The sequence below is a fragment of the Lithobates pipiens genome, unplaced genomic scaffold (assembly GCF_037356315.1).
Source record: "Lithobates pipiens isolate NorthernLeopardFrog02 unplaced genomic scaffold, aLitPip1_a1.2 Scaffold_3, whole genome shotgun sequence".
In the NCBI taxonomy this organism is placed as follows: Eukaryota; Metazoa; Chordata; class Amphibia; order Anura; family Ranidae; genus Lithobates; species Lithobates pipiens.
In genome coordinates this window covers 254,806,067-255,094,424 of record NW_027507790.1, presented here as the reverse complement: position 1 = coordinate 255,094,424, position 288,358 = coordinate 254,806,067, and the positions used below count along the sequence as shown (strand labels likewise).

Genomic DNA, 288,358 nt, shown 5'->3' with positions numbered 1-288,358 from the left:
TCCAATCACAGCTGGTCACATGTAAACATGAAGATGCCGGTAATCGGCACTCCTCGCCTCACACTGACAGAGAGTGAGGAAAGGAGAGTCAATCAGCGGCATCTCCTCACAGGGGACAGCTAGGTATGTAATCAGTGCCCTGATTACAATTAAGTGTCCACTAGTGCCAGCAATGATTGCCCACCACTGCCATTAATCAGTGCCAACCAGTGCCCACAATTGCCACCAATCAGTGCGCACAAGTGCCAGAAATCAGTGGCCATTAGTGATGCCAGTCAGTGCTGGCTATCAGTGCTGCCCATCAATGCTCATTACTGCTGCCAATCAATGCCACCCATCAGTGACGCCTATCTGTGCCCACCAGTGCCGCATATCTGTGCCCAATGCCCACCAGTGCTACCCATCAGTGCCGCCTATTAGTCCTCATCAGTGCCACATATCAGTGCCACCTATCAGTGCAGCATATTCATGCCACCTCATCAGTGCCCATCAGTGCATCCTATCAGTGCTCACCAGTGCTGCCTCATCAGCGCCCATCAGTGAAGAAGAAAAATTACTTATTTACAAAATTTACTGACAGAAAGTAAGTAAGACTATATTTTTTTCAACATTTTTGCACTTTTACCTTTTTTTTGGAAAAAATTAAAAACCCATCAGTGAATAAATACCACCAAAAGAAAGCTCTATTTGTGTGAAGAAAATGATAAAAATGTCACATGGTTACAGTGTTGCACGACCACACAATTGTCATTTAAAGTGTGACAGCGATGAAAGCTGAAAAATGGCCTGGGCAGGAAGGGGGTGGGGGGTAAAATGCTGGATGGGGATGTCTCCTGCCGCATTCCTGACGCTCCCAGCTGAGATTTTGAACGCTGTGATTTCAGCCCTGCCATGAAACGATTTGACTAATGTATGATGTCATTCTGGGTGTGTCTGTTACTGAGGAAGTATAAAGAGGAGCGGAGTAGGAGACTGTCACCAGCCTTGGACATAATTAAGCAAGAAAAAAAAATGCTCATTATAGGCCCTTTAATTCCAGCACATGAGCTGTCAGCACAAGGCAACATGAGAAGAGCTCAGGGTGATATTAATGATGTGAGTACAGAACCCCGTGTTCCCTGCGGCATTAATATTCTGGCAGTGTAGGAGGAGACCTGTCGTCTATCTACCCACCAGAGCCCGTGTTGTGTCTGCTACACAGTGATGTCACAATGCACAGCTCCGAGGATGCAGTCACATTCATTAAATGTATCACTGGAGGAGAGAACTGCATCAGCGAGGTAACCCTGGCAACAACTCGGTGACCTTGGAGGCACGCTTTCCTTCGCAGCACAGATTGCAAGCTCCTCCGTAGGAGTAACATTTGCATAGTTGTGGACGGTTTAAAATAACTTGATGGCGGAATGATGCATCTAACCTCAGCGAACGGAACGCTGTCTTATTAAGGACCGCAAAATCAACGTTTAACCACTTCTTAAAGCAGTATTGAACTCAAAAGCAAACATTTATTATAATGCAGCTTACCAATACTTAGCCCTTGTACACACGGTCGGAGATTCCGACAACCAAATCCGTCGGATTTTGTCCGAAACTGTTGCATACACACGGTCGGACAAAGTTGTCGGAAAATCCGATCTTTCAGAACGTGATGATGTAATTTCATTACGATGGGACTACGTTCAGGCTAGTAGCCAATAGCTTTGATGTAGGAATTTGATCTGAGCATGCGTGGCACTTTGTCCGATCGGAATTCTCTACACATGATCGGAGTATGTCCTATCGGACCAGTTTGTCGGAAAATATTTTCAGCAAGTTGGAAAATTTGGTCCGACGGATATTCCGACGGAAACAGTCCGATGCATACCACACACAGTCGGATTATCCGACAACACGGTCCGATAGGACACATTCCGACGGATTCTCCGACCATGTGTACAAGGGCTAAGATGTGATGGCCGCATTTGTTTTATTTTTTATTTTTTTAGGCTTTCTTTCTTCTAGTTTCATCTGGTGATCCAGCCAGCATGTCTGTTTGTTTTCCAAAAGCACAAGCTCTCCAGTAGAATGTATCATTTTACATGGATGGGACAAGCCACTTAACTACTTCAATACCAAATGTCATTTAAACAGCGACTGGCAGCTGTTTAAATGACAATTGTGCGGTCATGCTACACTGTACCCAAACAGAATTTTTATCATTTTGTCCCCACAAATAGAGCTTTCTTTTGGTCATATTTGATCTTGATTTTTTGGATTGTATTTTTTGCTAAACAAAAAAGAACTAAAATTTTGAGGAAAAAAAAAAGTTTTTCTTTTCTTTCTGTTATAAAATTTTGTAAATAAGTAAGTTTTCTCCTTCACTGATGGGCACTGATAAGGTGGCACTGATGAGGTGGCACTAATGAAGTGGCACTGATGGGCACTGGTATGCAGCACTGATGGACATTGATAGGTGGCACTGATGGGCACTCATGGGTGGTACTGGCGGGCACTGATGGGCAATGATAGGCGACACTGATGAGTACTGAAAGGCTGCACTGATGGGTACTTATGAGTGGCACTTCTGGGCACTGACAAGCACTGATATGCAGCACTGATAGATGGCATTGATAGGCATCACTGATGGCACTGGCAGGCATTGGGGATGGGCACTGATTGGCAGCTGCCTGGGTACTGATTGCCATTTCTCTGATGGTCTAGGGTGGCATACCTGGTGGTCCAGTGTGGTGGCAATCCCTGGTGGTCCTGGGTGGGCATCCGAGGGGGGGTTGCACTGATAAACAATCAGCACAGACCCTCCCTGTCAGAAGAGCAGCCGATCGGCTCTCCTCTACATTTGTCTGTCAGACACAAGTGAGGAAAAGCCAATCAACGGCTCTTCCTGTTTACATCGTGATCAGCCGTGATTGGACGCGGCTGATCATATGGTAAAGAGCCTCCGTCAGAGGCTCTTCACCGAGATCGGTGTAGTGGTGTGTCAGACTGCCACACCACACCACCAATCACCGCTATGCTAGCCCCTACGGGCACACAAGAGTGGTCGTTCTGGAGGGCCGTCATATGATGTCCACCCAGAACGAGAGCCGCGCCAATCCGCTGTCATTTGACAGCCGACAGACGGGAAGTGGTTAAAGCAGTGTTGCACCCCTCCTCCGAAAATTAAAAGTCATCAGCTACACATACTGCAGCTGCTGACTTTTAATATTAGGACACTTACCTGTCCTGGAATCCAGCCATGTCAACATAGATAAAAAGTGCATTTTATATGCATTTATGTAGATCAGACCAAAATGAGGGACAAATGAGGAGGAATGAGGGACAGAGGGACATTGCTTCAAATCAGGGACAGTCCCTCGAAATCAGCGACAGTCCCTCGAAATCTAGGACAGTTGGGAGGTATGGGATTAGTACAGGGGTCAAGTCCTGGGGAAAAAAGTGTGGGAACTCCCACCCAAGATCCACTCCCCCCACTCAAAAAAAAAAAAAAAATGATACGCTCATTTGCACGAACACTTCAAAAGTGGTATTTTTTTTTTAAATAAACGTTTATTAAAATAAAAGAGTACGTGGAACATGCTTCTCTCACGCAGGAGAGTCGGCTTAAAGGTGCATGTTGATGAGGAAAAAAAAACACTGTACAAACAGAACAGTATAGTGAGGGAAAATAGCACCTGCATACAATTCCTGTGTGGTTGGAGGCTAGCAGTGCAGGGCTCAAACTAGATAGGAATGATGCACAAGGGGTTCGTCGACCAAAAGGGTAAACAAGGAGAGAAAAAGGAAAACAAAAAAGAAGGGGGGTATCCAAGTTTCTCTGGGCAGCCCGGCTCCCAGACACCCCTATTGGGCTCAAACTGTGCCTGGGACCCAAAGCCCCCCGACCCTCAGACCCTCCAAAATTACAGTGTGCATCAAACCTAAGGTAGGGAGACTAGAGGGGGAGAACATCACTAGTACAACCTGAGGAAAATTGAACAATTTAACTAATGTGAACCGACTCGATGCTCCAACAGGGGGAACAGAGTGGGATCGGCTCTGCGGGCAAAAGGTATGAGTGGTATTTTTCATCTAATTTTCGTATTGTGTGTATGAAGCTGTTAGTACATAAAAAAAAACAATCCTCAATAAACATAAATACGGTAATTCTCTGAAAAATCAGCATTCATTCAACTGTGCTTCCATGCAAATGTGAACATCATGTTCTGATCTTTATTGGGGAATGTTATTTTGTATATCCACTTCCCGACCAGCGCACGCCGATGTACATCGGCAGAATGGTACGGGCAGGCATATTGGTGTACAGGTACGTCCAATCTTAAATGCCGCCCTGCCATCGCAAGCTCACTGCCGGCGGCACGCTCGCGTGCTGGTCGGGACCCCCGTGAGTCTGGTCGCGGGTCCCGCGGACTCGATCGGGGCGGCTGAACTGGGAGATGCCGTTGTAAACGGCATCTCCCCGTTCTGCCTAGCAACAAGTGATGCTGATCTCTGCTCCATGTGATTGGAGCAGAGATCAGTGTTCACTAAAAGAAAGCCCAGCCCCCAACAGTTAGTAACACACCCCTAGGAACACTTAACCCCTACACTGCCACCCACTGGTTAACCCCTTCACTGCCAGTGTCATTTACACAGGAATCACTGCATTTGTATAGCACTGATTGCTGTATAAATGACAATGGTCCCAAAAATGTGTCAAAAATGTCCGATGTGTCCGCCATAATGTCGCAGTCACAATAAAAATCGCTGATCGCCACTCTTACCAGTAAAAAAAAAAAATTATTAATAAAAATGCCATAAAACTAACACCTATTTTGTAAACGCTATAACTTTTGCGCAAACCAATCAATAATCGCTTATTGCGATTTTTTTGTTACCAAAAATATGTAGAATACATATCGGCCTAAACTGAGGGAATTTTTTTTTTTTTAATATATTTTTGGGGGATATTTATTATAACAAAAAGTAAAAAATAATGCGTTTTTTTAAAAATTGTCGCTCTATTTTTGTTTATAGCGCAAAAAATAAAAACCGCAGAGGTGATTAAATACCACCAAAAGAAAGCTCTATTTGTGGGAAAAAAAGGACGTCAATTTTGTTTGGGAGCCACGTCGCATGACCGCGCAATCCATGGGGATTGTCATTTTGAGCACGGCTCCAGGTAGCCGGGACTAGTGAAGGAAGTGTCGCTGGCCTCGTCACCTGGTATGGACTTAAAGGGGAAGCCCTACGCCGAAAAAACGGCGTGGGGGTCCCCCCCCAGGTCCATATCAGACCCTTATCCAAGCACGCAACCTGGCTGGTCAGGAAAGGGGGTGGGGATGAGCGAGCGCCCCCCCCCCTCCTGAGCCGTACCAGGCCGCGTGCCCTCAACATGGGGGGGTGCTTTGGGGAAGGGGGGTCGCGCGGCCCCCCCACCCCAAAGCACCTAGCAGAAGACGCTTCGTTCGCTAGTCCCAGCTACCTGGAGCCGCGCTCAAAATGAACTGACTTTTCTCTGTGTGGGAAAAGTCCGTTCATTTCAAAAGTACGGCGGACTAGCACACACACGGCCATATTGTCCGCTGGACTGCGGACTTTTCCACCGGATTGTTTGATCATGTGTACGTGGCATAAGAAGCATTGGAAGGCTAACAACAGGCACAAACAAGGCCAAGGATAAATTCAAGGGAAAAACCAAGCTTAACTTACCACTAGCCTGCAGAGAACCAAATAACCTAAGCATGCGTTAAAAGCAGGGGTTTAGTCTGCACACATTTACAAATGCATGCATAAGCCATGCATTAACCACTTAAGGACTGCCTCACGCCGATATACGTAGGCAGAATGGCAGCAGCGCGCTCGCGTCCCGGTCCTGAGCTCCATGACCGCACCCGTGGGACCCACTAGCCCCAATCGCCGCCAGTGTCCCGTAATCTGGTCACAGAGCTGAAGAGCGGGGAGAGGTAAGTGTAAACAAATCTCTCCCTGTGCTTCCTACTGAGACTGTCACTGATCGTCTGTTCCCTGTCATAGGTAACGACGATCAGTGATCTCACACACCAAGCCACGTCCCCCTACAGTAAGAAACACACATTAGGTCACACGTTACCCCTTAATTGCTCCCTAGTGTTGACCCCTTCCAGTGACATTTTTACCGTAATCAATGCATTTTTAATCGCACCGATTGCTGTATAAATGACAATGGTCCCAAAAATGTGTCAAAATTGTCCGATGTGTCTGCCATAATGTCACATTCACAATAAAAATCGCAGATCGCCGCCATTACTAGTAAAAAAAAAAATTATTAATAAAAATGCCATAAAACTATCCCCTATTTTGTAGACGCTATAACTTTTGCGCAAACCAATCAATAAATGCTTATTGTGGTTTTTTTTTACCAAAATATGTAGATGAATATGTATCGGCCTAAACTGAGGGAAACATTTTTTTTTATATTTTTTGGGGGGATTTTTATTATAGCAAAAAGTAAAAAATATTGCATTGTCGGTCTATTTTTATTTATAGCACAAAAAATAAAAAACGCAGAGGTGATCAAATACCACCAAAAGAAAGCTCTATTTGTGGGAAAAAAAGGACGCCAATTTTGTTTGGGAGCCACGTCGCATGGCCACGCAATTGTCAGTTAAAGTGACGCAGTGCCGAATCGCAAAAAGGGGGCTGGTCCTTTAGCTGCAAAATGTTCTGGGGCTTAAGTGGTTAAAGAGGAACTGCAGTTAATAATAACATCTTTGCCATTCTGAAGCTTCCCTTCAACCACTTTGCATATTATTTTATATATCCGCTTCAGCCCCGGACCATTTTGCTGGTCAAAGACCAGACCACTTTTTGCGATTCGGCACTGCGTCGCTTTAACTGACAATTGCGCGGTCATGCGACGTGGCTCCCAAACAAAGTTGGCGTCCTTTTCCCACAAATAGAGCTTTCTTTTGATGGTATTTGATCACCCTTGCGTTTTTTTTTGCACTATAAATTATTTTTTACTTTTTGTTATAATAAATATCCCACAAAAATGTATAAAAAAACATGTTTTTCCCTCAGGTTAGGATAATACGTATTCTTCTACATATTTTTGGTAAAAAAAATCGCAAAAAGCGATTATTGATTGGTTTGCGCAAAAGTTATAGTGTTTACAAAATAGGGGATAGTTTTATGGCATTTTTATAAAAAATTTTTTTTTTTTACTAGTAATGGCGGCGATCAGTGATTTTTATTGTGACTGCAACATTATGGCGGACACATCGGACATTTTTGACACATTTTTGGGACCATTTTCATTTATACAGCAATCACTGCTATATAAATGCAGTGATTCCTGTGTAAATGACACTGGCAGTGAAGGGGTTAACCAGTGGGTGGCAGTGTAGGGGTTAAGTGTTCCTAGGGGTGTGTTACTAACTGTTGGGGGCTGGGCTTTCATTTAGTGAACACTGATCTCTGCTCCAATCACATGGAGCAGAGATCAGCGTCACTAGTTGCTAGGCAGAAAGGGGAAATGCTGTTTACAGCGGCATTTCTCCGTTCAGCCGCCCCGTGAGACGATCGAGTCCGCGTGACCCGCGACTGGACTCACGGGGGTCCCAACCGGCATGTGAGCAGGGCGACATTAAAGATTGGACGTACCTGTACGCCAATATGCCTTCCCATGCCATTCTGCCGACGTACATTGGCGTGCGCCGGTCGGGAACCGGTTAAACTGTGATTCTGTACTTGCCAACTATGCTGCAGAAATCTCCCTCCACTGAGTCTGGATGCATCCATTTTAACTGTGGGCAGCTGAAGCTGCTGCCTGTTCACTTCCTGGATTTACACAGACACACAGAGGCATGTGCCTCCAGCTCCTCCAACAAGAAGTGGGCTGTATAAGGTATTTACTGGCAGAAGAAAAATGTTTTATTATTCAAAGTTAAAACAACAACAAAGGCAGAAGATTTAATAGATGGAAAGTTGAAAAAAATGACTGAAGGTCCGATTTAACCACTTCAAGACCAAGCCTATTTCTGACACTTGTTGCTTACAAGTTAAAATCTGTATTTTTTGCTAGAAAACTATTTAGAACCCCCAAACATATATATATATTATGTCACACAGTATTTGCGCAGCGGTCTTTCAAACACTGGCCATCAAGCTTACAATGAATCTATACAGTGACAGATTTTGCCTGCAAAATCAGCAATAGAGTTAACTTCGCTATATAATCTTCAGAAATGGTATTATATTCAACACTGGAAACTACAAGATTTGGCACAGGATCTACAAAGAGTGGAAGCTGGCAAATTTTTTAGTTTAAACGAATTAAAAAAGACAATGAAATTTCGGATACATTTTTTGAATACTTAACCACTTAAGGACCGCCGTATTGCCATTATACGTCATCAGAATGGCACAGGCAGGCACAAGCACGTAGATGTACGTGCCTGCCTTCCAGCGGGTGGGGGGTCCGATCGGACCCCCTCCCGCTGGATACGGCGGTCCGTTTCCCTCCAGCAGCGATCCGTGATGAGGGGATGGCCGTTGGTTTCTGGCCACCCCCTCTGGATCGCTCCTGGCCAATGACGAACTTCCTCCCACTGTGTATTGTTTACACAGGAAGGAGGAAGTGATGTCATTCTCCTCGGGGCGGTCTTTTTGACCGGACTACGAGGAGAAGACTAATAGTAAGTGTGCACCAACACTACACTGACATGTAGGTACACACAGGTACACAAACCCCCCCCCCCGATCCCCCCCTCCCCCCCCCCCCCCAGTCACAGTGTCACTGATTGCATTGATCATTTCTTTACTGATGCATTCAGTGTCAGTTGTAAAAGTAAAAACTGTCAGGGCAGTTAGTGTTAGGTCCAGGGTAGCCCCCTATCACCCCCCAATAAAGATTTAACCCCCTGATTGCCCCTAGAGTTAACCCTTTCACCCCCTTTTGCCAGTTTCACTAAGCGATAATTTTTCTGATCGCTGCATCAGTGTCGCTAGTGTCGCTAGGTAGCTAGTTATGTTTTTAGGTTCACCGCCAGGTTTTTATATCGCTAGGTACCCCGATATACTACCCAATAATGGTTTTAACATCCTGATTGCCCCTAGTTAACCCTTTCACCCCCTTTTGCCAGTGTCACTAAGCGATCATTTTTCTGATCGCTGCATCAGTGTCGCTACTGTCGCTAGGTAGCTAGTTATTTTTTTAGGTTCACCGCCAGGTTTTTATAGCGCTAGGTACCCCGATATACTACCCAATAATGGTTTTAACATCCTGATTGCCCCTAGTTAACCCTTTCACCCCCTTTTGCCACTGTCACTAAGCGATCATTTTTCTGATCGCTGCATTAGTGTCGCTACTGTCGCTAGGTAGCTAGTTATTTTTTTAGGTTCACCGCCAGGTTTTTATATCGCTAGGTACCCCGATATACTACCCAATAATGGTTTTAACATCCTGATTGCCCCTAGTTAACTCTTTCACCCCCTTTTGCCAGTGTCACTAAGCGATCATTTTTCTGATCGCTGCATCAGTGTCGCTACTGTCGCTAGGTAGCTTGTTATTTTTTTAGGTTCACCGCCAGGTTTTTATAGCGCTAGGTACCCCGATATACTACCCAATAATGGTTTTAACATCCTGATTGCCCCTAGTTAACCCTTTCACCCCCTTTTGCCAGTGTCACTAAGCGATCATTTTTCTGATCGCTGCATCAGTGTCGCTACTGTCGCTAGGTAGCTAGTTATTTTTTTAGGTTCACCGCCAGGTTTTTATAGCGCTAGGTACCCCGATATACTACCCAATAATGGTTTTAACATCCTGATTGCCCCTAGTTAACCCTTTCACCCCCTTTTGCCAGTGTCACTAAGCGATCATTTTTCTGATCGCTGCATCAGTGTCGCTACTGTCGCTAGGTAGCTAGTTATTTTTTTAGGTTCACCGCCAGGTTTTTATATCGCTAGGTACCCCGATATACTACCCAATAATGGTTTTAACATCCTGATTGTCCCTAGTTAACCCTTTCACCCCCTTTTGCCAGTGTCACTAAGCGATCATTTTTCTGATCGCTGCATCAGTGTCGCTACTGTCGCTAGGTAGCTTGTTATTTTTTTAGGTTCACCGCCAGGTTTTTATAGCGCTAGGTACCCCGATATACTACCCAATAATGGTTTTAACCCCCTGATTGCCCCTAGTTAACCCTTTCACCAGCGATCACAGTATAAGTGTCACTGGTGACGCTGGTTAGCCAGTTAGTTATTTAGGTTCCCCGTCAGGTTTTTATATAGCGCCAGGGACCCCCATATACTACCTAATAAAAATGAACCGCCTGATTGCCCCTAGTTAACCCTTTCACCACTGATCACCGTATAAGTGTTACGGGTGACTCTGGTTAGTTTGCTTTTTATAGCATCAGGGCACCCACCATTTATTACCCAATAAAAGTTTAACCCCCTGATCACCCGGCGGGTGATATCAATTAGGTTTTAGGGTCAGGGTCTGCGTCGCCCCAGGCAGCGCTAGGTTAGTGCCAGTACCGCTAACACCCACGCGCAAAGCATACACCTCCCGTAGTGGTATAGAATCTGAACAGATCAATATCTGATCTGATCAGATCTATACTAGCGTCCCCAGCAGTTCAGGGTTCCAAAAAAACGCATTGTTAGCGGGATCAGCCCAGATACCTGCTAGCACCTGCGTTTTGCCCCTCTGCCCAGCCCACCCAAGTGCAGTATCGATCGATCACTGTCACTTACAAAACACTAAACACATAACTGCAGCGATCGCAGAGTCAGGCCTGATCCCTGCCATCGCTAACAGTTTTTTTGGTAGCATTTTATATTTAAATCCGGAAGGCAGTGCTTGGTTTTCGGGGTCCCGTACGTGGCTAGGCTCCCAAAAAGTCCCCCACATGTGGTATCCCCGTACTCGGGAGAAGCAGCAGAATTTATTTTGGGGTGTAATTTGACTTCTTCCCATAGCATGTGTGAGCAATATATCATTGAGTGACAACTTTGTGCAAAAAAAAAAAAGTTTGTAATATTCTCGCAACTTTTGGCAAAAGATAAAATATTCCATGGACTCAACATGCCTCTCAGTAAATAGCTTGGGGTGTCTACTTTCCAAAATGGGGTCATTTTGGGGGGTTTTGTGCTATTTTGGCATTTTATGGCCTTCGAAACTGTGATGGGTAGTGAGGAGTTAACTCCCAAAAAGTCCCACACATGTGGTATCCCCATACTCGGGAGAAGTAGCGGAATATATTTTGGGGTGCAATTCCACATATAACCATGGCATGTGTGAGCAATATATCATTTAGTGACAACTTTTAGTAAAAAATTTTTTTTTTGTCATTATTCAATCCCTTAGGACAAAAAAAAAAAAATATTCAATGGGCTCAACATACCCATCAGCAATTTCCTTGGGGTGTCTACTTTCCAAAATGGGCTCATTTGGGGGGGGGGTTTGTACTGCCCTGCCATTTTAGCACCTCAAGAAATGAGATAGGCAGTCATAAATTAAGTCATAAATTAAACCTGTTTAAATTCCAGAAAATGTACTCTAGTTTGTAGACGCTATAACTTTTGCGCAAACCAAAAAATATACGCTTATTGACATTTTTTTTACTAAAGACATGTGGCTGAATAAATTTTGCCCTCAATATATGACTAAAATTTAGTTTATTCGATTTTTCTTATAACAAAAAGAAGAAAATATCTTTTTTTTTCAAAATTTTCGCTCTTTTTCCATTTATATCGCAAAAAAAAAAAAATCGCAGAGGCAATCAAATACCATCAAAAGAAAGCTCTATTTGTGGGAAGAAAAGGACACAAATTTCGTTTGGGTGCAATATTGCATGACCGCGCAATTACCAGTTAAAGCAGCGCAGTGCGAAATTGGAAAAAGACCTCTGGTCCTTAAGGTGTTTATTGGTCCGGAGCTGAAGTGGTTAAAAAAAAAATAAAAATAAAAGAATACAATAGAAAATAAAAGAATCAAATATATTAGAGTAAAACAGAACAGAAATGAAAATAAAAGAATATATATAAAAAAAATAGAAAATAAAGGGATAGAATAGAAAATAAAAGAATAGAGTAAAACAGAACAAAATAGCATAGAAAATAAAAGAACAGAATAAAATAGAATAGAAAATTAAGGAATAGAACAGAATATAACCATCTTCTAAAATTTGAATTGCAAATATAATAAATTTGAATTTTAATAGAATAGAATATAATAGAAAAGAATAGAATATAATAAAAAAGAATAAAAGAATAAAGTAAAACAGAACAAAATATAATAAATTTAAATTTTAATAGAATAGAAAATAATATAATAGAAAAGAATAGAATAGAATAAAAAAGAATAAAAGAATAGAGTAAAACAGAACACAATAGAATAGAAAATAAAAGAACAGAATAAAATAGAATTGAAAATTAAGGAATAGAATATAATATAACCATCTTCTAAAATTTGAATTGCAAATATAATAAATTTGAATTTTAATAGAATAGAATATAATAGAAAAGAATATAATATAATAAAAAAGAATAAAAGAATAGAGTAAAACAGAACAAAATATAATAAATTTAAATTTTAATAGAATAGAAAATAATATAATAGAAAAGAATAGAATATAATAAAAAATAATAAAAGAATAGAGTAAAACAGAACACAATAGAATAGAAAATAAAAGAACAGAATAAAATAGAATTGAAAATTAAGGAATAGAATAGAATATAACCATCTTCTAAAATTTGAATTGCAAATATAATTTAAATTTTAATAGAATAGAAAAGAATATAATAGAAAAGAATATAATATAATAAAAAAAATAGAGTAAAACAGAACAAAATAGAATAGAAAATAAAAGAACTGAATAAAATAGAATAGAAAATTAAGGAATAGAATAGAATATAGCCATCTTCTGAAATTTGAATTTGAAAAAGAATAAATTTGAATTGGAATAGAATAGAAAATAAAAGAATAGAATAAAAAAAACAATAGAATAGAATACAAAGAATATAACCATTTACCAAAATTCAAACAGAATAAGTTTGAATAGATTAGAATCGAATAAAAAATAAAAGAACAGAATTGTCTATAATAGAAAAGAATAGAATAGAAAAAAATAATAGACAAGTATAGAATAGAAAGAATATAACCATCTTCCAAAATTCTAATTTTGGAAGATGGTTATTTGAATAAAAAAGAATAAAATAGGATAGAATAGAAAGAATATAACAATAACTGTTTCCGAAATTCAAATTTTGAATAGAATACATTTGAATTTGAATAGAAAAAAATACAATATAATAGAAAAGAATAGAATAGAAAATAAAATAAATTAATAGAAAAAAACAATATAATAGAAAGAATATACCATTTTCCGAAATTCGAATTTCAAATAGAATAAATTTGATTTTGAATGGAATTTGATTTGACTTTAAATGCAATTCAATTTGAATAGAATTTTCCAAATTCAAATCGATTCGAATTCAAATAAACAAAATGAATTCCGAAAATGAATTAAACAAATTTTACTAAATTAATTTATGTAAATTACGTATTGAAACAAAACAAATGGCACAATTCTTTCCTCTCCGCCACCGCACCAACACACTGAATTCATCTTGCTCATCAAACAGGCACGGTATAGCTAGTGATCCATAATAAAAATAAACTATAAACTGCTTCCAGTCCTGCTTTAAGTGAACCTGAATGCACAAGTCATCCGTGGACTACAGGTTACAATAAGACATATGTGCAAATTTAAATAAAACCCTGCACTGTGCGTCTAGGGACCTCATGTATCGCGGAGCAGATGGTCCCTTTGGGAAGCACTTTGGCCTGTCTGTGGTCCCTTGGGGCTTTTACGAGGCAATGCTAGCATTACTAGTATATGTCACTTGAAGTGCTAGTATTGCCTCAGCTGTTCAGCCATAAAGGAAATTGCTAAGTGCAAAAAAAAAAAAAAAAGGAACTATGCTGGGGAATACTAACCGCAAGACGGTGTGAATACATATGCTAATATTGGTTAGGTTTGTACGACCAATAAGAATCTCCCATTAATGGTGCCAACATGTAAAAGGGGGAAGCTTTGCAAATGTCCCATCATTGGTATCAGTGGGAGGACTAGTGCCCCATCATTTGTGTCAGTTAGAAGAATAGTGCCCCATCATTTGTATCAGGAAAAGGAATAATGCCCAATCATTTGTGTCAATCAGAGGAATAATGCCCCATCATTTGTATCAGAAGAAGGAATAGTGCCCCATCATTTGTATCAGAAGAAGGAATAGTGCCCCATCATTTGTATCAGAAGAAGGAATAGTGCCCCATCATTTGTATCAGAAGAAGGAATAGTGCCTCATCATTTGTATCAGGAGAAGGAATAGTGCCCCATCATTTGTGTCAGTCAGAGGAATAGTGCCCCATCATTTGTGTCAGTCAGAGGAATGGTGCCCCATCATCATCACGAGGGACAAGAGCAGCTAGGAAGCTGTTCCGAGAGTCCACAAGAGACAAGAACAGCTAGGAAGTTGTACCGAGAGTCAATGAGGGACAAGAGCAGCCAGGAAGCTGTACCAAGAGTCAATGAGGGACAAGAGCAGTTAGGAAGCTGTACCGAGAGTCAGTCAGAGACAAGAGAAGATAGGAAGTTGTACTGAGCATCCATGAGAGACAAGAGCAGCTAGGAAGCTGTACTGAGCGTCCATGAGGGACAAGAGCAGCTAGGAAGCTGTACTGAGAGTCCATGAGGGACAAGAGCAGCTAGGAAGCTGTACTGAGCGTCCATGAGGGACAAGAGCAGCTAGGAAGTTGTCCTGAGAGTCAATGAGGGACAAGAGCAGCCAGGAAGCTGTACCAAGAGTCAATGAGGGACAAGAGTAGCTAGGAAGCTGTACGGAGTGTCCATGAGAGACAAGAGCAGCCAGGAAGCTGTACTGAGCGTCCATGAGGGACAAGAGCAGCTAGGAAGTTGTACTGAGCGTCCATGAGGGACAAGAGCAGCTAGGAAGTTGTCCTGGGAGTCAATGAGGGACAAGAGCAGCCAGGAAGCTGTACCAAGAGTCAATGAGGGACAAGAGCAGTTAGGAAGCTGTACCGAGAGTCAATGAGAGACAAGAGAAGATAGGAAGTTGTACCGAGAGTCAATGAGGGACAAGAGCAGCTAGGAAGCTGTACTGATAGTCCATGAGGGACAAGAGCAGCTAGGAAATTGTACTGAGCGTCCATGAGGGACAAGAGCAGCCAGGAAGCTGTACCAAGAGTCAATGAGGGACAAGAGCAGCTAGGAAGCTGTACCGAGAGTCCATGAGGGACAAGAGCAGTTAAGAAGCTGTACCAAGAGTCATTGAGAGACAAGAGAAGATGGGAAGTTGTACTGAGCGTCCATGAGAGACAAGAGCAGCTAGGGAGCTGTCCCGGGAGTCCATGAGGGACAAGAGCAGCTAGGAAGCTGTCCTGGATGTCCATGAGGGTCAAGAGTAGCTAGGAAGTTGTACTGAGCGTCCATGAGAGACAAGAGCAGCCAGGAAGCTGTACCAAGGTTCAATGAGGGACAAGAGCAGCTAGGAAGCTGTACCGAGAGTCAGTCAGAGACAAGAGAAGATAGGAAGTTGTACTGAGCATCCATGAGAGACAAGAGCAGCTAGGAAGCTGTACTGAGAGTCCATGAGGGACAAGAGCAGCTAGGAAGCTGTACCGAGAGTCCATGAGGGACAAGGGCAGCTAGGAAGCTGTACCGAGAGTCCATGAGGGACAAGAGCAGCTAGGAAGCTGTACTGAGCGTCCATGAGGGACAAGAGCAGCTAGGAAGCTGTCCTGGGAGTCCATGAGGGACAAGAGCAGCTAGGAAATTGTACTGAGCGTCCATGAGGGACAAGAGCAGCCAGGAAGCTGTACCAAGAGTCAATGAGGGACAAGAGCAGCTAGGAAGCTGTACCGAGAGTCCATGAGGGACAAGAGCAGTTAAGAAGCTGTACCAAGAGTCATTGAGAGACAAGAGAAGATGGGAAGTTGTACTGAGCGTCCATGAGAGACAAGAGCAGCTAGGGAGCTGTCCCGGGAGTCCATGAGGGACAAGAGTAGCTAGGAAGCTGTACCGAGAGTCCATGAGGGACAAGAGCAGCTAGGAAGCTGTCCTGGATGTCCATGAGGGTCAAGAGTAGCTAGGAAGTTGTACTGAGCGTCCATGAGAGACAAGAGCAGCCAGGAAGCTGTACCAAGGTTCAATGAGGGACAAGAGCAGCTAGGAAGCTGTACCGAGAGTCAGTCAGAGACAAGAGAAGATAGGAAGTTGTACTGAGCATCCATGAGAGACAAGAGCAGCTAGGAAGCTGTACTGAGAGTCCATGAGGGACAAGAGCAGCTAGGAAGCTGTACCGAGAGTCCATGAGGGACAAGAGCAGCTAGGAAGCTGTACCGAGAGTCCATGAGGGACAAGAGCAGCTAGGAAGCTGTACTGAGCGTCCATGAGGGACAAGAGCAGCTAGGAAGCTGTACTGAGCGTCCATGAGGGACAAGAGCAGCTAGGAAGCTGTACTGAGCGTCCATGAGGGACAAGAGCAGCTAGGAAGTTGTACTGAGCGTCCATGAGGGACAAGAGCAGCCAGGAAGCTGTACCAAGAGTCAATGAGGGACAAGAGCAGCTAGGAAGCTGTACTGAGAGTCCCTGAGGGACAAGAGCAGTTAGGAAACTGTACTGAGAGTCCCTGAGGGACAAGAGCAGTTAGGAAGCTGTACTGAGAGTCCCTGAGGGACAAGAGCAGCTAGGAAGCTGTACCGAGAGTCAATGAGAGACAAGAGAAGATAGGAAGTTGTACTGAGCTTCCATGAGAGACAAGAGCAGCTAGGAAGCTGTACTGAGAGTCCATGAGGGACAAGAGTAGCTAGGAAGCTGTAAGGAAGACGCAGAGCTGAGGTGCAGCATCTGTACATAAACACTGGGATGTGTTTTATGGTCAAGACAACCAAAAAGGTACAAATGCTCAGGAGAGACCCTGAAGAGGTCGTTGGAGCAGTAAAGCTGCCATAAGAGAGCCAAGAGGCTGAATGTTATGTTTTGCAGTAATGGTGAAGACCCCCTTGGGTGGGAAGACATACTTGTGGGTAGGAAAGCCCTGAAAACTAGATCTGGGGTGCAGTAAGCTCACTGTTTTGGCACTAGCATTTATCTAAGAAACCCCAACGTGTCGCAGGGGATATAATCAATCATACCTACCTATATCCTTGTTAATAGGGATGAGCCGAACACCCCCCGGTTCGGTTCGCACCAGAACTTTCGAACGGACCCCAAATTCGTACGAACTTTAGAACCCCATTGAAGTCTTTGGGACTCGAACGTTTGAAATTAAAAGTGCTAATTTAAATGGCTAATATGCAAGATGCTGTCCTAAAAAGGGGTTGGGGACCTGGCTCCTGCCCGAGGGGACATGGGTCAATGCCTAAAATGTTTTTAAAAATGGCCGTTTTGGCGGGAGCACTGATTTTAATGACGATTAAAGTGAAAAAAAAAAGTGAAATATTCCTTTAAATATCGTGCCTGGGGGGTGTCTGTAGTATGCCTGTGAAGTGCCACGTGTTTCCCGTGTTTAGAACAGTCCCTGCACAAAATGACATTAAACGGAAATAACATCATTTAAAACTGCTTGCGGTTTTAATGTTATATCTGGTTCCTGCAATATGGATGAAAATCATTGAGAAAAATGGCATGGGTAGCCCTCCCTGCCCATTACCAGCCCTTTGGGTCTTGTACGCATATTAAGGGGAACCCTGTACCCATATTAAAAAAAGGAAATGCGTGTGGCCCCCAGGCCCTATATACTCAGAACAGCAGTATACAGGCGGTGCAAACAAGACAGGGACTGTGTAGGTTTGTTGTGTTAAGTTGAATCTGTTTGTAATTTTCAACTGGTACATTTTTAAAGTGTAGCTCCAGTAAAAAAAACTATTTTTAAGCTTTTTGGAAAACATAGGGAAGGGTTATCACCCCTGTATAATTTGTTTTGTCGTCCATCTTTTTTCATCTCACTTGCTGTTATCTCCTTCCGTTTGCAAGTAGGAGATGTTTGTAAGTTGGATGTTTGAAAGTAGGGGCCTGCCCTATATGCTCTGCAGAAATGGCGGAACAAGGTGTTGGTTTTGCCACAACATTGTAAGCCCTCAAAGTGACTCTTGGTGGGCGCTGGAGCGCCCTGCTGTGAACGATTATATCAAGAATTGTAATTACATGCCATTGTTGAACAGTGGTAGAAAAATTGACCTTTGGTGGTTGTGGTGCTGGTGCCACAACACTATAAGTCCTCACAGTTACTCTGGGTGGGCACAGGAACAGGCCCTCCTGTGAAATATTATATCAAGAATTGTAATTACATGTCCCTGTTAAACAGGGGCAGAAAAATTGGGCCTTAGGCACTGGTGCTGGTGCCACGACACTGCAACCTCTCCCATATACTCTAGTTTTAGTGCAGGAATTAGCCCTGCTGCAAAGCATTGCATCAAAAATTGTAATTAAACGCCCCTGTTAAACAGGGGCAGAAAAATTGGGCCTTAGGCACTGGTGCCACCACACTGCAACCTCTCCCATATACTCTAGTTTTATTGCAGGAATTAGCCCTGCTGCAAAGCATTGCATCAAAAATTGTAATTAAACACCCCTGTTAAACGGGCAGAAAAATTGGGCTGATGGCATCACCCAGAACCAGAAATGTTCTTCCAACATATCAGCGTAGGAGGAAGAGGATAGACAATCAACATAACAGGACAGTCACTCAGCATCAGCATAGGCAGTGTTGAAGGGATGTGATATTTCAAAAAAAATTATTCGGTTACATCAGCTTCAGGTGCTTGGTAGCTGTGGGTTATCCAAGACTGATTCATCTTGATGAAGGTCAGTCGATCAACTGATTCGGTGGACAGGCGCACCCTGTGATCGGTAACAAAGCCACCAGCAGCACTGAGGCCGCGTACACACGGGCGGACTGTTCGCCCAACTAAGTTCGTCAGACAATCCGACAAACAGTCCGTTCAAAATTTGCATGAACGGACTTGACCACACACGATGAGCAGACAGTCCGCTGAAAGCGTGCGCGATGACGTGAACGGCACGTACGACGGGACGAGAAATTCGACGTCCAATACACTGCAATGCAACCTTCGCCGTGTAAATCCTTTCTGAGCATGCGCCAAACTTAGTCTGTCGAACTAGCCTACACACGAGCGGACTGTCCGCTGAAACCAAGTTTGGACGGACTGTCTTACGGAAATTCCGTAAGACTTTGTTCGTCAGACTGTCCGCTGAAACAGTCCGCTGAAGCCCACACACGAGCGGATTGTCCGCTGAAACACTGTTCAGCGGACTAAGTTGGGCGAACAGTCCGCCCGTGTGTACGCGGCCTGAAGGTGCGTTCCGAAAGAACGCTGGATGCAGGACAGGCCAGTAGCTCAATTGCATACTGTGCAAGCTCTGGCCAGTGATCCATCCTCAAGACCCAGTAAGCCAGAGGATTTTCGGTGGGAAAGGTGTCCAAGTCTGACCTTGCCCCTAGGTATTCCTGCACCATGTAAATCAGACGCTGGCGATGGTTGCTGGAACCGATAATACCTAGGGGCTGCGGACTAAAAAATTGTCTGAAAGCATCAGTCAGACGGCCACCTTCTCCACCGCTCCTTCTGACCGATGCCTCAGCAACACGTTGTCCAGGACCAGGAGTTTGTAACCTCCCAGTCTCTGGGAACGCATTGCACAGACCTTTCTGCAAGGCCTCCCGGAGATGTCTCATCCTTTGCTCCCTCTGCGATGGCAAGATAAGGTCGGCAACCTTACCCTTGTACCGTGGATCAAGGAGAGTGGCCAGCCAGTAATGGTCCCTCTCCTTGATCCGAAGAATACGAGGATCCTTCCGCAGGCTTTGCAGGATCAGGGAGGCCATGCAGCGTAGGTTAGCTGAGGCATTCGGTCCGGAGTCCTCTGGGTCACTAAGGACAACATGATCCGCAGCTACCTCCTCCCAGCCACGTACAAGTCCACGGGTTTCTTGGGACTGTAAATCATCCCTACAAGACTGCTGCTGCTGCTGATGCTGAGTGCCAGCCTCCACCTCCATGCTGACACAATCATCCTCCTCCTCCTCTTCCTCTTCCTCATCCTCTTCCTGTGTGATGGGTGGCACAGCAGGAACACTGTCTGGATAAAGGGGGCCTTGAGAGGCAAGGAAGTCCTCCTCTTCCTGCCTCTGTTCTGCCTCAAGTGCCCTGTCCATTATTCCACGCAGCGTATGCTCCAAGAGGTGGACAAGAGGTACAGTGTCACTGATGCATGCACTGTCACTGCTCACCATCCTTGTGGCCTCCTCAAACGGTGACAGGACAGTGCATGCATCCCTGATCATGCCCCACTGGCGTGGTGATAAAAAACCGAGCTCCCCTGACCCTGTCCTGGTGCCGTAGTCGCACAGGTACTCATTGATGGCCCTCTGCTGCGTGTGCAGCCGCTGCAGCATGGCCAACGTTGAGTTCCACCTGGTGGGCATGTCACATATAAGGCGGTTCTTGGGCAGGTTCAACTCCTTTTGGAGCTCAGCCAGCCGAGCACAGGCATTAAATGATCGGCGGAAATGCACACAGACTTTCCTGGCCTGCTTCAGGACATCCTGTAAGCCCGGGTACCTGCCCAAGAACCGCTGCACCACCAGGTTAAGGACGTGAGCTACACAGGGCACATGGGTCAGTTGTCCCTGTCGGAGGGCGGAGAGGAGGTTGGTGCCATTGTCGCAAACCACAATTCCTGGTTTAAGCTGGCATGGCGTCAACCACCTCTTGGCCTGCCCCTGCAGAGCTGACAAAACATCCGCCCCTGTGTGGCTCCTGTCCCCCAAACAAACCAGCGCAAGCACGGCATGGCATTGTTTTGCCTGCGTACTTGCGTAGCCCCTGGAACGCCTACGGAGCACCGCTGGTTCTGAGGACAGAGCACTGGAAGAGGCCATGGAGGAAGAAGAAGAGAAGGGGGTGGAGGAGAGAGGTGTGTCACAACCAATAGTAGAATTTTGGAGGCGTGGTGGCGGAACAACCTCCAACACTACTACACCTTGTCCTGCATCCTTCCCAGCTGCCAGAAGAGTGACCCAATGGGCCGTGAAAGACAGGTAACGTCCCTGTCCATGCCTGCTGGACCATGAGTTAGCGGTAATATGCACCTTACCGCTGACCGCCCTGTCCAGCGAGGCAAGGACATTGCCTTCCACATGCCGGTAGAGAGCCGGAATCCCCTTCCGTGAGAAAAAGTGGCGTTTGGGGACCTGCCACTGAGGAACCGCACATTGTACAAACTCACGGAAGGGGGCCGAGTCTACCAACTGAAAAGGCAGCAGTTGAAGTGCTAGCAATTTAGCCAAGCTAGCATTCAACCGCTGGGCATGTGGATGGCTGGGAGTGAACTTCTTTCGCCGGTCCAGCAGCTGGGGCAGGGACATTTGCCTGCTATAATCGGACGTGGGTGTACTGCTAGCAGAGTGCGCGGAAGCACTTGGCTGTGACACACCTAATTCTACACCTTCATTCCTCTCAGAGCAGGTTTCAGAGAGGACTATAGGTCTAGTGGGGTTGGAGATGCCAGCTGATGAGGAGCAAGGAGAGGTCCGCTTTGTTCTTTGGTGTGGGTCTTTGAGGTACGCTTGCCAATGAGCTGCATGGCAGGTCAACATATGTCTGGTCAAGCATGTGGTGCCCAAGCGGCTGATGTTTTGGCCACGCGAGATAAGCTTGAGACATATGTTGCAAATAGCAGCGGTGCGATCTGATGCACTCGTCTCAAAAAAGGCCCACACCAAAGAACTTTTAGAATAACGCGCAGAGGCAGCGCCCTGCACAGGCGGAGCTCTGCGGTGTGATTCAGTTGGTGTGCTGCCCCTAAGCTGGCCCCCGGAGGGCATCCTGCCTCGTTGGACATGTGCCTCCTCCTCCTTCTCCTCCTCCTCCTTCTCCTCTCTCCTACCAGGCACCCACGTGGAGTCAGTGTCCTCATCATCCCCTCCCTCTTCATCGCTGTAGCAAACCTGGCAGAATGCTGCAGCTTGTGTAACATGACTGCCAGATTGCTGTCCTTCTTGAGCATCCCCTCTCTCTGCATTCACGCTACTGCCTTCCTCTAGCTGAGTATCATCATCAGAGCCTACAAAACACTGGGCATCCTCCTGAAGCATGTACCCAACACTGTGCTCAAAGAGTTCAGGAGACTCCTCAGGAGGACGTGGTGGGTCTAGGGAAGGAGTCACTGATGATGACATTGAGACGAGGGAAGACGATGCGTTGGCAGCTGCTTTGCTAGTACCCTGAGACTGGGTGAGAGAGGATGAGGAGGATGAAGAGGGCTTGGTCATCCACTCTACCAAGTCGTTGGCATGTTGCGGCTCAACATGTCCAGCTGCCGAAAAGGACAAGCGTGTCCCATGGCCACGTGCTGATGATGACGATGCACCGCGTCCACGACCAGCACTGTTGTCTCTAGACACAGAGCCTGCTTGCCCTCTTTTATCGGCTCGCGCCTGTCTGCCTCTCCTTGCTGGCCTTCCAGACATGGTAATGGCCTGAAGGGAGTTGGGTAAAACAGCAATTGGGTAGTGTATATTGTGCTGGAGGCACACAAAACCCACTAACTCCTGCAGATGCCTTTATTATAGAACACCAGCAATAAAGGGTAGATAAAGGGGTATACTGTACTGGAGGCACACAACACCCACTAAGCCCTGCAGATGGCTCTATTAGAGAACAGCAATAAAGGGTAGATACAGGTGTATATTGTGCTGGAGGCACACAACACCCACTAACTCCTGCAGATGCCTTTATTATAGAACACCAGCAATAAAGGGTAGATAAAGGGGTATACTGTACTGGAGGCACACAACACCCACTAAGCCCTGCAGATGGCTCTATTAGAGAACAGCAATAAAGGGTAGATACAGGTGTATATTGTGCTGGAGGCACACAACACCCACTAACTCCTGCAGATGCCTTTATTATAGAACACCAGCAATAAAGGGTAAATACAGATGCATACTGTGCTGTGCTGGAGGCACACACAACTTCCAATAACTCCTGCAGATGGCAGATGGCTCAAATAGAGAAGAGCTATGTAGGTGGATATAGCAGTGTGTACTGGGTACAGAGCACGCAGACAGCATGCACAAGCTCCTAACACTGACTGCAAGCTCTATTATAAAGGATAGATATATCGCTAGCTATATAGGTGAGGTGAATATAGCGGTGTATACTGCCGTCAGGGCACGCAGACAACAACCACTACAGAAGAGCAAGATCGAAAAATCGGCCGATAACGATCAGTGTATACTGTGTTGAAGGTACACAGAACACCCACTAACTGCTTCAGACGCCAACACACTACACAAGGCCGCCGCGCTGGCGGCCTTATATAGTGTGGGGCGTGTACTACACAGCCTGAGCTATGATTGGCCACAGGCATCCTGCCTGTGGCCAATCATGGCTCTCCTCGCTGCCGGCGCTGTGATTGGCCAAGCATGCAGGGTCACAGTGCATGCTTGGCCAACCATGAACCAGCAATGCACTGCGCCATCGCAGTGCATTGTGGGCCGTGAGCGCCACACGAATTTGGCACGAACGGCCCATAATGTTCGGTATTCGCCGAACGGGCGAACAGTCGATGTTCAAGTTGAACGTAGGAGTTTACAATCTAAGGTCCTTAACTAACAATTCATGCATGCACATAACAGGCCCAATTTAAACAGGAGCCAATTAACTTACCAGCATGTCTTTGGAGTGTGGGAGGAAACCTTCATGTGGTTAATATTGGGTATGCGCCGCGTGACACTAATTGCATCTATGTGTAATAAAAAAAAATGTTCCATTGTAGGCAGATGCAAGTCTATTTTCTCCACTGTAGATAGTGCTCGACCACTGCAGCATTGCAGTTGGAGGAGAAGTCAAGAGGAACTGGGGAAGCTATCTGATTGGACTCTGGCAGCCATTTTGGATCAGGCATAGTCTATTTAAAGCAATGGCTTCCAGGCTTGGGGTGCATCTCACGTGTGGGTAGTGTAAGGACAGGTCACCTGTCTGACAGGGATTAACAGCAGGGAGAGGTTCACGGCGAGTAGGGAAAGAATAGGGACATTCCATCCTTCCTGGAGACCACAGTAGCTGGGCACAAACCAGCCAGGCTGCATTTCTACCCTCAAGACAGACACTGTTGGCACATCCGGAACCTGCTCTACTACATATCGCTGTTGCATTTTGTGAGTCTTCCCGGTTGGTTGCCTTCCTATCAGACTTGTTGTGCATTGCCAAAGTTTAACATAAATACAAGTTCTGTTTTCTGCAACTTACCTCTGACGCTACAGGCTTAAAGTGGTTGTAAAGGCTGAAGGTTTTTTACCTTCATACATTCTATGCATGAAGGTAAAATATTTTCAGTGTACATCTCCAACCAATACTTACCAAGACTAATCTTGATCCAGCGATGTGCATGAGACCCAAGGCTCTCCTGGGTCTCTCCCCCCTGATTGCCTGGGATGCAGCAGCAGGAGCCATTGGGAGTGGGAGGCATGGCTTAGGACAGGGGTGGACTGACCAACGGTTACTTCAGGCACTGCCTGAGGACCCGTTGACCAGTAGGGGGCCCCATGACAGCTTCCACTTCAATCTACCTATCAATCACAGCTAGTTGACGGGTAGATCGGCTCCCAGGTGCTTGTATTTGTCATCACCTCGGATGGACGAGAAGAGAGGAGGGGCCGGCGGGGAGGAGCACATCACGAGAGGTCTGTTTACACCCGCTTCCTGCGCTACTCTGCATCTAGGAAGGAGAGTGCAGCAGCTTGTATGCCGTCCTGTGTCCCTCTATGTGCCCAACATCCTGCTCTGTGCCCCAATGTCCTGATGTCTGCTCCATGCCCTATAGTCTGCCCATACCCTGCTCTGTGCCTCATGCCTTGATGTATGCCCATGCCCTGCTGTCTGCCCCCATGCCCTAGGCATGCTCTGCTCTGTGCCCCATGCTCTGATATGTGCCCCCATGCCCTGCTATGTGCCCCATGCCTTGATGTCTGCCCCATGCCCTTCTCTGTGCCCCCATGCCCTGCTCTGTGCCCCCAAGCCCTGCTCTTTGCCCTCATGCTCTGCTCTCTGCCCCCATGCCCTTCTCTGTGCCCCCATACCCTGCTCTGTGCCCCATGCCCTGATATCTATCCCACATCTTGCTCTGTGCCCCATGGCCTGCTGTCTGCCCCATGCCCTGCTCTGTAGCCCCATGCCCTGCTGTCTGCCCCCATGCCCTGCTCTGTGCCCCCATGCCCTCCTCTGTGCCCCATGCCCTGCTCTGTGTGCCCATGCCCTGCTGTCTTCCCCCATGCCCTAGGCTGTGATCCCATGCCCTCATTTGTGCCCCATGCTCTGATGTGTGCCCCCATGCCCTGCTCTGTGCCCCCATGCCTTGATGTCTGCCCCATGCCCTGCTCTTTGCCCCCATGTCCTGCTGTCTGCTCCCATGCCCTGCTCTTTGCCCCCATGCCCTGCTCTGTACCCCCATGCCCTGATGTCTGCCCCATGCCCTGCTCTGTGCCCCCATGCCCTTATATCTACTCCACATCCTGCTCTGTGCCCCATGGCCTGCTGTCTGCCCCATGTCCTGCTGTCTGCCCCAATGCCCTGCTCTTTGCCCCATGCTCTTCTCTGTGCCGCCATGCCCTGCTGTGTGCCCCATGCCCTGCTCTGTGCCCCCATGCCCTGATGTCTTGGGAGTGTGTGTAAATCTGAAAAGCCAACTGTCAGCTGCCAGGCCTATGACAGACCATATGACTGGTGTGTTATCAGGGATACTGACTGGTGACAGTATGTAAAAAAATAACTAAATTAAATTTTTAGTAAGAGCCATAGTGAGTTTTTTTAAGTTATAATTTTTGCCAAAGTTATTTGGAAAATTATGAAAATATATTTTTTTCCAAAGTTGTCATTTTAACAAGTTATTTCTCACACAAATCATAGGCATACTTAGAATTACACCCCATAAACATTCTGCTAATCCTCCTGAGTATGATATCACGTGTGTGAACGTTTTTCACAGTCTACATGCATAGAGGGGGCCAAAATCCAAGGGGCACGTTCAGGCTTTCTAATTACACTTCTAATTTCCTGACCTATTACACTTCCTAGGGCCCTGGAGCACCAGGACAATTGAAACAATTGGGAACACTGGCTTTGTTGACAAGACACTGTTATGGTGATGATCAGGACAATAGTATGGTGATGATCAGGACACTGGTATGGTGATGATCAGGTCAATGGTATGGTAATGATCAGGCCCCTGGTATGGCGGGGATCAGGACACTGGTATGGCAGTGATCAGGACACCTATATGTCGATGATCAGGACACCTATATGTTGATGATCAGGACACTGGTATGGCAATGATCAGGACACTGGTATGGCGGTGATCAGGACACTGATATGGCGGTGATCCAGGACACTTATATGGCAGCAATCAGGACACTGGTAAGATAATGATCAGGACACTGGTATGGCGGTGATCAGGACACTGATATGGCGGTGATCCAGGACACTTATATGGCAGCGATCAGGACACTGGTATGATAATGATCAGGACACTGGTATGGCGGTGATCAGGACACTTATATGGCAGCGATCAGGACACTGGTATGATAATGATCAGGATACTGGTATGGTCGTGACAAGGACACTAATATGGTGATGATCAGGACACTGGTATGATAATGATCAGAACACTGGTATAGCAGTGATTATGACGCTTATATATGGCAGTGATCAGGACACTGGTATAGCGATGATCAGGACACTGGTTTGGTAGTGATCAGGACCCGGGTATGGCGGTAATCACGACACTGGTATGGTGGTGATCAGGACATTGGTATGGCCATGATCAAGACACTGGTATGGTAATGATCAGGACCCTGGTATGGCAGTGATGAGGACCCTGGTATGGCAGTGATCAGGACATTGGTATGGGGTGTAGCGGTCTGGCATCAATACAATCAGTGGCACTTGCTGGGGGCAATGGTCTGGTGACACTGGTGTAACTAGAGATAAGGTGCACTGTTTTGGCAGCACTGGGACAGGTGTGTGTCTGTTTACATATGGCGTGATGGGCTGATTAAACTCAGAGCCTGCTAAAATGGTTATCTCTCCTCTCACAGATGATCTCTGTGGAAGAAGAAAGTGAAAATGCATGACTTTAAATATACCTCCAATATTGAGCTAATACATAAAAACAACCCAGATAACCCCAGATAAAAGCCATCAATTTTATTACAAAGTTATATAAAATGAGGGATGACCATGGAGCAGTGACTGATAATTACCGCTCTCCACTCCAAGAAGTCTGAAAACTGAGTAATCAGCAGCAGGGGTGGACTGACAACTCATGGGGCCCCCGGGCATTAGGAGATTATGGGGCCCCCGGGCATTAGGAGATTATGGGGCCCCCAGGCAATCAAAGATTATGGGGCCACACAGTATACACAAACACACACACACAGAGTATACAATCACACAGTATACACAGACATGTTTCTATTCGCTGAGAAGGTACTGGAGAGGTGGGGCAAAAAGGATGTTGGTAAGGGACATTTCAGAGACAGATGTAAATAAAACACAGATTTTTACATACTGTCCCTGGTTTTACTGAGGCTGGCAACCCTGATGGGGCCCCCTAGTTGCCCGGGGCCCTCGGGCAGTGCCCGAGTTGCCGAATGGTCAGTCCGCCCCTGATCAGCAGTCATGTGGTCTTTCAGTTCTTTGGCTTAGAGCTGACCAATGCTGCAGCATGGAGGTAGGCATAGATGTTTCTTCCCAAAGCTTCACCTTTAACCACTTGCTTACTGGGCACTTAAACCCCCCTCAGTCCCAGACCAATTTTCAGCTTTCAGCGCTGATGCACTTTGAGTGACAATTACGCGGTCATACAACACTGTACCCAAATGAAATTTTTATCATTTTTTTCCCACAAATAGAGCTTTCTTTTGGTGGTATTTAGTTACAGCTCGGAGTTTTATTTTTTGCTAAACAAACAAAAAAAGATGCAAAAAAAAAAAAAAAAAAAATCATGTTTTAACAGTTTGTTATAAAATTTTGCAAACGGGTCATTTTTCTCCTTCATTGAAGTGCGCTGATTAGGCGGCACTGATAGGCTGCATTGGTGGGCACTGATGGGCTGCATTGGTGGGCACTGATGGGCTGCATTGGTGGGCACTGATAGGCTGCACTGGTGGGCACTGATAGGCATAGTTAAGGCGGCACTAATAGGCACAGATAAGGCGGCACTGATGGGCAAAGATGGGCACAGATAAGATGGCACGGATGGGTGGCACGGATAAGTGGCACTGATGGGTGGCACGGATGGGCACTGATAGGTACCACAGATAGATGGGACTGATGGGCACTGATAGGTGGCTCTGATAGGTGGCACTGCTGGGCACTGATGGGCGGCACTGCTGGGCACTGATGGGCGGCACTGGGGTGCAGCACCTTTGAGGCAGATTTTGGGTGGCACTGTGGGTGGCACTGTGGGTGGCACTGTGGGCACTGCTGGGTGGCACTGTGGGCACTGCTGGGTGGCACTGTGGGCACTATGGGCACTGCTGGGTGGCACTGACAGGGGGGCACTTACTTTATTTCAGGATGGCACTGCGGGTGGCAGGTGGGCACTGGCAGGGGGCAGGTGTCCGCTTGAATTGCTGGCCGTGATCGGGACTGATGTCCCGAACACGGCCGCCGGCGATCGGCTTTTTTTTTTTCTCCTCGCGCTGTCAGCGCGAGGAGGAATACTAGCCGATTACCGGCTCCGTTTTATCACATGATCAGCTGTCATTGGCTGACAGCTGATCACGTGATAAGGGGTCGGGATCGACCCCTTACACGGATCGGTGATCAGGCGAGTCTCACGGACTCGCCGATCACAGAGCGCGCCGCGCGCGCCCCTCAGGGGGCGCGCAGGCCGCTCGTAACCGGGACGACGTCAATAGACGTAGTCCCGGCAATCTAGGTCCGCGCTAATGCCGTCATTCGGCAATAGCGCGGATCCCAAGTGGTTAAGCACATATTGACCTGCCTGTAATTTGGGGTCAACACTACGAGGATTGGACAAAAATATGTAAACACTACTTGATTTGCAGGTGTGAAAGTGACATGTTTCACATTGAAAGCGGAAGTGATGTAACTTTTATTTGATTCCGCTGTGTGATGAGACGCCTAGCTAACAGTTGGGAAGTCTCTTGTCATCATTCACTGCATGTGCTGCTAGTAATACGGAGTAATGCCAGAGATTTCTGAGCTTCAAGGAGAGCAAATTGTTGGTGCCCGCTTAGCTGGTGCCTCTGTGACTAAAGTTGCCAATTTTTATTTGCGGTGTCGTAAGGTACACTATCAAAGGTTATGACCACATATACAGTGTCTGGGAAAACATGGTCAACATTCTCAACTTACAGAAAGTGACAAAAGGACATTGCGCAGGTATGTGACCCGGAATAAGAAAACAACGGCTGCAAAAGTAACTGTAGAGCTCAATCGCAGTCTTCCAAAGCCCACGTCCACAAAAACTGTGCGAAGGAAACTCCATTAGCAAAATATTCACGGGCAAGCTTCAATTGCCAAACCACTAGTGACAGATATTAATGTTCAGAAGAGGAAGAGTGGTGCAACCGCCATAAATCATGGACTATCGATCAATGGAAGACTATAATATGGTCCGATGAAGCGAGCTTCACACTGTCCTCAACCACCGGACGTGTTTACATGTGACGAACAAAGGTAAAGCATGGTGGCAGCGCAATCCTAGTTTGAGCAAACCTTGGTATTCTGCAGGCCCTATCTGATGAGTCACTGGCAGTGACTATGTACAAATTTTGGCCGACCATGTGCACCCCATGGTGCAAACATTGTTTCCTGAAGACAGCACCATTTACCAAGACCATATTGCTTTGATTCACACAGATGGTGTTGTCAAATTGCGGTTTGATGAGCATAGTGATGAAGTCTTGCACCTTCCCTAGGCACCTCAGTCACCGAATCCTAATATTATAGAGCCACTATGGTCAATTTTGGAGAACAAGGTTCAGGCACTGAACAGGCTGCATTGATGGGCACTGAACAGGCTGAGCTGATGGGCACTAAACAGGCTGAGCTGATGGACACTAAGCAGGCTGAGCTGATGGGCACTAAACAGGCTGCATTGGTGGGCACTGAACAGGCTGCATTGGTGGGCACTGAACAGGCTGCATTGGTGGGCACTAAACCGGGTGAGCAGATGGGCACTGAACAGGCTGCATTAATGGACACTGGCACTAATCAGGCTGAGCTGATGGGCACTGAACAGGCTGAGCTGATGGGCACTGAACAGGCTGCATTGATGGGCACTAGACAGGCTGCATTGATGGGCACTGAACAGTCTGAGCTGATGGGCACTGGTGAGACTGCACTGATGGGCACTGGTGAGGCTGCATTGATAGGCACTGATGAGGCTGAGCTGATGGGCACTGGTGAGGCTGCATTGGGTGGGCACTGGTGAGGCTGCATTGATGGACACTGAGGCTGAGCTGATGGGCACTGATGAGGCTGCATTGATGGGCACTGAACAGGCTGCATTAATGGTCACTGAACAGCCTGAGCTGATGGGCACTGGTGAGACTGCACTGATGGGCACTGGTGAGGCTGCATTGGATGGGCACTGGTGAGGCTGTATTGATGGGCCCTGTTGAGGCTGAGCTGATGTGCACTGATGAGGCTGCACTGGTAAGTATAATATATGAACAAGAAAATATTGACGTTATGCGGTTGGGCTGGTAAAATAATGCTATTGGGCCCATGGATATCCATGCCTTTTGATACAGTTGACCAACCCCTCCTCCTCAAAAAATCTTCATTCCCTTGGTCTCCATGACTTTACTCTCCCATTGATCCGAATCTTACCTACTGTATCTTACTGCACCTTCAGTGTCATTTACAACCAGGGCCATCTTTAATATTGACTGGACCCGAGGCAAACATTTTCTTGGGCCCCCTCTTCCATGCAATTTCGCTCTCCACATGCTTTGAGACATACAATAAATAGCAGCTAGACTCAAAATCAGTTTAGGCAGCGATTGCAATTGGTTGCCAGAGGTTACAGTGTATCATTACCGCTCACTGATTGGCTGCTAGAGGTTACAGCACACGTTATGGCTCACTGTTATTTTCTAGAGGGTTCAGCACATGACTTCTGCTTGTTGATCGGTTGCCAGAGATTACTGTACATCAATGCTGCTCACTGATTGAATGCTAGAGGTTACTGAACATCTATACCACTCACTAATTGGTTGTCAGAAGTAACTGCGCATTATTACTGCTCACTGATTGGTTGCAAGAGGTTAGTGCACAGCATTACTGCTCACCGATTGGTTGCTAAAGGTTACAGCACATTATCTCCTCACTGCCTGCCTGCATATTCACATGCACCAAAATTCAGGGTGCTGTGGCACCTTGTTATTTTGAAGAAGAGTTTCACCTCCAATTTGCTTACTTTTGCAGAACATGATGTTAGGATTAATGACCACAATTGTAAACAGAACTTTCAAGCATGCTCCTTTACATCCCCAGTGGGCAGCATTCAGCAGAAGTGATGGTGGATGTGACGTCAGGGGGACATGATATACATATGAATGCCACCTCTATTTAAATATCGATGCCGCGATCCGTGACTATTTACATATTAATGTCGCCACTATTTACATATCAATGCAGGTTATTTACATGTAAACACGGGGTCTGCAGGTGAGTTATCTGGACATGGCAATAGGGCATAGCTGGGCAGCAGCAGCAGAAGTTTACACTGAGATATCAGGACACAGCACGGGACTAAAACTTTAAGGGATAAGGGAATTTAAACTGGGATAGTTGGCAAGTATGAGGCAGCTGCTTTGGGCCCCACTAAAATTATGCCCCTTTTGCCCTGCCTTAAAAACGGTCCTACTTACAACTCTACTCCCTCCTCCCCTATTCGTTGGAGTCCCCCAAGGTTCTGTCCTTGGACCTCTCCTATTCTCAATATACACCTCCTGCATGGGTCAGCTCATAGCCTCCCATGGCTTTCAATATCATTTCTATGCTAACGACACCCAAATCTATCTCTACCCTTCAGCTCACCCCTTCAGTTTCCTCACATATTTCTGATTTACTAACAGACATATCTCCCTGGAAGTCACACCACTTCCTCAAACTCAATCTATCCAAAACCAAGCCCATAATATTTCCTCCCCCACGTGCCTCTTCCCTTGACTTCTCCGTCAAGATCAATGGCACAACCATCAACCCGTGCCCACATGCCAGGTTGCTAGGTGTAGTCCTGGACTCTCAACTCTCCTTTCAGGCCCACATCCAATCACTTTCCAAATCATGCCACCCCAACCTCCGCAACATCTCCAGAATATGCTCCTTCCTAACCAATGTTGCCACAAAACTCCTAATTCACTCCCTGATCATCTCTTGCCTCAACTACTGCACCTCCCTACTCATTGGCTTACCTCTACATATTCTATTCCCCCTTCAGTCCATCATGAATGCTGATGCCAGACTCATCTCACCTTACAAACCGCTCAGTATCTGCCAATCCCTACATTGGCTTCCGCTCACCCAACAAATAAAATTCTAAATACCGTATATACTCGAGTATAAGCCGAGATTTTCAGCCTCTTTTTTGAGGCTGAAAGTGCCCCCTCGGCTTATACTCGAGTCACCGCTGTCTGACTGCTCGATCAGCGTATCGAGCAGACAGACGGCGGACATTAAAATTCAAAAGCCGCGCCTCCTTCTCCGCCTCCGCCTGTGATAGGCGGAACACTGAATTTCCCAGCAGTCAGTGTTCCGCCTATCACGGACATCCGTTCATTCTCATACTACGGACGAGTATGAGAGGATGTCCGTGATAGGCGGAACACAGGCTGCTGGGAAATTGAGTGTTCTGCCTATCACAGGCGGAGGACGGAGGCGCGGCTTTTGAATTGTAGAATGGCCGCCGAGAAGAGCGGCGATCCATCGGCACGACACGGGACGGAGGAGGCACGGGACGGAGGAGGCACGGGACAGAGGAGGCACGGGACAGAGGAGGCACGGGACAGAGGAGGCACGGGACAGAGGAGGCTCGGGACGACGGCGGCTCGGGACGGAGGCTTGGGACACAGGTAGGCTGGACACACACACAAGGCTGCACGGACACACACACACACACACACACACACACACACACACACACACACACACAGGGATGGATGGATGGATGGATGGATACACACACACACACACACACACACACACAGGGATGGATGGATGGATGAATACACACACACACACACACACACACACACACAGGGATGGATGGATGGATGGATACACACACAGGGATGGATGGACGGACACACACACAGGGATGGATGGATGGATGGATGGATGGACACACACACAGGGATGGATGGACGGACACACACACAGGGATGGACGGACACACAGGGATGGACAGCCATGTCTCACCCTCGGCTTATACACGAGTCAATAAGTTTTCCAGTTTTTTGGGGGTAAATTGGGGGCCTCGGCTTATATTCGGGTCGGCCTATACTCGAGTATATACGGTACTAACAACTTACAAAGCCAGCCACAACTCAGCCCTCAGCTACAGCATCCAAAATATCATCCAAATCGTTCCTCCAACACCTACTGATCTTTAGTTCCTTTTTCACCTCCTCCCATACTCCCCTCCAGGACTTCTCCCGAGCTTCTGCCATCCTTTGGAACTCCTTACCCCAATCTGTCTATCTCCTAATCTATCCTATCCTATCTATATTTAGACAGTCCCTGAAAACCCTTCTCTTTAACCACTTCAGCCGCGGAAGATTTGGCTGCTGAATGACCGGGCCATTTTTTGGGATTCGGCACTGCGTCGCTTTAACTGACAAATGCTCGGTGATGCACAGCTGTACCCAAACAAAATTTTACATCCTTTTTTTACCACAAATATAGATTTCTTTTGTTGGTATTTGATCGCCTCTGCGGTTTTTATTTTTGAGATATAAACCAAAAAACAGCGACAATTTTGAAAAAACACAATATTTTGTACCTTTTGCTATAATAAATTCCCCCATTTTTTTTTTTGTAAAAAGCAACTTTTTTCTCAGTTTAGGCCGATTTATAGCATTTTTATTATTTATTATTTTTTTTTACTAGTAATGGCAGCAATCTGCGATTTTTATCAGAATTGCGACATTATGACGGACACATTGACAAATTGTTTGGAACCATTGGCATTTATACAGCGATCAGTGCTATAAAAATGCACTGATTACTGTAAAAATGTCACTAGCAGGGAAGGGGTTAACTGTGTTCCCTGCTACGTGTTTATAACTGAAGGGGGAGGGGACTGACTAGAGGAAGTGACGGATCGTGGTTCCTAGCTAATAGGAACACACGATCTGTCTCTCCTCTTAGAACACAACAGGGATTTGTGTGTTTACACACACACTTCCGTGTTCTGTCTCTGGTGCTCACGATCAATCGTGGCCGGCGGTCATTGCGACTGTCAGCCACGAGCATCGGCACCCCTGCAGTACACCGGGCTCCTGTGCGTGCCTCCGGCGATGTGTGTGCCTACTATCCTGATCCCGCGAGCCGACGTATAGCTACGACGGTTCGCGGGATCGTGCCGACCTGCTGCAGTAAAATGACGGCGGCTGGTCAGCAAGCGGTTAAAAAATAAGTTCACCTTTATAAAAAATCTGGAAGGTGAACTTACACTGGACCCTCTCCCCATCCCCCCCATCCCCCCCCCCCCCCGAGTCCGGCAGAGCTTGCCTCTCGAGATATCCCGCTGTGACACAACGTATAGCCGCTTTACCCATCTGGGGATTTGAGATCCCCTCGGCGAGAGCACCTCGTAAAAGTACATATAGGAGGCATTCTAATTGGTCGGCGCCGACCAATCAGAACCTGCGTAGCCCCGTCCTGTAAGTGCTGGAAAAGAGGAGAGAGCCGTGGGATTTCAAATCCCTGGACTGGTAAAGCGAATATACGATGTCTCACAAGCGGGTGATCGCGGGACGTAAGGTCAGCGGAACCGAGGAGGGGGGGGGGGGGTGTCCCGTGTAATCTCACCTTACAGATTTTCTGTAAAGTTGGACTAACCCTTTAAAGAAGCCTATCCTGCTTATAACTAATACATTATAACCTAGATCAGGGATATGCAATTAGTGGACCTCCAGCTGTTGCAAAACTACAAGTCCCATCATGCCTCTGCCTTGTGGCTGTCAGAGTCTTGCTATGCCTCATGGGACTTGTAGTTCTGCAACAGCTGGAGGTCCGCTAATTGCATATCCCTGACCTACATTATGTTTTTACTTTATCCATCAGCTCACCCCTCAAAGTTCTTACCTTTTGTGTCACTCGCACAAATTGTTGGCTCTATATAAATCCTGTATAATAATAATAATCCATTGGCCACCACCTGCAGATTGGTTTCTGCTGTGACTAACCACAGCAAAAGTGGCGCAAGTGCCTATGTGAAAGTGCTTAATCACTTACTGTATATATACGTGATCCTGCATAGAATGGTCACCCTGTAGCAGTAATACTGCTATAGGGCGGTCAATAACTGGTTTAAAAGTGGCGCTCCACCCAAAAGGAGAGGCGATCTACAAAATTTCCAGCCCCTCCTCCTACCCCCCCCCTCCCTCTCCTGCCTTCTGGGAGACACAGAGGTCCCAGAAGATGACGGGACCACTCTGAAAGCACGACTCACGCATGCTCAGTAGGAAACAGGCTGTGAAGCCGCAAGGCTTTACTTGCTGTTTTTCTTAGTGAAGATGCCGGCGCCTGCATCCAAAGCCGATTGACGAATCGGCTAGAGGTGCCAACATCGCGGGATTCCTGGACAGGTAAGTGTCCTTATTTTAAAAGTCATCAGCTGCAGTATTTGTAGTTGCTGACTTTAAATTTTTATTATATTATATAATTATATTTATTATTATTATTTTTTTTACAGGCTGGAATTCTGCTTTAGAGCCAGTTCACACCATAGAAACGCAGTCTGGATGCGTCTTTGGTGCCGTCCAGTGCATTTTTTCACCCTCTTTTTTATTAACCTTAAACAAGGACAGGGAAGTGTGTGTTCCAGTGCGTTTCTGGTATGTTCCGGTGCATTTTATAGCTTTCCAGTACAGTCCAGTGCAGGAAAAATGCAGCATGTTCTATTTTTTTTGTTGTTTCTGGAACTGGAACGCACTGGACCTGCAAGCACTGGTTTGAACTATGCCATTGAAAACCATATAACCTATTTTCCATGCGTTTTTGATGCAGAAAAAAAAACGCACTGGACTGCATGTGGCGTGAACTGGCCCATAAAGCAGAGTTCTGGCCTGGGTGAAAAAAATATTAAATGTCGTCAGCTACAAATACTGCAGCTGCTGACTTTTAAAATAAGGACACTTACCTGTCCCGGAAGCCCACAATGTCGGTACCCAAAGCTAGTCTGTCCATTGGCTTCGGGTGCAGGTGCCGGCATCCTTACTAAGGGAAACAATAAGGCCGCGTACACACGCGCGGACTGTTGGCCCAACTTTGTCCGTCCAACAGTTTGAGCGAACAGTCCGCTCAAACTTAGCATGGACGGACATGGCCACACACGACGAACGAACAGTTTGCTGAAACCGTGCGCGATGACGTGAACGGCACGTACGACGGGACGCAAAATACGACGTCCTATACACTGCAATGCAACCTTCCGACGTGGAAATCCTTTCTGAGCATGCGCGAGACTTAGTTGGCCGAACAAGCCTACACACGAGCGAACAGTCCGCTGAAACCTTGTTTCAGCGGACAGTTTTTCGGAATTTCCGTAAGACCTTGTTCGGCCAACTGTCCGCTGAAACTGTCCGCTGAAGCCCCACACACGAGCGGACTGTCCGCCCAAACACTGTTCAGCGGACAAGGTTGGGCCAACAGTCCGCGCGTGTGTACGCGGCCTGAGTGAAGCCTTGTGGTTTCGCAGCCTGTTTCCTACTGCACATGCATGAGCCGCGCTGCGCTTTCCCACACACACAGGTCCCAGAAAATGATGGGGGGGGGGGAGCCAAAAAAACACGGAAGTGACGTTCAGTGCTGCGGCCCTGTGGGACGGAAGTCCCAATCACTGCATTGTGCCGCCAGCTCCTCAGTGCCCACCTGTGCCCCCTACAAGTGCCACCTAGCAGTAGGCAACAGTGCTGCCTACCAGTGCCCACCAGAGCCCCCTGTGAGTGCCACAGTGCTACCTGTCAGTGCCCACAGTGCCACCTGTCAGTGCCCACAGTGTCATCTGTCAGTGCCCACATTGCCATCTGTCAGTGCCCACAATGCCACCTGTCAGTGCCTGAAGAACAGTGCTGCACATCGTCACCTACCAGTGCCCATCAGTGCCACCTATAAGTGCCCATCAGTGCCATCTATCAGTGGTACCTATCAGTGCCCATCCGTGCCACCCATCCGTGCCACCCATCCATGCCACCCATCAGGGACCATCAGTGCCATCTTATCAGTGGCCATCAGTGCCACCTTATCTGTGCCCATCAGTACCGACTTATCTGTCCACATCATTGCCACCTTATCTGTGCCTATCCGTGCCGCCTTAACTGTGCCTATCAGTGCCCACCAGTGCAGCCTGTCACTGCCCACCATCATCAGCGCATATCAATGAAGCAGAAAAATGACCTGTTTGCAAAATTTTATAACAAACTATTAAACGTGATTTTTTTTTTTTTTTAATTTTCCATCTTTTTTTGTTTGTTTAGCAAAAAATAAAAACCTCAGCTGTGATTAAATACCACCAAAAGAAATCTCTATTTGTGGGAAAAAAATTATAAAAATGTAATTTGGGTACAGTGTTGTATGACCGCGCAATTGTCATTCAAAGTGTGACAGCGCTGAAAGCTGAAAATGAGCTGGTCTGGGCAGGAGGGGGGTTTAAGTGCCCAGTAAGCAAGTGGTTAAAGAGGAGTTCCAGTCATTTTTGTGTTTATTAATAAACATATACCCACCTGTCCCAGAATCCAGTGATGTGTCCATCCAAACCCTTAGTTTGATCCTTCTCCTCTCCCTGGCACAGGTGTTTCATCAGATTAGGCGACCCGTTAGATTTTGTAATGGAAGTGACATTCCATTGCCGCCATCTTGCTACACCCCACACTCCTCCACAGTAAGGATACAGTGAGAAGGCGGCAAGCGGACATCTTGTTACACCCACCGGAGTCTTGCATTTCACACATATTTTTATTTTTATTTTTTATTTTATTATATTTTTATCAGTAAACAGAGCTTATATAGTTAAATACAGTATTTAAAAATCCATCTGACTGTTCAGATGTTGAATTTTAAAAGCAGCAGAGAGCCTGATGATATCACAGGTTTGCTAATCTGACAGAACACTGCTGATTTGAAAAATCAACATCAAAAACACTCTGAATTATGTAGCGGCGGCTCCTGAAGAGCACGCGCTATGCGTTTTTCAAAGTTCGAGTTATGCCTGAACTGCAGTTTGGTTTGGGTTCAATTGTATAAATTTAGACTTCTGAATCAGTCTCACTGGACTGTGAGATGTTCAGCCTGGCCACAGGGGGCGCTGTCTCCTCTGGCAGGCATGGAACTATGGTCTGGTTAGGTGCTTAAGTTACTCTCTCTCGGAGCTCGCCCAGTGGGAGTGGCGCTCTCGTTGTGCTTTCTGGGAGAGGGTATTTAAGATGCGGACGTCACGTGGTTCGGGGTTCCGGGCCAGAATGATGTACTGACTAGGGATGGCCGAACGGTTCGCCCGGCGGTCGTTTCGCGGCAAATTTCGGCTGTTCGCTGTTCGCACGATCGGCGGACTATTGCCGCCGTTCGCCCGGCGGACTTCCGTGTTTACTGTGTAAAAGAACTTTGACCTATGATGACACATCCATCATGGGGTACAGGACAGCCAATTGAGACATTACAGCACATGGACACTTGGACATTCCCCCTAAGTTATAAATAGACCCGATCCGGCGGCCATTTTACATTCTTTCTTCTGTCACTATAGGGAGAGGTTGCTGTGTGGAGCAGAGAGAGACTGCAGTGACCCAAATCGCTAGCTATTTGGTCCACAAAAGTTATTTTCAGGACTGGTATAGGTGTTAGGTGTAGTTGAGGATATAGGTTTGAGGCACTGTTGTGCTACTGATTTTTGCAGCAGCCTATCTTTTGTCAGTGTAGAGAGAGGGACAGGACGCTGTGTGCTGCAGGGACAGTCAGTTTAATCATTAGCTGTTACTATTAGGTCCACAAAAGTGCTATTCAAGTTATTGTTCCAGCAGCCTCTGTTTTGTCAGTTTAAATAGGGACAGGCAGGAAGCTGTGTGTGAGGCAGTGAGGGACAGTCAGTTTAATCAGTAGCTGTTACTATTAGGTGCACAAAGGTTCTTTTCAGGACTGGTATGGTAATAGGCTTGTACACGTATAATATTCTTTCTTACAAATATAGAAAGAATAGTATACTTGACTGCTGCCCTTCTGCTGCAGCAGTCCTTTATCAGTATAGGGACTGAGGTACAGTCTGTTAATCATTCACAACCTACTTGTTCCACAAAGGTCCTTATAAGGACTGGTAAGGTATAGGGTACTACAGTACATAGGGTTGGGTGAGGTACAGTCTGCTATTCCTTAAGGACTGGTATAGGTCCACAATACATAGGGTTTAAGGTGCACTACTGCTGACTGCTGCCCTTCTGCTGCAGCAGTCCTTTATCAGTATAGGGACTGAGGTACAGTCTGCTAATCATTCACAACCTACTTGTTCCACAAAGGTCCTTATAAGGACTGGTAAGGTATAGGGTACTACAGTACATAGGGTTGAGTGAGGTACAGTCTGCTATTCCTTAAGGACTGGTATAGGTCCACAATACATAGGGTTGAGGTGCACTACTGCTGACTGCTGCCCTTCTGCTGCAGCAGTCCTTTATCAGTATAGGGACTGAGGTACAGTCTGCTAATCATTCACAACCTACTTGTTCCACAAAGGTCCTTATAAGGACTGGTAAGGTATAGGGTACTACAGTACATAGGGTTGAGTGAGGTACAGTCTGCTATTCCTTAAGGACTGGTATAGGTCCACAATACATAGGGTTGAGGTGCACTACTGCTGACTGCTGCCCTATACTGCAGCAGTCCTTTATCAGTATAGGGACTGAGGTACAGTCTGCTAATCATTCACAACCTACTTGTTCCACAAAGGTCCTTATAAGGACTGGTAAGGTATAGGGTACTACAGTACATAGGGTTGAGTGAGGTACAGTCTGCTATTACTTAAAGACTGGTATAGGTCCACAATACATAGGGTTGAGGTGCATCACTGCTGACTGCTGCCCTTCTGCTGCAGTAGTCCTTTATCAGTATAGGGACTGAGGTACAGTCTGCTAATCTTTCACAACCTACTTGTTTCACAAAGGTCCTTATAAGGACTGGTAAGGTATAGGGTACTACAGTACATAGGGTTGGGTGAGGTACAGTCTGCTATTCCTTAAGGACTGGTATAGGTCCACAATACATAGGGTTGAGGTGCACTACTGCTGACTGCTGCCCTTCTGCTGCAGTAGTCCTTTATCAGTATAGGGACTGAGGTACAGTCTGCTAATCATTCACAACCTACTTGTTCCACAAAGGTCCTTATAAGGACTGGTAAGGTATAGGGTACTACAGTACATAGGGTTGAGTGAGGTACAGTCTGCTATTCCTTAAGGACTGGTATAGGTCCACAATACATAGGGTTGAGGTGCACTACTGCTGACTGCTGCCCTATACTGCAGCAGTCCTTTATCAGTATAGGGACTGAGGTACAGTCTGCTAATCATTCACAACCTACTTGTTCCACAAAGGTCCTTATAAGGACTGGTAAGGTTTAGGGTACTACAGTACATAGGGTTGAGTGAGGTACAGTCTGCTATTCCTTAAGGATTGGTATAGGTCCACAATACATAGGGTTGAGGTGCACTACTGCTGACTGCTGTCCTTCTGCTGCAGTAGTCCTTTATCAGTATAAGGACTGAGGTACAGTCTGCTAATCATTCACAACCTACTTGTTCCATAAAGGTACTTATAAGGACTGGTAAGGTATAGGGTACTACAGTACATAGGGTTGAGTGAGGTACAGTCTGCTATTCCTTAAGGACTGGTATAGGTCCACAATACATAGGGTTGAGGTGGACTACTGCTGACTGCTGCCCTTCTGCTGCAGTAGTCCTTTATCAGTATAGGGGCTGAGGTACAGTCTGCTAATCATTCACAACCTACTTGTTCCACAAAGGTCCTTATAAGGACTGGTAAGGTATAGGGTACTACAGTACATAGGGTGTGGTGAGGTACAGTCTGCTATTCCTTAAGCACTGGTATAGGTCCACAATACATAGGGTTGAGGTGCACTACTGCTGACTGCTGCCCTTCTGCTGCAGTAGTCCTTTATCAGTATAGGGACTGAGGTACAGTCTGCTAATCATTCACAACCTACTTGTTCCACAAAGGTCCTTATAAGGACTGGTAAGGTATAGGGTACTACAGTACATAGGGTTGGGTGAGGTACAGTCTGCTATTCCTTAAGGACTGGTATAGGTCCACAATACATAGGGTTGAGGTGCACTACTGCTGACTGCTGCCCTTCTGCTGCAGTAGTCCTTTATCAGTATAGGGACTGAGGTACAGTCTGCTAATCATTCACAACCTACTTGTTCCACAAAGGTCCTTATAAGGACTGGTAAGGTATAGGGTACTACAGTACATAGGGTTGAGTGAGGTACAGTCTGCTATTCCTTAAGGACTGGTATAGGTCCACAATACATAGGGTTGAGGTGCACTACTGCTGACTGCTTCCCTATACTGCAGCAGTCCTTTATCAGTATAGGGACTGAGAGTTTTGTCACAGGGTCATTTAAAAAATGACAGGCAGAGGAAGAGGCAGGCCCTTCCGCAGGGGTGGTAGGGGTAGGGCAGGAGCAACAGGCTTGAGCCAAAGTGGGAAGTTGCAGAAGGTGTGTTCAATTACTTTAAAGGACGCACCAGACTTGGTTGAGTGGCTCACTCAGCCTTACTCTTCTGCACCCTCCTCATCCTCTCGATCTGCACCCTCTTCTTCACTCTCTGCTATGTGCACCCCCAAAGACACTACCACCAACAACACCACCACCACCACATACCTTCCGCTTGAGCCACAGGAATTATTTTCCGATCCATATCAAGACATTTCTGATGCGCAGCCACTCTTGGTATTGGATCAGGAAGAGGAGGTAGCAACAACCGCCACTCAGCAGTCTGACGACAGTACCCAGATCAGCCCAAGGAGGAGGTTGGTCCCCGGTGTTGCTACCTACTCTGAGATCTCTAATTATAGCGGTGGGGAAGGTGACGTAGATGATGACATGTCTAGTGATGTCACGTGGATGCCCACAAGAGAGGAAGAGGAGAGGAGTTCAGAGGGAGATATGGACCAGCAGATAGGGAGGAGAAGCAGGCAGAACTTAGATTGCACAGGAGGGACAAAACAGACTGCTAATGTATCAGGAGCGAGTCATCGACCATGTACGGTCACATCTGGCGCTCCCAGGACACCGGCACATGGCTCCGCAGTGTGGGCTTTTTTTAACGTGTCCGCTGCTGACAATAGCGTTGCCATCTGCAATCTTTGCAGTCAACGCATTAGTCGCGGTAAGCCCAACACTCACCTAGGGACGACCGCCTTAAGAAGGCACATGGGCAGCCATCACCAAGCCGAGTGGGAGCAACGGAACACACAAAGCCACACTCCAGGCTCTCACCGTCCAGCCTCGTCTTCTACTTCTCCTTCTCCTCTCTCCTCACAATTGTCCTCCACTCCACCTTCCATCACGCCAAGCTCACGTTTTTCTGCAAAAAAGCAGGCTTCCGTGGGCCTAATGTTCGAGCGTAAAAAAATGATGACGCCGGATAACCCTCTTGCCCAACGGTTGACAGCTGGCTTGTCAGAACTCATAGCCCGCCAACTACTGCCATATAAACTGGTGGACTCGGAGGCCTTTTCGCAAATTTGTGGCCATTGGAACACCACAATGGAAGGTCCCAGGAAGGAAGTATTTCTCACAGAAGGGCATCCCAGAGCTATATGGCCATGTTCAGTGGCAAGTGAATGTATCTCTGGCACACAGTGTCGGTGCCAAGATACATCTGACCACAGACATGTAGTCTAGCAAACACGGGCAGGTAAGGTATATCACTTTTACTGCCCACTGGGTGAACCTTCTGACGGCCGTCAACTATGTAACCCGTGGCACCCGTGTAGATTTGGTTTTACCGCCACGGATTGCATGCAGGCCTGGCTCTTCTTCTCCTCCTCCTCCTCCTCCATCCTCCTCCCTCTCCTCCTCGGCTGACTCCTCCTTTTCCGCTACTAGCGTCTCTTCCGCTGCGCCGCCCAAGCTCCCCAGAACCTATTCGACATGCCAGGTGAGACGTTGCCATGCCGTGCTGCGTCTGTTGTGCCTGGAAGCCAAGAGCCACACTGGCCCGGCACTCCTTTCAGCTTTGCGTTCACAGGCAGATCAGTGGCTAACACCGCTCAATTTGACAGTTGGTAAAGTGGTGTGTGACAACGGTGCCAATCTGCTTAGCGCATTGAAACAGGGCAAAATGACGCACGTGCCATGCATGGCACACGTCTTAAACTTGGTCATGCAGCGATTCGTTGTCAAATACCCTGGGGTCCAGGACATCTTGCGGCAGGCAAGGAAAATCTCGGCCCATTTCAGAAGAACTTACACGGCCATGGCTCGCCCTGCTGACATTCAGCGGCGACAAAATCTGCCGGTCAGACGTCTTATTTGCGATTGCCCGACGCGATGGAACTCAACCTTCTATATGCTTGATAGGCTGCTCCAGCAGAAACGTGCAGTTAACGTCTACCTGTATGAACTCTGCGGCAGAACAGGTTCTGGGGAGCTGGGTTTTTTTTCACCGCGCCAGTGGCTGCTCATGCGCGACGCATGCAGACTTCTGCGCCCATTTGAGGAGATCACCAAACTGGCAAACTGGTCAGTCGCAGCCATGGCGCCATTAGTGACATGGTACCTTATGCCCTCTTTATGGAGCGTGCATTGCGTCGTGTCATTGATCAAGCTGTGGAAGAGCAGGAGCGGGAAGATGAGGAAGTCGCAATGCTGGATGAATTCCCAGGGGGGGCTACTCTATCTGAGACAAGTGAACAACAGGAGTCTGAAGAGGAGTCAGAGGAGGATGGTGCCGGGGCGGATGAGGAGGAGCAAGAAGAGCATGCTTTAAACCTTTCTGGGATCCCTGTTGTTGTGCGTGGATGGGGAGAGGAGAATGAAGAGGACGATATTATCCTGGATGATGAGCAGGAGCCAGGCCACCACACCGCTTCCAGTTTAGTGCAAATGGGGGGCTTCATGCTCCAGTGTTTTAATAGGGACCCCCGTATAAAAAGCATAAGGGTCAAGGACCAGTACTGGGTGGCAACGTACTTAGACCCCCGGTACAAACACAAAATGGCGGAAATGTTACAGCCGTCACAGAGCGCTGTCAGAATGGAGCACTTCCAGGCCTTGCTTCGAGAAATGCTGCATTCTGCTTTTGCGTGCGCTGGCAGAGGAGCAATTCCCACTCCCAGAGAAGGAGTTACGGGTACCAATCCAACAGCGCCTGCAAGAAGAGGCCGGTTTGAAGATGTGTTGGTGACTTCGGATATGAGGTCATTCTTTAAGCCGACCCATCGACAGGTGTCATCCGGATCCAGCATCAGGGAACGCCTAGACCGATGTGGACGCTCTGAGGAGTGATGAACCCCTGGACTACTGGGTGGGCAGGCTTGACCTCTGGCCAGAGCTTGCCCAATTTGCAATCGAACTGTTGGCTTGCCCCTCGTCCAGTGTCCTGTCCGAAAGGACGTTCAGCGCAGCAGGGGGGATCGTGACCGATAAGCGTACTCGCCTAGCTCACGACAGTGTTAACTACCTCACATTTCTAAAAATGAATGAGGCATGGATCTCGGAGGAATTCAATACATGTGACCAGTAGACCATGTATATGTCTAGAAACGATTTTTTTAATCGAGCACACAGACCTTCTTTCTTCATTTGGCTCACTTCCTTGTCCAAAAAAAGCACACCGTACTATATGCCCGTACCCTCCTGTTTGAAGAGGTTGAGCGGTGTCATATTTCTACTGGGGCTGCTTATTATGAGGGGCTCCCACCATCCCTGTGCTGTCTTCCTCCTGGGGCTGCTTATTATGACGGGCTCCCACCATCCCTGTGCTGTGCTGACTTACTCCTGGGGCTGTACCTCTGCTGTGCATATTATGAGGGGCTCCCACCATCCCTGTGCTATGCTCATTATGAGGGGCTCCCACCATCCCTGTGCTGTGCTGACTTCCTCCTGGGGCTGTACCTCTGCTGTGCATATTATGAGGGGCTCCCACCATCCCTGTGCTATGCTCATTATGAGGGGCTCCCACCATCCCTGCGCTGTGCTGACTTCCTCCTGGGGCTGCTTATTATGAGGGGCTCCCACCATCCCTGTGCTATGCTGACATCCTCCTGGGGCTGCTTATTATGAGGGGCTCCCACCATCCCTGTGCTGTGCTGACTTCCTCCTGGGGCTGTACCTCTGCTGTGCATATTATGAGGGGCTCCCACCATCCCTGTGCTGTGCTGACTTCCTCCTGGGGCTGCTTATTATGAGGGGCTCCCACCATCCCTGTGCTGTGCTGACTTCCTCCTGGGGCTGTACCTCTGCTGTGCATATTATGAGGGGCTCCCACCATCCCTGTGCTATGCTCATTATGAGGGGCTCCCACCATCCCTGTGCTATGCTGACTTCCTCCTGGGGCTGCTTACGGTGAAGGTGTCAGTGCTGTATATCACGGTGCTGGTGTCAGTGCTGTATATCACGCTGCTGATGTCAGTGCTCTCTATCACAGTGCTGGTGTCAGATCACTCTATCACGGTGCAGGTGTCATTGCTGTATGTCACGCTGCTGATGTCAGTGCTCTATATCACGGTGCTGGTGTCAGTGCTTTATGTCACGCTGCTGATGTCAGTGCTGTCTATCACGGTGCTGGTGTCAGTGCTGTATATCACGGTGCTGGTGTGAGTGCTTTATGTCACGCTGCTGATGTCAGTGCTCTCTATCACGGTGCTGGTGTCAGATGACTCAATCACGGTGCAGGTGTCAGATGACTCTATCACGGTGCAGGTGTCAGATGACTCTATCACGGTGCAGGTGTCATTGCTGTATGTCACGCTGCTGGTGATCATCTCCTGCACCCTTTTCTTTGCCTACCCTGACCTTCCCTCTCCTCCATTGCCTTCATGCGCTCCACAGTCCTGAATTGTCACAACAATTTCACATATAAAAAAAGAATGCTTGTAGTTGTCGATCCCAGATTCACCTCATACATGTGTTATGTCATAGGCCATGTGGTGGGACTATGTTTGCACAGTTAGTAATTATTTTGTGGCTGCAAATTTAACCTGTAGGTTTGCAAAGTTTGCCTCCCATTGAAGTCAATGGGGCCCGCCGCGAACGTTACGGTTCGCGAACTATCGGCCGCGTTCGCGGTCTGCGTTTGCGAAACGTCCCGACGGAAGTTCGTCCATCACTAGTACTGACTTCATGGTCCTGGTCCTCCTGACCAGCCCCCAGGAAGGCTATGGCCTGGGGTGCGGATCCACCCAATTTTGATGTCTCGGGGCTGGCTAGCCCGAGGCAAGGAAACTAAAGGAGGATTCTGAGGTGGTTGGGTGCCGTCTCCAGTTTGGGAGAGACCGAGTAACTTCAAGCATTCCAGGGGAGGACTCTTTAGAAGAAGGCCACGTATGGGTTGGTATCTTAGTAAGAGCCTGGAAGGGCTGAAGTACCCAAGAGAATCCGGTCTCATGGATATCGCCAAGCTGGCTGAGAGATCCAGGTATCTTACAAGCCCAAATCTAACCAGCAGCTCCTTCGGGGGTAGTGCTACACTTAAAAATACTGAATTTCACTATATAAGCTGAATTTACCAGTAAAAATAAATGTGAAATACAACACTTCATGGGTGTAACAAAATGTCCGCTTGTCGCCTTCTCACTGTATCCTTACTGTGGACGAGTGCAGGGTGTAGCAAGATGGTGGTGTAGTGTCATATTTTGCCCCCCACCATAGAATGCTCCGGAAGTGACGTTGCGGTGAGAAATTTTGCACTGCGCATGCGTGATGCATTTCAAACACTTGCGCCATGCGTTCCAAAGGATTTGCGACAATGCTGACCAGTGAAACCGTCAGATAATGTCACGGAAGTGAGGGGAGGTAATCCCCTCCCCGAGCCACGGTTACCTGCTCTCTCTCCGCCACTCTCCGCTCTGTGTAAAGTTAATGTCACGATTACCTCCCCTCACTTACGTGACATTATCTGACGGTTTCACTGAACTGCATTGTCGCAAATTCTCTGAAATGCATGGCGCAAGTGTTTGGAACGCATCGCACATGCGTAGTGCGAAGTTTCTGGCCGCAACGTCACTTCCGGAGCATTCTACATTGGGGAGCAAAATATGACACTACAGCGGCAATGGAACGTCGCTTCCGTTACAAAATCTGACTAAACACTGGCATTACAAGTAATGGGCACCCGGTTATGACAAGTTGTGGCTTCACAGTCACAGAAGACTGCAGAGAGGGAGGGGGAGAGGAGAACACATCCGCTTGGATTGCCTAGGTGGCCTGAGTGGAAGTGGGAGCGGGTACCTGTCAAAACTTGGTACAGCCCCAGCCCCCTCCAAAATAAATGACATACCAAATGTGGCATAGCTCTGCTTTAAAGAAAGGGAAATATAACAACTTAACCAGTCCTGAACAGTCAGCCATTAGGTCACATTTGGTTCCTCAAACTTGGGCCGTGATTGGTCCTGCAATAACGGAGGGGCTGGGGCTGTCTTTAAGGCAGGGCAAAAGGGGCAGCTGCCCCGGGCCCAGTCATTGTTGTGGGGCCCAAAGCAGCTGCCCCTTGAGCCTACACTGCCTGAAAATTAGTTGACAAGTGGATTTGGGAGGGCCCAAGAAAATGTTTGCCCAGGGTCTAATCAGTGGCAGCCGGTCGGTGGGTCTGGTGCACTGACTCACCCCATATAATCAGCACTTTGACCGCACTTTCAGCGGCAGTGGCTCTCCCTCAGTTTTCTCTCCTGGCTCTGGCTTTCGTTTCCTCCCTCCTTCCCCTACCTGTTTTCTTTTCGGCCATTCAGAAAACGGGTCTCAGACCTGCTTCTGAATGGCCGGATTGAGGACCAGTGTTACAACAGCGAATTTTCATTCACTGTTGTAATACCTGGGTGGGCTCGTAGCACAATACTCTACACTAAGGATGAGCTCCAGCGTGTTCGCAACTAGCATGTGCAGAGCCCGCCAGGAAGTCGGCACGGCACAGCACTAATCGCAGGCAGTGAGACATTCCTCTATCTCTGCAGCTGCGCATCGGGAAAATGTCTCACTGCCTCTGATTAGCTCTGTGCAGTGCCAACTTCCTGGCGGGCTCTGCACGTGCTTGTTGCAAACATGCCTGAGCCCATCCTTACTCTACACCATGAGTCCACCTTTTTTGAAGCCTATTAGAGCCTATGGGGGTTATTAAGCACTAAAAATAGCGCCTGCAAAGCACCCTGAAAGAGCCACTGCTGTGTCTCCAGTGTGAAACCCCAGAGGGCTTTCACACTGGAGCGGTGCGCTGGCAGGGTGCTAAAAAAAGTCCTACTAGCAGCATCTTTGAAACGGTGAAGGAACGGTGTATACACTGCTCCTGCCCATTGAAATCAATGGGGCAGTGCGGCTATACTGCCGGCCCCTACTGGTCCTTGGACAAGGCTGGTCGACGTTTCGCTTTCGCTTCCTCAGGTTTTTATGTGAGTGGTTTTCTTCATGCATCATTATTAGTTATGTTTATTAACTATTATGTATGTTTATATTAGTTATTTGTTCATGTGCCAATTTGTCCATATGTGAAATATGATTATTTCTCCTTTCTTACACAGAACCCCTCTGCTTGTCGTATGGCAAGTGGGTCCTGAGGAAGCAAAAGCGAAACGCCAACCAGCCTTGTCCAAGCAGCAATAGGGACTGTATACACATACTATTTGTGGATTTTATATTTGGGAGCCGTTTATCATTTCTTTTAATATTTATTGTCTTTATATGTTTAATTAAATTCATTATTTTTTAATTAAATTGTAATCCTTTCTGGTACCTATGAAGTCCGCTCCAATAGTCCTAAATCTTTTTATTGTGGTTGAACTAGATGGACTTGTGTCTTTTTTTTTCAACCTAACGATATAACTATAAATAAACATTGCATTGTTGCCACAACTAGGAAATGGAAAATTGTCATCAAATACACAAATGTATCAACAGACAACCTCTGACACATAGTAACTATCAGGACACTCCTGGAAGGGGTGGTGGGGTGTTCTTCTCTATCTTCTATCACATCATCATAACTAGTTCAAGGCAGCCAGACACTTGCAAACATTTCCTCTGATTGATAGGAGATCCCAGGAGTGTGTGCAGCAGCTGTGTTGCCTGCTTTGCCCTCTCTATAAATAATGCCCAAATGTCAGGGACTGCTAACTGGGTCAGCCCCCTCCCCCTCCTCCTGCCACCCCACTACATCATGCCACTACCATTGCCCCTGGCACAGGCCATACCTCTCTGTGCCTTTTCATTGATGACCACACCAAGCATGACAATAAAAAAAGAGAGAGAGAAAAAAAAAAAAAAAATATATATATATATATATATATATATAAAAGCTGCCATGCTTTCTGCCCAGACAGACAGAAGGGAGCTGTGCCTGCCCTCCCCCCAGCCCGGCCCTCATTGGCTAGGCTGCTTTGTCTTAGGGGAGCTGAGTGCCCCCTCCCTTTGTGCGAGGCAGCTGCAGCACATTTGAATGTATAGAGGGGGGATTTGAAGGGACCATTTGCGATGGGCCATCTGTCTGGCAGGCAGCAGTAGTAGCAGCAGAGCAGAGCAGAGCCCAGCGCAGCGCGACCCCTCCGACCACACACAGCCATCGGCAGACCCCCAGCAAGCAGCGCCCACTCTGCCAGCATGGTGCTCGTACACGTCGGCTACCTTGTGCTTCCAGTCTTCGGCTCTGTACGGAACCGAGGTACGGTGCTGGATGGAGGGATGGAGGGGATGGATGGAGGGATGGAGGGGATGGATGGAGGGGGGGGGGGGGGGGTTGATGGCTCTGCAATGAATGCCTTGCTGGTGTGATTGCTTGACACAAGAGGGAGGGGGCTGCTTTGTAATCTGCCACAGCCTGGGCGAGTGCAATGGAATGGTTTGCAAAATGTTTTTATATATATATATATATATATATATATATATATATATATATATATATACATACATATATATTGTATCTATTTTTTGTAAACCATTCCATTGCAGTTGCAATAGTATTGAGATTATATATATATATATATATATATATATATATATATATATATATATATATATATATATATATACATATACACATATAATACACACGACTCATGACATATTACAAACCAAGCCTGACTTCTATATTGCTCTCTCGATCTCTATTTGATGACTTGCAGTAGTGACTATAGCTCAGTGGAATGTGTATTCTGTAGATAATGATGTGCTGGGTTGCCATCTGTCCATACATTTATTAGCAGAGCAGCCTTCAAGAGAAGAAGCAATGCTATGTGTTATATATATATATTGGTCTGTTGGTATTCCTTGCAGTGCTGATCTTATATTATACTCCAAGGCAGCCTTTTTCTATAGCTGAAGCAGGATCCTCCTTTTTTTTCCCCTTTGCCATTGATTTTTTTTTTTTTTTTTTTGCAATGTCAGAATAACATAATATCTGTCCATAGATCTTATTTTTATCCTTTGCCATACTGACTTTTTGTTTTTGCCATGAGAGAATAACATAATATCATTCTATAGAGCCAGTATAATGTAACCCTATCATTCTATAGATTCTTTCTTTTTTTATATATATATATCCTTAGCAATACTGGCTTCTGCAATGTCAGAATAACATGATATCATTCTATAGTGCCAGTATAATGTAACCCTATCATTCTATAGTGCCAGTATAATGTAACCCTATCATTCTATAGATCCTTTTTTTTTTTTTTTATATCCTTTGCAATACTGACTTCTGCAATGTCAGAATAACATGATATCATTCTATAGTGTCAGTATAATATAACCCTATCATTCTATAGATCTTATTTATTTTTTTATATCCTTTTGCTGTACTGACTAATCTATGGTGTCAGTATTATCTAATCATATTATTCGATATAAAATAAAAACCATTTACCATACTGACTTCCTACAATGTCAGTGTAACACAATCACATCATTCTAAAAACCTTTTTGTTTATTTTTTTTAGCTTTTGCCACATTGACCTTTTACAGTGTCAGTATAACCTAGATCTATTTTTTTATAGATTCTATTTTTATTCATTTCCATAATGCCTTTTTTATTTTTTATTTATTTATTTATTTTTTTATTTTTTTACTGTGTCAGTGTAACATAGCATATCATACTATAAAGCTTGTTTTTATGCTTTGCTATACTGAATTTCTACAATGTCAGTATATTATAGCCCTATTTTATAGATCTATTTGTATGCTTTCAAATACTGACCCTCTATTAAGTCGGTATCGTTCTCTAAACCTTATATTTATGCTTGGCCATACTGACTTTCTATAATGTCAGTATATTATAGCCTTATTTTATAGATCTATTTGTATGCTTTGCTATACTGACTTTCTATTAAGTCAGTATCATCCTGCAAACCTTAGATTTATGCTTGGCCATACTGACTTTCTTCAGTGTCAGTATATTATAGCCTTATCTTATAGATCTATTTGTATGCTTTGCTATACTGACTCCCTACTAAGCCAGTATCCTTCTGTAAACCTAATTTTTTATTCTTGGCCATACTGATTCTACTCTCTCAGGATTGTTCCATAAATCACATTTTTATTCTTGGCCATACTGACGTCAGGATCTTCCTATAAATCTTTTTTTTTTTACCCCACTGACTTTCTACAGTTTCAGTAAATCATAGCCTTATTTTAAAGATTTAATTCTTTACACTAGCCAGACTGACTCCCTACTATGTCAGTGTCATTCTATAAATCAAATTTTATCCTTTGCCATAGTGGCTTTCTACAGTGTCATCCTAGAGATCTCATTTATTACCCTATGGCCATACTGGCTCTCTCTCCTATGACAGTGTCATTCTATAAATCTTTTTAGCCTTTTTCCATACTGATATTCTAAAATGTCAGTATAACTAGAATTATCCTATAAATCAAATTTTTTTTAATTCTTTGCTGTGCTGACTTTCTACAGTGTCAGTATAAGCTAGCTCTACCATCCTATAGATCCAATTTCTGACCCTATGGCCATGCTGACTCTCTGCTATGTCAGTATCATTCTATAAATCCAATTTTTATCCTTTGCCACACTGATTTTCTACAGTGTCATTATAACCTAGAATTATCCTATAAATCTATTTTTTTTTAATTCTTTGTCATGCTGACCTAGAAGTATCATCCTATAAATCTATTTTTTACCTTTTGCCATGCTGACCTAGAAGTATAAGCCTATAAATCTATTTTTTTACCTTTTGCCACGATGACCTAGAAGTATAATCCTATAAATCTATTTTGCAATGCTGACCTAGAAGAATCATCCTATAAATCTATTTTTTAACCTTTGCCATGCTGACCTAGAAGTATCATCCTATAAATTAAAATTTTTCCCCTTTGCCATGCTGACTTTCCACATTGTCAGTATAATCTAGCTCTACCATCCCATAGATCCCATTTCTGACCCTATGGCCATGCTGACTTCCTGCTCCGTCAGTATACCATAGTCATGCCATTGTATAGCTCTGCCTATATTGTTAGTGTGCCCAGCGGTCGACCGCCCAGTCATTTACGAACCAGTCCAAAAAAAAATTTAGACCGAGGCTGTGCCTGAAGAGAAAACGCCTGCCATTGTCCTAATCACATGTTAACAGTGAATGTGGTCTTTGGTGGTCATCTCCTAGTTTTTTTTTTTTTTTTTATAGGACAAGCATGATGCCAGCCTGCCAGGGCATTGCTTCCGTCACACACAATGGCGAAAGCGCTGATACATCGTATTGGCGTAATTGGCACAGTGTCAGCAGTCCAGGATGGTGGGTGGCACTTCTGGGCCATCCATAACGTTTGAGGCACCTGTCCGTAGAAATAAATAAATAAATTAATTAATTAATTTTGGGTTGGCAGGCCATTTTAATGTGATGCAGATCAGATCCCTGTATGTCAATCAGCCCCAGTTCCTCCCCAATCTCAGCCTGCTGTTCCATCAGCAGCCAGCATTCCCTTGCAGATGGGGCTGCTGCAAACAAAGGGTTAAGCGATCACAAAGGAGGAGGGGGGAGGGGGGGGGGTCGGTGACATTGTTATGATCCATCATATGTTTTTAGTATTTTCGCTTTTGGAAAAGCCTAGCGCATACACTAAACCGCTGACATTTGTAGGCATTGCACACTTCTATATTAATTATTATTATTATAATACAGGATTTATATAGCGCCAACAGTTTGCTATTGAATCAGTAGCATTAGAGCCAGCTAGACCCTGGGAGGAATTTTAAACCTCTTGTTTGCCATGCTGCTGTTAGCTGTCAAAGAACCTAAAGAAAAGGAGATTAGATAAGGACCAGATGGATGTGGACCCATTTAAAAGTAGGAATGTGCTGCATCTGGTTGGGGGTGGTGGTGGTGGTGGTGGGGTTTGCATGGTTGTGCGTGTGTGTGTCCTGTCTCTATATATTCTGCTCCTATGACACTTGACTAGATCTCCTCCACACAGTAATGTGAGTAAGCTTACCCTTCCTTTTCTGATGAGGTCAAAGAATCACAGCTTCTCTATGATCCCTTGGCCTCTACAGATAGCGGAACACCAGCTAATGCAATGAAAAAAAAAAAAAAATTAAAAAATGGCATCCATAAAAAAAAAAAAAGAAAAAAAAAAAGAAAAATGTCTATCTTGACGATGAGATATTACATTTTGCATTTATCAATTGTTTTTTTTTTTCCTCCATTGTGTAGCACAGTGAGTGACCCAACATGCTGCTCTGTGGTGTGACTCCCCTCTGCATTTACCTGTACTGTGACATCCCCTCTTAACCATTTCCTGTTTCCATCTGAAGAAAACATTGGTCTTTTATTTTTAAGCTGCGGTATCCCCTTCTGTCATGGCTGCTTGTCCTTTTATTTCTTTGTTTATGGGGGTGGGGGCAAAAAAAAAAAATGGTTTACTTTTGCCGTTAACCCCTTGTGTTTGCATGCAGATGCAATTAAGCCCTCCTTTTCTATGCTTCGATGATGCCATCTGGTCACCGTCTCATGATTACAAATCGCTAGGATGGTATTTGTAATTTTAGAAACATGTTTTTATTTTTTTTATTTTATTTTTTTTCCTCTGCAACTGCATCATCACCTTTCACTAATAAGCACTAATATTTGCCAGTAAGAAAATGCCTTGCAGTACCCAGAATCCCAATAGTTTTCCTAACGAAATCTTGGGTACGTATCAATAATAATAATTAAAAAAAAAAAATTACAAACCCTTCTAAAAGGGTAGCCCTGCCATAAGAGGATACTAACGCTTAAAAAAAATGAAATTTCTAAAAAAAAAAAAAAAAAAAAAAAAATCATATTTTTTCTTGTTAAAAAAAAAAAACTGTAGAGAATGTAACCCTGAATCTATTTTTCTTTGTAGTCTCATTGTAGTAACATAGATAGAGCTGTAGATTTTAAAAGCCATTTTCTGTATCTTCATCTTGTTTAGCTAAGTACATTGCACTGTAAATTCCTGTTAAGTGGATTCCATTTGCTCCTGGGGAGACAAGGCCTTAATCTGACCTTTTATTTTTTTCTTTCCCCCTCCCCCCCCAACAGCACAGAGTAATTATTAAAAAAAAAAAAAAAGGGGGAAAAAGCAGTATATATATATTAAAAATAAATAAATAAATAGGGGTTGATTGGTTTCCGGTTGGCCTTTTATTTTTCCCGTTTTTCTCCATGTTATTTGCAATAACAAACGGGAAGTGATAAACATGTGAGAGCCTGAAGCGACTCCATGTTGTTTCCAGATTCCATTGTTCTGAAAGTGCTGTTACCGTTTAAAAAATAATAATAATAATAATAATAATAATAATAATTTTATTCCAATTTTATAGTAAATGGATGTCCATTTAACAGGGATACTTCTTTTTTTCTGCTGTGCTATAAAGACGACTTACTTCCTGTTCTTATTTTCGTGGGTAATGTTCTGTATCAGAAATCCTTTTGGACCTTCCACCTTTTTTATTCATGTACTAAGACTTTAAGCATGTTCTTGTATTTTTTGACATTACCTAGTTTTTTTTCTCTGATGTAAATTCTCTCACTCTCTGTAGAGACGTACCCTGCTATAATGTAATGTGCTCTAGCCTATACATCTTACTCATTGTATGCTGCTTTTGTTTCGTTCTGTTCCGCCCCTCCGAAGCATGGTAGGCTTGCCTCTTTTTTGTATTGTGTGCATGATGACATTGTTACACACAGTTTCACTAATACTAATATAAAAAAAAAAAAAAAAAAAAAAAAATCTTTCAATAAAGAAACTAGTTTTCCTCTATTAACCTAGTCTGCCTTTTTCTATTGCTGTTCTCCCATTTATTGTTGTTATTCCTTTATTTTCTATTAGACTCTATTCCCTCATGCTGTATCACTATTTCCTTTTTTTTATTTTTATTTCTGTGAGTTCAGAGTGAATGCTTTCATAATCCCAGGTCCCGCTTTCATTATTCCAGACCCTAGCTTAATATTATTATTATAATTATAATACAGGATTGATATAGCGCCAACAGTTTGCGCAGCGTATTACAAAATAAAGGGAGACAATACAGTTACAATACAAACACAAAACAAGAGTGTTAGGAGGGCCTTGCTTGTGTGAGCTTGCAATCTAAAAGATTTGGCACATGGTGTTAACAAAGTGAGTAGCGGGTTAGGGTTTGAGTTTTAAATAGATGCGTTATAAGGTGTATTTTAATGATGTAAGAGGTTTCTTTGTGCAAAGAATATTAAACCCTTAAAGGGTTAGTTCACCCTTTCCTGAATAAAATGTATAGGTGAACTAACATTGTGCAGCCTCCCCTCCTCCTCGGTCCCTGCTATGCTTACCTCCATAAGTGATGAGTGGGCAGTGCCTACGCAGTTTGTGCAGTGGTCCAGGGATTTGAAATTCCTGTCTTTTCCATCTCCTTATTGTAGTGATTCCGGACAGATCAGAGTAATTCTGATTGGTCGGCACAGAGCATCGCATTGATCCGTCCTGGAAGTGCCTCAGAAAGAAGAGGGACAGATCAGAGCAATTCTGATTGGTCACCGCTGGCACAGAGCATCGCTCTGATCCGTCCTGGAAGTGCTAAAGAAAGACAAGGGACAGATCAGAGCATTTCTGATTGGTCAGCGCCGGCACAGAGCATTGCTCTGATCCATCCTGGAAGTGCTCCAGAAAGACGAGGGACAGATCAGAGCTTTTCTGATTGGTCATTCCTGGGACAGAGCATCGCTCTGCTCCGTCCTGGAAGTGCTACTGAAAGACAAGGGACAGATCAGAGCATTTCTGATTGGTCAGCGCTGCCACACAGCATTGCTCTGATCCATCCTGGAAGTGCTCCAGAAAGACGAGGGACAGATCCGAGAAATTCTGATTGGCCAGCGCAGGCACAGAGCATCGCTCTGATCCGTCCTGGAAGTGCTGCAGAAAAACGAGGGACAGATCAGAGAAATTCTGATTGACCAGCGCTGGCACAGAGCATCGCTCTGATCCGTCCTGGAAGTGTTGCAGAAAGACGAAGGCCAGATCAGAGCATTTCTGATTGGTCAGCGCTGGCACAGAGCATCGCTCTGATCCACCCTGGTAGTGGTGCAGAAAGAAGAGGGAGAAGAGTATGAATTTCAGCTCCCCAAACCGCTGCACTGGCTGCATAGGCACTGACAGCTCATCACCCACAGAGGAAAGTACAGCAGGGACCAGTTGGATGGGGAGGGGGTTACAATATTAGTTCACCTTTTCATTTTTTTCTGAAAAGGCGAGCTTACGCTTTAAAGGACAGTCAACTTTTAACCTAAACTGACCATACACAGCTTACATTACGAACCGTGAGTGGCCCTGCCAGTACAATCTGGCTTGACAAATTCTGAACGAAAGCTTGGAGGAGCAGGGTGGAGAACAGTCTTCAGAACAGTGATTGCAGCCAATAAAGATGCAGCCACTGTTCGGATATGCCGACAGCTGTGGTTGCCTACTGTCAGAATACGATAGCTGGCAGAAGAAAGCTGTGCCTGTATGGCTAGCATTAGGCTGATGTTACAGACCTTTAACAAACATTGGTCAACCAGCAGGCCCCTTAAAAGCTAGGCGAAATGCCTGGATTTGTGAATGCTAGATACACTTCTGCATCCAGGCCTTCATAAATTCAGTGGCAGAAAAGTATTTTTGATTGCTTGTTCTGGTACCACAAAAGGAATTCTATCCATGCTTTGGGACTCATGAAGGCTTTATGAGAATTCTCAGAGTTTTCGTTTTTAATGCATCGGAGAGAACCGCTATGTCATTGGTGGCTATTTGAAGCTCAGACATTGTATCCATGTGGTCCTAGTATCCATCGTGCATTACAGGGCTGCCATTCTAAGGTAGGCAATTTGAGACCATGTACAAGGAAATACCAGTTAAATTTAGCACTTTCTACTTGCAGTCCTCGGTTTTGAATCCCAACCAGGACATTATCCGCGTGCAGTTTGCCTACCCTACCTGTGCTTACAAGGCATTCCTCCATCACCCATATTTACTTCCACACTCCAAAGACATGCCTTTGGGTAAATGGCTCCTGTCTAAAATTGGCCCTAGTGTGATGTTCTACTTGCTGTGCCCAAGATGGCAGCCTCGCCTACTATTTGCCCCAACACCAATTTGACAAGAACGTTAGAAATATCAATGAATTAATTCATTAAAATGAAATTGCCTCAGTGGTGTTATTGGTTCCTAGCCTGTTAAAAGGGTACATTCTAATGAATTTTAGTCATTTTTACTAAATGGATTCAGTAACCACTATGGTAGCTGCTATCAAACCCTTGAAGATGACAAAATTAAGGCCTCAGGGCCTGGATGAATTTAAAATCAGAACATGAAAATTAAGTAATTGTATTACATTTGTTATAAAAAGGGAGAAATTTTGAGAGCAACCCCAAGGGAACATATGTCATTGAGGTAAAGCAAAGTCACTACTTCATAGAGCTCTGGCAAGGCTACTTTTGTCATTATTTTTAACCTAGGTCCCAAATTGAATGGCTTCTCTGTGTTCTGGCCAGAATAACTAAGGCCACAGTGGGTTAAAATGTTTCATTAAACCAGTATCTAGGCAAATATAAAACAGCCATTTTGACTGCTGCCAGGAGGGAACATTGACATCACTAAGAAAATGTCACTGCTTTCTGCGGTATTGATGGCTTATCTTTACAAGGGCTGCACTGAAAGTAATGCAAAAGTGGCCATAACCTACTTATTAACTTACACAGGTTGTTCAAATTTCACATGCTGGTAGAATAACTCTCCCTCTATAGCAGGGATCCTCAAAATATGGCCCTCCAGCTGTTGCAAAACTACACATCCCATGAAGCATTGTAAAACTCTGACATTCATAGACATGACTAGGCATGATGGGAATTGTTGCTGAACAACTGGAGGGCCGTAGTTTGAAGACCCCTGCTCTATAGTAATTATTTTTCTTCTATTTCTTTGCAGGTAAATAATGCATTCCAAATACAAGCAATGTGCTGTCAATGAGTTATTGATGAGGAAGGGGTGCAGGCTGTCCTACATCTACAGAAGGCTACAGAATGTTTACGGAGATGACATCAAGACCAACGTCTTGTCATTGGTGACTCTTGTCTATGCTGTTATCTCTGTAAACATTCTGTAGCTTTCTGAGGATGTTGGACAGCCTGCACCCCTCCTTCGTCAAGAACTCAATGACAACATGCTGCTTCTGCTTAGAATCCATTTTTCACCTACAATGAAAAAAAAAAAAAAAATTACTATAGGGCAGGGGTCTCCAAACTTTATAAACAAAGGGCCAGTTTACTAGCCTTTCAATTTTAGCAGGGGCCAGACTGGGGCCAGTGGGAGAAGAAAATGTCCTGGTGTCAGTGGGATTAAACAATGCCCCTTCATTGGTATAATTGGGAGGAATAGTGCCCTATCATCGGGAGGAATAGTGTCCCATCACTGGTATTAGTCAGAGGAATAGTGCCCCATCATTAGTATTAGTCAGAGGAATAGTGCCCCATCATTGGTGACAGTGGGAAGAATAGTGCCCCATTCATTGGTATCAATGGGAGGAATAGTGCCCCATTCATTGGTATCAATGGGAGGAACAGTGTCCCATCATTGGAATCAGTGGTAAAATAGTGGTTAATCATTAGTATCAATGGAAGGAATAGTGCCCCCTAATTGGTATTAATGGTAGAAATAGTACTCCATTATTGGTATCAATGGGAGGAATAGTTCCCCATCATTGGTGTCACTGGAATGAATCATGCCTCATTGTTTGTGTCAGTGGGAGGAACAGTGTCCCATCATTGGTATCAGTGGGAGGAATAGTGTCCTATCATTGGTATCAGTGGGAGGAATAGTGTCCTATCATTGGTATCAGTGGGAGGAATAGTGTCCTATCATTGGTATCAGTGGGAGGAATAGTGTCCCATCATTGGTATCAATGGGAGGAATAGTGTCCCATCATTGGTATCAGTGGGAGGAATAGTGTCCCATCATTGGTATCAGTGGGAGGAATAGTGTCCCATCATTGGTATCAATGGGAGGAATAGTGTCCCATCATTGGTATCAGTGGGAGGAATAGTGTCCCATCATTGGTATCAATGGGAGGAATAGTGTCCCATCATTGGTATCAATGGGAGGAATAGTGTCCCATCATTGGTATCAATGGGAGAAATAGTGCCCTATCATTGGTATTAATGGGAGGAATAGTGCCCTATCATTGGTATCAATGGGAGGAATAGTGTCCCATCATTGGTATCAGTGGGAGGAATAGTGTCCCATCATTGGTATCAATGGGAGGAATAGTGTCCCATCATTGGTATCAATGGGAGGAATAGTGTCCCATCATTGGTATCAATGGGAGAAATAGTGCCCTATCATTGGTATTAATGGGAGGAATAGTGCCCTATCATTGGTATCAATGGGAGGAATAGTGTCCCATCATTGGTATCAGTGGGAGGAATAGTGTCCCATCATTGGTATCAATGGGAGGAATAGTGTCCCATCATTGGTATCAATGGGAGAAATAGTGCCCTATCATTGGTATTAATGGGAGGAATAGTGCCCTATCATTGGTATCAATGGGAGGAATAGTGTCCCATCATTGGTATCAATGGGAGAAATAGTGCCCTATCATTGGTATTAATGGGAGGAATAGTGCCCTATCATTGGTATCAATGGGAGGAATAGTGTCCCATCATTGGTATCAATGGGAGAAATAGTGCCCTATCATTGGTATTAATGGGAGGAATAGTGCCCTATCATTGGTATCAATGGGAGGAATAGTGCCCCATCATTGGTATCAATGGGAGGAATAGTGCCCCTTCATTGGTGTCAATGGAATGAATCATGCCCCAGTGTTAGTGTCAGTTGCAGGAACTATGCCCCACTGTTGCTGATGGTGGAGGGGCAAATGCCCCAAGCGTCGGGTCAAATCAAGCAAAAGGCCTTGTCCGGCCCCCAGGCTGCAGTTTGGAGACTATTGCTATAGGGGAAGGATTTCTTTACCAACATGTGTAAATTAAATGGCCTATGTAAGTTTATATATATATATATGACTCTAGCTCACAAACGGGCTCATACATACAAGTAATGCCAGCAAGACCATTTCTTGTCCATATCAACCAGTCAGGACTGCAGAAAGGACCAATGAAAGCTGAACATTTGCCATCGAGTAACACAAATTGGTCTGGCTTGCACCCTCTATATATACATAAGTTCATTTGTGACTCCCTATGCTATGAACAAAGAGTAGAAAACCTCTAACAGGTTTGCTACATACTTGGCATTCTTCCTTTTAAGTTTTAAGAGGGCCTCCATTTTTTTACGAGACACATTTGGAAATGGTTAAAACAAGGGTCTGGACACCGCCTTTAAGATTAGTCAGCTGTAATAAGGTGTATTTGTATATCTGTGTAAAAAAATGAATAAATAAAAAGGAAAAAAAAAAAAGTAATAATCATGCTTGTAGTACGGTGTACATATTTATAACAAAAAAACATTCAAATTAAGGCAGTGGGTAATTTTTATTAAGTTTAGTCATATTATTATTATTATTAATATACAGGATTTATATAACGCCAACAATTTCCGCAGCGATTTACAACATAAGAGCAGACAGTACAGTTACAATACAAGTCAATACAGGAGCAATCAGAGGGCCCTGCTCCGTAGAGCTTACGATCTAAAATATAAATTTTCAGTTTTCTAACTCTAGGAAAAATTGTAGCTGACATGGTTCCAGTCTTTCTTTCTTTTTTTTTTTTTTCATCCTTATAAAAAGAAATGGCAGATATAGAATCTAATATCTAGTTTTTAGAATCTCTGTATTTCTTTTGTAGCTCCGCACAACATGGAGGAAATGGTCTAGAACAGAGATCTTTAAATCAGAGACAATCTGCAGAATCAGTCACTGAGGCACTACAAGTTGGGCGCAGAGGCCATAGTTGGGTTATGTAGCGAGAGAAAAACTCAACCAAGCTCTACCGCTGTATAGTATAGTTGGTGTGCAGAGTAATTGGTGCTCTGGCTAATTAAGCTCACAAAAGATCCATAGAAAGTACAGACCGGCAACTCAACAGCTTCTCCATAGAAAATATTTATTTAAGCATTACGGCAATAACATCATCCAAATACTGACGCGTTTCGGCCTTGATGAAGTCCTAAGGCCGAAACGTGTCAGAATTTTTGGATGATGTTATCGCTGTAACGCTTAAATAAATATTTTCTATGGAGAAGCTGTCAAGTTGCCGGCCTGTACTTTCTATAGTTGGATTACAGCTTCTCTGTAACTGGAAATTTGCAGACTGCAGCCATGTTGCCGCCTCCCTCCCCCCCCCCCCCCGTCCGGGTGTAAACCGCATTCAGCGCCCCCCCCCCCCCCTCCCTGCTCTTTCCATTCTAATCTGGATTTGTAGGCTAAGCCCTTTGCTGCGACATATGCACAGCCACACGCACACACAGACACACGCACGTACAGACACATACATGTACACGTGTTAGTTAAGCAGGATGCTCTTCGCCTTGCATGAATGGAAGCATGCATGTGTTACAAGGCTGCTCTCATTTCAAATGTGATTTCTTTATATCTCACAAACTTTCTTTATCCTCGCTTCCATTAAACCAAAAAAAAAAACTGAAAAAAAAAAAAAACAGTGATAATTTCAAAATGGCAAAAAGGGAAGGTGTCGAGGTATCATGTGACATCCTCCAAAATGGTAATGCAACAAGATCTCCTACTGTGTGGATTAACGAGTGTCGCTTTTTTTGCTTACATGTATATGACATGCACCTTTCAAGGGTAAAGCAAGGTCACACTGACCACAGTGTCTGCTCCTTTACCAGTGATGATTCCAGGGATAGATTTTCAATGAGCTGAAGCATTAATGATGAGGACTGTAGCAACTGTATGATCATTTGTTTTTTTTGTTTTGTTTTTTTGTTTAGTTTTCTGTGCTGCTCTAGGAGTTATAAACTGTTTTGTTGCTTTTCGGAAACACCTCCCAATTCCTTTTAACCCTTACATGCCGGCATCTCCCGGCCCTTTAAGAGATTTATGATGGGGCGGGACCTAAGAGCACGTGACCACCCTGATTGGCTGTCATGGGGGGGTAGGGGGTCACGTGATCCAAAAACTTTCCTAAGCTTGTAATTGTGTTGCTCTTGGCACAGATTGTTTAGACTGCAATTCACGCAAATATGCGGCCCCCCTCGGCACAAAGGCCCAGGTGCCCAGAGAGGCCGAATATTTGAGTGCGGCCGGCAGCCAAGGGGGTTAAAGTGGTTGTAAACCTGTACATATTGTATACCCAGTGAAGTGGCCAGCCTCAGGTGATACACAGAGATGAAACAAATCTTCATAGGTTGTACCTGTTTATCTGTGTCCTCGGGTGCCTGGGCCCTTGGCGCACGCGAGAGGCCGAATATTTGCATGCGGCCCGGCAGCCAAAGGGTTAAAGTGGTTGTAAACCTGTACATACTGTATACCCAGCGAAGTGCCCGGCCTCAGGTGATACACAGAGATGATACAAATCTTCATAGGCTGTACCCGTTTATCTGTCTCTTGGGCGCCTGGGCCCTTGGCGCACCCGAGAGGCCGAATATTTGTGTGCGGCCCAGCAGCCAAAGGGTTAAAGTGGTTGTAAACCTGTATATACTGTATACCCAGCGAAGTGCCCGGCCTCAGGTGATACACAGAGATGAAACAAATCTTTTATAGGCTGTACCCGTTTATCTGTCTCTTGGGCGCCTGGGCCCTTGGCGCACCCGAGAGGCCGAATATTTGTGTGCGGCCCAGCAGCCAAAGGGTTAAAGTGGTTGTAAACCTGTACATACTGTATACCCAGTGAAGTGCCAGCCTCAGGTGAAACACAGAGATTAAAACAAATCTTCATAGGTTGTACCGATTTATCTGTATCTTGGGCGCCTGGGCCCTTGGCGCATCCGAGAGGCCGAATATTTGTGTGCGGCCCAGCAGCCAAAGGGTTAAAGTGGTTGTAAACCTGTACATTCTGTATACCCAGTGAAGTGCCAGCCTCAGGTGATACACAGAGATGAAACAAATCTTCATAGGTTGTACCTGTTTATCTGCAGACCTTTCTTCTCTACATCCATTCAAAGTGCTGAATTTTTTTAAAGCTGGTCTGGGAGTTCAGAAAAAAAAGGGGGGGGGGGCGGAGAGCTGAAGTTAGACTCTGCGGAGCTTAGTGAGAAGAGCTCTGACAGCTGAGGCTGTCAATCTGCTGGAGGTTCCTTCCCTTGTCACCATTTTTCTCTTGGTGTCAGGAAAAATTGTCAGAAGTGATGCTAATAGCAGAGGAAGGAAGCAGCAGACATAAATGACAATTGGTACTCTTTATTGAGACAAGCACACACTATAGAGGGATACGCTTTGTTCATATCTGAGGTTTACAACCACTTTAAATACAACTGGTCACTAATCAGCATCTGCAATAATCTGAATCTTAATTCTTACATTTTTATAATCATGCAAATTTGCATATGTGTTTTATTTTTTTTTCATAATTTACTTGTATTCTCTCCTTGTCAGAGCAGAAGTGTCTGGTTCTAAGGCTGGCCTGTCTCCTACTTGAGCTCAGTGCTGATGACAGGCACTTTAAAAATCCTCATGAGAAAAAAAGGTGTTGTTAGGATGATATAATGGAAAGTTTATGCTTTGGTAATTGACAGTTCTACCTTCCTGCAGAATCCGGAACAGAGTGCCAGTTATCGGTCTTGAGCTCAGGCATAGACAGACCAGCATACAGGAGTACCTTACAACTTGGCATTGAGCTGGCTTATCAGGGAGAGAATACAAGTGCACAGCAGCACACACACCTATCCCAAAGAGGTAAGGCTGCACTATAAAAATCATCCTGAAATATAAATCTTAAAAAAAAACAAAAAACATTTGGATAGAGCAAAGGAGCGTTGTAACCCCCGGTCAGATTTTCTTTCGCCATTTCAGTCAAAAAATCTAGTCAAACCCCTTTTTTCTGTTTTTCATTTTGGAAAGCGCAAAGGAGGGTTATAACCTCCTGCGAAATTTTGTTTTGCGATCTGTGTCCCATTTTGGAGATTTCCCTTCACTTCGTGTCCCATAGCCAAACAGGAAGTGAGAGGAAATCCCTGCAAATGAAGGGAATTCTTTGGGGACCCCCAAGTTACCAGAACCAAGTGTGCCCATTGGAGGATTTCCCCCTCTATTACTTTTCTGAGGACAATCCCAAAATTTGGAATTTTTCTTTTAATTTCACTTTCAAGGAACGTGGTAAACAGGACCAATAGAGAGGATGAAGCTACCCAATGCGGCACAGACAGCAATAACATCTTTCAGGGGGTCTAATCCATCTCCACTCTGTCCAAAACTAAATATCTATCTATCTATCTATCTATCTATCTATCTATCTATATATATATATATATATATATATATATATATATATAGATATATATATATATATATAGATATATATATATATAGATATATATAGATAGATAGATAGATAGATAGATAGATAGATAGATAGATAGATAGATAGATAGATATAGATACTCTATTATACTTTATAATTAAATGTATTATTTTTAAGGTTTGGATTGGGGGGGGGGGGTGGGGGGAGAGGGCAGGGCTGGACTGGGACAGAAATTTGGCCCTGGACTTCATCCAGACTGGCCCACTTACATTTTGAGTGTCCTATCAGCAATCCCTTACATCAGAGTGTCCCATTACCAGCCCCCTTACATCAGAGTGTCCCATTACCAGCCCCCTTACATCAGAGTGTCCCATTACCAGCCCCCTTACAACAGAGTGTCCCATTACCAGCCCCCTTACATCAGAGTCCCATCACCAGCCCCCTTACAACAGTGTCCCATCAGCACCCCTTACATCAGAGTGTCCCATTACCAGCCCCCTTACATCAGAGTGTCCCATCAGCAGCCCCCTTACATCAGAGTGTCCCATCAGCAGCCCCCTTACATCAGAGTGTCCCATCAGCAGCCCCCTTACATCAGAGTGTCCCATGAGCAGCCCCCTTATATCAGAGTGTCCCATGAGCAGCCCCCTTACATCAGAGTGTCCCATCAGAACCCCCTTACATCAGAGTGTCCCATCACCAGCCCCCTTACATCAGAGTGTCCCATGAGCAGCCCCCTTACATCAGAGTGTCCCATCACCAGCCCCCTTACATCAGAGTGTCCCATCACCAGCCCCCTTACATCAGAGTGTCCCATCAGCAGCCCCCTTACATCAGAGTGTCCCATCACCAGCCCCCTTACATCAGAGTGGCCCACTGAGCCATCGGCCCACCGGGAATCTCCCGGTAGTCCCGATGGACAGTACATGCCTGGGAGAGGGATCAGAACACCTGTCATTTTTTAGGAGATCCCCCCCTATTTGTCCTGTTTACCATTATCATTGAAAGTGAAAGGGAAAGAAAATCCCAAATTTTGGGTTTTCCCCAGAAAAGTAATCGACTGGAAATCTTCCAACTGGAACACTAGTTCTGGTAACCCTGGGGATCTCCAAGAGATTCCCTTAATTTGCAGGGATTTCCTCTCACTTCCTGTTTGGCTATGGGACAGGAAGTGAAGATAAATCTCCCCATTGGGCCAAAGGGGGCAAAAATAAACCTCACAGGGGTTAGAACCCTCCCTTACTCTATCCAAAATGAAAAAGAAAATGCCTATAGTTATACTTTTGTAATGGACGCTTTTAAGAATATAAATCTCCATTAGTTACATAGTAGGTGAGGTCGAAAAAAAAAGACACAAGTCCATCAAGTCCAACCTATGTGTGTGATTATATGTCAGTATTACATTGTAAAGACATGTTCTTAGACTTGTTCACATTATAGATTAAGAGGATTGTATTGTGATGAGTGGGGCACAGCCTCAGCATAAGTCTGTCCCCATAACTATCGGGTCTAAGGTCGGCAGAAGGATCAGGTTTGGAAACCATGTCTAATCACCATCGTTCCCCCAAATGTCAGCTAGTTATGGGAGTTATCGATCTGCTCCAACCCACAATGTGCACATAACCATATACACTCAACGTGACAGAGATGCCTCCAAGAGGTCAGATCGTGGCCTGCATGATGGTCTACTCACATAAGTCCATGACCAGCTATAGAACAGGCTTGTAAGAGTCACGCCAGTCATCAAGGACCCTCCTGCTCGACATTCCATCCAAAACGGTCTGCCCATTTGATGTTGCATGCCAATGAAATTACATATCTGGTTGCTAAACCGCCAATTGGTCGATGGTCAACTATGTGAGGCTGGTGTCCTATAAGGCTTGGGTGTCAAACTCAATTTCATTTCAGTGCGGGGCCACATCAGTGCTATGGTTGCCCTCAAAGGGCCGGTTGTATCTGTAAGACTATATAAATGTATCTACTCTTTATCATATTAAGTGATCACCTCTACATTCGATTATTACTGGTTTTAGTAACAACATAAGACCTAAGCTGTGAAGGGCGGACCGGCACGGCGCCCACTCACACTCCTATAGCAGATGATGCCAGTCTGAAAAGGAAGGTCACACACCGCTGGTACCATCCACAAGAAGCTTTATTGGTTCTGCCATGGTGTTCTGTTCTGAGCAGTTTCTTGTAGATGATACCAGTGGTGTGCGACCCTCCTTTTCTACTGGCATAGAATTGTATTATTCTCATAATGTGCAGAGAACCCCACCCTTCCTTACATCAGATGTTAAAGAGTCCTCCTACCATCAGAATCCACCCTACCCCCCTCCCCCCTACATTACAGTGCACCCCCTTACCTTATGCTGCTCTCCTGGGAAGAAGCTGAAATTGACAGGGTCTGGAGGAGGGCTGGAATCTGCTAAATGTTGAGATCAGGGGAGTCCTAAACGAGGGGATGCTGTGGCTGCTCAAGGAGCCGCAGAATCTGTAGGAGGAGCTCTGTCCTCTCTGCTGCCGACTACTGAGATGGGGGAGGGGCAGACACCAGACTTTCCGCAGCTGCACAGAGAAGTGCAGGATTTGGAGAAGAAGTTCTATCCTCCTTTCTGCTGCTGACTGCTGGGACAAGGTGGGGGCACAGACGAGGGGGGTTCTGGAGCTGCAGGAGAGGTGTGAGGGTTACATGAAATGGTCTGGTAGGCTGCATTCGGGGGCCTTGTGTTTGATACATGTGCTATAAGAGGTGTGTGTATGTGAGGGGGGGGGGGGGGGGGAGTAGAAGACACAGGTCAACCAATTGCATTTGGAGCAAATATGCAGGTTCTTCAGGGCAAGGACGGTAAGATATAGCCTGATTAGTAAAACTAATAAGGGTGATAAGTGTCAAAGTTAAAACTCCAGGCAGAAATGTTGTTACATCTGTATAAAGGTGCTTTCTAAGATTTCATCTTGTTTGCATGCACATGTAGAGAAACCAAGAATTTTGTTCTTCATTAAAAGCCCTCTGTCCCCTTAACATCCTTTTCATAAGACTGGTAGTCGCCATACTCTTTATTCTTTCGTTCTTGTTAAGGTGCGTGGTGACCCCACCCACATTAATACCTTCATTTCCCTTGGGATTAGGAATCTGAATCCGCTACAATTCTCATTGCATAATGGGAATTGTCGTTTCTCATAGGCGGCTGTGATCTATCCGCCTCCATTATACTTCCTCCGAGTTGCCCACCCGCTGCTGTTCTTTCTGACTTGCAAGGATGATGCCACACATTTATTCATTCATCTGCTTAACGATGAGGTTGTGTTTTAACCAATTAGCTGATTTCTTATATACAGACAGGTATGTGATGCCACTTTAACAGATACATTTGAATTGCATCCCGGAACTCAGCTGTAAAGTAGTATTAAAGTTTCATATAAATCTATCAATAAATGGTGTATTACATGCTGTTCATACTCGCTCAGTCACTATAAAATTCATATTCTGTATTCTGCAAAAAACCTGGTTAATCCTGCTGCTCTCTATCGCCCCCTTCTGTCCATTTCCCCAATTCAGCTAGGGATTTTGCAGCTGTGGTGGTAACTCTGCACATGCTCAGTTTTCAGTGAGTTTCTTTGCTGAGCATTTCCTCCTTATCACATCCGAGCAGCCCATGCGACTATGGAGTCATACATGTGGGTGTATACACAGTGCTAAATGACTTTCTACTCCATAGGTCCATGATTTCGAGGGACTGTCCCTGATTTGGAGCGATGTCCCTCTTTCCTCCTCATTTGTCCCTCATTTTGTTCTGTATGTAAAATGCACTTTTTATCTTTCAAAAAGTGTTTTCCAGTGCGAAACTTTTCATCCAATTTCTCAATTGCTACATTTGTACATTTCAAAAGCAAATATATAAAGGAATATAAGTGGTAATAAAGTACTTGTGGGTTTAGCCAAACCTTTTTTTTTCCATATAATTCTCCTTTAAGGGGGTGTGGCAGGGGGTGTGGCAGGGTGTGTGTCCTATGCCTACATATTTTTGCTAATAGGTGTCCCTCCTTCCCATCTCAAAAAGCTGGGAGGTATGCTACTCCTCCGTGCCTGCTAAACACAATGAGGGCAGGATATTCCATGTAGATTAATGAAGGCTTCACCTCCCTGTTATTCTAAGACACAGGCTGGAGGGGCGTGACACAGCCTGTGACTGGTAGAAATCCACCCACACCATGTTATTGTCTAAATATAATAAAGATTTCATTTCAAATACTTATTTGTATGACAATTTAACCACTTACAGAACAGGCCTCTTTTTCAGACTCAGTGTTTACAAGTTAAAAACATATATTTTTTGCTAGAAAATTACTTAGAACCCCCAAACATTATACATTTTTTTCTAACACCCTAGAGAATAAAATGGCGGTCGTTGCCATACTTTTTGTCACACCGTATTTGCGCAGCGGTCTTACAAGCACACTTTTTTGGGAAAAAAAAGTTAGACTATTTTTTTTATATTGTGAAAGATAATGTTACGCCGAGTAAATTGATACCCAACATGTCATGCTTCAAAATTGCGCCCGCTCGTGGAATGGCATCAAACTTTTACCCTTAAAATTCTCAGAAAAATAGGCATGGTCCTTAAGTGGTTAAGTGCAAAACTACGTAACTGTACGTGATTCCTTTCTTCAACTCTGAAGTGCGCGTCGCCTGGAGCCCCACTCACGCTGTGATTGGACACAATGCGAGCCAATCTTTATTGCTATCACAAGGGATGAACAATATCCCTCGTGATGACAATAAGCATGACAGGTCCTCTTTATGGATAGTCTCCTATGGCCTCCAAAGCATCTGATCAAACAGAGATCGGATTGATCAGATGCTTGTACAGGTCGCTAACGGCTCGACAGAGAGGAAGGAACAATGGAAGGAACAATGCCGATGGGACAAAACCCCCTTCTGCCACCTGTAGAAGAGACCGATTGGCTGTATAGAATGACTCCACCCATCAAGGGACATAGAGACACGCTGAACTGAGTGGAACACACTGGTGCCCCGATAGGCAAGGCTAGACCATCAATTTTATTATTTTTAAAACATTTATGCAAACAGTATAGAATATTATAAAACTTTAAATGTAGGCACACAGCTGAACACACAATTTAGAATACAACTACAATAATATATGCCTGTGGGCTGACTTACCTTCCACGCTGATCCCGACATTCTGTTCCTTCAGATCTCTAATCCCGGCACTCCGAAACACAGGAGGTGGGAAGGCGGCACAGTGCAGCTGCTGCCAAGGCTGTTGGGTGGTTTATAGACCAGCTGTCTTGTAATGAGCCCTGCCTGCAGTACTTCAACCATACACTGGCTGCCCATTGAGCCATACAATGGCTGCCTACTGAACCAGTACTAGGCCTTACTTAGCAACATCCTGGGAGTAATCCAGTCAGGCTTGTAATGAGCTCTGGCTGCACTACTTTACCGATACACTGCCCACTGAGCCATACACTGACTGGCCACTGAGCCATACACTGACTGGCCTCTGATCCATACACTGACTGGCCTCTGATCCATACACTGACTGGCCACTGATCCATACATTGACTGGCCACTCATCCATACACGACTGGCCGCTGAGCCATACACCGACTGGCCTCTGATCGATACACTGACTGGCCGCTGAGCCATACACTGACTGGCCGCTGAGCCATACACTGACTGGCCGCTGAGCCATACATTGACTGGCCGCTGAGCCATACACTGACTGGCCAATGAGCCATACACTGACTGGCCACTGATCCATACACTGACTGGCTGCTGATCCATACACTGACTGGCTGCTGATCCATACACTGGCTGCCCAATGAGCCATACACTGACTGGCCGCTGATCCATACACTGACTGGCCGCTGATCCATACACTGACTGGCCGCTGAGCCATACACTGACTGGCCGCTGATCCCTAACACTGACTGGCCGCTGATCCATACACTGACTGGCCGCTGAGCCATACACTGACTGGCACTGATCCATACACTGACTGGCTGCTGATCCATACACTAACTGGCCCCTGAGCCATACACTGACTGGCCCCTGAGCCATACACTGACTGGCCGCTGAGCCATACACTGACTGGCTGCTGATCCATACACTGACTGTCCGCTGATCCATACACTGACTGGCCAATGAGCCATACACTGACTGGCCGCTGATCCATACACTGGCTGCCCAATGAGCCATACACTGACTGGCCATTGATCCATACACTGACTGGCTGCTGATCCATACACTGACTGGCCGCTGATCCATACACTGACTGGCCGCTGAGCCATACACTGACTGATCACTGATCCCTAACACTGACTGGCCGCTGAACCATAAACTGACTGGCCACTGAGCCATACACTGACTGGCCGCTGAGCCATACACTGACTGGCCGCTGATCCATACACTGACTGGCCGCTGAGCCATATACTGACTGGCCACTGATCCCTAACACTGACTGGCCGCTGAGCCATACACTGACTGGCCGCTGAGCCATACACTGACTGGCCGCTGAGCCATACACTGACTGGCCACTGATCCCTAACACTGACTGGCTGCTGAGCTATACACTGACTGGCCGCTGAGCCATACACTGACTGGCCGCTGAGCCATACACTGACTGGCCGCTGAGCCATACACTGACTGGCCGATGAGCCATACACTGACTGGCCAATGAGCCATACACTGACCGGCCGCTGAGCCATACACTGACCGGCCGCTGAGCCATACACTCACTGGCCAATGAGCCATACACTCACTGGCCGCTGAGCCATACATTGACTGGCCGCTGAGCCATACACTGACCGGCCACTGAGCCATACACTGACTGACTGCTGAGCCATGCACTGACTGGCCGCTGAGCCATGCACTGACTGGCCACTGAGCCATGCACTGACTGGCCACTGAGCCATGCACTGACTGGCCACTGAGCCATACACTGACTGGCCAATGAGCCATACACTGATTGGCTGTTGAGTCAGCAATGACTAGGCTTTACTTAGCAACATCCTAGCAACATCTTGGGAGTATTACAATCCATCTTGTAATGAGCCCTGGCTGCGGTACCTTACCTATACACTACCCACTGAGTCATACACTGACTGCCCACTGAGCCAGTAATAACTAGGCCTTACTTAGCAACATCCTGGGAGTATTCCAATCAGTCTTGTAATGAGCCCTGACTGCGGTATCTTATCTATACACTGCCCACTGACTGCCCAATGAGCCATACACTGGCTGCTCACTGAGCCATATACTGGCTGTCCACTCAGTCAGTAATGACTAGGCCTTATTTAGCAACATCCTGGGAGTATTCCAGTCAGGCTTGTCATGCGCCCTGGCTGCACTGCCCACTGAGCCATACACTGACTGGCCACTGAGCCATACACTGACTGGCCACTGAGCCATACACTGACTGGCCACTGAGCCATACACTGACTGGCCACTGAGCCAATAATGACTAGGCCTTACTTAGCAACATCCTGGGAGTATTCTAGTCAGGCTGTAATGAGCCCTGGCTGCGATACCTTACCTATACACTGCCCGCTGAGCCATACACTGGCGGCACACTGAGATACTAATGACTAAGCCTTACTTAGCAACATTCTGGGAGTATTCCAGTCAGGCTTGTAATGAGCCCTGGCTGTGGCACCTTACCTATAAACTAACTACCCAATGAGCCATACACTGGCTGCCCACTGAGCCATACACTGACTGCCCACTGAGCCATACACTGGCTGTCCACTGAGCCATGCACTGGCTGCCCACTGAGCCATGCACTGGCTGCCCACTGAGCCATGCACTGGCTGCCCACTGAGCCAGTAATGGCTAGGCTTTACTTAGCAACGTCCTAGCAACATCCTGGGAGTATTCCAGTCAGGCCTCATGAGGTGTGTAAATGGCCTACACCTATGGCAAGGGCATGATTCACCTTTAGTCAGAGCTGCAAAGGTGAGCTAACCTTTTAAGGAGGCCACTTTGCAAGTGCTCCGTGACCGGCACGCAGTTGCAGCACACTAGTGTGGAGTAAAAGGGGTTAAAGCAGGTGGTGAGGAGGAGATGTGACGCCTGCTCACCGCCTGTCAAATGCCCTCTGAAGAGCCACGGAGACCGAAGTGAGTGTGACAAACTCTGTGTGTACACTACACGTCCATAGGAAGTCTCAGGAGAGAAAAAAGAGAGCATGGCTACACTATTACTTATCGGGGGACCATGGAGATGGAGCCCACACACGATTGGATTTTCCGACATGATCCAATCGCACATTTTCCGTCGGAAAATCTGACCGTGTGTACAGGGAATTAGGCTGGATTCACGCGAAGAACGCAGTGGCTCACAGCAGGAGTCCGGTGCGTCTCCATTCGATATATTAAGCAACGGCCGCCACTGCTGTTTAATCCTTTGATCACCCTAGATCAGCCTTTCTCAACCCTTTCAACACAGAGGAACCCTTGAAATAGTTCTCCGGTCTTGGGGAACCCCTGCTAAAAATGAGAAATCTACAACTCATGATACATTAGTGTGATGGTCAGTGGGAAGAATGGTCCTTACACTTGTGGTCATTGGGAAGAATTACCTCCTTACAGATAGCTAAAAAGATCAATGGTGTTGGTGGGAACTTATCCGAGAGGCAGAAATGGCCCAATTCTGAAGGAACCCCTAGCAACCTCTGGAGGAACCCTGGTTGAGAATCACTGCCCTAGATGTTTAACCCCTTCCCAGCCAGTGTCATTAGTACAGTGACTGTGCAGATTTTAAGCGCTGGTCCCCAAAAAGTGATAGTGTCCGATGTAAAAATAAGAAGATGTAATAAAAATAAATAAATAAATAAAATGTTTAAAGCACCCCCCTGTGCTCGCGCACAGTGGTGAACACATACGCAGGTGACGCCCACATATGTAAACGATGTTCGCACCACACATGTGAAGTATCGCCACAAACATCAGAACGAGAACAATAATTCTAATGCTAGATCTCCTCTGTTACTCTAAACCGGTAACCTGTAAAAAAAAAATGTTAAAGCGTCGACTGTGGAGATTTTTGCGTCGTGCCATTCCACGAGCGTGCGCAACTTTAAAGCATTACATGTTAGGTATCTATTTACTTGACATCGTCTTTTATATTTTACCAAAAAAATGGGTTATATGTTGTGTTTTTTTTTTTATTCATTCAAGTTTATTTCCATTTAAGGTTTTGGTAGAATCACTGGTCTAATGTCGGTAAGGTCAGCCGGCAGCTGCAGACGGACTGCAAGTCCCAGCATGCTCATCTGGTTGCGAGCTGCAGGTCGCCTGGTTCTGATTCATGACTCTCAAGAAGATTATTGATCTTCAGATCCACTTGGTGGAACAATAAGTGTCACCCTGCCCGGCCTTGTCCTGCGGCCACCTGCCACTGGATCAATGGAGGCAAAAGGATTAGGTTTTTGTGTCTATTGTTCTCAGCCAGCTGAGCTGAGACTCCTTGGCTAAATCGTGGGAACTGACTAGCTGCAGACAGCGATGTTGTCAGTCTGGTGTAGTCGGGATCAGATCAGGACAATATGCCATTTGCACATTTTTGGGATTTGCATGATTATTTGCACACAAAGCTGTTTCGATCTGCACCATATCACAGTTTAGGAATGAATTGTACGATTCCTGCACAAATGTGCTTAGACATGTCCTGGCCAACCAAAAAAATATTGCATTTTGAATTCATGATTCATCCATTACAGGACACCACAATTTCAAATGTATTTATTTTTTTACACTGTCCCTTTACTCTATATATCTTTTCACTTTTATTCCTATCACAAGAAATGTAAACATCCCTTGTGATAGAAATAAGGCAATCCAAAGACATGCAGGTAGGTTAATTGGCTTCTGTCCAAAATTGGCCCTAGTATATGAATGGGGACCTTGGATTGTTTGCTCCTTGAGGGTAGGGACCGATGTGAGTGTGCAATGTATAGGGATAGGGACAATTGTAGACACTCACTCAGGTTGAACTGGATGGACTGGTGTCTTTATTCAACCTTACTAACTATGTATGACAGGTCCTCTTTATGGAGACATCTGCGGTCTATAAGACCCCAGCTATCTACATCATGAGTTTAAAAAAAAAGGCTAAACAAATTTTTAAATGCAAATGACCTTGTATTTATTTATTTTTTACCATACAAGTTCTAGCCTGCAGCTACAAAGGTCAATCCAGATATTTTCCTTTTCAGCCAGCAATTCCCTACAATATAAAAGCCATCCTAGTGGCTGATTAGCCATTTGATTGCTTTTACAGGCAGTGGGAACCAGGCACCCACTGGTGTCTCTGCGGGCTCTCCTGTGTGATTGGAGAGCTCAGGATCCGATCCAGAGGTGGTGTAGTGTCATATTTTGCTCCCCATCGTAGAATGCTCTGGAAGTGATGTTGTGGCCAGAAATTCCACACTGCGCATGCGCTACAAACACTTGCGCCATGCGTTCCAGAGGATTTGCAACAATGCCGTTCAGTGAAATCTTCAGATAATGTCACGGCAGTGAGGCGAGGTAATCGTGATGTTAACTTTAGACAGAGCGGAGAACGGCGGAGAGAGAGCGGGTAACCGTGGCTCGGGGAGGGGATTACCTCCCCTCACTTCCATAACATTGTCTGACGGTTTCACTGGTCTGCATTGTCGCAAATCCTTTGGAACGCATGGCGCAAGTGTTTGGAAAGCATCACGCATGCACACTGCAAAATTTTTGGCCGCAACGTCACTTCCGGAGCATTCTACGATGGGGAGCAAAATATGACACTACAGTGCCACTGGGTTACCACAGAGCTGGCCGCAAACCAGATGGTCTCCTGCCATCTCTATGACCCTGGGAGACCAGAAGTGACCTCATGACATCACTTCTGGCTCTGGCAAATTTAAACACAGACATTTTTTTTCCTGGAAAACAGAGATCAATTTTTTTTTTTTTTAATCTCATGCTTTTCAGGGTAGAGGAGATATCTGTGATCTTATAGACCCCAGATGTCTCCATAAAGAGGACCTTATTTCTATCACAACGGATGTTCCAACTTGATTGCGCACCAGTGCACAAAGAAAGGTCAATAAACACATGGATTGGGGTGGAGGAACTTGACTAGCCTGACCTCAACCCCTATAGGACACCTTTGGGATGAATTAGGGCGCAGACTGCGAGCTAGGCCTTCTCGTCCAACATCAGTGCCTGACCTCACAAATGCGCTTCTGGAAGAATTGTCAAACATTCCCAAAGACACACTCCTAAACCTTGTGGACAGCCTTCCCAGGAGAGTTGAAGCTGTTATAGCTGCAAAGGGTGGGCCAACTCAATGTTGAACCCTACAGACTAAGACTGGTGCATCGTTTATGTACATTGGGGTCCATTTTGATAAGAATGGCCAAAACACGCCACCATGTGTTGGATTTTTCATCTCTCCTAGTCCTTGTGACAATAGACACCGGTACAACAAGAAAAGAGGAATGCCTCCAGAGGAGTCATAGGCATGTGTAAAAAGTATAATAAGAGTGCCAGATCGAAGATCTAAGGCTGGCCATACATTATACAATTTTCTTGTACAATTTTCCTTTAGATTTACAAAAACCATATAATATAAGGTCAGAGCTAAACACTTTCAATTCGTATGCATTCAGGCAGGCCCTTCAACTTCATAGTTGAAGGTAAATCTAAAGAAAAATGAGCAAGAAAATTGTATACTTTATGGCCAGCTTCAGAGTCAAAAATGTTAATGTTAGTGTTTGCTCATAACAAGACAGCACAGGACTTCCAACGCATTTCGGGTTTAAGACAATAATAGTGCTTATAAATGCTGTGACAGGATTCAGCAGGGTGCTTTTAGTACCTGTATGTGTATAATAAAGAGTATTAGCTCATAACAGGACATCCAATGCATTTTGGGGTCACCGACACCATTTGCCGACTGGCCCATAGTAAAAATACCCCATTACTTTAACGTTAAATACCGCTGTTATGGCAGCAACCATTGTTTTTTTTACTATGGGCGATTCTCTGTAAGATAAAAGTGGTCCAGTGGGCGCATTTGCTGCAAGATCACTTTGAGAAATGGCGGGGGGGGGGAGTTCCCCCCCTCCGGGGGCTTCCCGGTCGTTCCCGAGCTTACATGACCCTACGGTAAAGCTCAGGAGCAATCCGAGGCGGCCGTTAGCTGGGTATTGAGAAGAGTGGGGCCAAGATGGCCGCTCCTGCTCTCTTTGCCCTTGGAGGACCGGAGCGACGTCTGACCTCACTTCCGGGGCCATAGTAAATATTTTTGTTTTTTTGTTAAAGCAACAGTTAAAATAATTTTTTTTGGATCTTTTGCTTTTAAGGGTAAAGAAGAGATTTGGGGTCTTTTTGACCCCAGATGTCTCCATAAAGAGGACCTGTCAATATTATTTATATTACAAGAGATGTTTACATTCCTTGTAATAGGAATAAAAGTGCTAAAAAAAAAGGGATAGTGTAAAAAAAATTAAAAAAATGTATAATTTAAATCACCACATCCCTCTCTGGATGTAAGTCACGCAAGCATATGTAAACGGTGTTCAAACCACACATGTGAAATACCACCGACATTAAAGCGAGAGCAATAATTCTAGTACCAGACCTCCTCTGTAACGCTACACAGGTAACCTGTAAATATTTTGTCGCCTATGGAGATTTTTAAGTGCCATCGTTTGTCGCCATTCCACAAACGTGCGCAATTTTAATGCTTGATATGTTGGGTATCTCTTTACTTGTCATCTTTCACATTATACAAAAAAAATTGGGGCAAAATCACTTAGAAAAACGCACCCGTAGAAATTCTGGCTGTGGCCATCTTGAGTAAGGGCAGATGATTTGTGTAGTATTTACTTCCTGGAATTCATCTTCCCTCATAGCATACCCTTTTGATTTATAACTTCAGGCTCATAATAGTAATACAAAAAATTGTTATATTTGGCGATCTAATATAAGCTTACTTGAAAAAAAAAACTCCTTTCATGTTGTGAGTGCTGCCTGTCTGCTGGCCGTCTCTTTCCACAACTTCCTGGATTCCCTGCATGCTTTGCAGCTTCTCTCTCTCTGTTTACTATCAATTTCTAAGGACTACATATCCCATGGTACCTTGCTGCCTGCAAACAGTGATTCCTTTACTGACTCCGTGTCCTAAAACTCCTCCTCTCAGCTTTTCTGTAGTTCAGATGGCTGGCTCTGTGATGTTTGTGACACAGCATTGCCTACTCACAGGACATACGAAATCTAAGTATGCAGCGCTAAGAATTATGATAAAAAGTCCATAAACATTCCAATTCGATGATATTCAAGCTACTGGATCCATATAGAGGTGAGACAAAGGTACCCAACGCCAGCTTCAAATGTGATGGAAGACCATGCTCGGCACCAAGGTGATCAAACCAAGCCGCTTACCAGATCAAAGGGACCCTCAGGTTATAGAGTGGTCACAAAAGCTCAAAGATATGCAGGTCTCCCAATCCCTCCAATGATACCGATGTACCAGGGTTTAGTTGGTCACCCAATGGCCAGCACAGATCTGCAGACATATGGACAATATCCACTTCATCCTGTTTGGGGACCCCAGCAGTGGTGTCGCTGTCCTCTTCTACTCAGTCCCCCCCCCCCCCCCCCCCCCGTGTAGCTGTCCTCTCCCTTTGGTCTTTACCCCCCCCCCGTGTCACTGTCCTCTCCCCCTCGGTGTCGCTGTCCTCTCCCCCTTGATCTTTAGCCCCCCCCCCAGTGTCACTGTCCTCTCCCCCTCAGTCTTTAGAACCCCCCGGTGTCTCTGTCCTTTCCCCCTAGGTCTTTAGCCCCCCCCCCCCGGTATTGCTGTCCTTTCCCCCTGGGTCTTTAGCCCCCCGGTGTTGCTGTCTTCTGCCCCTGGGTCTTTAGCCCCTCCCCTGGTGTAGCTGCCCTCTCCCCCTCGGTGTTTAGCCCCCCCCCCCGGTGTCACTGTCCTCTTCCTCTGAGTCTTTAGACCCCTGGTGTCGCTGTCCTCTCCCCCATGGTCTTTAGCCTCCCCTGTGTTGCTGTCTTCTGCCCCTGGGTCTTTAGCCTCCCTGTGTCACTGTCCTCTTCCCCTCGGTCTTTAGCCTTCCCCAGTGTCGCTGTCTTCTCCCCCTTGGTCTTTAGAACCCCCCCCCCCCCCGGTGTGTTGCTGTCCTCTCTCACTCGGTCTTTTGCCCCCCTCAGTGTCGCTGTCCTCTGCCCCTGGGTCTTTATCCCCCGGGTGTCATTATCCTCTGCCCCTGGGTCTTTATCCCCCCGGTGTCATTATCCTCTGCCCCTGGGTCTTTATCCCCCCGGTGTCACTGTCCTCTCCCCCTCGGTCTTTAAACCCTCCCCCTGGTGTCACTACCCTCTCCCCCTCGGTCTTTAGCACCCCGGTATCGCTGTCTTCTGCCCCTGGGTCTTTAGCCTCCCAGCGTTGCTGTCCTCTTCCCCTCGGTCTTTAGAAACCCCCCGGTGTCACTATCCGCTTCCCCTCGGTCTTTAGCCCCCCCCCGGTGTCACTATCCTCTTCCCCACAGTCTTTAGCCCCCCCCCCCCCCCGGTGTCACTATCCTCTCCCCTCGGCCTTTAGCTCCCCTTGTGTTGCTGTCCTCTCCCACTCGTCTTTTACTTACAGGACATAGTAATTGTAATAGTAATCTTTATAAAGGAAGTTTACAAACCTAACAACTTCTTCGCTATGCTATAGCTGAATGACGGGTACAGCGTGGTCGTCCAGTTCTGGGAGGGCGTCTATTGACCACGCCCCCCACACGGCGCATCCAGCACGCTCCATGATCGCTGTGTTCTTCAGACACAGCTGATCACAGATCGGGGTAAAGAGCCAATCACAGCAGCCCTTTACCACATGATCAGCTGTATCCAATCACAGCTGATCACATGTAAACAAAGTTGTCGGTACCTAGCATTCCTTTCTTCATGCGTTGTTGGGATGGGGGGGGCAAAGATTTGTGTTGGGAGAGAGGATTTCAGTGGGGAGGGGGGTGGGTTTGTACTGACTTTATGCTTAGGGGGTAAGCATGCATATTAGTGCTCAGTTTTTTTTGGGGGGGGGGGGATTTTTGCTGACACATAATGGTCATGCATCTTGAAGGGGGGGGGGGGGGGGGCAGTTTGGCATGCTCGCCCTGGGCTCTAGATGACGTCCCAGTACTGGTCCTGACCACGGCAGACCGGGAACATCCCACAAGAGCTGCAGTTTTGGACTGGCTCTGACCCAGTCATCTCGCCATTACAATTAGGCCCTTGTCAAAATTGCTGAAATCCTTACTCTTGCCCATTTTGTTTTTTTTTCTGCTTTTAACACACCAACTTCAGGGACAACATGTTCACTTACATATATCCCACCTGCTTTCAGATGCCATTGTAATGAAATAATCAGTGTTATTCGCATTACCTGTCATAATGTTCTGGTTGATCAGTGTATGCCTGACATTTAGCTTTAAGAGCTAGCACTCTGTCCCCCATTGCTAGTATAGTCAGTGGTGAGCCTCTCCACCCCCCTAATCTCCACACCCAGGGCTGAGATTTCACAGCCCAGATTTTCCAGGTGACCTGAGAACGCGCTCCTCCTTTTATTGTCCTCCAATAAAGAAAGGATGACCCACCAACTTGTTAGGAGCCCAGCTGAATAGACTTGGATCTCCTCCTCCAAGGCCTGGAGAGACTGGCAGATGGCTAATGGAGGAGGTGTAACACTAGGCCCCATTGTGGAGCATCTTATCCTTTACATCCGGGCCTGGCAGACAACAGATGGTCCCGTTCTGCACTAACTATAAGTGGCGTGTTTTACAAACACTAACTGAATGGAACGCTGTTGTGACATCTTTATACGTTTTTTTTTGTCCTTTTAATATCTCTCTATAAAGAAGAAGAAAAAAGAAAAACTAAGAATTGGCGGACTGTAAAGCTTAATAATAATAAAAAAAAAAACATTTGCAACTGTCAGCAAGGTGGGTTTTTCCTTGCAGAGCTGAAGTCCCACGCTCAGTCCCCAAGCAGGGGCCATACATATGATTTATGTATTTATATTAGTCCCTCCCCCCCCCCCCCCATACATAATTAGGGAACTTATGGCTGAACTTAGATATAAAAGACACCGGGCACTTTCACCCCCTCCAGCCCAATTGTCAGCGCTGTCACACTTTGAATGACAATTGCGCAGTCATGCAACACTGTACATATATGAGATTTTTATCATATTTTTGGAACAGATAGAGCTTTCTTTTGGTGGTATTTGATCACTACTGGGGTTTTTATTTGATGCTAAACAAATGAAAAAAAGAATGACAATTTTGAAAAAGAAACATTTTTCTTAGTTTCTGTTACAACATTTTGCAAATGAGTCATTTTACTCACTTAACTGATGTGTGCGCTGAAGAGGATGCACTGATAGGTGGCACTGATGGGCACTGATTAGGCAGCATTAATGGGCATGGATTAGGCAGCACTGATGGGCACTGATGAGGTGGCACTGATTAGGCAGCACTCGTGGGCACTGATGAGGCTGTACTGATGGGCACTGATAGGTAGCACTGATGGGCACTGATGAGGCTGTACTGATGAGCACTGATAGGCAACACTGATGGGCACTGATGAGTCTTCCCTGATGGGCACTGATAGGCTGCACTGATGATGCTGCACTGATGGGCACTGATGAGGCTGCACTGATGGCCACTGATAGGTTGCACTGATGGGCACTGATGAGGCTGTACTGATGGGCACTGATAGGCTGCACTGATGAGGGGGCACTGATGAGGCTGTACTGATGGGGACTGATAGGCTGCACTGATGAGGTGGCACTGATGAGGCAGCACTGATGGGCACTGATGAGGTAGAACTGATTAGGCAGCACTGGTGAGGCTGATCTGATGGGCACTGATAGGCAGCACTGATGAGGCGGCACTGATAGGCTGCACTGATGAGGCTGCACTGATGGGCACTGATAGGCTGCACTGATGAGGTGGTACTCATGAGGCAGTACTGATGGGCACTGATGAGGCTGCACTGATGGGCACTGATAGTCTGCACTGATGAGGCAGCACTGATGAGGTGGCACTGATGGGCACTGATTAGGTAGCACTGATGGGCCCTGATGAGACTGCACTGATATGCACTGACTGGCACTGTTGGGGCTTCACTGATAATCAGAACACTGATGATGATCAATGCCCTGATTATCAGTGTAGTTGTGCCTTGTCACACTTGCCGGTTACCGGCTCTCCTCTCTTCGGGCTGTGACAGCATGTGAGGAAAAGAATGTCCATAACCGGCAAGTTTGTTTACATGTTATCAGCTGTGAAGGGCTGCTGTGATTGTCCCTTTGCCCCAATTTGTGATCATCTGTGTCTGAAGAACACAGCGGTCACAGAATGTGCCCGATGGGGGTGCGAAGGGGGTGTGGTTATGGGATGACGTCCCTCCTAGAACTGGATGACTGTGCTGTAGCTGTTTTTTGGCTAAAGCGCGGTTGGTAAGTGGTTAATACATCAATGAACACAATAAATCAATCATTAAACCCATTAAATCAATAAAAATATTAATGCAGTATTAAATCCAAAAGCAAACATTTATTATATTTCAACTTAGCAAATTTTAGCTATGAAGGCTGCATTCGTTTTCTTTTTTTAGGCTTTCTTTCCTTTATTTTCAGCTGGTGATTCAGCCAGTAAGTCTGTTGTTTTTCAACAGAACAAGCTGTCCTGCAGCCATAGCAGTTAGAGGGTTGAAACAAACCATTTACCATTGATAGAGGTGCTTTCAAAAGGTTTCCCCCTGTGCTCCTTCATCCAGAGAGGGGACACTTTAATACAGGAAGTGTGCTACTGGCCAGATCACCAGGTGAAAACAGAGGCGGGAAAAGCCAAAAAGAAAACAAATGCAGCCACCAGACCTAATGCTTGGTAAACTGGTAAATATTAAATTAAATTAAATATTGGTAAATATTAAATGTTTTGTTTGAGGTTTAATGCCACTTTAAACCCTCCTCTTACACAAAGGCGACCTACAGCATGACTTTTTAAGCATGTACATCCCCAATCCTTGTAATAGTTTGTCACTTAACTTTGTCACTGAACTTTACCCATAACAACATAATAAAAAAAAGAATGTTCTTTAGCAAGGAACGTACATTCCTTATTAATAATTACGCTACCAAAATGAGTATATGCTGTAAATTGCCTCCAGCATTGCTCCTGTTCCTTTTTGCTGGAGGCTGACATTTTTCTGAAGCGCAGAGCCCCTGAGCAGCAGTAAATCTGTAGGCTATCAGCAGATCGGCCTCTAGTGGATCTGATTTTCGGCACAATGCCAAAAATAGAGAGCCACTGAGCATGTGCAGAGCAGGATGAGACAGTGTATTGTTGGATTTTAAACAGAATAAGTACAGCCTGAAGTGATTATAGCATAACTTAATTAAAGTTCCACTTTAGGGACCTATTCTGCTGGTCTCAACTTTTGGACAGGGAGGATAAAGAAAGCGGGAAACAAGCACTGTAGAGGTCACATGACCGCTCAGATTAGCAGCACTTTGTTGCTCCTCCCACAGATGGCATTGCACATGTGCGCCCCCCATGCCAGGCCTGTCCACATCAGCGTTACATATTACCTCTTCCACTTTGATGAAGTGGCGCATGCGCCCCTTGTGCCTCCCAGGTTAAAGTTTGTGCATCATGACCGCCCTTATCTCCAGTGCAATGAGAACAAGGCTTAAGTGCATACATAAGGGTAGCTCCATAGGACCCTGCAAGGCAGTGCAGCCACCCTCAAGATGGAAATTACATACAGACAGGTGACAGGCTGCAGGCAGAAAGCAAAGGGCAATCATCCTGGGTCCTGTAGTATGCTGCTAAATATCACATTTCACACTAAGTGTTTAATAACACTTTATAGGTAGTTTTATTTTTTATGTAAGTACCAGAATCTGCCTTGGTATCAGCTTCTTGCAGTCCCCATACAGCAGAGTCCAGACTGGCAGCAGTATAAGCAGAACAAGGAGCCAATCAATCAGTGTCCTGACAAGGAGCATGCTGATAAGAAGGGAAAGCAGAGTGAAAGACAGATGAGCTCATAGCTGTGTTGCTTCTTCATTCACTGTCCTGTCACAGGCTGTGTAAATGATGTTGGCGATCAGACTGAGGACATCTAGTGGCAGAAAAAAGGTACTGGGAGGGAAATATCTGCATAAATGTGCTGCTTCTCTATTCATTGTCCTGTCACAGGCTGCAGCGGGACCTGTGCTCAGGGAAATTGGGTTGAATGATGTTGGTCATCAGACCAAAGACATCTAGTGGCAGAAAAAAGGTACTGCAGGAGAAATATATACAGAAATGTGCTGCTTCTCCATTCGCTGTCTTGTCACAGGCTTCAACGGGATCTGTGCCCAGGGAAATTAGAGTGAACGATGTTGGCCATCAGACTCAGGACATCTAATAGCAGGAAAAAGGCACTGTGTTAGAAATATCTGCAGAAATGTGCTGCTTCTCCATTCGCTGTCTTGTCACAGGCTGCGGCGGAACCTGTGCTCAGGGAAGATAGGGTGAACAATTGTCACCAAGGCTGAGATGGCGAGAGCAGTTCACCCTTGTGACTAAGAGCAGTCCGCCCCCTGGAGGTGATACAGGGAGGGAATGGCACAAAGAGGCACAGACTACCCAGTAGGCAGGAGTAGACTTGCGTGATGGTCCTTGTATGGATGAGCATCTGTGCAGAGACTGGCAGATGGGAAGGCTTGCTGGAGGAGAACAAACAGAAAGTCCAGAACTAGGCTGAGGGTCAATCACAGGAGATCAGCAAGCTTGATCACAGGCTGAGGTATGGTGTCTGGGAGACACAAGGCAAGTCCAGGTCACAAGCAGAGGCTTAAAGCAAGGAGACAGGAGGCAGATCCGGGTCACAGGCAGAGGGTCAAACACAGGAGACAAGGCGGAATCCATTAAACAGGCCAGAGGTCAGGTCCAGGAGAAGAGCAGAGAAGTCAGGAACAATCGGGTACAGGAAACGTACAGGAAGCTGAAGGCAAACCAGCAATTTGTCTGAGCAACTTCTATAGGCCAGCTCAAGGGTCACGTTGAGCGTGCGCCAGTGCGCATGTGCGTGAGCCGTAGCTCCGGGCCACGAATGCGTGTGCGTCGGAGCGCCGCATGCGCGCAGGGACATGGTGGATACGGCTGGAAGGATTATTCCTCCGACAACAATGTTGGCCATCAGACTGAGGACATCTAATGGCAGAAAAAAAAGGTACTGCAGTAGAAATATCTGCAGAAATGTGCTGCTTCTCCATTCACTGTCCTGTCACAGGTGGGAACTGTGCTCAGGGAAATTGTGATAAATGATGTTGGCCATCAGACTGAGGACATCTAGTGGCAGAAACCGGTACTGTGAGAGAAATATCTGGATTGAAGGTGACCATTGCAGCAAAGGCTGCTTTTGTTATTTTATCGTTGACGAGTGGTTCATTTTTAAAACTGCTTTAAAGCCCTGGTATACATCGATGCTACTTTGAAATCGCACCCACTTCACTTGGAGTAGCGCGATTTCAAAGTAGCAAGCTCAGCGCAATTTCTGGTGCTACTTGATAGACATCTGTGTGGCTTCATGCACAGATGTCTATTGAAGTCGCACCTGAAATCGGTAAAAGTAGTGCAGGAACTACTTTTGCAAATCGGTGTGTGGCACCGCAAAATCGGTGTTGCGCCGATTTGGAACAGTGTCATTGCCTCCGATAGGCTGCGACTTTGAGAGATCAATTCGCATGACAAATGGCTGCAATGTGAACCTAGGCAAAAAGTTGCTTGTTGAAGCAATTTCAGGTTTGCTGAATTGTCCTAAGTGATTCATTACTTGGTAGAACAATATAAGGAAATTCTTCCTTACTGTGAAAAAAGAAAACTCATATATATTACCTGATGCTACTGTCAGCGATAAATTGCTGCCTCGCATTGCAATCAATAGGCTGAAAAATTAGCAGCAATAGCGTGCAAGGTGACCGATGCGGACCCCCGTGCTTTTGTCCCTGATGGGAGATGTGAGTACACTACTAAAAATAACCCCCCCTCCCCAGTAATTTCTATCATTGCTGTCCATGTCTACTAAGTGAAATAATTAATGATCAGCCATTTAGTAGCGTGATCACACTACTGAAACTCATTGGTGTAGCTCAGGCCTTAGATTTATGGGGTTTCATCCAAGTTCCATTTATTTTAAAGTGGCTGCAGCCTGGACATTAGGTTGTAAGCTCCTTGGACGAGCAGGATCCAGTGGGAATGGTTCAATTACTTTTGGAAATCACTGTGGAATTCGTCAGCGCTCTAAAAATAAAGTCCTTTTTTAAAAAGTCCTTTTTTCGGGTGGGCTCCGCACTTGTATGCTGGGGTAACACATGGTAAAAGGAATTAAATGGCATCCCAATGCACAAACACGGCGGCTGCCAAACACGCCTGTGCCGCAGTGCACCACAACGCACGCACTGTGCATTCCGGTGTGCTGCGTCGCTGAAAATGCTGCAGGTGAAGTTTTATCCTGCATAGAAGTACAGCTCATTCAAAATGCATGGACTACCGTGATACAGAACGCCTCCACGCATGTTAATGCGCATGTTTGACGCTTGCACAATTGTCAAGGGACCCTAAAACAGGGGATCTTTGGGCCAGTTAGCAGGCTCATCCCTAAAGGTCCTCAGGGATGTGCAGATGGAGAGAACTCCTAGCACTCAATCACTTTTCTGTTGAGTGGAGTCAGCTAATATATATATAAATAGAGCTTTCTTTTGGTGGTGTTTGATCACCTCTGCGTTTTTTATTTTTTTGCGCTATAAACAATAAAATAGCGACAATTTAGAAAAAAAAAAAACATTATTTTTTACTTTTTGCTATAATAAATATCCCCAAAAAATCGATCAAAATTTTTTTTTTCTCAGTTTAGGCCGATACTTATTCTTCTACATATTTTTGGTAAAAAAAAATAAAAATGCAATAAGCGTTTATTGATTGGTTTGCGCAAAAGTTATAGTATCTACAAAATAGGGGATAATTTTATGGCATTTTTATTAATATATTTTTTTTATTATTAGTAATGGCGGCGATCAGCGATTTTTATCGTGACTGCGACATTATGGCACAGAGATCGGGCACATTGTGCACGATTTTGGGACCATTCACATTTATACAGCGATCAGTGCAATTAAAAAAAAGCATTGATTACTGTGTAAATGTGACTGGCAGTGAAGGGGTTAACCACTAGGTGGCGCTGTATGGGGTTAAGTGTGTCCTAGGGAGTGATTCTAACTGTGGGGTGAGGGGCTGTGTGTGTGTATGACACAACACTGATCACCACTCCCTATTACAGATTTAATTTAAAAAATGCACTTTTTAATAAATATAAAAATAAAAAATAAACTTAGCCCAATTTTTTGTATAATGTGAAAGATGATGTTCCGCCAAGTAAATAGATACGCAACATGTCAGGCTTTCAAAACTGCGCACGTTCATGGAATGGTGAAAAATTACGTTACTTAAAAATCTCCATAGGTGACACAATTTTTTTTTACAGGTTATCTGTTTAGAGTTACAAAGGTGGTCTTTTGCTAGAATTATTGCTCTCACTCTAACGATCATGGCGATACCTCACATGTGTGGTTCAAAACAATTCTTTAATACTCAAAGTGAATAGGCTAATTATTGTGTGAATACAAATGATAAATGAGCTGCTGCATCCACCTATTGTATTCCCGCAAATGGTAGATGGTATAAAGTGTAAAGGTTGGTGTTGCGCAGACCCTTTTAGTATGTAAAGTATATCACAAACTGGGTTCTATATTATATACCATTTAGAATAATATAAATTGTATGTACCAAATCATAAAATATACAGTGCTTCACATAATAAAGTAAAGCAAATAATAGTTCCTTCTCCAATGGTGTTGTGCCAAATACAATAATTATTTTCCAAATACAGTGCTGTTTTCGTGCATATATAAAGCTGAATCAGTGACACCTCCTCATGACACCTCTATGGTCCCAGAACTCTCACCTTAAAAGGCAATAAAATAAGTGTTATGGTTGTGATATTGGAGTGGTGTTACATCAATCTCGTTCTAGATGTTCCAAAGATATCCAGGTGATCCTTTATTGGTGGTCCCTTTAAGACTCCATCTCCCACGCTCACTTCACAGGTAAAAGAAAGTACTCTCCATGGTGTAGCAATTTTTAAAAGCAGTGATTTTTATTAAAATAGTATTTCTTACATATAAAAACACCTTGCTTCACGGAATGCGACTTCATCAGGGAATTAGCCTCCTGATGAAGTAACGTGACGAAACGCGTAGGGAATTCTGGACAGGAAGTGATGCAAGAGACTGACAAGTCACTGTATTAAACATCACACAGTTTTTATATTTTTTATTTTACTTTTTTATATTTATAAAAATCACTGCTTTTAAAATACTATACCATGGGGGAATACTTGCTTTTACCCTAATGTAGCGGCACCCCCATATCAGCTGCTGGTGAATGTGGTCATCTCCTGCCCTGCACAGCCAGGCACACAAATTTCCAATCACTCAGAGACAAGAAGCAGTCCTTGTAGCTTTGTTTGTTTTTGTTTATTTAGGGGAATAAAACTTGGATGGGGAAGGGTGCATAGGGGGTGCCCATTTGATCAACAAACTTGTAGAGACTTGAACTATGTACAGTTCAGTATATACATTCTCTCCTCTTCTACCTCCAGCACACAATTGTTTGCAGACTATCACTCCCAGGACCAGCTAGCACAGGTTTCAGACTTGGCACAGTCTCAGCTTATTCTGTTAAAATGCCCTTTGCAGGCAGGGACCGTGGGCCCCTATGGCGTAGCAAAGAAAAATGGAAGTCTTTAGTGCTAGCTGTCCTATCTGTGGCTACTTCTCCCAGTAACACCTCTTCAGGCTCTGCCACTGCCCTTGCCACCACAGTCCTCCTGACTGGCACTGCACCCATCCCAGACAGTCCTCTCAGGAGTGCCTACCAGTCCTCCTGACTGTGCGTCACTCACCAGCCCTCTTGGCTGTTCCTCTTTCTAATGGAGACTTGCCCAACGGTTTTCTCCCGCTGTCCTCTTCTTGCTCCCATGCCTCCTGGCCAGGGTGCCTTCATGTGTCTTGAAAGAGTCCTGTCTACACCTGAGCCCAGGCCCAAGGTCACCGCCCCCCCCAACTTCTCCCCAGCTGGGCTGACCCTGAGTATTTGAGGGGGCCTCCTAACCCAGATTGGGGATTGGTCAGGGCCCTCAGAATACTCCAGTCAGCTTCACATTACCTCCCCTCCCATTCTTCTGGAAGATTCTAGCAAGTTTGAGAAGTAGGGGGGAGGTCTCAGTGATGCTGTCTGTGAGTCATCCAGCTCTCCCTGGATTTATGCCCAACCCAGGAAAATCGCAGACAAAATTTGCCTAGCGTAAACACAAACTTTCTACACTTCTAGCACACACTAGAGGGTGCTACAGTAACACGTGGAGTGAGCCTCACGCACACTGGACGTTTTTACAGCTGCTGTTTTCGGACCTTTTATTTCTGCAGTCAGTAAACTCCTCCTATGTGTGGGGGATGCGAAAACCTCATTTTGCCATGTCCCCCTTGGCTCCACCCCTGACTCTACCCCTTTGCCCTGCACATATATACCCCACCTTTCTAATAAAGCCCCCCATCAAATGCAACCCACCAGCGCCTATAAAATTCAGCCTCACCAGCACCCATCAATGCAACTTCACCAGCGCCTATCAAACGCAGCCTCATCAGCACCCCTCAATGCAGCCTCTCCAACGCCCATCAAATGCAGCCTCTCCAGCACCCATCAATGGCAGCCTCTCCAGCACCGATCAATGGCAGCCTCACCAGCGCCTATCAATGGCAGCCTCACCAGCAGCCATCAAATGCAGCCTCACCAGCAGCCATCAAATGCAGCCTCACCAGTGCTCATGAAATGCAGCCTCACCAGCGCCCATGAAATTCAGCCTCACCAGCGCCCATGAAAATCAGCCTCACCAGCGCCCATCAATGCAGCCTACCAGTGCCCATTAATGAATGTTTGCTTGCTTCCATTCATTCGGGAGTTGGGACACAGACACAGTACTCTGCCAGGCGCTGCGCCTCTGACACTATTTGAAAACGAATCGGTGGCTGCCTGCTGATGTTGAGACTTAGTTGCTTGCTGCAGAGAGAAGAGAGCAGGAACACCAGTGGCCAGGTGCCCTAGGCAGCAGGGTGCCCTAGGCAGTTGCCTAGTTTGCCTAGTGGTAGCACCAGCCCTGAGTACACGGGCCGATGCCGTCCGGCATTAGGCTTGTGTGTACTGGGCTTAAAGTTCCACTTTAACCTATAAAACTCATTGAACCCTTTTAAAGACCAAACACAATTAGATATATTTTTTATCAGTCATAATTACCGCTCACTGTAACACCCTTGATTTAAAAAGCCTCAAAGCTTTAGAGATGTGCAAAACTTTATCCTGATTATCTTGTCCTAATACCCAATAGGATCACATAATAGATAATGGTTTTGAGATCTGAACAATATGAACCTCTAGAATAGTCATACATAGCAGTTGGATGTATAGTTGCTGTTTTCCTGCTCCTGGAGGGGTCATGAATGTACATAAAGCCTTTTCAGCGTATCCTCTAATCCCCATTAACTGATTTAAAAACAGGTGGCCCGTGGCCTTCAGGCAGGGGTAATTAAGAGGGGGCTGCATTCTCACCGGATCCGCTGTATTCATCCAGAAGGGAATATAAAGCTTTCCAAACGTATCCATAGAAAAGAACATCAGGGTTACCAGACGTCCAGAGATTTGCAGATTTGCTTGTAAACTACGGGGTGATTGACGCCAAGTGTAAAAAAAAAAAAGTTCATGCATTGGGGTTGATTTACTAAAACTGGAGAGTGCAAACTCTGGTGCAGCTCTGCATGATAGCCAATCAGCTTCTAACTTCAGCTTGTTCAGCTTTGACGAGAAAACCTGGAAGCTGATTGGTTTCTATGCAGAGCTGCTCCAGATTTGGACTCTCCAGTTTTAGTAAATCAACCCCAGTATTTTTGTTTTTGTTTTGGATAGAGTAGAGAAGGGTTAGAACTTTTGTCACCCTTTTATTGCGGTCTGTGTCCTCATTGGACAGGGAGATTTATCCCCTCTATCTGTCCTGGTGACCCTTGTAGTGGAGACCAGACATCCACACATTTTGAGTTGTCACCAGAGCAAAAGGTGAGGCATTATCTTCCAATGGCAAATAGGGTGACCACTTGTCCCAGATTGCCCAGGACAGTCTCGTATTTTGCAGGTCTGTCCCGGGCACCTTCATTCCGAGACAATACCGTGTCCCCGAATGAAACTGACACAGCTGATGCAACCATTTGTGAATCTGCATCGATGCAGAGAACAGCTGGATCGTTTGCCGATGACGTCATCCTGGCGTGATGCCCTGCTTCTCCTGGAGAAACACAGCAGGAGGTGGGTAAAGCCCCCTCCTCTTCCTAATCGGGCCCTTTCACAAAGGAATAGCCATGGGTGTTAGCCAGTCCTGTTTTTCTGCCTCGTGCCGCTGATATCAACCTCAGCTGCTGGTGTTCGGCGTGTCTTACACCCATGGGAGCCCCGAGCGTTCCAACTCCTGGACGGAGTACTGGAGACTGCAGTGCTCAGTCCTCCTCCTCAGTGTGTTACACCAGGTACATTAAGTACTAATAGTTCCCTATGGCTGAATTTAGTTGTGTGCATTCACTGCATTGTGCATGGGAATTCACATATCAAGTAGGGGAAGCTCATTTTAGATTCGTCTTCAGGATTCATTTTTTCCAATTTTTACTCCAGATCCCTCATTTCCTTTGTATTCCTTTTGTAGTCTAAAGTATGAGTTTTTTTTTTATATGCAACTTTAGTGCCTTTAGATATAAAGTTCATTTGTTTAATGTACAGTATCTCACATTTTTGTAAATATTTTATTTAGGGCTGTTACTGATTAAAATTTTCATGTTCGATTAATCGATTTTTTTTTAAAAATAGATTAATCAACAAATTTTGATTAATTATAACGCACATACAGATCAAACTACTTTTAGCTGATCTCCTTGCATTGCAACTCTGCATTCATGGTACATGTGGTATACACTATATACAATCACCCAGCACTAGTTAGTTTCCACAATCCATGACTTAACTTCACAGTTCACACAAATACGTTTTAAATTCAAACTGTAGCACTGACGTAAGTCATTTTTTTTTCCACAGTAGCGTGACAATCCCTCCACCTCCGGTCTAACTAATCACTCTCACCTTATGGCATGGACCCCAAACAGGTGGTCATGCAAGTGGGTATCGAAAGGGTTAACACGGACCATAAACTTCTCTCACGTCTCCTGAGATCTCAGCAAGGACACCAGGTCATGGGTAGAAAGAAAAGATCTAAGTGCTCACCGCTTAAGTGTAAGATTACATTTTTGTGTTCAAACACAAACTACTCACAAAAAGATGATAAAAACACAGCATGTAAAGCCGACAATCGTGTTAGTTCCGTAGGGCAGCAGCGGGTGACATCATGCGTAGCTCCACCCTGTACGCGTTACATTCAATCAGAACTTCAACGTCACCGGACTCCTCCCCCTTCCCTTTGTTAACAGGCGGTGGCACTTGGGGAAGGGGAAGGAGTCCAGTGACGACGATGTCCTTGACGTCACCGGATCTCCGACGGAACTCCCTGAATACCCGGAAGTGGGCGGAGAGGTGAACCTAGTCTAATGGCGCTGTGTTGAGTTATTTTGAGGGGACAGCAAATTTACACTGTTATACAAGCTGTACACTCACTACTTTACATTGTAGCAAAGTGTCATTTCTTCAGTGTTGTCACATGAAAAGATAGAATAAAATTAGGGATGTGGAAATTAAAGATTACCGTATATACTCGAGTATAGGCCGACCCGAATATAAGCCGAGGCCCCCAATTTACCCCCAAAAAAACTGGCAAACTTATTGACTCGTGTATAAGCCGAGGGTGAGACATGCCTGTCCATCCCTGTGTGTGTGTCCGTCCATCCCTGTGTGTCCGTCCATCCCTGTGTGTCCGTCCATCCCTGTGTGTCCGTCCATCCATCCCTGTGTGTGTGTGTGTCCATCCATCCATCCATCCCTGTGTGTGTGTGTCTCCATCCATCCATCCATCCATCCCTGTGTGTGTGTGTCTCCATCCATCCATCCATCCATCCCTGTGTGTGTGTGTCTCCATCCATCCATCCATCCCTGTGTGTGTGTGTATCCATCCATCCATCCATCCCTGTGTGTGTGTGTGTCTCCATCCATCCATCCGTGTGTGTGTGTCTCCATCCGTGTGTGTGTGTGTGTGTGTGTGTGTGTGTGTGTGTGTGTCCAGCCTACCTTTGTCCCGAGCCTTTGTCCCGAGCCTCCGTCCCGTGTCGTGCCTTGCCTTCGTCCCGTCCCGTCCCGTCCCGTCCTGTCCCGTGCCGTGCGTTGCCTTGCCTCCGTCCCGTGCCCTCTTCGTCGGCGGCCATTGTAAAATTCAAAAGCCGCGCCTCCTCCTTCGCCTGTGATAGGCGGAACACTGAATTTCCCAGCAGCCTGTGTTCCGCCTATCACGGACGTCGTATCATCCTCGTCCGTAGTACGAGGATGAGCGGATGCCCGTGATAGGCGGAACACAGGCTGCTGGGAAATTCAGTGTTCCGCCTATCACAGGCGAAGGCGGAGCCGGAGGCGCGGCTTTTGAATCAGAATGGCCGCTGTCTGTCTGCTCGACACGCTGATCGAGCGGGCAGACAGCGATGACTCGAGTATAAGCCGAGGGGGGCACTTTCAGCCTCAAAAAAGAGGCTGAAAATCTCGGCTTATACTCGAGTATATACGGTAATTACTCGATTAATCGATTAATTTTTTTGATCGGTACTCACTTCTCCGCCTGCTTCAGGGTCTTCAGGGAGTTCCGTCTGAGATCCGGTGACGTCACGGACATCAATGTCACTGGACTCCTCCCCCCTTCCCCAAGTGCCTCTGTCTGCTAACGAAGGGAAGGGGGGAGGAGTCCCGTGACGTTCAAGTTCTGATTGAACGTAACTCAATACTTTACATTGTAGCAAAATGTCATTTCTCAGTGTTGTCACATGAAATGTATAACAAAATATTTACAAAAATGTGAGGGGTGTACTCACTTTTGTGAGATACTGTATGTTAGCCTAAAATTGAAAGAATAATTACACTCTTTGAATCTAAGTGGCTGCCTGCAACTGCAATGCTAGAAAAAGCATTGTTTAATGTATGTTAGGCTATCAAAGGCTCTAAAGTTGCATAAAAACTCCGCTCCGCTCTCGGGCACAGCCACCCGAGTTTTTTTAAATAGGAAAGGGGTGGAGCCACCCGGCAACGTCACATGGTGGCACCGCCGCCCATGTGACGTCACTGACTGGTGAATGCTTGGGGGGGGGGGGGGGGTTTGTCCCTGAATGGTAGTTTGGAAAAGTGGTCTGAATGGCAGTTTGGAAAAGTGGTCACACTAATGGCAAAGTGTCACTTCAGAGAGATTTCCTCTCATTTCCCGTTCTACAAAATTATCACACAAAATATGCTGCGCCAACTGTTATTAAAGGGGTTGTAAAGGTACAGTAAATGTTTTTTCACCTTAATGCATTCTATGCATCTGACAGTCCCGGCGCCCCCAGCCCCCCCGTTTTACTTACCTCACCCCTCGAAAAGTCCCGCGCTCGTCCCCCGACGTCCTTTCCACCGTTCAGCCTGGCCGCTGATTGGCTGGAGTGGATGGATGGAAAGCAGCGCAGCCATTGGCTCGCGCTTCTGTCAATCACATCCACTGACGCGGAGCGCCAGGGGGCGGGGCCGTGTGATACAGCGAGCGGCTATAGCCGCCGGCTGTATCACGGGAGCGCGCCCGCAGGTGCTTCTCACCATGCGAGGGAGCTCGCATGAACGTGAGAAGCACCTGCAGGAGGAAGCAGAGACAGCCGCCGAGGGACCCCAGAAGAGCAGGTTCGGGGCCACTCTGCAAAACGAGCTACACAGTGGAGGTAAGTATAACATGTTTGTTATTTAAAAAAAAAAAAAAAAAATCACTTTACAATCCCTTTAAGTATTATGTCCCATATTGATAATCCTTCATGGAATGAAAGTGAAAACATAAATAAGTAGACACTAAATAAATATATGATAAAATATGAAGAAATTAATACATAGATACATTCTCTCGTGTTTCCCTTTTTTTTCCCCACAAAAATCACATTTATATTTATAGTCCACCACTTGTGTAAATTCACTTTAATCCTCCAAATTTTGTTCAGTGATCCCCACCACCTTCATGGCTGTGCGCTCACCTCCAGGTATAGACCTGTAATGATTCAGGTCACCAGCGCCTTCCCCACTGGGGATCAATCCAGCTCTCGCTTTACTGTTGTCTCTGCCAACATTCCTCCTCATATGCTCCGAACGGTGGTGTGTGGATAATCAGAAACAAAAAGGTACATGGTTCCTTTTAGAGTTCGACCATATATCCTCCTCCACTCTGCAATGGACCTCATAGGACAGAGGAGCCTCACATAGTGTGATACTGCTTAAAAATGCTTTTATCATGTTAAAATTGCACTCACATGAAGCCTGGGTTTACACATATGCGATGCAGGAACCAGCACAATGCCAGTGCCGCATCCCCCCACATCTGCCCTCTGCAAACTGCTACAGGTGCCAATGCAAAGTTAATGACACCCCCAGATCGGTTCACAGACCGCAGTGGGAACTGTGGATTCACAACTATGCAATGTGAATTCAGCCATACAGTTGTATGGCTGAAATCACATTGAATTCACACAAAAAAGGAGCAGGAACCTTTTTATTTCCTGCACAAGAATCGGATCTGATTCCAGTGCGTGAAAAAAAAAAAAAATTCCTGCACATTTTTTTGTGCGAATCCAATGCGAGTTCAGCCATACAACTGCACATTGCATGTGATCGGTGCAGCAATGCGGGTGCGAATCACAGGCAATGTCTGTGTTCGCATACGTGTAGACCCAGGCTTAAACACGTTTCATGGGCACTTCAAACCAACAGCGGCTCCCTTTTCACATCCGGTCACAGTTGTCAATCATATCAACAGGCTCCAGCCTACGCGTGCCGTCATGGTCAAAGACCTATTGTGTCTCCAGGACAGGAAGTATAAGGGAAAATACCCACCCTCTTTCTGAATGGGACACAGTCAGCTAAAACTCTGAAACTTAACAAAAAGTTTTCACAATACACACACTCTAAAAAGTACTGTTGTATTTTTGCATTTAAATGTCAGTTTTGACTCGTGTATGTCAGTCAACTGATAACTGATATTTCAGTGTTTGCTAGATGGTTGACAGTTACACTCCTTGACAGTTTCTTCAATATCTCTCTGAAACTCTGCTGGTGAGATCTCTGCACAGATTTCCCGGGTCTGCAAGCTTTCTCTGGCCATTATGAGGGGTTCCCTTCATCCTTCCTGAGTCTGCACACCTGCTGTAGCCACTATGAAGGGTTCCTACCCTCCCTGCACTGAGTTCCAGGGTCTGCACACCTGCTTGCTGTGCCTATTATGAGGGGTTCTCACAATTGCTGCACCGAGTTCATGGGTCTGCACGCTTACTGTGCCCATTATTAGGGGCATCCACCATCCCTGCACTGAGTTCTTGGGTCTGAATACCTGCTGTGCCCATTATTAAGGATTCCCATCTTTCATGTGCTGAGTTCCCAGATCTGTACACCTGCTGTGCCCATTATGAGGGGCTCCCATCATCCCTGTGCTGAGTTCCCGTGTCTGTACATCTGCTGTGCCCATTATGATGGGCTCCCACTGTCTGTACACCTACTGTGCCCATTATATGGGCTCCCATCATCCCTGTGCTGAGTTCCTGGGTCTGTACATCTGCTGTGTCCATTATGATGGGCTCCCACCATCTGTACACCTACTGTACCTATTATAGGGGGCTCCCATCATTCCTGTGCTTAGTTCCCGGGTCTGTACACCTCCTGTGCCCATTATGAGGGTTCCCATCATTCCTGTGCTGAGTTCCCAGTTCCTGGTCTGTACACCTGCTGTGCCCATTATAAGGGCTCTCATCCTCCCTGTGCTGAGTTCCTGGGTCTGTACACCTGCTGTGCCCATTATGATGGCCTCCAACCATCTCTATGCTGGGTTCTGGGGTCTGCACACTTGTTCCCCAGTCTGAAAAACTGTTATGGTAATTATGAGGGGTTCACCTCACCCTTGTGCTGAGTTGCTAGGCTTGTATACCTTCTGTGACCATTATGAGGGATTCCCACAATTGCAATCAGTGCCCTTTATTAGGGCTCCCACCATCCTTACTAGAAAGTTTATTTTATATTACAGAGAAGATAACAGGAGAAGCTGGAACATACAAGGTGAGTGGGATCAATTAAGGTGAGTGCAATTACCTGAAATCCCCATAAACTAAAAGGGCAAAAGTGGCAAGTGAGAATGCCCACACTGTTAGCCAACACTGAATGCCTATAATAAATAAAAGTAGGATAATGGTCATTATTAGTCTAAAAGTCAGGCTGGAGGTGGAAAGCTTCAGACCCCGAACAGTGTGTATGACGAGTGGTGGGAACATAATTAGTATTTTTACATTCAAGGCTTTATCACCTGGACCATACAATGTGCAAAGCCCACATTATCAATCTGTCGGGACCCGCCGCTGCCACGTACAGACACCCATTGAGATGCATTAGAAGATGCAGCATTCCTCCTAACATTTTGAGATGGGAATGGGGGACACATACTAGAAAATGTGTATAGGCATAGGACACACCCCCTGTCACAGCCTCTTAAAGGAGAATTAACAAAAAAAAAAGGTTAATTAAATCCACAAGGGCTTTTTTTTTTTACCACTACTATTCCTTTATATTGGCTTTTCAAATTTACAAATGCAGCAATTTAGAATTTGGATGAAAGGATTAGCACTGGGAAACTATAAAGATCAGACCATAATGAGGGACAAATGAGGAGGAAAGAGGGACAGTGGGACATTGCTCCAAATCAGGGACAGTCCCTTGAAACCAGGGACAGTTGGGAGCTATGCTGTTGTACCCCCGGGAATACGTACAACACGTGCATGGACGTATGCTGCAAATGCAAATAGTGTGCGTCTGGAGCAGTGATTCTCAACCAGGGTTCCAACTTCCGTGGAACCCTAGGGTTCCTCCAAAGGTTGCTAGAGGTTCCTTCAGCATTGGGCAATTTATGCCTCTCAGATAAGTTCCCACCAACACCATTGATCTTTTTAGTTATCTGTAAGGAGGTAATTCTTCCCAATGTAAAGACCATTCTTCCCACTGACCATCACACTATTGTATCAGGAGTTGTAGATTTCAAATTTTTAGCAGGGGTTCCCCGAGACTGGAGAACTATTTCAAGGGTTCCTGTGTGTTGAAAAGGTTGAGAAAGGCTGGTCTAGAGCATAGGTCCTTGTGTGTGTGTGCTTTAGGCAACCCCTTAGCCATAGGTGTGCGCAGCCTATTGCATTAAGGTGTGCACCCCAAAGCTCTCAAGCACACATGCATCTGTATAATGTATATATCTATATATATATATAGATGTATCTCTCTCTCTCTCTCTCTCTCTATCTCTCTCTCTCTATATATATATATATATATATATATATATATATATACATACACATATGGTACATATAAAAAAAATGTAATATATAATATATCAGTAGGCCCAGCGGCAGTGACAGTAGAGCACAGCATAGGACAAAGATAGGTGTCAATAGTTTATTTAAATTTTATTTATTTATTCATTTTTACTTTTAATTTTATTGTTAAATGATATTTTATTATTATTGTTTTACATTTTTTCTAGGAGCCCCATTGGGGGGCTTTGGTGAAATATCAGGGGTCTATACAGACCCATGATGTCTCACTTTTGAGACAAAGAAAGGGAATGAGGACAGAGATTGCCCAGTCCCTTTCTCTGCAGCCAGGCAGCAGGGGGATCTTGCATAACACAGGGTGATTAGGGTGTGTCCAGGCACACCTGACACCCTATGTGCGCACAACTACGCCCTTAGCACACAAGGACAGCCACATCTTGTAATGCATCTCAATGGGTGCTGTACATGGTGGCTAGGAGAGTAATTATACAGGCTCTGCACGTTGTGCAGGCCCCACACGGCTATCTGCATGAGCCCTAAACAGGCAATATAAACGCACTCCAATTCAGACGTATTCTATCTGGAGTTCAACTTTAGGCCACCTTACATTTTAGGTTTGCTGGCTTTTTTTTTTTTTTTGTTAATCTAGCTCTTACGTCTGGTTTGTAATGCGAGAGGACGAATGCACATTGTACCACTAGATAAATGGATTCTCGGCCTGTTAATTGTCAAAGTGACGCCAAGTCCAAATTTAGACTCTCGGTGAATCACAAATGACTTCAGTCGCTGAATATCTCTATCCTGGCTCCATGCTTCACCCTAATGGTGTCATTTTTCTATTGCCTTCTCACCCATCCATGCAGTCTGCTTCTGTACATTTCTTATCAGAGTATGTTGGTGGCTAAAGCAGAGATAACAGATTATCCATAACACATTGCTTCTAATGTACTTTGTAGTTCTTACCTTTTTATATTCAAACATATATGATTAAAAGGCTTCGGTAAAAGGGCTTTGCCCGGAGTGTTCTCAGTTCATACAAATTAGAGTTATTATTAATCTGCAAGAAAATTATTATTATTATTTCCTTTACATCATTTCTATTTCTGTGAAGGTATTTCATTTATCAGGTCGAGAAAAAGGTAGATGACAATCTAGTTCAACCAACCAATAAAAAAAAATACATAAATAAATTGAGAACCTCCACATATAGAACCCTATACCCACAGTTGATCCAGAGGAAAGGAAACATTTTTTTTATAGCATTGTACAATTTGCCCCACCAGAGGAAAAAATTCTTCTTGATCCTCTATGGCAGTGGTCTCCAAACTATGGCCCCTGGGTGGGATGTGGCCCTTTGCATGCCTTTATCTGCCCCTTGGGCCACTTTTCCCTCCACTGATAGAGGGCATTTTCCCCACACTGACACCAACAGTGAGGCATAATTCCTCCCTCTAAAGCTGGATTCACACCTATGCATTTTTAGTGCTTTTTGCATTTTGCAGATTTGCACTACAGAACGTGTTCCATAGGAAACAATGTTAAATCAACTGTAGTCAGGGGCATAACTATAGGGGGTGCAGCAGTTGCGACCGCAACTGGGCCCTGTGCTGAAGGGGGCCCATGCAGCCCCCTCTACATATGGCCAGCAGCAGCATAGGCAGCTAGGGGTACCAGTGCACCATGCACACGGGTGGCTGGAGGTGGAGGGTGACTAACAGAGCTCCATGCTTGACTATCGCACTGGCTGCTCTTTAGTTGTGCATTCCCCGCATGACCTGTGTCCTCGGCAGGCTCCTCAGAGTACCCCTCTCCTGCTCCATGCATTGCTGCTCAGTCCGATGTCTGTTCTCCCCAGCCCCCCCCCCCCCCCCCCCGAGTCCGGCCCACACTGCACTGCATACTTCTCCCGGGTAAACAAACTTTAAGCACACAGATGTAGTGCAGCCCTATGAGAGACTGCTCCCCGGAGGATACTGCAGGCTTGTCTGCCAGCCCCCCTCCTCCCCGTCATACACAGATGATGAAAGGTCTTTCTGGGAGATATGCTGATCACCTGTCCAGCACACTGGATGGAGCCCAGGCCAACATGGATGAGTGTGCGGCCTGCAGCTTGGTCATGGTGAGTGAGAGGTCCCATCCCCCACACACCATTACATATCCCCCTCCATCTCCCCCTGGGGACAGGGGCCCCTTCTCACGTGGGGACAGGGACCCCCATCTCCCCTGGTGACAGGGACCCCTTCTCACCTGGGGGCAGTAACTTCATCTGCTCTGGAGAAAAGGACCTCACCTCTTCTGGGGACGGGGACCCCATCCTGTCTACGGACAGTCCCCCAATGGGGCACCTAAAAAAAAAAAAATAAAAAAAAAACTACTGATGCCAGTGGTGGAACTACAGGGCTCACAAAGGTCATACCTGTGACCACGCCCTGGAGTTCCACTGCTGGACTCGGAGGGAAGGGCCCTGGCTGGGGTTCAGGGAGGCCCTTCATGGTTTCTTGCATCGGGCCCTGAAGGTTCTAGTTACGCCACTGACTGTAGTACAAATCTGCAAAATGCAAAAAGCACCAAAAATGCATAGGTGTGAATCCAGCCTGACACCAATGATGGGGCATCATTTTTTTCTATGTGTAGCGGTACCCCTGTGGGGCCGCTGAGTGTAGTAGTTTCCACCCGTCACCCTGCCCAGCCCGGCATTCACTTCCAGTTACTCTCCAGACAATGAACAGTCCATCAGCTTTGTTTTTGTTATTTTATTGAGGGATTAAACTTGGATGGGGTAAAGAGATTATGGGATGCCCAGAATCAATAGTAATACACGATGAGATGATTGATTGGAACCTCTATTCACATCCTCTAAAGCTCCAGACTTCTCCAGCACAACGCTTATTTGTAGACTGTCACTTTGTCTCCTGTGCAATACTTTGTTCCTGCCACAGCTAGCACATGGTTAGGCCCAACTTTTTGCCATAGATTTGCCATTTGCCAGCAGGGACCGCGGGGCCCTTTGGTGTAGTAATCGATACCAGTAGAAGAAAAGTCTTTAGTGCTAGCTGTAACAAGGTGGACTACTGATCCCAGTCATTCCTGTGTGGACTCTGCCAGCCCTCCTGGCTTCAACGTCAGTAACAACACAGTCTCTCCCGCTGGCTCTACATCCACTCCTGGCATGCCTCTCCCAGCTCACCCAACTGCCAGTCACTCATGACACCTGGTGGAGCCCTCCTGAAGAACTGCCCAGCAGTGTTCCCTGCTGTCCTCTCCTGCTCCAGTTCAGGACACTCCTTGGGTTGTGTGGGGTTCCTTCACAGCTCCCAGTCCCTGGCCCAAGGTCATCATCTCCCCCACTCAGACTGGGGGGCTCCCTCCAAGGCCCTGACAGCCTAACACTCCATCTCTCAGTTCTTCCAACAACTCCTCCCCAGCTGGGCTGAGCCAAGGTATTTAAGGAGTCCTGCCCCCTGCCAATCCTAGTTGGGAATTGTTCAGGACTCATTACCACACCCCAGACAGCTCCAACACTCTTCCCCTCCTCTTCCTCTAAAATCTTCCAGAGGCCAGAGGGAGGTAACCAAAAGGTGATGCTTTCTGTGAGTCACCAGCCTACACTAAACTACTCCCCAGATCAAAACAAACAGGCCTAGCTTTCAGCTAGGCCTGCCTAAATTTAACTGCACTGGCCAAAAAACTAACTCTAGCACCTAACTAAGGTAGAGGGTGCTACACTTGACACCAACGATGGCGCAATAATCCTTCTACTGACACCAACGATGGGGCACTATTTCTCCCACTGATACTAATGATGGAGGGAATATTCCTCCCACTGAAACCAAGGATGGGGCACTATTCCTTCTACTGAAACCAATGATGGTAAACTATTTGTCCCACTGACACTAACGATGGGGCACTATTCCTCCCACTGGCGCCAACAATGGGGCGCTATTCCTCCCATTGACATCAGCAGTAGGGGCACTATTCTACCCGCTAATACTAATGATGGGGCACTGTTACTCCTCCTACTGACCACAGACAGGGGTGCTATGTATTTTTTTTACTCCCACGGACCACCAAATTCGAGGTATTATCTACTCCCAATGGCCACAGTCCGGCCCCCTAAAATCTGAAGGACAGTAAACTGGCCCTTTGTTTAGAAAGTTTGGAGACCCCTGCCCTTACTATATCAATGAAAACTTTCCTTGTTTGTTATAGTGTTATAGCACTCTATCAATCTGTTGTAACATGACCGCAACCATCAGCCAGTCTCTATGACTTAAAAGAGAAGTTCAGGAATTGAAAAAAAAAACAATTGTCTTGGTGGATACAACATTGATCTGATGCTGCATCTGTTCCCTGCTGCCTCTACACCAAAAACTGAGAAACCAGAGACCGCTGATTGCTCGGTTGTCAGTTAGCTTTGAGCAGAGGAGAGCAGTGACCTTCAGTCACGGGCTCTCTGCTCTGCCCTTCCAGCGCTCACTGGAGGGATAGGCTGTGGAGGGGGCAGGAGCGACTGGCTCAGGCTCCCAGTGGCTCACTGAGAGCCTGAGCCAGTTGCCTTGCCAGTTCAGGCATCTGGGTGGATCCCACCATTAAAGTCAAGATCGCTCCAGTGTCTGGACCGGCTGAGTGACATCAGCCAACAGCGGGCTTTAGCCTGCTGTCAACTGAAAAACGGGTCACAAGAGTGCACAACTAAGTGCACTCCTGTGACCCACAGGAGCAGTAGGGCCAAAAAAGTTCTGGCCCTATTTCTCCTTTTAAAAGCAGTTTCCAACAGTCTCTTTTAACATGGAAACAAAAATCTGCTGACTTCTATCATTTCAAAGCAGTCTCCATAAACAAGGACACTGTCCCTAGCAGACTTCTATTGCGTGGAAGCAGTATTTTATAGTATCTTGCCATAGAGAACCAGTCTCTGGTATAGACTTATACCAGTCTACCAAAAAGAGCCTTCAAGGTTTATGATACCAGTAGTGAATGGCATGTTTGAAAGAACAATGGAAGAAACATTAATTAAACTGACTTTCCATGAAACAAAACCAAACACAAGATGAACAGATATAATTTAATACATGACTTGATTGTTCCTCTTCTCCTCACACACTATTGGTTGACTTTTGTGGCACTTACGTAAAAAACGATAGATTTTGTTATCTGAACCCTCCTATTTCTTCCGTTGTGCTCCCATTATAATGCATCATTGCTGTTGCCATTAGAAGATTGGGTTTTGGAAAGTCAGGTAACCATCAATGTTGGGGAAAAAAATCTTCAAAAACATAGGATTATTTGGAATTTCTGGAGTTGCATGATTTCATTTTACAGGAAAACCATGACACCATGGCCCATCACCTGCCATTTCCAAAATGATTTTAGGATTTTCCTGGGAAAAGATCTTTCTAATATTCCTTATATGGTGTTCTAAGGACCATGTGCTTTGCTAGACATCTTCAGGTCTTCCAAAGAGCATTGCCACAGTACCTAACAAGTGTCCACGTGCTCAGCGGTGGTTATGATACAAGAGGCTCAACTCACAAAGTAAATTGCCGTAATGACTGTTATTTCCAGCCATGGGACTGTTAACTTTAGCTCTCATTGCTGAAAATAAAGGTTGTTATATCAAATAACGATTGTTAGAGCTTAGTGAATGGAGCTTAAGATGTGCTTTGCTGGAAAAAATAAAGTGAAGGACGAGAAGTATGATAACGTAGTGATCGCTGGAAACTTACGAAAAAGGTTTATTCTAGGAAAACAATTTGATTTTAAGTGAATTTTTTTAAAGTGAAAGTTTAGGCAAAAACTAATGGTAATGCTACTCTATGCCACATTCTAAGCCTATCTATCTAGCCCTTTAAAGCAAAAATTCTTACCTGTTCTGCACCCGCTTCGGTCCGGTCCAATGCTGAGCGGCAGTGTGCAGGAGAGGCAGCTGAAAACGGAAGCCCCATAGTAACTCTATGGGTTAGGAATTTCCCAGCCGCTGTCGGTCCTCTCCTGGACACGGGTTCAGCCGCTGAAGACCGGACTGCAGAGCAGGTAAGTACAGCAATTTTTGCATTACAGGGCTGAATAGAATAGTCTTAGAAAGTGGCATAGAGTAGAATTGGAGTTAGTTCATTTTTGCCTAAACTTCCACTTTAAGTTTTTATAAAATTTTACATTGACGTTTTATATCATTATTACATTTACACAATCTTTGTTTTATAAAAAAAATATTTAAAACAGTGTGCTCCATTGATACAGGATTACCAAAGCACTATGGGTTTACTAAAGAGAGAGCACAGAAGTACTGTAGTTGTCTCCTTTCAGATACTGTGGGAGTGATTTACTAAAATGGGAGGGTGCAAAATCTGGTGCAGCGCTGCATAAAAGCCAATCAGCTTCCAGGTTTTATTATCAAAGTTTAAAGCGGTGTTCCGCCCACAAAAAAAATTAAAAGCCAGCAGTTACACATACTGCAGCTACTGGCTTTTAACAATAGGACACTTACCTGTCCTGGAGTTCAGCGATGCCGGAATATTTCCATCAGCTGTCGGTTGCTGACGCCACCATTAAGGGAACCCGTCAGTGTAGCCTTAGGGCCGGTTCACACTGCGGGCGATGCGAGGCGACACGACTCGCCTCGCCGCAATCTGACAAGTCGCCCCCATTCTGTACAATGGAACCGTTCTGAGAGGAGCGACTCGAGTCGCTCCGACTCAGAAAAAAGGTTCCTGTACTACTTCTGGGCGACCTCGGGGTGACTTGCATTGACTTCTATACAGAAGTCATCTGCAAGTTGCCGCTGAGGTTGCGGCAGGTCGCGGCGAGGCAAGTCGGTGTCGCCTCGCATCGCCTGCAGTGTGAACCGGCCCTTACAGCTTCACGTCGGGAACCCTACTGAGCATCCACGAGGCACCGCTCCTCTCTCCTACTGGCCCGGCGAAAGGGGGAGAAGGAGGGAGCCCTACGGTGATGTCACGCCCCGGACTCCTGGAAGTGGGAACAGGATACCTGCCCAAGAAAGAAAGGTTCCAATTGTGGCATCGGAGGGGGAGAGGAGACAAATGAGCGGAAGTTCCACTTTTGAACTCCGCTTTAATTGAACAAGCTGAAGTTAAAGGCTGACTGGCTACCGTGCACAGCTGCACCAGATTCTATGCTATTGTTTTAGGCTGGGTTCACACCTCCGACGGATGCCGCTCGCAGCAGGGGTCCGATGCGACCCTGTTCTCCATTTCAGGGACGAATTGGGGACAATTTTTTTGCCTGAATTCAGCCCTTAAACAGAGCCAAAGACACACACGGACACACCAGAGATATGTGAATCGGATCCATAGAGAGCCGGTCACAATCTCCTGTCATGCGAACTAGATTCGGAGAAAGCCGCAAACAATTCACATAAGTGTAAACCCAGCCTTAAGCTTGGTTCGCACTTGTGCGATGTGGGAACCCTGCGAATCCACTGCGGGTTCCCTCATCGCACCTGACTCGCATGATTCACACTGCCATATACGAACCGCTGGGAGTGTCAATACAATGTTAATGACACCCCCATTTCAACTCACATATCGCACTGTGAACTGACGGTTCAGACATGAATCGGATTGCATGGGTGTGACCACCCATGCAATCCGGTTTTGGTGCTGACCATATAAAAGGGTCCTGTGCGTGCCTGCTCCAAATGCGATGCAATATAAGCCATACTATCTGTGTGGCTGAAATTGCATCTCACGGACATCGCATGTGGTTTGCAGAGGGCCCTGCTACTTAGAGCTTACAATCTAAGATGAAAGAGGGAAGGTGTACAGCTGTATAGTCCGTGGTCGCTGGCCCTTTAAGTACGGTAATAAGCTTTTGCTGCTTACACGATGCCAATTGAAGATTAACTGGAATTTGTTAAAAAATGCTAATTTCTCGCAGGCGGGCGCAGCAGCAGGACGCGGCGGGGGGTGACGGGAATTGCATGTTGCCCACAAGGTCGAAGAGTCTTTTCTCCAGCGGTAATGCTGCAGCGGTTAATTTACTCGAACAGCGAACATTTTAATTATCCCATATTGGAACGTCTCATCAGACCACAAGTACATTTCACATTCTGCGTCCCAGTTAATTAATCAAGTCCATCCAATGCTCGGCGAATCAATTGGTTATTGCACGCCAGACCTGGCGCTGTATAGCACACGGCTAGGCTGGAAAGGGGTTATTTCGGTTTATGTGTGTGTGGTCTATGGAAGGATTGCAGTGCGGCACATTTACTGAAAAGGAAGTCTCACAGTTTTACCATCGGGGCCAGTTCATAGAAAACGCAGTCCAGACGCCTCCCAGATTATTTTCTGCATGTGCGTTTTTGATGCGTTTTTGATGCAGTCCAGTGCATTTTTTCCACCTCTTTTTTCTCAAAACTTAAGTAAGGACACGTGTTCCAGTGCATTTTTGGTCCATTTCTGTGCATTTTTAATGCTTTTTACAGCGTTCTAGTACAGTCCAGTGCAGGAAAAATGCAGCATGTTCTATTTTTTTATTTCTGGAACTGTAACGCACCTTGTGAACTATGCCCTTAACCTCTTCCCATCCCGCGTTTCGTCAAATGTCGCTCTCATCCTGGGCGGCCGTCATATGACGTCCTCGGCTTCCTGGCTGTATAGGGGGCGCGCATGCCCTCCGCGTCACTCAGGACCCGATGCACATGCCTCGCGATGTCCGCCAGCCACCTGCGATTGCCGGTCACACAGCAGGGATGTGGATCTGTGTGTGTAAACACACAGATCCACGTCCTGTTAGGGGAACAACTGTTCCCAGTACAGAGGAACAATGATCAGTCACCTCCCCCTGTCAGTCCCCTCCCCCCACAGTTAGAATCACTCCCTAGGTAACACATTTAACCCCTTGATCGCCCCCTAGGGTCAACTCCTTCCTTACCACTGACATTTATACAGTAATCAGTGCATTTTTATAGCACTGTTCGCTGTATAAGTGTTAATTGTACCAAAATAGTGTCAAAACTGTGCGATCTGTCTGCCGTAATATCACAGTCCTGACAAAAATCGTAGATCACCACCATTACTAAAAAAAAATGGCATAAATCTATCCCCTATTTTGTAGACGCTATAACCAAACCAATCAATATATGCTTATTGGGATTTTTATTTTGTTTTATTTTATTTTTTTTTTTTTACCAAAAATATATAGAAGAATACATATCAGCCTAAACTGAGGAGGAAATATGTTTTTTTTTTTGTTTTTTTTAAATTGAGATATTTATTATAGCAAAAAATGTTTTTTTCAAAATGATGTCTTTTTCTTTGTTTATAGTGCAAAAAATAAAAACTGCAGAGGTGATCAAATGCCACCAAAAGAAAGCTCTATTTGTGGGGAAAAAAATTATCAAAAGGTCACATGGGTACAGTGTAGCATGACCACAGTGTCATTCAAAGTGTGACAGCGCTGAAAGCTGAAAATTGGTCTGGGCAGGAAGGGGGTGAAAATGCCCGGTATTGAAATGGTTAAAGACCATATAACAGTGAGATTTAAAAATGCATGGAAAGTAGGTTATATGCCATAACCTACTTTCCATGCATTTTTGATGCAGAAACAAAACACACTGGACTGCATGTGGTGTGAACTGGCCCTCAAAGTTGATTTCAGGGCAGCCATACAAAATCCCAAAATATTTAGGGAGCTGCTGATTTAAATTTTTTGGAGCGGGGGTAGGGGGCACCGCTTTATGGTTACCCGAAAATTAAACTTGGGTACACCCTACTACCCACGCCGTCAAAACCGCATTCCTCATTTGTAGCCACACCCACAAAAATCAGGATCCCCTCCATTGGTTAAACATGAAAAAATATGGCTACAAGGTGAATGTGGGTGTGGCCTAATTGCTGTGACAGTGGGCGGAGCATGATAGGAATTAAAACTGAACCTCTACTGCTATGGCATAGCTCCCAACTGTCCCTGATTTCGAGGGACTGTCCCTGATTTGGAGCAATGTCCCTCATTCCTCTTCATTTGTCCCTCATTTTGGTCTGATCTCTATAGTTGGATATAAAATGCACTTTTTATCTATCAAAAAGTTTTTCCCAGCGCTAAACGTTTCATCTGATTTCTAAATTGCTGCATTTGTAAATTCCAAATTCCAATATAAAGGAATAAAAAAAAGAACCTGTGGGTTTAACCAATCTTGTTTTTTTTTTGTACAATTCTCCTTTAAGAGGGCGTGGCAAGGGGGTGTGTCCTATGCCTGCATACCTTTGCTGGTAGGTGTCCCTTTTTTTATTTTTTAAACGCAGCGAGGTAGACTTTTTATGATACAAAAGACTCTGTGTGCCCCCTGCTGGTCGGTGTTTCTTATTTATGCATAAAGATGGCCAAAGACTCCAATCCCAGAAAAGACAGAGTGAAAATGAAAGTGCCAGAGATGGAGGACATAATAATTGGCATACAAAAGAGGTTTATTCAGCGCCATAATGTGCCACGTCCTTAAAGAAGTATCCACACAGGAGGAGCTTGAATAATCCTATGATAATGGCAAATCACAATATACAAATGATATATACACTCACTGGCCACTTTATTAGGTACACCTTGCTAGTCCCGGGTTGGACCCCCTTTTGCCTTCATTCTTGGTGGCATAGATTCAACAAGGTATTGGAAACATTCCTCAGAGATTTTGCTCCATAGTGACCTTATAGCATCAAACAGTTGCTGCAGATTTGTCGGCTGCACATCCATGATGTGAATCTCCCGTTCCCTCACATCCCAAAGGTGCTCTATTGGATGAGATGTGGTGAGTGTGGAGGCCATTGGAGGACAGAGACCTCATTGTCCAGTGGTGAGATGATTGGAGCTTTGTGACATGGGGCATTATCCTGCTGGAAGGAGCCATCAGAAGATGGGGACACTGGAGTCATAAAGGGATGGACATGGTCAGCAACAATACTCAGGTAGGTTGTGGTGTTTAAACGATGCTCCATAGGTACTAAGGAGCCCAAAGTGTGCCAAGAAAATATCCCCCACACCATTACACCACCAGCCTGAACTGGTGATACAAGGCAGGATGGATCCATGCTTTCATGTTATTTACACCAAATTCTGACTCGACCATCTGAATGTCGCAGCTGAAATCCAGACTCATCAGACCAGACAACGTTCTTCCAATCTTCTATTGTCCAATTTTGGTGATCCTGTGCCAATTGTAGCCTCAGTTCCCTGTTCTTAGCTGACAGGAGTGGCACCTGGTGTGGTCTTCTGCTACTGTAGCCCATCTGCATCAAGATTCGATGTCTTGTGCATACTTTGGGTGTAATGAGGGGTTATTTGGAGTTACGGTTGCCTTTCTATCATCTGGAACCAGTCTGCCCATTCTCCTCTGACATCAATAAAGCATTTTGTTCCACACAACTGCCGCTTACTGGATATTTTCTCTTTTTCTGACCATTCTCTATAAACCGGAGAGATGGTTGTATGTTAAAATCCCAGTAGATGAGCAGTTTTTGAAATATTCTACCAGCCCGTCTGGTACCAACAACCATGCCACGTTCAAAGTCACTTAAATTCCCTTTCTTCCCCATTCTGATGCTGGGTTTGAACTTCAGCAAGTTGTCTTCACCACATCTAGATGCCTAGTTGCTGCCATGTGATTGGCTGACTAGAAATTTGTGTTGCCAAGCAATTGAACAGGTGTACCTAATAAAGTGGCCGGTGAGTGTACATGGGTGGCCATTAGGATAAGCCTGAGGCCGGCTATAGACGGTGCCGAGTTCTTTCCTGCAAACAAGGGCTGCAGGAAAAAAAATTGCAATTCCCCCATCAACACAGATAGTGCTGACAGGGTGATCCCTCCTGCTGAGATATTGTATTATCCCGCCAGGAGAAGACAGTGATTGTTGGTAGCTGCTATAGCAGCCACTGGCGATCATTGCAAGTAAAATGGATCGATCATAAAAGGATCAATCAACTTGGTACATTCAGCCTGCCTGCATACAGTTAGAATCTGGCCCGGTTTAGCAGGGATCGGCCCGAGAATCGAACAGTCCTTACTTTAAAAAAAAAAAAGAGTGAAGATCTGCTTTAACCACTTGATGACCAGTCACTGTCATTATTACGGCGGCAGGTCGGCTCACTCCTGCGAATTGCCATAGCTGAACCACGGTCCCTTTAACAGATACAGCGGACGTGGTGCTGTGGGGGAAGCCGGTGTGCGCGGCCGGCGGCCGCGAGGTTCGCCAGCCACCTGCGATCGCTCCACAGAGAGCCAAAACAGGGATTTGTCAATGTAAACAAACAGATCCCTGTCCTGACAGGGGAGGAAAGAGAGATCTGCTGTTCCTAGCGATCAGGAACAGCGATCTCTCTCTACTCCCTGTCAGTCCCCTCCCCCCCACAGTTGGACCCCTTTCACACTGGGGAGGGGGCAGTATCGGCGGTAAAACGCCGCTATTAGCGGCGCTTTACCGACAATTTCGCTACACTATTCGGCAGCTAGCGGGGCGCTTTTACCCCCCGCTAGCGGCCGAGAAAGGGTTAAAGCCACCGCAAAGCATTGCTGCAGCAGCGCTATGACTGCGGTATGACCGCGCTGCGCCATTGATTTCAATGGGCAGAAGAGGTGAAGGAGTGGTGTATACGCAGTTCCTTCACCGCTCCAAAGATGCTGCTAGCAGGACTTTTTTACCATCCTGCCAGCGCACCGCTCCAGTGAGAAGGCCCTTGGGTGCGCTTTGCAGGCGCTATTTTTAGCGCTGAAGCGCCTGCAAAGCGCTCCAGTGTGAAAAGGGGTCTTAGAAACACCTCACAGGGAACACATTTAACCCCTTGATCGCCCCCTAGTGTTAACCCCTTCCCTGCCATTTATCTGATATTTATACAGTAATCAGTGCGTTGTTATAGCACTGATGGCTGTATGAATGTCACCGGTCCCAAAAATGTGTCAAAGGTGTCTGATGTGTCCTCCATAATGTCACAGTCCTGCTAAAAATTACTGATCACCGCCATTACTAGTAAAAAAAACAAAAAAAAAACCCATCAAACTATCTCCTGTTTTGTAAACACTATATAACTTTTGCCCAAACCAATCAATATACACTTACTGCGATTTTTTTTTTTCCACCAAAAATATGTAGAAGAATACATATTGGCCTAAAATGATGAAGACATTTTTTTTTTTACTATTTTTGGGGATATTTATTATAGCAAAAAGTAAAAAATATATATATATATATTTTTCAAAATTGTCGGTCTTTTTTTTTTTCACTGCAGAGGTGATCAAATACCACCAAAAGAAATCTCTATTTATGGGGAAAGAAGGACATCAATTTTGTTTGGGTACAGCGCCACGCGACTGCGGAAATTGTCAGTTAAAAGCAATCGCAAAAAAACGGCCTGGTCATTAAGGGGGGTAAATCTTCCGGTCCTTAAGTGGTTAAGAATAATGTTGTTGGATATAGCAGGGGGGTGATGTTAAGTGACCTGCTCTGGGTGTCCCATACCCTAAAGGCCCGTACACACGATCGACTTTTTGAAAACAAACATGCAAATTAGCTGTTTTAAGGCAACAAACTTTTTCGGTTTTCATCAGACTTTTGTTGGCTCTGCGAACGGACAAACTTTTCGACAACATAAGTCCGATGGAGCAAAGTCTGATCGTGTGTACAGAAAACCATCGGACTTTATAAACACGCATGCTCAGATCCAATGCAAAAGATCAGACAACAGTACAGAAGTTGACCAAAGGTGGCGGTAAAGAGCAGAAAAACCACATGATTTGGTGAAAGTTGGCTGAAAAAGTCCTGCCGTGTGTATGCAATACAAGTTCACGGGCAACACCCTTTGTACAGAAATCCACGGGAAAGTTTGTACAAAGTCCGATCGTGTGTATGAGTCTTTAGTATGTCACATTCTTTCGTTCAAAACTTTCCATGACTTACATGACTTACATCATGCAAATTTATCATAAGCAGTAGATAAAATAATTTTAAACAAGGGTTCCTTGAGACCCCAAAATTATTATTTCCTCCAGAGTAAAAAAAAAAAGGTTGCTCTAGCTAGAGCAATAGTTAAAGCAATGAAATGCCCATGTACAACCAGGATAATACAAAGACCTCTGTTACTCTGCACAGTCATTATATAACACTTGTGCTGAAAGTGATCCGGGTGTTGGAGGCACAGCTGTTCTAATATGGGAGGAAGACAGCTGAACCACAGGGGGTCTGGCCAAAAACAATCCTGATATGATTGACACCGCATACTGTCAATGTTTCTTCTCAAATCTGATCTCCGGGCAGTCCTGAGATTTATACAGCCCTGGCACACAGGACACTTTTGCCTGGTGGGGGAGGGGACCTGCTCTTTCTGCTGCAGTTGCAATTTCACTTTCACTTGCAAGCCTTCTACGTACACCTTTAATGTGGCTTGTCACTGGACAGTAAAAAGGGGAAGGATCACACAGATAAGATCATATTTCTGTCACTCTGCTCTGGGCTGTTGAGCTACAGCTGGGAGGGGTAGCTGAGCTGCTGGGTCAAAGCTGGGAGGGGGTTGCTGAGCTGTTGGGTCACAGCAGGGAGGGAGCAGCTGAGCTGCTGGGTCGCAGCTGGGAGAAGGAAGCTGAACTGCTGGGTCACAGCTGGGAGGAAGAAGCTGAGCTGTTGGGATGCAGCTAGGAGGAGGAAGCTGAGCTGCTGGGTCACAGCTGGGAGAAGGAAGCTGAGCTGCTGGGTCACAGCTGGGAGGAGGAAGCTGAGCTGCCGGTTTGACAGCTGGGAGGAGGAAGCTGAGCTGCTGGGTCACAGCTGGGAGGAGGAAGCTGAGCTGTTGGGACGCAGCTAGGAGGAGGAAGCTGAGCTGCTGGGTCACAGCTGGGAGAAGGAAGCTGAGCTGCCGGTTTGACAGCTGGGAGAAGGAAGCTGAACTGCTGGGTCACAGCTGGGAGGAGGAAGCTGAGCTGCTGGGTCACAGCTGGGAGGAGGAAGCTGAGCTGCTGGGTCACAGCTGGGAGGAGAAAGATGAGCTGCCGGTTCACACCTAAGAGGGGGAAGGGGAGCTGCTGGGACATAGATAGGAGGGGGTGGAGATGTGCTGCTAGGAGAATGACTTGGATGACTTTCTAGTGAATGGTGAACTTTGAGGATGAACTACTCCATTGTACCTGCAGATAGAGAGGTAATTGCAGCTTGTTAAGGAGGCTCTGTGGAAGAAGGTACTCATTCGAAACACGTCACCCAGCAGTGGTTCTGAGGTCTTCCCCTCTGCTCTCTGGAGATGGGCGGTTCCAGAACTCATTGCCACATTATAATAGCTTCTACACTCTTTTATTCATCACCTGCTTGTGAGTAGTATTTTACTGTCTTGTTAATCAATAAATGATTTTGGGATAATGCACAAGGCTGGTGCGCCCTCTTCTTTTTATCTTTTTTGTGACTGTTAGGATACCCCCTATTCAGGAGGGCAGCAAAGCCAAAGACACTATCTCTTGAGTCATTGATCGCCCGGATATCGCACTTAGTGCTTGTTTGCTATCCCGATAAAGGCAAGCAAAGGGCCACATCTGGCCCCTGAGCCGCAGTTTGGAGACCACTGCTATATACAATTAAAGCTACATTGACTTGGAATCTCTAGACCTCGCCCATACAAGGGCCACAAATAATGACTGCAGCTTCATCCATTATAATCTCACATTATAGTGAATTTTCTATTTACCGAACTTCTGCAGGTGCAGATTTTCTTTCCTCTTCAACAGATTCCCTTTAAAAACAATATACTTCCATTTTTTTTTTCATTCTATCAGCCACCAGAGACTCACATCCATCTCACTTCATAAAATATGAATGATTGTATAGAAGGAAACATCATCAAGTTAAGAAAAATGCCCCCCTCCCCCTACAGCAGAACCAGGAAACGAGAATGTACTTAAATGCAGATGAGACCATCAAGTCAGTCCTGATTACTCAGGTGTATCAACGGCGATGAGGAGCCAGTGATAGCATCCAGCAGAAATAGCACTTCACAGTCATAAGCGTCTGTTGGCGTGCGTGGTATTAGTATTCCGCGCTGTGATTGCCATGAATTAATGCTGACTGCATGGGCGGAGGAGACGTCTGTGCGGAATATCTGATCAAAAGCTCTGCTGAGCCTGGAGAATTTTTTTTTTCCAGCTCCTGCAAAGTGATCACTCAATACCCTCTACAGCAGAGATCGCTACTTACCATGGCTCAATGTCATTTAAACACCTGTGAAATCTTATTTTAATTAGGATGGTGGCGTGGTGGGCCAAGACAGCGCTAAGCGGTAAAGATGGCATAGAAAACGCAATGTTTGCTAGCCATGCAACATCTAGTCCAGCTGTGGACCGGGAGAAAGAAGTACATTGAAAGATGCAAGAGCGAGGGAAGTCACCTTCAGAGGTCAGGGGTCATTAGCAATTTAGACTAACCCTGCTGCCGGGTAATCCTTTCCGAGGAACCCCTAAGATCCAGAGCATACAACAAATAGAGGTACCAACTTCCCAACCGGAAAATCCACCGGTGCATTCCACATAACCAATGGGAGTAGCTCAATGGCCAGTTACGGCCCTTATAAGTATAGGAGGGAAAAATGAGGAATTTAGTATATTGGATATGTGTATCTATAAGCCCCCATAACCAAGCCAGACCCTACAAAACGTATGGTGCCATATCCAGTGCCAGGACAAGGTCACCTAGAGCCCAGGGCGAACATGCCAATGGACAGTTACAGCCCTTATAGGTATAAGAGGGAAACATGAGGAATTTAGTATATTGGATATGTGTATCTATAAGCCCCCATAACCAAGCCAGACCCTACAAAACTTATGGTGCCACATCCAGTGCCGGGACAAGGTCACCTAGAGCCCATGGCGAATATGTCAATGGCCAGTTATGGCCCTTATAGGTATTGGAGGGAAAGATGAGGAATTTAGTATATTGGATATGTGTATCTATAAGCCCCCATAACCAAGCCAGACCCTTCAAAACTTATGGTGCCATATCCAGTGCCAGGACAAGGTCACCTAGAGCCCAGGGCGAACATGCCAATGGACAGTTACAGCCCTTATAGGTATAAGAGGGAAACATGAGGAATTTAGTATATTGGATATGTGTATCTATAAGCCCCCATAACCAAGCCAGACCCTACAAAACTTATGGTGCCACATCCAGGGCCGGGACAAGGTCACCTAGAGCCCATGGCGAATATGTCAATGGCCAGTTATGGCCCTTATAGGTATTGGAGGGAAAGATGAGGAATTTAGTATATTGGATATGTGTATCTATAAGCCCCTATAACCAAGCTAGACCCAACAAAACGTATGGTGCCACATCCAGTACTGGGACGAGGTAACCTAGAGCCCAGGCCAAACATGCCAAACTGTGCTCCCCCTGGGAAGTATGAGCATTATGTGTCAGCAAAAATCCCGCCCCCCCCCCCCCAAAAAAAATTGTGCACTAATCTGCATGATTACCTCCTAAGCACAAATCCCCCCTAATCCCAATCCAAATTAGCCCCCCCGCTGAAATCCCCCCTCCCATCATATCCATCCCCCAACTCCCGCCAGTACAATGCCCACCCTCCAAAAAAAACCCTCCTAGCACAAATCCTCCACCCCATCCTCCTCCTGATAAAATCCCCCCAGCACAAATGTCACACCCCCTCCAAAAAAAACACCCCTCCTAGCACAAATCCTCCACCCCATCCCACCCCCCCCCCCAATTATCCCTACTAGCACAAATCCCCTAAACCCCCCCAAGAAAAAAATTCTTCTCCTAGCACAGATTCCCTCATTCCGCTACCATATCACCTCTTCTAGCACAAACTCCCCAAATCCCCTCCTAACACAAATCCCCTCCCCCCCTCAATTGCCTTGCGGTGCCCCCCCACCACTTCACATGATACCACAGTACTCAGGGCAGCCGTCCCTCCTGCCCACCCCTTGTCCTGGCCCTGGTCACATTCCAAAGCAATGCTGACCGACCTTTGAAAATCAACTAGACAGGGAAAAAGAGACTTTGTAGCACCCACTATAGACACAACACTTGTATAATAGTTTACAAAGATTTTATTAAAAAGTCACCTTATGGATTACATAAACACAATGGGGTTGTTTACTAAAACTGGAACGTGCAAAATCTGGCGCAGCTGTGCTTAGAAACAAATTCGCTTTTTTTTTTTTCTCAAAGCTTAATTGAACAAGCTGCAGTTAGGAGTTGATTGGCTACCATGCACAGTTGCACCAGATTTTGCACTCTCCGGTTTTAGTAAATCAACCCCACTCACTATACTGTATGTGTACAGAGTTAAAAACACATAATAGACCACCACTTGAAACGTATCTTTGGTACTCCAAAAGGTGTATGGATCTATAGTCAGACAATAAAGTTAACGAAAAAAAAGAAAACAAAAGAATACAAAAAAAAACAAAAAAGTAAACGGAAAAAAAGCAACAAAAAAACTGGGAAGACTCGATGGACTACTAGGTCTTTTTCTGACGTCACCTTTCTATGTTTCTATGAGTGGCAGATGTACGTACTTAAACCCCAACATCTTTCAACTTGCGGATAATATCGGTCTTCTTCAGGGCGTTGTTATCACTAACGGTCTCTGTAATAGAAGTATAAGTCAATACCCATAATGAATATAGACAGGGTGATTACATAAAGCTCAATTCTATTCAAATAATTCACAGGAAATAGTTGTTCATCAAAAAGCATATCATAGGTTGAGTGCTCCCAAAAGAACCTCAGGGCAAAGACACCCGAAAAAGCCGCCACCAAAAACAGAACCCTGCGGCATTCCACCAGCTATAGCATAGGTGATATACACAAATATTTTAATCTTTTTTATTCATCTATTTTGTATGTGTATATCACCTATGTTATGGCTGGGGGAATGCCGCAGGGTTCTGTTTTTGGTGGCAGCTTTTTCGGGGTGTCTTTGCCCTGAGGTTCTTTTTGAATGGTTTTCTGGCCACCTGCATCACGTATATTAATATGTATCCGGTACACAGCCGTATACTAATTCCCTGTATCTCTGTTTTTATATTTGAGTGCCTCCAAAGCAGATGACCTCCAAAGATGAGCCTGGTACTGCCTTTATGGGTATTGACTTATACTTCTATTACAGTAACCGTTAGTGATAATAACCACCTGAAGAAGACCGATTTTAACCAAAAACATTGCGTTGGAGTTTACGTACATACATCTGCCACTTCTTTTGGAGTACCGAAGATACGTTTCAAATGGTGGTCTATTATGAGTTTTTTACTCTGTACACATATAGTCATTGTGTTTATGTAGCCCATAGGGTGACTTTTTAATATTAGGATGTTAATAAAAGCTTTGTAAACATTTTTATATGATTTTTGTGGCTATAGTGGGTACTAAAAGGTCCCTCCCCCCCCAGTTATAGGGGCTTCCTGGGCACACATTCAAATATTTTGGAACATAGTAAAGATACTTGCATGAATAAATATATTAAAAAAAGTTTTCGATTGGGAGAAGGAGAAACAGTACTCTTAGCCCTTGTACACACGGTCGGACATTCCGACGGAAAATGTCCAATCGGACCGTGTTGTCGCATAATCCGACTGTGTGTGGGCTCCATCGGACTGTTTCCGTCGGAATATCCGACGGACAAAGTTTTAGAGCTGGGCCAAAAAACTTTCCGACAACATGATCCGATCGGACTTTGTCCGATTGTGTGTAGAGAATTCCGATCGAACAAAGTGCCACGCATGCTCAGATCAAATTCCTAGACCAAAGCTATTGGCTACTAGCCTGAACGTAGTCCCGTCATAACGAAATAACGCCATCACGTTACGTACGATCAGATTTTCCGACAACTTTGTCCGACCGTGTGTATGCAACACAAGTTTCGGACAAAATCCGTCGGACAAAATCCGACGGATTTTGTTGTCGGAATGTCCGACCGTGTGTACAAGGGCTAAGCCCGTTCTCAACCACCAGGTCATGGTCTCCCTCCTCCTGGGCCTCCACTTACTGAAGATCCTCTAACCTCCCACAGTGCCTCCCAGCCCGCAGTACCCCTCAACCTCTCACAGTGCCGCCAGGCCCCCCTAAGAGCCCACAGACCCCTGCAGAGTCTCAAGCCCTCCATAGTGCCCCCAACATTGTTGCACCGTGCCCCCCAAGCCCCACAGTGACATCCAGTCTCCCACATTCCTCCTCGCAAAATCCTCAGCCTCCTCCAGAGATCACATACCCCACAGTTGCCCCCAGCTCCCTCTAGAAACCTCATCCCCTACAAGTCCACCGAGTCTTCTGCAGAGTCCACCAACACCCTCCACAACCTTCATCTCCCAACAGCGACACCCAACCCCTTCCAGAATTTCAATACATATTTTTTATTCTCATACTTTTTTGTGTGAGTATAAACCTTTTTTTACTGTTGGGGGCACGGAAGGATTTGTAAAAATTGACCAGCCCCTGGTCTCAATAAGGTTGAGAGGTTGAAAGGCACTGCTCTAAGCCGGTGAAGTTCTGTAGCTTGCATACCCGATGACAACAAGGAACATGTTGACAGGAAGAGGAAGGTGACCTTACCAGTCAGCTTTTTCTCCTTTGTTGTCTCCAGGCTGAGGGCAGGGAGTTGACAAAGTTATATTGCTTAGCTTTGATAGGAAAAAGCGAGGTCATTATTTAGGCTGTGCCATCTGGCAGGACATCTCATGACTGGTGGTATGTCATTTAATCTTCTAGGGGCGCATAGTGCTAAATGTTTGGATGTGTTCTGTTAGATGAGACATGAAGACATGTCAGATGAGACATGGAGTGTCTCTAGATGGTCCAACAATATAAGCGATAATTCTTAAATATTACAAATCGTAATAAAAGTTAACAAATCTATATTGAAAAGTCCTATAAGCCAATGGTAAAGATATTCAAACTTCCCAGCTCTCAACAGTGAATGACTTAAGGCCCATACACGCGATCTGACTTTTTTCGACAACTTCGGCCCGACGGACCTGTTTTATCGGACAATCCGATCGTGTGTATGTTCCATCGGACAATTGTTTTCGGTTTTTCAACGGACAAATGTTCGCTGTGCACGCTCTCAAACTTTTCGGCAACAAATGTCCGATAGAGGATAATCCGATCATGTGTACACAAGTCCATAGGACTAAAGTCCAAAGTACAAACACGCATGCTCAGAACCAATGCTAAACATCAGTCAACAATAGCAGAAGTTGCCCAAAGGGTGGCGGTAAAGAGCTGAAAAACCACGTGATTTGGTGAAAGTTGGCTGAAAATGTTCTGCCGGGTGTATGCAGAACAAGTTCACGGCCAACGCCCGTCAGACCAAAATCCACGGAAAAGTCCGATGGAAGTCCGATCATGTGTATGAGGCTTAAGGCTTGTAAGAGAAGTTAAACAGCGCTTGCTGTCACTTTCGCAGTAAATCCCCAAGGGACTCAGCAGCTCACATAGCGGTTTCCTCCTTCATCTCCGTCGAAGTTAGGACATAAGACCCGAAAAAGAGCCAAAACACCACTCTCAATAGTGTAAATCCGGCAGGTATATTTATTCAAATCGGCTAAAAATGCTTGAGTATAAAATCAAAATTAAAACTACAAAACCCAGAATCCTCAGCAGTGTGCATGCATGCATGATAACATCACTGCTTCCTGTTCCGGCCAATGCGTTTCGTCACATATGACGTCTTCAGAAGTACCTTACCTAAGAGATGGACAGCTTCCTATCAGTCTGCAGGCTACATGCTGATGTATAGGTCTGTGTGTGGGAGCAAGCAGGTCACATTATCCTAATGTGTGCTCTCTGTAGGGCCAAGACTGGCAGTGTCTGTTATCTGCCTCTAATTATCAGGTTGAAGGCTCAGGACCCAGGGAACCTGCCATAAGACCTATGACATGTGCCCAAATAGTGATGCCATGCTACAACAGCCTGCCAGGAGCCTATCAGAACTTTAGCAATCTCATAGTACTACACATATAAGCAGTCAAAGTATTCTGATTTTTATAGGACTAGGGTGGAGGTAGGTGCTCAGTCTGTTTTGTGATGGGTACTTATTGTTTTGTGACGTACATTTGTCATTGGATTACTGGTAAATTAACATCCTTATTAACAATTTGTGAACACATAAAATATATATTCTGATACTTCATTCCCTTGCACACTTATGAAAGACTTATTTCAACATGCAGATAATCTGCGTAAATCTTGCAATATTAAAACAAACTGGATTCAGTCAGGTCATTAGACATATTTCATATTCCAATTTATGCAAGGACATAAGTCCTAGACCCAGTCTGTGCAGACAGTTTGACCACTTGCTGACTCAGCAGACTCCACAGACAGCTTACACTTCACTCAGACACAGAAGATGAATCCAGCATAATTTTACTTTAGGTAAGTGCAGTACAGAAGATTTTTTTCCACGTATTTTTACAAAGATTTTAATGGGTTTATGAATTTTTACAAAATGTACAAAACATTGTGTGCAAAACAGTGCAATAAGATAAAAACACACCATGAAGTATAGTAGAGGCAAGTATATGGTAGCAAGTCGATCTGGACATGAAGGCCATACATAAAAAGTCTTCACTGGGATAAAAGCGATTGGTGCATATACAAATCCAACATTGAAGAAACAAAATGTTACACCAGCTCTACTGCCAATATGAAAGTTCATGAACTGTGATCTGGTGCCCTAGCCAGGACGTTCAGGCCCCAAATACAATACTTGAATCAAAAAGGGCTGGCAACTCGAATGCTCTTGAATAAAAGTCCTTTATTGGTTACATGGGTACAGGCTATACACTGACGCGTTTCGGCTAAGAAGCCATCATCAAAGCATACAAATCCAACATTGACCTAACTCATGAGTTTTTCCACTTTTTTTAAGTGTATAAAGAAAATGGGGTTGATTTACTAAAACTGGAGCACACAGAATATGGTGCAGCTGTGCTTAGTAACCAATCAACTTTTAACTTTAGTTTATCCAATTAAGCTTTGACAATAAAACCTAGAAGCTGATTGGTTACTATGCAGAGCTGCACCAGATTCTATATGCACCAGTTTTAGTAAATCTCTCCCAATGACTTTCCTAAGCCTTGTCACTACCTGAAAAGTGAAACTCTGCAGCAGAGAGGCAGGGAGTGTCCAGCTAAAGACTGTACCAACTAGCACTGAACAGGCGGAAAAATGAGAGAACACACAAAGTACAGTACACAAACATAAACAGGTTGTTGTAGCAGCACAAGAACATTCAAACTATTAATGTAACCACAGACATCATACTGTTCCAGCTAAATACCACTCTGCTAAGAGGTCAAAAACTTTTTGTGGATAGCAAGTGATACCCTAGGTCAGTGAACCTTGGCACCCCAGATATTTTGGAACTACATTTCCTATGATGCTCATGCACTCTGCAGTGTAGTGGAGCATCATAGGAAATGTAGTTCCAAAGCATCTCGGATGCCAAGGTTCGCCATCACTGCCCTAGGACAATATGTAATTTGCCTGGTTTTCTTTTTTTTTCTATTGTTTGTACAATTGTTATTCATAGCCCAAGGTAAGTCTGGTAAAGGGTATGTACACACTCTTTGCCTATTTCTCATAAATCAACACTCAATTAAATAAGTTGCACATTTGAATGGGCTGCACTGCCCATGCAAAACCTGACTCACAAAGCTGCATAGGTGTGAACCTAGGGTAACAAAGCGACAGACCTTTCTGCTCTTCTGCCTCTTCTACTGTCTCAAACCTCAGACATACCCTAGTTTGATATTTCTACACACTGCACAGCACATCAACCAGAACATGAGAATGACAGTCCATGCATTGCTCTTCACGTATTGCCATAGCATAGACGATGATAGTCTTTCATTGCTTGGCTGGTGGGAAAGAAGTTCTAGCATCATTCACATGTATCTGATAATTCCTAAGTCAGCCTTGCAGAAGCTTCACCATTTGAAATAGTCTTATATTGCTTGGCAGGTGTGAAATAAGGTCTAGTACTATTCCAAGCAATCTGGTCATTCTTACATCTACATTGCATAGGCACTGCCATTTGAAATTGTAGTCTTACATTGCTTGGCATGGAAGAAAGTCTAGCACCATTCACATGTATCTGGTCATTCCTAAGTCAACTTTGCAGAAGCTTCACCATTTGAAATGATAGTCTTACATTTTTTTGGCTGGTGTGGAAGAAGGTCTAGCACCACCCCCTAGGAATCCGTTAAATTCTTAAGTCAACATTGCATAGGCACTGCCATTTCAAATGATAGTCCTACAATACTTGGCTGGTGTGCAAGAAGGTCTAGCACCACTCATATGTATCGTATCGTTCCTAAGTCAACTCTGCAGAAGCACTGCCTTTTGAAATAGTCTTACTTTGCTTTTCTGGTGTGGAAGAAGGTCTAGCATCACTCCTAGAGATCTGGTCATTCCTAAGTCAACTTTGCAGAAGCTTCGCCATTTGAAACGATAGTCTTACATTTTTTGGCTGGTGTGGCAGAAGGTCTAGCACCACACCCTAGAAATCTAGTCAACATTCCATAGGCACTGTCAAATTGAAATGGTAGTCCTACATTGTTTGGCTGGTGAGGAAGAAGGCTTAGCACCACTCCTATGTATCTGGTCATTCCTAAGTCCACTCTGCAGGAGCACTGCCATTTGAAATAGTCCTATATTGCTTGGCTGGTGTGCAAGAAAGTCTAGCACCACTTATATGTATCTGGTCATTCCTAAGTCAACTCCATAGAAGCACTGCCATTTAGTCCTACAATGCTTTTCTGGTGTGGAAGAAGGTCTAGCACTACTCCTAGAGATCTGGTCATTCTTAATTTAACATTGCATAGGCACTGCCAGTTGAAATGATAGCCATTGCTTGGCTTTGTGCAAGAAAGTCTAGTACCACTCATATGTATATGGACATTCCTAAGTCAACTCTGCAGAAGCACTGTCCTTTAAAATAGTCCTACATTGCTTGGCTGGTATGGAAGAAGGTCTAGCACCAATCATAGGAATCTGGTCATTCTTAAGTCATCATTGCATAGGCACTTCCAGTTGAAATGGTAGTCCTACATTGTTTGGCTCGTGTGGAAGAAGTTCTAGCACCACCCCTAGAAATCCGATCATTCTTAAAGTAGAATTATACACAAAACTTGTTTTTTTTTCATTTTAGATAGAGCAAGGAAGGGTTATAACCCCCATTAGATTTTTTTTTCACCATCTGTATCCCATTGCAGAGATTTTCCTTCACTTCCTGTCCCACAGCCAAACAAGAAGTGAGATAAAATCCTTGCAAATAAAGGGAATTCTTTGGGGACCCCCAGGTCACCAGAACTAGTGTCTCAATTGGAAGATTTCCCTCTTACTTTTCTGGGGACAACCCAAAATTTGTCAATATTGTATAAGCTCTGCCATTTAAAATGATAGTCCTGCATTGCTTGGCTGGTGTGGAGGAAGGTCTAGCACCACTAATATGTATCTAGTCATTCCTAAGTCAAAGCCGCAGAAGCACTGCCATTTGAAATAGTCCTTCATTTCTTGGCTGGTGTGGAAGAAGGTCTAGCACCACTCCTAGAAATCCAGTCATTCCTAATCAACTCCGCAGAAGCACTGCCATTTGAAATAGTCCTTCATTTCTTGGCTGGTGTGGAAGAAGGTCTAGCACCACTCCTAGAAATCCAGTCATTCCTAATCAATTCCGCAAAAGCACTGCCATTTGAAATAGTCCTACATTGCTTGGTGGGTGTGAAAGAAGGTGTAGCACCACTCATATGTATCTATGTTGCTGAAGCAATACCATTTGAAACTTGTATGCTAGCTAGCTGAAGCTTAAAAAAGGAATGCCTCAGATGGCCAAGAAACAACATGTGGGGATTCGATATGCCAAAAGCTTATAGAATACATACAGAGGATTTCATTTGAATATTTGTATGGAAAAATCGTCCATAGGGGCATTCCATCTTGCCTCATTCAGTCAACTAATTTAGTATAAAAGTTCCTAAAATTTTATCCAGACCGGAAAATTGAAAAAAACCCAGCTGTATTAAAAATGGTTCTTTTGTGCCTTGTCCGAATAGTCCCAAATTAAATCTGCATTCACCATATTCATCGAGAAAAATTTCCATCTTGCGCCTTTGAATTTTCTCATCACTATCGTTGAAACCGATCCTTGATTTGACCCCACTAATCATGAGAAAATTCAACAAATGTTAAGAAAAGTAAATTTTCAAATAAACTCTTATGCCACGTACACACGACCGGACTTTGAGGGACTAGGTCCGACAGACTTTCGACGGAGTTCTGACAGAGTTCTGACGGACTTTCCGAATGAACGGACTTGGCCACACACAATCACACCAAAGTCCGACGGATTCGAACGTGATGACGTACGACCAGACTAGAATAAGGAAGTTCATAGCCAGTAGCCAATAGCTGCCCTCACGTCGGTTTTTGTCCGTCGGACTAGCATACACACGAGCGGATTTCTCGGTAGGAACTGGGTCCGGCGGAAAAATTTGAAACATGTTCCATTTCTAAAGTCTGTCGGATTTTTGCAAATCAAAAATCCGCTGCAGCCCACACACGATCGAATGGTCTGCCGGAATTGTTCCGTCGGACCTTTGATGTTGAAAAGTCCGGTCGTGTGTACGCGGCATAATACCCCACCCTAAGACCAGGGTAAATGGCAGGAACCCAAGCTATTGAGTTTCTACAGTGACAATAAGGTTGGCCTGACTTGCATTGTCTGTTCTCCTCTGGCTACCACCTGAAGTTGCAGGCCCACATTGACCAAGCCCTACCACGTAGACTGCTCAACTACATTACTTGTCATTTTTCCTCATTCTTTAAAATCTTGCCACCGTGGAAACCATGGAGTACATCTATGACAAGAATATAATTACAGCCTCCTTGAATGCTCTTTTTTTGTCCTTGTACCCTGTGGTTAAAAAGGTACAAATTACATGTGCTAAGCCTGCCTTTAAATAGTCCACATTTACTACAAATTCCTGGAAATGCATGTCATCGTTTTATCTTATTTTAGCAAATTCTTTAACCTTAAAAAGCTGAGTAGGCCAGACCTTTTTTTCCTTAAATTCCCTTTTATCCAGTCAACCGAGCCATAATTTTGTCAATATGGATTGAGCTTTTAAATTAAGTGGTAGTTGAAACTCTTGCAGGAACAGAGAAAATTATACCACTGATGTCAAGTCACAGAAATTTTTGGGGACGAGGGTAATTTTAATGCCAAAACAATGGTCTCGGAGTGAGATAAACATTGTGTGATGGGTAGAATTAAAGATTTTTTCAGTGACAGGAAATATTAAAACATATACTTATGAATACTTACAGCTCTGTGGAGGTGGAACATAAAAGCTTTTTCAAAGTACTGAAGCATCGATGAAAAATGCAGGTGACTCGCAAAGTTTATTCAGCCTAGTACAAAAAAATTATGTATTGTAAAATTGCAACTCAAATTAAAGGTCTCAGTCTGGAAAGTTTGAAGTTTGCTGTGCAGTCTAATACCGCGTACATGCGACCGGACTTTTCAACGGACTAGGTCCGACGGAAAGCAATCCGCCGGACAATTCGATCATGTGTGGGCTTCATCGGACCTTTAGATGTAAAACATGTTTCAAATCTTTCCGATGGACCCGAGTCCGGTTGAAAAATCAGTTAGTGTGTATGCTAGTCCGACGGAGGAAAACCGACACTAGGGCAGCTATTGGCTACTGGCTATGAACTTCCTTATTCTAGTCCGGTCGTACGTCATCACATTGAAATCCATTGGACTTTGGTGTGCTTGTGTGTGGCCAAGTCCGTTCGTTCGGAACTCCGCCGAAAGTCCCTCAGGAAGACCGTCGGACCTAGTCTGCCGGAAAGTCCGGTCGTGTGTATGCGGCATAAATTTTTGGATCTGGGGTCCCCTTAAAGACGTTATAAACATCCAAACAAACAAAACAAAAAACTGTAAGACAAAGGCATAATGAGCTAGTATGCATCGAATACTAGCTCATTATGAAATATTTAACTTGGAACGATGCCCTGCAGTCCCACCCGCACTTGCTCCCATGGCCAACATATTTCACCGGAGTTACTTCCGGGTTCGCGGGCTCTGGCACAGTCATTGGCCGGAGCCGTAATGGCGTCACTCCTGCACATGCACGCGGGAGCCACCGGTTAAGGCAGGGGCCCTGAAAAAAAGGCACCACTGGGCCATTTCTTTGGTGCGCGTGCGCCAATGACGTTGGCAGCAGGGTATATAGTGAATATCTCCTACACTGTGCAAGTTTAGGAGATATTTACAGTACTTACAGCTATGTGGGGGGTGGCCCTTCCCTCCAATCAGCTCTCAGACCTCACTTCATTGAGCTCTGTAGAGTGTAACTTCAGCTATCTCCCCCCTTTTGTTCTGTGCTCTCATAGAAGCTAAAAAATTCAGCACTTTGAACAGATGTAGAGAAGAGAAGACTGCAGGTAGACAGTTACAACTTATCCTCATGCTGACTCCCTCACATAGGAGTATGGCGGCAGAGCGGTATGTGATCTGACATTTCCAGGTTGGGAACGCGTGCGGCTGTGCTATGATTTGTAGACACAGCACAAGCCAATCAGCGGGTGCCAGCCAATGGATGTCCGCCGGCACCCACTGATTGGTGAGGAGAGACACAGAACAGAGCTCTGCCTATGTAATACAAGAACTCTCTCTCAGCGGGGATGTCGTGGATTTTGTTTCCCTGCAAAGCAAATCGCACCACAATGTGTGTCACTGTGCCTCGTGCATTACAGTGTGTTGCTTCAACTTTCGTTTTGAATGGGCCTTTAAAGGGTTAGTTCACATTTACCACAAAACTGCCTATGCAGGTAGGGGGGCCTACAGAGCACTTCTCCCTGAGCACAGCCACTTGTGTGACAACAGCGAATGAATATTCGCTATTGTCTTCCCGATTCTCCTCTCACCCTGGGACCCATGACCCAACTGGCCGATAGCAGAGGTGATTCTATTGGCCGCCTAGGAGGGGGAGAGAGAGCACTTCGCCCCGAGCACAGCCACTTGTTTGACAACAGCGAATGAATATTCGCTATTGTCTTCCCGATTCTTCTTTAAGATTATATATATATATTTTACATTTTTTGTGAATATTTTAAAAGACAAAATAAAAAGAAAAAGAAAAAAAAAAATTGCAAAAATGCATAAATTAAATCAGTATCCTGGTTGTTAAAAAAGCACAAATGGTTTATAGCACGCACTAGAGACATTTGATTATGAGAGAACATTGTATTATTACTTTTATAAATAAAATAAAAAAAAAAGAAGCCATAGCACACAGTGCAAAGATGATGACAGCTGCTGAGAGCTGACACTCTTCAATGGATTTTGGAGTGACTGGGCTCAGCGCCAAGAGAAAATTGATGTACATTTAAAGCAACGTGCAGGAAGTCGCGGGTACACTGTGCTCGCTACCTCAGTCCCTCGTGCGTGATAAAAAGGATCTGTGAAATCACAACGCTTGTCCATTCCAGCATTATGTGCTACAAAAATGATCTGTTAATATATTCTAACCCCCCCCCCCCCCCACCAACATGGAGTGTAATAGAAGATTGGAAATTGATGTATTGAAGTAGAACTACAGTATACACAAAGATGAAAATTAGCACTCTTCAAAGCAGACCTGAACCATAAGCTGGCCATAAATATGGTGACCGCTAGTCTCACCATTATTACGAGTGAGATTTGGTGATGTCACTAATGTGTTGATCACCGTTCTCCTTGCTGGAGAGGAAGTTGTACCTGAGGACTTGCAGTGCAAGGATCTCCCTGCTTCTGCTTTATCCATTCTCCTCTACCAAGATGGCCGGATTTCAAATCGAGCTGTCTCAGTACCATGAGAAAATTTAAGTACATTTAAAGTAACATGCAAGTAGTTGCAGGCACATTGACCTCAGTCCCTCTTGCTTGACACAGTATACACAAAACTGAGCAATCTTTAACCGGTTCAGTTCATTTACTACAACAGGGCGGACCAGGCAGGCTGGATCACGTCATCCAGCTGAGTAGGACGCAGCACACCACTCTTGCGATGGTGTCGGTGTTGGTGGACACAGCGAATTGCGGCTCCCAGGGATCATATGATTGCATCATTCGTAACAGCTGTGATTCCTATAGTGATGCTGTGATTGGCCCACAGATATCACATGGTACCTGGGCCAATCACAGCATCCTGTACCATGTGACAGCTGTGTGCCAATCACAGCACACAGTAGTAATCACAGCTGTTATGAATGTAACCTATTCGTGACAGGTCAAAACATTGTTGTTACAGTGATCATTACTGTAACAGAAATCAGAGTTTAAAAAAATAATCCCTGATCACCCCCAAGAGTAGTACAGGGTCACCACCACGATGACACAGAATTACTCTGACGAAAGTATGTAAAAATAAAATAGTAAAAAAATAAAAATAAAGAAAATGTACAAAAAAGTGTTAAAAAATGTGCAGATGTAAACCTGAAAGCTGACCAAAACTTGGCCAATTTTTTTTTTTTTTTTTTTTTTTAGTTAAATAACTGTTTATTCAAAATGATCAACACATTACAAGGAACAAAAAAGCATTCTTAAGTACAAAGCCATGGAGTACATTACATTGTAGTAACGTAAGATGCCAATGAAAGAAGATACAGACAAGAAAACAATGAAAATCTCAGATGTACCCACGAGGAAGGGTGGTACACAAAAGAACACGTCTGTTTGTGCACTGGTGCGCAGTCATGTTGGAACAGGAAGGGACCATCCCCAAACTGTTCCCACAAAGTTGGGAGCATAAAATTGTCCAAAATGTCTTGGTATGCTGATGCCTTAAGAGTTCACTTCACTGGAACTAAGGGGCCAATCCCAACCCCTGAAAAACAACCCCACACCATAATCCCCCCTCCACCTAATGATTGAAGGGGTGGCCCAATACTTTTGGCAACATAGTATGGATGAGCGAGTTTGGGGTGGGGGAACTTGACAAACCTAATCCTGATAGAACACCTTTGGGATAAATTAGAGCGGAGATTGCGAGCCAGGCCTTCTCGTCCAACATCAGTGCCTGACCTCACAAATGCGCTTCTGGAAGAATGGTCAAACATTCCCGTAGACACACTCCTAAACCTTGTGTACAGCCTTCCTAGAAGAGTTAAAGCTGTTATAGCTGCAAAGGGTGGGCCAACTCAATATTAAACCCTATGGACTAAGACTGGGCTGCCATTAAATTTCATGTGCGTGTAAAGGCAGGCGTCTCAATACTTTTGGCAATATAGTGTACATTTTTGCAAACAAAAGCCTACAGGTGTATAGTCAGCGTTATTCAGCCACTTTCTATCTTCATGCTGAAACAGAAAAGGGCCTTCCCCAAACTTGCCACATGATTGGAAGCACACAATTGCCAACATCTTTGTCCCGGTCCCCAGGACACTGCCAACTGTGCCCACATCTCACACGCCCACCGTCCATGTGGTCTTGATCAGACCACACCCACTTTCCTGGGCACCTCTGCAAAGATCACGCCCACTTTATGAGCCCCCCTCCCCTAATTATGAGGGAACTGCCCACTTATGGCTGCAGTCACCTCATTTATTACCCTTTTTTGAGGTAGTGAGCATGGTCAAATAGTGATGCTGTGATCCCGGCACACAGCAGCATCGGGAAAGTGCACCTAGATTGCCAGACTGTGACTAGAAATTCAGGACACTTGGCATCCATGCAATTGTCTAAAATTTCTTTGCATGCTGTAGCATTAAAGAGGAGCTACGCAGATTTTTTATTTTTTTTGTTTTAAAGTCAGCAGCTACAAATACTGCAGCTGCTGACTTTTAAAATATGGACACTCACCTGTCCAGGGCGCCCGCGATGTCGGTACCCGAAGCCGATCTGTCCCTCGGGTCTCAGGTGCTGGCATCGCCATCTTTGGTAAGTGAATCAGGAAGTGAAGCCTTGCGGCTTCACTTCCTGGTTCCCTACTGCGCATGCGCGACTCACTGCATGTTCCCACTGGTTCCTGCTGTCTCCTGGGACCTGTGTGTCTCCCAGAAGACAGCGGGGGGGGGAGTGGCGAGTGGCGTAGATGCGGGAATTGGGAGCAAAATACCTGTATTAGACAGGTATCTCCCCCCCTGAAAGGTGCAAAATATGACACCGGAGGGGGGGGGGGATTCCGAAAAGCGGAAGTTCAATTTTTGTGTGGAACTCCGCTTTAAGGCCTGGTTCACACATTTGAATTTTTTTGTGTGTTTCCTCCGTTTTGCAGAAACACAATACAGTCCATATAACATGGTTTCCTGTGGCTCACATTCACATCTGTGCATTTTATGGAAAGGGCCAGGGACTTTTTTCTGGTTTTTGGTTCCATAGACTTCAATGGATCAAAAACGTGTATTGAAAAACGCAAAATGCACTTGGAATATACAAATTGCCACCTGCATAGGTGTGAACCTGTTCTGAGAGCTCATACACATGGGAGTCTAAAATGCCATGTCTGCTTGTAAACGGCATACAGCTTGCATCTAAACGCAGCTCTATAGGAATGGAGGGAGCCATACACCGAGCTGCATCAACAAGATAAAACGTACACTGTGTTTAGCGTCTAGGCCAGTGATGGCGAACCTTGGCACCCCAGATGTTTTAGAACTACATTTCCCATGATGCTCCACTACACTGCCGAGTGCATGAGCATCATGGGAAATGTAGTTCTAAAACATCTGGGGTGCCAAGGTTTGCCATCACTGGTCTAGGCCACAGCTGTGCCTGGGGGCCATTCCTATCTACATAGTTGTGCAAGTGCATAAATGCGTGTAAACCTGTACACGTGTAAAGTTATTAGACTCTAAACACGCCTTAAGCCCCGCACACAATCAGATTTTCCGATGGGAAATGTGCGATGACAGGCTGTTGGTGGAAAATCCGACCGTTTGTGCGCTCCATCGGACAATTGTTGTCGGACTTTCCTCCAACAAATGTTGGATAGCAGGTTTTCAAATTTTCCGCCAACAAATGTCTGTTGTCGGATTTTCCAAGCGTGTGTACACAAGTCTGTCGGACAAAAGTCCAAAGTGCAAGCACGCATACTCGGAAGCAAGGACGAGCCAGGACCTGTCGGTCTTGTAAACTAGCGTTCGTAATGAAGAATTAACATTTGTGATGCAGCAAATTATGAAATCTCCAAATGCAGCGCACAATTCTCTTCTTCTTTAATGGGATAATAATGAAGCTGCTTTGCTGGTGATACTGATGGAGATATTGCAAACTAATTTTCAAAGTTTTTTTTTTCTAGTGATATCAAGAATAATATTATTATGTTTTTTTTTTATTATTATTTGTGCAAGTTACCACAACACCATTATCCCGTAGTTTTTAAGATCAAAGATACAACTATGTTGATGTCCCTTGTCAATTTTTACATTTTATTCTCCGCAATTTTTTTATTAGAAAATAAAAATAAAAATTAGACATGCTATCTGCAAATAGAACTTAACCAAAAAGTGTATTCTATGCATCCAAAAATATAGAAAATATACCAAATCAAATCATTATTATTCAACCAAAAAAATTATGTCAAAGCAATAACTCCAAGGCCAATAATAAATAACACGTTATCTCCTCTGATTCCGCAACATGCCTGTTTGACGAACGGCCGTTCAGGAACTAACTGAAAAGCGCGTAATGAAAAACGCAAAAAGAAAAGCGCAAATCAACACTCACCAAACTTCTACTAACACGAAATTAGCAGAAGGAGCCTAAAGGGTGGCGCTAAATATAAATGTATATAAAATTTTATTGTTGGCCAACATTTGTGTGGCCGTGTGTATGCAAGACAAGTTTGAGCCAACGCCCACGGTTTTGTTGGCAAAAAGTCAGTTCGTGTGTACGAGGCATTAGGCTATGTTCACACAGATCCAACATGGAATTCGCATGACTTCCGATCCAACTTTTCCCTGCAACTTCATGTCCGACTTCCATGTGACTTCAATGAATGGGATCTGATTTTGAGATGATTGTGACTTGTCCTTTGACCAATCAAAACAATGACTTTGCTTCTGGTATGGGGAACATCTAACACCAAATTTATATATAAAAAAAAAAAAACAGCATGGGGTCCCCCTTCTCAGATACATACCAGGTCCCTTGAGTCTGGTATGGATCTTGAAGGGGAACCCCCACGCCAAAATGTTTTACAAAACGATGTGGGGTCCCCCCCTCAAGACCCTACCAGACCCTTATCCGAGCATGCAACACGGCAGTTCAGGAAAGGGAGGGGACGAGCAAGCACCTCTCCTGAACCATACCAGACCATGTGGCCTCAACATGAGAGGGTGCTTTGGAGCAGGGGGTGGTCTTCCGCTCAGCCCCAAAGCGCATTGTCCCCATGTTTATGGTGACAAGGGCCTCTTCCCCACAACCCTGGGTGGTGGTTGTGGGGATCTGTGGGCGGGGGGCTTTCAAGATCCTCAGAGTATGCATGCCACAAGTTGGATCAGTTAAGATGGTGACCAAACTTGGATGCGACTTACATTCAAATCAATGGGCTGAAATCTTGACCAAGTTAGACCAAAGTAGTGCGGGGACCTTTTTCAAAGTCAGACCGACACAAGCCAGACCAGTTAAGATGGCTCTCATAGGGGACCATTGATTTATGCACGTCATGCGACTTGTGCTTTTGAAGTCGGAGTGTATATCGGACCAGTGTGAACTGCCCCTAAACGTGAGTAGTAGGCATGTATTTTACATGGCATTTTCTGACAGTAAGAACCTGCGTTTTGTGCATAAAATAGGCATGTACCCATGGGAATTTTGGCCACAGTGAGGTTGATTTGCTAAAACTGGAGAGTGCAAAATCTGGCGCAGCTGTGCATGACAGCCAATCGGCTTCTAACTTCAGCTTGTTCAATGAAGCTTTGACAATAAAACCTGGAAGCCGATTGGTTTCTATGCAGAGCTGCACCAGATTTTGCACTCTCTAGTCTAGCAAATCAACCCCAGTGTGTATATGAAAAAACAAAACAAAAAAAAAACAATCTATACAATAAAATGTTTCGGCTTTGTACTCCAGGCTGGACAAGCTTTCCTTCCCATGGGGCTAATTCAGCAGGTAATGGTGATTGACTGTTTACGGTCTGCGCCCGCCGCTATGAAATCCCGCAGGAGGGAATTGCTCACACCTTCCTAAACTTAAGCTGTCACGCTGTGATTTATCTTTAATTAACTATATAATGACTGTATGGTGCATATATACCAAGTAATCAGTGACCAGCCATGACTGACAGCCTGTGCACTCAGCTGTCGGTGTGGAGCCAGCAGTGATGGACCAACAGAGCCTTGCAACACCGCAAACCATAACGGCATTAAAAATGTTTTTATTATTTATATTCTTGATATAAACATTTCCTTTGTAAATAACTTTTCAATGCTTTGTACCATTGCTGACAGCTGAAGTGAAAACAAAACAGTTGCGGTAGGTATCGGTAATTGGTATCGACGAGTACTAAAAAAAAGAGGTATCGGTACTTGTAAAAAAAAATGGTATGGGTGCATCCCTAATTATAATCAATAAAAAGAACTGTAGAATAAGATATCTAATCATTACATCTGCAATAGTCAGTCCAGGACCAATCGAGGGGGAGCTAGTAATTGAAAGTAATTAAAATTTGCGATACTGTTTTTTACAAGCGAGTACGAATACTGATACTTTCGGTCAGGTTACTCGTCATACAAAATGAATGGGCTCAGAACACACTGCAAAGAATCGCATGTGATTTGAACAGGAATTCGGTGCGATTCCTTGTCCTAAGGCAATCCATGGTTTTGTTGGCAGAAAGTCCGATCGTGTGCATGGGGCTTTAGAGTTCTGCATCCGGGAACAAATATCGAAAACTGGGCCAAGGCCAGTCAGTGGCTATGCGGAGAATGCATTTTCATCTGCATCGCCGTCCATACTTTCCTTGACTCTTTGCTACCCTCCAGGTCCCCGCACAAGCCTTGCGGACACGTTCCTGATCCGAGAACGGAGATGTGCCCAGTATTCTTTTTTGTCATGACTGATGATGATAACTTGCTATTGATTTGTATCATTGTAACTCATCACTGCGTCCATTGCAAGAGACAGAATTTATCCAGCTGATATATTTAGGCTTAATCAGCGGTGATAAATAATCCTTTAGATTGCGGACATCTGTTAAATCCGTTCAGTTCAGCGCTTTATTTCCCCTGGCTGCTTACGTGGGCAGCTAAGAAAACATATAAATCAATGCAGTAATTAAAGTCCATAAATCACCCGATGTGGTCACTTCCTTTGCCAGATTTGGCATTATGAAGCTCTGGCTCCTTACCCCGATCTGAGATGAGGTGTGTCAGAGTGACACATGGCACCATTGAGTGCCACACTGTGCGCCGGCATGTTTTCCTGAAAGACGCCATATGACGTCCAGTCAGGATAACAGAACCACCACCCGGCCATCATTCTGCTATAGGCCCTGGGCGGGAAGTGGTTAATTCTATGCATTAAGATGAAAAAAAAAAAAACTTCTGTGTACAGCAGCCCCCCTAATACTCACCTGAGCCCCATCTTGATCAAGCGATGCTGCAACGAGAGCCTCGGCTGTCCGGGACTCTCCCTCCTCATTGGATGAGACACTGGCTGCTGCTGCTGCTGTCAATCAAAGTCAGTGAGCCAATAAGGAGAGAGAGAGGGCAGGGCTGAGTCAAGGCTCTGTGTCTGAATAGACATGCAGAGCAGCGGGTCCATTCGGGGACCCCCATAGCAAGCTGCTTTCTGTGGTGGCCACTTGGCAGAAGGAAGGGGACCTGAGAAGAGAAAGATCTGAGCTACTCTGTGCAAAACCATTGCACAGAACAGGTAAGTATGACATGTTTATCATTTTTAAACAAAAACTTTAATATTTCTTTAACACTGGTTAAGCTGCCTATGGATGGTGCCAAGTCAGCAAGTGACCATACTGTCTGGACAGACTGGGGTTTAGGAGAAAGGTCAATGCAGAAAGCGGCATTTGAAAGAGAACAAATATATAAAATAGAAGAGGTTGGTATAGCCTGATGGTGCTGGGTAGACCCACTTCTATACTAAATTTCCTTCGTAATCAATGTTTTATAACTAACTAATATTAACTAGACATGTGCATTCGTTTTCGTCTGAATGCATTTTCGTCCAAATTCGGGTATTTTTGTTATCGTTTTTACAAACAATAACGAACGCGCAGAATCCGAAAACCGAAAGATCCAACATAAACGAATGCTTTATTTTTGTTTTCATTGCGACAACAGTTCGATATAGGTAGGAGATTTGACATGACGCCGACAATAGCGATCTGTGTCCATCGAACCTGTGGTCGAATGTGCCTAACCTTAGCTCTATTAGTCCAAGATTATTCGACATAGAGAGAAAAGATTTGACATTATAGAGACAATAGCAAAAAAAGGTTGAATGTGCCTAACCTAACTCTATTAGTCCAAGATTATTTGGCATAGAGAGAAAAGATTTGACATTATAGAGACAATAGCAAAAAAGGTGGTTACATCATGTGACTGGTCGAAAAAAAATAAAAAATAGAATTCAGCGGTATCTGGTCAGTTCGGACTGGTTTTGGTATGAAGGCCTATTTTGAGCAGCTTTCTGGGTTCTTATCAGTAGTTTGTGTCGTCACACATCCAACAGTTTCAAATTGCCAGGAATTGAAACAAGCTATGAAGAAGAAGAAAAAAAATAAAGCCCTACCCCCCAAATAAGCCCTACCCCTTCCCCTGAAAATAAGCCCTACAAGGACTTACTAGGGCTTATTTGGGGGGTAGGGCTTATATTGCAGCCACCACTGACAATCACTCTAGGTCTTGTTTTTGGGGAAACAATAAATTTATATATATATATATATATATATATATATATATATATATATATATATATAAAAACATTATCAGACTCCTATAATTCTACTCATAGCGCAGACACGCACATATTCAGGCAGAGGAGGCAGCAATGGCAATAGAGGGGACCCTACTGGTAATTGACTTCAAGCTTTGTGCAGACTTCATAGAACACCAAAGAGCCAATCGTGAGGATGTTGGGAATCCTATGGCATTCTTTACTGTACTATTTTTTGCTCTGATTGGAAGGAAGAGAAATATGAATTATTGTCACATTTTACGAAATTATAGATAGCTTAAGATAGAAAAAGGAAATGTCATTTTCGATAAAATTAAATTGCAAATTGTCTGGCGCGGAACTTTGACACGTCATATCATTTTTTTTAATGGAAGTGTAGCTGTGCTTTTAATATATGACAAGTCACAGAGGATGCAAACATTTATTAATCAAGTTCCCCTTCGTCGACTTCCACGTGTACCAGGCGTCTCTCCTCGGTTATTTCCTGGCTGCCTCCCACCCGACGCTCCGTCCTTACATTACATTAACGTGTCTATTAATTTGTCCATTGTTTACCGAGCCTTGACAGTCGTTGTCTTGATGAAGATGCAGAAAAGACACCGAATTAAATCATTTACATGCATTAAGATTGCTGATATAAATGGCTTTTGTTTGGATGTTTAACTTTAAACATTCGTGGTGGCGTATTTAATTCTAAAGCAAACTCTACTTCAATTAAATGCGAGATTGTGCAAACACCGGAAGAGAAAAGGCGAGGGTAATTGGCAGGTGTGGATACCGTATACCGGCTCCTATTCTACATTCTCTGCGACACTCTGTGCTGTGGCCACATATGAGCCAGCCAATTGGCTGCCACCAGTTTGTGTGAGGCCGTAATTTTCGCAGAAATGGTGATCCAGGACGCATATTGTTTGCGCATGAGCAGTTACATGCAAGCAGCAATGGTGCTGGCCATTGTGGTTGATTTGCTAAAGACAAATAGGCTGTTGACCTTGAAAGGGAAGTTGCACTTTGCAAGGGAATTTTCCCCAGAGCTTAGTGCAAGGATTCTCAAACTAAGGCCTTCCAGCAGGGCCGTTTTTAAGGCAGGGCAAAAGGGGCAGCTGCCCTGGGCCCTGTCATGGTTGTGGGGCCCAAAGCAGCTGCCTCATACTTGCCAACTATCCTGATTTAAATTCCCTTGTCCCTTGAGGTTTTAGTCCTGTGCTGTGTCCCGATATCTCAGTGTGAAGTGCTGCTACTAATGCTGCCCAGCTCTGCCCTATTGTTGTATACAGATGACTCACCTGCAGACCCTGTGTTCTATATGTAAATTACCGGCATTCATATGTAAATATCGGCGGCCGACATCATTGATATGTATATCATGCCCCCCTGAGGTCATATCCACAGTAATCTCTAGAAACCAATCAACAAGCAGAAATCACATGCTGTAACCTTTAGCAACTAATCAGTGAGCCGTAATGTGTGCTGCAACCTCTAGCAACCAGTCAGTGAGCGGTAATGATACACTGCAACCAATAGCTGCCTGATCCCATTCAGTAAACTGATTTTGAGTCTAGCTGCTATTTACTTTATGTCTCAGAGCAGGTGGAGAGCAAAACTGCATGGGGCTAATTTGCCTTTAGTAAATCAACCCCACAGCTCTGTACTCTATGCAAGTCAATGGGGTTGATTTACTAAATACAATAAGACCGTACATTTTGCTAGGGAATTTTCAGTGGCTGTGCAAGAAGGGCCATTACCAGCCAAAGCAGAGGTCACAGGTTCCAACCTGGGTCCTTAAAGAGATAGCAATTGTTGGGGATAAATACATATTTGCTATGATTGCCAGCTTCATCAGGTCCCTAAATAGATAGTAATCATTGGGGATAACTACATATTTATCATGAGTGCCAGCTCCATCTAGTGGCCAAAATTTGGCTTTTTTTTTTGCATTCACTCTAACATTCGACCAGGAGATGAAATAGCATAGTAACATTCAATTTTGATCCCATTTGACAGAATGAATGTACATGCAGTTTCACAGGACAAATAAATACACCACATAGTCTAATAGTGTGGCTCAGTTCATATTACACAGTTTTGGGCAGGGAGGGCAGGGGGGCGAGGAGGGGGGATATGCAGTGTGGCAGCAAAAAGCTGTTCAGACAGCTGCTGCCTATGGTTTCCATAGCTAGCCGAATACTGCCAAAAAAACACATTGCGTTGTATGCGCCAGTACAGCTGCCCTGCTTGGTAGAACAAGTGATGCCTCACACATGTATCATGGCATGGCCTTCAAAGAACGCGTCTACCGCCTCCATATAACTAGAGAAGCTGGAAGGTACAGGCAAATGTGAGCCTTTTTGGTTTCTTATCCCAGTTCTCTCATCTCCATTTGGGATGATACAGATAGGAAGTCGTTATAGCTACTCCCTTTGCATTCTTTCCAATGATCGCCCGTTATTATCGAAAAACATGGACTTGGTTCAGTTCCATAAAATTTCTGGGTTCTTCACGGAATTTACAGAAATAAGACATCGACAAGGCCACGGAAAAGAACACTTTGGGTCTGTAGTCAGGGCCGTCTTTAAGGCAGGGCAAAAGGGGCAGCTGCCCTGGGCCCTGTCATTGCTGTGGGGCCCAAAACAGCTGCCTCATACTTGTCAACTATCCAGGTTTAAATTCCCTTGAAGTTTTATTCCTGTGCTGTGTCCTAATATCTGTGTGAATTGCTGCTACTAATGCTGCCCAGTTCTGCCCTATTGTTGCGTGCAAGTGACTCACCTGCAGACCCTGTGTTTACATATAAATGACCGGCGTTCATATGTAAATAGCGGCGACAATACTAAGTAAATAGCTGCGGCTGGTGGCATTGATATGTAAATAAAGGTGGCATTCCTATGTATATCATGCTCCCCTGCTGTGAGGAGGTGATGTGCTGTAACCTCTAGCAACTAATCAGTGAGCCGTAACATGTGCTGTAACCTCTAGCAACTAATCAGTGAGTCGTAACATGTGCTGTAACCTCTAGCAACTAATCAGTGAGCCGTAACATGTGCTGTAACCTCTAGCAACTAATCAGTGAGCCGTAATGTGTGCTGTAACCTCTAGTAACTAGTCAGTAAGCAGTAATGATATGCTGTAACTGCTGGCAACCAATCGCAATTGCTGCCTGACCTGATACAGAAAACTGATTTTAGGTCTAGCTGCTATTGTATGTCTCAGAGCAGGTGGAGAGGGAAATTGCATGGGGGGGGGGGGGGGGGCCAAGAAAAATTTTGCCCAGGGCCCAATCTATATTAAAGACGGCTCTGTCTGTAGTAGATAAAGGGGTCTCATATTCAGCTTGGCCATACGTCTTGCAGCTTTTTAAAATTTTTTTTTTAGCAAACATCAGAATTCATTAGAACTGTAACCTGCTTGTGCCAGAGGTCTGATCTCATATCGGAGAGTACACAGGGAAATAGAGGAGAATGCAGAATATATTTCATTAAATGCACACATACACACACAAAGCCTGATTGTTTATAGAGGGATTTAATACAACGGGCTTAATGTATTCTGCTCCAGCGGCTACCCCTGGAGCCCAAGCAGCTCTTTACCTATATATATATATATATATATATATATATATATATATATATATATATATATATATAAAAAACATTACACATTAATGATTAGTAGCCAGAGAAAATGTGCTTTAACCACTTGCCTACCATGGCAAGTTTTTAATTTTTTGAACACAAAAAATTTGTTTGCAAGAAATTACTTAGAACCCCCCCAACCATTATATATTTTTTGAGAGCAGAGACCCTCCAGAATAAAATGGTGGAAGTTATAATTTAACATAAATCACATGATACTTGCTGTTTATCAAAATGCAAATTTTCAAAAAAAAAAGAAAAAAAAATATCAAGAAAAAATACACTTCAATTAATTTTAGCACAAACAAACACAATATAATACCCCAATTTTTTTGGTAAAATATAAAAGATGTTGTTGTGCTGAGTGACTACATACCAAACATTTTAAGATTTAAAATGGCTTAAGGACTTACAGTGGTTGTAACCCCTATTCATGAAATTTAGGGTTCAATATTGAGTTGGCCCAACCTTTGCAGCTGTAACAGCTTCACCTCTTCTGGGAAGGCTGTCCACAAGGTTTAGGAATGTGTCTATGGGAATGTTTGACCATTTTTCCAGAAGCACATTTGTGAGGTCAGGCACTGATGTTGGATGAGAAGGCCTGGCTCACAGTCTCCACTCTAATTCATCCCAAAGATGTTCTATCGGGTTGAGGTCAGGACTCTTTGCAGACCAGTCAGGTTCCTCCACCCCAATCTCGCTCATCCATGTCTTTATGGATCTTGCTTTGTGCACTGGTGTGCAGTCATGTTGGACAGGAAGGGGCCACTCCAAACTGTTCCCACAAAGTTGGGAGAGTGAAATTGTCCAAAATGTCTTGGTATGCTGACGCCTTAAGAGTTCCCTTTACTGGAACTAAAGGGCCAAGCTCAACCCCTGAAAAACAACCCCACACCATAATCCCTCCTCCACCAAATGATTTGGACCAGTGCACAAAGAAAGGTCCTTAAAGACATGAATGAGCGATTTTGGGGTGGAGGAACTTAACTTATCTGCGCAGAGTCCTGACCTCAACCCGATAGAACACCTGGACACTGCGCGTCAGGCCTTCTCGTTCACATCAGTGCCTGACCTCACAAATGCACTTCTGTAAAAATGGTCAAACGTTCCCATAGACACACTCCTAAACCTTGTGGACAGCCATCCCAGAAGAGCTGTTATAGCTGCAAAGGGTGGGCCAACTCAATATTGAACACTACAGACGAAGACTGGGATGCTATTAACATTGACATGCGTGTAAAGGCAGGTGTCCCAATACTTTTGACAATATAGTGTATATGTGTAGTATCTGCTTATCTCTCTCCAAAGCTCTAAGTGCCATGTCTTTCTGCTGCTCTGTTCCTCTGTTATCAGCACAGTCACTTCTGACAAGTTCTCCGACACATGAGATAATAGCTGCTGGAAATTTGTGTCGGGGAGGGTGCTTAGAGGCAGATAAGCAGAAAACTTGTCTATTCATAATAGAGCTTTGCGTGTTCCTTCATTGCTCTGCCTATGTGGAGTGGGGGGGTATCCCTCCAATCAGCTCTCACACAGTGTAAGCCCGGACTCCACACCCACCCCTACAGTATGTGCTGCTGAAACAGGAAGATAGATTTTTAACATGATGTGCACTTTACAAAGAGTGTAGAAAGGAAGAGACAGGTAGATATACGTGTAATCCCTTATGTAGGGAGATTTATAATAGTATGGATATGGAGGGGACACCCCCACTCCAAAGTAAAAAAAAAAAAATGACTTGAGGTCCCTCCAAAATCTATACCAGACCCTTATCCAAGCATGCAGCCCGGTAGGTCAGGAAAGGGAAGGGATGCGCGAATGCCCCCCCCCCAAACCATACCAGGCCACATGCCCTCAACATGGGGGGGTGGGTGCTTTGGGGCAGGGGGGGGCTCTGTTAATGGGGACGAGGGCCTCTTCTCGACAACCCTGACCGGTGGTTGTCTGGGTCTTCAGGCAGGGGGCTTATCGGAATTTGGAAGCCCACTTTAACAAGGGGACCCCCAGATCCCAGTCCCCCCATGTAAATGGGTATTGGGTACATCGTACCCCTACCCATTCACCAAAAAAGCAGTGAAAAAAAAAAAAGTGTCAGTTTTTGACAAGTCCTTTATTAAAAAAAAAATCCAAGCTGTCTTCTCCCCAAGCCGTCTTCTCCCACCGCTGTCTCTCCTGATGCCGTATTCTCCCACCGCCGCCTCTCCTGCTGTTGTCTTCTCCCAGAGCCGTCTTCTCCCATTGTCGTCTCTCCTGTCGCCATCTTCTCCCAGAGCCGTCTTCTCCCGTAGCTGTCTTCTCCCACGCCACTTTCTTCTTCTCCTCGCCGCCGGTTACCCGCTAAAAACAAAAAAGGCCGCTCTTGTCCTGAGGCTGTCTTCCTCCGTTGTGATGTCCCCTGCTGTCTGACATCCCTAATATAGCCATGGGGTGTGGCCGTCCGATGACGTCACCCGGAGAGCCCATCCCTTGTGACGTCACCCACCCCCTCATATTGAAGACATGCGGCCTGGTATGGTCACTCATCCCCTCCCTCTCCTGACCTACCAGGCTGTATGCTCGGATAAGGGTCTGGTATGGATTTTGGGGGGGGACCCCACTCCATTTTTTATTTTAATTTTGATGTGGGGGTGTCCCCTCCAAATCCATACCAGACCGAAGGGTCTGGGATGGTGCTTGGGAGGGGGGGACCCCACGCCATTTTATCACTTAGGTTCGGGTTGCTTAGCCGGCAATTTTTTTTTTTACATTCAGCTGTGAGCGGGGAAGCCCGCTGACAGCTGATGACTCATTGGTTGTTAAGGACATGGCGGCCGGCTTCCCGACCCGCTCCTCATCAACCAGCTATATACAGTGAATGTAAAAAACAAAAAACAAATAAAACACACAAATCTCAAAACGCAAAATTGCGGTAAATTTGTGGTAAAACGCGGTTACAAAAATGTAGAAAGCACAGCAAAAAGTTTTATAAAGTTATGCTATGTAAATGGGAAGATTTAACAAATGTAAAGTAGCTGTTATATTAACAGTTTGGCTGCAAAAGTAGAAATACACTGGGCAGAGTAGCGGGTGGGATAATTGACATTAGGTCCAGGGGCGGACTGACCAGTCAGTCACTCGGGCAGGGACCGAGGGCCCGTAGTCAGGGGGGCCCCATGAGTGGCCCACAGGGGTGGCACCTCATAGCACCCTCAAAAATTGCACTGAGGTATTGACATACAATTCACATGATCTCTTTTAAATAATATTGTACCTGCTGTGAATCCTGTCTGCTACTTGGCTGGGGACTCTTTTTTTGTAGAGGAGGGATACAGCCGCATAAGTCCCGAGAGGGGGCGGATTGATTCAGAATGTTGTGCAGAGGTGCTACCTTTTAAAAGCCCCCCCCTGTGTCACATGGTTCCTCTACATCTGGCGCGAGAAAGAAGAAGAGAGAATGGAGCCGAAAGAGCAGAAAGAGGGAGAGCCCAGAAGCATGGAAGGTATGAGGAGGACTGCTGAGCTGTTTCATTGCTAGACCGTGGGGGAGGGAGCAGAGCTGCTGTAGGCAGAGAGCTGACTGAGTCTGCAGTGCTTCCTCATCTGACAGGAGAGGGGGAGGGGAGGCTGTGGTGCAGAGGAGGAATTAGGATGGTTAAAGAGGAAGTAAACCCTTCCAAACAACTTGGACCTATAGGTAAGCCTAGATTAAGGCTTACCTGTAGGTCCAAGCAATATCTCCTAAACCTATATGGTTTAGGAGATATTTGCCCGAAAATGGGCACCGCTGTCTACGGCGCATGCGCCGTAGACAGCGGCGCGCAGGCGCACTAAATGCGGCAAATCCAAGAATGGATTTGCCTAATTTGTCGACTCCCGTGCGCATGCGCGGGAGTGACATCATTGCGGCTTCGCCGTATGGCAGCAGCGGAGCTGCGAGACGTGACTCCCGTGCGCATGCGCGGGAGTGACGTCATCGCGGCTGCGCCGCTGTGATTCGTCGGAGCTGCGAGACGCCACCAGCAACATGGATGCGGCGGACTACAGGGGACAGCGGCGACTTCGCTGGCTCCTGTGTCAGGTAAGTGACACATAATGAGCTACTATGCGATGCATAGTAGTCCATTATGCTTTACCTTTGCAGGGAAAAAAAGAGGAAGTAAACCCATCAGGGTTTACTTCCTCTTTAATGGCTGTTCTTTTTATAAGGGACCTATTGCTGATTGCTGAGCCTGGGGAGGGGGACTCCACTCTGTGCTCCTGTCCTTTGATTTATGTCAGCAGCAGGCGCCTGATCTGCTAGGAATCCTGTCCTGTGATCTTGGCACTCTGATTTGCCTTGGGCACAGCAATCATTAGACCGCCCCCCAGATCAGGAGTGCCTGATTTACAGTACCCAAACAGAGCCAGTGCTAGACTATGCTGTGCCCTGGGCAAGCCCAACCACCACCCCCTTAAAAAAAAAATCTAAATTTTTTAAAAACAGCAAAAAATTATCTAAAATAAAGACTCCATGCATTCACCACACCCCCTATACTCACAGCACACTCCATGCATTCCTCATACACCCCCTATACTCACAGCACACTCCATGCATTCCCCACACCCCCTATACTCAAAGCACACTCCATGCATTCACCACACCCCCTATACTCACAGCACACTCCATGCATTCACCACACCCCCTATACGCACAGCACACTCCATGCATTCCCCACACCCCCTATACTCACAGCACACTCCATGCATTCCCCACACCCCCTATACTCACAGCACACTCCATGCATTCACCACACCCCCTATACTCACAGCACACTCCATCCATTCCCCACACCCCCTATACTCACAGCACACTCCATCCATTCCCCACACCCCCTATACTCGCAGCACACTCCATGCATTCACCACACCCCCTATACTCGCAGCACACTCCATGCATTCACCACACCCCCTATACTCACAGCACACTCCATGCATTCACCACACCCCCTATACTCACAGCACACTCCATGCATTCACCACACCCCCTATACTCACAGCACACTCCATGCATTCACCACACCCCCTATACTTACAGCACACTCCATGCATTCCTCATACACCCCCTATACTCACAGCACACTCCATGCATTCACCACACTCCCCCATGCATTCACCACACCCCCTATACTCACAGCACACTCCATGCATTCCTCATACACCCCCTATACTCACAGCACACTCCATGCATTCCTCATACACCCCCTATACTCACAGCACACTCCATGCATTCACCACACCCCCCATGCATTCACCACACCCCCTATACTCACAGCACACTCCATGCATTCCCCACACCCCCTATACTCACAGCACACTCCATGCATTCCTCATACACCCCCTATACTCACAGAACATTCCATGCATTCCCCACACCCCCTATACTCACAGCATACTCCATGCATTCCTCATACACCCCCTATACTCACAGCACATTCAATGCATTCCCCACACCCCCTATACTCACAGCACACTCCATGCATTCATCATACACCCCCTATACTCACAGCACACTCCATGCATTCTTCATACACCCCCTATACTCACAGTACACTCCATGCATTCCTGGACAAGGCCGGTTAATAGGTCACAAATGCATATGTGTTGGAGCTTTGAGGTGCACACTCCAATACAGTAGGCCACGCACGCTGTGGGCAGGGCTGAGCGTCGTGGCACAAGGAGAGGATCCCGTGAGGACCAGAGTGAATGAAGGTGTTAACTGTACATTCTGTTAGAAAGAGGCCCCCTCCAGGTCCCATTAGACTCTTTTGAATTCTCCAATGGGTCCTGGAGGGGTCCCTCTCTCCCTCTCTCCACCGATCGGTACAGCGGAGGGGGAAGAGATCGGTGTCAGCAGCGATGTGGGCTGCATCTGCAGTGCCCAGATCGCTGCTCACCGAAAATTAACCCCTCAATGCCAGCTAATACCCTGCAACGCTCTGCAACACCCGCCAATGCTCTGCAACGCCATACTGTGAGATACCCAGCCATAGTTGGTGATACCCTGCAATACCCAGCCATAGACACCCCTCCCGCCGCCCTCCGGTGCTTCTACCGACTCGCCAATACGATCAGAGCCAGAATCTTTTATTTTTTTCTTTTTTCTTTCAGGCTTCCCAGCTTAGAGGTGAGATGCGGGGTCTTATTGACCCCATATCTCACTGTAAAGAGGACCTGTCATGCCATATTCCTATTACAAGGGATGTTTACATTCCTTGTAATAGGAATAAAAGTGATCAAAAAATTTATTTTTGGGGAAAAAAAAAATGTCAAACTAAAATAAAGTAAAATGAACAATAAAATATATATATATTTTTTTAAAGCGCCCCTGTCCCCATGTGCTCGCATGCAGAAGCGAACGCATACGTAAGTCCCGCCCACATATGAAAACGGTGTTCAAACCACACATGTGAGGTATCGCTGCGAATGTTAGAGCGAGAGCAATAATTCTAGCCCTAGACCTCCTCTGTAACTCAAAACATATAACCAATGAAAAAAAATTAAATCGTCGCCTTTGGGGATTTTTAAGTAGCGACGTTTGGCGCCATTCCACGAGCGTGTGCAATTTTGAAGAGTGACATATTAGGTATCTATTTACTCGGTGTAACTTCATCTTTCACATTATGCAAAAATTGGGCTAACTTTACTGTGTTTTTTTTTTTTTAGCACAAAACAGTTTTTTTCCAAAAAAAAGCATTCGAAAAATTGCTGCGCAAATACCGTGCGAGATAAAAAGTTGCAACGACCACCATTGTATTCTCCAGGGTGTTTGCTAAAAAAAAAATATATAATGTTTTGGGATTCTATGTAATTTTCTAGCAAATGATGATTTTTACATGTAGGAGAGAAATGTCAGAATTGTCCTGGGTGCTCCAGAACGCCTGATGGCGCTCCCTGCATGTTGGGCCTCTGTATGTGGCCACGCTGTGTAAAAGTCTCAGACATGTGATATCGCCGTACTCGGGAGTAATAGCAGAATGTGTTTTGGGGTGTAATTTGTGGTATGCATATGCTGTGTGAGAAATAAACTGATAATATGACAATTTTGTGGGAAAAAAAAAAGTAAAAAAAAAAAAGAATTGTGGGAAAAAAATGACAACTTCAAAAAACTCATCATGCCTCTTAATAAATACCTTGGAATGTCTTCTTTCCAAAAAGGGGTCATTTGGGGGGTATTTGTACTTTTCTGGCATGTTAGGGTCTCAAGAATTGAAATAGGCCGTCAGTACTTCAGGTGTGATCAATTTTCAGATATTGCACCATAGCTTGTGGACTCTATAACTTTCACAAAGACCAAATAATATCCACCAATTTGTACTTATTTTTACCAAAGATATGTAGTGGTATAAATTTTGGCCAAAATTTATGAAGAAAAAATTACTAATCTGCTAAATTTTATAACAGAAACAAAGAAAAATTCATTTTTTTACAGAATTTTCAGTATTTTTTCTTTTATAGCACAAAAAATAAAAAACCCAGCGGTGATTAAATACCACCAAAAGAAAGCTCCATTTGTGTGAAAAAAAAGGACAAAAATGTCATATAGGTCCAGTGTTGCATGACTGAGTAATTGTCATTCAAAATGTGAGAGCACCGAAAGCTGAAAAATTGGTCTGGTTATTAAGGGTGTTTACGTGCCCAGTGGTCAAGTGGTTAATTTGGTCCGGGGGCCCTGGATGTTGTCAGTCCGCCCCTGATTAGGTCCACTTCAGGAGATGTATACAGCTCCAAACAGAGAGAGCAGGAAAGCTTTTATTTAAACCAGGGTTCTTTGTTCTGCGGGTCCAAGTTAAGAGCCCGGCATGGAGGTTTATGGAGTGAGAAGTATAAAGTAGAGTGTTCGCCGCCCCAAGGAAGTCCTCCAAACATAAAACAAATGTGTTCAATAGCACTCTACTGGACGGCAGGGGATCTGGAGAAACCACCTATTCTACACTATTCTGCTGGTTCATTTATAGCCACAGCTCAGCACCCTGAAATATGTTAAAGCAGTGCTCAGCCCACAACTAAAAATGTAATATAATGTAGTAAATTACTGTATAAAAGTATCTCACAAAAGTGAGTACACCCCTCACATTTTTTAAAATGTTTTATTATATCTTTTCGTGTGACGACACTGAAGGAATAACCGTTTGCTACAATGTAAAGTAGTGAGTGTACAGCTTACGGTATATAAAACAGTGTCAATTTGTTATCCCCTCAAAATAACTCAACACACAGCCATTAATGTCTAAACCGCTGGCAACAAAAGTGAGGACACCCCTAAGTGAAAATGTCCAAATTGCACCCAAAGTGTCAATATTTTGTGTGGCCACCATTATTTCCCAGCACTGCCTTAACCCTCTTGGGCATGGAGGTTACCAGAGCTTCACAGGTTGCCACTGGAGTCCTCTTCCACTCCTCCATGATGACATCACAGAGCTGATGGATGTTAGAGACCTTGCACTCCTCCACCTTCCGTTTGAGATGCTCAATAGGGTTTAGGTCTGGAGACATGCTTGGCCAGTCCATCACCTTTACTCTCAGCTTCTTTAGCAAGGCAGTGGTCATCTTGGAGGTGTGTTTGGGGTCGTTATCATGTTGGAATACTGCCCTGCGGCCCAGTCTCTGAAGGGAGGGGATCATGCTCTGCATTGTTTGTCAAAGTACATGTTGACATTCATGGTTCCCTCAATGAACTGTAGCTCCCCAGTGCCGGCAGCCCCAGACCATGACACTCCCACCACCATGCTTGACTAGTCAAGACACACTTGTCTTTGTACTCCTCACCTGGTTGGTGCCACACACGCTTGACACCATCTGAACCAAATACGTTTGTCTCAGTCTCATCAGCCCATAGGAAATGGTTCCATTAATCCATGTCCTTGGTCTGCTCGTCTTCAGCAAACTGTAGGCTTTCTTGTGCATAATTTTTAGAAGAGGCTTCCTTCTGGGACCACAGCCATGGAGACCAATTTGATGCAGCTTATGGTCTGAGCACTGACAGGCTGACCCCCCCACCCCTTCAACCTCTGCAGCAATGCTGGCACCACTCATACGTCTATTTCCCAAAGACAACCTCTGGACATGATGCTGAGCACGTGACCTCAACTTCTTTGATCAACCATGGCGAGGCCTGTTCTGAGTAGAACCTGTCTTGTTAAACTGCTGTATGGTCTTGGCCACCGTGCTGTAGCTCAGTTTCAGGGTCTTGGCAATCTTCTTATAGCCTAGGCCAGGGATATGCAATTAGCGGACCTCCAGCTGTTGCAAAACTACAAGTCCCATCATGCCTCTGCCTCGGAGTGTCATGCTTGTGGCTTGTGGCTGTCAGTCTTGCTATGCTTCATGGGACTTGTAGTTCTGCAACAGCTGGAGGTTTGCTAATTGCATATCACTGGCCTAGGCCATCTTTATGTAGAGCAAATTCTTTTTTTTCAGATCCTCAGAGTTCTTTGCCATGAGGTTCCATGTTGAACTTCCAGTGTGCAGTATGAGAGAGTGAGAGCGATAACACCAAATTTAACACACCTGCTCCACATTCACACCTGAGACCTTTTAACACTAACAAGCCATATGACACCAAGGAGGGAAAATGGCTAATTGGGCCCAATTTGGACATTTTCACTTAGGGGTGTATTCCCTTTCATTGCCAGCAGTTTAGACATTAATGGCTGTGTGTTGAGTTATTTTGAGGGGACAGCAAATTTACACTGTTATACAAGCTGTACACTCACTACTTTACATTGTAGCAAAGTGTCATTTCTTCAGTGTTGCTCAGATGAAAAGATAGAATAAAAAAAAGGGAATACAATCGAGGCTGTCAAACTTTTTGCATTACAGCACATTTTTCTCAGTACAAATTTTCTATAAAATGAAGCGAGGAAATCAAATCTTTTCGGAAAGGAAGAAAAGCGTCCGTGTGCGACTTGTAAGGCCGGAAATAGTGATTCATTCTGATTGATAAATTGCTCCCGTGTCTGTCCCCCGGGAAGGTACAGACAGTGATGGAGGCCTCCGGTCTGCGGGGAGTCGCTGCCCCTTTAACAGTCGTTGCTGAACTGAGTTGCCCTTTTTAAATGGAGCCAAATCATTGTGACAGCGCAGTTGCTGCGAGATTTGTCTTCCATCAGCTGCCGGGCCTCGCAGCAGGTGCCGAGCTCCTCTGTGACTTTCTCTGCCCTCTCTCCTCCATTCACAAGTGCCCCTCTCACTGGCAGCCAACTGCGGGCTAAATCACCTGCCAGCAAGAAGGTGGGGGGCGGGGGGCATGGGGGGGGGTTGACATATAGCGGGAGGGGAAGCTGACGCAAATCACTAGATTTTATTAAAGAAGTAATTTCCCCCAGCTTAAGATGGCCATACACATACCAATCTGTGATCAATCTAGGTATGAGCGATCGACATCAGTGTCTATCTAAGACGGGGCGGGGGAAGAGGGGCAGTGCTGTTGGAGGGGGGGGGAGGTGAAGCCTGTGCACATCAGCTGTGGGCCTGATTAAGTCTTGTAGCAGGCAGCATGCGACCCACGGCCCGTAGTTTGGAAATCAGTGATTTCATTGATCTGTATTATGAATGGTTGTCTGACACCCATGCAGATATTTAGTCGACTGATTAGAATGAAGCAATAGAATTTCTGCCATGGCCGTTTGACTTGCTAGCACTAAAATCGATCGCTTGGAGGGTCTGTGGTTTTCAAATCGATCGTTTTTTTAGTTGCACTGTAAAGACAATTAAAGGCCTATTCACACCAGGTGCAGACGGGATGCGTTCTTCTTCATCGCACTCCCACTGCATAGGCACAGTTCAAAATCCATGTTAGCTAATGAGTATGGGTCTCACAATTGCACTGCAATACAGACCAGTGAGAACAAATACAGCATACTGCATTCTTTTGCAATGTAAACGTACATAAACGCATGTGGATGAAACACAAAGGCTTTGAAAAAATATGCACTGCAAACACAGGTAACCACGGATCACATGCATGTAAAAAAAAAAAAATGCAGAAGTCAAAATGTGTGAAACCGCACAGTTTCTGGTGTGAATGGGTCCTGAATGATCATATCGATGCATGCATGGCCACCCTTGTTTCAAACATTCAGTCAATAGTTCTCCTATATAGTGCCTTGAAAAAGTATTCATACCTCTTGAAATTTCCCACATTTTGTCATGTTACAACCAAAAATTGCAATGTATTTTATTGGCATTTAATGTGATAGACCAACACAAAGTGGCACAAAATTGTGAAGTGGAAGAAAAATGATAAATGGTTCTCTTAGTTTTATACAAATAAATATGTGAAAAGTGTGGCGTGCATTTGTATTCAGCCTCCTTTACTCTGATACCTCTAAAATCTAGTGGAACCAATTGTCTTCAGAAGTCACCTAATTACTAAATAGAGTCCCCCTGTGTGTAATTTAATCTCAGTATAAATACAGCTGTTCTGTGAAGCCCTCAGAGGTTTTAGAGAACCTTAGTGAACAAACAGCATCACGAAGGAACAGGAACAAAGTTGGGGATAAAGTTGTGGAGAAGTTTAAAGCAGGGTTAGGTTATAAAAAAAATATCCCAAACTTTCAACATCTCACGGAGCATTGTTCAATCCATCATCCGAAAATGTAGAGTATGGCACAACTGAAAACCTACCAAGACATGGCCGTCCACCTAAACTGACCAGCCGGGCAAGGAGAGCATTAATCAGAGAAGCAGCCAAGAGGCCCATGGGAACTCTGGAGGAGCTGCAGAGATCCACAGCTCAGGTGGGAGAATCTGTCCACAGGACAACTATTAGTTGTGCTCTCCACAAATCTGACCTTTATGGAAGAGTGACAAGAAGAAAGACATTGTTGAAAGAAAGACATAAGAAGTCCCATTTGCAGTTTATGAGAAGCCATGTGGGGGACGCATCAAACATGTGGAAGAAGGTGCTCTGGTCAGATGAGACCAACATTGAACTTTTTTGCCTAAAAGCAAAATGTTATGTGTGATGGAAAACTAACACTGCACATCACCCTGAACACACCATCCCCACTGTGAAACATGGTGGTGGCAGCATCATGTTGTGAGGATGGTTTTTTTTTATCAGGGACAGGGAAGCTGGTCAGAGTTGAAGGGAAGATGGATGGAGCCAAATACAGGACAATCTTAGAAGATAATCTGTTAGAGTCTGCAAAAGACTTGAGACCGGGGTGGAGGTTCACCTTCCAGCAGGGCAACGACCCTCAACATACAGCCAGAGCTACAATGGAATGGTTTAGATCAAAGCATATTCATGTGTTAGAATGGCCAAGTCAAAGTCCAGACCTAAATCCAATTGGGAATCTGTGGAAAGACTTGAAAATTGCTGTTCAGAAGCTCTCCATCCAATCTGACAGAGCTTGAGATATTTTGCAGAGAAGAATGGGCAAAAATGTCCCTCTCTAGATGTGCAAAGCTGGTAGAGACATCCCCAAAAAGACTTGCAGCTGTAATTACAGCCAAAGGAGGTTCTACAAAGAATTGACTCCGGGGGGATGAATACAAATGTACCTCACACTTTTCACATATTTATTTGTAGAAAAAATTTGGAAAACCATTTCCACTTCACAATTTTGTGCCACTTTGTGTTGGTCTATCACATAAAATCCACATAAAATACATTTACGTTTTTGGTTGTAACATGATAAAATGTGGAAAATTTCAAGGGGTGTGAATACTTTTTTCAAGGCACTGTGTATCTAAGTGATACGGTAAGAAAACGGTTAAATACACCCCATAGTTTGTCGTGTTCCCTTTTGCTAATGGCAAAACCTCTTTAATACGAACTATTCAAATAAAATAATTTGCTTATGATCTGAAATTGACCACCGGGTAACATTTCCTGTTACATCTCTAGACAAGCAATGTAAACTGCATATGGGTCCATTATTAACCCTCTTTTTTTTTTTGTTTTTTTAGGTGCCCCATTTCAGCGATCTCAGCATACTCACGCTACCTCCTGCCGCCATTTTCACCTGAGCCCTCAACCCCAGCTCCCGGACTTCCCCCTGCACCATCACCCGGTCCAGCCGCAGCAGGGCATGACATCACATATGGCTACTGCACACCAGCATAATGGAGCACTGCACCAGCCTCTGCCACCTCTGCCTGGCCTACCGTTCCAAGAGGTGCCCGGACCCTCCTTCCTACCTCAGGCCCTACACCAGCAATACCTCCTCCAGCAACAGCTCCTCGAGGCTCAGCACCGCCGGCTGGTTCCACACCACAGGTAGGGTCTATGCCAAGCCATGGGAATGATGGGGAGGGGCACATGAGAGAGGGGCGTGTCACCACTGGTGCCCCCTATAGGGGGCAACACCAAATAACTGACTCCTTTGCCTGCAATCTGTATTCATTTAAAAAAATTAACATGAAGAATAGACAGATTGGCTTGCGATAGTTTATATTAACCACATCGGCTCTAGACCATTTTTTTTTTTTTTGCATATGTGTAAAAATCTTTATTCACCTGTTTTAATAGTATTTATTGAAAACGTTTTACAAAGGTTAGAAAGGTAGACATAAACATATAAGAATAAGGCTCACAATCAGCCTCACTTGCTCCATTTGAAAAAAATCTGCATTTTTTTGGCCATAAAAATTACATAAAGCTCCCAGGACCTATTTTCTGAAAGCAGAGGCCTTGTAGAATAAAAATGTAGTGGTTGCTTTTTTTTTTTTTTTTTTTTATGTCTTGTGCTATTTGCCTATTTTCAGGACAAAAATATAATGAAATGTAATTATAATTTAAATTGAAATATAATGATATTTAATATAATGAAATTTAATTTTAGCGCACGCAGTCACAATATATTACCCAATTTTTCTGTAAAATATAAAAGTAAGGTGAGTAAATAGATACCAAACATGTTAAAGCGGGACTGTACTGCGGAAAAAAATATTAAAAGCCAGCAGCTATAAATACTACAGCTGCTGACTTTTAATAAATGGACATTCACCTGTCCCGGGGTCCAGCAATGCCGGCAGCCGAGGCCGATCGATCGCTCAGCTCTCGGCTGCTGCCGCCACCATTCTAAGTGAGGGAATCAGGAAGTGAAGCGAATCGGCTTCACTTCCCGGTTCCCTACTGCGCATGCGCGAGTCGCGCAGTGCAATAGGAATTGTCCGCGCTGTCTCTGAGACCCGTGTGTGTCCCAGCAGACAGCACGGCAGGACAGGAAATGGCGTAGACTCCCACGGGAGTCTATGCCCGGAAGTGGGTGTAAATACCTGTCTTTGACAGGTATCTGCACCCCCCTCCCCCCTGAAAGGTGCCAATTGTGACACCGGAGGGGGGGGGGGGGGTTCCGATCAGCGGAAGTTCCACTTTAGGGTGGAACCCCGCTTTAAGTCTTAAAATTGTGTGCGCCCGTTAAATTAACAAAAAACTGGTAAACAAAAATCTCCATAGGCGAGGATTTAAAAGGCTTTACTGCTTCTTCATTTTAGAGTTAACTATGGGCTATGGTGCAGTCTCAGTTTACATAGGTGTGTGTATGTGGGGCATCAGGGTATGTTTATTTTTTATTAATTTTTTATACATTTTATCATTATTGTAGCTTTTAAACTTTATTTACTTATATGTGTTATTTGCCAGTAAAGGCCTCCATTGTGCAGACATCCAAATTCCCCGAGACTGCTACTGGGCGTTGCCATTTTGGCGCAAATAGTGACACATGGAGATATAGGACTATAAATAGATAAAAAATGTGTGAGACTTCAATTAGGCTTTAATGTAAATTTATATGTTAAAGTGGAACTTTGCTCTCTAAGTCTATGTTGGCTATTTTTAATCCTCATGCTATTAGCATTAGTAAATAGATAGGAAAGTATATCACGTAGCATGGCCCCCTAGAGGGCTGCTTAGAATTACTTGCTCATCTGCACGGCTATGACCTGGTGAACCTTCCAACCCACCTGACACTCTGGGTTCAGACATCCTTGTATCACTGTATGGTAATAATCAAGCAAATCAATGTATTTAGGTTCTATGACTATTTTACTTGAGCCAATAAAGGAGAAGTTGTCACAAAAAAGGAGGTAATAGATCTGCTGAGTTCTAGGCAGGAGCGCCAACTCAGCAGAATAGTTCCTCCGAAAGACACAAGACAATATTTTAACAACGACAATACATATATGTACACTTCCTTTAGAGAGAATGTTACCCCCTAGACAGACGTTTCAGTTAACTGCTTATACTGCCACACTGTCAAGATGGAACCTGGCCAGCCTACACGCTATCCTAGGAAGAGAGAGAGGGTGTAGAGAAGAGTAACATAGGGGCCTTTCTATAAGTAATGGCAATAAAGTCCGCGTTGCAGATCTGATGTTCTTCACCGGCTAGTCGGAGCTCGTTAACTGTAATCCGTTTGGATATGATGAGAACAGTAGAGTCCTTGTAGAGAAGAAACTAATGGTGTCTGAGCACAGTGTTCAAATAATGCAGTAAAGTGTTCTTGGAGTAGAGATGTCTGTGCAAAGTGTCTTAATTTAACGATGATAAAGAATGGATAAAGGTCGAGCAAGTTGCCCTCTCACCAACGACCAGATCTCCTGATGTCTTCCGAACAGGAACTCGCATTCATGCAGCGGATCTGCTGTCTCGATCTCTAGACGTGGAGCTTGCCCCACACGCCGACAAGTAGGAGACCTGAGTGGTGCTGGAAAGGATGTCCGACAGCGAACACCAGAGCTAGGCCCCTCAGGCCGTGTGTTGGAAGTAAGACTCTGCGTGGTAGACCGCGACCTCTCTCTCCCTGTTGCACAGAGAGGTCCGTCTTCTTCAGGCCCAGAAGGAAGAGAGCCTCCGTGTGGGCTTCTGCTGCTTTTATAGCCACTCCCAACAATCTTCAAATGACAGCAAAGATCCCTGGGATATGTAGTCCTGGCACACAATCGCGTAAAGCAATTATCTGGCGGGAGGATTATTCGTCCCATAATCCTTTTATTTGGCACACGGATATGATGTCACTGGATACATTGATCACTAGAGGGACAGGCGCTACTTTGAAATGCTAGAAGGTACGGTGTTTTATGCTTGTAGTCCATGTTGCTACAATCATATTTACTTGTTTTAAACCTTTTTTCAGTTACTTCCTGGTTTCTGGCCTAGGCAAATGTTGTCATACATCCCAAGAGTCTTCAGGAGGGGAGGAGGGGCTTTCTCAGCTAAGTGCACTCTCTTGTGTGCACGCCTAAGCTAAGGGCAGATGGATTCCAGGAAGTAAATGCTACATTAATCATGCCCTTACTCAAGATGGCCACAGCCAGAAATGCTGGGGGTGGGGGATGTCTCAGCAAAATAAAGCATAGAGACATGGATAGATGGGAAGTTTGCATTGAATACTAAAAATGAATTGAATAGTGTTTTTGTTTTGCGGTGTTAACATACAGTGTAGATCCACTTTCATGTTAAATCCCTTGTTTCTACTGATTTCTAGGCACACATAGACAGCCATATCGTATAATCATAATGGTAATCATATATGTGGACCAGTAGCGGTCACCCACACCCGATCGGTCACCAGCCCCACATTTACCTCATCTAGGTCACGGGCAGTGATTTCTCCGGGCGGCGGCTTCCCTGTGTCTCCCTCCTCTGCATTACGGCTGCTTCTGCCATGCATCTCCTCCCTCCGCCTAGACGTCCAATAGAATAGATTCTCATCTCAGCTAATCGGGTGATGGGTCCCAGGACCTGCTTCCTGTTTGGCCGGGAGGAGAATCAGGAAGACAATAGGGAATATTCACGATTGTCACACAACTGGGTGGGCTCAGGGCACAGTGCTCTGCGCCCCAAGCCCACCCTTTTTTTAAGCCAATTAGAGCATCAGGCTCTAATCATGTGCTTCTAAAAAAAAAAAAAACCCCAGTACCCTGCATGTAGATTAGGGGCCGGGCACATGGATTAGGGAGGGCCGGGCACATGGATTAGGGAGGGCGGCCCCCCTGCGCTCCGCAGCCACTGATGTGGACTGTGGATTGTGCTCCGCTGATCCCCTTATGTCAATGCAAGTCCCCCACACAGAGTTCTGACCAATTGAAAACAACCAACTTGGTGAAACACACTACTTGTTGATAGCCTGACACTGTGTGATCTATCCTGCCTGGTTCAAACATGAGAACTGTTTTATATGCATAGCAAGAAATATCTTTTTTTTTTTGCACTACAAAAAAAAGATTTAATTGTGTTGACGTGTGCCAGAAAGACCCCACAGTGTCACGGTGGGCCTGCCCAACGTGATGTCAGTGAACCACGCTCATCTGACGTGTTGCGGCCCTCTGGACTTTTGCAAAGGTAGCCCACATACTAGAGAATAAAATGGCGGTACTTCCAATTTTTTTTACATTGCACAATATTGCCGCAATGGTTTACTAAATGCAAAATCTTAGTAAAAAAAATTGTCCTAAAGTTAATCTGTGGCCTCATCATACACACTGGCTCCCCAGCTGTTGCTGAGCAAAATAAAGGAAGCTTTCAGCTTTGTCATTTTTGGCTTTATAAATGCAATTATTGCTGCAGCAGATTCTAGACATGGTACAGATCTGCCACTTTACAGGTAGACTAAAGGGACCCCCCCCCCCCCAGGCACTATATTGGAAGGAATTTTTCATTTTTAGGTTTTCACTTTAAAAATCAAAAAAAAAAATCACTGGACGTTTTTCACAAACTTCTTTTTTTTTTTTTATTGATACATGTCCCCCCAGAGCAGGACCCGGACCCCTATAACCATTGTATGCCCAATTACTTATATATAAGCCTTCAAAATGGGCACTTTTGATTTTTGACGTTCAGGTCCCATTGACTTTTGCTGTGTTTGGAAGTTCTGGTGCGACCCGAACAGGAGTCCGTTCGGCCCATCCCTACTAAAGACGATAAGGGTAAAGGTGATGGACTGGCCAAGCATGTCTCCAGACCTAAACCCTATTGAGCATCTGTGGGGCATCCTCAAACAGAAGGTGGAGGAGCGTAAGGTCTCTAACATCCACCAGCTCTGTGATGTCGTCATGGAGGAGTGGAAGAGGACTCCAGTGGCAACCTGTGAATCTCTGATGAACTCCATGCCCAAGAGGATTAAAGCAGTGCTGGGAAATAATGGTGGCCACATAAAATATTTACACTTTGGGCCCAATTTGGACATTTTCAATTAGGGGTGTACTCACTTTTGTTGCCAGCGGTTTAGACATTAATGGCAGGGTCTTGGCAATCTTTTTATATCCTAGGCCATCTTTATGTAGAGCAACAATTCTTTTTTTCAGATCCTCAGAGAGTTCTTTGCCATGAGGTGCCGTGTTGAACTTCCAGTGGCCAGTATTAGAGTGAGAGCGATAACACCAAATTTAACACACCTGCTCCCCATTCACACCTGAGACCTTGTAACCTTAATGAGTCACATGACACTGGGGTGGGAAAATGGCTAATTGGGCCCAATTTGGAAATTTCTAATTTAGGGATGTACTCACTTTTATTGCCAGCGGTTTAGACATTAATGGCTGTGTGTTGAGTTATTTTGAGGGGACAGCAAATTTACACTGTTATACAAGCTGTACACTCACTACTTTACATTGTAGACAAGTGTCATTTCTTCAGTGTTGTCACATGAAAAGATAGAATAAAATATTTACAAAAATGTGAGGGGTGTACTCACTTTTGTGAGATACTGTAATTATTGCATTTAGGCAGAAAAATGCTCAGAAATGCGTCAAAAACGTGCAAATCAAACGCTTCCATGCATTTCTATCGAACCAAAAACGCTCCCAAAACCTACCAATCTGCCCAATTCGAGATACAAAAAAAGCTCCAGAACTTTCTTGAGCTTCAGGTGCCTTGTAGTGGAGATGTGAGCCATCTCCATAGAGAATAATTGATTTTTTTTTTTTCTCTCCTCCGGCATTTTGGAGCTTCGAGCAGCGAAACGCTGAGGTGTGAATGGGGCCTTATGCTGCGTAAACACGGTCGGACTTTCCGACGGCAAATGTGCAATCGTAGCTTGTTGCCAAAAATTCTGATCGTGTGTAGGCTCCATCGGACAGTTTCCATCGGAATTTCCATCGCACAAAAATTTGAGATCAACTTTTCCAACAACAAAATCCATTTGCGTAAAGTCCAATCGTGTGTACACAATTCTGACGCACAACGTTCCTCGCATGCAAGCAATCAAGCAGAAGAGGGTTATTGAACTTAATTTTTCTAGGCTCGTCATACGTCACCGCGTTCTTGACGTTCGGAAATTGCGTGACCGTGTGTATGCACAACAAGTTTGAGCCAACATCCGTCGAGAAAAAAATCCCATGGATTTTGTTGTCGGAATGTGCGATCGCGTGTACGCGGGATAAGAGCGCAGCACAGGCAGAGCCCCCAGGGATTTTGCAGCTCACGACATTTTTTTTTGCAGGATCAACAGGTTCTTTTTGCACCAAACAAACTGATAGAAGAAAATGCTTTCAGTGATATTTTTAAGAGAGCAAAGGCAGCAAATACGAAGAAGTTTTTGGGGGTTTACATTCTCTTTAATGAAAATTTAAAAGAAGATTTTTAGGTCATAGGAAATAAAGGAATTCATACTGGTCCTGTGTCTACCTATTCAGGGCAATCCTTGAGGCTTTGGAAGAGATCAGGTTTTAATATCTCATACCCTGGACGGGGGGGCACGAGGGGGTTTAACGATTACGTGAAAGGCAATAAAAGTTTAATGGAGGGTTTTAAAGTGCTGCTTGCTTACACTTCCCGACATCGGACAGCAAAGGGTAATAATTCATGAAGAGACAGTCCGAGTGTCTGAAGATAACTTTCTATCCAGCATTGAACATAAAGTATAGAATTGTTTAACATTATAGAAATAGAATTGTTTAATCCTACTTCAGACTAGCCAGTTTTGGCAAGTTACCTCATGTGCATTGGCATGCTGTATTTTGTGCATTAAAGTAGAACTATAGGCAAAACTTTTTTTCCTTTTCGTTTTGGATAAAGCAATGGTGGGTCAGCTTTTCTTTTTTTTTTTTTTTCACCATTTGTGTCCCATTGCAGAGATTTCCCTTCACTTCCTGTCCCATAGCAAAACAGGAAGTGAGAGGAAATCCTTGCAAATGAAGGGGATTGCTTTGGGCCCTCCAGATCACCAGAACTAGTGTCCCCATTGGAAGATTTCCCCTCTATTACTTTTCTGGGGACAACCGAAAATTTGTTTTTTTTAACTTTCGCTTTCAACGATAATGCCACGTACCCACGACCGGACTTTCCGGCAGAAAAAGTCAGACGGAATCATTTCATCAGATATTCCGATCGTGTGTGGGCTTCATCAGACTTTTTTCTTTAAAAATTCTAGAAATGGAATATGTGTTAAATCTTTCCGATGGACTCAATTCCTATCGGGAAAACCATTCGTCTGTATGCTATTCCAACGGACCAAATACGACGCAAGGGCAGCTATTGGCTACTGGCTATTGAACTTCCTTTTATAGTCCCGTCGTATGTCATCGCGTTAGAAAGGAACGGACTTTGGTGTGATCGTGTGTGGGCAAGTCCGTTCGGTCGGAACTCCGTCAGAAAGACCGTCAGAGTTTATTCTGATGGGAAGTCCGGTCGTGTGTACGCGGCATAATGGTAAACAAGAGAAATGGAGAGGGGGGGGGATCTCATTCATGGGACACAGACAGCAATACAACCTGCCAGGCTTTCTAATCCTGCTCTACTGTATCCAAAAGTTTTAAAAGATGTCTTTGCCTTTAGTTATACTTTAACCATTCAGCCCAGAAGGATTTACCCCCCTTCCTGACCAGAGCACTTTTTTGCGATTCGGGCACTGCGTCGCTTTAACTGATTGCGCGGCCGTGCGGCGTTGCACCCAAACAAAATTGACGTCCTTTTTTCCCCACAAATAGAGCTTTCTTTTGGTGGTATTTGATCACCTCTGCAGTTTTTATTTTTTGTGCTATAAACAAAAAAATAGCGCCAATTTTGAAAAAAAAGCATTATTTTTTACTTTTTCTATAATGAATATCCCCCAAAAATATATATAAAAAAATGTTTTTTTTCCTCAGTTTAGGCCGATATGTATTCTACTCATTTTTGGTAAATAAAAATTGCAATAAGCATATATTGATTGGTTTGCACAAAAGTTATAGCGTCTACAAAATAGGGGATAGTTTTATAGCATTTTTATTATTTATTTATTTATTTATTTTTTTACTAGCAATGGCGGCGATCAGCGATTTTTGACTGTGACAACGTATCTCATATTTAATTTTTTTTCCTTTTTTTTTCCCTTTACATTTCTTTGGTTACTTCCTGGTTTCTGGCCTAGGCAAATTATGTCATCCCGCCCAGGAACCTTCACAAGGGGATGAGGGGAGTAGAGGGGGAGGGGTTTTCTCAGCTAAGCACACTCTCTTGCATGCTTGAGCTAAGGACAAATGGGTTCCAGGAAGAAAATGCTACATAAATCATCTGCCCTTACTCAAGATGGCCATGGCCAGAAATGCTAGAGAGTTGTTTCTCAGCAAAATAAAGCAGAGACATGGATGGATGGGAAAATTTGCTTTGAATATAAAAAATTAATTAAATAGTGGTTTTGGTTTGTTGTGCTCAGATGCAGCGAAGATCTGCTTTAATACGCAATGCATTGGAACCTATTCGGTATGACCGTGGCATTGGGGAGCAGCATGGGTCTGTTTCCACCTACTCTACTGGTGCGTTGGGGTGCCATTCATTGAAATGCACTGCACAGTATATTGGGATAACATGCTGTAAATCAAGAATTACCACAACCACTCAACACATAGGTCTGAAGGAAACCTGAAGGGTTTAGCCCACCCAAAACTGATATTTATTGGTAGATGGTGGAGACGTAAACCACCTGACAGTCTTGTCTACTTCTTTGGTGAGACCTCTGCGCTGCGTCCCCAGGTCTGCACACCTATTTTGCCCATCACAGGTGGCTTCCACCACCCTGATGTCATTTTTTTAATTTCTTTTACAATATGAAACTTATAGGAGAAGGCGAAACACGAAAAGGTGGGTGGGTACAACCAGAAGAACCAAGTGGGCAAAGCATCAGGAATTATGGTAGAGAGAGCTCCGTGCTGGAGTGCTGCTGAGCTAGCCAGGACCACCTCTGGAGGGAGTCTATTCCACATTTTCACAGCTCTTTCTGTATTTGGAGATAAAATCTCTTTTCCTCCAGATGTAAAGTCTACTCACTTGTCCTCTGTGATGACCTTAAAGTGAATAACTCAACACCAAGTTCACTATATGGACCACTTCTGCATTTATACATGTTGATCATCCCCCCCACTTAATCTCCTCTTCTCGAGAGAGAGAATAAACTCCGTTCCTCTAATCTTTCCTCATAGCTGAGCTCCTCCATACCTCTTATCAGTTTGGTTGCCCTTCTCTGCACTTTCTCCAGTTCCCTGATATCCTTTTTGAGAACTGGTGCCCAAAACTGAACTGCATATTCCAGTTGAGATCTTACTAATAATTTGTACAGGGGCAAAACGATATCTCTCTCTCTGGAGTCCACACCTCTCTTAAAACAAGAAAGGACTTTGCTCACTTTCAAAAAAGGCAACTTGTAATTGCATGCCATCATTAAGCTTATGATCTACCAGAACACCCAGATCCTTTTCCACCATTGACTCCCCCAGTTGTACACCCCATAGCATGTATGATGCATGCATATTCTTAGCCTCCAGTATTAACCATTTATGTATGGAATAAAGGGTATGCTGCAATCAGTTGTACTGAATAAGGGCTGAGTTTGTCCATGTAGATGTAGCGTCACTCACGCTATATACCTTTTATAATGTAATAAGTAAAAGAAAAATTAGGAAGGTGAGCTAAGTTTCCATTTTTTCCCCTCTTTGCTTCTTCATCTGATTTATATATACAGATAGATATAAAGTAGATCTGTACTGCATGTATCTTACTTTGTGGGTTCCCAGCACCTCTTGTAGACTCTGCATTGCAGAAAGATATGAATGGTATTATACCTTGTGCAGTGTACTTTCCTTTTTAACTCAGTAAAGGACATGGGGGAAAAAGACAGTCAAATGAAAAATGTATTGAAAAGATCATAATCCAATTCAACCTTTTTCATCCTTTTCAACACTGAGGAACCCTTGGAAATAAGTAGAAATCAGGTCTCAAGAAGCCCCTACCAGGTTTTTTTTATGTCTACAGCTCACATTACATTAGCATGAATGGAGAGTTAAGATGCAAGAATAAAAAAAAAAGAGGCATGCAACATGCCTTGCGTATTTGACACCATACAGCAATTATTTTCAGTAATAATAATTTAATTAAATTATAATAAAACCCAGAAAAGAAATGCAAAGAGTTAAAGATTTTAGAGTACCTTTACATTGTTGGTTAGTAAAGTGTCCCTTTACGCTACCCCTTGCACCTCTGGTCAGTGAAAGACTTTACATTGATGGTCACTGTCAGTAGAAAAAAGACCACCTGGTGGCCATTGGGAAGAATGCTCCTTACATTAGTGCTTAGTAGAGAAGGGCCCCATTACATCATTGGCAGAAGGCGCCATGTACATGGGTGGCCATTGAGAAGAAAGCTCCTTATATTAGTGTTCAGTAGAGAAGGGCTCCATTACACTGGGGGTCATTGGGAAGAATACTGCTTGCACTGGTGATCATCGAGAAGAATGCTTACATTAGAGCTTAGTAGAGAAGGGCCCCATTACACTGTTGGCCATTGGCAGAAGGCACCATTTACATGGGTGGCAATTGAAAAGAAAGCTCCTTAAATTAGTGCTCAGTAGAGAAGAGCTCCATTACACTGGTGGCCATTGGGAATAATACTGGTTTCACTGGTGGTCATTGAGAAGAATGCACCTTACATTAGTGCTCAGGAGAAGGGCTCCATTACAATGGTGGTCATTGAGAAGAATACTGCTTTCACTGGTGGTCATTGAGAAGAAAGCTCCTTACATTATTGCTCAGTAGAGAAGGGCCCCATTACACTGGTGGTCATAGAGAAGAATACTGCTTGCTCTGGTGATCATCAAGAAGAATGCTCCTTACATTAGTGTTTAGTAGAGAAGGGCCCCATTACACTGGTGGCCATTGGCAGAAGGCATAATTTACATAGATAGCCATTGAGAAGAACGCTCCTTAAATTAATGCTCAGTAGAGAAGGGCTCCGTTACACTGGTGGTCATTGGGAACAATACTGCTTACACTGGTGATTATTGAAAAGAATGCTCCTTGCATTAGTGCTCAGTAGAGAAGGGCCTTATTACACTGGTGGTCTTTGAGAAGAATACTGCTTACACTGGTGATCATTAAGTAGAATGCTCCTTACATCGGTGCTCCAGTTCCACATTACTCCAGAGATTAAAAAAAATAATCCTGCCACTTTAGATAGGCATCTTGGCAAACACAGAATACATGGATATGAGAAACTTGTATTTGAAATGAACACACACAGTGTAATTGAGCCCTTCTACTGAGCACTAATGTAAGGAGCATTCTTCTCAATGGCCACCAGTGAAAGCAGTATTCTTCCCAATGACCACCAGTGTAATGGGGTCCTTCTCTGCTATGGGACAACACAGTGGTGTAGTGGGTAGCACTCTCACCTAGCAGTAACAAGGGTTGCTGGCTCAAATCCCAACCATGACACTACCTACCTGGAGTTTGCATGTTCTCCCTGTTCCTGCGTGGGTTTCCTCCGGGTATTCTGGTTTCCTCCCACATTCTAAAGACATGTTGGTAGGTTAATTAGCTTCTGTCCAAAATTGGCCATAGAATGTGAATTGGGGACCTTAGATTGTGGGTTCCTTGTGGGTAGGGACCAATGAGTGTGCGATGTATGTGCGGAGCTCTATGTAAATTGACAGCACTCTATGGGTACCTTAAATGGATAATATGATAGATGAGCATCTTAATGAGACACAATGTGCAGGGATAGGGACAGTTGTAGACACTCACTCAGGTTGAACTGGATGGACCGGTGTCCTTTTTTTTTTTTTTTCAACCTTACCAACTATGTGACTATGTACACTGGTGGCCATGAAGCAGATGTTCCTTACACTTGTGATCATCGAGAAGAATGCCCCTTACATTAGTGGTCAGTAGAGAAGAGCTGTTTTACACTAGTAGTCAGTGCAAGAAGAGCCTCATGTCACTGGTGATCATTGAGAAGAATGCTCCTTACATTAGTGGTCAGTAGAGACGGGACCAATTAGTTGGTTGAACTAGATGGACTTAACTTTTTTTCAACCAGACTAATGTCCCTCTAACCATGTAACTACACTGGTGGTCATTAAGCAGAATACTCCTTACACTACTTATCATTGCAAAGAATTCTCCTTCCATTGATGGCCTTTGGAGAAGGGCCAATTATTTTGGTGTTCATTGAGAGGAATGCTCTTCACATTGGCGGTCAGTGTGAAGAATGCCCCCTAACAAATGGTCAGCTGGTTGCTGTCAGGTGTAACATATCTGAAAAGAAGAAATTGGTTGAGGACCTCTGGAGGAACCCTAGTTGAGAGGTTTATTTCATTCAATTAAAAGAACAGCAAAGTGTGTTCGATCATCATCAATAAAGCTGGTGTGACCTGTATAAGAGTGACTTTGACTTGAAAAATGCATTGAGTCTTGTTTTTTTTTTTTTTTTTCTGTACCTATGTGCTCTCTGTAAAAGTTGGTTTGGTTCTGTAGGCGGACTCAGGAGCGAATGTCTGTCCATCCGCATCGGTTACGTCCTGGCTTCGACTTCAACCAACAAGTGCAGATGCCACAACCTTTGGGGTCCCGTTACTTGGCTGAAGGGACAGACTGGTAAGTGGATATTCCTGACAAACAAATATTACAATCCTCTGTAGGCAAAGCGATGTATTGGTACGTTGCTGCCTACTTCCGGGTTTACGGTGCGCACATGCCCCAACCCCCCCCCCCCCCCCGGCCGGCTGCCGTTGTCATTGTACACAGCAGGAGCCTGTCAGCAAGTCACAGCCATAGGCCCCTATGTGAAAATAATTATAGAATTTTTTGGGGGGGGGTACAGCGTTGCATGACCGCGCAATCGGCGGTTAAAGTAGCACAGTGCCGAATACCAAAAAATGGTCTGGTCATGAAGGGGGTAAAATCTTCCAGAGCTTAAAGTGATTGTAAACAATCACCTTGTAAAACAATCCATTCAGTTTAAAATATAAATGAAATGCAAAACATTTTTTGTATAGATATCCAAAAAAAAAAAAAAAAAATGATAAATGACTTTTTTCCTTTTTATAAGTGATGACATTTCCAAATGTCCAAAAAGGTCCGGTGTGCATGAGGCCTTACAGCTTCAACTCTTCTGGGAAGGCCGTCCACAAGGTTTAGGCCTCATGCACACTGGACGTTAAAATAACGTTATAAAAACGCCAGTAGCTTTGCAGTGAGTTTTTCAAAAAATTTCAGCTTTTTTTCAACATTTTTGCAATAGTGTTTTTTAGCGTTTTTTTTTTTGCGTTTTTCCGTGTTAGTGTTTTTTTTAGCTTTTCTTAAATTTTATTTTTTTATTTTTATTTTAATGGATCAAAAGCGTTAAACACTGAGCAACGTTTTTGAGCGTTTATCAGCGTTAGAGCGTTTTAACACCCCTTTCACACCAGGGCGTTTTGCAGGCGCTATAGCGTTAGAAATAGCGCCTGCAAAACGCCCTAAAGAAGCTGCACCATTGTCTGTAGTGTGAAAGCCCCGAGGGCTTTCACACTACAGCGGTGCGCTGGCAGGACGTCAGAAAAAAAGTCCTGCCAGCAGCTTCTTTGGAGCGGTGAAGGAGCGGTGTGTTTACCGCTCCTCCACCGCTGCTGCCCATTGAAATCAATGGGGAAGCGCTGTAATGCCGCCGGCAAAACGCCGCTGTTGCGGCATATTGCCAGCGGTTTTAACCCTTTCGCAGCCGCTAGCGGGGGGTAAAAGCGCCCGCTAGCGGCCGAAATGCGCCGCAAATCCGGCGGTAAAACGCAGCTAAAAATAGCGGCGTTTTACCGCCAACGCAAGGTGCGGTGTGGTGTGAAAGGGGTCTTACAGCTGAAAAATGTCTCCTAGAACCCACTCGTTTTTTTGTTTTTTTTTGTTTTTTTTACTGCTCAAAAATGCCACTGCCCAAAACTGCTGATAACAGCCTATGTCTGCATGGAGTTAGCTTCAACTCTTCTGGGAAGGCTGTCTACAAGTTTTAGGAGTGTGTCTATGGGAATGTCTTGACCATTCTTCCAGAAGCGCATTTGTGAGGTCAAGCACTGATGCTGGACAAGAAGCCCTGGCTAGCACTCTATTCATCCCAAAGGTGTTCTATGGGGTTAAGGTCAGGACTCTATGCAGGCCAGTCAAGTTTCTCCACCCCAAAAACTCGCTCATCCACACATATATATGTATGATTTCCCCACACATGTGAGGTATCACCACAAACGTCTGAGTGTGAGAGCAATAATTCTATGGCACTAAGCCCTTGCACACACAGTCGGACATTCCGACGGAAAATGTCCGATCGGACCGTGTTGTCGGATAATCCGACTGTGTGTGGGCTCCATCGGACTGTTTCCGTCGGAATATGCGACCGACAAAGTTTTAGAGCTGGGCTATAAAACTTTCCGACAACATGATCCGATCGGACTTTGTCCGATTGTGTGTAGAGAATTCCAATCGGACAAAGTGCCACGCATGCTCAGATCAAATTCCTAGACCAAAGCTATTGGCTACTAGCCTGAACGTAGTCCCGTCATAACGAAATAACGTCATCACGTTCTGAACAATTGGATTTTCCGACAACTTTGTCCGACCGTGTGTATGCAACACCAGTTTCGGACAAAATCCGATGGATTTGGTTGTCGGAATGTCCGACCATGTGTACAAGGGCTAACTGACAAACTGATAAGCTATAAAGGCTTTTAATAAGTCACCTATGGACAGTTTTAGGTACCGTAGTCTGTCGCCATTTTTTGCGGGGCTGCGCAATTTTAACATGTTCAGTACCGATTTTTTTTTTTTTTGGGGCGCAAAATCTTTTATATTTTATTAAAAAATTAATTTTTATGTTGTGTTTCTGTGCACTATAATTCATTTAAGTGTTTTTTTGTTTTTTTCCCTAAAGAATTTGCATAAATGGCTGCACATATATTAAGTGAATAAGTGGAACAACTACCATTTTTATTCTGCAGGGCCTCTGCTTAAAAATATATATTTTCAAAATATAATTTTCTAGCAACTGCTGATTTTAAACATGTATGTGAAAAATGTAAAAAAAAAAAAAACTCCCCCTGAACAGGAAGAGGTTAAACTTTAAGTAGTTAAAAAAAAAATTCCCCCTAAAAAAAATTTCATAAATGGCTGCACATATATTATGTAACATGAATAAGTGGAACTACCATTTTATTCTCCAGGGCCTCTGCTTAAAAATATATATGTATTACATGCAATTATCTAGTAAAAACTGCAGATTTTAAACATGTATGTGAAAAATGTAAAAAAAAAAGTGGTTAAACATTTTTTTTTCCCCTAAAAAATTTGCATAAATGGCTGCACATATATTATGTGACATGAATAGGTGGAACAGCTACCATTTTATTCTCCAGGACTGCTGCTTAAAAATATATATATTTGCAATTTTCTAGCAAAAACTGCTGATTTTAAACATGTATGTGAAAAATGTAAAAAACAAAACAAAAAACGCCTGGACAGGAAGTGGTTAAAATTTACGTGGATAAACCTTTTGTTTTCCCCTAAAAAATTTGCAACAAGTGAAACAGCTACCATTTTATTCTCTAGGGCCGCTGCTTAAAAAAAATATATATTATATGCAATTTTCTAGCAAAAACCGCTGATTTTAAACATGTATGTGAAAAAAAAAAAATAATAAAATCCCCCTGGACAGGAAGTGGTTAAACTTTATATTGACGTGGTCACAAAGTGAACTATTTAGAATTTTTTTTTTTCTAAAAAAAAAGAATAAAGAAAAAAAAAATTTGAAAAGACTATACATTCCCTTTTAAGAAATTCTTCTGATCGTAACATTTTGGATGAGTTAGCGAAACACCTAATTGGTTACCCCAGCCGGGCTCATTAACATGTGCGCGGGGAGCCAGTAGCTCGCGAAGGTGCAGTACAATACAATGTATGTGCTCGCTACAACATTAAGCCTTTAGCTTCTGTTATAAAACAGATGGAGTTTCCGTTTTCAAACATGATTTACTGGCGCCAGCTGCTCTCGCGCTTTCCATCGCCATGTGTTTACCGTAACAATAGGAGAATTTCTATAACAATCAGTCCTTCAAAAACTTAGAGCAGCCTTTCATGCCTGTCTACAGAACTCCAAACTTTGAGAACCCTGGCTCAATTCTGATATTTTTTTTTATTATTTAAAGCTGAACAAGTGAAATCACGCCAAATAATTCAGTTATGTTTTCATAAATTATGTTTCAAAAATAAATAAATAAATGTAAAAGGTGTATACTGGGGCAAAAAATAAAAATAAATAAATAAATTGTGTGTGTGTGTGTGTGTGTATATGTATGTGTATGTATGTGTGTGTGTATATATATATATATATAATTTGCTGGTCTGCCATAAATCCAATGAGCTCCCTGTCTGAGCTGACAACACAAGTGCCTTTGCTGCACTGAAATCCCAAGCCCTGGTATACAAGGTAAATGCAGCGCTGATAAACTTGGTGATCAGTAAAACGAGTGATATAAAAATTTCATTGAAAAAAACAAGGTGAAAAAAAAAAAGAGAGAAAACTAAAGCAAAGTCCCAAAATTTCGTTATGGAAAAACAAGGTGAAAAAAGAGAACTAAAGTATAGTCCCATTGGGATTAACAAAAAAAAGTAAAAAAATAGAACAATGAACGCACCATCCAAATAAGAGTGATAATTTGCAGTGAGGAAATCCTTCATAGAAGTGCTACCAGCTCCACACCCCGGTGAGACAATCTGCTTACCAGAACACCGTGATCACTGATCAGTCATCTCACCAAACATAGGGAATAATTAGGTCTTCCCAAGACCACTAAAAGGCTACCTGGAAATGTAGCTAGTGCCGATGGTACTCAAAAAACATAAAAAAGAAAAGCTCCCATAGCATAATACTGTACAAAAAGGGTTTAATAAAATAAATAGACTTGCACTTACAAAGGAGAAGCTGTTTGAAAGCGGTACAGTGCTTGTTGGTTAAAAACAGAACCACAACATCTCCAGGAACTTCTGCTCACTTCCTGTGTAGTTTGCCCATCCACCTCCTGCGAGTAAAGGCATCATGACGTCACCGTCATATGGCTCCTCCCTATGTGTTTCGTCACTAGCGGACATCGACTGGGGAAGTTGTCAGCCCTGCCTGCTGAATTACAGAACTCCACCTATGTTCCACCCTTCTCTGACCCCTCTCCACATGCATCCATAGAGGATTTCTCCTAGTAAAACAATGCTGCTGCCTTGACTGCTAAGATCCTGCCCACACACTGCGTGTGTGTGGGGAACGGGCTCTTGAGAGATGTGGTTCTGGGGGCATGCTTACATCACTAGGGGCTGAGCTTTTAGCAGCTGCCCCTGCAAGAATTTTACAATCCTGGTGTTGATGTCACAAGAAGTAATTAAAGTGTCTTGCTACAGGGACAAAGGTACACAGAAAACATAACGTTTAACTAGTTCCTGTCCACGCTATAGCCGAATGACGGCTACAGCACATGCTTACATTGTCGAGAGGGCATCAATGGACTTCCTCCCATGATCGAGCTGTCCTTAGGACACAACTTATCACAGATCGGGGTAAAGGGCCAATCACAGCAGCCCTTTACTATGTGATCGACTGTGTCCAATGAAATGATGGCTGATCATGATGTAAACAAGCCGATTATCGGCATTCCTTTCCTCACGCTGGCGAGGAGAGGAGAACTGGTAACCTGCTTGTGTGAAAGGGACATCTACACTGATAATCAAGGGACTGATTATTAGTGTCCTGATTATCAGTGCAGTCCCATCAGTGCCCACCAGTGCTGCCAATCAGTGCCTCCTCATTAGTGTCACATATCTGTGCCACCTACTAGTGCCTAAGTGCCACCAGTGGCCCTTCAGTGCTGCCTATTAGTACCCATCAATGCCACCTATCAGTGCCACCTCATCGCTGCCCCTCAGTGCTGCCTATCAGTGCCCCTCAGTGCCACCTCATCCGTGCCCATCAGTGCAGCCTATCAGTGCCCATCAGCGAAGGAGAAAAATAACGTGTTTTCAAAATGTTATAACAAACTATGAAACATTTTTTTTTTTTTTTTTTCATTTTTGATGTTTTTTCGTTTGTTTAGCAAAAAATAAAAAACTCAGTAGTGATAAAATACCACTAAAAGAAAGTTCTATGGGGGGGGGGGGGGGTGATAAAAAATTCATAAGGGTACAGTGCTGCATGACCGCGCAATTGTCATTCGAAGTGCGACAGCGCTGAAAGCTGAAAATTGGCCTGGGCAGGAAGGGGGTAAAAGTGCCCAGTAGGCAAGTGGTTAAATGCACCCAGTGGCAATACCTAAATTTGTCCTGGTGTTCTTATTTCCAGTATAAGCAGGGAGAGGGAGGAGCAGCATTAGGGGGCCAGTCAGCTGAGCTGCATGCCCATGTGTTGATTAGTCTGAGCGCGTGCTCATTAGTCTTCTGCTACTCTCCCACTGTCCATTCACAGGCTGGGAGTGGGAAGGTGACCAAGCTTATGGCTATACCTGCAGTAGGAAAAACTCAGGTCACCATCCTGGCTGTGCTGTCTGGTAGGGTTGTGTAAATCTAAGAACTGTGCTTTGTCAGGCTATGCAGCTCTAGCAGGTAAATCTGGATGTTTAGATGTGTGATTGCTGTTCAGCTTCATAATTTTGGCAATTCTTCATTTTATATTTTTTGGAAGCCTGCGCATTTTTTTAGCTCATATTTTTAAAATCTTTTTAATTATGTGTGTTCGGTATTTAGAATGAGCCTTTATTACAGGGCTCAGCCATGACACTCAGATTGCAGACAATGCTGGACGTTCTAATAGGAAAGCCCAGCGTTATCCGTGTGCATTTTGGAAAAATTCTGCAAATAGACTTTATGGGGGTTCATTTACTAAAACTGGAGAGTGCTAAATCTGGTGCAGCTTTGCATGGCAGCCAATCAGCTTTGTTCATTTAAGCTTTGACAATAAATCCTGGAAGCTGATTGGTTTCTGTGCCGAGCTGCACCAGATTGTACACCTAGTTTTAGTAAAACAACCCCATAAAAGACATTCTAGACTTTGCTAGATCCCTCCCCAACTTTTTGGGCTTTGGATATTTAGCGGATTTGGGAAAGAACTTTAGGGCGTTTTTACAGCGCTTTCAATTCATTCCAATGGAGAGGAGCGTTTTTGAAGCGCTTTTTTCAATGCCCAAAAGCTGCTCCAAAGATGCTGCTTGCAGGACTTTTCTCAACGCCCAGCCAGCGCAACGCCTTGGTGTGAAAGGGTCCATTGAGATGCATGGAGAGCATTTTATGAGCGTTTTAATAGCGCTATTTTTAGCGCTAAAACTGCAAAAACGCCCTGGTGTGAAAGGGGTCTAAAAGCACAGCGACTCAGCACCAACTGCCAGTAAGGGGTTGATATGAAATATTCATGTGATTTTTTTTTTTAAATAAGGAAAGTTGCAGGGTCTGCAACCCATTTAAAGAAATGAACCCTTCGGGGAGTATCTCACCAAAAATGAAATTCCTATTACAAAGGATGCCTAGAATTTTACCTGCAGACCTTTTGAGGATGTCGGTATGCCAATTGCAAAAGCAGAAAATGACATTTCTGGGGACATTCTGTACAGGACTCTTTCAGGTTCCCACATTTACATTTTTTTTTTTACCGTTTTTGAAAATTACAGCTGCTGCAGAAATGGAAAGGTCATTTTTAACGACAAACTACAAAATGGCTTGTATGGCATTTTAAATTCTATATTATTATTTTTGACGGGAGATGAATTCCCTTTTAAAGGACGTAGGCATTTACATGTGGGTGGTTTCAAATATTGTGCTTAGTTAGTCAGCAAGGCAGAAAAGTTAGTTTGGGAAATACATGTACAGTTATGAAAACCTTGGTTTGAGAGCGTTTTGCAAGACAAGCTTGATATATAAGTAGCGTCACGGCACAACTGAGCATAAAAGAGAAGAGGGGCGTCTCTAAGTGTAGAAATATGGTTATATTTAATGAAGGTACAACATTTAGCCACTCACTTGGTTGATGATTAACCACTTCAGCCCCGGAAGATTTGGCTGCTGAACGACCAGGCCATTTTTTGCACTTCGCAACTGCGTAACTGACAATTGCGCAGTCGTGTGACGTTGCACCCAACAATGGGGAGGGTGCTTTAGGGTAGCCGCGAGTAGTTTTAAATGACTTTTTTTCCTTTTAGACGTCCTTTTTTTTTCCCCCCAAAAATAGAGCTTTCTTTTGGTGGTATTTGATCGCCTCTGCGGTTTTTATTTTTTGCGCTATAAACAAAAAAAGAACGACAATTTTGAAAAAAAGCTATATTTACTTTTTGCTATGATAAATTTCCCCCGAAAATATATAAACTTTTTTTTCCCCTATGTTTAGGCCGATATGTATTCTTCTACATATTTTTGGTAAAAAAAAATCGCAATAAGCCTTTTGTTGATTGTAGACGCTGTAACTTTTGCACAAACCAAACTATGAGATAGGTTTATAGAATTTTTCTTTCTTTTTTTTTTACTAGTAATGGCTGGCGATCTGCGTTTTTTATCGGGACTGCAACATTATGGCAGACACGGACAATTTTGACACAGTTTTGGGACCAGTGGCATTTATCAAAATGCATTGATTGCTGTAAAAATGTCACTGGCAGTGGGGTTATCACTAGGGGGCGATCAAGGGGTTAATGTGTTCCCTGGTGTGTTCTAACTAAAGGGGGGAGGGGACTGTGTAGGGAAAGAGCGACCTGTCATTTCTCCCCTCAGAGAACCGAAAACTGTGTGTTTACACACACAGATCCCGGTTCTCCGCATGTCCCCTGAGCAATCGTGGGAGCCCGGCGGTCGGCTCCGTGGGCAAGCAGGGGCGCGTGCCCCCTAGTGGCCACAGGGCGAAGTGAAGTTACATAACGTTGTTTTGTCCAGCCGTGCCATTCTGCCACAGTACAACTGCGGCAGCTGGTCGGTAAGTGGTTAATGAAGATACAACATTTAGAAACTCACATGGTTGATGATTAAAAGAGGCACATCTAAGTATGCAGGAATCCGGGGTAAAGCTGTCCACATAGACCGTCCTCCACAACGCCATTGACGTTGTCCTCTCCATGCTACGCTCGACGAGCGGTTCAAGCCTCGCTTTCAGATCGCTCTACTGCAGGGTAGTCTTCCTGGTAGGGTTGCCACCTTTTGTTCAAGTCAAACCCGAACACTTTAGCGGGGCACGCCAATTTTTTTTTTTTATAGTAAAAACTATACATATATTTTGCTATTAAATGACATTTCTAATCATATGAAGTTAATAACAAGAGTCCCCCTTTACATCAGAGCCCACAGAGTTCCCCTTTTTACATCTGAACTCGCTGAGTTCCCTTTCACTGTAAGGGGGGGACTCTGCAGACTCTGATGTAAGGGAGAACTCTGGGGACTCTAACATGAGGGATGCTCTGGGAACCCTGATGTAAGGGGGAACACTGAGAACTCTGATGTACGGAGAGGACTCTAATGTAAGGGGGAACACTGTGGCCTCTGGTTTAAAGGGGAAATCTGATGTAAGGGGTGCTCTGAGAACCCTGATTTACCTTAGTGTACTCACTCAGAGGCAGGAGAGAGAAGGGGGGAGACTTTAGTCACAGACAGGGATGGATGGTGAGCTCACTCACCCCTTGGCAGTCAGCATCTCTCATCCAGATGTATCTGAGGCTGCTGAATTCAATTTTTTCCGGCCCCATCTTTCCTTTTCTGAGGCACAGCGCCAGGGATTGGAGTGTGAGCAGACCCAGAGGGGTAGGGGTGAGGAGAAGAGGTGCTGATCGAGGGGGGATTAGTGCTGGCTTTGAGCAGTGTGAAAGAGTGTAACGGACACTTTCAGCTTAGACAACTGCAGACAGCAACCCTGCTGGGAAGCCATAGTCCAGTCTAACTAATGTGTCCGGGTTTCAGGCAGTCTGAAACCCGGACGCATGATTCCAAACCCGAACTGTCCGGGTGAATCCTGGACAGGTGGCAACCCTACTTCCTGGTCACAATTGCAGACTGATAGCGGTGAGAGCCGGCGGTGCGGAGGACGGTCTATGTGGACAGCTTTACCCCGGATGCGTGCATACTTGGATGCGCCTCTTTTATTCTTCAACCACGTGAGTTCTAAATGTTGTACCTTCATTAAATGAAACCATATTGCTACACTTAGAGGCCCCTCTCTTCTCTTTTATGCCCTGTACACACAGTCAGACATTCCAACAACAAAATCCGTCTGACTTTTTTTTCCGACTGATATTTGCCCAAACTTGTCTTGCTTACACGCAGTCGTACAAAGTTGTTGGAAAATCCGAGCGTTAAGAACGAGGTGACGTAAAAGAAGTACGTCGGGACTATAAATGGGCCAGTAGCCAATAGCTTTCATCTCATAATTTATTCTGAGCATGCGTGCCACTTGTGTGCGTTGGATTTGTCTACACACCATCGGAATTTAAATGATCGGATTTTGTTGTGGGAAAATTTTAGATCCAGCTCTCAAACTTTGTGTGTCGGAAATTCAGACCGAAAAAGTCCAATGGAGCCCACACACGATCAGATTCTCCGACAACACGATCCGATCGCACATTTTCCGTCGGAAAGTCCAACCGTGTGTACAGGGCATTATACTCTGGAGCTCCTGCTGGGTTTTGCTTCTAGTCCTTGTGAAGGCTTACATTTGTGGATGGACATTTTATGGTTACACAACTTGGTCACATTGCTGTAATCTTTTTATATGGAAAAAAAAACTGAAGGACTTATCAATAAATGGTTGTGGACCACAATCATTTGAGTTTCCATTATTTCTTATGGGGAAATTTGCTTTGATATACAAGTGCTTTGGATTACAAGCATGCTTCTGGAACAAATTATGCTCGCAATCCAAGGTTTTACTGTATTTTGATTACCAGAATTTTAGTAATGTAAAGTAATATATTAATGCGACACATCTCTGCCATGTTAGAGGAGACCGCTCACATTTCTCAAGAACCTACCAAAGAGACTTGCAGCAGCCAAGAGGTCTCCAGCACTGCTAAAGAGACATGATCTATTGAAAGAGACTGCTAAAGAGACATGATCTATTGAAAGAGACTGCTAAAGAGACATGATCTATTGAAAGAGACTGCTAAAGAGACATGATCTATTGAAAGAGACTGCTAAAGAGACATGATCTATTGAAAGAAACTGCTAAAGAGACATGATCTATTGAAAGAGACTGCTAAAGAGACATGATCTATTGAAAGAGACTGCCAAAGAGACATGATCTATTGAAACAGACTGCTAAAGAGACATGATCTATTGAAAGACTGCTAAAGAGACATGATCTATTGAAAGAGACTGCTAAAGAGACATGATCTATTGAAAGAAACTGCTAAAGAGACATGATCTATTGAAAGAGACTGCTAAAGAGACATGATCTATTGAAAGAGACTGCTAAAGAGACATGATCTATTGAAAGAGACTGCCAAAGAGACATGATCTATTGAAAGAGACTGCCAATGAGACATGATCTATTGAAAGAGACTGCCAAAGAGACATGATCTATTGAAAGAGACTGCCAAAGAGACATGATCTATTGAAAGAGACTGCCAAAGAGACATGATCTATTGAAAGAGACTGCCAAAGAGACATGATCTATTGAAAGAGACTGCCAAAGAGACATGATCTATTGAAAGAGACTGCCAAAGAGACATGATCTATTGAAAGAGACTGCCAAAGAGACATGATCTATTGAAAGAGACTGCCAAAGAGACATGATCTATTGAAAGAGACTGCCAAAGAGACATGATCTATTGAAAGAGACTGCCAAAGAGAAATGATCTATTGAAAGAGGCTGCTTGAAGGTTTGAAAAAGACTGCTGAGGCTGCAAAACACTAGAGAGACTTTTACATGATGTAGGAGACTCTGGATCTGGATGTACAGTGGAAGAAAATAATGATTTGATCCCCATCTCATTTTGTAAGTTACAAAGAAATGAAGGGTCTATAATTTGTCAATCATAGGTGTATTTTAAATGACAGAAACAGAATATCAACCAAAAATCCAGAAAAACACATGATACAAATGTTATAAAAGTACTTATTTTACTCACTGAACTGCAACTTAATTTATAGCATTTGTTTTATGTTTTTTCTGTTTTTTTGGTTCATATTCTGTCTCTATTATTTAAAATACACCTATAATAAAAAAAATTATAGACCCTTCATTTCTTTGTGAGTGGGGCAAACGTACAAAATCTGCAGGGGATCAATAATTATATCCCCCCACTGTATGTTGCTAAACTGCTAATGTAAATTTGTACCGTATTTACTTTTAAATTTCTCCTTCTGGTGGGGAGGACTTGGCAAACTACATTCTATCTATCTATCTGTCTATCTATCTATCTATCTATCTATCTATCTATCTATCTATCTATCTATCTATGCAATATAAATGTCATTCCTCTTCCAGGGACCTCAGTGTGGATGCCAGCTTGCAACATGCACAGTTCCAGGTCAGACCTGTTCCTCAGCACTATCAGCATTACTTAACGAACCCGCGGCTGCAACACTTCCCAAGGACTACATCACTGACGCAAATGGTGAGAACTTTTTTTTGGGTCAAATTTTATTTTTAGTTTTTTCCTTCAGGATATCATGTCTATTCAGATACTGGGGCTCATGTATGACGTATCTGTTGTGCCGTCTGGCGTTTTGAGAGAGAGAGGCATGAAAATGTCTAATGCCCTTTACAGAGAAAGTCTCAATGCTAATGATCGGTAGAGCCTATATGCAGTGTCAGATTAGTCATAGAGTTATAGTCAAGGTAACTATCTACCTATATCATTACAATTATTATATTATAATTATAAAGGTTTCATTTGATAAATATTAAAAACCATGTGATCTTGATTTTCCTTTCTATATTGAACATACCTAATTATTTATGATAATAAAAATGACAATCTTTTTTATACTGTAATTGTATCAGATGCATACAATATTAAAGCAGGCCTTTGGTAATTTTTTCAACTTTCCATCTATTCAATTTTCTGCCCTTGTTGTTTTAACTTTGGATAGTAAAAGATTTTTTTTCTTCTGCCAGTAAATACCTTATACGGCCCACTTCCTGTTTCTTATCTGGTCATTAGCCTAGGCCAGTGATGGTGAACCTTGGCACCCCAGATGTTTTGGAACTACATTTCCCATGATGCTCAACTACACTGCAGAGTGCATGAGCATAATGGGAAATGTAGTTCCAAAACATCTGGGGTGCCAAGGTTCGCCATCACTGGCCTAGGCTTAATACATCATGCACAGCTTTCTCTCTTACTCTCGTGAGAGTTTGCCAGAAAGGGAGGGTGAATTAGTCATATGAGGGCCAATGAGAGCTGCAGAGCTGGAGGTGTGTGTCTGTGTAAATCTAGGAAGTGAACAGGCAGCAGCTTCAGCTGCCCACAATTAAAATGGATGCAGTCAGACTTAGTGGAGGGAGAATTCTGCAGCATTTTTGGCAATCATGCACACCTCTCTCTCACTCTGGTGAGAGTTTGCCAGGAAGGGAGGGGTGATGAGTCATAAGGGGGCCAATGAGAGCTGTAGAGCTGGAGGTGTGCCTCTGTGTGTGTAAATCCAGGAAGTGAACAGGCAGCAGCTTCAGCTGCCCACAATTAAAATGGATGCAGCCAGACTCAGTGGAGGGAGATTTCTGCAGCATTTTTGGCAAGTAAGGATTCAAAGTATATATAAAATAATATGCAAAGTGGTTGGAGGGAAGCTGCAGAATGGCAAAGATGTTTTTTATTACAAATTATGTGAGCAGACTGCAGTTCCTCTTTAATTTTTATGGGCAAGTCTAAAAAAATAAATACATGAGATTGTAAAATATATCATTTTTTTTTTTTCAATCAGGCACATCTGAAATATAGAATACAGTAGTACCTAGGATTACAAGCATAATCCTTTCCAGAAGAATGCTTGTAATCCAAAGCACTCGTATATCAAAGCGCGTTTCCCCAAAGGAATCAATGGACACTCAGATAATTTGTTCCAGTATCACTGCTAGTCTACTGCATGTGGCCAGAGGGGGAGGGGGTGCCAGAGACACTCGGAAACACTCAGAGATGGCCAGAGACCATTCAGATACCCAGAGACACTCAGAGGCACTCAGGGACACTCGGAAACTTGCAAACCGGGTCAAGATTTTTTTTAAAACAGCTTGTATTGCGAAACGATCTTAAACCACGTTACTCGCAATCTGAGGTTTTACAGTACTAATATTTCGTTTACCTTTTACAAAAATGCCTTTGTTAACTAAACTCAGTAGCTCAACCTGAATGAGTAAGACAGATGATTCATTCTTTATAAGAACATCTCAGTTGGAGGTTTCAAGCAGAAAAATCGTGCCCTAAGGTGCTGTCACATGGGAGTGGAGAGCATGGCAAAGAAGTGAAATTGTGGACATGATTTTTGCAGGGAGAGCATGGGGAAACAAGGTGGTGAGCAGTGGTGCTACCATTAAACCAAGGCTCCAGAGAGGTGTGTTTCTTTGAGGCCAAGTCTGAGGTAAAGGAAGAGCCATCTCTGTGAGCCTGGGAACTTAATTACTGGGTTTTGAGAGCTCAGAAGTGGCTGCACCAGGGTGGTGATGCCCCATGAAAATGCTGGTGGACATCAGGGTGGAGTTGACTGCCCTCACCTTGGGGAGGTTATGCTGACACTCAGCTTCAGCCAGGTCTCAATCCAGGCTCCTTATCATAGTTCACCATTAGTTGAGTTTGTCATAAAACTGTGGCTCAAGCCCTGAAGAGGGGCTAGTCCTTTTCCCTGAAATGCATTTACAGTATCTGACATTCTTGCTCAATACATTTTTTTAACAAATTGTTGGGTGGGTTTGCCGTTTTTACAACCACATATCCAACATTTAATGTTCTGAAGGGTGATTCCTCCATCTTGATCAGAAAGACGACAGCCAAGGACTTGAACCAGGTCTATACACGCCATACTTTCACAAGAGGTTCACCTCCTCTAGGCATAACACCCATATATCAATTCCTATTCCTATTCCTACTGGTCCAGCACTACCACATATCTACCAGCTAATGCAAACTGGCATTTCAAGCTAAAATGCTGATTTGCATCTTCATTTTAGCAGAATGGAGCCCTAAGCAAGGTAGAATTTGCGCCCCCATCCCGCTATTTGACATTTACAAGGGCTGCAATAGCACAGGGAGGCTGCCCCAACTTAGACGTGGCCCCATCATACACTACGGTCTACAAATTCCCTACTGTTCACCTTAACTACCTAATTGGCAGGTGTACAGCTTTAACTTTGCGCTATCAACATGGTTTATTGCAAGGTCATAAAAGTTGTAGTGGAGCCCCCTGAACATCCTCCAAGCCCAAGGCTCCTGCCTACGTTGGCTTGTGGATGATCCTGCTCTGTAGCTTAGGCAATGGGGACATTTATAGCTTGATGGGCTGTCATAGCAATCAATAGCGAGTTATCAAAATGAAAGGCAATGGGGACAATCAGAGTTAGGTGGCAGTCCAGAGCAATCAATAAGCTACTCCTTAAAATTAAAAGACAATGGGGATAGTTGGAGTTTGGTAGGTCATTAGACCCTCCAAATGAACATGCACGCTGAATGTTACTGAGACCTGGAATTCCACATGAGGATAGTCAAATCCAAAATTTCAGCGAAAAGCTGTGAAAGAGACTCGGCTTTATAATCCGCCCTTGAATGCATTTTATAAATACGGCAACGGGTGTCCAATAGTGGAAAAAGAAGCAGACATAATATGTTTTATTGTGAGGTTAAACAGACTCTGTGGAGCTTTATTTCAAAGCATTCTTTGGTAGGTGGCAGGTCCTCTTTGAGGTGCTGTCAGCTGTGACAGTCATCAGATGCCAGCAGTGCTGCGTGGGGTTTATAAATAAAGATGTTAATAAAAGCAAAACAGCTGCTACAGCGCCCCCTGCAGGGCCACCACTCTTATGCATGACTCCTTACGCAGCCCCCATGGTGCCTGTCCTTTTCATGCTTTGCCTTTACATTATAAAGCTCACATACTGTATCCACCTACACAGCACACACATATGAGATTATCTATAAGATGTCTGTGTCAGTTTGTATTATCCATTAGCAGTGGAATTGTCTGCGAGCTCTCCAGCTGAGACGGGGAAATCCCTTCCTCCTCTTATTATAATAGCTGCGTGCTGAGATGGCTGTCAGTACACCAGCAGAGGATCAATAGCCTGCTGCATTCCAGCCAGTATGAGGGCTTACTCTTCCATTTTCCTTGGGAATGGATGGCAGGTTTGTATATATTTTGTGGCCGGGACTTGAAAAAAAAAAAAAAATAATGCTAAAAAAAAAAAAAAAAACTATAAAAAGTTTTTCTATTTTTTTATTTTTTTTAAATTCAGCTGAATATGAAACAAAACCTGTGAATAATATGCATTCTGGCTCTCAGCCAGCAGGTGGAGTTCCTGCCACCTTTTTACTTGGATGGTTTTCCCGACGGAATTCCGCTCAAGCTTGGCTTGCATACACACGGTCACACAAAAGTTCTTGGAACTTTTGACCGTCAAGAACGCGGTGATGTACAGCACTACGATGAGCCGAGAAAATGAAGTTCAATGGAAGTTGAATTGGAAGTTGAAATGAAGTTCAATGAAGTTGAAATTCCGGGCATGCGTCAAATTGTTTCCGAGCATGCGTAGGAAATTTGTGCATCGGAATTTGTACAGACGATTGGATATTCCGATCTGAACTTTTTCCAACCGAAAAATAGAGAACATGCTCTCAATCTTTTGCTGCCAGGAATTCGGACAGATAAAGTCCAATGGAGCATACACACGATCCCATTTTCCAACCGAAAGCTCTCATCTGTCTTTTGCTGGCCAAATTTTCTGACCGTGTGTAAGGGACATTTGAACTGCTGTCAGGTCCTATTGCTCTCAAGTGCTCTGTTAGGCCCCATACACATCCCATACACAGAACTTCATGTTCTGATGATAACCTTTTACCAAATGAGGAAAATAAATAGGCAACAAAGGTTCCAGCATTCCCTATTTAAATTATAATTAGTGGTTGTAAAGCCTAAACATTTTTTTTTTCCTTATTGCATTAAAGGAGTTGTAAAGGCAGAAGTTTTTTTTTTTATCTTAATGCATTCTGTGCATTAAGATAAAAAAAGCTTCTGTGTGTAGCAGCCACCCCAGCACCCCCCGAATTACCTACCTGAGCTCCTTCTCTCTCCAGTGATGTCTGCAGTCCCCTCAGCCAACCAGGACACTCCTCCTAATTGGCTGAGACAGAGCAGTGGTGCCATTGACTCCCGTGGCTGTCGATTAAAATGAGTCAGCCAATCAGGGGAGAGAGAGGGTGGGGGCTCTGTGTCTGAATGGATACACAGAGCTCTGACTCGGCTTGGGTGCCCCCTGTAGCAAGCTGCTGGCTGAGGGTGCACTCAAAGGAGGGAAGCAGCAAAGAGGGACCTGAGAAGAGGAGGGTCTAGGCAAAACTAACTGCACAGAGGAGGTAAGTATAACATTTTTTGTTATTTTTAAAAGAGAGAAAAAATAGCCTTTAAAATCACTTTAAGGTAAAAAAAAAATGGGTGTCAGCATCCCCCCACATCCCCTCTTTTACTTACCTGTGCCCCCATTTGATCCAGTGCTGTACACGTCAGCAGCTCTTCTCTCCCCTCACTTCCGAATCTCGTTGGCTTTGCTGGGGGAACCTGGAGCCATTGGCTCCTAGTGCTGTCAATCAAAGCCAATGAAAATTGAGCGGGTGGTGGCGGGGCATCCCGCTATCTGTGTCAATGTGTCCCAGTGTTAAACCTTTCATCTAATTTCTAAATTGCTACGTTTGTAAAATTCCAAAAGACAATATAAAGGAATAGCAGTGGTAAAAAAGAAAAAAAAAATGTACAATTCTCTTTTAAGGGGGCATGGCAGGGGGTGTGTCCTATGCCTACATACTTTTGCTAACAGGTGTGTCCCTCTTTCCCATTTCAGAAAGTTGGGAGGTATGGTGACATCCTCACTGTGCTGTACATAGCCTGAGCAGAGAGCAGAGCTGTGGGAGGGGCCCAGCAGGCTCCACCCACTACAGGCTGCTTGCAAGAAACGACAGTAGTGGGCGGAGGCAAGACCAGTCACCGTACACAAGGAAAGAAAGCAGCAGTGGACGGTCTTTATTACAAGGAGCTCCTGTAAAGAGGCAATTTAGGATTGGGCAAAAAAATAAAATTGCCAGGCAAGATTCATGTAGGAATACCCATGCCTCTTGTATTTTGCTTGTCCTGGAGTTCGACTTTAACTTTTACCTAAATGGCTGCATGAGACAAGGGGGAGAAGCGTGCGCAAAGGGAACATCATTCATCATTCCGGGTGTGATCCGGGAACATGATGTCTAAATCCAGCCATGAAGGCGGCTGGTCTCTTCAGAGGAAGACGCGGCTATTACTGGAGAGGCGGGATATGATTAGAACGTTCGCTAGTGTTTTAGTTGCGGCGTGCATGACAAAGGGGTGGGTGCGAGAACTGTTCTTTAGCTGAAGACAGCAAGCAGCTGTTGGAGCGTGAATCTGTGGAGAGGACGAGAACAGAGTGAAAAATTACCCCTAATGGAAAACTAAGCAACGCTGAAAGCTCCACCGCGCGGGATATAAAGCCGTGACAAAAGAGCAAACCTAGAATCAGATACAGCTTCCTCCTCTTAGGTACATCCTTGCTGAGTAATGACATGGGGCCCAGCCACATTTTTTGCTGTAGGTGTAACATTGCACATTAACATATGTTGTGTTAATGCAGCCCATTGAAAAAGGTGGGCTGTTGGTGCACCAAAATGTCCCAACAAATTGAATGTGTCACAAAATTTTTAACACTATGTTGAGTTGTCGTGTATTGTGGCTCACTGCCATGCATGTGCATTACCCAAGGACTCGTTTTACAGTCATGGTGCTCTCTGATATTAGGTGGATCACTCTTCACAGGGCATTTGACAGGCAGAGAGGTGATTATATTGCCTCCTCACCCCCTGTTTTAACCCCTAATAACCTGCACCACCGTACTGCAATAGCATGCGTTGCAAAGAGTTGCAGTGCGCCTCCACCTAGGCGAATGTCCTCTGAAGAGCATTCTGCAGTGCATTTTACAATTGCGACTGCAATGCGACCCGATTTAAGAGGAATGGGTTACGTTTGGCAGGTGGTATTGACCGCTGAGCATGACAGAGGTGTATGTACAGCAGTCGCCTTTGTTCAAGGGGGGCCAGTGTGCCCCCCCTGTATGCCTAGATAGGAGGGTGGCAGGGGTGGTAGCATGTAGAGGAACCGATCCCTCAATGCAGCTGCTGAATGCCCACTTCTCCTAGGAGGGAAAGGGAGGGCATTGATTCCTCCTCCAAATGTCACTCCCACTGCCTCCCTATGCCTGTCCTGCTGCCCCATGCCCCTGTGTACTTCCCTGGCCCTGAATCTGTCAGGATGGAGAGCAGGAAGGAGCTGGTAAATGTGTAATTTACAAGCCCCTTCCTTTTTTTAATGAATCGAGTCAGCGATCGTACCGATTTGTTATTCATTCATAGCTGGAACATAGTAAACTGTGTTTACCATGCCTCAGTTTGTGAATGAAGGGGACGCTCTGTACAGAGCTATTCTTTTTCATCCATTCTGTGCAGCTGATGATGCAGAGAAAGGTATCAATGAATCTGTCCTTAGTCCCTCTCTCTGTCGCAAAGGTCGCACTTGCGACTGGGCTCTGGCATTCTGCCACCATGGGGGGACCCCATGAAGGCAAGAAGGTGGTCCACTTTGGGACTAGAATAAAGGGTCCCATGATGGGAGTAAAGGGCCCTGGTTGGGGGCCAGAGGGGGCCTTCATGATTTCTTGCACCAGGGACTTGAAGGTTCCAGTTACGCCTCTGACAGAGGGGATAATTTTTATGCACATGTGCAGATCCACATCTGCTGCCTTTGAACCTCAAGAGGGTGCAAGATTGAAGGAGGTCTTATTGCGGCGGGCTGCAGTGACTATTTGATATACTGTCAATATACCAGTACTTGCCAGTAACACATTTCCTGTGATAGGGTGACAACTATCACTGTATCTATGAAGGATCAAAGTTGTCACCCTAGGGCAAGACTCCATAACATACCCCACTGTCCTCTTCTCCATAACATAGGGGAGCTTTTTAAAAAAAATAAAATGTATGCACTTGGAGTCTTCACTCTGTGATAATCCTAACTACCATGGCTTGAGGTGTACCATGGTCAAGATGGTCAGTACACCTAAAAGAGGGCATAACCTGAGTATAATGTATATGAACTATATATGATGTATAGAAAGATGAAAGTTTGGGATAAACGGGTGGGTGAGAACCACGAAAAATAAGGCGACAGACGAGAAGGATATATACCCCCCCAGACTCCTACAAATTCCGGCCAACGGCCAGCCTTCTGACTTATAGAACAGATACGAAAACACATTAAAGTGATACTAAAGGATTGTTTTTTAGTTTTTTTTTAAATAACAGAACATGTCATACTTACCTCCACTGTGCAGCTCGTTTTGCACAGAGTGGCCCCGAACATCCATTTCTGGGGTCCCTCGGCGGCTCTTGCGGCTCCCCCCCCCCCGCCCCCCCAGCGCCAGTGTCATTGGATTTGATTGACAGGCAGCGGGAGCCAATGACTGCGCTGCTATCAATCTATCCAATCAAGAGTTGGGAACCCGTGGAGAAATGAACGGTGGGGACGCGCCAATGGCAATTTGTTTATTTAATAGGAGAAATTAATTGGAAGTGTTTACGTTTTCCTTGTAAACAAATAAATAGCAGGCAAGGACAGCCTGCAGATGTCGCTCATTATTACTATTATTATTATTATACAGGATTTATATAGTTTGAACAGTTTTTCTCATCGCTCATTAGAGCTTACGATCTAAGGAGGGTCAAGTGATATAAAAGGTAATACCCACGGGGGGGGGGGGGGTGAGCTGATGGAGAAAATAAAAGTACAGTTGTTAGATAGAAGCAGGATAGGCTTCTCTAAAGAGAAGAGGTTTCTGGGATCGCTTAAAAGTGGACAGAGTAGGAGACAGGGGCAGACTGACCATTTGGGCACTGCCCGAGGGCCCCATGCCACCAAGGGGCCCCATCAGGGTTGCCAGCCTCAATAAAACCAGGGACAGTATGTAAAAATCTGTGTTTTTAAAAAAAATCCCAAGATTATAGCTGCCCCGCCTCTCCAGTACCTTTTCAGTGTGTGTATGTGTATTCTGTGTGTGTATATTGTGTGTACGTGTGTGTATAATCTATTGCCTGGTGGCCCCATAATCTCCTATTGCCCAAGGGCCCCATAATCTTCTCCTATTGCCTGGGGGCCCCATAATCTCCTATTGCCCGGGGGCCCCATGAGTTGTCAGTCCGCCCCTGGTAGGAGATAGCTGGACAAATTGGGATGGGTGTTCCAGATTGTGGGAGAGGCTCGGGAGAAGTCCCGGAGGCGAGCATGGAAGGAGGTGATAATGATGCTAAAGAGCAGGTGGTCTTGGGAGGAACAAAGAGAACGATTTGTTTTGATATTTTTAGATTTGATTAGTTATGTAGCTGGGGGCCGAGTTGTGGATGGCTTTGTAAGTTGTTGTTAGTATTTTGCGTTTTATTTGTTGGGTGAGCGGAAGCCAGTGTAGGGATTGGCAGAGAGGGGTGGCAGACCCTGGCAGCAGCATTCGTGATGGACCGAAGGGGAAGATAACCTACGTAAGGGTAAGCCAATGAGGAGGTAGTTGCAGTAATAGAGGCAAGAGGTGATCATGGAGTGAATTAAAAGGTTTCTGGTGTCATTGGTTAGAAAGGGGAGAAGATGTTGCATAGTTTGAGGCGGCAAGATTTGTATAGTAATTGGATGTGGGGCTGAAAGGAGAGTTCAGAGTCCAGTATTCCACCTAGAACCCTGGTATGAGGGGACGGGTTGATGGTTGTGGAAATTACAGGTTTCCATTAAAGAACATGTGACTGGGTGGCCCTAACTAACCTGTTTATTAGGCGGTACAAGTATATGTTGTTGTATCCCTTGATAATGTGCTAGTTGGGCATAAAGGAAGTTGGGTATTGCGTAAACAGAAATTCCCCTTTATTATATAGTTGAAAATCACAGTAGCAATTCATGAAACGCAAATGTGCTTGTATGTATAAGATGGGGTTTTCTGGTACAATTAGCTCTTGTGGAGGTGACATCAGTAGAATCCCGCCGTTCTGTGAACTCCCATGGCCATCAGATGAACTGTTGAGACCCTGTTGGGCTGAAGCATGTAGGACAATGTTTGTTGGACAGTCGTGTCAGGCCTGATGTGACAGTTCACAAGCAATTAACTGTTTCTCTTATCTGTTTTGAAAGGTTGTCCATGAAATCAGAAATTACCCTTACCCGCAGCTTCATCTCCTTGCCCTCCAGGGTCTCAGTCCAGCGCGGCACACTTCTGCTGTGACGGAAAGCTATGAAGTGAGTAGATTCTTGCTTCAATGTAATGTCTGCCATTTAGAAAAAACTAGCATTGACCATTCATTCATTTAACCAGAACTCTGATAGTCCCCTCAAATTAATACCCAATAGTTCGTCCCACATTCAACATGTATGAAATGTATTCCATCCCTGCTAGACAATAAGAGGCCACCCAACCAAGTACTGTATGTCCATTAGAGTACATTCAACTCAGTATGTCCTTCATGATCCATCCAACTGAATGTGTTTTTCACAGTCCATCCACTCAAGTATATCAGTCATAGTCATCTAACCAAATATATTAGCAGCCAGTCCTACTTGAAAGTACTTGTAAAACAAGGTCTTTTGGTCTAGTGACCTAATGCATGGGTAACAATACTCTCAATTAAGCCTATGAATGTCATTTCAGCTATCCAGTTCATTAGATCAAGTATGTCATCTGCAGTCCATTCAGTTAAGTGTATAAGTTACAGACCACCCAACCAAGAGTATGATTGTTAGTCCATCCATACATTGTGTACACTGCAAGTACATCTAACTGAGTCACATGGTTACATAGGTTAAAAAGATTCAGATCAACCAGAAAAAAAGGATCCAGTGTATAAGTGACAGTCCATCAAATTCCATGTGCCAAGGGTGTCACTGTTCACCCAACCAGAGGTGTGAGTGACAGTTTGTCCAAACAAGAGTGTGAGTGTCAGTCTATCCAACCACACTTGTGAGTGACTGTCTGTTCAACCAAGAGTGTGAGTGACATCTATCCAACCAAGGGTAGGAGCAACAGTCTTTTCAGCCAAGGGTAAGAGGAACAGTCTTCTCAGCCAAGGGTAAGAGGGACAGTCCATCCAACCAGGGGTAACATTGACAGACCATGCAAGCAAGGACTTGAGTGAAAGTCCATTCAACCAGATGTGTGAGTGCCAATTCTTCCAACCTATAGAGTGGGTGGCAGTCCATGCAACCACATGTGTTGGTGACTGTACATTAAACCAAGGCTGTCCATCCAACCAAGGTAAGAGGGGCAGTCCATCCAGCAAAGAGTATGAGGGACAGTCCACCCAACCAAGGGTAAGAGTGACAGTCCATTCAACCATGGGTGTGAGTGATAATTCTTCCAATCAAGGGAGTGGGTGATAGTCTGTCAAACCACATGTGTAAGTGACTGTACATCCAACCAAGAGTGTAATCGACAGTCCATTCAGACAAGGGTGAAGGAGACATTCCACCAAAGCAAGGGTGTGAGTGGCAGTCCATCCAACCAAGTGTAGGAGTGAAGGTCCATCCAACCAAGTGTAGGAGTGAAGGTCCATCCAACCAAGTGTAGGAGTGAAGGTCCATCCAACCAAGTGTAGGAGTGAAGATCTATCCAACCAAAGATAAGAGTGAAGGTCTATCCAACAAAGGATAAGAGTGAAGGTCCGTCCAACCAAGTGTAGGAGTGAAGGTCCATCCAACCAGAGGTGAGAGTGATAATCTATCCAAACAATTCTCTTCCACTATCTAAGAGTGAATGAGTGGCAATCCATTAAAACCCCATCTATGTCTCAGTCCGTCTTTTCATAAGCAGCAGTTTTTTATGGGGTAACTGTGTAAAGTCCGGTTGAACTGTTAACTAGTTATCAATTTCTGGATTGTTCTGCTCAGAATAGCAATAATGTTTTCACATGTCACAGCTCTCACAGTTTACCAGAGCCAATCTGACAGCTTCCCACCTCTGTAATGAAATAATAAATCCTCAGGGAAGGTACACTGTACGATGAAACTAATATTGTATCTAGTGGTGTTATATGGCTCGTAGGACTGGCTTCTCTTATTGGGAACTTGGGGTCAGCCTGTGTTATTTCATTATTTTGATTTTCAGTGTAACGGTAAAGCTAGTGTGATATTTGTGTGGGAAGAAAATGTGTTTCTCTACTGACAAAAGCACGCAATGGGCTTTATTTACTAAAGCTGGAGAGTGCAAATTCAGTCTCACTTTTGCATTGAAACCAATCAGCTTTCAGGTTTTATTGTCAAAGCTTAATTGAACAAGCTGAGGTTAGAAGCTGATTGGTTTCTCTGCAGAAGTGAGACTAATTTTGCACTCTCCAGCTTTAGTAAATAACTCCCCTTGTGTTGTAGTGTGATGAGTGGGCTGTTTTTGACTTCTCTACTCACTATACAACAATATAGTTGGAGGCTATAACTACAGGACCCCATAGCGGAACCATTGAGGGCCCCCATGTCTCTCAGTCTGTAATAATTCCACTGGAGAATCTGAATGCTAATTGATTCTATATCTATTGTGTAGACAGATTTCATTCATTTTTTTCTATATTTATTTGTCACACAGCAATACTTTTTCGATAGACTTAAATCATTGTGCACACAAAAAGTGCTAGGCCCCTTTCACATCTGACTATAGAAATGCATCTACAGTGTCTTGAAAAAGTATTCACACCCCTTGAAATTTTCCACATTTTGTCATGTTACAACCAAAAAAATAAATGTATTTTATTGGGATTTTATGTGATAGACCAACACAAAGTGTTGCATAGTGTTTGCTCCAAATCCATTAGTGCCCCTAAAATGCATTCATTTTGACAGTTTATATTAAAAAAATGTATGTACTGACCCTCCATTCTGGTCACATATAAACTGTACAATATGTGTATATATATATGTGTGTGTGTGTGTATATATATATATATATATATATATATATATATATATATATATATATATATATATATATAGTCAAAATTATTGTGACACCTGCCTTTACACACACATGAACTTTAATTGCACCCCAGTCTTAGTCCGTAGGGTTCAATATTGAGTTGGCCCACCCTTTTCAGCTATAACGGCTTTAGCTCTTCTGGGAAGGCCGTCCACAAGGTTTAGGAGTGTGTCTATGGGGATGCTTGACAATTCTTCCAGAAGAGCGTTCGTGAGGTCAGGCACTGATATTGACAAAAAGGCCTGGCTTGCAGTCTCCACACTAATCCATTCCAAAGATGTTGTATCGGGTTGAGAAAAGGACTCTGTGAAGGCCAGTCAAGTTCCTCCACCCCAAACTCACTCATCCATGTCTTTATGGACCTTGCTTTGTGCACTGGTGCGCAGTCATGTTGGAACAGGAAGGGGCCATCCCCAAACTGTTCCCACAAAGTTGGGAGCATAAAATTGTTCAAAATGTCTTGGTATGCTGACGCCTTAAAGAGGAAGTAAACCCTGATGGGTTTACTTCCTCTTTCATTCCCTGCAAAGCATAATGGACTACTATGCATCGCATAGTAGCCCATTATGTGTCACTTACCTGACACAGGAGCCAGCGAAGTCACCGTTGTCCCCTGTAGTCCGCCGCATCCATGTTTTCGGTGGGTCTCGCAGCTCCGTGGCTGTCATTCGGCGAAGCAGCGATGACGTCACTCCCGCGCATGCGCACGGGAGCCGAGACGCGCGGCATCTTTGTTATCGAGGATGCCACGCTCAGTGCGCCTGCGCGCCGCTGTCTACGGCGCATGCGCCGTAGACAGCGGTGCCCGTCTTCGGGCAAATATCTCCTAAACCGTATAGGTTTGGGAGATATTTCTTGGATTTACAGGTAAGACTTAATCTAGGCTTACCTGTAGGTCAAAGTGGTTTGTAAGGGTTTACAACCACTTTAAGAGTTCCCTTCACTGGAACTAAGGGGCCAAGCTTAAACCCTGAAAAACAACCCCACACCATAATCCCCCCTCCACCAAATGAAACAAGCTTATATAGGTTCAATGGTCAGGTATCCACAAATGTTTAGCCACAATGGAAATTGTACTGTAACTTTCCTTTCCTGGTGCCAATCCATGGCAACATATGGTAGTATGCTGCCATGTTAGCGCCAGGAAAATAGAAAATTGTGTTAAATACTTACTGTAATTTTCCTTTCCTGGTGCCAATCCATAGAAGCATACTATCACATGTATGCTGCCATATTGGCACCCGGAAAGTATATGTTGTATAATAACAGGATCGATCGTACCAGCAACAGGAATGTGGCACACTGAGACACAAGATAATATTCTTCCTTTATTAAAATTGGCATCAGGAACAAGTTCTAATCTGACATGTTTTTCGAGCTAGACACAGTACTTTCCCAAGAGAGAAAGCGCTGTACTTAGCCCAGAACATGTCAGAATAGAACATTATATTATTATTTTGTATCTTGGTGTGTGGAATTCCTGTTGCTGGTACAATTGATTGCTTTTTTCTTTAATGCTGCTCACAACACATGGTGGTGGGTTCCCATGCATTGTGGTGCAACACACATCTATTGGCAAGCGGCATTAGGCTGCCATTAAGAAAGAATGGCACCACCAAGTGCAATATGTTTATTTCCGTGCATTGTGCTAACATGGGTTACTATGACAAAACAGTGTAGACCCATTTTGTGCAAGTTTTTCTAATTTTGTTTATGTTGTAAAGTGTATTTATAACATCTTTATTACTGTAGAACCGTAAATCTTTATTACAGGCTATATACCTATCATTGTTTAAAAACATATTTGGATTTTTATTTAGCAAGTTGGGAATATGCTTTGTGCTCTCTGACAAATTGTGTTAATACATTGCTATCTTTGCTAGGAGAGGAAGACGGGGACGTGTCGTGTCCCTCCTCTGACTTATTCATGTCTGTTTTAAATTGAGTTTATTAAGAATAAGCAAGATTAAAGTTTTCATCCACAGTGCACTTTAAAAGGCATAGATACAGACAAATGGTATTCAAGTACATTTGTAAGTGCAATCACTGTAGATCTGAGGGGAAGCTCTGAAATTAGGGGAAGCTCTGCTGATTTTATCACCCAATCATGTACAAGCAAAAATTCTGTTTTTATTTTCCTTGCATGTCCCCCTCAGATCTACAGCGACTGCACTTGCAGTGCACTTGTAGTGCAAAGTGTATTTGCCTTTTTTTCAAAATAACCCCCAATGTAAGCTCTAAAAAGGACATGTCTCCATTTAGTGCACAAACTGTGGAGAGTTGCTAGGAGCACCACTGATGGCTGCAAGTGGTTTGCACGAATCAAAGAAAAGCATTGCATTAACCATACCAGGGTGATGAAGACTCAGCTGTGATTGTGCAAGGGGTGCAGGATTCTACTTCCTCTCAGACAAGAAGCTGAATTATGATAAATGCAAACAGTTATTTATTGGTATAGGTGAAATTAGAAGTAAACCAGAGAGGATAAAACAGTCCATATTGCTGATAATTTACATAAATTGCAGTATTTTTGCTTGGCTTATATTGTGACCAGGACATACATTGACTTATTCTTATTGACTTACATTGACTTATTCCATCTGTTTGATTTCAGGAACTGCTGCAGTTAGAGGACAGACTGGGGAGTGTGACGCGGGGAGCGGTGCAAAACATCATTGAAAGATGCACGTTTCCACACAAATACAAGAAGGTACAAACCTTCACACATTTCACATGCGTGTACTCACATGTCTCACAGCTTTTCAAGCATTCTGAATTATAGTTTGTGTTAATATCTTATGACGTTATCACTGCCTGCAGCAAACTGCCTTGGTCACCCTCTCCAAAACTCTATTCCCTCTTTCCTTCCTTCTTACTTTCCTCTCCTCTCTGTCCCTCTCCTTCTCACTCTCCTTTCCTTTCGCTTTCCTTTATTCTCCTACTGGCTTTCCTTTCTTCTCCCACTCACTTTCCTTTCTTGTCCCTTTCCCTTTGCTTTCCTTTCTTTCCCCCCTCCCTCTCGCTTTTCTTTCTTCTCCCTTTCCTTTCTTCTCAGTCTCCCTTTCCTTTCTTCTCCCTCTCGCTTGCCTTTCTTCTTCCTCTCCCTTTCCTTTCTTCTCCCTCTCGCTTGCCTTTCTTCTCCCTCTCGCTTGCCTTTCTTCTCCCTCTCGCTTGCCTTTCTTCTCCCTCTCGCTTGCCTTTCTTCTCCCTCTCGCTTTCCTTTCTTCTCCCTCTCGCTTGCCTTTCTTCTCCCTCTCGCTTGCCTTTCTTCTCCCTCTCGCTTGCCTTTCTTCTCCCTCTCGCTTTCCTTTCTTCTCCCTCGCTTTCCTTTCCTTTCTTCTCCCTCTCGCTTGCCTTTCTTCTCCCTCTCCCTTTCCTTTCTTCTCCCTCTCGCTTTCCTTTCTTCTCCCTCTCGCTTTCCTTTCTTCTCCCTCTCGCTTGCCTTTCTTCTCCCTCTCGCTTGCCTTTCTTCTCCCTCTCGCTTGCCTTTCTTCTCCCTCTCGCTTGCCTTTCTTCTCCCTCTCGCTTTCCTTTCCTTTCTTCTCCCTCTCGCTTGCCTTTCTTCTCCCTCTCGCTTGCCTTTCTTCTCCCTCTCGCTTGCCTTTCTTCTCCCTCTCGCTTTCCTTTCTTCTCCCTCTTGCTTGCCTTTCTTCTCCCTCTTGCTTGCCTTTCTTCTCCCTCTCGCTTGCCTTTCTTCTCCCTCTCGCTTTCCTTTCTTCTCCCTCTCGCTTGCCTTTCTTCTCCCTCTCGCTTGCCTTTCTTCTCCCTCTCGCTTTCCTTTCTTCTCCCTCTCGTTTGCCTTTCTTCTCCCTCTCGCTTGCCTTTCTTCTCCCTCTCGCTTTCCTTTCTTCTCCCTCTCGCTTTCCTTTCTTCTCCCTCTCGCTTTCCTTTCTTCTCCCTCTCGCTTTCCCTTCTTCTCCCTCTCGCTTTCCCTTCTTCTCCCTCTCGCTTTCCTTTCTTCTCCCTCTCGCTTTCCTTTCTTCTCCCTCTCGCTTTCCTTTCTTTCCCCCTCCCTCTCGCTTTCCATTCTTCTCCCCTCCTTCTCGCTTTCCATTCTTCTCCCGCCCCCTCTCCTTTCTTCTTCCTCTCACTTTCCTTTCTTCTCCCTCTCCCTCTCATTTCCTTTCTTTCCCCTCTCCGTTTCACGTTCCTTCCTTCTCCCTCTCCCTTTCCTGTATTTCTCCCTCTCCCTTTCCTTTCTTTTCCCTCTCCCTTTCCTATATTTGTTGTCCCTCTCCCTTTCCTTTCTTCTCCCTCTTTCTTTCCCCTCTCCCTCTCCCTTTCCTTTCTTCTCCCTCTCCCTTTCCTTTCTTCTCCCTCTCGCTCTCCTTTCTTCTCCCTCTCGCTCTCCTTTCTTCTCCCTCTTGCTCTCCTTTCTTCTCCCTCTCGCTCTCCTTTCTTCTCCCTCTCGCTCTCCTTTCTTCTCCCTCTCGCTCTCCTTTCTTCTCCCTCTCGCTCTCCTTTCTTATTCCTCTCGCTCTCCTTTCTTATTCCTCTCGCTCTCCTTTCTTCTCCCTCTCGCTCTCCTTTCTTCTCCCTCTTTTTTTTTTTCTCTTCTTCTTTTCCTAAGTCACCATCTCTCTTTAATCACCTTCTTCCCCTCTATCATTATATTATTTATTTGCCATTTTCTGTAATTCCCTATTATTCCCCCTAAACTAAGTAAATTTCCTTCCCTCTCCTCCCCTTGCCATACCCTTCAATCACCCCACCCCTTTAGGGGTGACATCACTACTTTAATTGCACTATATATGCTACGGTCACCCGCCTACTGGGTGCTCGGAGACTACTTTCACGTTAATACTAATCTAAGAAATATTGAACAAGGGGGTGCTGCAATCTTTTTTTTTTTTTTTTTTTTTATTGCTTTATTTAACAGCCAACAGAAATAATTTGACACATTTAGCGCTAAGGCCCAGTGCTTTATTTGAGAGGGGGCTGAGCCTTAGCTTAGTATTTCTCTACTGACTAGTCAGTTTATTGTTCAAGATTGTGACATCTTGGTGCGTGGTGTCCCTTTGATATAGTAATGTACTTCGTTAAATAAAAAGGAGTATCTGTGTAATTACACTGCTGTTCTACAATCACCCATGTTAACAACTTCATCTCATGTACTCAAGGAGATATTTTTCAGTATTTTCAATCTTTCTGTAAAACTGTTAAAATAAAAAAATTGATTGAAAAGAATGTAATGATGCTCCCTGTATTCTTTACGAAGGCCATATTTCTACCTTGCCGACTCTGCTTATCACAATTGCAGGCTGATGTGCCAATGTCATGACCATGTTAGTACACACCATTACTACTTATTGACTACTTGGTGTTGGAGACCAGCTTCCTTGAAAAAGCATGCCAATGTACCTGCACATATTGCTTTGTGTTTAAAGGGGACCTGTCAGAGCAGCTGTCCAGTGCCACAGTTGAGGCTACCATTCAAGGGGTGAGGCTAACATGGGTTGACTGCTTGAATCAGTGTTGGATTAGGTATTTGGTGTGTCACTGTATGTGTGATAATGCACTACTGTGCCCTGGAACTAGGCTGACCACTAACCTTTGTGACTTTTCTATGGTTGCCAGCAGGAGCACATGTCTACTCCGGAATGAAACCAATTGCCTCTCAGTAATATTTCACTATTCATTTTTGTTTCTTTTACTAACTGTATGATAGAGGATACCACATGATGGCAAAGACCAGAAAGAAGATGAGGAGGAGGCGGACACAGACGAGAAATGCACAATCTGCCTGTCAATGCTTGAAGATGGAGAGGATGTCAGGTAATGAGATCTGCTCACCCCATCTCCTTTATCTGCAATAGTTTCCTAAGAGATTACACCAGGAACAAGGCTTAAGAAAGAAAAAGATAAGAGAATGGAGAAATCTCCCACTGTGTCTTCTGTATTTTGACAGCCGGCCCCATCAGTGGTCTCCATATCCGAACCGTGCCTACATCTGATTGGATGCAAGTGCTGTTTGGACAGTGATTTTTCTTCTGTATCCTTTGATTTTTTTACATGAGAGATTATAGCTGGGAGTTGGCCAACCACAAAGAGAATTATCAAAATTTGCATAGTGTATGGTAGACTTAAAGCAAGTTCCACCCTGAAAAATGTTTTTTACATAATCACAGACCTGTAATCCTAGAAAGTAACATCTGGGGGAATTATTTTTTTATACTTTCCAGAAACGCCCTGTTGCTATGTAGTGCTCCTAATCTGCCACTTCCTGGTCCGCAGAGCTCCTTGTTACTTCCTTCCTCACCTGTGTGCCTGGGAAATGATGACATTTCCCAGCAGTCAGTGGGCAGTACTGTGAGCAAAGATCGCGTTATTTCCCGACAGGAAATGACGTGATTTAAGGCGGTTGCCATAATAACGGGGCAGGACCTTCCTCCGTCACCACCCGTTGTTATGGCAACTTTCTAAACAATCAGCGCTACGGCCGCCGGAGCATCTCGCTAATGCCTCTCCATTGGTAATCCAGGAAGAGGTTGTGATTGGACTTCACATGACCATAATCATCATGGCAATGGCCAGAAGAGGATTTACTAAGTTGTGAGTGTAAAATAAATATATTATCAACATCCACTAGCAAACATATAATGTCATTCTTTATGTTAATAATTCATTATCCTTGGATACCAAAAAATAAAAATGTGCCCAGAACTCCACTTTAATGTCCCGTACACACGAGCGGATTTTCTTGGCTTGCATACACACGTTCACACAAACATTCTCGAAACTTTCGACCGTCAGGAAAGCGGTGATGTACAACATTACGACGAGCCGAGAAAATTAAGTTCAATGCTTCTGAGCATGCGTAGGAATTTTGCGCGTCGGAATTTCCGATCTGAACTTTTTCCGACCGAAAAATAGAGAATCTACTCTCAATCTTTTGATGGCTGGAATTCTGCCAGCAAAAGTCCGATGTAGCATACACATGGTCGGAATTTCTGACCAAAAGCTCACATCTGACTTTTGCTTATGTGACTTAAGGGTGTAGGATGAGGATGGGCCACATCCATGCGAAACTGCATTTTGGCCGCTTGTCCACAACCTTTAGAAGAGACAATGGCCCTAATTCTCCAAGCTTCAATAGCATTTATTGCATGCTAAATGATGCTTAAGATTTTTTTTTGCCACCTGGGAAACAAATGTTGGAAATTCTCTTTTAAACAGTTGCCACTGAAACACGTGGCCGCATTGGAAGATCAGAGCAAGAGAATGTCACCAGCACACCAAGGATCTCCAGTGCGAGTCCAAAGCTTTATTCAGTGATCACATCGTTACAGCAGATTGCAATATTTCGGAGCCACGCAGGACCACTTCATCAGGCATGTGACGTCACATGCCCGATGAAGGGTTCCTGCGTGGCTCCGAAACGTTGCAATCTGCTGTAACAATGTGATCACTGAATACAGCTTTGGACTCGCACTGGAGATCCTTGGTGTGCTGGTGACATTCTCTTGCTTTGATTAATCATGGTTCCAGCCAATGGTCACTTCAGCACCCGCTTATATACACAGCCATTTTCATAGGGTTGTGTGTGTTGAGAGTAGTGCGTTGGATTCATTGGAAGATTTCCCCTCTCTTGTTCTAGTGACAACTCCAAGTTATGGCTTGTCCCATTATCCTCAGTCTTGGTGACAGTGGTTACAAAATGGAGGACAGATAGTGAGGGCGAAATCTTCCTAGCTGGGACTTGGGCAGCAATAAAAACATTAAACCAGAATATTGATGCCAACCAGGAATAACCCAACTATTTGCTGTAACTGCTTATGAAGTGTGAGGTTCAGTTTGTTAATGTATTTAAATCTGGTTGTGGGTGTAAATTGATGAAGATTCATTGCTTTACATACGAACTTGATAATTGAGTATACTCAAAAAAGCTTTATAGCCCCCACTATATAAATATATTTAAAAGGTACCTTATATTGGTTTGCAAAATCAATATTGCCTAAAATGTATGTGTCAAACAACAAGACACAAAAAATATATATAAAATCATCTGTACACGCCTGTCCATAAGATATTTGTGTAGTGACTACCCTTTTGGTATATCCATAAATCTTTTACATTGAGGCAAAAGAGTCCACAAATCCCACTTCACTGTGTGTGCTAATAATTATTCCTTGACAAAGTAATTTATCTTTGCTAAAGAGTCCAAACAAAAAATATTTATCCTTATGGATTTGATAAGAGTACTTTCAAATTTGTTTACTGTGTAAGGCCTCTTTCACACGGGGCGGATCAGTAATGATGAAGATCCGCTCGCTCAGCGGGGATCGCTCCGTTGTCCCCGCTGAGCTGGCTGCGGACAGGGCGGTCTCCGCACACTGTGCAGGGACCGCCCTGTCAGCTCTCCATTCTCCTCTATGGGGATCGGATGAGCACGGACCGTCTGTCCGTGTTCATCCGATCCGCTCTGCAGACGGATAGAAAAATAGGATTTTCCTCCGTCTGCAGAATCGGACTGTTGCGGAGGCGGACGAAATCGGGTGTCTGCGGATGCTCATCCGCAGACACCCGCTATCCCATAGGGATGAATGTATGTCCATATTTCATCCGCAAACGGATGGATGAAATACGGACATACCATCCGCATGTGTGAAAGGGGCCTAAGAGAAGAGATATCTCTTCCACAATCTGAGCTCAGATAATGAACTCCAACATCTGGAGGATAACTCTAGATCAGGAGTCCCCAAACTATGGCCCTCCAGTTGTTCAGGAACTACAATTCCCATCATGCCTGGTCTTGTCTGTGAATGTTAGAGTTTTAAAATGCCTCATGGGATCCGTAGTTCCACAACAGCTGGAGGGCCGTAGTTTGGAGATCCCTGTTCTAGACTAATCAAATGTCACAAAACAGCTTATCGCAACTTGAAGGTGTGTTTATGGTGGGTTTTTTTCAGTGTCAAAAGGGATTCCTCCCCTCAGCTGTTTGTTAAAGGGGTTGTAAAGGTAAATGTTTTTTCACCTTAATGCATAGAATGCATTAAGGTGAAAAAACATCTGACAGTCCCGGCGCCCCCAGCCCCCCGTTTTACTTACCTCACCCCTCGAAAGTCCCGCGCTCGTCTCCCGACGTCCTTTCCACCGTTCAGCCTGGCCGCTGATTGGCTGGATTGGATGGATGGAAAGCAGCGCAGCCATTGGTTCGCGCTGCTGTCAATCACATCCACTGACGTGGGGGGCGGGCCCGCAGGTGCTTCTCACCATGCGAGGGAGCTCACATGAACGTGAGAAGCACCTGCAGGAGGAAGCCGAGACAGCCGCCGAGGGACCCCAGAAGAGCGGGTTCGGGGCCACTCTGTGCGAAACGAGCTGCACAGTGGAGGTAAGTACAACATGTTTGTTATTTTTTTTTTTTTAAATCACTTTACAATCCCTTTAATTCTTTGAGAAATTAGAATGGCATTGTGGATGTTAACCATCAAAAAGGCACTCTGAACCAGTCTTTCTCAAACTATTTACCACACAGAAACCCTTAAGGACTGTATACACAGGCCAAAAAAACTGGCAGCAATATTCATGTATTTCAATAAAAGGTTATACTTTTTCAAACGTTGTTTGGTGCAACTCCTGTCAAAATCTCTTGGGGCAACCTTATCTTATGCGATATCTCATTCTTTGGGGATGGATCTGCACTATTATCCATTGTACCACAGCCTTTGTTAAAGCTCTCCATAAATATTCTGACTGTAGAGGAAGTTCCCCCACCCTCCAAGTTCCAGAACTATCCAGAGAGATTTTAGAATCTGGGGGAGTGGGGGGGGGGGGGGTTTACTGAGGGGCCAGAAAAAACAGAGGGGCCAGACAACAAAATTGCCCTACACAAGCAACTAGAAGGGTGGTACATAGACAAATATACTGTATGTGACTGCAATAACACAAAAATCCAATGTCCACAAGTGCTACTTTCCACAAAGCAATATATGTTGATATAGGTGAAAAAGCGTCACTCTCCGCAATCAATATGATATGAGCAGTGTAGTTGTCAGAGATATTGCTTTCCACCAAACATAGAAGAGAAGGAACAATATTGTCTCATCATTTGATGTCAATAACTGCTATTTGATATATTAATAATTTTGTCAAGAAGTAATTATTAACACACATGGTGAAGTTAAATCTGTGGACACTTGTCAATGTAAAAGATTTATTAATATACCGAAAGGATAGTCAGTATATCATACAGTAAACTTATGAAAAAGCCTGTGCAGATTTTATTTTATGGTTTATATATTTCAATAGTATATTTAACAGACCAAAAGGCAAGTACATTGTTTGGATGTACACACTCTTTCCATGCAATGCCACTCATCTACTTTGTTTCCTTCCTTATTCTGCAGAAGGTTACCCTGTATGCACCTCTTCCACCAAGTCTGCGTTGATCAGTGGTTAGCGACCAGCAAGAAGTGCCCTATCTGCAGAGTGGACATCGAAACGCAGCTGGGGAAGGACAGCTGAGAAAAATCCCCCAAGGTGGCATCCAAATTCTCCTTATCAGGTCCACACGGCCTTCACCTGCAGTAAACCTTTTGCTTCCTGAGCCATTTAAAGGACAGTCTGCAAGCACATTATTCTGTAGATGAATCATAGGCACGTAACAAAATAAAAATAAAAATACTGGAGGATCTTAACAGCCATAAAGACCCGTTTTGCAGGGGAAGCAGGTCTTCCGCTTGCCACAGGGCCCAATCGCTGGAGACGAAGACTGGCCCTTCGCAGGTACTCTTATGTCAGTCTGGCTTGCCAATCCTGCACTGCAAAGAATTGTACATAATATACCTCTCTAATATGTAGAATCAAGTAGGGGTCGTAGCTATAACTGTGGATGGCATCCGGAGCATGTTAGCTTAAAAAAAATATTGTGTTCGGTGCCCTAGTCATCTTGTGGTGGACATGTTGCTATTAGCCTATTTTTGCACCAAATAATATTTACCATTTTATTTATATTTATTTTTTGTTTCAGTTTTTCTTTTTTGTTTTGGTGCTTGAAAGAGCCATTTGACACATTGACATTTTCCAACTAAAACTTAAGGCGAAGAATAAAATCCTGTTTACAGTTTAAAAACAAAAAAGGATTGGTTTGGAGCCTTAAGTTTTTTGTTACTTTATTTGAACTAATTTATTATTCTTACTTATGTTTACAGAGGGTGATACAAAAGGCAAAGCTTTTAAAAAATGGTGGTTATGGTGGACTCTGCTGATGCTGGGGAAAGGTTTTCTTTCTTTGTGGCCTGTTTTCTAAAAACATATTTCTACAGCCCTTATAGTAGGTAGTCACATTCAACTGGACTTGTTCTGTAAAGTTGAAGATGTTTCGCTACTCATTCAAGTAGCTGAGGAAGCCACTTGAACGAGAGAGAAATGTCTTCAACATTACAGTCCTACTACTAGGTATACCATGACCTGAAAAACGGAGAACCTTCAAGGACATATGTCTTTTTTTAAACCCTACTCTTCAAAAACCTGGTATTCTAATTTTGTCTGGACCCTCAAGAAGTAAATCACAAGCCTGCTTCTTGTCCACTGGCGATATTATTGTATGGTGGTTTGCACCTTTGGCTCCAACCATAAGGCCATCAAAAAGTTTACACTCTTGATGTCTGTCTATGATGGCAGTTTGGTGAGAACTGAGATAAGTTACCACTGGAGACACCAAGAGATATGCTGAGCCAGAAATTCAACAAAAAAATGCCAGTTTTGGGTAGTGGTGGCCTTTAAAGAATAAACATTTAGAAAAAAAAGGGAATTACAGCCATATGTAGAAAGCAGCCACAAACATTCTTAATGCCGCCTGCCCTAAAAGGGCCTAAGAAAAAGAGAAATAATAATCTGGGGAATTTATTTATTTTTGCCCTAGAGTGCTAAAATTTACTGATTACCCTTCGAATTTTAAATAAGAGCTCTCATTGTACTATGCTCTAGATTATTTCAAAACAGCTTACCATTGAGTATTTTTGTAGTTCTACCCTTTAGTGCCAAAATATAGTGTTATGCTTCACTTGGGAATTTTACTTAGCAGCCATTTTGTATTTTAGGCTCTAGCGCAGCCATTCTCAACCATGGTTTTGTGGGGCCCTAGGTTTCCCGTAGAAGTTGCTAAGTGTTACTTAAGCTGGTGGCTGATTGACCTTTCATCCGAGGGTGCCTGCCTTGTTTTGGGGTCAACGCCACTTGGCAAAGCCAATGATCTTTTTAGCTATCTGTACTGGTGCCATTCTGACCACCACTGTATGGGGTGCATTCTTCCCGCCGATAGACAATTGTAAAGACCCATAACTAATTGGTTTTAGCGTGTATTTTCTGAAAAATTTTCAAGCATTTCTGTCCAGTAATAAGGTTGAGAAAGGCTGCTCTAGTGAGATTTTTTACTTAAATTTCATTGATATTAAAAAAAAAAGTGTCTTACCTGTGTCCATGGTTAGTAGCTAATAGCTGCAAGCCTACATGTTGAGGTATTATAAATGTAGCTCTTATCTTTAAATTTTTTAAGAAAATAAAATTGTCAAGGGTTAACTTAACCAAGGGTAGTCGGTGCTCATAAAACCTGAGGTGTTGTCAACATATTGCAGTCATCAGTTAACCCAATCAGAAATATCTTGCCATCCTCTAGCTGCGACCAACTGCTAACAAAATTGTGCATCTGTATGGTCACTGGCAAAGCAAACATATAGAAGACTAATTGGCATTCACAGGCATGGCCTGGTATTAACACGCAGACTTGCCTCAGTGGAAAGGCCAGATATTACATATTGATTGGACTAATGCAACCGTTGCTGCACCTCCACTTTGTCACAAATCCAATGGTGTTATTAACACCTCGCCAGTTCTCTGCAGGATTCCTGAAAGGGCTGACATTCGACGGCAGCACAAAACGAAAGCCATTTTAGATCCTTCAATAAAAGCACAATTTACCTAATAATAACAAATGGACAACTGTTTGCATGTAAACAGTTGTTGGGCTTTAAACGAGCCAGAGAAGCCATTCTAGAACAGATCAATCGCCATTCTGCTACGTCTGTCCTTTCTGAAATCCACACAGCTTGGCGAGGGTCTTCGGCATCAGCAGAAGGAAACCAGCACAACTGTTTCAAGAGTCTAAGTTTATTCTGTGTAGGATAAACCCCTTTGCTCAGAGCAAAGTCTTTAAAGAAGTTGTCCAGGGCAGAGTTTGGTTCTTTCCTTGTAATTACAAAGATGGCTGTTTAGTTTTTATAGACCCCCCCAGCTCACTAATTCTGTGTCAGAGGGCTGTGTACAGTCTGAGGCCTTATCTGAAAACACCAGGGCTGAGCTGGATTGATTGCTAGGGTAGGGGCTGAAAAAGATGCCTCTTTGGTTCTGTAGTGGGTATACCATTCCTTTATTACGCCAATATACTGTGGCATCACTCACGCCTACTTATTACCTATCTGCAGTCCCGGGACAAGGCCATCCAATGTCCAGGACAAAGATGCCAAATTGCGCCCCCTTCCCTTAGGGTTAGGGTCAGTGTACCCCATCCTGGTAGTCGCCCTTCCTGCTCACCTCTTCTCCTGGCCCTGCCTGTCTGTAGCAACCTCCCCCATGATAGATCAATCGTTCCTACAGTTGATTTCAGATAAGGGCTCAGACATTACACAACCTTCCTACCTGTAAGTAGAAGTGGAACTCCACGCAATACTTTTTTTCAAGCTTTGGATAGATGGAGGAATGTTTGGAACCTCTGATGGCCTTAGAAGGTTGTTTGTGTCCCCACTGGGGTGATTCAACCTATCTCCCTGTCCTGGTGATTGTTGTCACCGAGACAGAAAATAAGAGGAATTCTAAAACGTAGTAGTTAGCACTGGAAAGGGAGGTGGGACTGGGAGGAAATCTTTCAAACAATTTAAGAGGGGACTTCTCAAAAGGAGCTCAGATATCAATAATAAAAAAAAAAGTCATAGGTTACAACCCTTCCCTATTCTATCCAAAGGCTGGAAAAAGTTTTTCCCTTCAATGCAAATGAGCTGTAAGCTGTAAATCACAAAGCAGCGCCCCCTCTGTCAAAGGCTAGAGTTTCACGTTTTCCTGGAGAAACTCTTCAGGGAGGTGAAGTGATAGATAGACCACAACTTTCATAGTGCTGGAACTGAAAAGTATTAAACTCTTAAAGAACAAGCACATTTTTTTTTTCAAAAAACTTTTACAAAAATTAAAAAAAATTAAAAAAAAAGCACCAAGTTTTTAATCAAAGCTATTTGTGTGTATGAAACCCTACAATCGATGGGTTGTATTGTTGGAGACAGTATCTGTGTTTTGGGTACCACGTGTTTAATATCTCGTGAGGTTTAGACCGCTTTAGAACGATTTTGGAACCGTTGTAGATCACAGGGTTTTGTGACTTTAAATGCCTTATATTTAACAATCATAATTTATGACTAACTTGTAGAGTTTTTTGTGGGCTCTTATTTAATTATTTTTATAGTTGTTTTTGGCCTTTTTAATTATAATTTATTTATTTAGAGACGTTACTAATTTGTTTTTATATTATATATATCTATATATGACTCCTATTACCTCATTTTTTTGCATTGTTCGGATATGGAATGCGCTGCATGTGACGGTACGTTTAAAACAAATGAAATCTTTATCTTGTGAACAAAAAAAAATAGCGAATAATAACGACGATTAATTCAGGGTGTGTGTGTTGATGAAGTGTATTTTTTTTTTTTTTCCCCCGTGGTGCTGTTATCTTGAAAAACATTCCATTAAGAATGCAAAACCTTTGATTCTGTATGCTGTGACCTAGTGGATACCTGCAATATAGTGAACGTGATTAGCACATATAAATATGATTTGCACTCATGATCAAACCGAGATGAACCTTTCGCTTTCCTCAGCGTTTATTAAATAATCAGTACAGTGTAAAAAAAATAAATAAAAAAATCCCACTCTGAGAACAAGGAGATGGCCTTAAGCAAGAGTTCCTTATAACTTGCTAAGGGAGCAACTGGTCAGCCATGTTGTACTAAACAATTTGTGTCTATTGGTGGGTGACCACTGCTAGATGTCCGTAGTTTTTCCAGCCAATGAAAGATAAAATTTTGGTTTCCTCCTCTAACCATCAATACAGTTCAAATAAAATTTCTTTACAGTGGAACCATATCTAAAACTTTTCTGAATGGAGGTTAAGGTTAGAACTTTGATCGTGTTTTAGAATAAAATATTGCCAAAATCATACTCGCTAAAGCCAACAGTCATCAAGAGGTCCAGAGATCTCAAACAAAGGAAACAAGATGTGAGTGCTCTATGTGGCCTGGGCCTCGCTCTCTATTAAGCATGTGAGCTGACACATTTCGAGGGCAAGACCTTCTTCCTCAGAGCTTAAATCTCCTGTCTCTTTACCTCACCAAGGCAAACAAAACAGGAGATTCAAGCTCTGAAGAAGAGGGTCCTGCCCTTGAAATGTGTCTGCTTATCTGCCTGATAGTGCTTGAGATCCAGGCCACGCAAAGTATTCAAATCCCGTTTCCTTTGTTTGTTTTGTGAGTGTTTTTGGTATTTTTTTTATTCTTATTAAACTGCACAAGGTTTTGCTCCCCCTTTTTTTTTTTTTTTGTTCAGATCCAGATGCAGTGTTTAGCAGCTTTCAGCCTCATTTTAATGCAGCCACCTAATCGCCCATGTGAACGAGCCCTTAGACTTATTATTCCAACACAGAAGTGGTGGGGGAGCACGACAATGTTGGGCGGTGGTCTATCAAGTAGTCTAGCAAGAGAACCTGTCACTTTGTAATGAATAAGCAATTACAGATTGACTCTTAAAACATAGTAATCTTAATAGTGGGATTACAAAACATTGGAGAATTGCAGAACTGGACCTTCACCCAAAAAGCTAAAACACTCTTATATTACACATTGGGATTAGGTAATATTACCAGAGTTTGTTGGTCCACATAATATCTGATGGCCTTCTTGGAGATCAGGAAGGATTTTTTTTTCCTGCTGGAGCAAATTGGGCCATGCTTCATATGTTTTTTTTGTCTTCCTCTGGGTCAACTGTGGGTATATAGAATTGTGTATATGAAGGCTTTCTATTTTTTTTTTTATTGGTTAAACTAGTTGAACTTGTGACTAACTATGTAACTTACCTGGGAATCCTTTAGCAGGCAAAAGAGCTCCCATATATCTAGTAGTAGTTGGTCACATTCAACTGGACTTGTTCTGTAATGTTGATGACATTTTGCAGCTTATCCAAGCCACATCTTCCATTCTTATGAGCTTCTATACATTTCAAAGGTGTTTTTAGCTGTTTGTTTCCCCAGAGCTCTGAAATATTTTGGACAATAAATACCCATTAGACACCCGACTTCAAAGAAGCTCCAAAGAAACTTCCATGTTCAGCTTTTTATGAAGTCTAATTGTGTAGTCCAGATGAAAGCAAAACAGACCACCCTACCGGAGGACTAATGTCTTCCCCGATCCCGTAAATGACATAGAGATTAATTCCCTAGATTAGAACATTCCCATATGATGAGATCAACACTCTATTTTGTGACTGAAAGCGTAAATTGCTTTGACCTCATAATGTAGCTCATCTCATCAGTAAAAAGGTTAATGGACGTTGCGCTGTTCATTTTAATAATGGACCAAACTTGTCCACCTGATACAATTACATTATGTTGATAGCAGTAGGAATGGGCTGAAAACGTCAAAAACTGTAAATGAGAGTTTTTTTCAATTACGCTATGCAAATGAGTTTAATGCGTAGCAAGCATCTCAACACTACTGTGCGTCAATAAGGCACCAGACTTGATATTCAAGGCATAATGGAGCACAATGATCCTTTTCTGTAATTTCTTTTTAACCTGTAGTATCAACAAATTTATCTTTGCCACTTAAAAAAAAATAGAGAATGGAAAAAAAAAAGGGAGGGGACAAAAGACAGGAGGACTATACAGTACCTGTAGTTTTACATAACCACCAATGGGAAAAGAGAGTGGTATTATATCACTTACATCTGGCTAAGTTGCGGCAAACAACCCATTCAGTGCATTGGGAGAGCCAAACCTGAAGCTGGCCATACACCAGTAGAATTTCACTGAAAAAACTTCCATTAGGGAAAATTTGTTGGATTTTCTAATGGTTAGTAGGCAAACCAGCGTTTGTTTTCAAGTGTGGCGACAATAAAATTTGAAGGAGTAGGATGGATAATTTTTTGCTCAAAAAAATTAAATTCTAAAGTCTTGTACACACGATCGGAGAATCCGTCGAAATGTGTCCTATTGGATTGTGTTGTCGGATAATCCGACTGTGTGTGGTATGCATCGGAATGTTTCCGTCGGAATATCCGTCAGACCCAAATTTCCAACTTGTTGGAAATATTTCCCGGCCAACTGATTCGATCGGACATACTCCGATCATGTGTAGAGAATTTTGATCGGACCAAGTGCCACGCATGCTCAGATCAAATTCCTACATCAAAGCTACTGGCTACTAGCCTGAATGTAGTCCCATCGTAACGAAATTACGTCATCACGTTCTGAAAGATCGGATTTTTCGACAACTTAGTCCAACCGTGTGTATGCAACAGTTTCGGACAAGATCCAACGGGCAAAATCCGACGGATTTGGTTGTCAAAATCTCCGACCATGTGTACAAGGGCTAACTGTGAATGTGGTTTAAATTCAGGATAAGTCTTACAATTTGTAATGCAAATTAGATTCCATTCAAAAACCACATCTGAATTTTTTTTTTAAAGGCTTACAAACTAAATGAGTAGACTCAGTGATGGCAAGAAAGATTGTTCTGATGAACAATTTTTCTGATTTTCTGTAAGAATGTATGAGTGACAGACCAACCATGTATGGCCATCTTAAAATGGCTCTAAAGTCTCAAGGTTTTTTACCTGCATGCATTATATGTATGAAGGTAAAAAAACGTTCTCTATGCAGCAGCGCCCACCCTAATACCTGAGCCACATCGCGATCCAATGATGTGCATAAGAGCCCCAGCTCTCCGGGGGCAGCCATTGGCTCTCGCTGCTGTCAATCACAGCTAGTGAGCCAATGAGGAGAGAGGGGGGCACGATTACATTTTATTGTTGTAGTTAAATTAAAATGTTGTTCTGCACAGCCCTTAAACGTTAAATTTGTCTAACAGCACCTGTGTTATTACGTTATCTAATTGTATCTTCCATTTTGTATGTTAATGGTGTAACTTCAAAAGCTTTAAATAAACATCTTCCAAAGCAAAATGCTATATTACGCATTTCGTGGCTACCCACTGCTTCTTCCGAACAAATGTGTCTTGTACATTCTAGATATAATAAGGCTGGATACATGCAGGGCTTAACATAAATTATTACTATAATTTGGATTAAGCCCCACACATAGATAGACTCCACATATCTGGAGTCTATCTAGATTTTATCATGGACACCAGGGCTCTCTAATTGCCTGCTCCATGTGCAAAAATCCACCAAAACTTGGCAACTCTGCGCCAAAAGCATTTTGGGGCCTTTTTATGACAACTCTTACAAACCCGTTTAACGAACAGCCTGGCAAAGCATCAAACTAAAGCTGGCCATAGATGGAAACGAAAAGTCTTCGGAAAATTTACGTACACAATTTCCTAACAATCGAATGTCATTTGAAAGATTTTGTTTGCGTTTAACGTTAACCACATGGACTGTTAGAAATTTGTTTGTTCGAGAAAAATTTTCCTTCCTGTTCGGATTTTCTCATCACCGTGGTTGAAAACGACCACCGATTTGACCCACTAATGATTAGAAAAATGAATGAACTTTCTTAGAACATTCTTTTCCTAATAATTTTCATTGAAAATTCACTCATTCATTCTACCCCTCTATGGAGCTGCTTAAACTTTCTGAAGGCCTTTTCTGAGAGCTCCAACATCCCACAGGGCAAAGAGGAAGTTTCTCTGATGGTCACTGGTGGTAGAGCGGGAAAGGGACAGAGTTCTGAACCAGAATAAAGCCCAGGTTTGTTAAGATCCCTAGGTGTCTCATATTGACCTTACCACGTGATACAGGACAAGTAAAACAATTAAAGTTGAGTCTTGTTTTTAGCGGCTAAATTTTATTTGAGATACCTGACCTCTTGTTTTGTGGTAACTTTCCAAAAACGTAATGTAACTTGCAAGAATTCTTAGATTTTTCAACCTTGTGACACTAATTTTGGGCAAAGAACCCATTTAGCTAGATTCAAGCCAAACCTCAGACAGTCATAGGCCACCATTTAAACCAATTATGGGTGGATTATATTATCAGTAAAAGTAATTTTTTTCCATATTGCTGGCAAAAGTACCTACTATAAATCTCCTGCACAGTAGTTCTTAATAGGAGTAGGAGCGGTCCCACTCTGAGCAAATTAGACCCTATGCTGTCAATGCACTGGACTTGCTGGGAGGAGTGATGATCGCATCAGTGCCCTCCTGCTCCTTCATTGTCCAATCACAGACTGGGGCGGGACATATACCAGTCTGTATTATTGAATTGTAGTGTAATCTGCAGAGAGATCTCAAGGAGAGCAGGACCTGGGACCTCTCTGCAGACTACACTACAAATCCGTAATACAGACTGGTATTTGACTTGCACAAACCTGTAATTGGATAAGGAGGGAGAGCGGGACCTGGCTGTGCTGTCTGGCAGATATGTCTGGATCACATGACTGGCTGAACAGAATTTCAAATCTTTAAGCAGCTAAAACAATTCCCATATATGTATTTAGCTACTTTGCAAGAGTTTAACCAGTATTTGTAGACATTTGTTCTAGAAAATGCTGGGCAAGCTTCTAATCATGGCTGCAGTGTAGGAGATGTTTTATTTATAATTTTTTTGTTATATTTAATTATGCACCATCCTCTCTTTATTTATTGTCTTTATACAAATCTTCACATTTTTGTGTCCTTGTGGCCCCTACAAATCTTCACATTTTTGTGTCCTTGTGGCCCCATCCATGGCCAGTCATCAAACACTCCTATAAGTCTAGGTTAGCAGTAGAGCCCATAGCTCTTCAACAGAGCACACTTCTCCTTTAACAAGATGCCTGTGTTTCGTCTTATCCTGTGGCGACAGGATCACTTTAAGCCCACCCAAGGGATAATTGAATTATAGAAAATTATAAAAAGGATAACTGTATTATCATTAAAAAAAAAAAATAGTGGGAATGATATTGAAATTTTTCAGCATGCATTATTTAATATAATAGTGTTCCCTTTGAGAAGAATCAAGTAAAGTAGCATATAGGGCCACATGTAGATGAAAGAAAGCCAGCATCTTGATCTTCCGCAATTAATCAGTTTTTATTCCAAGTGTGCTACAAAATAATACAGGGCTTACGCGTTTCGGCATGTAGAATTAATCATAGCCAACTATGATGGCTATGGCTATGATTAAGGCTACATGCTGAAACACGTAAGCCCTGTATTATTTTGTAATATTTGTACAATTTATTTTCTAATAAAAGTGCCATTTAGCCTTAAAAGTTGAATATGGCTGACAGTTTCACCTTAAATTCCTGGCCATGCACTACAAGGTGTCCACTATTTGCTTTATTAGACAGGAAAACCTTCTCTGTGTGCCTCTCTGACTTAGGGATTTGTTTTATAAAACATCTGTTTTTGTGTTTTTTTTTAATCCAAACGGGGTTTGCGTCTTTTAGGAACTATTTCCACTTAGCTCAGAGTTCCAACAGAAATTCAAAAGAGGACATTGTTCAAAACCTGACATTGGCTTTAATTTTATGTGAATAATTCTTACCTTTTTACAGGTGACCCCTAAGATTCCTAATACACAGTAACAATTGGAAAAATCCCCGATCGTGTAATTTAATAAGGCGGGGAAGGGAAAGGCTCATTCTCGGTTCTTATCTCTACTGCTGTTCTGATGTGCTGTGGTGCAACATTTTGTTACATATAGACTATTTTATAGTAAAAAAAAAAAAAACATAAAACGCAAGAATAAAAAATGCTAGAGGATTATTTATTATAATCAATATGAAAGCAATAGTGCATTTACGATGAGACATTAGAAATTGTGTACTTGCTTCAATTCACATTTTGTGGACTTTTTTTGTACTTTATTTATAACTAATAAATCAAATTGCATTGCTAACTATCTTGTCTCTGGAGGTTTCCTTTCTGACCGTCTGTTCAAAAGAAACTTTTGTCAGACCATTCATTTCAACAACAATCTTCCTAGAAGAGTCCAGTGTTTTTCTATGCTCCTTCCATGGTAGTTACATAAAATGTTATGCTGGGAGGTCGAATGAGGGCTGAAGGAGCTGGACCAGCACAGATACTAATTAGACCCTCCCAGAAGAGGATCAGGCTATGATGTGGAAGAAGGGAAGGAGAACTGTGGCTGTGCTGGGGAATACAAATAAAAAGTGCCACACAACACCACTGTGTATTTCTTTTTTTAACATAGCGTATATGCCGGTGTATAAGACGACCGGGCATATAAGACGACCTCCTAATCTTACTGTTGTTTAAGCATTTTTTTCTTGTACTTACCGTATAAGACGACCCCCTTCCAAGGCTTTCGACGCTTGATATTCCGTCCTTCTTGCTGGAGCAGGAGCTGGCGCCATATCCTTCTTCCTGCTTTTGCTGGAACCAATCACGGCGAGCAATGTATTCTATTAATGAATACAAAGCCTGCTTGGATTGGCAGAGGCTGTATCATCATCAGCCCGCGCCTCTCTGACTCTCAAAGCCTGCTCGGATTGGCAGAGGTTGTTACTCCAATCCGAGCAGGCTCTGTATTCATTTGAATACATCACTCGCTGGGATTGGCTCAGCGGTATATACTGTATGTAGCCGAAGCTACATACAGTATTACCGAACCCTCAGCAGGCATCGGAGGGGCTGATCCGGCGTATAAGACGACCCCTGATTTTCGGCCAGTTTTTTTTAAGTGTAAAAGGTCGTCTTATACGCCGGAAAATACGGTATGTTATATAGCTTCTATCCCTTATGTAGAACAACAATATTACCCGTAATTTTTTTTTTGCAGAGACTATAGCCAAAATTTTACTTTTTATTATGTGCTGGGGAATCGACTTTTCCTGGAGCAGTCAAATTCTATAGCAACTTCAAAGACACATTACAAGAGAAAAAAATAATGCTTTACCTGAATGTTTTTAGTTGGGGGCAGGCTCTATTCTGCCTGGTTTACACTTGCAGGTTTTTATGCCCCCCCCCCCCCCCCCCACTAGCACTACCCCTCTATCAGTGTCCCCATCATTAGAGGTGCTCCATCAGTGTCTCCATCATTAGAGCTCCCCCATCAGTGTCCACATTATTAGAGATTCTCCATTAGTGCCCCCATCATTAGAGGTCTCCCCATCAGTGTTACCATAATTACAGGTCCTACCATCAATGTCCCCCCAATTAGAGTTCCCACTTCAGTTTCCCCCTCATTAGAAGTTCATCAATGTCCTCATTTTTAGAGACCCCTCCATCAGTATCCCCATCATTAGATGTCCATCATTGTGCCCATCATTAGAGGTCCCTCCATCAGTGTCCCCATCATTAGAGGTCCCTCCATCAGTGTCCCCATCATTAGAGGTCCCTCCATCAGTGTCCCCATCATTAGAGGTCCCTCCATCAGTGTCCCCATCATTAGAGGTCCCTCCATCAGTGTCCCCATCATTAGAGGTCCCTCCATCAGTGTCCCCATCATTAGAGGTAACCTCCATCAGTGTCCCCATCATTAGAGGTAACCTCCATCGGTGTGTCCCCATCATTAGAGGTAACCTCCATCGGTGTGTCCCCATCATTAGAGGTAACCTCCATCGGTGTGTCCCCATCATTAGAGGTAACCTCCATCGGTGTGTCCCCATCATTAGAGGTAACCTCCATCGGTGTGTCCCCATCATTAGAGGTAACCTCCATCGGTGTGTCCCCATCATTAGAGGTAACCTCCATCGGTGTGTCCCCATCATTAGAGGTAACCTCCATCGGTGTCCCCATCATTAGAGGTCCCTCCATCAGTGTCCCCATCATTAGAGGTCTCCCATCAGTGTTATCATAATTAGAGGTCCCTTCATCAGTCTCTCCCTCATTACAGGTCCCTCCATCAGTGTCTCCATCTTTAGAGCTCCCTCCATCGGTGCCCCCATCACTAGAGATCGCCCATCAGTGTCCTCATCATTAAAGAACCCCCATCATTAGAGGTCCCCCATCAGTGTTACCATAATTAAAGGTCCCACCATCAGTGTCCTCCTCATTAGAGGTTCCTCAATCAATGGCCTCATTTTTAGAGGTCCTTCCATTAGTGTTCCCATCATTAGAGGTCCCTCCATCAGTGTCCCCCTCATTACAGGTCCCTCCATCAATGTCCCCCTCATTACAGGTCCCTCCATCAGTGTCCCCCTCATTAGAGGTCCCTCCATTATTGTCCCCATCATTAGAGGTCCCCATCATTGTCCCCATAATTATAGGTCCCCCTCCCCCATCAGTGTCCCCTTCATTAGAGGCCCTTCATTAGTGTCCTTCATTAGTGTCCCCATCATTAGAGGTCCCTCCATCAGTGTCCCAATCAGTTTCCCCCTCATTAGAGGTTTCTGCATCAGTGTCTCCCTCATTGGAGATCCCTCCATCAGTGTCCCATCATTAGAGGTGTCCTATCAGTGTCCCCTATATTGAATTGACTCTGTGGGTGGGACTTAGTGGACGGGACTCTATGGGTGGAATTTGGAGGACACGGGAACACAGTGCAACAGCCAGGACTGGTGGAGGAAGTTCTCCACTGAATGCTGGGAGCAGACCTACTGTACCATGTGGTTGGTTGCTAGATGCCAGGCAGCACTAGCAACCAACCACTTATGCTGACAGCAGCAGGTGGGAGGTAAGACTGCAGCAGCAGAGCCACAGAAGAATGATTGGCACCACTGCTAGTGACGCCTGGGCCCTCACCTGATGGCGACCCTGCATTTGGCCCCGGCCCACTGGGCAAATGCCCAGTGTGCCCTATGGCCAGTCCAGGCATGATATTATGCTCTGCGGTCTGATGCACACTCAAAAAAGAGCATGAGACAGATCACAGCTGTTAAATGTGTTTTATGCACTATCCTGAGGAAGTGGCCAGTGCAGTGCCACAAAACACGTTGACAATGTTTTATACTATTCTGTGAGCAATAAATGTCAAGTCAATGAAGAATCCATTTCTCAGCTTTGTATCCGGGTGCCTCTGCTGACACTACTTTTCAATCTTTTGGGGTTCATAAATTACAAAAATAGGAGGACCTTGCCAGTACATTGAGTTTAATTGCAACAAGAAGGCTGGAAGCAAAGAAATTACTCAGAAAGCGGCATAGCTCTGACAATTCAGTGCAACAGGTAAGTGCAAATCACAGGACTGGCTAAACAGCATTGCAAATAGCGTGCAACATAGGCATGTGCACAGGGCGTGCCGGATGTGCTTAGGCACACCCTAATCACCTAGTCTGCATTAGCACTATCACTCTGTATGGCAGCGGGGAGATCAATGTGCCAGGGCCATGTATATGTAGCGGTACCCCCGTAGGGGCTGCTGGTGATTGTGGCCCTTCTCCCACCATGCACACCCAGGCACATGAATTTCCAGACAAACTAAGTCAAGAAACAGTCCTTGTACTTTTTTTTGTTCTTTTATTAGCAGAATAGAACTTGAATGGGAATAGGGTGCTTATAGGATGCCTACTTGAGTAAAGAAACATATAGGGACTGAACTAAAAACACAGGCAGGGACCGCGGGTCCCTATGATGTAGCAAAAATAGGTAGTCCTTAGTGCTAGCTGTCTCACGTGTGGCTACTGCTCCTAGTACCACCTCTTCATGCCCTGCCAGCCCTCCTGGTTGCAGCTGCCTCTTTCCACTACCCATGCCACCACAATCCTCCTTACTCCCTCTGCACTCATCCCAGTATGCTCCATCCCAGTTCTCTCAGGCGTGCCTCCCAGTCCTTCTCACTGTGTGTCACTCACCAGCCCTCCTGGCAGGTTCCTGTTGCTCCTGGAGACTTGCTCGGCACTGTTCTCCCACTATCATCTCCTTGCTCCCAGTGTCTCCTGTCCAGGACACCTCTGGGTGTCTTGAGAGGGCCCTGTCCGCGCCCAAGCCCAGGCTCAAAGTCACCCCCCACCCAGACTTGAGAGCTCCCACAAAGGCCACGACAGCCTAACACTCCATCTCCAGCTTCCACCCAAAAAACTCCTCCCCAGCTGTGCTGACCCAGAGTATTTGAGAGGGCCTACCCCCTGCCAATCCAAGTTGGGGATTGGTCAGGGCCCCCAAAGAATACTCCAGGCATCTCCACCTTACCTTCCCTTCCCTCCCATTCTTCTAGAAGGTTCCAGAACATTTGAGAAGTAGGGGTGAGGTCTCAGTGATGCTACCTCTGAGTCATCCAGCTCTCCCTGGATTTCTGCCCAACCCAGGACAAAAAAAAACAGACAGGCTTGGCTGTCAGTCAAGCCTGCAAAAAATGTACCTACACTGTCACAAAAAGAAATTATCTACACTTCTAGCACTAGAGGGTGCTACATGTAGACACACACATGTGTTTTTGAGCTTTGGGGTGCACATCCTAATGCAATAGGCTGCACACACCTATGGGTACTGTATAATAGTTCATATATTGTATTTAAAATATTTGTACGCTCCTGGCTGGAGTTAGCATTAAAGCTACATTTTTTCCAACCTTAAACGCAGATATTTTATGTATCACATATGGAGGCGTAGATGTGAAGTGCAGACTGTCAGGGAATGTGTAAGTGTCTGTGGAATCGGGAGACTTTCTGTACATTAACTGAAGTCTAATTAGCGGCCTCCTTGTGTCACCTCCAGCTGCCTACTGTATGGATATATTTCCCTGTCATCTGACAGTCTCATAAACATCGCTGAATATTCCTTATTAAAATCAATCCTCGGGAGTCATTATTGCAAAATCCTCTTGTAGTTAGCCGTGTTATTTACATCAAAGCAACGACTACAGCTTGTGAAAAAAAAAAAAAACACATACAGATCCTCAAACATCCAAAACCACAAGAGGGGCACGTCCTCCATGTTTTAGTGCTAAACAGCACTGGCGTATCACTGCCTAGTAGCACAGGATGCATGGTAAATAAAGAACTCATAGGCAGCACAATTAAAATGGATCCATCTATTAGTTTTCAGCAGGGCTATCCACAGCTCAAATGTCATCCGATTCGGCAGGAATTCAAACCTCAGCACATTGTGACACTGAACAGACCACATGGCATCTGGTTGTTCAACGACCAGGAACAGGTCCCCACACACATGGCTTGTCTCTTACACCAGGTGAAAGTTCTGTGGATGCCCCAGTGTAGGGGAACATCATGCCATGATAGTACGGCATACCAAACCTCAGGATGAGATGGGACCACTCAACAGTTTGTTGGTTTCTGACAGCGGCGGAACTACCAGGGTCACAGCAGTTGCATTTGCGACCGTGCCCTGATGTTCTGCCACGGTGGGCCCAAGAACCGGTATCCCCCCCCTGCACCTCTGGCTGGCAGTTCACTATGCAGTGGAGGGGGGCTGAAGCCAATACCTGCCCAGGTCAGAGGCCCCTCCCCTCTCCACTGTATAGAATGAAGTGAACTGCTAGCCGAAGGAAGATCCCATGGACCGTAGGCACCACAGAGCTGCCGACCGCCCCCTCTTGCCCCCCCTCCCCCACTGCATAGTGAACTGCAACTGAAGTGATCTGAGGTGCAGAGGGAAATGCTGGGGGCACCACAGATTGCTATCAATGTTCAGGTGAGTGGTCATGGGGTAAAGGTGGGGGTGGATGTGCTGGGGGTTGGAGGTGCACATCAAGTGGGTACAGAGCAGAGATATGTTAGGCCCTTTTCACACTGGCAGACCGATTGGGTACATCTGTCAGTTTTTCAGGGGGACCCGATTGGTCCATCCATAGTCCTTGATGGAGCGACTTGTCCGCTGACACACACCGCCATCTGCTAAAAACAGACGGATGGGAGATCCATTCCTCATCCATCTAGCGGAACAGATGACAGTTGTATGGAAACAGACAGGCAGTCCATTTGCATCTGACCGCCCCATAGAGAACAGTGGGATGTGTCCGTGTCCACTCTGCATAGTGGAGCAGACACGGACCTGTCATCCATTTGCTCAGCGGGGATCAGCGCAGAGATCTACTGCTGAGCAAGCGGACCCCGCAGACAGGGCCTTAGGGGTGTGCAGGATGCCAAGTTCACTTGCTGCAGTGTACAATGGTACTGGAAGGATACAGAGGATGTTGGGAGGTGCAGAGGTGTTTGTACGGGGGGGGCGGGGGGGTAGGTGTGGGGGTGCAGAGATGTGCAGAAGAGTACATAGATGTGTTGGGGGTTGTTGAGGTGTGCAGGGGAATACAGAGGATGCTAGTATGTGCAAGTGAGGGGAGGGGGCTTCCCTGAATAAGTGGGAAGGGCCATGGGACCATAGGGCCCCCGACCCCGCCCTTTATGGTTTCTTGCACTGGGGCTCTGAAGGTTATAGTTACGCCTCTGATTTCTGCTTTGATCTTCCTCTAGGATTTGCGATAGGGACTGCGACATTGCGGCGAACAATCTGACACTAACTGACACTTTGTGGGAACCAGTGACACTAATACAGCCTGGCCAAAAGTTTTGAGAATGACACAAATATTAATTTTCACAAAGTCTGTTGCCTCCGTTTTTAGGATGGCAATTTGCATATACTCCACAATGTTATGAACTGTGATCAGATAAATTGCAATTAATTGCAAAGTCCCGCTTTGCTATGAAAATAAACTTAATCCCATAAAAAAACATTTCCACTGCATTTCAGCCCTGCCACAAAAGCTCCAGCTGACATCATGTCAGTGATTTTCTCATTAACACAGTTGTCAGTGTTGATGAGGACAAGACTGAAAATAACTCTGTAATGCTGATTAAGTAAAAATAACAAACTGGAAGCTTTAAAAGGAAGGTGGTGCTTGAAATCATTGTCCTGTCTCTGTTAACCATGGTTACCTCCAAAGAAGCATGTGCAGCCATCATTGCTTTGCACACAAATGGATTCACAGGAAAGGGTATTGCTGCTACCAAGATTGCACCTGAATCAACCATTTATCGAATCATCAAGAACTTCAAGAAGAGAGGTTCAATTGTTGTGAAGAAGGCTTTCAGACTCCCAAGAAAGTTCAGCAAGCGCCAGAACTGTCTACTACAGTTGATTCAGCTGTAGGATTGGGGCACCACCAGTGCACGCGTGCTCAGGAATGGCAGCAGGCAGGTGTGAGGGCATCTTCATGCATAGTAAGGAGAAGAATTTTGGAGGATGGCCTGGTGTCAAGAAGGGCAGCAAAGAAGTCCCTTCTCTCCAGGAAATCATCAGGTACAGACTGATATTTTGCAAAGGGTACAGGGATCGGACTGCTGAAGACTGGGGCAAAGTAATTTTCTCTGATGAATCCCCTTTCCGATTCGGCTTTTAAGAATATTCCACACATTGTTGGTTGTGCTAATTAACCCTGTGTTTATGTTTATGGTAATGTGTATTGAATAGTCAGTCAGTGAGCTAGGAGACAAAGTCTTACCCTGAAAAGTCTTATCTCGAAGACAACTAGTCTGGATCAATGATTAGATATTTAGCTCATGCTAATTAGGTTAGGTTTTAGTCATTCTGCTGTATTATAAATACTTGTATTTTTGGTTCTAATAAATCAGTCCATGTTGCGCAGCTAAGCAAGTGTCGTCTTGTTTTGTGCTTGTGAGCTGTTGGAATATCTGATATCTATATTCAGACTTAGGAAGCGGTATACTGACAGAAGCACTCAATCGGAGTGTGGGATTGGATCCGTCACAGTTACCATTGAGTTCCTCCATAAAAGCGGAAATATCTGATTCACTTCCATCCCAAAGGAGGAAGATGTCGTCTATATATCGAGCCCACAAGGTCACTTGAGGCCTTGGCTAATGGAGTGTGCTGTGTGGAGTTGCTTCTCGGGCCAAGGGAGTGGGCTCACCCACAATTTTGTCTAAGAACACAGTCATGAATAAAGAATAGTACAAAAACATCCTATGAGAGCAACTTCTCCCAACGATCCAAGAACAGTTTGGTGATGAACAATGCCTTTTCCAGCATGGTGGCGCAACTTGCCACAAGGCAAAAGTGATAACTAAGTAGTTTGGGGAACAAAACATCAACATTTTGGGCCCATGGCCAGAAATCTCCTCAGACTTTATTCCCATTGAGAACTTGTCCTCAAGAGGCGGGTAAACAAAAAAAAAAGTCACAAATTCTAACAAACTCCAAGCATTGATTATGCAAGAATTGGCTACCATCAGTCAGGATGTGGCCCAGAAGCATACCAGGGTGAATTGCAGAGGTCTTGAAAAAGAAAGGTACATGCTGCAAATATTGACTCTTTGCATAAACTTAATGTAATTGTCAATATAAAGCCTTTGATACTTATGAAATGCTTGTGCTTATAATTAAGTAAAGCATAGTAACATCTGACAAAAATATCTAAAAACACTGAAGCAGCAGACTTTGTGAAAATTAATATTTGTGTCATTCTCAAAACCTTTGGCCAAGGCTGTACAGTGACCAGTGCTAAAAATATGCACTGTCACTGCACTGACACTGACTGGAAAATGGTTAAACATCTGGGGCAATCAAAGGGTTAAAAGTGTGCCTAACCAGTGCTTTTGTGTTTACTATGTGCTGTTTTTACTAAGGGACGTGCTGGATTTTATCCCCTTCTTTGCAGGGAAACAAAATCCAGCACATACCCGCTGACAGGACAGAGCTCTGCCTTGTTTACAGAGCTCTGTTCTGTGTTCCTCCTCGCCAATCAGTGGGTGCTGGCAGACATCCATTGGCCGGCACCCGATGATCGGCTTGTGATTAGGGTGACCACATTTTCAAACTGCCATTCAGGGACACCCCCCTCCACTTCCAAAAAATCAGCTTGTGCTTTAACGAATCACAGCACAGTGATTAGACACAAGAGGCGGGATTTATAATTTCTCCAATCACAAGCAGGGAGCGGGGATGTGCTCCTCCAGACATTCCCAGCCAGGACAAGTTCAGTCAGTGAGTAAATCGGTAATGTGGTGGCCGTTTTTGGGGGCATAAGAATAGCCTGGGGGGTGGCTGTGTCAGATTCATTCTGGGATACTGTATTGTCCTGGAATGAAGGTACCCGGGACAGACCTGTAAAATTCGGGACTGTCCCGAGCAATCCGGGACACGTGATCACCCTACTTGTGATGTGTCTAAGCACAGTGCCCCCCTACCCGGAAATTCTGGATCGCATACTAGGTGAATGTGTCGGCACAGGAGAGCCACTCTGCCACCATACTTATACGTGAGGTGGTTGGAAAATGGTTAAGGGGGGGGTGTGCATACCCACCTCACCCCTTCCCTTTCCTGACTGCTTGGATAAGGGTATAGTATAGATTTGAGAAGAAGGGGAAGAAGCGGGACCCTAATCTTTTGTTTCATGTGGGTCCACTCATAAAATTCATACTGGGGGGCTCACAGCATTTTTCATGTGAGCCCCCCTTGAAACACATACAAGACCTGAAGGGTTTGATATAAACTGGGGGGGGAGGGCCTCCTGAGCAGAAATAACATTTTGAAAAATGGCAAAATTGGCAAAATTCAGTCTGAATTTACGGGTCATCCCTAGTGCCTATGGGCTCATGCACAGTTGTGCCTCCAGGTTGCAGGATCGTTAAGAAATAACTTACCAGAGGCCGTGGTATCTGCTCAAGCCTTAATCATTCAGGCTTGGGCAAAATTATGGTGCATTAACAGTCTGTGCAGATCTTCTGATTGCCACCTCACCTTCCTTGGTTGGCCCAGTCTCCAGACATGGTGCATAGCTCCCAACTGTCCCTGAATTCGAAGGACTGTCCCTGATTTGGAACAATGTCCCTCTGTCCCTCATTCCTCCTCATTTGTCCCTCATTTTGATCTGATCTATATAGATGTGTATAAAATGCACTTTTTATCTATCAAAAGATCCAGACCTAAACCTGCGTTTGTAAATTCCACAAGCCAATATAAAAGAATGGTAGTGGTAAAAAAAGCACTTGTGTGTTTAACTAATCTTTGCTTTTTTGTACAATTCTCCTTTAAGGGGGCGTGGCCTGGGGTGTGTCCTATGCCTGCATACTTTTGCTGATAGGTGTCCCTCATTCCCATCTCAGAAAGTTGGCAGGTATGATGGTGTTTCGTCACATATGGCAACCCATCACGTTTGGCTACCCGCTGGACTGCGCATGCGTGACGCCGCTATATGCATTCCAACACTGTGGCGTTCTGCGCTTGTGCACAGTTTTGTGGCCATACCCCTGAGTCCAGGTTCAAGCCCAACCATCCAAGTGGACATAGAGTTAGATTATAATTATGCCCCTCTGTCCCTCATTCCTCCTCATTTGTCCCTCATTTTGGTCTGATCCATATAGATGTGTATAAAATGCACTTTTTATCTATCAAAAGATCCAGAACTAAACCTGCGTTTGTAAATTCCACAAGCCAATATAAAAGAATGGTAGTGGTAAAAAAAGCACTTGTGTGTTTAACTAATCTTTGCTTTTTTGTACAATTCTCCTTTAAGGGGGCGTGGCCTGGGGTGTGTCCTATGCCTGCATACTTTGGCTGATAGGTGTCCCTCATTCCCATCTCAGAAAGTTGGCAGGTATGATGGTGTTTCGTCACATATGGCGACCCATCACGCTTGGCTACCCGCTGGACTGCGCATGCGTGACGCCGCTATATGCATTCCAACACTGTGGCGTTCTGCGCTTGTGCACAATTTTGTGGCCATACCCCTGAGTCCAGGTTCAAGCCCAACCATCCAAGTGGACATAGAGTTAGATTATAATTATACCCCTCTGTCCCTCATTCCTCCTCATTTGTCCCTCATTTTGGTCTGATCCATATAGATGTGTATAAAATGCACTTTTTATCTATCAAAAAGTGTTTTCCAGACCTAAACCTGCATTTGTAAATTCCACAAGCCAATATAAAAGAATGGTAGTGGTAAAAAAAAAGCACTTGTGTGTTTAACTAATCTTTGCTTTTTTGTACAATTCTCCTTTAAAGGGGCGTGGCCTGTGGTGTGTCCTATGCCTGCATACTTTTGCTGATAGGTGTCCCTCATTCCCATCTCAGAAAGTTGGCAGGTATGATGGTGTTTCGTCACATATGGCGACCCATCACGTTTGGCTACCCGCTGGACTGCGCATGCGTGACGCCGCTATATGCATTCCAACACTGTGGCGTTCTGCGCTTGTGCACAATTTTGTGGCCATACCCCTGAGTCCAGGCTCAAGCCCCACCATCCAAGTGGACATAGAGTTAGATTATAATTATGCCGAGCGAAGCAAGGCCATGCCCGAAGCATGGCGAGTGGCCCCGTGGCAAAGTGGATGCGCACTCCAGCGGGTAGCAAAATGTGATGGGTAGCCGAATGTGACGTGACAATGGCAGCAGCAAGGCCTGACCATACAAAAGAAACTCTAAAGATAATTGGTGGCCATTACAACAGCACAACTGTAATTCCCCTTCAAACTTAACGTAGGGGAACCAGGCAGGGGTTACGGAAGATCTCCTGCAGGGATTATACAGCGTCTTACTGATCCTGACAGCGCATTGCCTGTTCTCTCTTCCCTGTAATCTCTGCAGGGCCAGATTCTCTCTAATCTCCAGAACCATCCACAGGAAGGAATGATCACAAGGAACGGGGACGGCATCTTGTTCCTCATATGAATTATTAAATGGATACTGACAGGCCCGAGCAGAACGCCGAGACCCCCCGACGTGTAAGACAGTCAGATGTATCATGATTGCTCCAAATACATAGTGAACATCCACGCTGGAATAATGACATAAATAAAATATATCTTGTCATGGATGTCTTTTTCATTTCATGTGTTCAGAAATCTATTCATCACATTTTAATGAAATATGAATGAAAAGATGGATGGCGTCAGCAAGGGAGACCACAGGAAATAAATGGCGTGTCTTCAACCAGTAGAGAGAGGAGCAATCGCAGCCAGCAGCTTGAGGTTCATACTGAATGGGGCTCTCAGCTGTTTGAAACCGCTCCTCAGAGCCTCTTCATTACCTCTTTTTCTTAACCACTTGCAGACCAGACCATTTTGCTGGTCAAAGACCAGACCACTTTTTGCGATTCGGCACTGCGTCGCTTTAACTGACAATTGCGCGGTCGTGCGACGTGGCTCCCAAACAAAATTGACGTTCTTTTTTTCCCACAAATAGAGCTTTCTTTTGGTGGTATTTGATCACCTCTGCGGTTTTTATTTTTTGCGCTATAAACAAAAATAGAGCGACAATTTTGTAAAAAACGCATTATTTTTTACTTTTTGTTATAATAAATATCCCCCAAAAATATATATAAAAACATTTTTTTCCCTCAGTTTAGGCCGATACGTATTCTACATATTTTTGGTAAAAAAAAATCGCAATAAGTGATTATTGATTGGTTTGCGCAAAAGTTATAGCGTTTACAAAATAGGGATAGTTTTATAGCATTTTTATTAATAATTTTTTATTATTTTTTTTTTTACTAGTAATGGTGGCGATCAGCGATATTTATAGTGACTGCGACATTGTGGGGGACCCATCGGACATTTTGGACACATTTTTGGGACCATTGTCATTTATACAGTAATCACTGCTATATAAATGCAATGATTCTTGTGTAAATGACACTGGCAGTGAAAGGGTTAACCAGTGGGTGGTAGTGTAGGGGTTAAGTATTCCTAGGGGTGTGTTACTAACTGTGGGGGGGTTGGGCTTTCATTTAGTGAACACTGATCTCTGCTCCAATCACATGGAGCAGAGATCAGCGTCACTAGTTGCTAGGCAGAATGGAGAAATGTTGTTTACACAGCATTTCCTCCATTCGGCCGCTCCGTGAGACTCACGGGGGTCCCGACCAGCGCGGGAGCGCGCCGCCGGGGGCGCGCTCCCGATGGCAGGGCGGCATTGAATATTGGACGTACCTGTACGCCAATATGCCTGCCCGTGCCATTCTGTCGACGTACATCATTGTGCGCTGGTCGGGAAGTGGTTAAAGCTGAGCTTAGGGCAAACAGATATACAAATGAAAAAATATACACTATACTACCAAAAGTATTGAGACGCTTGACTTAACACACACATGAACTTTAATGGCATCCCAGTCTTAGTCCGTAGGGTTCAATATTGAGTTGGTCCACCCTTTGCAGCTATAACATATAACATCTCTTCTGGGAAGGCCGTCCACAAGGTTTAGGAGTGTGTCTATGGGAATGTATGACCATTCTTCCAGAAGTGCATTTGTGAGGTAAGGCACTGATGTTGGAAGAAAAGGCCTGGCTTGCAGTCTCTGCTCTAATTCACCCCAAAGGTGTTCTATCGGGTTGAGGTCAGGACTCTGTGCAGGCCAGTCAAGTTCGTCCACCCCAAACTCGCTCATCCATGTCTTTATGGACCTTGTTTTGTGCACTGGTCCAAATCATTTGGTGGAGGAGGGATTATGGTGTGGGGTTGTTTTTCAGGGGTTGGGCTTGGCCCGTTAGTTCCAGTGAAGGGAACTCTTACGGCGTCAGCATACCAAGACATTTTGGACAATTTCATGCTCCCAACTCTGTGGCAACAGTTTGGGGACGGCCCCTTCCTGCTCCAACATGACTGCGCACCAGTGTACAAAGCAAAGTCCATAAAGACATGGATGAGCGACAGACCATGCTTCTCGAAGAATAGTAAAACTTTCCCATAGACACACTCCTAAACCTTGTGGACAGCCTTCCCAGAAGAGTTGAAGCTGTTATAGCTGCAAAGGGTGGGCCAACTCAATATTGAACCCTACGGACTAAGACTGGGATGCCATTAAAGTTCATGTACATGAAAAGACAGGTGTCCCAATACTTTTGACAATATAGTGTATACATAGGCCTAGACCAGTCTTTCTCAACCTTTTTAACATGGAGGAACCAATGAAATAACTTTTTAGTCTCAGGGAACCCCTTTTAATTATTACAATATCTACAGCTCATTGTACATTAATGTGATGGTCGGTGAGAAGAATGCACCCCTCACATTTGAACATTGAACAGGAAGGGGACATCCCCAAGCTGTTCCCACAAAGTTGAGAGCATGAAATTGTCCAAAATGTCTTGGTATGCTGACGCCTTAAGAGTTCCCTTCACTGGAACTAAGGGGCCAAGCCCAACCCCTGAAAAATTACCCCACAACATAATCTCCCCCTCCACCAAATGATTTGGACCAGTGTGCAAAGCAAGGTCCATAAAGACATGGATGAGCGAGTTTGGGGTGAAGGAACTTGACTGGCCTGCACAATAGAACACCTTTAGGATGAATTAGAGCGGAGACTGCGAGCCAGGCCTTCTCATCCAACATCATCATTTTGTAATAGGCCGGGTGGGACTTTCGTCATTCCGGGTGGACATCATCTGATGGCCGTGCTGTGGGGGCAATCTGTCACCCGCTATGTCAGACAGATGACAGATCACTTTACCGGACCGCTACCTGTTAGCTGTGACCAATCACAGCAGATCATATGGCAATTGTAAACAATGGATGGCTTCCTTTTATGTCATCTATTGTGTACAATTGTGTCACTAGCTGTGATTGGTCACAGTGATCACATTATACAGGCATACCCCACTTTTAAGTACACAATGGGGGTTTATTTACTAAAGCTGGAAAGTGCAAAGCCAGGCTCACTTCTGCATAGAAACCAAGGTGTTTCCAGGTTTTATTACCAAAGCTTAATAGAACAAACTGGGGTTAGAAGCTCATTGGTTTCTATGTAGAAGTGAGCCTGATTTTGCACTTTCCAGCTTTAGTAAACAAACCCCATTGTGTACTTAAAAGTGGGGTATGCCTGTACTGACAGGGCTAATCGCAGCCTATCTGTACCCTGTGATTAGCTGTGGCCAATCACAGCTAATCACAAGAATACCCACTGAATGAATCTGTTTCATTCAGTAAAAATGGTTGCTTATACCAATGAAACTCATTGGTATAAGCAACCATAATGTGTAAAAAAAAAAAAAGAAAGAAAAATAAAAAGAAATAATGATCACTTCCCCAGAGTAGTACAGTGAGCACTGTATTCCTCTGGTCACAGTGTGTAAAAAAATAAATCTTAGGGCCAGTTCACACCAAATGCAGTCCAGTGCTTTTTTTTCCCGCATCAAAAATGCCATGAAAGTAGGTTATATGGTTTTCAATGGCATAGTTCACACCAGTGCTTGCAGTTCGAGAGAAAAAAGAAGAACATGCTGCATTTTTCCTGCACTGGACTGTACTGAAATGCAGTAAAACGTATCTAAAACGCACTGGAACGCACCAGAACGCACATAAACGCACCAAAAACGCACTGGAATACATGTCCTTATTTATCCACTTACGGACCTTCCGCCTAGGGTTGCCACCTTTTCTTCAAGTCAAACCCGAACACTTTTGTGGCGCACAGCAATTTTTAATTTTTTTTTATAGTATAAAGTATACATATATTTTGCTACTAAATAACATTTCTAATCATATGAAGTTAATAACAAGAGTCTCCCTTGACATCAGAATCCACAGAGTTCCCTTTTACATCTGAACTCAGAGTTCCCTTTTACTGTAATGGGGGACTCTGTGCAGACTCTGATGTAAGGGAGAACTCTGGGGACTCTAGCATAAGGGATGCTCTGGGAATACTGAGGGTGGACACTGAGAACTCTGATGTATGGAGAAGATTCTGATGTAAGGGGAAACACTGTGGCCTCTGGTGTAAAGGGGAACTCTGATGTAAGGGGTGCTCTGAGAACCCTGATTTACCTTGGTGTACTTATTTAGAGGCAAGAGGGAGAAGGGGAAGACTTCAGTCACAGACAGATGGATGGATGGTGAGCTCACTCACCCCTTGGCAGTCAACACCTCTCATCCAGATGGATCTGAGGCTGCTGGACTTCAAATTTCCGGCCCCCCACTTTCCTTTTCTGAGGCACAGCACCAGGGATTGGAGTGTGGGCAGACAAAGAGAGGTGGGGGGAAGAGGTGCAGTTCGAGTCCTCTCTCCTCTGCCCTCTGTATGTGTTTGGGGGGGGGGAGGTTTGTTAGTGTTGGCTTTGGGCAGTGTGAAAAAATGTAACAGACACTCTCAGCTGAGACAACTGCAGTCAGTAACCCTAGCCATAGTCCAGTCTAAATAACGTGTCCGGGTTTCAGACAGTCCAAAACCTGGACACATGATTCCAAACCCGAACTGTCCGGGTGAATCCTGGACAGGTGGCAACCCTACTCCCGCTGTCATTATACGGTGGCTCTTTGAAGAAGAATATCGTTGTTATGGCAGCCGATAGCTGCCATAAACCCGATATCCTCTTCCGCTTTCAGATAAAAAAAGTGGTCTCTGCGGCGGATTCGCCGTGAGATCACATTTATCGGGGCAGGAGAGGGCCCCTCTCGCCGTGCGCTGGGGGTCTCGGCCGCTTACCGGACCCGCCGGTAGCAATCGCGTCTGATCCCTTGTGAGGCTGGCTGCACAAATACGGTGTGACATAAAGTATCGCAACAACTACCATTGTATTCTCTAGGGTGTTAGAAAAAAATATATATAATGTTTGGGGGTTCTATGTCATTTTCTAGCAAAAACAAAAAGATTATAACTTGTAAACACAGAGTCTGAAAAATAGGCCCAGTCCTTAAGTGGTTAAGGTTAGGAAAAAAGAGGGGGAAAAATGCACTGGACTGTATTAAAAACGTATCAAAAACGCACTGGAACGCACCAAAAACGCGTCAGAAAGCATCTGGAATGCATCCGGACTGCGTTTCTGTGGTGGGAAATGACCCTTGAACAAAAAATGTAATAAAAAAAGAAAAAAATGTATAGAAATTGAAAAAAATATGATTACATTTTTTTTTTTTTTTTTTACATACTGTCACCAGTCAGTGTCGCTGATTACCACCACGGCAGTTATATGATAATGCTGGTGACCGTAAAAAAAATATATATATATATTGTGAAAAAACTTTTTTTAACAATTTTATAAATTTTCCAAAAAAAACTGTGACAAAAAAAATTACAGCTTCACGAAATTCACCATGCTTATTACTAAAAGGCCGTTGCGTCTGAAACGCGTCTACCTCTGCTGTACTTTTATCTTTATAGACATACAATACATTTGGACTGATTTAAACAGCATGTATTGTCCTTTATCCATTACGCTTATTACTAAATACCTTGGACGGTCTACTTCCCAAAAAGGGGTCCTTTGAGGGATATTTCTACTGTCCTGTGATTTTCAGCCGTAAGAAATGAGATAGGTCATCGGTACATCAGGATTGATCAATTTTCAGATATACAGCGGGTAAAATAAGTATTGAATACGTCACCATTTTTCCAGGTAAACATATTTCTAAAGGTGCTACCCTGTTCCCCCAAAAATAAGACCTAGCGTGATTGCCGGTGATGGCTGCAATATAAGCCCTACCCCTCAAATAAGCCCTAGTTAAAGTCCTTGTAGGTCTTATTTTCAGGGTAGGGCTTATTTTCGGGGGAAACAGGGTATTGACATGAAATTGTCACCACATGCCGGTAACAACCCATGCAATCCATACATACAAAGAAACCAAAACAAATGAGTTCAGAAAGGAAGTTATGTGTAATAAAATAGAATGACACAGGGAAAAAGTATTGAACACATGTAGAAAGAAAGGTGCAAAAAGGCAAGGGGAGCCAAGACACCAGCTGAATTCTATCAGTAATTAGAAAGCAATCCTGCCCCCTTGTCAGTGCAAATTAATATCAGCTGGTTCATTCTCAACTGATGGTCTATAAAAAGGTGTCTCATTACCAAGGTGTCACGCAAGAAACATCTCATTAAGGTGAAAAGCAAAGAGCTCTTACCTGATGGCTTATAAAAAGGTTTATCACCCCAAAATGTCACACAAGAAAAGCAGAGGGCTCTCTCAAGGCCTTCGCAACCTTATTTTTGCTGGCATTGGTTACAGTAGGATTTCTAAACTTCTGAATGTTCCAGTGAGCACTGTTGGGGCCATAATCCAGAAGTGGAAAGAACATAATTTAACCATAAACCGACCACGACCAGGTGCTCCTCGCAAGAGTTCTGAGAGAGGAGTGAAAAGAATTATCAAAAGAGATGTCCAAGAGCTAAGGACCAAATGGTGAAGTGTTCAATACTTATTTTACCTGCTGTATGTATAATATATATATATATATATATATATATATATATATATATATATATATAATATATATATATATATATATATATATATATATATATATATTTATGGTGTGGAGCCCTCTGACCGATACGGTTAAGGATGACAAACAAGGTTAACATAAACTCGCTTACTTGAAATGGACCTGAAAGTGTGCCCTGGTCTGACGTACGGTATACCAAAATAAGGGGGCATACCTTAGATAGAAAGTGGGTGATAAATGAAATGAATATGAATGGAGTGAAATGAGTACTCTCATGAGGAGTATGATGCTTGAGAAATGCCCTGAAAAAGGGGATGGGTGGGTGGGTATCGCGCACCGGAACCGACGAGGAAGACAGGCGAACGGGCTGGTTATATACTCCACCGGGCTCCTCCCATAATTTCAGGCCACCATACTGGCCTTTCTATTTATGGTGTGGAGCCCTCTGACCGATACGGTTAAGGATGACAAACAAGGTTAACATAAACTCGCTTACTTGAAATGGACCTGAAAGTGTGCCCTGGTCTGACGTACGGTATACCAAAATAAGGGGGCAAAAACATTCAGGTAGGGGTTGCATTTTATTGATCCAAGTTTGTTACTGGGTGAACTCGACAAAGGCCTGGGTCATCTCCGCTTGCGGATTGGGTATGTAGCGGGCGAAACAGGTGGACCTCCATCTGCCCAACTTCTTGATAATGTGAGTAGGACAGAGGTGAAGGATACCCGGGAGTATCCTGACACGTTCCACCGGGCAGCGTTCAGAGGTTTAGTGAGAAATGGCAGAAGAGGACTAACTCCTGGTTGATCAGCCAAAAAGGGCCGACAGGCGCGTGAGAATGGCGACCGGGTACCAGCGGTTGTTGGACTTATAGAGGTGTATGTCCGAACCCGAGCCAAGCTGCTGCGTCTTGGAGACTGCTAAGTGTAAGACGAAATGGTCTTCGTATCGGACCAGGTGGTGCTCGCACAGCATGCGTGCTGTGAGGCTACAACAAATAAAACTCGCTTGGCCGTAAGAAGCCGTAGAAGGCCAGGTGTATGGCTGCTTGTAAATGACACTAATGTGGAGACCGAAAAGGTGAAGTGGCCAGGAAATCTGACATATTTCTAAACGTCTCCTGTGACAGGCAGTCGTTTTGGTGCCGGCCATCGGCTGGCGCTTTCTGGATACCGCGCATAACAGCCCGAACGGCGTGGTAAAATAGGAAGGGTACGGTAGGGTCCTGGAGGGACGTGAAATGTTGTACACCGGTCAGGTATAGCCGGATCGTATTAAAGGATAACTCCAACTGCGAGTGGCAGTAGGCAATGAAGGCTATGACTTGCTTGACACGGGACGTCTCTGTACTGTGATACGTGATGAAGTTGGTTAAAGGCCCTCCAGGCTGATTGATAGGCTTTGAGGGTATTGCGGGAAAGGGAGTGATCAAATGAGTTGGGTAGCCGCTAGGAGGTGAGGGGCTAATCCAGGGTCAGTTGAGACCAGTCCGGGATAGCTGCTGATGTTAGTCCGGCTCCGGGTACCTGAACGAAAACGAGACAAGGTTAAAAGCGGGAGAGGGTGTCCGCTGCCTGATTGACTTTACCGGGGATAAAGGAAGAATGGATGTTGAACTGAAACAACAACAAGAGCTGGACCAGTCGACGTAGGAAGGACATAACCAACAGAGAGGGCGCCTTGGCGCAGCCAGGAATTGCCAGTAACTGGGGAGGCCAGGGAGCTGCGAGCCAGAGGTGGCCAAAAAACAGCCGCAAGCCCGTGGAGGCCGCTGCGTCGGTCATCACCTGGGGAGAAAGGGAAGACACGGAGGGAATGAACAGGGAGACGTCATTCCCAGACGATAGGAATTCCTCCCGCATAGCAAGGACTGCTATTGCCGCGGGAACCCGGCTGAGGACTTGCTCTGGATCCTGTGAGAGGGACAGTAAGACCAATAGGCGTGACACAAAGGCGCGACCCCTGAGGGATGATGTGCATAGCGACGCTCGACATGCCGTGAAGGGACTGTAGGTGTCTTTTGGATGACTAAACTGGGGAATATGCGAGGATATTATATGTCCGTAAAGATGGCAGTTGTAATGGGCGAGCATTGGCCGATGGCTATGGGCTGATGCCTCTGGACGCCTCGTAGTGGGGATCTTGCTGTATGGGCCGTAACAACAGATGGCTCTCCGAGCATTGTAAGGATAAGAAATGTTGAACGCTGGCTAGAAATAGCCTGGGCGTGCTACAGGAAGAAGCCAGTCGCGTGTGTCAACATGATCCTGGTGCGGACGGAAGTTGAACTCGACTGTCCCAAGGAAGAGACGGACAGACAGGCCACAGTGAGTGGCTTGTAAGAAAAGCCACAGGAGACGAGTGGCCAATTAAGAGCTGCTGAAAATGACGTGTAGCCAGTTAGCGTGTCACTGAGAACGTGCTTGCAACAAATGATTGCAAGAAGTTATGCTAAGTCGCGAGCCTTGGCATGACTAAAGGTTGTGTTTGAACGTGTGCTTGCGACAATTGCCCGGGAGTTTGTCACAGGAGACGTGTACGTGGTGACTGTGAGCAATTCGTGTTACCGCATGTGCACTGCGAAGACTGCGGGAGTTGTGCTTGCATGTATGTTTGGATGCGTGCTTGCGATGGTTGCAAGATGTTACCCAGGATGCGTGCTTGCCATGATTACAAGATGTTATGCTAGGACGCGTGCCTGCAACGATTGCAAGGATTTACAGTAGGCTTCATGGGTAGCCAGGCCGGAAAAGACAGAAGTCCATCCCGGTCCAACCACAAATCAAAATAATAAGGTATCACACCACCCGACACCCCAATTCTACGCCCGCAGCTGATCCAGAGGAAGGCAAAAAACCCCAACAGAGCATAGCCCAATTTGCTACAGTAGGGGAAAAAATTCCTTCCTGACCCCTCGAGAGGCAATCGGATTTTCCCTGGATCAACTATGCCTATAAGTATAAGTACCCTGTAATACAACGAACATTTAGGAAGGTATCCAGGCTTTCCCCAAAGCAACCTATTGAGCAGCCAGAAGTGCCTGCCAGCAATGATTGCCATAAGTTGTGCCTGGACATCAGCTTGCAATGATTGCAAGAGGCCTATGCTTGAATGCGTGCTTGCCATGATTGCAAGAGGTCTACGCTCGAATGCGTGCTTGCAATGATCGCTAGAGGTCTAGGCTCGAATGCGTGCTTGCAACGATTGAAAGAGGTCTATGCTCGAATGCGTGCTTGCAACGACTGCAAGAGGTCTATGCTCGAACGCGTGCTTGTAATGAGTGCAAGAGGTCTATGCTCGAACGCGTGCTTGTAATGAGTGCAAGAGGTCTATGCTCGAATGCGTGCTTGTAACGAGTGCAAGAGGTCTAGGCTCGAATGCGTGCTTGCAACGACTGCAAGAGGACTACGCTCGAATGCGTGCTTGCAATGAGTGCGAGAGGTCTACAATGATTGCGATTAGTCTATCTCTGGATGCGTGCTTGCAACGATTGCAAGAAGTCTACGCTTGGATGTGTATTTACGATGATTGCACGAAGTCTACGCTTGTATGTGGAGAAACACAACGAAACACGCCTAAACGAAGCTGTGTTCTTCCCTTTTGAGGCAACTTTATAATGAAATGAGGCCGAGGAGCAAGGCCCCCCTGGTAGGCATCCAAACCTTGAAAAATCAACTGGACCCAAACCGGGGAGCGGCATGTGACAGTGAGATGAGAGAACCTGCCATGACAGAGATCCGGATCGCCATGCCACAACTTGCGACTGAGCACGAAACGGATTCTGGAGCATGTACTGAAATGAGGCCATTCCTGGGGCACGCCGAGACGAATTTGGTACACCGATGTGACTATTCGTACCGGAACGTGATAGGTGAAATGAAATGAAAACCCATGACAAAGACAAGAATCAGAGGACGAGCCCTTGAACCAAACGGATGAATCCTGTCCTTGGAGCATGTACTGAAATGAGGCCATTCCTGGGGCACGCCGGGGTGAATTTGGTACACAGATGTGACTATTCGTACCGGAACGTGATAGGTGAAAAGAAATGAAACCCATGACAAAGACAAGAATCAGAGGACGAGCCCTTGAACCAAACAGATGAATCCTGTCCTTGGAGCATGTACTGAAATGAGGTGTAACAGCTGGGCGCACCGGAACGAATCGGTGCATAAATAAATGCAACAGGATTCGAATCGGAGCGTAATAAGTGACCGAAATGATATGCCATGACAGAGATAAGATTCCACGACTGGACTGATGGTTACAACAAAGAATCCGACTCTGGAGCATGTACTGAAATGAGGCGTAGCAGCTGGGCACAACAGAACAAATCGGTGCATAAAAGAATGCGACAGGATTCGAATTGGAGCGTAATAAGTGACAGAAATGATATCCCATGACAGAGACAAGATTCAACGACTGGACTGATGGTAACAATAAAGAATCCGTCTCTGGAGCATGTACTGAAATGAGGCGTAGCAGCTGGGTACACCAGAACGAATCGGTGCGTAAAAGAATGCGACAGGATTCGAATTGGAGTGTAATAAGTGACAGAAATGATATCCCATGACAGAGACAGGATTCAACGACTGGACTGTAGGTTACAAAGAATCCGTCTCTGGAGCATGTACCGAAATGAGGCGTAGCAGCTGGGCACACCAAGACGAATCGGTGCATAGAAGAATGCGACAGGATTCGAATTGGAGCGTAATAAGTGACAGAAATGATATGCCATGACAAAGACAAGAATCAGGGATCGTGCGTGGACCTGCGAGTGACTCAGTCTCTGGAGCATGTACAGAAATGAGGCCAAACCCTGGGGCACTTCAAAGCGAATCGGTGCACCAGAGGTGCGACAGGATTCGCGCCGGAGCGCGACTAGTGACAGAAATGATTAGAAACGGAAGAAATGACTGGGACTGAAATGACTTGGAATGAGATGAAATAAAATACATAACATAACTGCATGAATGAAGAGATATATTCGAATTGAAGCAGACCAAGCGAAACGTGCGGACTGCTTGCCTTGTCGTAACAAGCAGACGGCTGTGAGTCGAACGATTCGACCGATACTAATAGAAATGCTCGGGCAGTCGAACGGTTTCGAATGCCGTACCTGCGAATGAATCGCCTGACGTGGCGTAATCGAACGTGTCGAAAAGGTGATAACGACTACATCGAAAGTAGAAAACAGTGACATGCGTACGAGGGCCACAGAAAACATTCGATTTGAAAGCAGCGAGCGGCTCGTGAGCACAGGGAATGTTGACGGTACATCGAAATACATGAATTGAAAAGGGGGTGCCGAAGCCCTACCTGCGACAGCCAGCCCGACGTGTGACGATAAATTCGATGGGTACGACGACACTCCGACGGCGAAACCGACGGACGCTGATGAACGAGAAGACGAGTTGTCAAGACGGGGACGAAAAATGCGGGAACTGACGAACAGGCTCACTGCGTCTGGTCTGGATAGTCGGCCCTTGATACCTGACGTATCAGGTATCGCGCACCGGAACCGACGAGGAAGACAGGCGAACGGGCTGGTTATATACTCCACCGGGCTCCTCCCATAATTTCAGGCCACCATACTGGCCTTTCTATATATATATATATATATATATATATACTTTTTTTTTTGTGTGAAGAATCACCAACAAATGGGACACAATTGTGAAGTGGAACGAAATCTATTGGATTTTTGAAACTTTTTTAACTAATAAAAAAATGAAAAGTGGGGCGTGCAAAATTATTCGGCCCCCTTGCGTTAATACTTTGTAGAGCCACCTTTTGCTGCGATTACAGCTGCAAGTCGCTTGGGGTATTTCTCTATCAGTTTTGCACATCGAGAGACTGAAATTCTTGCCCATTTTTCCTTGCAAAACAGCTCGAGCTCAGTGAGGTTGGATGGAGAGCGTTTGTGAACAGCAGTTTTCAGCTCTTTCCACAGATTCTCGATTGGATTCAGGTCTGGACTTTGACTTGGCCATTCTAACACCTGGATACGTTTATTTGTGAACCATTCCTTTGTAGATTTTGCTGTATGTTTGGGATCATTGTTTTGTTGGAAGATAAATCTCCGTCCCAGTTTCAGGTCTTTTGCAGACTCCAACAGGTTTTCATCCAGAATGGTCCTGTATTTGGCTGCATCCATCTTCCCCTCAATTTTAACCATCTTCCCTGTCCCTGCTGAAGAAAAGCAGGCCCAAACCATGATGCTGCCACCACCATGTTTGACAGTGGGGATGGTGTGTTGAGGGTGATGAGCTGTGTTGCTTTTACGCCAAACATATTGTTTTGCATTGTGGGCAAAAAGTTTGATTTTGGTTTCATCTGACCAGAGCACCTTCTTCCACATGTTTGGTGTGTCTCCCAGGTGGCTTGTGGCAAACTTTAGACGAGACTTTTTATGGATATCTTTGAGAAATGGCTTTCTTCTTGCCACTCTTCCATAAAGGCCAGATTTGTGCAGTGTACGACTGATTGTTGTCCTATGGACAGACTCTCCCACCTCAGCTGTAGTTCTCTGCAGTTCATCCAGAGTGATCATGGGCCTCTTGGCTGCATCTCTGATCAGTCTTCTCCTTGTCTGAGCTGAAAGTTTAGAGGGATGGCCAGGTCTTGGTAGATTTGCAGTGGTCTGATACTCCTCCAATTTCAAAATGATCGCTTGCACAGTGCTCCTTGGGATGTTTAAAGCTTGGGAAATCTTTTTTGTATCCAAATCCGGCTTTAAACTTCTCCACAACAGTATTACGGACCTGCCTGGTGTGTTCCTTGGTCTTCATGATGCTCTCTGCGCTTTCAACAGAACCCTGAGACTATCACAGAGCAGGGGCATTTATACAGAGACTTGATTACACACAGGTGGATTCTATTTATCACCATCAGTCATTTAGGACAACATTGGATCATTCAGAGATCCTCGCTGAACTTCTGGAGTGAGTTTGCTGCACTGAAAGTAAAGGGGCCGAATAATTTTGCACGCACCACTTTTCAGTTTTTTATTTGCTAGAAAAGTTTAAATTATCCAATAGATTTCGTTCCACTTCACAATTGTGTCCCACTTGTTGGTGATTCTTCACAAAAAATAAAAATTTTATATCTTTATGTTTGAAGCCTGAAATGTGGCAAAAAGGTTGAAAAGTTAAAGGGGGCGAATACTTTCGCAAGGCACTGTATATATATATATATACACATTGAAAAGAATAAACTAATTGCATGCTTTAGGGATGACGTTAAATGGTATAGTTCCCAATTCAGCTGATTCCCTCTTACTCTTGTGTATGGCCTGCCTTCAGCAAAGACTGCAGACAATTAGCTGCTCATCTCTCGCTCCAGCGGGGAATTGGTGGACGTTCCAGGCGTGATCCTGTGCCAATTACATGGCCGATCAATACTTTTAACAAAATGAGAAGCCGGAGGGAAAAGATGATAGTACTGTGTAATAGACACATGCACAACAACTGTATTGAACTCAGAAAATTACTAGTATAATTATTTATAAGGAACCTGGATAATTCCGCAATGCAGCACAAGGGGAGGGGGAGAAATGGGACAACCAAACACGGCTGAATATCATTAACACTGACTTTTCGGAAAGTGGCTTCTCTTTTTAAAGCACTGGCAGGCCTACAATACAATGCAAATTATGTTATATGTAATCTACATCTATGGAGAAACAGAACACAATAGACATCGGAATGGTGAGAGGCATGGTAACAGGCTGACTTCTTTCTTAGGTTTTAGGGACAAATTGCTGCTCCAGACTCTCACCAGTACTGGCCACATACATTATATTACCAAAAGTATTGTGACACCTGCCTATACATGCACATGAACTTTTATGGCATCCCAGTCTTTGTCCGTAGGGTTCAATATTGAGTTGGCCCTCCCTTTGCAGCTATAATAGGTTCAACTCTTCTGGGAGGGCTGTCCACAAGGTTTAGGAGTGTGTCTATGATAATGTTTGACCATTCTTCCAGAAGCGCATTTGTGAGGTCAGGACGAGAAGGCCTGGCTCATAGTCTTTGCTCTACTTCATTCCAAATGTGTTCTATTGGTTTGAAGTCAGGACAGTCAAGTTCCTCCACCCCAAACTCATCCATCTCTTTATGGACCTTGCTTTGTGCACTGGTCCAAATCATTTGGTGGAGGGGGGATTATGGTGTGGGGTTGTTTTTCAGGGACTGGACATGGCCCCTTAGTTCCAGTGAAGGGAACTCTTACGGCATCAGCATACCAAGACATTATGGACAATTTCATGCTCCCAACTTTGTGGGAACAGTTTGGGGATGGCCCCTTCCTGTTCCAGCATGACTGCGCACCAGTGCACAAAGCAAGGTTCATAAAGATTTGGATGAACGATGGACCATGCTTCTCGAAGAATAGTAAAACTTACCTATAGACCAGTGATGGCGAACCTTGGCACCCCAGATGTTTTGGAACTACATTTCCCATGGTGCTCCAGTACACTGCAGAGTGCCAGAGCATCATGGGAAATGTAGTTCCAAAACATCTGGGGTGCCAAGGTTCGCCATCACTGCTATAGACACACTCCTAAACCCTGTGGCCAGCCTTCCCAGAAGAGTGGAAGCTGTTATAGCTGCAAAGGGTGGGTCAACACAAAATTTAACCCTACGGACTAAGACTGGGATGCCATCAAAGTTCATGTAAAGACGGGTGTCCCAATACTTTTGACAATATAGCGTATATGTAGGCTTAGACCAGTCTTTCTCAACCTTTTTAACACGGAGGAACCAATGAAATAACTTTTTGGTCTCAGGGAACCCCTTCTAATTATTACAATATCTACAGCTCATTGTACATTAATGTGATGGTCGGTGAGAAGAATGCGCCCTTCACATTTGTGGTTAGTAGAAGGTAATTCCTCTTGCAGAAGGCAAAAAAAAGATCATTGGTGTCAGTGGGAACGTATCTGAGAGGCAGAAATTGCTCAATGCTCGGGGGAACCCCTAGCAACCTCTGGAGCAGGGGTCTCAAACTGGCGGCCCTCCAGCTGTTGCAAAACTACAAGTCCCATCATGCCTCTGCCTGTGGGAGTCATGCTTGTAACTGCCAGCCTTGCAATGCCTCATGGGACTTGTAGTTTAGCAACAGCTGGAGGGCCACCAGTTTGAGACCCCTGCTCTGGAGGAACCATAGGGTTCCATGGAATTCTAGTTAAAAAGGGCTGGCCTAGGTGCTTTATATCATGGTCAAAGCTGGAGGAAAGAAGGAGCCACTCTGGAAAAAAGATACTGCCCTTTAATAAATATAACATGACCAATAGTCTAGGCTTCTGGAGTATTCCAATACTTATATTAGACTTCTTATGCATCCCAGGTGCTGCAGGTCATTCTTGAAACAGAAAGAATCCTCATGTCTCACTTTCATCACAAATTAGCTCTTCATTTTAGGATATTGGGAGAAACCTTTCTAATCCTTCTTTAATGCCCCAGTGTCAACCTACTGGTTTACATTACATATAGTGCCTAATATTATAGAGGCATTTACTCCAGACCTGCTGATAGCACACATCATCATTATCTGTGCATAGCAGTAGCACATAAAAGTATAAAAAGAACTTAAACAAATTGAGGGCCCTGTGTTTTACACTGTTAGGATGCCAACTGTCCCAGATTTGCCGGGACAGTACCGCATCTACTGTATGTGCTCTGTCCCAAAGATGCGGTGTCCTGGGTTGCGTCCTGAGGTTAGATCGTCACCCTCATTTGAGTTACTTAAAAAGGGTATCATTGGGTCCGCTGCCACAAGTGAGCTGTTCCCACATAATTAGGGGCTGGGCCACCAAGAAAGATGGTAGGACTGCCAACAAAATGCTCATGATCTTCGTGGGACCACATACAAGGAGAACACCCAGGAACCTCTGGGGGGACCACCATGGGCGTCCGCAGAACTTTTTCCAAGGGGGGGGCATCATTTCAAGGCCACTCATGCTCCGCCCCTTTTCGACAATCTCATGAAAATCTTTACACTGGTAATACATATGTGTTATATAACAGATAATTCATCTTCACTTTGTATTGGAAGTGACTCTGGCGGCTGTGTACCATGCCCATATAGCCTAGAGAATGTACATCTTTTTACATTGCAATACATCTGTTGTGGCCATATTTTGATCTCATACTGTCACTGTATTGGCTGTTTTCATCAAGATAAAAATATGGCAACAACAGATGTATTGCAATGTAAAAAGATGTACATTCTCTAGGCTATATGGGCATGGTACACAGCCACTTGAGTAACCTTGCGGACGCCCATGCTTTCAAAAACCAGCCCTGGAAAAAATTTCATACCAGCCTCACAGCATTATTATACCAGCCCAACAGCATAACGTCATTATTTTCTTGTTCATGAAAGGGAAAACCATACATTTTAAAGCACATTAGATGAAGAGAGTATTAGATATAGATATGAAATCACATAGGGCTTTTATATATATATATATTCAAATTCCAGTTAATAGTGGTAAGTGATCAATCATCAAGGGGGACCCCAGAAACTCTGAACATGGAGGGGGGGGGGGAACCACCTTCTGCAGAAAGAATACTCTAAGGTAAGGGGGGTGGGTTACTAATATAAGGAGGAAACCCTTTATATCAGTGCCCCTTACATTATCGTATTCACTCCCCCCTTACATCAGTGACCCCTGACTGGCCTGGCGGTGCTTTCACTGACCTCCTCTCAGGTGCACTGTGCAGGGCTCAGTCAGTCGGCTCCAGCTTGGAGGTCTTATCCTATAGTCTCCTATCCACAGTCCACACAAGTCTGACTTCTCCCATGACCCCCATCCCGGCGGTGCTCCCACTTTTGACTCCTCTCCAGACTCCCTCAGAGACTTCAGACATGCTACAGGAGATGGACAGAGACTGCAGACTTGATGCAAGAGCTCAATGCAGCCTCACCAGTGCCCATCAAATTCAGCCTCACTGTGCCCACCAAATGCAGCCTCACTGTGCCCATCAAATGCAGCCTCACTGTGCCCATCAAATGCAGCCTCACTGCGCCCACCAAATGCAGCCTCACTGTGTCCATCAAATGCAGCCTCACCGTGTCTATAAAATGCAGCTTTACTGTGCCGTGAATGCAGTCTCACTGTGCACATCATTGCAGCCCCTCCTGTGCCCCATGTCCCAGTCTGCAGTCCCCGTCTGTGGGAAGGTGTGTTGTTTATGCTCGGTACAGTACCTTGCATGCCAGCAGGATATCCATGACGGCCAGCAGCAGGCAGGGTCTGTTCTCGTTTTTGGATGGGGACGGTGCTCCTTCCAGAGGATCTGTCTGCTGTGAGATGTAGTGGTCCCTGGCCACCTGCACCTTCAGCCGTCCTCATTTTCTGGCCCCAGTCTGCCTGCCCTCTGGTCCTGGGGAAGTGGAGTGAAGTGGAGAGCACTGAGTGGGAGTTGGAGAGAAGGGGGAGCAAAGAGTTGGAGAGAAGGGGGAGCAAAGAGTACTGGCGGGGTTGGAGAACACATGGGTGGGGGCAAAGAGTGAGGGGGAGTGGAGATCACAGGGGTGGGGAGCGGAGAGCGATTGGGGGGGAACTTGAGAGCACTGGGGGGGCCAACAAGAACAGGGGTAGAGAGCACGGTAGGCTGAGAGCACTGGGGAGGCTAAGAGTGTGGGGTGGTGAAGAGCACTGGGGGGGGGGGGAACAAAGAGCAGGGGTGAGTGGAGAGCAATGGGGGGGAGCTTGAGAGCACCAGTGGGGGCCAGAAAGAACAGGGGTGGAAAGCACGGGGGACTGGAGAGCACTATGGGGGGTGGAGAGCACATGGGTGGGCGCAAAATGCAGGGGGAGAGGAGAGTACAGGGGTGGGGAGTGGAGGGTGCTAAGGGGGAGCCAAAAAGAACAGGGGTGGAGAGCACGGAGGGTAGAGAGCACTGGGGGGGGGGGGCTGGAGAGCACCAGGGGGGCAGATAGAACAGGGGTGGGAAGTAAGGAGGGCTGGAGAGCACTGGGGTGGGGGCTAGAGAGTAATGGAGAGAGCTGAAGAGCACTGGGGGGGGGGGAAAGAACAGGGGGGGAGCATTGGGGGGAGGGGAGAGCACTGAGGGGAGAGCACTGGAGGGGAAAGAACAGGGGGAGAGAGGAGAGCACTGGGGGAGAGCACTGGGGGGAGTGGAGGGCACGGGGGGGGAGAGCACTGGGGGGAACAGGGGCGGAGAGCACTGGGATGGTGGCTAGAGAAGGATGGGGAGAGCTGGAGAGCAGCAAGAACAGGGGAGGAGAAAACTGGGGGGGGGGCAGGAGAGTGTGGTGGTGGTGGAGGAGAGCACTGTGGAGGGGGGGGGCAGGAGAGTGTGGTGGTGGAGGAGAGCACTGGAGGGGGTGGCAGGAGAGTGTGGTGGTGATGGAGACCACTGTGGGGGGCAGGAGAGCGTGGCGGTGGAGAAGAGCACTGGGGGGAGGCAGGAGAGTGTGGTGGTGGAGGAGAGCACTGGAGGGGGTGGCAGGAGAGTGTGGTGGTGGAGGAGAGCACTGAAGGGGGTGGCAGGAGAGTGTGGTGGTGGAGGAGAGCACTGGAGGGGGTGGCAGGAGAGTGTGGTGGTAGAGGAGACCACTGGGGGGGGGCAGGAGAGTGCGGTGGTGGAGGAGAGCACTGGGGGGGCAGGAGAGTGCAGTGGTGGAAGAGAAGAGCACTGGGGGGGGCAGGAGAGTGCGGTGGTGGAAGAGAGCACAGTGGTGGAAGAGAGCATGGGGGGCAGGAGAGTGCGGTGGTGGAGGAGAGCACTGGGGGGGCAGGAGAGTGCGGTGGTGGAGGAGAGCACTGGGGGGGACAGGAGAGTGCGGTGGTGGAGGAGAGCACTGGGGGGGCAGGAGAGTGCGGTGGTGGAAGAGAAGAGCACTGGGGGGGGGGCAGGAGAGTGCGGTGGTGGAGGAGAGCATGGGGGGGCAGGAGAGTGCAGTGGTGGAGGAGAGCACTGGGGGGGCAGGAGAGTGCGGTGGTGGAAGAGAAGAGCACTGGGGGGGGCAGGAGAGTGCGGTGGTGGAGGAGAGCACTGGGGGGGGCAGGAGAGTGCGGTGGTGGAGGAGAGCACTGGGGGGGCAGGAGAGTGCAGTGGTGGAAGAGAAGAGCACTGGGGGGGGCAGGAGAGTGCGGTGGTGGAAGAGAGCACAGTGGTGGAAGAGAGCATGGGGGCAGGAGAGTGCGGTGGTGGAGGAGAGCACTGGGGGGGGCAGGAGAGTGCGGTGGTGGAGGAGAGCACTGGGGGGGACAGGAGAGTGCGGTGGTGGAGGAGAGCACTGGGGGGGCAGGAGAGTGCGGTGGTGGAAGAGAAGAGCACTGGGGGGGGGGGGGGGGCAGGAGAGTGCGGTGGTGGAGGAGAGCATGGGGGGGCAGGAGAGTGCAGTGGTGGAGGAGAGCACTGGGGGGGCAGGAGAGTGCGGTGGTGGAAGAGAAGAGCACTGGGGGGGGGCAGGAGAGTGCGGTGGTGGAGGAGAGCACTGGGGGGGGCAGGAGAGTGCGGTGGTGGAAGAGAGCACTGGGGGGGGGCAGGAGAGTGCGGTGGTGGAAGAGAGCACTGGGGGGGGGCAGGAGAGTGTGGTGGTGGAGGAGAGCACGGGGGCAGGAGAGTGCGGTGGTGGAGGAGAGCACTGGGGGGGGGCAGGAGAGTGTGGTGGTGGAGAGCACGGGGGGCAAGAGAGTGCAGTGGTGGAGGAGAGCACTGGGAGGGTCAGGAGAGTGCGGTGGTGGAGGAGAGCACTGGGGGGGCAGGAGAGTGCGGTGGTGGAGGAGAAGAGCACTGGGGGGGTCAGGAGAGTGCGGTGGTGGAGGAGAGCACTGGGGGGGCAGGAGAGTGCGGTGGTGGAGGAGAGCACTGGGGGGGGGGCAGGAGAGTGCAGTGGTGGAGGAGAGCACTGGGGGGGCAGGAGAGTGCGGTGGTGGAAGAGAAGAGCACTGGGGGGGGGCAGGAGAGTGCGGTGGTGGAAGAGAGCACGGGGGGGCAGGAGAGTGTGGTGGTGGAGGAGAGCACGGGGGGCAGGAGAGTGCGGTGGTGGAGGAGAGGAGCACTGGGGGGGGGGCAGGAGGGTGCGGTGGTGGAGGAGAGGAGCACTGGGGGGGGCAGGAGAGTGCGGTGGTGGAGGAGAGCACTGGGGGGTCAGGAGAGTGCGGTGGTGGAAGAGAAGAGCGGGGGGGCAGGAGAGTGCGGTGGTGGAAGAGAGCACGGGGGGCAGGAGAGTGTGGTGGTGGAGGAGAGCACGGGGGGCAGGAGAGTGCGGTGGTGGAGGAGAGGAGCACTGGGGGGGGGCAGGAGAGTGCGGTGGTGGATGAGCGCACTGGGGGGGGGGGCAGGAGAGTGCAGTGGTGGAAGAGAGCACTGGGGGGGGGGGCCAGGAGAGTGTGATGGTGGAGGAGAGCACGGGGGTCAGGAGAGTGCGGTGGTGGAAGAGGAGAGTGCGGTGGTGGAAGAGAAGAGCAAGGGGGGGGGGGCAGGAGAGTGCGGTGGTGGAGGAGAGCACTGCAGCCCCCCTCCCCCCTCGATCCTCCTATCCAGGCACTGTAGCACGGATCATGGGCATCTACTCCTGTGTATCACAGCGCTGGATGGCTGTGTTCGGCGGCCGCTCTGTAACACAGTCCCGCCCCCCCCAGACCGGCTCATGTGATAGGCGGTGCGTTGATTCTTTCTACTATCACACGAGATGGTCTGGGGGGGCGGGACTGTGTTACAGAGTGGAGCGCCGAACACAGCCATCCAGCGCTGTGATACACAGGAGAGAGCGGACTCAGAAAAAAAAATAATGCAGCATGGCGGCGGCGGCGGCAGTGGCAACACCTTGGGGATTCCAGGGGGGGGCACTTGACCCCCCTTGCCCCCTGCTGCGGACGCCCATGGGAACCACATAATTTCATGGAATCCTAGTCAATAATTGGTGTCAGTGGGAGCTTATCTGAGAGGCAGAAATTGCTCAATGCTCAGGGAACCCCTAGCAACCTCTGGAGGAACCATAGGGTTCCATGGAATTCTAGTTAAAAAGGGCTGGCCTAGGTGCTTTATATCATGGTCAAAGCTGGAGGAAAGAAGGAGCCACTCTGGAAAAAAGATACTGCCCTTTAATAAATATAACATGACCAATAGTCTAGGCTTCTGGAGTATTCCAATACTTATATTAGACTTCTTATGCATCCCAGGTGCTGCAGGTCATTCTTGAAACAGAAAGAATCCTCATGTCTCACTTTCATCACAAATTAGCTCTTCATTTTAGGATATTGGGAGAAACCTTTCTAATCCTTCTTTAATGCCCCAGTGTCAACCTACTGGTTTACATTACATATAGTGCCTAATATTATAGAGGCATTTACTCCAGACCTGCTGATAGCACACATCATCATTATCTGTGCATAGCAGTAGCACATAAAAGTATAAAAAGAACTTAAACAAATTGAGGGCTCTGTGTTTTACACTGTTAGGATGCCAACTGTCCCAGATTTGCCGGGACAGTACCGCATCTACTGTATGTGCTCTGTCCCAAACATGCGGTGTCCTGGGTTGCGTCCTGAGGTTAGATCGTCACCCTCATTTGAGTTACTTAAAAAGGGTATCATTGGGTCCGCTGCCACAAGTGAGCTGTTCCCACATAATTAGGGGCTGGGCCACCAAGAAAGATGGTAGGACTGCCAACAAAATGCTCATGATCTTCGTGGGACCACATACAAGGAGAACCCCCAGGAACCTCTGGGGGAACCACATAATTTCATGGAATCCTAGTTAATAATTGGTGTCAGTGGGAGCTTATCTGAGAGGCAGAAATTGCTCAATGCTTGGGGAACCTCTGGAGGAACCATAGGGTTCCATGGAAATCTAGTTACAAAGGGCTGACCTAGGTGCTTGGTTGGTATCATGGTCAAAGCTGAAGGAAAGGAGGAGCCACTCTGGAAAAAGATACTGCCCTTTAGTAAAGATCACATAACCAAATGTCTAGGCTTCTGGTTAGAGTATTCCAATACTCCAGTTAGACTACATATCCAAGTGCCACAAGTCATTTTTAAAACAGAAAGAATCCTCATGTCTCACTTTCATCACAAATTAGCTCTTCATTTTAGGATATTGGGGGAAGCCTTTCCACACATTTTTTTATGCCCCAGGGTCGAACCACTGGTTTACATTACATATAGTGCCTAATATTATAGAAGAATTTACTCCAAACTACATATAGCAGTTGCAGGCTTGTCTGACAGACCTGCTGATAGCACACATCATCTCCTGAGTGCGTATAATAGTATCATATATAAGTATAAAAGTTATTTAACCACTTCAATACCGGGCACTTAAACACCTTCCTGCCCAGACAAATTTTGATCTTTCAGCGCTGTCGCACTTTGAATGACAATTGCGCGGTCATGCTACACTGTAACCAAATGAAATTTTTATCATTTTTTTCCCACAAATAGAGCTTTCTTTTGATGGTATTTGATCACCTCTACGGTTTTTATTTTTTGCGCTACAAATAAAAAAATACCGGAAATTTTGAAAAAAAAATGTTTTTTTTTGTTTCAGTTTCAAAACTTTGTAAATAAGTACGTTTTCTCCTTCACTGATGGGCACTGATGGGGCTACACTGATGGGCACTGATAAGGCGGCACTGATGGGCACCAATGTGGCACCAATGAAGTGGCACTGATGAGGTGGCATTGATGGACACTGATATGTGGCACTGATAGGCGGCACTGATGGGCGACACGGATGGGCAACATGGATGGGCGACACGGATGGGCGACACGGACGAACACTGATAGGTGGCACAAATTGGCACTGATAGCTGGCACGGATTGGCATGGATGGGCGGCACAGATGGGCATGGATAGGCGGCACAGATGGGCATGGGTGGGCACTGATAGGCGGCACAGGTGGGCACTCATAGGCGGCAAAGGTGGGCACTCATAGGCGGCACAGGTGGGCACTCATAGGCGGCATTGGTGTTATACTATAGTAATGGATGCCAATCAGTGCCAAACAATAATGCATGCCAATCAGTGATGCCCATTGTGGGCACTGATTGGCATCCATTATGGGCACTGATTGGCATCCATTGTGCTGACTGGCATCCCTGGTGGTCTAGGGAGGATTACCTTTTCCCTGGTGGTCTGGTGGCGTCCCTGGTGGTCCAGTGTGGGCATCCTTGGGGGGGCTTTGCTGATAATCGATCAGCACAGACCCCCCCTGTCAGAGGAGCAGTCGATCGGCTCTCCTCTACTCGCGTCTGACAGACGCGAGTGAGGGAAAGCCGATCACCGGCTCTTCCCATTTACACTGTGATCAGCCGTGATTGGTTAGGCTGATCACGTGGTAAGGAGACTCTTTACCGAGATCGTAGTTGCCGGGTGTCAGACTGACACCCTGCAACAACGATCGCCGCGATGCGCGCCCCCGGGGGCGCGCAGCGGCTCATAATCCTGATCACGTCATATGACGTCCGGTCAGGATTATGAAACCACTTTGCAGCCGTCAATTGCCTATAGGGCAGGCGGCAAGTGGTTAAACAAGTAGAGGGCTCTGTTTTCTACACCAGATGGCAACTATCCCAGATTTGCCAGGACAGTTCCACATCTAAGTGCTCTGTCCCGAAGATGCTATGCCCTGGGTTGCACCCCGAGGTCAAAACATCATCCTTATTGAGTTACCTAAAAAGGCTATCATTGAGGGGACATCTGCCACAAGAGGGCTGTTCCTACATAATTAATAGCTGGGCCACCAAGAAAGAGTGCAGGACTGCCAACAAAGTGGTCATCACCTTGGTAGGACCGCGTAGAAGGAGGGTATCATATGTGCGGTATATGGCTGAAGGTGACTGTGTCCCAGGGACTGACATGAAGATGTTGGCAAGTATGTATTGTAATGGTTATTTAGGAGCTGGAAGGCAAAGGTGTTATCAGCATGAGTTCAGCAAGTTAAAAGGACAGCAACATTAAGGCCTCATGCACACGGACGTTTTTATAGCTGCTTTTTTGAGCTTTTTTTGCAGCTTAAAAACAGCTGTCCATGTTAGTCTATGGCTTCATGCCCACCTAGGCATTTTTGAGCTGCAAATGGCATAGGCGTTTTTAAGCTGTAAAAAAAACCCAGGACCAGTGTGTTCCGTGGCGCGGAGCTAGAGCTGTAAAAACGCGAATTGCGGAAAAACGCGCAAAAACGTGCATAAACGCACATAAAAGCGTAACATATTTTATTTGTTTTCTGTGGCATTGTGGGAAATTTCAGAGTGCTATAGCCAAGAGATGTGTTTCTTTAAAAAACGCTACCTAACGCTAACGCTAAAAAACACGCAAAAACGGCAATGCAAAACGCTGTAAAAATTTTTAACGCCGATTTTTCCAGGCGTCAGAGATAGCTTTGCAGCCAGTTTTTTAAAACGTCCGTGTGCATGAGCACTAAGTCCTGGAAAGTATCTCACCTCTGACTCAGTTTCAAGATCATCATCATCATTAGTCAAAACTACTAATAACTAAGGGGGAAATGTTAACAATTAAAATAATTTATGACTAATTATTTAATTGCATGTTTAAAGAGTAACTCCACTTTTGTTGAGAAAAAAAAAAAACATTCTGGGTCATCTAAGTACATTACAAGGATTTTAACAAACTTTGTTGCTGAGTCCTACCTTTTGGACTTCTGAAGAAGTCTCTGTGTGTTTTTCTGTGTCCATGTGGTATGTCAATCCAATGGGAGTGGTTTCATAATTATCAATCAGCTGCTGCACCTGCAGGGCTCTAACGATGAAAATTGCAGGATCTGCATCCCTTTAGACGTGATATCCTAATGGAAGTATCTCACCAAAAATGATAGTTTTGTTGCAGGGGATGCCTGAAATCTGACTTGTATCTTAGTGCAGACTTCCGGAAAAATTAGTGAGCCAATCACACAGGCAGGAAATTATGTTTCTGGGGGGCGTCCTGTACACATTTTGTGTACAGAACACCTCCAGGTAGCCATAATGCTTTGTATTTTATAGAAAATTACAGAACTGCAGATTGAAAAGGAAAGATCACTGCAGCCCAGTGGCCAAGACCGTACAGCAGTTTAACAGGACAGGTTCCACTCAGTACAGGCCTTGCTATGGTCGACCAAAGAAGTTGAATGCACGTGCTCAGTGTCATATCCAGAGGCTGTCTTTGTGAAACAGACGTATGAGTGCTGCCAACATTGCTGCAGATGTTGAAGGAGGAGTGAGGAGGGGTCAGCCTGTCAGTGTTCAGACCATACACTGCATCAAATTGGCCTGCATGGCTGTCGTCCCAGAAGGAAGCCTCTTCTAAAGATGATGCACAAGAAAGCCTCTGCAAACAGTGTGCTGAAGACAAGCAAATTAAGGACTTGAATTACTGGAACCATGTCCTGTGTTCTGATGAGACCAGGATGAACTTATTTGGTTCAGATGGTGTCAAGCGTGTGTGCCGGCAATCAGGTGAGGAGTACAAAGACAAGTGTGTCTTGCTTACAGTCAAGCATGGTGGTGGGAGCGTCATGGTCTGGGGCTGCATGAGTGCTGCCGGCACTGGAGAGCTACAGTTCATTGAGGGAACCATCAATGCCAACATGTACTGTGACATACAAAGCAGAGCATGATCCTCTCCTTTCGGAGACTGGGCCGCAGGGCAGTATTCCAACATGATAATGACCCCAAACACACCTCCAAGATGACCACTGTCTTGCTAAAGAAGCTGAGTGTAAAGGCGATAGACTGGCCAAGCATGTCTCCAGACCTAAACCCTATTGAGCAATCTGTGGGACATCCTCAAATGGAAGGTGGAGGAGCACAAGGTCTCTAACATCCACAGATCCTTGATGTTGTTATGGAGGAGTGGAAGGGGACTTATTATTGGACAAATATTGCCACTTTGGACCCAATTTGGACATTTTCACTAAGGGGTGTACTCAAACAAAAGATATATATAGATGAGGTTTTGATCAAAAAATGATAATTAAGATGGTACCACATCCCAGTTAATAAATATTTAAAGATATGGGGAAGAAGCAAGCAGGGTGTGTACTCACTTTTGTTGCCAGCGGTTTAGACATTGGCTGTGTTGAGTTATTTTGAGGGGACAGCAAATTTACACTGTTATACAAGCTGTACACTCACTACTTTACATTGTAGCAAAGTGTCATTTCTTCACGTTGTCACATGATAAGATATAATAAAATATATACAAAAATGTGAAGGGTGTACTCACTTTTCTGAGATACTGTACATACCCTCAAACTAAACCCGAGCGTGTGCACTTTCAGCCCATATCCATTATATAACCATAGCTTGAATATGTTTTGGTAAATACCTGAAAAAAGCTAAAATTGTGTCACATGAAGGATCGCTTTCCGATTGGAGGTCATATGATCTTAAAGCCATCGCCCGGCTGTCATTGTGCTATAGTCCGAAATGGAAGGTGGTAATAACATTCAATTACAATATGACTTGAGTTACAATTGAATATGCTATATCATTTTTATTCACTATTTTTTTTCCCACAAAAGTAGAGTTACCTTTTCGGTTGCTTTCACACCGAGTCGTCGGCGGAGGTAAAGCTCCGTTTTTTTTACCATCATTTTAGCTGCACTATTCGGCTGCTAGAAGGGTGCTTTTAACCCCCACTAGCGGCCGAAAAAGGTTTAAAACCACCTGCAAAGCAACGCTGCAGCGCCGCTTTGCCATCAGTTCGGCGGCGCTGCCGCATTGATTTCAATGGGGCAGGGAGGCTTTAGGAGCAGTCTGAAGCCCAGTGGTGACTGGTCCTTTTTACACTAGGCTTTTACTATATCACACAATTTTTATTATTTGTTTATAGATACTTTATAAATCAAAATGGGATCAAAAGCATTTGTAAGGCAGAACCCAAGGGAGATTAAATAAATAAATAAAAAATATCACAATTATATATCAGTTTATTAAACATTATATCATGAATATTTTACTCAATGGAGAAAAAATATATTTGTTCAGTTTTCCTGAGCTCTATGGTAACAAGTGCTGGATTATGGCCTTTATCTGGGGTGACAAAATGGCTGACAGGTCGCTACCAGGAAGTACTGAAATACAGTGAAAGGTTATGATACGTTCTTCAAAAGTCATAAAAGGAGTTCCTGTACAGGTTGTGTTTAACATCTTAGTATATAAAAAAAGTACGTTGTATAAAATACATGTAAAATTTGTCTATGAAAGGCATGGCAAGATGGCTCAGATAATTTAGGTTGGTCTAGTATCTTGGGTAGAGATCTCTCACAAGCTCACCGTCCCCTCTCTTTTTGTCCAGCCATTTGCCACATGGAAAAATGGTAGTCACTCCAGTGGCGGAATTGGTGACCTCGACCCTCTCAAGCAGCCAACCAGGGTTAAGTCCACTATTATCATGTTCTACACGAACTTTCTTCATCTCGCCCAGGTCTAACGTCTCGATATAAAAACGGTTGGTCTTTCCTCGTTCAAAGAGGTTCCTCATCTTCTGTTTTAGGGCGTGCTTGCCCGAGTCTCCATTGGACCCAAACATAATGATGGAGACATTGGCGTCTGTTCCTGATCCCTTTTCGAAACCAGTGACTATGATGACTTCGTATTTCACCGGAACGAGGCTGCGGGCCTTACTGGCAAAGCTCTCGATGGTCTTGGCACACTCAAAGACTTTGTAGTCGTCTCTTTTGTTGCGCAGTGGAACCTTGGCATTGCAGTTAAAGATATATCTAGATATGGAAAGCATTGAGTTAGAGTCAGTACTCCTTATCAAGGACCAAACAACAATCCATAGAAACACAGAAAAGTGGTAACAGGAAAAGACCACGTGCATCGAATCTGCCCTTTTTTTGGGTTAACATTTGTTTTTTGGGGGGTTCTTTGCTTTATTACTGTTTTTTGTTTTAAATATTTTTGTATAGACCTATGTTTATCCCAAGCAAGTTTACATTCACTGCTAGAATCCTCCACTACTCTTCAACTAAAAATAGGATTTTTATATACAGCTTACCTGTAAAATCCTTTTCTTGAGAGTACATCACGGGACACAGGAGCTTCATTACATAGTGGGTTATATAGGCACCTCTGGTGATTGGACACTGGTTGACCCAATTAAAGAGAATTCCTCCCCTATATAACCCCTCCCATCAGGGAGGCACCTCAGTTTTGTAGCAAAGCAATAAGAAACCACGTGAAACCCAAGAGGGGCGGGAGCCCTGTGTCCCGTGATGTACTCTCAAGAAAAGGATTTTACAGGTAAGCTGTATATAAAAATCCTATTTTCTTGATCATACATCACGGGACACAGGAGCTTCATTACATAGTGGGATGTCCCATAGCAATGCTCAGGTTGAGGGGAGGGAGACACAGATCATGAATCTAGACCGCCAGGGACCTGAGGACCTAAACTGCAGCCTGCAGTACACTGCGCCCAAAGGCGATATCCTCCTGCCCTCTGACATCCACCTGATAGAATCTGGTGAATGTGTGGACTGATGACCAAGTCGCAGCCTTACAGATCTGAGCCAGGGAGGCCTGGTGATGCACTGCCCAAGAAGCACTGACAGCCCTAGTAGAGTGCGCTCTCACCTGAAAAGGAGGAATCTTCCCCTTTAAGTCATAGGCCTGAGAAATAACCTGTCTGATCCACCTCGAAAGAGTGGACTTTGACGCTGCCTGACCCTTTTTAGGGCCTTCTGGCAGAATAAATAAACAGTCAGTCTTTCTTATCTGAGCAGTTGCCTGAAGATAAAGACTGATTGCTCTAACCACATCTAAAGTGTGTAAGGATTCTTCCTCTGTGGACTGAGGATTTGGAAAAAAGGATGGTAGGATTACATCCTGATTCAGGTGAAAACCTGAAACTACCTTAGGTAGAAAGGACCTGTTGGGACGCATGACCACTCGGTCCTTATGGATAATTAAATAGGGCTCTTTACAGGAAAGAGCTGCCAATTCTGATACCCTTCTAGCCGTGGATATGGCTACTAGGAACACCAGCTTCTTTGTCAGGAGAGTTAAAGAAGCCAGATGCAGAGGTTCAAATGGTTGGGCTTCTAAGGCCGAGAGAACCAAATTCAGATCCCAAGGGCATACCGGAGGTTTGACTGGCGGTCTCATCCGCATAGCCCCCTGGATAAAAGCCCGTACTAGGGAATGTGATGCAAGCGATCCTTGAAAAAAGACCGATAGGGCCGAAATCTGCACCTTGATGGTGCTTATGGCCAAATTCATTTCAAGGCCTGATTGGAGAAAGGCCAAGATTCTGCTAATGACATACCTTCTAGGATGCCATCTCCTGGGTTCACACCAGGAAACATATGCCCTCCAGATCTTGTAATAGATACGCCTGGAGGCCGGTTTTCTGGCATTGACCAGAGTGGAGAGGACTGGCCCCGAAAGACCACGGCCTCTCAAAATGTGGGTCTCAGCAGCCAGACCGTCAAATTCAGACTGCGTAAAGCAGGGTGGTAAATTGGACCCTGTGAGAGGAGATCTGGCCGGAGAGGGAGGGTCCATGACCTGCCCACTGCCAACTTCATGATTTCTGCGAACCATGGTCGCCTGGGCCAAGCCGAGGCCACTAGAAGGACCGGCTTCGTCTCCCTCTTGACCCTTCCCAAGAACCTCGACAACAGCGGGTTCGGGGGGAAGGCATAGATCAGATTGTACTGATCCCAGGGAACTGTCAGAGCATCTGACCCCTGAGCAAGTGCATCTCTTGTCCTTGACACAAAGTTGTCCAGTTTCCTGTTGAATCTGGACGCAAACAAATCCACGTCTGGAGTGCCCCACTTGTGACATATGTCTTGAAACACATCGGGGTGCAGAGCCCATTCTCCTGGGCACAACTGCTGGCGGCTGAGATAATCTGCCTGCCAATTCTCCACTCCTGGAATGAAGACTGCAGAGAGGCACGGAACATGCTCTTCTGCCCAGACAAGTATGCGATTCACCTCCCTTTGGGCCACCAGACTTCTGGTACCGCCCTGGTGATTGATGTAAGCCACTGCGGTGGCATTGTCGGACTGAATCCGAACTGGGAAACCTCACAGTCTGTGAGACCACTCTCTTAGTGCCATGTAAATTGCCCGAATCTCCAAGACATTTATGGGCAGCAGACTTTCGGTCGCAGACCATTTTCCCTGCGAGCATGTTTCCTGCAACACGGCTCCCCAACCTGTCAGGCTGGCATCCGTGGTGACAATTTTCCATGAGAGGGGAAGAAAGGTTTTGCCTTTCAGCAAATTTTTGGTCTGTAACCACCAGACAAGACTTTTGCGTGCCCGAGGGGATAAACGCATAGGAAGATCCAGGGATTGGGGCTTCCTGTTCCAAATCGCAAGGATGCATCTTTGCAGGGGCCTTGAGTGGAACTGGGCAAATGGAACGGCCTCGAAAGAGGCGACCATCTTTCCCAACAGTCTCATGTACAACCGAATGGAGGAGAATCTTCTGCCCAGAATCAGGCGCACTAGATCTCCAATGGCCAAGGCCTTTGGCTTTGGAAGGAACACCCTGCCCTGAGCGGTGTCGATAATCAGACCCAGGTAATCCAACCTGGTGGTCGGTTGTAAAGACGACTTTTCTAGGTTTATAATCCAACCTAGGCGGCCCAGATGTTCTAGCGTTTTGGTGACGCTGCGACTTAGGCATGTTGCAGTTCTCTCTACGAGAAGCATGTCGTCTAGGTAAGCCATGACGGCTATGCCCTGAACTCTTAAGATTGCTAAGAGAGGGTCTAGAATCTTCGTGAAGACTCGAGGGGCCGTGGCTAGGCCGAACGGCAGGGCCACAAATTGAAAATGGCGCTGCTCTACCGCGAACCTCAGAAACTTCTGGTGTGCGGGAAATATTGGCACATGGAGATATGCGTCTTTGATATCTATTGATGCCATGAATTCTCCTCCTTGCAGGGAGGAGACCACAGTGCGTATTGACTGCATCCGGAAGGTCTGGATGTGTAGAAACCGGTTTAAGTCTCTCAGATCCAAGATAGGTCTGACACTTCCGTCTGGTTTTGGAACGGTGAAGAGATTCGAATAGAAACCTGAACCCTGATCTTTCGGGCTCACCTCTACTATCACACCTTGGGATAGTAATTGATCCAAGGCCAGAAATAGCGGTTTCTGCTTTATCGGATCCCTGGGGATCCTTGACCTTAGAAAACGGGAAGGTGGAATCTCCTGAAACTCTAGCCTGTAGCCTAGAGATACTGAAGAGATCACCCATTTGTCCTGAATCTCTACCCGCCAGGCGCCTGCAAACTGCAGGAGCCTTCCCCCCACTCGGCCGAGCGGGGGCGCCCCTTCACAAGGATGTCTTGGAGGACTGCTTGGCAGGCTTCCGCCCCCAAGTCTTTTTCTGTCCCTGGGCTCGGCCCTGAGGCTTTGCAGCCGAGGAGGGCTGAGAAGGCCGTCGCCACTGTTTAGAGCTCGACGCTTCGGGAGAAAGAGTATGCCTGAATGAAGGACGTTTACTCTTCTTGACTGGAAGGAGTGTAGATTTACCTCCCGAAATATTTTGGACGAATTTATCTAATTCCTCTCCAAACAACCGTTCCCCTTTAAACGGAAACCCAGTCAAATGCTTTTTGCATGACATTTCAGCAGCCCAATTTTTTAGCCATAGAGCCCTACGCATGTGTACCAACATGAGGGACAAACGTGATGCTTGTTGGACAGAATCCAAAATCGCATCAATTATGAAACATAAGATGTGAGGCATCTCTGCATATTTCTCTACTTCCTCATTAGGAAGGAGTTCAAACATCTGTTTAACCTGTTCCTTAAGGAACTGACACAACCCCACGGCTGCGACTGTAGGTTGCACCACAGCGCCGGCCATGGAAAAGGAGGCTTTTAACAAGGTTTCCAGCCTTTTGTCAGCTGGGTCCTTAAATACCTGCGCATTATCCAAAGGACAAGTTAGGTTCTTATTCACACAAGAGATAGCCGCATCCACAGATGGGGCCCCCCATTTCTTGGTGAAGCTTTCCTCCACGGGATAATACATAGAAAACCTCTTGGGAGGAGTAAACAGTTTATCGGGATGTCCCCAGTCCTTATACATCAAGTCAGCCATTAAAGGATGAATTGGGAAGGAACAAGCAGTCTGTGGAGCTTTCCTGACTCCCAGGGAAGAGACAGAGGATGTAGCGACTTCAGCAGCTGGCATTCTGAACGTGGTACGCACCAATTCAGTATAATACTGCACCTGCTTTCTGAGTGCCTGGGAGGAGGGGACTGACTCCTCATCCTCTGACTGATCCGACTGCTCATGATCCCTTTCCAAAGATAGGGATCTCTCCTCATTTTCAGAGCAGCTGTCTGAGAGAGGGATTTCAGCAGAGGGAGGGGATCTAGCCCTTTTCTTGCTATCTTTTAGGGAAGCAGAAATAAAATTCATTATCCTCCCTTCAAAACTCTCCAATGAAGCCCTAAGGGAGTCCTCAGTGACATAGACCGGGGCTGTGACATTAGGAGAGGCTGCAAAGCCTGAAAGGGGCACTGACTCGTCTTGAGATGCAGGCTCCACTCTTGCAGAGGGGGATGGTAATCTGCATGCACCTTTAGAACCCCTGGACCCAGGCGGTGACCTGCCAGTGCTTTTGTTACCTGCCCCTGAAACCCTCTTACGAGGAGACATAGTACTGAGCTACAAAGCAGAGTTACTAGTGTAAAATGCAATCACTTTGTTGTGCTTAAAGTCTCACAATAAATCAATATAAGCTTAACTGCACAATATGATGCCGAGTAGGTGTCTTAAGGTTCGCCTGGATCCAATCCCACGGATGCTTACAGCCCACAGCTCCTGTGTCTCACCTTACAGTCCCCTGACGCTCTGGGCTTTTAAAACGGCCGTTTTGGCGCCTGCATTGCAGTCTGGAGCACTTGATTGTGCACAGCTGGCAACCACACCCCCCCCCCCTTTCCCTATTAGGCCGGGAGCGCGCCCGCGCGCGTGCACGCGCCCGCGCGCGTGCACGAGGACCGCGGGATCCGGGGGGGGGGAAGGGGAACCCAAAAGGAGTGACCTGGGACCCCCCGATCTGCGTGGGACCCCTTTTTTACTTATATTGTGGCAGGGACTGCAAGGAAACGTGAATAGCTGGGAGAACCAGGCATTTCACTGAGCGTGTTTGTTTGAAAAGGCATGTAAGTATGCATCAGGCTTGCTCTTACTCCCTCAAGTGGTGGAAACCAGGTAAGACATACAACTACTCAAAATGAAGAAATCCATTCATATATTAAAATATATAGGATGACTTCCCATACCTGTTCCCCGCCGCAGGAATTGCTGATTTCAGACCAATTCCAGCCTTCACCCATCACGGCGGGTATTGTTAGCCAACCTTCAGGCGTATCTGGGAATCTTACGAAAAGATTCTCCTACCTGGGCCTTGTAAAAAACTCTGCCAGAAACTTACGGGCGCCCTGAGTAAACAGTACCCCAAGTCTGGTTGTCCCAGAGTCCAGTCTTCCAATGGAGAGGACTTACAGGCAAAACCTCGTGTCTTCGGCAGACGAGGCCCGGGTACCATACCATCTTGGGAGTCAATTATCGGCCCGAGGTATGGATCCGGTTTGTTGTAGCCCTTCGGCCCTCGCCGGGACCCGCATAGAGCTAAGTTTTACGTGACCATCGACCAGACACTGGCGAAAAAACTGAGGTGCCTCCCTGATGGGAGGGGTTATATAGGGGAGGAATTCTCTTTAATTGGGTCAACCAGTGTCCAATCACCAGAGGTGCCTATATAACCCACTATGTAATGAAGCTCCTGTGTCCCGTGATGTATGATCAAGAAATTATACTTACTAAGGTTAGTGTTAAACTTGTCTCCTGCTTGAGGGCAATACCCAGTCTTTTTGATCTCAGCTTCATAATTAGAAATACTACCTTCCAGAACTTTAGTCACATTCTTACATAGTTACATGTAGGTAAGGCTAAATAAAGACAATATTCCATTCAGTTCAACCTGTGAGTGTACGTGTGTCAGGCCGCGTACACACGCGGGGACTGTTCGCTCAACTTTGTCCGTCAAACAGTTTCAGCGAACAGTCCGCTCAAAATTAGCATGGACGGACTTGCCCACACACGACGAACGAACAGTTTGCTGAAACCGTGCGCGATGACGTGAACGGGACGTACGACGGGACGGAAAATACGACGTCCTATACACTGCATTACAACTTTCGGCGTGTAAATCCTTTCTGAGCATGCGCGGAACTTAGTTTGACGAACAAGCCTACACACGAGGGGATTGTTCGCTGAAACCAAGTTTCAGCGGACAGTTTTTCGGAATTTCCAAAAAACTTTGTTCAGCAGACTGTTCGCTGAAACTGTCCGCTGAAAGCCCACACACGGGCGGACTGTCCGCCGAAACACTGTTCAGCGGACAAAGTTGGGCGAACAGTCCCCGCGTGTGTACGCGGCCTCAGTGTCTATAATCATTTCCAATACCCCTGTATATTGTGTTCTTTAAAGAGGAAGTAAAGCCTTGGGGAAAAAAAAAAAATAAATACACCCGCAAGGCAAAAGGCATAATGAGCTAGTATGCATAGCATACTAGCTGATTATGAATAACTTAACTGAGATCGAAGTCCCCAAAGTGACCCTCATTCGCCTCCTCCGACACCGCCATCTATCCCGGAGTGACTTCCGGGTATCACCACTCTGGCGCTGTGACCGGCCAGAGCCGCGATGATGGCACTCCCGCACATGCGTGCTGGTGCCGCCACTAACGGCATGATCGCCGTTGGAAGCGGCATGCTCAGTGCACGCGCCGTAGACATCGCTGCGACTATTTCTGCAAATATATCCTAAACTTTTTATGTTTGGGAGATATTTCTTGCACCTACAGGTAAGCCTTAATCTAGGCTTACCTGTAGGTTAAAGTGGTTGTAAAGTGTTTACAACCACTTTAAAGAGGGATTCCACTGGAAACAAAAATATTAAAAGCCAGCAGCTATAAATACTACAGCTGCTGACTATTAATAAATGGACACTCACCTGTCCCAAGGTCCAGCGATGTTGGCAGCCGAGGCCAATCGATCACTAGGCTCTTTGCTGCTGCCGCCGCCATTCTCGGTGAGGGAATCAGGAAGTGAAGGGTTGCGGCTTCACTTCCCAGTTCCCTACTGCGCATACACGAGTCGCGCAGCACAATGGGAATGGTCCGTGCTGTCTCTGGGACCCGTGTGTGTCCCAGCACCCATCGCGCCGGGACAGGAAACAGCATAGACTCCCGTGGGAGTCTATGCCCGGAATTGGGTGCAAATACCTGTCTTAGACAGGTATCTGCACCCCCCTCCCCCCTGCAAGGTGCCAACTGTGACACCGGAGGGGGGGAGGGTTCCGATGAGCGGAAGTTCAACTTTAGGGTGGAACCCCGCTTTAAGATGCATGTCCAAGAGTCTCTTAAAAATATCAATACTCCCCGCTGACACCACCAATTGTGGAAGAGAGTTACACATCCTTATTGCCCCGACAGTGAAAAAACCCCTGCGCAGCTTACGGTTAAACCGCTTCTCTTCCAATCTCATTGCGTGGCCCCACTTCCTCTTAGCCCCTGTACACACGGTCGGAGATTCTGCCAACCAAATCCGTCGGATTTTGTCCGTCAGATTTAGTCTGACGGATTGTGTCCGAAACTGTTGCATACACACGGTCGGACTAAGTTGTCGAAAAATCCGATCTTTCAGAACGTGATGACGTAATTTCGTTACGATGGGACTACATTCAGGCTAGTAACCAATAGCTTTGATGTAGGAATTTGATCTGAGCATGCGTGGCACTTGGTCCGATCAAAATTCGCTACACATTATCGGAGTATGTCCGATCGAACCAGTTGGTCGGGAAATATTTCCAACATGTTGGAAAATTGGGTCCGACGGATATTCAGACGGAATCAGTCCGATGCATACCACACACAGTCGGATTATCCGACGACACGGTCCGATAGGACACATTCCGACGGATTCTCCGACCGTGTGTACAAGGCTTTACACTCCCCGAGACTGAATCCTTTTTTCCTACACTGGGATCACCATTGAGGTATTTGTAAATCTCCATCATGTCCCCTCTTAAGCGCCTCTTCTCCAGCGAGAATAAATTTAGTGTTTGTAGTCGTTCCTCGTAATTGAGGTCTTCAAATCCTCTCCAGCACATCCCTTCTGAGGACTGGTGACCAGAACTGGACAAAATACTCCAGATGTGGCCTGACCAGAGTTTTATCAAATGGAAGGATTATAGTTTTATCTCTGGAGTATATCCCTTTTTTATGCATGCCAATAGTCTGCCGGTTTTGGTAGCTGCAGCTTGACATTGCAAGCTATTGCTCAGTCTGTTATCTACTAGGACCCCCAGATCTTTCTCCATCCTTGATTCCCCCAGAGGTTCTCCCCCTAGTGAGTAGTTTATGTTTTTAGCCCCCAAGTGCATTACCCTACATTTCTCCACATTAAACCTCCTTTGCCAAGTAGTTACCAAATCCATTAGTTTGTTCAGGTCTTTCTGTAAACTTTCTATATCCTGATGTGACGGTATTGCCCTGCATATTTTTGTGTCGTCCGCATAAACTGAGATTGAGCTATTTATTTCATCTTCTATATTATTTATGAATAAATTAAACAGAATTTGTCCCAAAACAGAGCCTTGGGGTACCCCACTCGCTACTCCCGACCAGTCTTAGTATATAAGAGGGCCAGTATGGTGGCCCGTAATTATGGGAGGAGCCCGGAGGGTATATAATCAGACCACCCACAACGGTCTGTGTCGGTTCCAGTGCAAGGTACTGCACATCAAGGGGCTGACTCTTCTCAGCTCCCTCACGGTCGTCTATCTGTGTGTCCAATCGTAGGTGCACTTCGGCTTCTTCATTCGTGGTCTTCGTCGGCGGTTCCCGCTCATGGTCGCAGATAAGTAGTATCCGAATCTTTTCATATCATGTGCAAACTTGCGGCTTATCATCCTTACTATCCTGCACCCCTTTTGCAAAACCTACCTCTGAGTTGTTGACACTCATGTCCCGACGTTGTTCGGCACAGCCGAGTCGCTATCAGTTGTTCCTCGTTATCACTCGCCATAGGCTTCACTGGTTATAAAATTCACTGTTCTCATCCTTTTTTGAGATAAACAGGTATTGTTTGTATGGGTTTCTGTGGCTGATTGAGGTGTAATTAAACCCACCTGATGTCTTACCTGCACTTGACTAGCCTGGGGGGATGGGTGGTTGATAGGTGTTTGGTTTCACAGTAAGGAAGGGCATACACTCTACAACCAATTCGTATCAGATACTCCTTACTGCCAATTTATATCAGATTCATCTCATACATTTTTGAGTTGATTCGTGTCAAATGCATTGCAGAGGCTGACTCTGCCAACTCACTGCATGTCCACATAGTTGTACCTTCGAGATCGGTCGTATATCTTCATTGATTGTCCCACGCTTGGACCGCTACACACTCGCTGTCGCAGGTAGGACTTTGTTGTTACCGCTCTTCTAAACTCCAATAGTTACCTTATCATGTTCGTTTTGCAAAGTCGCACTTACGCCACCGTAAGTCTATGTCATCTTTCATGTATTTCATCCTTTCTACCCAACGCGGGTTTGCTCGAGCCGATCACTTCACGGTCGATGCGGTCAAATCCGACATTCAAGCCCCTTACTCACCTCGCATCTACGGCCGATTCGAAATCTAGTCGCAACTTCGCTTCTATGTTTCGGATCCTCGGCAATCACAAGCCCCTTCAACCGTCATCACCATTTAGTTGATTCGAACCCAGCCATATCATCGGCAATACGGTCAGATCTGTTATACGAGCCCCGTAGTCACCTCATATCTACGGCCGATTTGAAATCTAGTCGCAACTTCGCTTCTATGTTTCGGATCCTTGGCAGTCACAAGCCCCTTCAACCGCCATCACCATTTAGTCGATTCAAACCCAGCCATATCATCTGCAACACGGGCAGATCTGTCATACGAGCCCTATAGTCACCTCGCATCTACGGCCGTTTCGAATCTAGTCGCAACTTCGCTTCTATGTTTCGGATCATTGACAATCCCCAGCCCCTTCAACCACCATCACAATTCAATCAATCCGAACCCAGCCATATCCTCAGCGATATGGTCGGATCCCATATACGAGCCTCTCAGTCGCATCTACGGAGGATTCGAGTTTAGTCGCAGCGTCGGCGCAACGATTCCAGTCCTTGCCAAACGCAACTCTAACAACCAAGCCGAATCCTGTTGCATCACCGACTCATTTGAGTCGAATCTTTCGCAGACTATTCCATAGCTATAGCCCAGTTCAAACTAGTCACATCGACTGTACGAATTCAGCAGTACTTACATTTGACCTTCTCAGTCTATCATACATGATCGTACACAATTCTCTCCACCAATTTGCTCAGTATTGCGCACGGTCATTCCTACATAATCACATTTCCTCTATAACCTTTCTTTCGCCTTTCAACAAAGCTGCGTTCTTGCAATCGCTGCAAGTCTTTCTGCATTTGGCTCAAAACTGCCAATCGTCTCCAGTAGCAACACTGCTGTTCACCTCATACCTACACACTTATAAATCCGCAAAACATTGCTTTCACCTTTCAAATCTCATCTCTAGTAGAAAAACGGCTGCTCTCCTCATTCCTACACACTTATAATTAAATTTATAGATTCAAATAAAGCTGCTTTCTTGCAAATCGCTGCAAGCATCTCTGCAATAGCTTAATACGGCCACTCATCGTCTCCAGTAGCAACACAGCTGTTCACCTCATTCATTCATTCATTCATTCATTCTCACCTCATAATTCAATTTATAATTCAAATAAGGCCGCTTCCTTGCAATCGCTGCAAGCATTTCAGCGAATGGCTCAAACTGCCACTCATCGTCTCCAGTAGCAACATGGCTGCTCATCGTTTTCTCTGTCGCTTTCCCCTTTTAGGCCAGTTAGAACACCAGTTAGTCCACCCTGCACCAGGTTTGGACAGTATCTCCCAAAAAAAAAAAAAAAAAAAAAAACCCATTGTCGAGGGCTTGCATCTTCACCAGGGGGCCAGCTTTGCCCCAAACAGCTCTTTGCAATCCCCATCGTCAAAACGAAATTCTCATGTCACCTTACTACAGGCTCCCGGTCAACTCAGTTCTCGACCACCAACCAGTCGACTTCACAACTAGGGCATAAAGTCAGGTGTGTAGCTCAATGGGATTCCCCCTTTCTCTTAAACACTCTTTCACTACATATTTTTACTTCACATACAGAATTTGACCTGCTCCTGAGGCGTTAGCAACTGTCACATACTTCTGTGCACTTCACTCTGTTTTCGAAGCACAAGCCTTCAATACGCAGACAAGGTCGCCTAATCTCTATACTTGCTGGCAGTGCAAGCATTAGTAGACCGAACCCACGTCAATTAACTACAGATCGCAACATTCCTACTTAGTATACCAGACTTCAGCTACCCACCCCAGTCCGCCATGGGGCGCTCTGGTTCATTAGTCTGTGCCGAGCACAGACTGACACCCGAGCTATCGGTTACCTAGCCAGTCACCTCCTGGCTCACCTCGGTTGTTACGCATTCTTTTGAGTTTTCTAAAGTCACACTCAACAGCGCTCGAGCGCAAACCAACTGTCACTATGGCTGTCGTTCCTTGTCCTATTCTTCTTGTTTCCTTCCGCCTTTCATCTTATCTACCCAACGCAACTATCCGCTCCTACCTTTGCAACTTACCTCAAACATACCCCCCCTTGCTTTTAGTTGATGCCATGTCGCAGGCAGACAGTGAGGACTTTGCCTCAGCCCTGCCATCACCTTTTACGGGCTCAGCAAGCGGCGGTTTAGTCTCACAAGAGCTTGGACCAATAAAAAACAAATAAACAAAACAAAAAAAAAAAAAAAAAAAAAAATATAAACTCATAACAGAACGGTGTCACGGGAGTAAATCCTACCCTGCTGCAGCCAGGAAACCAAGCCTTTAGGCTACTGTTTCCACCACCAGTGGCAGCCCTTCCAGGCACCACTTCAGTCTATCTTCTTTGCGACTACTCAGCTGCACTCCTGGGTAACCACACTGTCAGCAGCAGTCCCTGAAGTCCAAGCAGAGTGACAGCCCTGGAGGTACGCCCAGCCATGCCCCTACCAGCTCCAGTCACCACCGTCATTCCCGTACCTTCACTTACAGATGCACCATTGTCTTCCCTGCACACCTTGTCCTAGCAGGGCATCTAGGAGGACATCTTGGATGACAACGACGTTAACTTAGCATCCCTCCTCATAGCAGTACACAACTTGGCCTAGAACAAATCATATTCGCAGGGAGATGTCTCCGTCATCCTGAAGACCAGAGACCCTTTACTTAATCGCAAGCTCACTGTCACAGAGTTTGTGCGGGCCTTGGGGACAGTCAGAGACATGCTAGGCAGAGCAACCCCAACAGGAGGGTAGAATTGGACCTGTATCTGCACGCAGCAGGTCACAAGTACGCAGGGTGCCCATCCTTTGACTATCACTGCTCATTTTCAGCCAAGGCAGCAGCCAGACTCAAGGGGATCTTTTACCTCCCATCTTTTAGTGTTTCTCTTCCAGGCAAAGACCCTGACTAAATCCTTAAATTAAGATGTGCCAGCTATAGCAGATCTGCCCATGAGAGTCGAATTTCTCACAAATTGGAATGGCATGCCAATGTGTATTCCTTCAGCATCTCTCTCTTCATCTCAGGTAGTCATGGTCACCGCAGCCTCCACAGGTCCTCGCCTCAATTTTGGTCAAATTGGGTTTATAGGGCCATGGCCGTCAGAAATCCTCTTGATTCCTGGGTTCAGTTAGTCCTCCTCTTTGTTCGACCTCTACCCCATTGTCGCAGCAGCTCAAGTCTGGTGCAACAACTGGGCAGGACAAACAGTGGCGTTCGCCACAGACAACCAAGCCAATAAACCAATAAAGGAGGTCCTAGTAGCTGGCCATCGTGGCCTTCCTGTGCAGGCTGGTGCCACTATCCCCACAGCACCAATCTAACGTCCTATGCGTCCACATCCCAGACAAATGCAATAATCTGGCAGACGCACTACCCGTTAACTTTGCTTCGTTATTTTTTGCAGGAACCTGGAACCGACCCGACCATGTCTCTTATCCCACACTGGTCGTAGCTAACCTCGGATTCAAACAACACTTTCACAACGCTACCTGCCTTATTAATCTTTCACTATCTCACAACACCCTGAAGGCCTACCGGGCAGCCTAGAGGTTCTATGTCAGGTTACTAGCCTCAAACCCCAGAGCAATACCAAGAGTTCTCCATCACATCCCGGTATTCATATTATGCCACCGCACACAGTTGGCATTGTCACACAATACCTTAGATCCCACTCAGCTGACATCCAGTATTTTATCCCCTTATGAGATCCTAACAAACCGTCTTGTTCGCCGCCCATACGGTCAAGACCATGTTGTGTGGTATTCACAGGCAATGACCCCAAATCAGTATCAAACGGCTACCCGTCACCAGCGCCATATTCCGAGACATGTCTTTCATCATGTCACATTCCCCTTTTGGCTAAATGCAGCCTGGTCCTTCAAGCAGCCATCTACCTGGCTTTCTACAGCTTCTTACGCCCCAGTGAATACTGTCACCATCCCAGTTGTAAAGTGTTACATAGACACCACCTCACACGCCATCAGACTTCATCTTGCTCCTCAGCGTGTCCAAAACACAATAGTCCGGTCCAGGGGTTGACCTAAAACCTTTCCAAACTCTCAAAGCCTGGTGCCCCGTGTCCATCCTAGATCAATTTTTGGCCCATATGTTTGATCCCTCGCAGGACAGCCCATTACTACCGTTCTCGATTAGTACCCCAGGCAGCAACTAGTTCATTAGTCACGTCAGGTTCCTTTTGAGCACATTAGGCCAGGACCTTGGTCATTTTCTTGGACATTCTTTCGCATTGGAGCAGCATCAGCAGCCTCACGAAACGGGGTCCCAGTCCACGCGATCAAAGATGGGCAGGCGGGAATCCACCTGCTTTACTCGATACATCTCCAATCCACAAGTGGAAATGTCCTGAGCCTTCAGAAACTTTGCCCCGTAGTGTCTTGCTGTACATAAATTAATAATTACCTCCCTACACCAAATCTTTTGCGGCCTTCTCTTGGCATATCGCCCAGCAGAGCAGGGCTCACCGCCCAGCTCACCAGGGCTTACCTTACAGCAGACCAAGGGCACAATTCAGGTCTATTTTATGTTGTTAGTCTTGTGACGTGTTTATGTGTTCTTTCATATCTCTTACAGCGGAGGGCTCCAACCATAAATAAGAGGGCCAGTATGGTGGCCCGTAATTATGGGAGGAGCCCGGAGGGTATATAATCAGACCACCCACAACGGTCTGTGTCGGTTCCAGTGCAAGGTACCCACCCACCCATTTCCCTTCTTAGAGTACTTCACTTAAAACACGTTTCTCTACAGAAACATCCATTTACTTTCTTAAGGTATGCGGCCTTCTCTTGGCATATCGCCCAGCAGAGCAGGGCTCACCGCCCAGCTCACCAGGGCTTACCTTACAGCAGACCAAGGGCACAATTCAGGTCTATTTTATGTTGTTAGTCTTGTGACGTGTTTATGTGTTCTTTCATATCTCTTACAGCGGAGGGCTCCAACCATAAATGTTATTTATCACCATCCTTTGGACATGCCCTTGCAACCCGTTTTCTATCCAAGAACAAACCTTATAGTCCATGCCTGCAGACCTCAGCTTGTAGATTTAGCTTTTATGGAGAACTGTACAGAATCCTTACACAAAAACCAGATACACCACATCCACAGCCCTCCCTCTACTGTATCTAGATGGGCAGGTCACTTCCTCGTAGAATGTTAGCAGATTGGTCTGGCAGAAACACCCCTTCGTAAACCCATGGCGATTACTACCAATGATACTGATTTATTCTGCAAGTAATTAAACTTTTCATGTCCCCTAGGAGCTTTTATTATAATTTGCAAATATGCAGGCAGATTAACGGTACTTTTTTTAAAAAGTTTGCTTTAATAGGGGAAAACATGGGGATATATGCAAATATTGTAGAGATGTATTGCATATGCTTTTTTTTCTGTAAGCTGTCCTTGACATCCACTTGAAGGTAACGGGGTGGTGAAAAGAGCAGGAAGGGTAATATTTTCTTTACAGGTCTAGGTAATGCCTCCGCTTTGTAGGTTTGGCATTCAGATTTAAAATAATACTGGGCGTTACTATAATCCCAAATACATGCATGTTTTATCATAATGGTTGGTAAGATTAAGTCTTCTTTATGCTTGAACGGTGTACTAGTTGATGTGATGAACATGTCAAGTCCACATTATAAAGAAAATCCACTTACTGGTTTCCAAGTTCCATTTCTGTGACGGTGATCTCCTTCACGTGCCAGTGCAACTCTTGCTTGGGAGAAAACTTCTTACCATCCTTAGGACAATGGCCAACGCATATTGCTGCAATATCACCTACGTTCTTTGATGGAAACTTAAACACATCCGTTGCGTTCCTGAGGAAAAGCGATATATCCTATATTTTATGCTGGATATAACTACTGTACAACATTATAAATCATCTGTTCTTTTAGTGGACCCATAGCTCAAATGTTTACTTTAACAGAAGTTGCTTTGGCCTTTATGTGAAATACACGTAATTCTGATTATCTGTTATTACCTTGGTGTGGTCACTGCATAATGCCTCCTCTCTTGAATTCTAGAATGGATTTATAGCTTTTAACTTTATTCAGTAGCTAAATGCTTGTCCAACTTGCCATATCTGTTCAATATCTCAATTTTTTACTGGGAATAAAATAAACAAGCCATATCCTTAACTTCCATTTTCCTCCATTAAGGCCCCTTTCACACGGGACGGATTAGTAATGATCCGCCCCGTGATGATCCGCTCGCTCAGCGGGGATCGCTCCGTTGTCCCCGCTGAGCTGGCGGCGGACAGGGCGGTCTCCGCACACTGTGCAGGGACCGCCCTGTCAGCTCTCCATTCTCCTCTATGGGGATCGAATGAGCACGGACCGTCTGTCCGTGTTCATCCGATCCGCTCTGCAGATGGATAGAAAAATAGGATTTTCCTCCGTCTGCAGAATCGGACAATTGTGGAGGCGGACAATTGCAGAGGCGGACAATAGCGGGTGTCTGCGGATGTTCATCTGCAGACACCCGCTATCCCATAGGAATGTATGTATGTCCGTATTTCATCTGCAAATGGATGGATGAAATACGGACATACTGTCCGCATGTGTGAAAGGGGCCTTACTAAGCAATCAGAATCTGGTGCAGCTGTGCATGGGAACCAATCAGCTTCTAACTGCAGCTTGTTTAATTAGCCACTTGACCTCCAGAAGGCTGACTCCCCCCCCCCCCCCCCATTGCCAGGGCATTTTCTGGTATTCAGCGCTGTGATACTTTCTGGTACAATCCTTTTTATTGAGAAATGCACAGATGCAGGTCAACAGGTCATCCACACAGGGGTATTGGGTGAAAAACACAGAATTACACAGAACATTAATGAATCAACCAAAAACGGGTCAATTTTGTAGAGAAACTGCCCAGAGTACGACCCCGCCGCACAGGCCATAGGTCTGCGAAAAGGATCAAAGTCTAAAGGCACTGGCACATATCTGAAAAAGACAAGGGTGAGAACAGGTAGAAGCCCAGAGAGAAAGAGAAAGAAAGTAGGAGAGAAAAGAAAAAAAGAAGGTGGGTGGAAGGGACAAAGGGGGGGAGAAGTGGGGTGAGAGGGGAGGGAAGGGGGGAGAAGTGGGGTGGGAGGGGGGAGGGTAAGATACCTGCAAGCTAGGATCTAGGGCAGATCATTAATTCAAGTGGTTGTAAAGGCAGAAGTTTTTTATTTATTTAAATGCATTCTATGTATTAAGATAAAAAGCCTTTTGTGTGCAACAGCCCCCCTCAGCCCCTCTAATACTTACCTGAGGTCCCTTTAGACCCAGTGATGTTGCAGGAGTGTCTTGGATGCCTGGGACCCCCATCTTCATTGGCTGAGACAGCAGAGCAGCGCCAAAGTCAGTCAGCCAATGAGGAGAGAAAAGGGGACAGGACAGGGCCGTGGCTCTATGTCTGAATGGTCACATGGAGCTTTGGCTTGGCTCAGATGCCCCCATAGCAAGCTGCTTGCTGTGGGGGCCCACAACAGGAGGGAGGGGCCAGGAGCACAAGCAAGGGACCCGAGAAGAGGAGGATCTGGGCGGATCTGTGAAAAACCATTGCACAGAGCAGGTAAGTATAACATTGCTATTTTTTAACTAAAAAAAAAACGAGACTTTACAATCACTTTAAGAAGCACCCAGACTGGTCGGGTGCAATGTGGGGAGGACGTAAGACCACCAAGGAGACCAAATTTTAAGAAATTTGGCATTGGAGCCGTGTAGAATATTCAACATTTTCTCATTTAATCATAAGGTTGGTAATTATGCTCCTCACCACAGCAAACGAAGCAGAGGGATTCTTCCAAGCTCTGGCAATGGCTCTCTTTGTAGCAATAAACAGGTAAGTCGCCAGTTTTTGTTTAGTACGAAAACAAGCCCGGAATTGGGCAGCACCGCAAAGCCAACTTGGCGTCCTTACTAACGCATATATGGAATAAGGTTTGGAAGAGCCCGAAGACCCTGGACCAGAACCCTGTCAATCGAGGACAAGACCAACAGATGTGAATAACATCTCTCGATGTCCACAGCCCCTGAAGCATCCATCGCTATAAGATGAATTCACACTGGCTATATGGGCCAGAACCCAATACCACCTCAAGAGAACTTTGTAGGCAGCCTCCAATGTATCAGTGTGGAAGGAGCACTTTGCAACGTTGGACCAGGCCTACACTCCTCAGGATCAATGGGCCTCACCAAATCATGTTCTCATTGAGACATATAGGAGGCGTCAGCGGGACGATTAAGTGTGTTGAGGTTGAAATAGATCTGCGAGATGGTGAGCACTGCGCTACTTTAACTGGCAAATGCTCAGTCATGCAACACTATACCCAAATGACATTTATATAATTTTTTTTCACTCAAATAGAAGTTTCTTTTGGTGGTTTTTAATCACCACTGTGTTTTTCATTTTTTGATATACAAACAAAAAAAAAAACCCAAAAGATTTTGAGAAAAAAATAAGTTTTTTCTTAGGCCGCGTACACACGGGCGGACTGTCCGTCCAACTAAGTCCGTCAGACAATCCGACAGACAGTCCGTCCTACTTTTGAATGAACGGACTTGACCACACACGATGAACAGACAGTCCGCTGAAAGCTTGCGCGATGACGTGTACAGCACGTACGACGGGACTAGAAATACGACGTCCAATACACTGCAATGCAACCTTCGGACGTGTAAATCCTTTCTGAGCATGCGCCATACTTAGTCCGTCCAACTTGCCTACTCACGAGCGGACTGTCCGCTAAAACCAAAGTTGGACGGACAATATTACGGAAATTCCGAAAGACTTAGTCCGCCAGACTGTCCGCTGAAAAAGTCCGCTGAAGCCCACACACGACCGGATTGTCCGCTGAAACACGTTTCAGCGGACCAAGTCCGTCAGACAGTCCGCCCGTGTGTACGCGGCCTAAGTTTTTAAAATTTTATTTTATAATATAATTTTTTTTTTTACATTTTGCACACAAAAACTCTTTCTTCAAAAATTAAAATTTAGGCCAAAATGTACGACTAGCAGTCGGCCAGTGGTTAAGCTTTGACAATAAAACCTGGATGCTGATTGTTTTCTATGCAGAGCTGCATCAGATTTTGCACTCTCCAGTTTTAGTAAATCAAACCCAATGTGTGCCACTTCCTTATCACCCAATAAACCATTCTACCAGGCTGACATCTCTACAGGCAGTTGTAAGCCCAGCAAAGAATCTTGTCTCATTCCTTTCCAAGAGGGCTTCACCCGAGGTATATTTTTCAGCATTTCTCCTGGTAGGTGCTGCCCAAGTCAGTACATACCTAGCAAATCTCCTCTTCTTGGTGGTGTTCTCCAGTAGAAACTCCTTAGATCTCCCCTTCTTCCCTTCTAATACAATCCAGATGTTCTCTTTTGACTCAGCATCATCGCGGTCACTTGTCACTGTCACTATCTCATATGCTGCAGAAAGACAATAAGAAAACAAACGGTAATATCCAAGTGTTTGTATAGCGATAAGGTCTACAATGACCTATATGCTGCTACTGTAATGCATTCACTAACATTGACTTGAAATTTTAAGTGAAATTTCCTAACAATATCTGAAAAAAGCTATTGAGATTGATTAACTAAAACTGGAGAGTGCAAAATCTGGTGCAGCTATGCACAGTAGCCAATCAGCTTCTAACTTCAACTTGTTCAATTAAGCGTTGACGAAAAAAACCTGGAAGCTGATTGGTTTCTATGCAGAGCTGCACCAGATTTTGCACTCACCAGTTTTAGTAAATCAACCCCCATTGTTTTCTTCCAGGTGGAACTCCTGTTAAAGCGGTTCTTCACCCTAAAGGGGAAGTTAAGCTAATCTGATCCCTCCCCCCCTCCGGTGCCACAATCGGCACCTTTCAGGGGGGAGGGGGGTGCAGATACCTGGATTATCCAGGTATCTGCACCCACTTCCGGGAAGACTGCCGCAGACCCCCACAGACGCCCCACCCCCCCCCCCTGTTGTGTTCTGGGAAACACACAGTTCCCAGGACACAGCGGGGGATCTGAAGAGAAGCGCAGCGCGACTCGCGAATGCGCAGTAGGGAACCGGGCAGTGAAGCCGCCAGGCTCCACTTCCCGATTCCCTGACAGAGGATGGCGGCGGGGGCAGCAACGAGACGAGCGATCGCTCGTCATCTGCCTCCGACATCGCTGGACCCTGGGACAGGTAAGTGTGATTTTATTAAAAGTCAGCAGCTGCAATATTAGTAGCTGCTGGCTTTTAATATTTTTTTTTTTAGGTGCAGAACCACTTTAAGACATGTTTGCTTTAGGATACTTTCACACTGAGGTGCTTTACAGGCGCTATAGCGCTAAAAATAGTGCCCGCATAGCGCCTGTAAAGCGCATCTCCTTTCACTCCAGTGTGAAAGCCTGAGTGGTTTCACACTGGAGTGGTGTGCTGGCAGGACGCCAAAAAAAAGTCTTGTAAGTCGCTGTAGGAGTGGTGTATACATTGCTCCTACAGCGCCCCTGCCCACTGCAATCAATCAACTGCAGGTAACCCACCACTTTGCGGGCGCTTTTAACCCTTTTTTCGGCCATTAGCGGGGGTTAAAAGCATCCCACAAAAGGGCCGCAAAACGAAGGTAAAGCGCCGCTAAAAATAGCCACTTTACCACTGACGCTCCCAATGCCCCAGTGTGAAAGTAGCCTTGTGGTTTTGGATAGGATGGGGAATGAGTAGGACTTTTGTCAGGTTTTTATTGTTGGAAAATATAACATAGCTAAAAAGGCTTACACAGCTACCACCGCATACAAATATGTAAAGTCTACCTTTTATTAATTTTCAATATTACCCAAAAGGTACCTATCAAACATTAGAACACAATCACCATATATAATGCAATGAGAGCGTTGGCTATAATGCGGCACATCCCTAGTACAAATCTAAGGCCCCTTTCACACTGGGGCGGTGGGTGCGTCTGCGGTAAAGCAGTGCTATTTTTAGAGGCGCTTTACCGTCAATTTCGTGGTGCTATTCGGCCGCTAGCGGGGCACTGTTACCCCCTGCTAGCAGCCAAAAAAGGGTTAAAACTACCGCAAAGTGCTGCTGCAGCAGTGCTCTGCTGACGGTATAGCCGCGCTGCCCCATTGATTTCAATGGGCAGGAGTGGTGAAGGAGAGGTGTATACACCACTCCTTCCCAACTCCAAAGATGTGGCTTGCAGGATTTTTTTTTACCGTCCTGCCAGCGCACCGCTCCAGTGTGAAAGCCCTCAGGCTTTCACACTGGAGAGACTGGAGAGGAGCTTTACAGGAGCTATGCAGGTGCTATTTTTAGCTCTGTATCGCCTGTAAAGCGTCTCAGAGTGAAAGGGTTCTTAAGGTAAAAAGACCATACTAATATTCTTTTTTTTTTTGAGGCACAACATACACACTTTCCATAAAATCCGGCAATTATTTTTATTAATTTTAACATCCTTTAAAAGCATGAACACAAAAATACAGATAAGCACAACACTTTTTTCCATAAGATCTCCCACATCACATGTTATTCCACCCCATGTACTTTTTCACTATAAACATGGTGAACCACATCCATTCAGCAAAACGGTATATTGGTGGTACAAGGCTCAACGCGTTTCCTGGAATAGTCTACTTCCTCAGGAGCCAAAGCAGGGGTGACAAGAAGTTTCAGGAGCACAACAAGGAGAGAGATGGAACCCTCACACTTAGAAAGACACGTAAGGGGGTCCTTATGTTAGGGGATAAGGCCACCCCAGAGACTTCCACCAACTTAGATATTGTAGCTGACCTTGTATGGTCTATCTATGTCAATATCCTCTGCGGGGTTAAATTACTTCCAAAAATTCCAAATGGAATTTAAACAGCACTAGGGTCATCAGTTTGAATTCCAACCATGACACTATTTGCCTGGAATTTGCATGTTCTCCCAGGGCCTGCGTGGGTTTCCTCTGGATGCTCTGGTTTCCTCCCATACTCCAAAGGCATGCTGGTAGGGTAATTGGCTACTGTCTAAATTGGCCCTTTGGCCCTAGTATATGTATGGATGTGAGTTCCTTGAGGGCAGGTACTGATGTGAGTGTACTATATATATATATATATATATATATATATATATATATATAAAGCGCTGCGTAAATTGACGGCACTGTATAAGTACCTGTAATAAAATTAAAATAAATACCGCTATTAAAAGTGTGTAAGTTGTGTCTCGTCCCCCCCTCCAATATTTGTATGACCTTTTACCAGCATATACAGTGGGTAAAAGAAGTATTAAACACGTCACCATTTTTGTAGGTACATATATTTCTAAAGGTGCTATAATGAAATGTTCACCACATGTCAATAACAACCCATGCAATCCATACATACAAAGACACCAAAACACAAAAGATCAGAAATTAAGTTATGTGTAATAAAATGGAATGACACAGGGAAAAAACTATTGAACACACTAACTGAAATGTATTTAATACTTTTTACAAAATCCTTTGTTGGTAATGACAGCTTCTAGACACCTCCTGTATGGAGAACCTAGTTGTATGCATTGTTCAGATGTGATTTTAGCCCATTCTTCTACACAAACAGTCTTCAAGTCTTGAAGGTTCCGTGGACCTCTTCTATGAACTCTGATCAGTTATTTCCATAGATTTTTTATTGGATTCAGAGGCTGTGGACATCGAGAGAGGTTATTCACATCTGTTGGCCTTGTCCTCGATTGACAAGGTTCTGTTCCAGGGTCTTCGGGGTCCTCCAAACCTTATTCCATATATCCATTGTCAGGTGATTGGCTGGGCCATTTTAGCAGCTTTATTTTCTTTCTTTGAAACCAATCTAGAGTTTCCTTGGCTTTGTGTTTGGGATCATTTTCTTGCTGAAATGTCCACCCTCGTTTCATCTTCATCATCATGGTAGATGGCAGTAGATTTTTATCAAGAATGTCTGGTACATTTTTCCATTTATCCTTCCTTCAATAATGAAAGACAGCCCCACACCATGATGTTCCCACCTCCAAACCTTACTGTGGGTATTGGGGTGTTTTTGGGGTGATGTGCCATTTGACCTCCAAACATGGTGTGTATTATGGCATCCAAAGAGTTAAATTTTGGTCTCATCTGACCAGACTATATTCTCCCAGTATTTCACAGGCTTGTCTAAATGTTGTGCCTCAAACTTTAAACAAGCTTCAACATGCTCTTCAGCAATGGAGTCTTGCATGGTGAGCGTGCATACAGGCCATGGTTGGTGAGTGCATTACTTATTGTTTTCATTGAAACAATTGTACCTGCTAATTCCAGGTCTTTCTGAAGCTCTCCACAAGCGGTCCTTGGCTCTTGGACAACTCTTTTGAGGAGCACTGGTTCATGTTGAAATTATGTTCTTTCCACCTTCAGATTTTGGCCCCAACAGTGCTCACTGGAACATGTAGACGTTTAGAGACCCTTCTATAACCAATGGCATAAGTATGTTTTGCAACAATAAGGTTACAAAGGTCTTGAGAGAGCTCTTTGCTTTTCCCCTTAATGAGATGTTTCTTGGTAATGAGACACCTTTTTATAGGCCATCACTTGAGACTGAACCAGCTGATACTAATTTGCACTGACAAGGGGCACGATTGCTTTCTAATTACTCAAAGATTTCAGCTGGTGTCTTGGCTTTTACATGCCTTTTTGCACCTCCTTTTCTTCATGTGTTCAATACTTTGCCTCTGTGTCATTCCATTTTATTACACATAACTGCCTTTCTGAATTTATTTGTTTTGGTTTCTTTGCATGTATGGATTGCATGCATTGTTACCTGCATGTGGTGAACATTTCATGTCAACAGCACCTTTAGAAATATATTTACATAGAAAAATGTTGACGTGTTCAATATTTATTTTACCCACTGTGTATAAAATATAAAAACATCTGCACAGACTTCACACAGATAGAGCTTTCTTTTGGTAGTATTTAATCACCGCTGGGTTTTTAAATTTTTTGCAAAAAATTCTTAGTTTCGGTCAGACAATTTTGTAAATAAGTAATTTTTCTCCTTCACTGATGTGCCCTGAGGAGGCTGCACTGATGGGCACTGATGAGGCGGCAGTGAAGAGGAGGCACTAATATGAAGCACTGATGAGTGGCACTGATAGGCAGCACATATGGGAAATGATAGGTGGCACGGAAGGACGCAATGATATGTGGCACTGATAGGCAGGCACTGATGGGCATTGAAAGGCAGCACCGATTGGCATCACTGATGGGCACAGATTGGCCTCACTGATGGGCATAGACTGGCATCACTGATGGGCAGTATTGGGGCTGAATTGTAATCAGGGCACTGATGATCAGTGCCCCGATTACCTATACACGTCTCCTTTGTGAGGAGATGCCTCTGATCGTCTCTCTTCGTCTCACACTCTGTCAGTGTGAGGCGAGGAGAGCCGATAAACAGCATCTCCTTGTTGACATGAGATCGGCTGTGATTGGACACAGGCAATCACATGGCTAAAGAGCCATGGCTTTTTGACGAGATCGGGTCGGGCAGTGTCCCAGGGACATGACGCGCCCTCGATTGGCACGCTGTGCGCCCCCACGGGCACAAGATTGCAGCTAAACTGGGAGCCGTCATATGACGTCGTCCCAGAACGGCCAAGCCGCCCTGCTCTGCCATCATTTGTCTGTACGGCAGGCGGGAGGCGGTTAAAGCGGAGTTCTCCTTAAAAAAAAGAAAATGAAAAGTCAGCAGCTACAAATACTGCAGCTGCTGACTTTTAATAATCGCACACTTACCTGTCCCAGGGTCTAGTGATGCGGGGGAATGAAGCCCCGCCCATCTCCCCATCCTCTCTGCGGCGCCGGCATTGTAACTGTGGGCGCCCGGCTGTGACTTCACAGCCGGGCACCCACTACGCATGTGCGAGCGGTGCCGCAACTGGCCGGGCAATCATCTGGGACCTGTGATGCGTACTAGATGATTGTCAAGAGGGAGGGGGGAGAGGTGATCTCCCTTCTGGCGCCGTGGTGTGCCGGGAGGAAGCGGGAGCTGGGACCCTCTAAAAAGAGGGTATCCGCCTCCCCCCAAAAAAATGACATACCAAATGTGGCATGTCAAGGGGGTCATCTTCCCTTAAAGCGGAAGTTTCATTTTTGAGTGGAACTTCGCTTTAAGAATATATATCCTTATGGATTTGAAACTCTCACAAATGTAGCTCTTCACCATTCTCCGTTTACACAATTTGTATGGTGGAGAGCTTTGTCTCTGAGGATTGCAATATCATTTCATATCGCGGACAGCCTTTATTTACATTCATTGCCTGGTGGAAAGCACTTAAGAGGACATGTTGGATTTCCTGTGCTATCATAATGATACATTATATTTATCCTCAGAAGCGTGCTTTGGATGCTTTTGGCATATGATTGCATCTATGTGATACTGTTAAAAAGGTAATTTGAACATCCAGAGCGCCTCTCAGAAGTTTAATATCCACAGAGCAATTTTAACACCTAATAGAAGCCAAAATCAGTTAAAGTGGATGTAAAGCCACTCTCATCCTTTCTAAACGACTGCAATATTGGTTATCTAGAAGGATATACATGCCTCCTGCATGTATCTTATCTGTCAAATGTCTCCCCTCTGTCTGCTATGAGACCCGAAAAACTGCAGGTTTTGTGGGTGGATCTGTTTTCCAGGGCTCAGTGGGTGGAGTTGTGATGTCAGTATTCTCCCCGCCCACCTCTACACTCCCCTTGTCAACATGCATTTTCTCCTGTTTATTTCTTACACTGAACTTCTGCTATGATCTCTAACATCCAGTCAAAACCCAGAAAAGTCCTCACATGACTTCAGCATGCCAAATCATGATGGGGTGTGGAACAGCCAATCCTTGCAGAACAGCAGAAGAAAGGAGTGGGAGGGAATTAAAAAAAATAATGCATGCCTCTTAGGCTAGTGCACGAGATATGTAAATCACCTGTCACTCACAGCAAGCTGGATTAACTCTTTGTGGCAAGACTGGGCTCAAATGATACCAAATCTTTCGGGTTTACATGCACTTTAAGGGAGTAAATCCCTATTGATAAGCAAAAATTCACTGTATAATGTATCTTAAAGTGGCAACAAGATGAGTTATTTAAAGTGTTTGTAACTGAACTTTTTTTTTTTAATAACAAACATGTACACCGTAGTCAATGTATGAACCTCGGTAATCCGCAGCCCTGATCTCAGCTCTCCTTTCTCTCCCTCACCCCCTCCTCCCTGCCTGTCAGCTCTGTATCTGTGTCTCTGTCAACACCCCCCCCCCCATATATATATATATATATATATATATATATATAAATACAAAATTATAAATGGTCACTGCCAGCCCTGTATTATAGGCAGGCATAGCACACTGTATAAATCTTTTATAAAAAAACAAAACTTGTAAATACTCATTTAGCGTGATCTTCAGGCCAGTCATGTGACTCTCGGCCCGTTTCCAGGGCTACTGCAGGAGGGGCTGAGCAACAATGTGATCTTCCCGACTGACATCAGAGGAAGATCTCGGCCCCTCCTGCAGTATCCATGGATCGGGCGATGTAAAGAGGCCGTGAGTCATGTGATCGGCCTGAAGGTCGTTCTAAAACGGTATTTACAATGCTCGTTTTTATAAAAAGACAGATACAGTGAGCTATGCCTTCCTACAATAGAGGGGCTGGCAGTGCTTTACATATATGGGTTACATTGAAAGGCAGAATCCGTTGGATTTGGTTGTCGGAATCTCCGACCGTGTGTACAAGGGCTAAGACGGGTGCGGCTCGCAGCAGGTGGTCCGGTGCGTCCATGTTCTCCGTTTCACGGACGAATCCGGGACAAATTTTTGTCTGAATTTGACACTGAAACAGAGCCAAAGACGCACAGGACCCCTGTGCAATCCGCTCCGCAGCCGCCCCGGAGATATGTAAACTGGCTCCATAGAGAACCCCTTCCTTGCCAGTGTCATTTACACAGTAATCAGTGCATTTTTATAGCACTGATCGCTGTATAAATGACAATGGTCCCAAAATAGTGTCAAAAGTATCCGATGTGTTATCCATAATGTCACAGTCACGATAAAAATCACAGATAGCCGACATTACTAATACTAATATAATAGTATATAATACTAATAATAATAATAAAAAAAAAAATAATAATAATAATAATAAAAATGCCATAAATCTATCCCCTATTTTGTAGACGCTATAACTTTTGCACAAACCAATCAATATACGCTTATTGCGATTTTTTACCCAAAAAATGTAGAAGAATACATATCAGCCTAAACTGCGGAAAACAAATTGTGTTTTTATATACTTTTGGGGGATATTTATTGTAGCAAATAGTAAAAAATATATTGCTTTTTTTCTTCAAAATTGTCGCTTTTTTTTGTTTATAGCGCAAAAAATAAAAACCGCAGGGGTGATCAAATACCATCAAAAGAAAGCTCTATTTGTAGGGGGAAAAAAAGGACGTCAATTTTGTTTGGGTGCAATGTCACACAACCGCACAATTGTCAGTTAAAGCGACGCAGTATCAAATCGCAAAAAAATGATCTGGTCAGGAAGGGGGGTAAATCCTTTCCGGGGCTGAAGTGGTTAAAGTAATTGCATTTCCATGTTGTGTGTACTGTGGGAGACCAGATATATGAATGCAAGCTCCTAGGTTTAGTAACACTTTAAAGCGTTAAGGATCTTACCAAACATGAAATTTCTATTGCAAGGGGTGTCTAAACTTATACTTGTATCATATTGTAGAAATCTGAGAAATTCCGGCCAGCCGATTACACAAGCAGGAAATGACATTTTGGGGGGGGGGGGGGGGTGTTCCATACACCAACGGGTGTACAGAATGTCTCCAGGTTGTCATATTGTATTAATCATTTTTAAAGATTTTTGAAAAATGCATCAACTTCAGATTAAAACGCGAATGGGCATTTTATTAAAATTAAATAGCAAACTTTTTTTCATTTTTTTTATTATTATTAAATAGCAAAAAGGCAATATTTTTTAAATGAAAGTAGAGTTCTCCTTTAAGAGTTTATTTCATATCAGCTCAGACACTTATAAAATATAATACATTTGAAATTACTCTCAAAAAATCCATAAGGATATATATATATACAGCATATTCTGGGGTTGATGATTTGCTCTGTCAAGGAAGAATTGTTATTACACATGGTGAAATGGGATCTGTGGACCCTTCTGTCCCAATATGGAAGATTGATTGATACAGCGAAAGGGTAGTCACTATACCTATGCCCACTATTCACTATACTATGACCGGTCCGGGCAGATGTGTTTATGCATATGGTGGTTGTGTTCTGGATTTAATATGTGACTTTTGGGCAATATTAATATTGAAAAACAATAAAAGGTTTTACATATTATAAATGTAAAATGTTACATATTTGTGTAGCACTGGCTCTATTCACATGAAGTTCCTATCGTGAATGGGCCCTCTGAGTTTAACCACTTCAAAACAGGGCAATTTTACCCTATTCCTGCAAAGGCCAATTTTCAGATTTCAGCGCTGTCACACTGTGAATGACAACTGCGTGATCGTGCAACACTGTACCCATTTCAAATTTCTATCATGATAATGTGATAAGGTTGCACTAAAGAGGCTGCACTGATGGACACTGATGAGGCTGCACTGATAGGCACTGATGAAGCTGCACTGATGAGGTTGCACTGATAGGCACTGATGAAGCTGCACTGATTTGCACTGATGGGCACTGATAACCTGCACTGATAAGCTGAACTGATGGGCACTAATTGTCACCGATGGGCCTGCACTGATAATCAGGACACTGAAGGTCAGTGCCCTGATTATCAGTGTAAAACATGTACTCACTGTGCCTTGTCAGACTTACTGGTTATCGCCTCTGATTTTCTCACACAGAGACAGTGTGTGAGTAAAGTTATGCCAATAACTGGAAAGTCCTTTACCATGTGACCAGGTGTGATTGGACACAACTGATCATATGGTAAAAGGCTGCTGTGATTGGCCCTTTTACCGCAATCTGTGATCAGCTGTGTACAAAGGACACAGCGGTCACAGGAGGTCCATGGACGTCCTCCCAGAACTTTGAGAGCCACGCTGTCGCCTTCTTTCGGCTATAACATGGTTGGGACGCAGTTAAATAGACCTGAAATGTATTTAGCCAATTTAAACCAAATATTCAGTTGGACTTTAATGACTTGGATCCTTTATGTTGATGCCCCTGTTGTCATATTTTAAACCTCCATACATAGTGAGGTACTTGGGGGTTGATTTACTAAAGGCAAATAGACTGTGCACTTTGGGAGTGCAGTTACGCTCATGTTTCCCAGAGGTTAGTGAATGTGGTGAAGCTTCACTTTGTACAGACTATCCCATTGGGTGCAAGGGAAATTTAGAAAAATTGCATGCACATGATTGGATAGTGAAAATCAGCAGAGCTTCACCACATTCACTAAGCTCTGGAGAAAATGAGTGTCACCGCATCTCCAAAGTGCACAGTCTATTTGTCTTTAGTAGACCAACCCCACCGTGTCTCAGGCATCAAACAACATGCATAATTTTATTAAAAAACAAAACAAAAAAAACTTTACAGAATGCCATGATAAAAACAATCCCTCGACTTACATGTGCGCTCCTTGAGGTCCAGGATGTCGTTGTTGGCACAGGCGAGCTCTCTGATGATCTGCTTGTCTTCGCGGTTCTTAGCCAGCCAGCGATCGCACTGGAAGCGGAATGTCTTGTTCATCAACTCGTCTCTTACATCTATATACTCCAAGTGCCACCCAGGACCGACCCCTGGAACACAACCAAAGCCAATGTCATCCAATCATCACTCCATCTATTGTTACATATCTTATGAGGCTTATCCAATGAAGCTGTGCAAAGAAAAAGGAGTAAGTACATATCAACCAAAAGAAACGACAGTTGTGACATTGAGACCCGGGGCTTACTGAACTCTGCCCTATAGAACTGTCTGTGCGAGACTGACAAACTGGATCTCCTGAACATGCTGTCACCTCGAAGAAAATGAAATCATGCAAAAGGATAATGTTCCCTTTTTTTTATTGGGAATTAAGTTGGCCTTGGCCAGGGCCATCTTTAATATTGATTTGACCCTGGGCAAACATTTTCTAGGGCCCTACCAAATCCACTTATCAACTATTTGTGGGAAGTGTAGGCTCAAGGGGCAGCTTCTTTGGTTCCCACAACAATGACTTGGCCCAGGGCAGCTGCCCCCTTTTCCCTGTGTTTCCTAGTTTCATATTATTTACATAGAGTTTTGTATTTTTTTTTTAACCTTCATGAACACTGAAGTCCTGCAGGCAGATTTAAGGCAGTGTAGCCTCCAGGGGGTTCTAATATCCATTTCTGGCTGCCCTTATGGTACTCTAGATCAGGGATCGATCTCCATACTATGGCTATCCAGCTGTTGCGGAACTACGTCCCATGAGGCATTGTAAAACTCTGACATTCACAGAAATGACTAGGCGTTATGGGAATAGTAGTTCCCGAACAACTGGAGGGCCATAGTTTGGAGACCTCTAGATGACTCGGTTACAGTTTAAGCTGATTGGTAATATCTGGGCCCTGTTACTCTCAATTGTCCTGTATTTTAGGTGTATTAATACCATTATTGTTCATTTTACCCCTTACCTCTGTCTGCCGTTATATATTTTATTATATCATAATATATTTAGTTTGTTTTACCAATTGGTCTGGTGTTTGCATCCTATGAAATAACATAATAGCTGGGTACTAATGTCACGGTTGCTGATTTCTCTGTAAACCGAGTATTTGTATACTCAGCCTGGTGTGTCAGGTGGGCTGAGATCATTGAGAAGGTTGAGGCTGGCAAGGAACAGAGGACCCATCTTAACCAGAGCTACATGTGGTACAGTGGAGAGGCTTGGGTCTGGTGGGAGAGTGTTGGCTAGAAGACGTTGCAACGCTCTCCAAACACTCTGCTACCCGGCCAAGTTCTTCCTGTGTTAGCTCCTGCATGCTGCAAACCCCAGGAGCCATGCACCTGTTCTTCATCGTAGGTCGGGATCAGCAGAATCCCCACTCTGCCGATCTCAGTTTCTTTCCTTCCAGTCACAGTGCTTTTCAGAGGGCATTTGACAGGCAGTGAGGTGTTTTATCGCCTCCTCACTGTCTGCTTTTTAACCCTAAAATGCTGCACTACCGCACTGCAAATGCATGTATTGCATACGGTTGTGGCACGGCTCCACTGATTTCAACAGACAAGTTTGAGACCCCCCCCGTCTGGCTGTTATTTTACAGTTCGGGGTGGGGGACACTGCTTAGCCACCTGTTTATATCACCTCCCGGCCGCCCATCTATTTCATGAGCAGCTACACCTATTAATCCTAGTGCCAGATATTCATTTTCTGCATGTTTACGAAGGTCCAAAATACTATTAAGCAGAATTAAGTTCAGTCCTCCACAACAGTCCCAACTTCTCATGTGATCCCTTAGGAAAATGAATTCCCCATCCCTGGCACAGAGCAACAGCCCTAGGGATGGACCCAAAGCAAATTTGGCTCCACTTAAAAACCTTCCTTTCCCACCCATAATCTTACAAGGCAGTTACCTGCACTGTAAGCCCTTGTGCACACGATCGGAGATTCCGACGGAATGTGTCCTATCGGACCGTTTTGTCGGATAATCCGACTGTGTGTGGTATGCATCGGACCGTTTCCGTCTGAATATCCGTCGGACCCAATTTTCCAACTTGTTGGAAATATTTTCCGACAAACTGGTCCGATCGGACATACTCCGATCATGTGTAGAGAATTTTGATCGGACCAAGTGCGACGCATGCTCAGATCAAATTCCTACATCAAAGCTATTGGCTACTAGCCTGAATGTAGTCCCATCGTAACGAAATAACGTCATCACGTTCTGAACGATCGGATTTTCCGACAACTTGGTCCGACCGTGTGTATGCAACAGTTTCGGACACAATCAGTTCGGACAAAATCCAACGGATTTGGTTGGCAGAATGTCCGACCGTGTGTGCAAGGGCTTAGTCTGATTTTAGCTTTCATCTGGTAGATGAAACCTCAATAAAAGAGTTTACAGAATTACACTATCATAATAAAAGGATCTGTTAAAGGAAGTTATGGTACTTATGAGCCAAGCCTTATAAGCCAAGTAATCATCCTTAATCTATCATAGCTTTTACGAATCCCCTACTCCGTTACCTGCGGTATAAATATGGTTCCTATGAAATTAATCTAGAATGTCAGATTTTTACACAACAGTTCTAGTATATTTAACTCACCCCAGCTTGTTAACTTCTATTTCCTATTTGTATTTTAGTAGTCCATTAACATAATGCAGACAGAAGAGTATTAAACCATATGGGGATCTACTAGGAAATAAACTAAGATCATGTGAAAAGAAAATTAGAATAATTGATGCATCCCAGCTGACATACATTTCTGAGATGCAAACCCCCGTATATGACAAGTCTCCTCTCTTATGAAATGTCCATTAGCTATTAATTTCAAGCATCTACTGTATGTCTTAGTGGATAGCTTCGGGGAATTGTAATGAAAGTAGTGGTAGGATTTTTATAGATATTAAGCAATCTTTAATACTAAGCATTTGCCCGGGAATGGTCTACAAGTTTTGTCTTCCTTATTAAGATGCAGCTGAAATGATCTGAATATAGAACAGTGCTTTTTGGTTTACTTTATTTAATAAATGGATCTTTAAAGGGGTTGTAAAGCTTCCTTTGTTATTTTCTAAATAGGTTCCTTTAAGCTAGTCCATTGTTGGTTCACTTACCTTTTCCTTCGATTTCCCTTCTAAATGTTTTTTTTCTTTGTCTGAATTTCTCCCTTCCTGTTTCTCCTCAGTAAACTCCACACCATCATCCGAGCGGCGTTTAGTCAGCCAGAACAGCTTACTGAGGAGGAACAGGAAGTGAGAAATTCAGACAAAGAAAGAAAAGAAAAAAAACATTTAGAAGGGAAATCGAAGGAAAAGTTAAGTGAACCAACAATGCACTAGCTTAAAGGAACCTATTTAGAAAATAAAAAACAAACCTTTACAACCCCTTTAATTTATTTTTGTATGTAAAATCAGAATATTAAAACTAAATATTTGGAACATGGTGCTTTTATAACTGTGGTCAGAGAGACTTTTTTTTATTTTTTATATAGACCACTCAGCAGTAGCTGCCCAATTGTGGACTGTCTCTCTCTAACTGAAAATCCATATAGAGCATATGGAACTGTAGACAGGAAGGGGGGATTTTGTACTCTGACTTGTTCAGCTGGGTGGGTATTATGAATAAAGATTAACAGCAGGGAATGTAAGTGTTTTTTGAAACTGGGTTTACTTCCGCTTTAAACATATGGGATTTTGGGGTTCCTGCAAAGACCAACGTTAGTATTGAATGATGGGTTTTGGTAACAGATGCTTTACAAGTTATGTTAATTTAAATTTTAACTTGTTAATAAAAGAGGCTGCTATGGCCAATATTTACTCCAACTTGGTGTGGTCTCGTTTAATGGGTAATGGTATGGGGTTTGGAGTATGGGGCTGGTCCGGCAGTGATGGAAGTATGGTACATCTGTTATACAATGGTCAAAACCATACAATGGTTCTAAAAAAGAAATATAAAAATAAAAATAAAATGTTGATTATTTTTAATAGTGAATATAATAAATCAATAGAGAAAAAAATACCAAACGTTTGTTCTATTTAAAAGAAATCTGTGGTCACAAGTAAACCTGGTGGGTCTTCCAGGACTTCTAGGATTCCTAGAACCTCTATTATTCACAGTGTCCTCGCTGTGTTTTCTAGGATTACCTGGATTCCCAGTACCTCCAGTACGCACAGGATCAATGCCAGGTCTTCCAGGATCCCTAGGACTTCCACAGTTCCCAGAAATTATGTTGGGTCTTTCCTCTGACTAGATGGTTAGTTTAGCACCAGACTTTGAAGTGGCCGATACCGTGTCTTATTGCCAGCTACCTGAGAGCTAAAGCACTATACTACTTACTTGCCAGCTGCCTGTTTGTTGCAGATGCAGAATGACCTGACTATTCTCTTACATACAGTCCACCAAGACCCCTGCTTGGACCTCACTACCTTCTTACTTGCTGCCAACCAAGACCTCTGACTGACCTGACTACTATCTCATTTGCTCAGATCCCTGCTCAGATCTGGCATCTTTTGTGTCCCGACACCCTGTGAACTGTCTCTGCATTATAACCTCCCCATTCCAGCCTTCCCTTGGTGGAGCAATCCTGAGGACCACAACCTGGTGTTAGTTTAGAGCAAAGGAAACCAATGCCCATAAGGGCTTCCAGCTCATCATGCCACCGCTGCTGTGAAATGCCGATGGCACAGCAGAACAGGAAGGACCCAGGGATGTTAAATAACTGACTAGAAGACAGCTGGATTTAATATTCATAAAATAAGGGGGTTAATGCCCGATTTAAAGAAAGTGGGTAGAGCCATGCAAACCATTTTTTTATGTGTCTACATCCAAGTTGGCCTCAGTTTGTTTCCTTTAACCACTTCACCATAATCTGGTTAAACTTTCTCATTGCCCCAACCCCCAAGGCTCCGCAGAATTCTGGTTTCCATACACTGCCCTAATGGTGACTAACTAACAAAAGACAGCAATATGCAGTTTGGAATACTTGAGTCTATAGCAGGGCTCTGAAAACATTTTAAACAAAGGGCCAGGTTACTGTCCTTTCGTTTTTAGGGGGACCAGACTGTGGCCAATGGGAGTACAAAATGTCCCAGCATTAGTGGGAGTAAACAATCCCCCATCATTGGTGTTATTGGGAGGTGCTGTGTCCCATCATTGGTGACACTGGAAGGAATTGTGCCCCATCAGTGGAGGGAATTGTGCCTCACCATTGGTGTCATTGGGCCCCATTGTTGGTGTCATTGGAAGGAATTGTGCCCTTCATTGGTGTCAGTGAGTGAAATAGTGATCCAAGGGCCAGATTAAAGCAAGCAAGGGGCCAGGCTGCAGTTTTGAGACCACTGGTCTATAATATTAGGTTCTCTCTGTGGTATGAACCAGCAGTTCTGGATGCACAGTTAGCTCCTGGGTCACAAAGGAAAAAAAAATTCAAGGCACATCCCATTACCTTTTAATAATAATAAGCAAATGATGTTTTATTTGGATTGATGATGGGAGTAATGGTAATGTCTGCTTTAAGAAGACTTGGTTCTGCTTTTCAAGAATGCTGCAGCTTGTCAACAAAAACCTTTCCCCTTCACATTTAATCGGGATCGCTCTACTGATGTCCACTGGGGGTTGGGAAGAACAAAGTTTAATAACAGTCAATCTTAGCTCAGGCTATTGGAATACTTTATGTTTCTAATGACAGATGTCAGCTTCTATTCTTGTAGAGAATTCCTTAGATATACATAGGATCTTCCAAGGGAAAAGCCTATGTGTTCTCCAGACTGGTCCCCTGTGGTGAGACTGCCGGAGGATAAAGACTCTGTCCGCTTCACACAATGCTAATTGTTTTTCTGACAAATCGGCCATCAGCTGGATTGAGTCAGTGGTGCAGAAGATGTTGAGTATGGGCAATGGCCAGCCCTAAGGTTCCAGAGAAAAGGTAGCTGCCCGCTAATAGGCCCTTACACAACACAGACTCTACCAGATGAAACAGAGGTAATTATTTACATAAAGAGGCTGCATTCAGAGAAGTGGTTGAAATATAGATTAGGTCTTCATAAAGCAGATTTGACAAGCCTCACTAATTAGGAAGAGGAAGGTTACAAAAGAAAAGGAAAGTATTTGTTCCCAAAAAGAATCACTATCACACAGTGTGAGTTCTTCTGTCGGCTACATCTGAAGGTTCATGGACAATGCTCCTAGCAAGATGTGTCTTCCTTGTAATCCATCTATTTAATGGGGACACTAGATATTGTACCCTTTTTTATGTCAACAAGATCAAACTACTTTTAAGAATATTATCAATGTGTACAACTTTCTTGTACCCATTGTATCGTTTCTACATGAACATATACAATTTCTATACATATTCAGTGTTCTCCAAACTGCGGCCCCGATGTGGCCCTTTGCTTGCTTTTATCCGGCCCTTGTGACATTATTCCCCCCACTGTCAGCAACAGTGGGCTATAGTTCCTGTCACTCTATTCCCCCTACTGACACTGATGATGGGGCATTTGTCCTCTCACTGACACTAATGACGGGGCACTATTCCTCCAACTAATTAATGATGGGGAACTATTCCTCCCACTGATACCAACAATGGGGCACTATTCCTTCCAATGACACCAATGATGGGCACTACTCCTCCCACTGACTCCAACGATGGGACACTATTCCTCCCACTGACACTAAAGATGGGGCACTATTTCTCCCTTAATA

The 288,358-nt window shown here is 44.9% G+C and overlaps 2 protein-coding genes across 7 annotated transcripts in view; one reads left to right on the top strand and one right to left on the bottom strand.

Annotated features, from left to right (window-relative positions):
- Positions 1-49,487: 49,487 nt before the first annotated feature.
- Positions 49,488-206,445, top strand: ARK2C (arkadia (RNF111) C-terminal like ring finger ubiquitin ligase 2C). Of its 5 annotated transcripts, XM_077463062.1 has the most exons (8): positions 49,509-50,206; positions 153,586-153,895; positions 166,345-166,464; positions 178,319-178,448; positions 188,260-188,364; positions 193,698-193,793; positions 196,752-196,858; positions 201,433-206,445. In XM_077463062.1, exons 1-8 carry the CDS (start codon positions 50,146-50,148, stop codon positions 201,548-201,550), a joined length of 1,047 nt encoding a protein of 348 aa, XP_077319188.1. In that variant the 5' UTR covers positions 49,509-50,145; the 3' UTR covers positions 201,551-206,445. The 5 variants fall into 5 exon arrangements, 3 of the variants coding, with proteins under 3 accessions (XP_077319190.1, XP_077319188.1, XP_077319189.1); XM_077463064.1 differs by lacking the exon at positions 166,345-166,464 and having other exon boundaries at positions 49,508-50,206; XM_077463063.1 differs by lacking the exon at positions 188,260-188,364 and having other exon boundaries at positions 49,512-50,206.
- Positions 206,446-251,207: 44,762 nt separating this feature from the next.
- LOXHD1 (lipoxygenase homology PLAT domains 1) overlaps positions 251,208-288,358 on the bottom strand; it is a 425,609-nt gene continuing 388,458 nt past the window's right edge. For both annotated transcript variants that reach the window (XM_077463060.1, XM_077463059.1), the window contains exons 44-47: positions 281,599-281,769; positions 271,278-271,416; positions 267,657-267,818; positions 251,208-252,017 (exon numbers count right to left, since the gene is read on the bottom strand). In XM_077463060.1, coding sequence (XP_077319186.1) covers positions 251,537-252,017; positions 267,657-267,818; positions 271,278-271,416; positions 281,599-281,769 — 953 coding nt within the window. In that variant the 3' untranslated portion in view covers positions 251,208-251,536. The remainder of the gene's footprint in view (positions 252,018-267,656; positions 267,819-271,277; positions 271,417-281,598; positions 281,770-288,358) is intronic.

Bases quoted from the DNA above. Each gene is read 5' to 3' on its own strand.
- ARK2C (XM_077463062.1), top strand. From the start codon at position 50,146: ATGGTGCTCGTACACGTCGGCTACCTTGTGCTTCCAGTCTTCGGCTCT. The intron at 188,365-193,697 runs GTGAGTAGATTC...GTTTGATTTCAG, and splicing joins CTGTGACGGAAAGCTATGAA to GAACTGCTGCAGTTAGAGGA. The intron at 196,859-201,432 runs GTAATGAGATCT...CTTATTCTGCAG, and splicing joins GAAGATGGAGAGGATGTCAG to AAGGTTACCCTGTATGCACC.